This window comes from Canis lupus, chromosome 25 (assembly GCF_003254725.2).
Source record: "Canis lupus dingo isolate Sandy chromosome 25, ASM325472v2, whole genome shotgun sequence".
Lineage (NCBI taxonomy): Eukaryota > Metazoa > Chordata > Mammalia > Carnivora > Canidae > Canis > Canis lupus.
In genome coordinates, this window is record NC_064267.1 from 44967405 (window position 1) to 45178727 (window position 211323).

The 211323-nt window shown below is 44.6% G+C and overlaps 3 protein-coding genes across 13 annotated transcripts; 2 read left to right on the forward strand and 1 right to left on the reverse strand.

The window, feature by feature from the left end:
- The first annotated feature begins 503 nt into the window (after positions 1–503).
- On the forward strand, positions 504–111078 carry DGKD (diacylglycerol kinase delta). 5 transcript variants are annotated; one of them, XM_025463486.2, is made up of 30 exons: positions 504–688; positions 25773–25883; positions 27571–27651; positions 72987–73091; positions 73338–73470; positions 74711–74817; positions 75210–75335; positions 75446–75548; positions 76172–76334; positions 79144–79252; positions 81976–82115; positions 83316–83400; positions 84558–84652; positions 84758–84857; positions 84934–85207; positions 86458–86607; positions 87401–87529; positions 88761–88857; positions 91245–91355; positions 93617–93713; positions 93916–94023; positions 94996–95109; positions 96129–96263; positions 96588–96739; positions 98398–98509; positions 98595–98687; positions 99844–99963; positions 106385–106502; positions 107700–107830; positions 109100–111078. In XM_025463486.2, the coding sequence occupies exons 1-30, from the start codon at positions 533–535 to the stop codon at positions 109187–109189; spliced, it is 3645 nt and encodes a 1214-aa protein (XP_025319271.1). In that variant the 5' UTR covers positions 504–532; the 3' UTR covers positions 109190–111078. The 5 variants fall into 5 exon arrangements, with proteins under 5 accessions (XP_025319271.1, XP_035572766.1, XP_025319273.1 ...); XM_025463488.3 differs by lacking the exon at positions 504–688 and adding an exon at positions 1347–1468; XM_035716873.2 differs by lacking the exon at positions 107700–107830.
- Positions 111079–114570: 3492 nt separating this feature from the next.
- USP40 (ubiquitin specific peptidase 40) lies at positions 114571–191880 on the reverse strand. Of its 7 annotated transcripts, XM_025463491.3 has the most exons (33): positions 191750–191880; positions 189787–190004; positions 186785–186852; positions 185519–185632; positions 182905–183069; positions 181176–181322; positions 178813–178956; positions 176263–176391; positions 169610–169708; positions 167472–167579; positions 158391–158691; positions 155360–155441; positions 153746–153917; positions 151340–151424; positions 149891–149961; positions 148824–149143; positions 146274–146397; positions 144788–144845; positions 140061–140114; positions 139068–139156; positions 137778–137864; positions 133769–133805; positions 131687–131751; positions 129811–129885; positions 127210–127336; positions 125875–125969; positions 124534–124652; positions 121526–121591; positions 119525–119735; positions 119295–119390; positions 116195–116274; positions 115259–115366; positions 114571–115048 (listed from the first exon to the last, which is right to left on the reverse strand). In XM_025463491.3, exons 1-33 carry the CDS (start codon positions 191800–191802, stop codon positions 115021–115023), a joined length of 3795 nt encoding a protein of 1264 aa, XP_025319276.1. In that variant the 5' UTR covers positions 191803–191880; the 3' UTR covers positions 114571–115020. The 7 variants fall into 7 exon arrangements, 6 of the variants coding, with proteins under 6 accessions (XP_025319276.1, XP_048957018.1, XP_048957019.1 ...); XM_049101061.1 differs by having other exon boundaries at positions 114571–116274; XM_025463494.3 differs by lacking the exons at positions 114571–115048; positions 115259–115366; positions 116195–116274 and adding an exon at positions 116287–118321.
- A 10473-nt stretch (positions 191881–202353) lies between these two features.
- Positions 202354–209062, forward strand: LOC112670065 (UDP-glucuronosyltransferase 1A8-like). The gene is made up of 2 exons (XM_035719819.2): positions 202354–204173; positions 208943–209062. Exons 1-2 carry the CDS (start codon positions 203199–203201, stop codon positions 208976–208978), a joined length of 1011 nt encoding a protein of 336 aa, XP_035575712.1. The 5' UTR covers positions 202354–203198; the 3' UTR covers positions 208979–209062.
- The last annotated feature ends 2261 nt before the right edge of the window (positions 209063–211323 follow it).

Genomic DNA, 211323 nt, shown 5'->3' on the forward strand with positions numbered 1-211323 from the left:
AGATCACTTAACATTTTTTTTTTAAGATTTTTAATTTATTCATTCATGAGAGACACAGAGAGAGAGTGAGGCAGAGACACAGGCAGAGGGAGAAGCAGGCTCCACGCAGGGAGCCCGACGCGGGACTCGATCCTGGATCTCCAGGATCACGCCCTGGGCTGAAGGCTGCCCCATCACTTAACATTCTTGAACTGGAAGACTAAAAAAAAAAAAAAAAAAAAAAAGTGAACATGGAACAAAAACCACACAAATTGTGTCCTAGACAGAAAATCAAAAAAATAAATAAGAGAAAGAAAAAAGAAAATAAACAGACGCTAAGACCCCCCCCCCTTTCCACCCCCTCCCCGCCTCCCCGCGCTTCCACCCCCGGGGGTGGAGGCGGAGGGGCCCGAGCGCGGCTCCGTCTGCGGCTGCGCGCGCGGCCGGCAGGGGGCGCGGCGCCCCGCCCCGGCCCCGCCCCTCCAGGCCCCGCCCCTCCGGGCCCCGCCCCCGGCCCCGCCCCCGGCCGCTGTGCGCGCGCTGGCCCGGCAGCATGGCGGCGGCGGCGGGCGCCCCTCCGCCGGGTCCGCCGCAGCCTCCTCCGCCGCCGCCGCCCGAGGAGTCGTCCGACAGCGAGCCCGAGGCGGAGCCCGGCTCCCCGCAGAAGCTCATCCGCAAGGTGTCCACGTCGGGCCAGATCCGGCAGAAGGTGAGCCGCGGCGGCGGCCCGGGCGCGCGCCCCTCACGCCGCGGGAGCCCCGTGAGGCCCGCGGCCCGGCCCGAGAGCCGCCCAGGCCCGGCCCAGCCCGGCCCGGGGTCCCGCGGGCGCCGGGGGCCGGGCGGAGCGCGCCCCGCGGGGTAACGGGCCGGCCGCCCCGCCCCGCGCCCCGGGGGAGCGCGCCCTCCCTGCGGGGCGGCGGCCGGGACCCGGGCGGGGGGCGCCGGGGGCGCAGGTGGGCGCCGCGCGGGGCCGGGCGGGCGGGCGGGGCGGGGCGCCGGGCCGGGGGCGCCCGCGGCGGGGGGGGCTGCGCGGCGAGGGCCGGGAGGACGCAGGCCCAGAGGCGCGGGGCGGGCGCTCCGGGAGCAGGGGTGCCGGCTGCGCCCCGCAGACGGACGCCCCCGAGCCCCGGGCTCCGCGCGCCGCCGAGGGCTGGCCGGGTGCTTGCCCGCGGGGTGCTCCGCAGACCCGCCTGCGGTCCCCGGGGACACCCAGCTGGCCCGGGGCGTGGGGGCTCTTCCCGGACTCGCGCGCGTTTCCGTGCCCCGAGAGGCAGGGATGCGCGGTCCCTGGGGAAAGCCGGGAGTCGGGGCGGGGGGGCTTATCCTGGCCGCGCCCCCGCTGGCCACCGAACTCTCGCCGGCCGGAGAACTCCCGACGGCTGAAGATTCGCTGCGAGAAAGACGCATTTCCTTTCTGCGGGAGGAAAGTTGAGCCCTTTGTTTTCCCATGGCGGTTCCCGTTGAAGGCTGCTTATGGTTTTCGCCACAGGTGAGCCGTCTCTGTTAGAACACGGCTGCCCCAGGCAGGTGGCCGCACAGGTGGCTGAGGGCACGCTGGGTCTGGTCTGTGGGCAGCCCCGGCCGCTCCAGCTGGCACAGGCGCTCATCCTGCTGCACTGCGCTTTTCCTCCGGGGCCAGTGAGGTTCCGCTGGTACTTTCACTGTGGGAGCCATTTCTTGCTCTGCCTTCTGTCAGCCTTGGATCCTTGTGCTGGGGCTAATCTTTGGTCTGAACGTGTTACAAACAAGTTTAACTGAGAAGCGTTCCAGTTGTTCAGCAGATAGGTATCGAACGCCTCCTTTGTTCCAGGCATAGCGGTATGGTCATAACTGTAATGGTAGCAGTTCTTCTTTGCTTACCAGGCAGTGTGCCAGGCACTTTTCTTGGGTTAACTGTGCAGCAGTCTACACGGGTTAACTCATTTAGTGCTAGTGAGAACCCATTGAGTCGGCTGTTGTCTATCAGCCCCCATCTACATGGGATTGGAAATCGAGGTAGAGAGGTTAAGTGACTTGCTCAGGGCGTCACAGGTTGTAGAGGTGGATCTGGATCTGAACTGTGGTCAGGATCCCAAGATGGACAGTAGGAGTCTGGATCCTAGTCTGTAGGAGATGGACGCCTGTGCATGGGACAGTAAGACATAGTAAGTCCTGTGGAAGCTCAGGGGGCAGAGAATCCAGCTACCCTGGCAGGCAGGGAGGGGACATCCCCTTTAAAACAAATCTGGAGGGAAAGAGCTTGCCAGGCTAACTGGGGAAGGACGGGCTTTGCACATAGTTGATGCATATCCACACGTATTGTATCGAAAGGTTTAGGCACCCCTGGGAATGGTCAGAAGGTGAGTGGGTCAGGTGGAGAAGAATTAGGAAGAGGCTGGAAAGGTAGATTGGGTTGGATTTTAAAGGGCCAGCTGTGGAGTTGGGTTTTTGGCCTTGGGCGAGAGGGAACCACTGAGGGTTATTCAGAGCATGGGAGTGACCAGTCAAGATGTGCTTTTAGGAAGATCTCCAAGTAGCCCTAAAGGATACTGATAAGAGTTGCTCCCCCCTGTTGTTTGGTCCTGGAGCATGGTATGTGCCCAGTGTGGGGTGGATCATGTGATTTACAAGTGTGATTAAGATTAGATCTCTCGGGATCCCTGGGTGGCTCAGCGGTTTAGCGCCTGCCATTGGCCCAGGGCGTGATTCTGGAGTCCCAGGATCAAATCCCACATCGGGCTCCCTGCATGGAGCCTGCTTCTCCCTCTGCCTAGGTCTCTGCCTCTCCCTCTCTCTCTCTCTCTCTCTCTCTGTCTCTCTCTGTCTCTCATGAATAAATAAATAAATAAAAAAAACCTAAAACAACAACAAAAAAAAGATTAGATCTCTCAGAGATTCCAGTATTTGTCCAGAATTCTGTTCCTTAGGAGGCTTCCCCCACCTCAAAAACAAACAAACAACAACAACAAAAAAAAAAAACAAAGAAAACAATAGCTGCTGTACCTACCAGCTGTTCTGGTTGAGGAGGAGTGATGGGTAGAGTGTTAAAAATACACCCTGAGGACTTGAGTTGCTGAATACAGTCACATCTGCTGTACAGATAGCTTAAGGCTAATTTTTCTTTCGTGTTGTTAGAGATTGTCTGAATGTGGGAAGTGTGAGGTTTTCTGTGTGCAGTAGCTCCCCCCCCCCATTTTTAAAGCATATAAGCCATTCAGAAAATTGCTGTGGTGTATGTGGTGCATAAGAGAAATCTCTGAAATGATAGGAGTATCATTCTGATTCTAAATGGGAAAGCTGAAACCACTTGAAGTATTTAAAACAGAGGGAATTTAATGTAGGGGAGTGGTTGCACAGATGATAAAAGAACTGAGGATGCAAACAGTGGCCAGTGAAGCAACCCTGAGATGAGGCAACAGATAGGAAACCACTGTCACCCCTGAGCTGGAGGACAGGGAGGAGGTGGCGTTTTAGACCCCAGGAGCAGCTTCCACCTGCCAAGAGGCTGAACTGCCTGGGGTTGTCGGTTGTCTGGGGGGCCCTGGTGCCTTTCAGGGGGCACAGCTGCTGCTGGAGTCTTAACCCCATCCCCTTCTTGCTTGGGAAACCCAGCCTGTTAGGGATCAGCCCCTCTGCAATTTGGAATAGAGCAGAAGATCAAGGAATGGAACTGAGGACACGCTGGCCCAGGTACTAGAGGTGTGTGCATGTCAAGTTTTTGAAATACCAGTCCAGTGCGAGGTAAGAGCTGTCTTAATGGAAAAAGGAAGGGAAGTATCTTATGACAGTGCTTCTTAGATTTTATTGTGCAGGCACATACCCTGGGGATCTTGTTTAACAGCAGATTCTGGTTGAGTAGGTCCGGGGTGTAGGTCTGAGAGTCTACATTTTAATCAGCTCTCAGGAGATGCTGCTGTTGGTCCATGGACCAGACTTTGAGAAACAAGTCCTTATGACATATGTGTCGAGAGAAGCTTTCCCAAACTCCAAAGAAATCTGTAGTTTAAGAGGTTCTTTTAAAATTTTCCCCCAAGCCTTTAGCGTTACTGAAAACTTGATGAGTGGAGATTTGAGATGGTCATTTAGAAGTTTAGCATGTCATGCATGTCTGATATTCTCCCAAATTCCAGCTGCCCCTGGGAAGCCCATTACTTCATTTGTATTTCCTAACCATGGCACACAATACTGACTCTATAGGACCTCATAGTTAGTGTGAAAAGGGAAGATAGGCTAATACACTGGTAAATTAATTCACTAGCACATTATAAGGCATTTTAAAATTTGAATAAAGAGCAGTGTGATTCTGTAAAGCATCTCAGTTAAGATAGAGTTTAATCTATTTCAAAGTTTTTAAAAAGCCAACATTTTTGGCTTTGTGCAGAAAAATGTTCATATTCCTGATTTCAAATTTAAACAAAGCATTTTTCTCATTGTGAAATGAAGGCTAGTAGAAATTAGGCAAAATGTTTAAGTTGTAAAATACTGAAAAAATAGCTTTATAAAGATATAATTCACATACCGTACAGTTAACTCCTTTAAAGTATGTAGTTCAGGGATCCCTGGGTGGCGCAGCGGTTTGGCGCCTGCCTTTGGCCCAGGGCGCGATCCTGGAGACCCGGGATCGAATCCCACGTCGGGCTCCCGGTGCATGGAGCCTGCTTCTCCCTCTGCCTGTGTGTCTGCCTCTCTCTCTCTCACTGTGTGCCTATCATGAATAAATAAAAATTAAAAAAAAAAAAAAGGTCTTCCCTTTAAAAAAAAAAAAAAAAAAAAAAAAAAATAAAGTATGTAGTTCAGTGGTTTTTATGTATGCACAGTTGTGCAACCATCACCACAGTCAATTTTAGAATGTTTTCATCACCCCCAAGAGAAACCCCATAACCGTTAGCATCCGTTCCTCATTCCTTCTAACTCTCCCAGCCTCAACAACTGCTGATCTACTTTCTGTCTTGAGGATTTGCCGATTCTGGACATTTCACATACATAGAATCATGCAGTATGTCTGCCTTTTGTGTTTGGCTTCTTTCACTTAGCATTAGCATTCAGAGGTTACCCATGTTGGCACCTGCACATTTGGGTTAATCCCACTTTTTGGCCATTCTGGATGAGGCCGCTGTGAACATTCACGTACCTGTTTCTGTGTGGACATATGTGGTGTGTCATTTCTCATGAGTGTCTGCTTAGCAGTAGGTTTGCTGGGTCACATGGCAACTCTGTGCTTGACCTTTGAGAAACTGCTGGACTGTTTTCCAGAGTGGCTGTACCATTTTACATTTATTTTCTCCAGCACTGTGTGAGGGTTCTAGTTTCTCCATGTTTTCAGTTATTACGTCTTTCAATTATAGCCATCCTAGCAGGTGTGTAGTGGTATGAACGGTTTTTAAAGCTCATGTGCATATTTAAGAGTCTAAACTTTGTTGTTAAACAAATTGATTCACATTCTACTCCCACTTAAGACTTGGTTTCCTGATCTGAAACAGGGAAAATACCAGTTCCTGGGTTGTCAGTAATGACAATAAATGTATTCTTGAGCCTCAATTTCCACATCTGCAAAATAGTATATGTGCTGCTGAAGCGAGCACTACATCTGCAAAATAGGAAGGATAATACTAGTTGTCAGATCCTTAAAATAGAAATGATGTTAAGTCATAGAAGTTAATGGAACAATCTACGTACATTTAGCATAGGGCCTGGCATATTATCAGCCTTTAGTAAATGGTTTCTTTTATGATTACTTCTGTCTTTTTTTTTTTTTTTTTAAGGTTTTATTTATTTATTCCTGAGAGACAGAGAGAGAGGCAGAGACACAGGCAGAGGGAGAAGCAGGCTCCACGCAGGGAGCCTGATGTGGGACTCGATCCCGGGTCCCCAGGATCACATCCTGGGCCGAAGGTGGCGCTAAACCGCTGAACCACCCAGGCTGCCCTACTTCTGTCTTTTTAGTCATTCTCTCTGAACCTCTCCTTCCCTAGCTTGGGCTGGCTGATTCTTCATCTCTAGCAGCCAGAAGAGCAAATAAAAATGAATCTGGCAGATAATTAGCAATGAAAATCTTTTTAAAATGTTAATTTATTGAATATGAGTGGGAATACCATGGACTGGTCATTATTTTTCTTGTTTCACAGATTCATTTTAACTCAGCAAATATTGTTAAGTGTACTAGGCTCTTGGTGTACCTTACTGAACGACAACCATAAACACCCCTGGAGCTAATAGTCTGAAGAGAAGACAGACATTAGTAAGGTGATCACACAGTTAGCGTGGCACTGTGATTGGGGATGAGCGTTAAGCAGGTGACAGCCAGAGTGCTTTGGGAGGATGTAATCAGTGATTTTGACCTGATACTGGGAAGGGGGGGCGGTAGGGGGAGGTGAGTAGGGGAAAGTGACTTCTGCTTCTATTAGTGGTGGGCTGAGTAACTGACCAGCCATTCTGCTAAGCACCGTCGCCTAATAGGAGGCAGTTGATAAGATACTGCAGAATTACAGGGCTAGAAACAGGATGACGAAGGTCTGTGGAAGTGAGCTGGCATCTAGGGCTGACTGCTTTTTACCTTGGAGTCAGTAATAGTTGGAATAGTGTTCCCCTAAAATTCATGTTCACTTGGAACGTGAGTGATAAGATTGTCTTCTTTTATTCATAACGAACTCCTTTTGGCTACATCTGAATTTATGCTAACGGGGTGACTCATGATGGGAGGTGGTTACCAGAAAGACCAAACAAGTGATTAGAAGTGTAAACTTTCAGCATTTACCTCCGACTTCGTAGGAGTGGAGGGGGCTTGGAGATTGAGTTATAAAAACTCTTTTAACAAGGAGATTCAAGGAGTTTCTGGGTTGGCGAACACGTGTGTGTGTGTGTGTGTGTGTGTGTGTGTGTGTGTGTGTGTTGGCATGCCCAGAGAGGGCATGGACATTCTCTGCTCCTTACCACTCCTATACCTTGCCCTGTGCATCTCTCTTCATTTGGTGTCTCTTTCTGGGTGCTAGGAAGGAGGTGGAGCAAGGGAAAGCTCACCACAGTTAGTGGGAATATTATGTCGGCGACACCACATTAGAAGACATTTCGCTAGTGTCTATTAAAGTTAAAGAAATGTATATCCTATGTTTCGGCAGTTCTACTTCTAGGTGTGTGTATCTAATGGCTAAGCTACCGTACTCCAAGAGGCATGTACAAGAGTATTACTAGTGTATTTTTTTAATAGCTCAAAAGTGGAGGGAACCCAAACATTAGTCAGCAGTAGAATGGATAAATAACTTATGGTATGTTCTTTCAAGAGAATATTCTGCATCAGTGAAAACGAACTGCTGCTACCTGCTGATTTAAGGATTAATCACAGCATTGATGTAGTCTGGCCAAAAAAGCCAGACATGAAAGAAAGTTGTGTACAGAATAGATAGGGCACTTAGGTGTTTAGTCTTGCCGGCTTGTGTCTTTAAGCTTGCATGCAAAGAAATGATTATCAGAGATGTCTGGATGATGGAAAAATCTGGGTAGGTTTGGGTGCTCCATGAGAGAGGAAGCTTCCAGAGTGTTCTGTTTCTTGACCTAGATAGTGGGTTCTCAATTTGTGGTAATTATATGCACTTTTGTTCTGTGGGCTTATATTTATGTGTGCTATTTTATAATGAAAAACATTTTTTAAAGGATTAATAAAAGAATGAGGAAGATGTAGTTGGTCAAAGAGGTGTGCAAAGGCTCTGTGGCCAGAGAGGATGCTTGGGAAAGTCAAGGGCCTGAAAGAAAGCTGGTGTGGATAGAGTTGGCAAGACTTAAGGTGTCCTTGACAGGGACATGAGGCTGGGGGGGCTGGGTAGGAGGCTGTGTTAGGGGGCTCTGTAGGAGTGGGGTGCTGTTGCTTTAAGATTTTATTTTATTTTTTTTAGCAATCTCTATATCCAACATGGGTCTTAAACTCACCACCCAGACTAAGAGTCACATGCTCTACCAACTGAGCTAGCCAACTGTCCCTGCTTTTAGGAAGGAGTGAGACATAATCTGATCTATGTTGAAAGGATTTCTCCGGCTCTGTTGTGGCCACCTGAGTGGGTGCAGGTAGCCTAGGCCAGTGTTGGGGTGGTGGTGATAAGAGTTAGTTGGATTTGACATTGTGAGAACTTAATGATGGTTTGTTGTGGGGATTGGGAAGAGGTGGCTTGTGGTTCCCTTGACTGGATACTGGAGCACTTCTCTGGAGTTCTACGTGAGGACCAGCTCTGGGATTTTGCTGCAGTGGTACCCTGGATCCTCATATTCTCAACTATCCCAACTTCACAGAGGAGGGGTACAGACTCAGAGCAGTTAGGTAGCTTGCCAGCATGCCATGAAGCCACCCAAGCTTCATAGATTTCCAGATTGCACCTCTTCCTACTGGATCCTTCCCAGCCCCTTGATGGTCCTGTGGCAACAGTGGGAGTGGTTCCTGGAGCCAGAGAGGGAACAGCAGCACCGTGGGAGAGAGGCCCGCTCTCTCCCATTTAGAGATTGTCTGAATGTGGGAACTCAGCCACTGGCTTTAGGATGTGGGCAGAGCAGGGGACCAGTCAGAGAAGGAAGTGGGTGAAGCTGGGGAGGTGGGGGGAGAGGAGGGGAGGGAGGGAAAGAAAGGGAAGAAGGTAAGTTCCTGATTTCAGCACCTGGAGGCCCACCTGCACTATCATTACTGTTACTTTTATATTTCTTTCTAGACCATTTTTCTGGGTATGTATAACTGAGTTGGAATGAAAGTATATGTAAGTTTTCACTTGAATTTTATGGGCATTGTACCATATATTCTGTGAAGAATATCTTTGCAAGGAAAGCTCTTTTTCAGTGTTTAATTATGAAAAATTTAAAAATAATAGTACAGTGTGTGCTTAATAACTTACTACCAAGAATCAGTAATTGTTTACATATTGCCAAGAATGCCTTATCTATATGTATTGAATATAAATCATCTGATAAACCATTGAAAGTAGTTTGTAGACATCACAACACTTTAACCCTAAATAGCTCAGCATGCACCTCCTAAAAATGACATTTTAAAAATACCATTATTCTATCTAAGCTCCTAAAAATAAGGACTCCTAAAAATAAGGATATTTTCCTGTGTACCATTATTACACCTAAAAGTTTTATTTATTTATTAAATATTTTTATTTATTTGAGAGAGCATGCGAGCACAAGCAAGGTGAGGAGCAGAAGGAGAAGCAGACTCTGGGACTCTGAGATCATGACCTGAGTCAAAGGCGGACACTTAACTGACTGAGCCACCCAGGCGTTCCTACACCTAAAAATTAATTGTAATTTTCTAATATCTAATAAGCACATCATTTTTAAATTCCTCCAGTTGAACCAAAAATGTCTTTTATTAGCCTCCCTCGGGGGACCATATACCAATCAAAATTCATGCATTATATTTTGTTGTACCTTTTCAGGAGTCTCTCAGCTTATACAGCTCCCTATGGGCACCTTCTCCCTCCCCTCCCCACTATGACATTGACTTTTTGAAGAGACAGGGGCAGTGGTCTTGTAAAATCTGTGTCTGGATTTGTCTGATTGTTTCCTTGTGGTTTCTTTGATCCTTTTATGGGCTGTAAACTGGAAACGAGTGGTTTGAAGAGTCAATTACATTCAGGTTGATGTTTTGGGCAGATCTCCTCCATCTGGATGCTCAGTGTCCTTCAGCCTGTTCCCTCTGCTGTGTCATCATTTGTTTTATGCGGAGATGCTAGATCTTTCCATCAGAAATGTACATTTCCCTCTTTGCAGTCAGGAGGTAACCTGTGAGGTGCTTCCTGGGCACTATGCAAATATCCTTCTCTTCAGCGGTTTTCAGCATTCCTTCCTAAGACTTGCCCAAATCAATTAACGAGTTTGCAAAATGGAGATATCCCCCCCCCCCGTCACTCACTTCATCCATGTTTATCTGTTGGTATTCTTCTGTAAATTTTCCCCACTTCCACTGGGGAAGGACTACAATTTATCTTTAAAAAAAAAAAAAAAAAGGGCAGGGTAATTGCTGGATTCTTTCTGTTTAATTACCAATTTTCAAAGTCAAGATTTGGTAGGAAAGTCATCCCCGGCAGAGGCAAATGTTCCCCTTCTTCTCTCCCTTTCTGTCACCAGAGGTTCACTATTTTTATCCAGTGTTTTACAGTCGGTCACAGTCATTCCTTTTGATGCCCACATTGTTCACTTTTTCCCAGGAGAGCCCCTACAAGCTGGCTCTTTGGCCTTGGAGCATTTGCTTGCTGGATCGCCATCTGTTGTTTAACTTTCGGGATGGAACCCCGTGGTGGGGATGTGGGGCACGGTGTCCTGGGGCTGAGGCTGCTGGCCCAGGCCCATGAGCCGTGCTGCCCTCCTCTCCGTGCTGCCTGGGACATGCAGCGCCCAGTGATTTCAGCACATCCACCTGGCAGGTCTTTGCTTTCTTTTTTGGGGGTTGTATCTCTGACTTTTGCATCTCCATTTATTTTGTGTTCCTTTTCTGTGGTTCTTAATATTCGTAGATGTATCTGTCTCTTCACCCCTCTGTACGTGAGCTCTTTCCAGTCTTGTGTTCTCTCCACTATATCCTGTAGCTCTCAGTTTGGTCTTGGTTTTGTCTTGTACACGATCTATGACATTTTCTGCAGTGTACATTTTTCCCTCTAGCCCCTTACATGTGGATTTTAATTCTGCTGGGGCGTGATTGTTTTTGCTTCCTTTTCTAATCATGGCCTGTATCGCAGCTTGTTGTACTTTAATTTCATCCTGTTCTCATTTTGGTGCTCCTTGTCCTTGAAAAAACTTTAATTTTTCAGTAGAGTCAGTGTCTTGTAATCCTACAACAAGAAACACGTATTTGCTAAGATGGTTTTCTGGTTTCTGTAATATATTAATTCAGATTTATGCCTGTGTTTTATGGTGTATCTTTACCCTCCTACCTCTAACTTTCTTGTTTTGATTTATCAGTCCTGGAATGTTTGTTGGTCTGTTGGTTTGAATTGCTGTTCAAACAGGGAGTGTGAGTCCCGCCTGAGATTGGCCCCACATCCAGTGCTGAGCTTGTGCTGCTCTGGGCCGGCTCTTCCCACCACCTCTGAGTAGTCTGAGTAGTGTGGTGCTTTGGGTGCCCTGCCACCTGCTTCTGGCTGGCTTTGCTCTTCTGCATCTGAATGTCACGGTACCTGGGTTGTGGTGGTTTTCCTGAGCCTGGCTCCTCTGGCCCTACGATGGTGAAGTACACCCCAGGATCCAGGTAGAGTGGTGCCTTGTCCATTGTAGCAAAATGGAAGAGGGGCACACTTGTTCTTTTTCTTTATTTACCATTGTAACCATTTTATTTATTTATTTTTAAAAGATTTTATTTATTTATTCATGAGAGACACACAGAGAGAGAGGCAGAGACAGGGGAAGCAGGCTCCATACAAGGAGCCCGATATGGGACTTGATCCCAGGACCCTGGGATCACGCCCTGAACTGAAGACAGATGCTCAACCACTGAACCACCCAGGTGTCCCTTAACCAATTTTATTTTTAAAAATTTTTTACTTATTTTCAAGTAGGTTCCACGCCCAACGTGGGGCTTGAACTCATGATCCTCAGATCAAGTGTCACACATTTTACTGCTGAGCCAGCCAGGTGCCCCCTCATTTTAACTATTTTGTTTTATTTATTTTTTTAAAAAGTATTATTTATTCATGAGAGACACAGAGAGAGGCAGAGACACAGGCAGAGGGAGAAGCAGGCTCCATGCACAGAGCCTGGTGCGAGACTTGATCCCGGGACCTCAGGATCACACCCTGGGCCGAAGGCAGGTGCCAAACCGCTGAGCCACCCAGGGATCCCCATAACCATTTTAAATGTATACAGTTCAGTGCTGTTAGGTACATTACCACGGTGGTGCATCTGTCACCAGTATTTAGTTGCAGAACTTTTTTATCCCCTGCAGAGAAACCTCTTCTCCGTTAAGTAGTCACTCCTTGTTCCCTACCCCCCAAGCCACTCATGTGCTGTCTCTGTGGGTTTGCCTCTTCTGGACATTTCATATCAGTGGAATCACACGGCATGTGGCCTTTTGTGTCTGGCATCTTTCCCTTAGCATCATGTTTTCAGGGTTCATCCATGTTGTGCGTGTGTCAGCACTTTGTTCCTTTTTATGGCTGAATAGTATGCCATTGTATGGATATACCACATTTTGTTTATCCCTTCATCTAATATATATTCAAATTGCTCCTATTATTTGGCTGTTTTGAATAGAGCTGCTGTGAACAAGTTATTATTTGAAAGCCTGTTTCCAATTCTTTTGGGTATTTACCCAAGGAGTGGAATTGTGGGGTAGTTCTGTGTTTACATTATTGAGGACCCTCTAAATTGTTTGTCACAATGGCCATGCACTCTTATATTTCCAACAGCACGACAGCGATGTAGGAGGTTCCAGTTTCAACACACTTGCCAACGTTTGGTTGTTTTTTTCTTTTTTTAATATGTTATGTCCATCCTGGTGGGTGTGAAGCGGTATCTCCTGGTATTGATTTGCATTTCTCTGGTAACTAATAATTTTAAACATTTTTTCCTGTGCTTTTTGGCCACTTGTGTCTCTTTGGAGAAGTGTCTATTTCAATCCTTTACCCATTTTTAAGTTGGGTTATCTTTTTGTTCTTGAGTTGAGGGGTTCTTTATATATCCTGAATACCCTTATCTGGGTATTCTGACCCTTATCAGATCAACAAATTTTCTCCCATTCTGTGGGTTCTCTTTTCACTGTCTTTTTTAAAAAAAAGACTTTATTTATTTTAGGGAGAGAGAATGCATGCCAATGGGGGGAGGGGCAGAAAGAGCAAGAGGGAGAGGGAAAGAATCCCAGGCATACTCTGTATGGAGCCATTGATCTCATGACGCTGAGATCATGACCTGAGCAGAAACCAAGAATAGGACACTTAACTGACTGAGCTCCCCAAGCGCCTCTCTTTTCACTGTCTTGATAGTGTTTTTTGATGCACAAAAGTTTTAAATTTTGACGAAGTCCAGTTTTATCTACGTTTTTCTTACTTATGCTTTTGGTGTCCTATTTGAAAAGCCATTACTGAATCCAAGGTCATGAAGATGTACTTTAATGTTTTCTTCTAGGAGTTTTATGGTTTTAGCTCTTTTTCTGTTAATTTTTGTAGATGGTGTGAGGTAATGGTCCAGTTTTCAGTCTTTTGCATTTGGATGTCCCAGCACTGTTGAAGAAAGCTACCTTTTTTTCCAGTGGGATTCAGCCTCTCAAGCTACATATCCTGTGATACTTAAAATCAGCTATGAGTTTCTCAGAATTGGTTGGTAATCTTGACCATTTTGGAGTGGCCTCAGTGGAGTTCACAGAGGGATTCATAATAGCATCATTCCTGTGGATGGTTGTGAGACAGTTACACATTTGAAGGGTTTGAACAGAAACAATTGTATTTCTGACTTTTATTTTTTTAATTTTTTTTTATTTATGATAGTCACACAGAGAGAGAAAGAGAGAGAGGCAGAGACACAGGCAGAAGGAGAGCAGGCTCCATGCACGGGGAGCCCGACCTGGGACTCGATCCTGGGTCTCCAGGATCACGCCCTGGGCCAAAGGCAGGCGCCAAACTGCTGTGCCACCCAGGGATCCCTGTATTTCTGACTTTCTGTCATCCTAGAACTCTCCTATATTTCAAGTTGGGGGGTGTGGACTTGGTTTACTTCTTTTGATAGTTTGGGAAAATTTGAAATAAATTATTCCTCTTGTACATCTAATCCCACTTGGTGGTCTTTGTATTTGAACTCTTTGATAAAGATGGATTGATACTCAGAAACTGAGCAAAAAGAAAGTCTAAGAAATTGTTCTTTATCTCTTTTCTCTATGTTTTCAGGTACTTTAAGAGGGCAAGTAAAACCCAGTTTTGTAAAACCCAATACTGAGTTAGGAATCTGATTGTCCAAGTGTATTTTTACTGTGTACTAGTCATAATTGTCTAAGCGTATTTTTATATCTAGCCAGTATTGTGCATGAGCTGGATTTTGCTGTTTATAGAAACCCTGTAGCTTCTTCAGTCTCCATCAGCACATATGGGTACAACCATTTGGGGAAATGATTTGATGGCATGTTTGAAAAACAGGAAAGCCCATACTCTTTTTTTTCTTTTTTAAAGATTTATTTATTTATTTATTTATTTATTCCACTCATTCATTCATTCATTCATTCATTCATGAGAGACATGGAGAGAGAGAGGCAGAGACACAGGTAGAGGGAGAAGCAGGCTCCACGCAGGGAGCCTGATGTGGGACTTGATCCTGGCACTCTGGGATCACGCCCTGAGCCAAAGGCAGACACTCAACCGCTGAGCCACCCAGGCATCCCAAAAGTCCATACTCTTGACTCAGTAATTCCACTGGTGGGATCATATGCTGAGGAAATAATCTTAAATATGAAAAAATACAATGACATTATGTTCATTGCAGCATTAAATATAAAAATGCAAACTCTAAGACACTCCAGTGGAACAACTCAGTGGATTAATGACCAGAGCTGACATAGCTCTTTCATGCTGGCATCAGGCACCATGCACGGGTGGTCTTAATTCACTTTCACGAGTGCGCGGATGTTGCCATGAGGTGGCTGAGTGCCCAGGCCACAGAACTGGGAGGTGGCAGAGGGAGTTACTGCTCTCTTGTGCCTGCTGCAGCCATTTCGGTGACTGAGGAAGGCAGTAATGAGGACAGTACTTTTTGATGTTGGGGAAACAGAGAGGCAGTGTGTACAGAATGCCATTCAGCTGTGTGCAAAACACCGCGCATAGGAAGTAAGACGAGGAAAGTTTTCAAACTGATGTCAGGGATTGTGCCCTGATACCAGGGGTGGTACAATTTGGATTATTCTTATTTCTACTTTTATGAAATTTTTTTTTTTGAAGATTTTATTTATTTATTCATGAGAGACACACAGGGAGCGAAAGTGAGAGAAAGGCAGACACAGGCAGAGGGAGAAGCAGGCTCTATGCAGGGACCCTGATGTGGGGACTCAATTCCCAAGTCTCCAGGATCAGGCCCTGGGCTGAAGGTGGCACTCAACTGCTGAGCCACCTGGGCTGCCCTACTTTTCTGAATTTTCTAAAATAAGCATTATTGTATGCTAAAGAAAACAAAAACAAAAGCTTAACATGCTATCCTTCACTTGAGGATTCCTGATATGGATAGTATAGGATGCAGTGCTCTGGTAGTAGAAGATGCAGAAGTCTGCCCTTAGTCTGTTCTCTGGAATGTTCTGAAACAGTTCCAACTGTCAGATCAAAACAGAGGAAGTTTAAGGAGCCAGATATACAAAAGGGCATCACTAGTAAAAACATAGGATTTAAACTTCATAGTATCCTAATAAATGAATACATTATATGCAGTATCTTAGTTATGTTCCCCTTGTTTAAATGTTTAACTCCTGTGTTGAAAATAATGCTAAATTTATCTAAGCAGAGTTCAAGGTCTTGATATAAATAAGATACACTTTTTTTGGAAAGATATATTTTAGCCTGACGCTGAAACTATTGCATACATGAAATGCTGTCAGTTTCTTAGATTTGCTCATAATAATTTCAGTGTCCTTAAGCATTTGAAAAGATGAACCGGAAATAGGCTATAGAGAAACAAAACCCCCAAAACCAGATCTGGTCACAATAAATTTAGAATAGCAGGTTATTAAATAATTTGTATATTACATAACCCCACTTTTCTGTTTTATTTACGCACTGAGAACACACTGGAAGGATGTTATCGCAGGATGTCAGTGGCAGGTGCTAGCAGTGGCTGGACTGAGTGTTCTCAAGTGAAGAAAAAGCACTTCCCGTAAGCACGGCAGCCCAGAGGCTGCTGCTTAATACAGGACTTTATTTCTGCCTTCTGTCTGAAAACGGGCAAGGGGGCAGTAGAACCCAGGGAGGAGGCATTTGAGTACCGGGGGTTATGACACTGCTTTGCAGTGCATGTGAGCTGCTTTCCCTGGGCATTTCCTGCTCTGGGCAGCCCCCCCTGGGGTGGGATTGCCAGGTCAGGAACTGGGGTGTAGGGCAGTAAGCTGCCTTTAGCCACAGTGGTAGCAGCTCTGGGCCTTGCATTGAGGCCTCTGGTGTGTTTCATTCACTTTTGAGTTTCCAGGGCACCCTGCCTGTACCTCTGATGGAAATTTCCAAATGTACACAAAAATAGGCAGAGGAGTTTTCATCAGTCACCCAGTCTAAACAGTCATCAACATTGTGTCTTTCTTGTTTCCTCTATCCCCAGCCCCAAGTCTCACTTTCTTCTTAGTATTCAAAGCGAATTCCTATGATACCTTTTACTTTGTTAAAGTATCCCTCTATCACTGCACAATTTCCTTAAGGGTCAAGGGTCCTGTCTCTTTCATCATCATATTCCCAGCCACACTTGCACTTAAGTGTTCGATAAATATTTGTTGAAACCCAGAGTGCGTTTCACTCTGCAGGTCCGTGGGGAGATGGATCGCGCTCTGTAGGCTCCCAGCAGCCGGGTGAGGCTCTGGTGCCTTGACTGCACCACAGCGTGCATGTACTTGGAAGTCACTCCTGCTGCCCGCTGTTGGGTTCGCCCACGTGGTGGGCAGTGCACATCTGTCCCTGTGTTCACCCCAGAGAAGTGGGGGAGTAGTTTTGACTGTGGCTTTAGTCTCACTTGTAAGAACAAACAAAGAAAACCTATCATCACGCATACTTCATGTTTCCACTTGATGTCGAAATGTGGAAAAAGTTGATGTCAGACTTGGGTTTGAACCCCACGTCTGTCCCTTCTCTGTGGACATAGGTCCTCTCTGGATCTCAGTTTCTTCATAAAGGAAATGGGATAGGAATTCATTACAGTGGTGAAGATTATATGAGATCCTAACACTATCCTTTTCTGCTGCAGAGTGGGCCCTGTGTAAACACGGACTCTTGTCTTCTCCCTGCCTGTGTGTGTGAGGAATGAGAATACGCAGTGTCTCTCTGAGGCGGCTTGTTGTGTAGATGAAGTGGGATCATCTGTGGGAGCCCTTAGCTGGGGGCTGTCCTGTGTGCTGCGCCCGGCTGTGACCTCCCTTCCGTGGGAGTCCTTTTACAGTTTTGTACCTTCCAGGGGGCTGATTTCCTTCCCTGTCTCGTCTGCTGTGTCCCTCCCCCGCCCAGAGGGAACCATTCAGCCATTTTTATTACTTTATTTGGTTAATTCTTCCATTGTTCCTGTTTGAAAATTTAAAAATAATAAATGCACATAGTTGCTTTTGAGTTTTATCTCTGCACACACACACACACACACACACACACACACACACAAATACCCTCTTTACACGAGAGGTAGCATGCTCCATACATGTTCTGCACCTTTTTTTCACTTAATAGAGTCCAGGGATCATTCCATAGCTGTATAAAAATCTTCCTCATTCTTTCACAATCATAAGTAGTCTGTTTTTTTTTTTTTAAACATACCATAGCTTATTCAACTGCTTGCATCATTTTCAGTCTTTTGCTGTAATATTTTGCAGCAGATAGCCTTGTACAGACTTGATTTTATGCTCCTCGCCAGAGTATCTATGGGTGGGCTTCTTGGAGTAGATGTGCAGGGTAAAAGGGTAGATGCATGGGTTTGCTAGGTTTTGGCAGGTCCCCGTCCTCAGGGCTCACCTCATGTCCCATTGTATTAGTGGTGCTGAAAAGTTCCTCAGGGCCTCGACCACAGTGCCTGTTTGTTTTTTTCTGTCAATCTAATGATGATAATATATTTTAGTTTAGTATTTTTTTTTAAATGAGGTAGCTTGAGTGTTTTTAAGGACCATTTTTATTTATTTTTTTTGTGAATGGATTCTTTTATTTTTTGCTCATTTTCCTACCAGATATTAGTTTGTTCTCAAATTTTAGAAGCTCTTACAGATAGGGAGATTAGCCCTTTATGATATTTTGCAGAAAGTTTCCTCAGAATGCGCTGTGCTAGGGTGCTGGGGTGATTGAGATCACTAATACAGCCTCAGCCCTTAGGATCCCTTGATCTGGCCAGGGAGTCAGCCACATGATAGAGGGTCATAGATTTGTAAAGCATTGACAGCTGGCTCTGCCTGGGGAGTTGGAAAGGCTCCTGGAGGTGGTGGCATTTGAGTTGGGTCTCAGGCATAGGAGTTTTCTGTCCATAATAAGATTCCAGGTAGAGGAAAGATCTCTCCAAAAGCAGAGGCTAGAAAGAAGTCAGTGTGTTTGGGTCAGATGGTTCTGGAGCTGAGGTAGTAGACCCTGGAATGCATGTGAGAGGGGCCTGTCCGGGTTGGAAGGAACCCTGAAGGCCACAGTTGGCTTCCTTCCAAGATGCAGGAAAGCAAGGGGATGTTTGTGAGTGGGCCCCAGCACTTTGCTTAGGGCAGGGTGCCTATTCAGCTCCTCAGGGGAACTTTTAAACTCTGTGGCTCCCTGGGCACCTGTTGGGGGGCGGCTGGCAGTTTCAGAACGTGCTAGGTGATGCTCCTGGCAGTGCGAGTTGAGTGCCAGCGGAGTACTGGCTGCAGGTTGGAGGGAGCATAGTGGAGAATAAAGGACCCAGGTTCCCTGACTTCAGTGTGGGGCTCTGGTCAGAAATTCACATTCTCAGGATTAGGGAGTAGTGGATTACTGTTACAAGTGTTCCAGGGGTTCTGGTGGTGGTGGCCTGGGTCACCCTTGGGAGACACTGAGGCGGGAGACAGAATAATTTAAGCCCAAGGTAGGGATCTGAACTAAGCTGATGGCAGAGGGCCTGAAGATGGAGCAGAATCTTGAGTGACTTTAAAGTGAAGTCCACCCTGGTAACGACCGGTTAGGAATGGGGGACTGAAGGTGGAATGTGTGGCGGGAGTTGAAGCCACATGTGTTCTCACACATTAGTAAAGCAACTCCCTTGCTTCCCTGGTCCTGGCAGGACATTCATGTAGGTTTCTGTGACCAAGTCTGAACCATGTGGCTAGGGTTGGGAAAGTGTGATCAGTGTTGTGATGTTGGCTACACGTGGTACAACCAGCCCACTCAGAATTGAGAGTGCCTTAGCAAAGAGGTGGGGGAGTCAGTCGGATCATACATGGTCATAGGAGGGCCCTCAGTTTTAGGGAAAGTGGGTGTGAACTCCAAATGAAGGGCAGGTCAAGGAGCAGCTCTTTTGGGGAATTTGGGCATTACACTTTGGGGACATTTTTTGGCTTTTCTGCTTTGGTCCTGCCTCATATTAGTGGAACAGGAATGGGACATCTCCCTAACAGCAGAACCTCTTGTGACATAGGGGCTTTGGGACATGGCTGCTTTCAGTCTTGCAGGCTAGTGACAAAGGGGAAGTTGGGTTCTCTTGATTGGTAAGAAAAGAATGGCTGTCCTTTATTCGTGAGTTAACATTTTTGGGGGTCTTTAAGGGAAAAAAATTCATGTGGGGCACCTCTGTGTTGGATTGGTGGCACCAGATACAGTATCTGGCTCTTCAGAGTTGAGAGGAATCCTCCAGCATAGCAGTAACCCACGTGTGCCCCTGGTCTCTTGCTCCTGCTGGTTGTTGGTGCTGTGGAGACACTAATGTGTGTGATGTTCGGTTGTGGCCTGAGGTGTGCGGACTTCTCAGATTCTCATAGGATGGGGTAAGACCAGGTGGTGATAGGTAGGGGAGTTGTAGGTAAGCTGCAGGTAGTTCTGAATCAGGATGAATTGGGAGGAATTTGTGGGTGATGTTTTGAACTGATGGAAGAAGCTACCCTCGCTTAATTTATTTAAATCAGTTATCAGTAGATTTTTATGATTCATTTTGCCAACAGATATTTTTGGCCTGCTGTCTAGACCCTAGGTTTGAATTCTGGGTCTTTTTACTAGTTGTGTGGCCTTGAGTGACTTAACTTAATTCTTCGGATCCTCAGTTCCCTAATCTGTAAAATGGGAGTATTACTTCATAACTCCGAAGTTGATGGAAGGTTAAAAGATAAAAATGCCTCATAGGTATCTAGTAGATGTGATGGGTACTCAGTAAGCATTTACAGTAACCTCGGGCAGCCCCGGTGGTGCAGCGGTTTGGCGCCGCCTGCAGCCTGGGGTGTGATCCTGGAGACCCGGGATGGAGTCCTGCATCGGGCTCCCTGCATGGAGCCTGCTTCTCCCTCTGTCTGTGTCTCTGCCTCTCTCTCTCTCTGTGTCTATGAATAAATAAATAAAATCTTTGAAAAAAATACAGTAACCTCTGGGTCTTTGGCTATGTCCTACATGCCTGCCTTCTGTGAGCAAACCATACTGTTTATGGTATTCATGTACTATAAACCGTAGAAGGTTCAAGATAAGAGTGAAGGGGGCCTCATATGTCTTTGTGGTCTTTTATTAGCTGTTTAACCGTGGGCAGGTTTCTCAGTCTCTCAGTGCTGGGTTTTCTTATTTGTCAGTTGGAATATTAGCACGTATTTGTCCTATTAAGGCAAGCAGATGTAAAAATGCTCATGAAAATTTCAAGTTATATGCAAATTTAAGGTCATAAGTTTTACCAGCTTTTTTTTCCTCAGAAACATTTTAATAATTCTTTTGTGCATTAACTTTTATGCTAATATCCCCACGTTTTTGGAACTTGGTGAGTTTGGATGATGTGGACTAACGTAATCAGGCTTATGCAGGTTTTTGTTGAAGGACAGGCAGATCGCTGATGTGAACACTGGGCTAGGTTTTCACTTCTGTCTTCTCCTGTATCTTCCTCCCGCCCCGTTATTTCCTGGCCTGTGTGCAGCCCCTAGCCCTGTCTGCTGGTGTAGGCAGGCTGACCGTCAGGAACACGTGCAAATCCTCACACTTACACACACCAGACACTCCTGGCACCAGCAGAGCTCTGAGATTTTACTTCTATTCCTTTATTGACTAGCTTTGTTTTCCCCTTTCTTTTCACATACTGCATAACACACACATAAATGCCAATGCAACAGAAACGTGCATAATAAACTGCGTGTGTGAATCCAGCAGAGCATCAGGATGTCGCCTCCAGGGAGCCGTCCTGTCCAGCCCACTGCCCTTCAGCATCTCCTAGTCACCATTGGACTTACTCTGGTTCATGCCTTCTTCCAGTTTTCCATTTAGTAGTTTCTATTTCCTGTTACTGTTCTGTAGGCCTTCTTAGAATGCTCTGGATGCTGGCTCTGGCCGTTGGCAGTATTGTGTGTATCATCTCCCAGACTGTGGCTTCCCTTTTCCCTTTCTTTGTAAGGTATCTTTGATCAACAGTTCTCAGTTGGAATATAGTAGGCTTTAGCAGTTTTATAGATTGTGTTTAGTATTTTTTCAATCCTATTTAAGACCCGTGCCCGCCAGTTCCAAGGTTATAAGGCAATTTTCCTATATTGTCTGATGAACCTTTTAAAATTCTGCCTTTTGCATTGCGTCAGTAGCGCACTTGGAGCTGGCTTGTGTCTGTGGTGTGTGAGGTGGGGGGCCTTAAGGGCATCTTTGCCCTCAGATAACCTGTTGTGTTAGGCCCGGCCACTGACTGGTCCCTCCTCGTCCCCAGCTGGAGAAGCTGCTGCTGTCACACGTCATGCTTTCACATCTGCAAGCAGCTATTTCTGGGCTGTACTGAGCCCCAAATGCTGCTTCTTGTCATTTTCTTTAAGGAATGGTCCAGGACAGGTACAGATGCTTTGTTGTAGGATATTCTTTGAAGCGCTGTTGATAGTATTGAGCGAGAAGCATCCCATATGTTCCAGCTGCGCGAGTGAGTTGAGTGACACAGGCACCTCGGTACACGGAAAAACTGTGGCCGACAAAGATATATTCACTAATAGGGAAGGGTGTTGACATGTATCATGACAGAAAAAATAGGAACTTAAAGGATGGTACGTGCACTATGATTCTATGTTTATAGAAAGTTAAGAAACATGCAGGTTAAAAAAACCCACCTCCCATCTTTGCTTCCTTCCATTCCGGTCACATTTGGTGCTCTGTGCTCTGGCTTCACCCTGGCATGTTCTCTTCGGATTCCTCCCAGTTGGCATCATCAGTGTGGCCGCCTGGGTGCTTTCTCCTCACCCCTGGCCTTGTGCCCACTTTCTCCTGTCCTCCTTTGGGTTCCCGCCTCTCTGTACCCGAGCTTGGTGTCCCGGGGTTCCTGGTTCCCTGTGCCTCTCTCCTTCGCTCCTTTTCCATAGAGACCGTACCAAGGTGTCTCCCCTGTTAAACCTCCTCTCACAGCCTGACCTCCTGTCTGCTGCTGTCTCTCTGCTCAGCTCCCCCGGCACCCTTGAGGACCTCACGGGCATGTCCCAAATGAAGCCCCCAGCCTCCCCCGCGAAACCAGAGTCCTCCTCGCCTCCATCTGTGGTGGTGGTCTTCCTGAGCACGCTCATGTCTATGCCCCTCTCTCCCAGAGGCTCAGTGTTCCTGGCCGCCCTCTCACAAGAGTTTCTGAAGTGTTCTTTGTGCCTCCGGGTTTCCCTCTCCCTTTCGTCCAGACTGTGGCCAAAACCATCTTTCCAAAGTGTACATGAGGGCCTGAGACCCATAGGCCTGGCTGTCAATGATCTGGGCGGGTTTGACCAAGGCTCGAGGGGCCTGCTCTTTCCTTTTCCTGCCCACTGGTTTGAAGCCTTTCTCTCCTCCGCCAAAGATTTTATTTTTTCATTTGAGAGAGAGCGAGCGCGCGCACACACAAGCTGGAAGGGCAGGGAGAGAGAATCTTAAGCACATTCTGCGCTGAGCACACAGCCTGTATGCAGGGCTCGATCCCACATCACTGAGATCACGACCGGAGACGAAACCAAGAGTCGGGTACTTGACCGACTGCGTCACCCAGGCGCCCCTCGTTTGAAGCCTTTTTAAGGGCATTTCCAGAGCTACCTTCCTCAGTCCTTTGTTTCTGAGCAGGATGACTTAGAGACTTGAGTTTCCCCCACAACAGGTGCCCAGTCTCGCCCCCGTGGGCCAGGTGCTCTCTGTGCTCACCGTGGGTGGCTGTGGCACCCAGAGCCACGCTTAGGCTCAGGCTGAAGACTGCCTGCTGGTTTTGTCCCTGGAGTCCAGGTTGGGGATTTACTTCCTCTCTGGAGGTGGCCGTGGGGCTCACTTTTGCCGCTCTGATTCTCGGTGCCTGCACGGGTTTCCAGTCTCTTCTTTCTTGTTCCCCATGGTAATGAAGGTGCCCTGGATTGCTTGAAGGACAGAGTGGGTGGGCCCTTTGGTTTGTGCAGAGAACTTGACAAAATGGTTCTAAGAGCCTGGCTGTCCAGCCTGTCCTGATCGAGCTGTGCTTGAGTCTGGGTTTTTGACTTCTGGTTCTCTGCTCCATTGGGCATGAGGAGGAGCCCTGCCAGCTGAGCAGTGTTTCCTGTGGGTGCCATTTACAAGCTGCCAAATGCAAAACACAGCAGATTATTCAGGGGTGTTATTTTCTTGACCACTTTTAGTTCATTGCTTTTGACTGAGTGTTTAAAAATATTCTGCAGCATATCTATAGTATTCTTGAGCAGCGAATCAGGAGAAGAAACGCAGTTTCTGAGAAAGCTTCAAAGAAATGCTGGTCTTTATCTTTCCCCCAGCCTTTTCCGCTGAAACCCACCAGAGTCTTTTTCTGAGTGCTCTTGTTCTATAAATAGAACAGCGGCCCTCCTTGGGTAGCCCAAGATCGCAGCTCTCATCCGCTTTCTGAAAGATTTGTGTGTGTGTGGTGGAGTGGATTATGTCTTAATTTTGCTTTTCTTTTATGTGTGAGATGTGTGGCGGGAGATGCAAGAAAAAATACTCTAGCGTTTATCCTTTAAAGATACTTATTTTAACTTTTCTGGGTCTGGGCTTGTTGGTTTTGTCGTCGTCTTTTTTTGGTTTGTTTTGTTTTTAAATTTGCATTTAGGAAAGAGATGGAAGTGGTGACTTCCCCTGCAGAGGTAAGGAAGACGCGTGGGGGCGAGGAGAGGTGCCTTCATCTGTGAGCAAGTCCTGTGAGGTCAAGGAGGAGGCTGTCCTGGAGCACAGCCCTGGCGCCCGTGGTCCCATCGCTGTGCGCACACGGGCGTGCTCTGGGTCTCTGAGGAGCACGTTGACACAAGTGTCCGTGTGTACTGGGCTCTGAAAAGAATGTTAGGAAGCAGCCTGGTAGTCCTGTATTGGGGATGGTTTCTCCCTGCAGCTGCTGCCATCAGAGGTGGGCCTTGCTCTCACCTTGGATCGGCCCCTGGTTCAGCACGTTCCCGCTCCTCAGAAGAGCCAGCACCTTCGTTTAGTTAACGATGGCAGTTTCAGATTCTGGGACGGGGGTTGGCATGTCTGTTCCGTTGTTCTTTGGGTGACGTTGTATTCTTGTCTCTCCTGCTTGGCACTCTTTAATTACCTGGGAGAGCCGGCGGTGATGTCCTCAGAAGGAAAGGCCAAGGCATGTGCCACAGAATGAGGAGGGAGATCCCTCAGGAGTTTGCCTCTGGGAGTTGGAGCACATTGCTCTCTGCGAGGCCGGCCTGACCTGGCGCCTGGTCACGGGCTGGCACGTGTGGCTCCCCCTGCCCAGGGAGCTCACAGAGAGGATGTCCTGTGGCGGTGATAAGGCGGAAAGCAGCCGTGTGCCTTCCCAGGACCCCTGGGTACTGTGCTGCTCGGGCGGGGCTCCTGGTGCGTGGCCCCGTGTTGGTGGTGCGTACGGGACCGGGGGGGCTTGCTTTGGTGTTCTTCTCGGGGGCAGGGGGGGTTAACAGCATCCCGAGTGCCCTCCCTCTGTTTGGAGTTGGCCGATGGAGGGACCAGACCGCGCTGGTGTTCTGCTCTTGTCTTCTGACGTGTTTAGGTTACATGGGGTGTCTTGGTTTCATATTCTGTTGTGCTGAGTGGCCACAGGTACTCAAGTGCTTGGGATAGATACTTTCTTTAAAAGGTTAAAGTGCAAAGTTATACAGGATTAGGTAATTCATCCAAAACTTGTCTGAGCCAGTATTTGTGTACTTGAGCAGAGTTTTTGTGCATTCTGCTGGATTCCATGGTGAGACTCCATGTAGAACGGCCGTTTCTGTTAGCTGGGGAAAACCAGGTATGCCCATGTGGAGAGCCACGCACGTTGTTTATTCATTTTGCCCGTTAGTGGCTCCCAGTGGTTCAGACCTCTAATGATCAAGTAGTTCTTTGAGCATATAACTTCTAAGTGGCCTCCCTTGTCCTATTAGACCAGCCCCCGGGGACAGCACAAGAGGGGAATCAGCTCCAGAAAAAGCCGTGCCCTATTCTTGGCTTTAATTGAGCCAAGGTAAGTGGCCTGCTGTCCACCTTGTTTCTTAAGGGAACTCCAGTTTCATGGTGGACTGATGAGGTTTACAGGATGAGAGGAGTTTTAGTGACTTTGGTTGTGGCACTTCCCTTGACGGTGTGGGCAGAGGCACATGCCTAGCTTGTGAATTGGGGTGAGGGTTGAGTGGGGCGCAGGCCTTGATCTGTGCTGAACCCCACAGCAACCTACGTCGACAATTTTGGCAACAGGATCCTGAGAAATGGCAGGAGGCCAGAGAACACGGAGACAAGGCCAAGAATAGCTGAAGAATACCAAATGCTGAAGTTGGAGAATGCTCTGGCCCCTTGCTGCTTACTGTGGCCCTGCGAGTTTTCATGTTCCCTCCTGCTGATCCCCTGGGCATGGCCCAGCACACCTTGGGCCCAGGGTACCCTCAGCCCTCAGGCATGCCATCGGCCCTTGGAGAATTATGTAGCCCTCGCAGGCAGTGCGCTCGGCCTGTCCATAGGCCAGGGTCTAGGGAGAATGCGAGAAGTACTTCAGTTAGGTTCCCGGCCCGTTGGTGTGCAGTTCCGCGGGACAGGTTCGAGGGCATCGTGCAGGCGCTTGCTCATGAATCGTTTCTGTGCTTTCAGACTGTCATCAAAGAGGGGATGCTGACCAAACAGAACAATTCATTCCAGCGATCAAAAAGGAGATACTTTAAGCTGCGGGGGCGAACGCTGTACTATGCAAAAACCGCAAAGGTGAGGTGCAGTGGAGACCACCTGAGAACAGACTCAGGAGGAGCTGTGGGGTGAGGGGACGACGGGACAGGTTCTATGCCTAGTCCACATCCTGGGACAGACTTCTACCGCTAGGATCTGTTCTTTCCAGTGGGCTTGCTAATGCTCTGGAGTGTTAGCTTTAATTTGTCTTAGAGCACTTTGGTTTCTCATAAATGTTGACTTCGACTCACTTTCTTTTTCTTTAGTGTCCTATGTCACCAGTGGGAAAGGGGGGAAGTCTCACAGAAATAACCAAATTACGGTTAGAGATCTTTCTCTGGGGTGGGTGGGGGGGTGGGAGAGTGTCGCAGGCTTATAAATCTTATTATGGGCTAAAATAGATTTTTTTTTCTTTAAAAGCACTTTATTGAGTTATAATTGGCAAGCAAAAAGCTATAAATATTTAGTGTGTACAACTTAATGAGTTTGGAGATAAGTAGTACATAGCTGAGAAACTAATCGAAGCTGTTTTTGGAGCTTATTGGGCTTGTTGGTGTGTGAACAGGACTGTGACATTCTGTCTCGAGGCCCCTAGACGAGCTCCTCCTTCCTCTATGCTGGCCTGTGTGTAAGCTTTGCAGCGAGTCACCGGGCAGCTCTAGTGGAAGACAGGGAGCCAGCGAAAGCCACTCAGTTACCGTTGTGTTTAAATGAATGTGGTGTGGTGGCAAAGCTAGCTTTTGGTATTTTGAATACCACTGTTGTCAATACTGATATTTTGGTGTTAAAATGTCAGTGATTCAGATTCCAGATTTTTTTGAGATGTATCCCTAGAGAGTGCATTAAACTTTGAAATTGAACAGAGCGACTTGTTTAGAGAGGGTTCTGACCACATCCCTCATTTAAAAAAAAAAAAAGGCAACAGACTGCTTATAAGTTATTTTAGTTCTGTGTGTGTGTGTGGGGGGGGGGGGCACGGGGTAGGAGGTTCATTACTTAAAAGGCTGAGTCTCTTTTCTAAGTCATTAGTATTTCCTCCAGGGATTCCCAACGGAGTCTTCTTAGAGGGCACAGTAAGGTAAACAGGAGATGCGGACTGTGCCGAGGGGATTTGGGGGAGAGTGGAGAGGAAAATAGGTTGGGAGGAAAGTCCCAGGTGTAATTCCCAGTCCTCCTTCTGGAGCTTGGCTGTCTGTCTCTTCAGGTCTAGATTCCTTCTGCTCTGTTCCCTCTTTTTTTTTTTTTTTTCCCATGGCCAGATCCCTTCTATTTGGGTTGGTCTCTCTTCCTAGGATCATTTATTTTAGCCAGGATCTTTCCCTTTAAGTGTGCTAGCTGGAAGGACAGAAGATCCATAATTTGGAGCCCTGCTCCCTGAGGTGGACTCTGTGTGAGGGCATATTATCACATGTAAAAGTGAAATGCTGATTACAAGAAATAAATACAGAAATCCCAGGGATGTTTTGTTTTGTTGTTCTCCATGAATGCAATCGCTAATGAATGCCTGGCTTAAAAAACACCTGGAGCTCTACCTCTGAGCTCTGTGCTCTTCGTTAGGCGCAGGTGGGGTGGACGCAGTCAGTATTCGTGTAGTTACCAAGTGTTCAAGGTTCAAGGCACTGGGGTGTTTGTGGGCACTTGGTTGGGGTCGAGGGAGAGTGGGGGGCACTGCTCGGCCGGGGTGTCTTGGCCCCACACTGACTACAGCGCCTGTGTTTCTCTCCAGTCGATCATATTTGATGAGGTGGACCTGACAGATGCCAGCGTGGCTGAATCCAGCACCAAGAACGTCAACAACAGTTTCACGGTAAGACTCTGGACCACACCTTGATCCCTCACCACACTTTGCTTTCCTTTTTAATTTGGACAAGTGTGTATGAGCAGTTCAGGCTTCTTATTCTTTTTTTCTGATTGGAATGCTTCCTGGCAAATTTTGAATTTAATGTTGAAAATAATAGAGTGGTTGGAGAAAAAAATGAGAATTTGGCCCATGTAAGCTCAAAAGAACAAGAGTGGGTTCAAGTGAGTTTTTTTTTTTTTCCAAGTGAGTTTTTTGAACATGTTGTTTACATTTCTCTAACAGTTTTGCACAGAGGTTTGTTTTTTATGATTATTATAGAAAATTTGGAAAACACAGGAAAATATGTTGAAGCAACTAAACAACCATAATACAGTGACCTGAAAACATATGCTGTTTATGTTTTGGTGTATTTCTTTTTTTCTTTACTTTTAAACTGTTCCCCTCCCTACCTCCAAATTTACAGAAGTTACATTGTACTCTTTGCAAAAGTTCCCAGTGCCTAAAATCATGCCACCTCACCACTCAGAGGTAGCTAAAGTGCACACTCGAGAGTGTTCATCTTTATTTCTAAATACCTGTGCCTTCCCCCACATACCCCATGACATTATTATGATCCTTTTATTTTATCCTTTTTATTTCCTCTTGACAAATTATGCTGGACATTTTTCCATGTCGATTGATCAAAATGTTCCTCATATGTTTTAATGGCTATATAGATAGCATTTCTGGTATGACTACAATTTTGGTTTCAGGGGCTGACTTTAAAATCTATCTGTATAGAGTATGACTCTAATGGCAGGAATGGAATATTTAAAAGTATGTTTCTCTGTATTATTAAGCTAGATAATCTAGAAGTAAAGTGTGCTCCCTGATTTTTTTTTTTCCCCTCAATTCTTTTATAATGCAACATGGTCAATGGGGATAGCTTTCTTTACATTTAAGTTCTGACATTTTGGGTTAGTGTTAGTTTCAGATACTTTCAGGTTTTGTTTTATCTTATTTATGGGCTGATTAGTGATGTGGCTGATGCAAATGGGATTTTTCTTTCCTCCATTTAAACTTATTTTGTTTTGATAAAACTAACTGCTTTTGGTTTTGGTTTGTGGCATATCGAATTAGTCAGGCTTTCTTGGTGGTCTCTCTTATTTTTTCCTTCATTTTACTTGGAATATTTTTATTTTTACTCTGTTAGTTTTACTGTTTACTTACTGGCTGAGGAGAAACTTCTAAAACTGTAAGTGGATTATTTTGTGATTTGTGGCTTTAGAGTTTTTTTTTTTTAAAGATTTTATTCATTTATTCATGAAAGACACAGAGAGGGAGAGAGGCAGAGACACAGGCAGAGGGAGAAACAGGCTCCATGAAGGGAGCCTGATGCGGGACTTGATCCTGGGACTCCAGGATCTCGCCCTGGGCCAAAGGCAGACACTACACCGCTGAGCCACCCAGGGATTCCATGCTTTTAGAGTTTTTAATAGGAATAGGTATTTTATTGGGGTGTTTTTGAGCTTTAATTTAGTTGATTGCATTGGTTTTACATATTTGTACATTTCCTAATAATAAATTGTTCTTAGTAATGTTAAATTTTGCAACCTAATTTTGGGTTTAGAATGTTCCTATCTAATGTGTATGGATGGATATTTCCTTTGGGGTAGGAGGTAACTTTTGTTGTGTTTTTATCTCAGAGTTAAACTAGCCCCATAAAACTCATTTAGTAATTTTCCATAACCTTATGTGTTCTAGAACACTTTACATGGCTTTAGAACTGATGGTTTCTTGAAAGTATGAGAAAGGGAGGTAAAGCTGTGAAGAGGTTTATTTTTGCTTTCTGATCAGTTGAGCTTATTTACCCTTTTTGTTTGTTTGTTTGTTTTAAAGATCATTTATTTTTTTGAGAGAGAGAGAGAGCATGAGTGGGGCCGGTGCAGAGGGAGAGAGAGGGAGAAACAGACTCCCTGCTGAGTGAATGCCCTGCTTGACCCCAGGACCCTGACTGGGGTCATGACCTGGGCTGAAATCAGCTGCCTAACTGTCTGAGCCACCCAGGCACCCCTGCATTTTGACTTCTTGACTCCATTTTTGTAATTTACCTCCCACTTAACCCCACCTTCAAATTTAGTAGCATATATTATTTGCACTTTTAAACTTCAGTGTCTCTGGTTGTATCATCCTTTTGCATTTCTAATTTTATTTGTTTAGCTTTTGTTTTTCTTGTCTGATTTCTTAAACTCCATCCCTTTTGTTGTTTTTGTAAAGGAACCAGTTCTTGGATTATTGATCAGTTCCATTTTTCTGGTACCTAATTCAATTTCTGCATTTATATTTATTGTCTCTTTTCTGCTTTTCACAACTTTTAAAAATGGACTGATTAGCTTATACTTATTTCCGTTGTGTGTATGTGTGTGTATATAATTACATAGGCAATAAAATTTTCTCTATAATGAAAACATGAGGGACTCTGAATTGAACTCTGAGTTCAATTCTGTTCACATTCCAAAAGTTGTTTTTTGTTCTCCCAGTAGAAAAGTGTTATTTTTTTTTTAAATTTTTAAAATTTATTTATGATAGTCATACACAGAGAGAGAGAGAGAGAGAGAGAGGCAGAGACATAGGCAGAGGGAGAAGCAGGCTCCATGCACCGGGAGCCCGACGCGGGACTCGATCCCGGGTCTCCAGGATCGCGCCTTGGGCCAAAGGCAGGCACCAAACCGCTGCGCCACCCAGGGATCCCCTAGAAAAGTGTTATTAAAGACAAATTACTTTACTGATCATTCAAGTTGTTGAAGAAAATTTTGAAGTATGTAAATAGGAAATTTAGAACCATCCATATTGCTATTACTCAAAGATACCTCATAATATATTTTGGTTGATGTCATCCTACAAATACATTTTATAAAATACAGTTTTTAACCTTCTTTCTTTAGTTAACAATGAGCTTTTCCTCTCATAATATCCTTTAAAATCTTGTTTACTGGGATGCCTGGGTGGCTCAGCGGTTGAGCGTCTGCCTTCGGCTCAGGGAGTGATCCCAGAGTCCTGGGATCCAGTCCCATTTTGGGCTCCTTGCATGGAGCCTGCTTCTCCTGTCAATGCCTCTCTCTCTGCCTCTCTCTGTGTCTCTCATGAATAAGTAAATAAAATATTTTTTTAAAAAAAGATTTATTTATTTATTCATGAGAAATAGGGAGAGAGCACAGCAGAGACATAGGCAGAAGGAGAAGCAGGCTCCATGCAGGGAGCCCGACGCGGGACTCGATCCTGGTACTCCAGGATCATGCCCTGGGCCAAAGGCAGGCAGTCAACCGATGAGGATGAGCCATCCAGTCTTCCCAGTAAATAAAATCTTAAAAAAAAAATCTTGTTGCATTGTACTATAATATACTACTAATGTTGCATTGTATTCTGTCATATAAATGTGTAAGTTTATTTAACCAATCCCTATAGTGAATGTTACATTTTTCCCCATCATAAATAATATTGTAATATATACTTGCACACAGATTCTTTGGTGCATTTCTAATTATTTCTATAAATTCTTAGAAATGGAATTCCATTTGAGGTACAAAGTATAAACTTTTATTTTTATTTATTTATTTATTTTTAAGATTTTTATTCATTTATTCATGAGAGACAGAGAGAGAGAGGCAGAGACATAGGCAGAGGGAGAAGCAGGCTCCATGCAGGGAGCCCGACGTGGGACTCGATCCTGGGTCTCCAGAATCACACCCTGGGCCGAAGGCAGGCGCTAAACTGCTGAGCCCCCCAGGGATCCCCAAAGTATGAACTTTTAAAAGGCTTTTGAAAAATAAATGAGGTACTGAATACATGTTACAACTTATGAGCCTTGAACACATGATGCTGACTGAGAGAAGCCAGACACAAAAGGCCACATATTGTGTGATTCCATTGATATGAAAGCCACAATAGGCAAATCTATCAAGACAGAAAGTGGATGAGTGGCTGGGAGGGGCTGTGGAGGAGAGAGGAATGACTGCCCTGAGGTCCAGGATTTTCTGAGTCGGTGACAAATGTTCTAAAATTAGATACAGGTGATGGTTGCACAACTTTATGATATGCTAAAAACCACTGATTTGTATATTCTAAAAGGGTGAATTGTGGACATTGTATCTCAGTAAAAATGTTGTGGAAGAAATAGGATGGTATTATGGCTTTAGGTACTATGTGACTTAGTATGGAGCTTTGTCAGCCCAATCTGAGAATGAACCCTGATTCATACATTGTCTCTATGAGAAAATGTGTTCAGAGTGCCAAACACTTGACTTCCAGATGTAGAGACTTTTTGTGTTGGAGAGACCTCTGGAACTCCATCTCTGTCAGGTAGTTGTGGATGATTCCCAGCCTTCAGGGCAGAGGCACTGATTCTTTCACATTTATTTTCCATTTCTTTGGTGCTTTAAAAACTGCCTTTTCATCTGAGAATGTGCTGAAAGGACCAGAGAAAGATTAATACTGAGGTTCCGCAGAAACATTCCAAGATAAGGAAGCTCATCCCCTGAGTGATTCTTGATGGCATATGGAATATGGAGATAACTGGGGAGAGCTTGTGGTCCAGTTCCTCCCAGTCATGTTTCTGTAGTCATGTTTCCGTCAGTTCTAGGGCTGCAGGTGATAGAAATATTTTCTTTGCTTAAAATTCACACTTAATGATTGTCCATTTCACTAACCCCTGTGGTATTTACTGTCTGGACCCTGAACTGGTTGTGTACCATACAGTGAACTGCTGGAGTCTCTGTGCGTGTCTCCCTCATGGACTTTGCCAGTGACTGGCACATGTGCTCAAGGAGCAAGTGCAGAATGAACAAATGTATTTGCCCAGAAGCTTCTACATTTCCTGGGACATCTTTGGTTATCCAGCTATTCTGGTAGTAATTTTCCAGTTTCACAATTTCTACTAAAATTGCATGCCTGATACAAACAACCAATCAGCGAAAGCTGCTATTATTGTGAATCAACTAATGGTTGTGGACCTTTCGTAGCTGGAAAAGTAGGAATACATTTATTGCACGGTACAAAAGTCTCCCATTTTTATTCCTCCTCCAAATGGCCAGAGAACTGTACTGTAAAGAGATGGGGACCTGTTGGACAAGAGATTTCAAGGGAGATGGGTGGAGATATTTGGGAGAGGAGAGATTTTTAGACAGGGTGGATGGAAGAGGTGGAGCAAAGGAGACTTATGCTAGAGAGGAGTCTGCTTGTCTTCTCTTCTTTAAGAACAAAGTGAAGCTGGGGTGAAGCTAAAGACAGATTGCCTTTAGAGTCCTCATAGGTGGTGTGGCGGCGGTGGGAGCTTTCAGAAGATGGGTAGGAGAGCTGACAGTGTTCCTGCCTTCTCACCTTTGAGTGGCCACCCCTCACAAGGCCAAAGAACAGAGCGACATGAAGAGAAAAGGGATTTTCCAGCTTTAGATTCCAGCCTCTGTAATAACATGAAATTGTATTTTTTTAAAAACGCTTTTATTTATTCATGCGAGACACCCAGAGAGAGGCAGAGACATAGGCAGAGGGAGAAGCAGGCTCCATGCAGGGAGCCCGACGTGGGACTCCATCCCAGGACCCCAGGAATCACACCCTGAGCTGAAGGCAGTGCCTCAGCCACTGAGCCACCCAGGCGTCCCAAATTGTATGTTTTTGATGATTGAACATGTTAATACTAATCAGTGAAAACTTAACGATTCTGCTATCTCATTGCCCCTTGCCCTTAGAACTTATGTCAACAGGACTTCATGCAAGTTCTTTTGCTCTATCCTTTTACAAACAACATGAGTTAACATTTTAGAATATCTTTGCCACTTGGATAGTTTAAAAATGGTAATTTGTTTTGATTTGTTTCTTTGACTATCAAAGTGAGGTTGAGCATTGACCATTGAATTTCTCACTTTGTGAATTGATTTCTTCATATGCTTTCAGATAGATTGTGGCTTTAGAGCTCAAAATTACCTCACTCTCTTTCTAAATCTGCCTTCATTGGTTGTGATAGTTTTAGTGCTTTATCTTTTTTTTTTTTTAAATATATTTCATACACTAGTAGTGGGGGCTGAGGTTACTGGTAAAAATGCTGTTCATTTTTCCTTTATGCTTCTTTCCATTTTCTAACATGTTTTAAGATTATTTTCAGCTTTATGATCACAAAATTACATATTTGTACTGAAGGTATATTTTTACTACTGTAACTTTCCAAAGGAGTTTGTCAAAGCAGAATTTCTGTTTTACTGGAACTTACATATTTTAAATAAGTTTTTAGATTGAAAAACGATTTACATACCAAAAAATACACAAATATAAGTACAAGCTTGATGTGTAATGACCACTCAGATCGAGTGATAGAACATCTCCAGGTCCAGAAAGTCTCCCCTCATGATCTGTTGCCCTCCTCAACAAATATGTTTTTTTCTAACATATTACTTGTTTTTTCTTTGTCTTTTTATATTTTTTTCACCACTATCCTGACCTTCAACATTATTAGATTATTAGTTTTGACTTTTAGTTATTTGATATAAATGGACCCATAATGTATATTATTTTGTGTCTATTTTTTTTTAAGATTTTATTTATTTATTCATGAGAGACACACATAGAGAGAGAGAGGCAGAGACACAGGCAGAGGGAGAAGCAGGCTCCATGTAAGGAGCTTGACGTGGGACTCGATCCCAGGTCTCCAGGATCATGTCCTGGACTGAAGGCGGCGCTAAACCGCTGAGCCACCGGGGCTGCCCTATTTTGTGTCTATTTGTGATCTGTGCAGTTCCTAATATGGCACTTGGGGGATTTTTCTATTTGTATTGTTATTGATTTCTAGCTTCATTCTACTATGATCAGAAAATAAACGTTTTGATTTTAATTCTTCAGAATTGTTGAGATTTTTTTTTTAAAGATTTTATTTTACTTACTTATGAGAAACACAGAGAGGCAAAGACAGGCAGAGGGAGAAGCAGGCTCCCCACGGGGACCTGACATGGGACTTGATCCCCAGACCATGGATCACGCCCTGAGCTGAAGGCAGATGCTCAACCCCTGAGCCACCTAGGCATCCCTTGTTGAGACTTTTTATGACCCACCAGTTTTCATAAAAGTTCCATGTGCATTTGAACATAACATTGGATTCAGTAGTTCCTGTATGCATTTGATTAGGACAAAGGATTAGTTATTTTTCTCAAATACTTTATAACCTACTGATTTGTTTTTTCTGCTTGTCTTATTAGTTATTGAGTAAGACTTATTAAAATCTCCTACTGTGATTGTGGACTTCCCTGTTTTTTTTTTTTTTGTTGTTGTTTGTTTGTTTTCATTCTGTTAGTTTTGATTTATGTATTTAGAGGGTTATATTTAAGTGCATATAGATTTAAGGTTATTTTATATTCTTACTAGATTGAATCTTTTATGAAATAACTCTCTGTTCTCTTTATATTTTTTTTGCCTTAAAGTTTGAGTTACTATAGCTGCAGTAGCTTTATTTTGGTTGGTAATTGTTTTGTAAGTAATTATATATAATTTTCTTTTGCTTGCAGCCTTTTTGTTTATATTTAAGGTGTATCTTTTATCAGCAGCACATGGTTGTGTGGTTTTTAAGATTGACCATTGTATTATTTAATTTTGAAATGGACCAGTGTTTTTGATGGGATTGGATTATGTTTAATCTATACTTTAGATACTCTTGTACTTGGGTATAAATCTAAAATGTTACTTGTTTTCTCTTTGTCTTTTTATATTTTTTTCACACATTTCTTCCTTTCTTAAATGGATTACTTATTTCAGTTTCCCTTTTCTAGTAGCTTGTTTCATATACATTATTTTAGTGGATATTCTACAGATTATAAAATATATCCTTGATTTATTAAATTGTAATATGGTTAGTACTTTTTTTAGAGCTTCCCTGATAATGCAGGGATCTCAGAGTGTTTGTACTCTCTATACTCTTCATTGCTACTGAAATTATAATTGAAATTACAGTTAATTTGTGGTAGTTAAAAAAACAACAAACCTCTATGCTCTCTTCTTGCCTTTCTGTTTATTGTTTATTTAATCTTAACAAATATTTGAAAACTCATAGGTCATTATTATATAGTCTGTGGTCATTTAGATTTATAATGGTTATTTGCCCTTTCTGTTGCTCTTCATTTCTTTTTGTATTTCTCTCATCCATTTAGGGTAATATTCCTTCTGTCTGGGAAAACTCCCTTCAGTATTTCTTTTGTAGGGGTTCCTATTTTTGCTTGAAAATATTTTATTTCACTTTCTTTTTTTAAAGATTTTTATTTATTTATTCATGAGAGACACACACACATAGAGAGGCAGAGACACAGGCAGAGGGAGAAGCAGGCTCCATGCAGGGAGCCTGATGTGGGACTCGATCCTGGGTCTCCAGGATCACGCCCTGGGCTGAAGGTGGTGCCAAACCGCTGAGCCACTGGGGCTGCCCTATTTCACTTTTTTGAAGGATAGTTTTGCTTGTTCTACAATTCCAGCTTGGCAGGGATTTTCTTCAGCAATCTAAAAATGTTCTTGTAGGGACACCTGGCTGGCTCAGTCAGGGCAGCATGTGACTCTTGATCTTGGGGTTGTAAGTTCAAGCCCCACATTGGATAGAGGGCTTACATTTAAAAAAAAAAGTCATTGTATTTTAGCTTCCATTACTTCTGTTAGAAGTAATATATCAGTCTTACTGTTGCTCTTTGGAGGGTAATATACCTTTCTTCCTATTGTCTACTACTTTTAAGATTTTTGTTATGTTTTATTATGATTTTTCCAGGCATGTTTCTTTGTATTTATCTTTCTTAGCATTCCTAGCACTTCTGAAATCTGTGGATTTACATTCCTTCTCTTGTCAGTTTGGGCAAACGCTTGGTTATTATTTATTAAAGTATTGCTTCTATCCAATTTTTTCCCCTTTATTCTGGGGCTTGTATGTTAGGTCTTTTCACTGTCTTCCATATGTTTCTTATATTCTTTTTTTTTTTTTTAAGATTTTATTTATTCATGAGAGAGAGAGAGAGAGAGGCAGAGACACAGGCAAAGGGAGAAGTGGGAGACGCAGGAGAGGCAGGCTCCATGCATGGAGCCTAATGTAGGATTTGATCCGGGGTCTCCAGGATCACACCCTGGGCCGAAGGCAGCGCCAAACCGCTGAGCTACCAGGCTGCCCTGTTTCTTACATTCTTTAAAAAAATATTTTCTATTCTTTTCACTCTGGATGCTTTATTATCATTATTATCTTCTGATGTTCTTCAGGTTTGTCTGTTATTAAATCTATTGAGTTTTCACTTTCAGTTACTTTATTCTTTCAGCTTGAGAATTTTCATTTGATTTTTTAAAAAAGGTTTCTAGTTACCTGCCAAAGTCCCTATATTAAGCATATTTATTTTAAAGTCTTTGAAAACTCAAATATCTGGTTCTTTTATGGGTCTTTTTCTATTGTCTAGTTTTTCTCTTGGCTTTTGTTCCTTTAGTCTTTTTTCCTGGTATGTCTGTTAATTTTGGTCGACAGGCATTGTTGGAAAAATTGTCAAGATAATTTTATGCTGAGATGATGATGTCTTCTGCTGGCATTTACTTTTGCTTCTGGTAGGTAGGCAGAGTAGCAGCAGATTGTCTTTCTTTTTTATTTTTTATTTTTATTTTTATTTTTTTTAGCAGATTGTCTTAAATCCAGTTTGTGATAGAGCTAATTTGAATATGGGCTTTACTTTTTCCATTGGCTGGTCTCTTTTTATTCTCTCTGCCCCTCCCCCCCTTTTAAAGTCAAGTTAGTTAACATATAGTGTGTCTTTAGGTTCAGGGTAGAGTTTAGTGGATTCATCAGTTGCATATAACACCCAGTGCTTATAACCTCAAGTGCCTTCCAAGCTTCTCCCCTTGCCCCCCCAACCCTTAGTTTGTTTCCTATAGTTAAGAGTCTCTTATGGTTTGCCTCTCCCTCTATTTTTATCTTACTTTATTTTTCCTTCCCTTCCTCTGTTTATCTGTTTTGTTTCTTAAATTCTGCATATGAGTGAAATCATATGGTATTTGTCTTAGTGTAATACACTCTAGTTCCATGCAAGATTTCATTCCTTTTGATTGCTGTCCTGCTTTCATGGCTACTCCTTTAAGACTCTCAGCTGTAAATTGAGGTATTCATTCTCTGTTGGGCTCTGAATTTGTTTTTCCCCACCAGTCCTGTGGTACTGCCAGAGCCTCTCAGCCTCTTCCACTTAATGGATGAATTGGCAATTGTTGCTAGTTTAATTTTTTCTGTATCTTGTCACTCAATGATATCGGACATTAAGATCACTTTTTATAAAATGTGAGAAATGTTAGATACCATTTACCATTTACTTGAAGGATAATCTATTTACTAAAGGGAATAAAGTTTGGTCTATGTCACAATTTATGAAATTTGTTGTTTAGATCTTATGATCCTTTTTTAAATTTACTTAATCTTCCAGAGACTGATGAGGAATTACTGTGTTTCAGGACAATTATATTTGTCATTTTATTCCTATATTTGCAACACTTTTCACCACCATTTTTGAAGCTCTTTTAAACACATAAATGTTAGTATCCTCGTTACGGAGTAATTATTTGTCAACAAGGTTACATCTTTTTTAGCTGAACAGACTTTACCCCTAACTGTACTCTGATACTAATATTGCTATGTTTCCTTGTTCAGAATTTGTTGATAATGCATACTTCTGTCTTCCACCCTCACTTTTATCTTCAGTTTTTTTATAGCTCTTTTAGATTTCATTCTTATAAGCAATATATTGTTAGAAGTTTTTTTAACCTCACCCTGAAACTCTTTGTAACAGTGAACTTGAGACATTTTCTGCTTGTCAGGATTTTTGTACATCGGACTACCGCATTTAGTGGCTGACCATGTTGTGCTTTCTTTCTTTCTTCTTCTTCTTTTTTTTTTTTTTTCCTTGATTTTATTTATTTGTTCATGAGAGATAGAGAGAGAGGCAGAGACACAGGCAGAGGGAGAAGCAGGCTCCATGCAGGGAGCCCGACGTGGGACTCGATCCTGGAACTCCAGGATCACACCCTGGGCCAAAGGCGGCACTAAAACGCTGGGCCACCAGAGCTGCCCTCTTTCATGTTCTTTTTAGTTTGTTTTTATCCTGGCTATTTCTTGTTTGATAGAGTGGTATTTTAAAAATACTTTGTTTAATATGGTCATTTTCTGCTTCAGGGAAAGATTTTCCATATTCTTTTGGGTTTCCAAATGTTTTAGTTAACTTGGATATTCCCCCCTGCCTGAGATATTCATCTTTGAGTTCTGTAATGATTTTAGTTGTCTTCCAGTTCTGTGCTGGCTTCTTCCATGAGCTTCCTGTAGCAACTTGGAACTATAGAGTGTGCCAGGCCCCACAGGGCCATCAGAGTTTAGTGCTTTTACTGATTTATTTCTGAAGTCATTGTTTTCATCATCTTCAGTTTTTGTCCTATTTTAATAAAGATGTGATGAAATTTCATCACCTCCTTTAGTGTCATAATGCAGCAAAAACAAGTTGAAGCAGTGGGGCACAGCACACCTCTGTTCTCATGCTTCCACCCAATCCGTGCCTTACAGTCCCTCCTTTAAGTCCATTCAGTTTTATTTGTTCCAGTGCTGTAGTGTATGCTGCATGAGAGCAAGGGTTTTTGTTTGTTCTGTTCACTGCTTTACCCAAGAGCACAGAGCATTTGTTGAGAAGTGACTTGATTGCCGCTAATTCCAGGATGACTTGGGTCCTGTTCCCCTCACTGATCTCACTCAGTAGAGTGCTTCCAGTGGGCTGCAATCTGGGGAGCCATGCAGGTCCTCCCTCATGCAGTGTGCAGCCCCTTGGGTGCAGTGGGGCTGGGCATTCCCAGAAACAGCAGGCCAGGGAGGAACTGGCTCAGGGCTGCAGTGGGAGGCAGGTGTCAGGGATGAGAGGCTTGGAGGCCTGAGGCCGAGAGGGAACCGTGGCCAACAAGTGTGAGTGTCCGAGGGTAGGAGTGGTTTCTGCCCAGTGGGGCAGAGTGTGTGAGGGTGGTGACATGGGCAGAGGTCAGAGGTAAAATGCTTTTCAGGCTGTGCGGAGTTTGAACTTTTTTTGCCATTGGGTACTGGGAAGCCATTAAGATTTTGAAAGCTGGGCAGCCCCAGTGGTGCAGTGGTTTGGCGCCGCCTGCAGCCAGGGGTGTGATCCTGGAGACCCGGGATCCAGTCCCATGTCGGGCTCCCTGCGTGGAGCCTGCTTCTCCCTCTGCCTGTCTCTCTCTCTCCTTCTCTCTCTGTGTGTCTCTATGAATAAAATAAATAAAATCTTTAAAAAAAAAAAAGATTTTGAAAGCTGAGAGGTGATAACAGTTTTTGTTACAGATCTGGCTGCTGCCAAAGACTAGATCTTCCAGGAGGAGGTGGCCAGAATGGATGTGAGGAGGTCAGGCGGGTGGGGTGGCCTTTGCTGTGATCTGGTGGGAGGTATGGAGCCACAGTGGAGAGAAAGGGCTAAATGGGGAGCAGAGCTGCAGGCGCTTTGGTTAAACACTCACTGCTCTTTACCAGTGCCATCCCTTGTTTTACATGACTTGGGAATTCAGTAGGGTGGTAAGCAAAAATGGGGTTTTGAGCAGTCGGTAATCACTGCTTCCCAGAAAGCCGCTCTGCACAAGGCCCCACAGTCACCTCACATGTGCAGGGCCAAACTCAAGTGGCTCTGGACACCCTCCCCTTACCAGGGCACATTACTGGCCCCTCCAGTTCTAGAAATTTCACCTGAGAGATTGACTTCATGGTTGCTAATGTCAGAGGCACTGTCCCTTTTGAGGGAAGCAGAATCAGCTGAATTGAATTTAGTGAAAATTTTCTAAAATATGTAGGACAAAGGGACTCATGGCAGGTGGACACAGGTGCTACTGCTGGATAGCGGGAAGCAGGACGAGGGCCACCTGCAGGCAGGGTGTGGGGTGAGTACTGGCCCGGGGCCTCGGATGGCAAAGAGCCCGGAGCATGGGGGATTGCGAGGCATTTGTGCCTATGTTGCCTGGGAGAGGACGGTGCCTCTCTGGAAGTTTCACTGCCTGGAGCCCTTCACCCCTGTCAGGGACGTCACCTCCTATCACAGTGTCCTGTGCTCATGGCCCTCGGGCTTTTGCCTGAGCCCTTTTCCTCCAACTCCTCGGGTTGTGCTGGCGCTGGGTGGTACCTTGGCCCTGGGAGCAGCAGCTGGCTCTGATTTTGTCGAGGCACACATCCAGTTCCCCGGGCAGGTGGGTGGGTGCTCACAACACCCTCCCTCACTGGGGCTCTGGGTCTCCCCTGAGCACCCGGAGGGCAGGGATTAGGGCAGTTCTCAGCAGGGATCCAGAAAGCCCATACTGTGGGGGAACAGGAGCCCGAGGGAAGGATCGTGCTTTATGAGTTACGCTGCTTGTGTGTTAGGGACTCATGCTGTAACATTTTCAGTTACTTTTTTACTTCATTTATGGGGAAAATTTAGTGGTATTTCCATGTTTTAGTTTTCCCAGAGGAAGCAAGGGACTATGTCTTTGAATAGCCAGGATTTATGTTTCCTCAAGTGTTAGGGCCTAGACTAGGACTAGGTTATATTCCTTTCTTTATTGTTGACCGTACCCGCCATGGGTCCTTGTTCTGTGCCAGGGCTCCGGGACAAGGACTGGGAGGCCTGGCCACAAATCCCAGTTTGGCTTCTCACTAGCTGAGTGGCCCTGATCAAGTCACTAAACCACTCAGAGCCTTAGTTTCCTCATCTGAGAAGTGGGGAATAGTAACATTACCTACTGTTGGGTTGCTGTGAGGATTAAATGAGTTAATACAATGTAGGCATGATGTAAGTGTTTGCTGCTATTAATAGTATGGTTGTAGGCACTCAGTGCCTATCTATTCAATGGGTGAATTGAAAATGAAACAAATTAATTTATGATGTCATTTGATACTTAATTAGACATTTCTCTTTTAGTTTGGCTTACCTTTTTTTTTTTTTTTTTTTTTAAGATTTTATTTATTTATCCATGAGGGACACACAGAGAGAGGCAGAGACACAGGCAGAGACAGAAGCAGGCTCTATGCAGGGAGCCCGATGTGGGACTTGATCCTGGAACTCTGGGATTACACCTTGAGCTGAAGGCAGATGCTCAACTGCTGAGCCACCCTTGCTTACTTACTTTCTTAAGTGAAATGTTTCATACCTTCTGTGTTTGCTGAATAGTAACTTCTAATTAAAGTTACTGTGGATTATTCTAGACTTTATTGGACCTAAAGCAGTCTGATGTTTTACCCTTATCCCTGGGGTCCTGGCAGCAACTGCTTTTGAGCTGGACCTTGAAGAGGAAAGACAAGTTTGACTGGAATATACCTGAAATATAAAACCATTAAAAAAGAGTCACATTCTGCCCATTTCTAAATGTGGTATAAATCACTGAGTGCCACCTCTGTTCTTAGCTCTTACGGTCCAGGGGACCTGGCGCTCCCCAGCTGTCCCAGCCTCTTGCCTCACCACAGACCTGCTCCTGCCAACCTGTTCTTTGTAGGGACCAAATGCCCAGTGTCCAGGTCACCCTGGTCTTGGTGGGGCGCCTCAGTCTGAAGGCCGTCTCCCCAAGCTCGCTCTGTAGCCCCTGTCCGTTCCTCAGGTAGGGTGAGAACTCTCTCTTCTATAGGGTCTTTCTGTGGTCAGAGGGAACACGCTGACATCTCCTTCAGGGTGGTGGCTCCCAAACTTGGCTGTGCCTGAGGACACTTTGGGGGAAACAAAAAAAAGTTTCTGGCACCATCCCCTGAGATTCTGATTTGAAAATTGGGTGAGGTTTTAGAGCTTTCCCTGATTTTGAGGTGCAGCCTCATTTGGGACCCACACTTGTGATGCCAGATGAGCACAGGCTCCTTGGTAATCTGCACTCTTGGTTACACCTTCTTGGGTCTTGACTTGAGGCCAGGGGTTCTCTTTGAGGCTTGCTGTCCTCAGTGCAGGATACACACCTGGCTGTGCCAGCGACCGTGAGCCAGGAAGTAGGTTTCATTGCTCCTTTCTGTTCAGAGAGGATATTTTTGAAGTCCTACAGAACAAACATTCGTCATTGTAGACAATTCTGTGGGCCAGGCCCCTTCCTCTTGCCCTTACCCTCATACAAATGCTCTGAGTGCTGGGCCGAGGAGCTTCCCAGAAGCTGTGTCTCTGGATTCGGGTGAGCAGCTTTGGGTTGGGCTGGCTTCTTTCTGTTTGTGTGTGTGTCCATGTGTAAGTGTGTCCGGGTGTGTGTGTCATCCCTGTGGTGTGTGTGTGTGTTTCCAGCAAGTTTGACAGTTTGAAAACTTCTTGTTTACCTCTGAGGAATACAGGAATAATTTGGCAACAGCACCGTCTTACCTGGGCAGTCTGATTTCTGAAATCAAATAGAAACCAGTTGGAAAAGATGCATGTTTTGGAAAGACTCATTTTTCCTTCTTTCAACCACTCAGTGTGGTGGCACAGTCTCCACTGGGTGCCTGAGGGCAGACGGAGGTGGACAACCATGCTGCCTGCATTCAGGGACTTCTCAGAGCCTGTTAGACATGAGAAGAAGAGAATATAGTGCCGGGTGACAAGTATTGCAGAGGAGGGTGCAGAACACAGTGCGTGCTTGGGGACAGAAGCATCTGTGTGTGCCTGGGGTCTGGACGTGGCCACGGAGAAGGGGCGTGTGCATGGGCTCTGGAGTGGGGTCCAGGAGGGTCCCAGGATTGGAACCGTGTGCAGGGCAGCTTATCCATTTATTTTGTAGAGTGTGTACATGGTAATAATGATTTTGGAGGAGATTTCAGGTCGGGGCGGAAAGGTCACAGCAGCTCAGCAGCTGCTTTCTTTGGGTCCCCTTCAATCACATGTCAGAGGCGTATGTTACATTTCACACATTTTTCACACATCAATATGTGTGTAATTTTATATTTTCATTGTAAACACTTGCACAGCATGAGTCTCTAACTGATCACCTTTATCGGTGGGATATTTTGTAGATGTCGCATAGTTGATCACTTAATCTGTATTTCCTCACTCATATACGTGTTTAGGGGGCTGCTTCTGCGGAATGCCATATTGAAGTCTCACACAACTGTCCCAAAGTAGGATGTGGCACCTCTGCTTAGTTGTGTGTCCATACCATGTAGCTTACTGGGGTAGGGATTGATGTAGTTGGCTTTTTCCTCGTAGCATCATCCTAATGATTGCCCTAAAGTGATTGTGTCAGAATAGCCATCCCATACAAAACAAGGAGTGATTTGTTGTGACTGTATTTATAACTTCCTTTTCCCCAAAGAATACTGTTGAAGTATTTAATGGTATCCAGAGGTTTTACGAGGTCTATTATAAAGGTGGCTTTGTTAGCTGTCATGACTCTCTTTTTTCATCTGTGAAATAGGTCACTGGGTTGGCAGAAAAGTGCCCCCTGAAGGTTTCCTGGTTTTTACCTGCACCACGACTCGTCAGTGAGGGTAGAAGTTCAACTTGCCACACTTAGCAGTTATTCCGAGGTACAGGAGTTTCAGAGGATTTCAGATGAGGTCCAGAGAGTGTAGAAAGATAGCATCTGGAGCTGAAGAGTAGATACCGGGGGATCCCTGGGTGGCGCAGCGGTTTGGCGCCTGCCTTTGGCCCAGGGCGCGATCCTGGAGACCCGGGATCGAATCCCACGTCGGGCTCTCGGTGCATGGAGCCTGCTTCTCCCTCTGCCTATGTCTCTGCCTCTCTCTCTCTCTGTGACTATCATAAATAAATAAAAATGTTAAAAAAAAAATGAAGAGTAGATATCGGGAGAGTTACTTTCCTTAGAGCTAGCGGCCAAAACTACTAAAAACAGGAGAAAAACTTTGGTTTTCCTTAACCTTTTACTTTTCCTGTTTTTAGTAATTATTGCCCAATAACGCTAAATAAAAAGGAAGCTATGTAATGGATTTAAGTAATATTTTTAGTTGTTTTAAATCTCCTCTGTCATTCACGCTTGTTGAATGAATGAACTCCTTAGTGGAACTGCATAGGGTGGAGCCCTGGACCTGTCTTTCTCAGCTGTTTCCAGCAGACGTCAGCCTGTGGGGTGGTCAGTGCTGCTCCTTTGGTGAGGAACCATGACCTTTATCCAGATTTCAACATCAGTTTTCCTTCTCAGCTTGTTTGGAACTCAGATATTTCCTGGGCAAAACCCCTGTGCCGGTCACTTTGGCTTAGAGAAAGGAAAAGCTATATATATAATTGGCAGATTTCCTTCATGGAAACTCTTCCCAGTTTCTGTGACTGCAGGCCTGGAGCTGGGGTGGGGAAAGTTGTCCTCATGGGCAGAGGGTGTCCCATGAGTCCTCTGAAGCTAGAAGACCTGCCAGACGGGAAGCCCTACATATTTAGGATAGCAGCTCCTGCTGCCTGGGCTCACTGCCATGAGCAAGCCCACCGTGGTTCCTGTTGAAACGCAGGGCTCCAGGAGAACTGACCTCACGTCCTGGCTGTGCCAGCTGTCAGCTGGGGATCTCCACATCTTAACACCTGTGGCTTCATCCTCCCATTGGCAGAATAGGGGCACCACTACCTCACTCACGGTGGTGTGGGCAAGCGCTCAGCACATAGTAGGTGCTTAGTTGATTAAAGGCTATGATCGTTAAAACACCCTTTGGACAGGGCAAGCAGGACTAGGTGAGCAGCTGCAGGAGGAAGTGAATCCAGTGAATTCTCTGCTTCATAATCCACTCTGTGTTCTCAGTTTCAAGAAGTAGGAAGAAGCAGGCGTTGAGCCAAATTGGTAGTGTGTGTTTGCTAAGTGTGGGGTTTTGCTGAAGGCTTCACCTGCCTCTGGGTCCTGAGAGCCAGGTACTCCACACGAGGGCTTAGGATTCCTTAGGATTCTGTTCTTTCAGTTGTTCCAAGCAGGCGGAGGGAGGAGGCACTGTCTTCTGGCAGCCTTCTGGTGAGTGCTGGGGCCAGTGGTGGGTGTCTGTTACGTGTATTTAGGATTCAGGGTGGGGAAGGACTCTCGCTTGTCTGGGCTGTGCGTGTTATCGAGTAGAGGTTGCTTGTGAAATCTAAGCCGTTTTTACAGTACGTGTGTGTGAAATGTTAATACTTCTAATTGTTTTTATTTACAAATGATAGAAGAAACAAAAACCAAAATGGACAGTTTAAAGACTATAGTATAACATTTATTTATTTATTTATTTATTTATTTATTTATTTATTTATTTATTTATTTATGATAGTCACAGAGAGAGAGAGAGAGAGAGAGAGAGGCAAAGACACAGGCAGAGGGAGAAGCAGGCTCCATGCACCGGGAGCCCGACGTGGGATTTGATCCCTGGTCTCGAGGATCACGCCCTGGGCCAAAGGCAGGCGCTAAACTGCTGCGCCACCCAGGGATCCCTTAACTTTTATAAAGTAAAGAGTTCTTTGGGAAAAGAAACAGTGGAGAAGGTATGTGGATATTATTGAGTTTTTTCTTAGGGTGTCTAGGAAATTAACTTTAGTCCTCCTTTACCCAGTGTTCTTTGGTCATTGTGCCAGGGATATGATAGAGCCAAGTCCTGTCTTGTTTCTTTCCTTGAAAGTTAGGAAAATGATAATCATTCTTTAGGAGATCATGTTTAAAAAACCCCGCTTTCCTGTCCCGGAATTACTTAGTATTTCAGAGTAGGTAGAGGAGTGAGTAGGAGCTTTTTATTTCCTTGAAACAACTTGTTATCAAATTAAGATAATTCGCTGTTCTGTGGCAGGGAGGTTGCTGTTTATTGACTCAATAATCTCTCCCCTTCCACAGCTGAAGCACCTGCTTTGAAATGTAAACTCAGAAATGAAACATGTGATTCCGGCCCCTCCCCCCCTTTAAGTCAGGAGGAGGACGTTAGGAGCTACTGTACCAGTTCTGTACAGGATGTTTAACTAAACCTCCAGACCTCAGCCTGGTGTTGAGGTGCTCACGTAAGGCTCACATAAGTCTCCTGCACAGCACCGGCCTCCGTGCCTGCTGGCTTTTTTTTTTTTCCTTCTTAAAGTAGGCCCTGTGGCCCAAGTGGGGTTGGAACTGACGACTCAGATCTAGTCTCAGGCTGCACTGACTGAGCCCGCTGGGCGCCCCCTGCTGGACCTTCATTGGAAAAGCTGGTCCGGTTCAGGGGCCCTGTTCCTCACTGCTGCCTCATGTTTGCTGGCTGCAAAAGTCCAAAGATGGTGGGTCAGAGTAATTGCACATTTGGAGAATAGTGAGCAGTGGGGTTGGTCCCCACCCCGTCCTTGGTGGGGCCAGAGGGATGCTGACCTTGATGCAGGAGCCTTTGCATCTGTCCTGGCCCGGACACGGAGGACCAGGACCGCTTCCATGACTGGGAGGCAGGGGCCCAGGCCACGCTGGCCCTCCAGCACTGCCCGCTCCAGATGGCTGTCTTCTGAGGAATGAACATTTCGGTTTGCTTTATGCAGCAAATATCGAATCGCACCAAGGGATAGGTTGGGGATTGGTTGTTTCCAAAGCTGTGAGTGCTGCTTTGTACGGGGCACTGCCAGTTCACACACCCTGTCGTACAGGAGATAATACCGTTAATCATTTTTAGCACCCACTTGACTTGCAGAAATTTCCTGGCTGTGGATGATAAAACTATATGGTCATACCAGCCATTCAGAGAAAGGTTCACCCTGTCCTTTAGAGCATATTCCAGTGCACTGAGATAGGTTGATGTTATTTTTATAACTCATTTGAGGTAGAATTGCTGTACAATGAACCGCACTGTTTAATAAAGTGTACAGCTTGTTGAGTTGTCACTCCCTCACCCCCGCTCCTGCTGAAACTGTCACCAGACAGGGTGACAAACATTTCCATCCCCTGAAAGTTTCCTCGTGAGCCGTCCTTTCTCTGCACCCTCCCTGTCTTTAAGATTATTTTGCTTTCTTTTCTTAGAATTCTGTATAAATTGAATAATTCATTGTAAATTGAATAATAATTCAATATAAATTGAAAGTGTATCCCCCTTATTATGGCATCTTTGGCTCAATATAATGATTTTGAAACTTTCCCTTTTTGGGAATATTGACAGTTTATTCTTTTTTTTTTTTTTTTCAGTTTATTCTTTTACCCCAATTTGCTGATCCATTTACCTGTTGTTGTTCATTTGAGCCATTTCCAGTTTTGAGTTATTACAAATAAAGCTACCATGAACATTTTTTTTTAAGATTTTATTTATTCGTGAGAGACACAGAGGTGGGGGGGAGGCAGAGACACAGGCAGAGGGCGAAGCAGGCCCCATGCAGGGAGCCTGACGTGGGACTTGATCCTGGGTCTCCAGGATCACACCCTGGGCTGAAGGCGGCGCTAAACCGCTGAGCCACTGGGGCTGCCCTACCATGAACATTTGTATACAAGTCTTTGTGTGGACATATGTTTTTGTTTCCCTTGGTAAATACCTAGTAGAATTGCTGGGTCATACACTAGGTGTATGTTTAACTTTTTTTTTTTTTTAAGATTTTATTTATTTATTCATGGGAGACACACAGAGAGAGGCAGAGACACAGGCAGAGGGAGAAGCAGGCCCTATGCCCGGAGCCTGACGTGGGACTCGATCCCGGGACTGCAGGATCATGCCCTGGGCTGAAGGCAGGAGCTCAACCACTGAGCCACCCAGGGATTTCCCCCATGCTTAACTTTTTAAGAAACTGCTCAACTCTTTTCCAAGGTGCTTGGGATTTTACGTGGCCACCTGCAGTGCAGGGAGGTCCAGTTGTTCGGCAGCCACCAGCACATGGTGTTGTCAGTCTTTTATTTTATGTTTCCTGATAGATGCGTAGTGGTATCTTATTGTGTCTTAATTTCCATTTTCCTGATGACAAATAATGTCAGCATCTTTTCATGTGCCTGTTGGCCGTTTGTCTGTCTTTGTGAAGTGTGTAGTAGAATCATTTGTCTATTTTTGTGTTGAATCGGTTGTCTTGTTAGTGAGTTGTAAGAGTTCTTTGTATATTTTGGATATAAATCTTTGTGTGACATGTGTTATGAATGTTTTTTCCAATCTGTGGCTTGCCTTTTTTGTGTGGACATCTTTAGAAGGACAATGTCATTCTTTTTGGTGAAATTGAATTCATCAGTTTTTTTTCTTTATGGTTCATGCTGCGTGTTTTTCAATCCAAGAAACCTTTTTCTGCCTCCATATCACAAAGGTTTTTTTCTAGAAGTTAGGATTGTGACTAGTGTAGTTAATTTTGTGCATAATGTGAGGTAGGAGTTGATGCTCATTTTTTCCTTATGGATGCTCAGTTTTTTCAGTAGCATTGTTGAAGAGATGTTTCTTTTCTCATTGAATCACCTTGACATCTTTGCTGTAAATCAATTGACCATATGTTTGTGAATCTCTTTTCCAGACTTCCTGTCCTGTTCCATTGATCTATATGTCTAACCTTACCCAAATACCACAATTTCTTGATTGTTATAACTTTGCAGTAGGTGTTGAAATCAGACAGGGCAAGTCCTGTAACTTTTGTTCTTAAAATTGCTTTGGTTCTTTCTAAGTCCTTTCCATTTTCGTGTAAATTTTAAAAATAGTCCATTTCTACAAAATAAGCTTGCTAGAATTTTTTTTTTTCTTAAGATTTTATTTTTAAGTAATCTCTATACCTAGCGTGGGGCTTGAACTCACAACCCTGAGATCAGGGTGCTTCAGCCTGCTGGACTCTTGATTGAAATTGCATCAAATCTAGGAGATCCCTGGGTGGCTCAGTGGTTTAGTGCCTGCCTTTGGCCCAGGGCGCAATCCTGGAGTCCCGGGATCGAGTTCCACATCGGGCTCCTGGCACGGAGCCTATTTCTCCCTCCTCCTGTGTCTCTGCCTCTCTCTCTCTCTCTCTCTCTCTCTCTCTCTATCATAAATAAATAAATAAATCTTAAAAAAAAGAAATTGCATCAAATCTATATCAATTTGGGGAGAATCGGTATCTTAATGACATTGAATTTTCTCATGAACATATTTATATATTTAGGTATTCCCATGAACTCCGTATTTATTTAGGTCTTTAATTTCTCTTGGCACAGTTTTGTGTTTTTTCAGGGTAGATATTTTTAATGTCTTTTGTTAGATTCATTCCTATGTAGTGTATTTTTTTTGTTCCTATTAAATGAAATTTAAAAATATGTTTCATAGTTTATTGCAGATATATAAGAATATAATGGATTTTGTGACCTTGGAAAACAACTTATTAATTCTAGTAGTTGGTTTGTAGATTCTTCAGAAATATCTATATCAATAGTTGTATCATCTACAAATAGGGACCACTGTATTTCTGTATTTCTATCTTGCCCAGATGCCTTGTATTTTTTTTTTTTCTTGCCTTGTTGAAAAAGTTAGGACTGCTGGTATAATGTTGAATACAAGTAGTGTATGCAGGAGTATTTTCATTTCTTCTAATCTTACTAGGAAACAATTCAGCTTTTTATTATTGGGTATGATGTTAGCTGTAGGCTTTTTGTAGGTGCCCTTTTTCAGTTTGAGGATTTTCTTATTTGCTGAGAATGTTCATTGTGAATGAGTGTTGAATGCTATCAGATGTTTTTCTGCTTCTACTGAAGTGATCATATGTTTGCTTTCCCCTTAATTTTCTTTTTTTAAAAAATATTTAATTTATTTATTTATGAGAGACACACAGAGAGAGGCAGAGACACAGGCAGAGGGAGAAGCAGGCTCCACGCAGGGAGCCCGACATGGGACTCGATCCCGGGTCCCCAGGATCAGGCCCCGGGCTGAAGGCAGCACTAAACCGCTGAGCCACCAGGGCTGCCCTCCCCTTAATTTTCTTAAAAGGGCAAATGAAATTGATTTTTGAATGGTAAACCAACCTTGTATTCCTGAGACAAACCTTGAATCCTCATGATGTATTATCCTTTTTATTTATTGTTAAATTCAACTTGCTCTTATTTTGTTAGTGATTTTTGCATCTATATCCATGAATAATATTGGTTTGTAATTTTCTCTTTTACCTTTGTCAGGTTTTGATACTTAGGTTAAGCTGGCTTTATAAAACATATAAACTAGCATCATAACAGAAGGGGGGGATATCATTGTTACCCCCTCTGTTTTTTTGATAAAGTTTATTATTTCTTTCTTAAATTCTTGCTAGAATTTCCCAGTAACACTTGGTGTGGAGTTTTCTTTTGGGGAAGGTTTTTGGTAGTATCTTTTGACATTTTTTATCACAGATTAAATTTTTTTTTTTCTAAATAAGCTTCGCACCCAGCTTAAAACCCAGTGCGGGGCTTGAATTCACAACCCTGAGATCAAGATCTGAGCTGGAAAAAAAAAAAAAAAAAAAAGATCTGAGCTGAGATCAAGAGTTGGATGCCCAACTGAGGCACTCCCATAAGTTAAAGTTTTTAATGTATATAATTCTGTTTCTTGTGTCAGCAGTAACATTATATGCACCCTTTCTTTCCCCCCTCTAATTTGTTTGTTGGAGGGAGAGGTGTAAACTTTAAGAGAAAAGGGATGTCCTGGGGCTTATTGACTCACTCTCTATTCCAGCGCCCCAGAGCCATGCCTGGCACAAAGTAGGCATTCTATAAATATCTGTTGGGTTAGCTGGTTTGTTGTTGCTGTATTTCTGTCACTTGGCATCCCTGGGACGCTTTCCTGTCTTTTCCATCCGCGTGGGACTGTGTCAGAGCTGTGCCATGACAAAGGGAGATGGGTCCTGAGTCAGGCCAGCTGGCCTCAGCCAACCCACATGCCATGCTGTCTCATGGTGGCTTTTCAAATACCCAGTGATGCCTCCACAGCCCTGGTAGACAGACCCTCTGAATCAGGACTTGCCAAGGAGAAAAATATATTTTCAACCTTTTTCTGTTTCGGTTTTTTAAAATGTTAAATCTTGTGGTCGGACTTCTTTTCAGTTTTGAAATATACTTGAAATACCAGAGGAATACAGGAAGCATGGTCAGAGGAGAGGGATAAATTGTTTAAAGTTAGGAAGAGGGGGTTATACATGGGGCAAGATTATCCCTAACGGCAATTGACGTTGTGTGTGATTTACCTGCCTTACTGGGAATGTGGTCTGAGATGTCCTTTTCCTGGATTACTTATACATGACTGCTGCGGACCAAGTGCATTAGTCACTTGGAGAGTTAGAAAGGACAGTGTGATTTGGACCGGGCATCTCTGAGAGAATATGACTCTGTTCAGGTCCCTGGCATCTAGAGGGGTTTAGTGCCCCCTCCCACCTTTGTGTCTCAGAGGCTGGTTCTTTGTACCTTCAACAGCTGCAGAGATTAGGCATGGGAGCTGACACTCAGCAGCTCCCCTAGACCATGTGGGTCAGCTACTCCATCCTTCCAGGAGGGAGCTCCACAGGTCACATCATGCTCTGGATGTGACCATTGGCCAACTGTCTTGTGGCCCCCACTCTGCCTCCTACAAGCAGTGTGGCCCTGAGGAGTCATCTGTGCTCTCTGGGTATTTGTTTCCTAAGCGTGTGAAACAGGGTTGGGACACGTGGTCATCCAGTCATGGGCGTGCGCGTGAGTCTGTGACTTCAGCTTCCGGCTGAACCTCAGCAGGGCCACATGAAGAGCAAGGGCTCCCATCCAGCATCTTTGTCTCCTTCTTCTCCAGTTTTGCATCATGACCAGCAGATTTGAAACCTTCATTTTGTGGTGTTGGTGACACGTCTGAAGCTGTTTTCCTCAGAGTTCATCCTGGAGAAGAGGAGATGGCTGCCCCTTGCATCTTGTGTGTGGATTGCCCGGGAGGGGAGGGACGTGAGGGACAGGGTAAGGGGTGGCTAGGATCCACACCTCCGATTCTGCTCCTGCTGGCCTTGTGCTTTGCCGATTTGAGCACGTCCTCACACAGGTTGCCACGCGGCCTCAGCATGGGTCTCTTCCCAGACAGCGAGGTTCCCGGACTGAATCACAGGAAAGTGGGGGAACATGGGACTCCTCACTGTGTAGGGTAAACCACCTGGAAATGTTCTCCGTGAGGTGGGGATAGGGTGCATCAGGGGAGTTAAGCTCAAGGATACATCACTGTGTTCCACAGTCAGAAGGGTTTTCAGCCTAAATTGCTCAGTGAGTGACCTTCATGTAGATGGGATGTGTTCAGTTCTGTATTTATTGAGCATGTACTACCTGCCAGGTACTCAGGGGTTCCTCAGGGAGCAGGATGGAGACTCCTCCTTTGTGGATCCAGAGGCAGAGAGAAGGGACAAGGTGGAAATTCCATCTTTTTTTTTTTTTTTTTTGCAACAAATTGCATTTAACCCCTCCACACCAAATTCTTTTTATGCTCCTCCTGAGACACATGTGAGCAATTTATATATCTGAGGTTAGCAGCAGACTTCTATAGCAGACCAGATATTATAGGCTTTGTGAGCTATAGGGTCTCTGGCCATATGTAGCAGTCGGAGACAATATGTAAATAAACAGGAATGACTGTGTTCCTGTAAAACTTTCTTTAAAAAGAACAGGTGGTGCGCTGTAGTTTGCCTGGCCCTGACTTGTGTCCTCAGATTTGATTTTCAGTGTTATTATTTCAGCCTTACTGTGACTCTGTTAAATTAGGCTCCCTTGGTGTTGCTGTCCATTTGAGTTGAGAATTTTCAGTTTTACTTAACGAGAAATCATGTTATTAACCTGGAGGAGAAAGGAGATTCCATTTCTGTGCCTTGGTCTGTGATGATGAGGGTGGTGTCTCAGGTTAGGTTTGGGGGTATTGAAGAGGAAGCACAGCTAGCAGTGGTTTAAATACGGTAGAGGTTTGTTTCTCTCCCTAGAAAAGACCAGGGGCCAGCAGTCTGGGGCCAGTGTGGAGCCCGATAGTCGCCAGAGACCCAACTTCCACTCTGAGGGTCCTTTTGTGTGGCTAGATGCCTGCTGCAGGAGCTGCAGAAGGGGCTTGGGCCAGGACTGGGGCGGCCCCCACCTTTTCATCTCTTCAAAGAGCTTTCCTGGGAGCTCCCCCAGTGCTGTTCCTGTAGGGAAGGTGGGAAATGTGCTGGTAGCCAGGCTGAGCGGGAGGCTACTAGGAACAGCAGGGCCATTCTGGAATGTAGAAGGGCACGAAGCTAATTGCGTAGGCAGTTGATAGTTTTTTTGTCCCAGATAATGAGTTTGTTGGTAAAAAAAAAAAAAAGAAAAGAAAAAGGCATAGATGTATTTTAAACACGTTTTACTTTAGAAAGTGTGGAAAATATGGGATCCCTGGGTGGCTCAATGGTTTGGTGCCTGCCTTTGGCCCAGGGCGTGGTCATGGGATCCCGGGATGAGGTCCCACGTTGGGCTCCCTGCATGGAGCCTGCTTCTCCCTCTCCCTGTGTCTCTGCCTCTCCCTCTGTGTTTCTCATGAATAAATAAATAAAACTAAGAAATACATTATATTATGGGGCACCTGAGTGACTCAGCCAGTTAAGCATCTGGCTGATTGATTTTTTTGGTAAAGATTTTATTTATTCATGAGAGACAGAGAGAGGCAGAGACACAGGCAGAGGGAGAAGCAGGCTCCATGCAGGGAGCCTGATGTAGGACTCAATCCCGGGTCTCCAGGATCACGCCCTGGGTTGAAGGTGGCGCTAAACCGCTGAGCCACCTGGGCTGCCCAGCATCTGACCCTTGATCTCAGCTCAGGTCATAATCTCAGGGTTGTGAGTTCAAACCCTCCGCCGGGCTCCACATTGGACGTGAAGCCTACGTTAAAAAAAAAAAAAAGGGAAATCAAAACAATGCATTATATTATGAACATCTGTGTCCATGAATACATGCTCACATTGCACTTGTGAAACTTCGCTGTATGGTATTCCACTGTGTGGTCACAGCATAAGTTTTTGGAGATTTAGGATATTCATAGTGCTTCGTTGTTGGAGGCATGGTAGGGTGGTTTGTTTGTGTTTTGCCTTCTGTATATCAGCTTCTTGCTTCCTGCTTGCTGTGGGGGGGGAGGGGATGTGTGGGGTACCCGCGGGGGGGCTGTCTGCCTCCAGCACCCTACTTAGGGCCACCTGTAGTCTCTAAAGTTTTCCACACATAAGCACGACATTTCAAAGCTTAATAAAGAGCTGTAGAAATACTATATTGATCAATAACCCCAACATATTTTTGTTGCATTTCAGTTTTAGGTATAATCTTTCCTTTTTGCTTCATCTTGCTTTTTCTTCTTTTAAAAAAATCTGTTCTCTGATGGATTAAAAGCAATTTTGGCCTCTGGCCCAGTTGGCTTTGCTCCTACCCGAGTGTCCTGTGTTCCTGGGGACTGGTGTCCTCAGGAGGGTTGAAAGCTTGAGTGTGGCGGAGGGTGCTTATACTGTGTGCTGTGGGCCCCTGGGCAGGTGTAAGAATTGTGGTGATGGGGATCCCCTTCTGCCCTCAGAGCTGCCCTGAGACTAGACATGAGCAGAGCTTTAGAGAACAAGTACTCTGCTAGCAGTTCATACCTAGGCTCCTTTGGAGGTCGGGCCCCATGCTGTTGGGTACCTGGGGCGTCTGAACCTGCATTCTGGGGCTGCTTTCGCCCAGGGACCTCCTGGTGCTTGTTTGCATGGTGCTATTTTTGTGTTTGGTATGGCGCTCCTTGAGGAAGTCTGTTGTCTACGCACATCCCAGCTGTTTTGAATAGTCTGGGTCTCAGGGGGCTTCAAGGTAGGGATTTGTGTATGGCGAATCCAGCATTTTGGGCAGCATTGGAACAGCAGGATGTGAGTAACAGGAAGTGACAGAAATTACCAAATGCGCCAGATACTTATTCTTGGCCACCTTTCCGAGTCCCTCGGGCTGAGGAACTATAATTAGCACAGTATTTCCAGGTTCCCATTCCTGCCCGGACGCTGTCCCTTTGCTCCTCCTTTGGTCAGTGGCTGAACTTCGAGGCTCTGATTTGTTATTCCAGCGTCTCTGGTCTCCTTCAGTGAGCCACGGGGTCTTGTACGTCGATTTTAAAATTCAGTTTTTGTTTTTGCTGGGCCACTTCCGTATTGACCCATTTGAGCAGTTGGGAAATGTTCTGCAAGCGGGGAGAGCGGCAGGTAAGAGCTACAGGTATTGGCAGTAAAACTGTGTGAAGCTGTATGGGAAAGCAGTGGAAATGTAAGGATTTAAAATGAAATGAGTGGAAGGAATTGAAGATGACTGTAAGCATCTCCAGAGGGTTGATTTTTGTCTTGTATTTCTTAGAGGTGGAAGGCTGGGATTTCTTTTTTTTAAAGATTTTATTTATTCATGAGAGGCAGAGACACAGGTAGAAAGAGAAGCAGGCTCCATGCAGGGAGCCCAATGTGGAACTTGATCCCGGGACTCTAGGATGACGCCCTGAGCTGAAGGGAGACTCTCAACTGCTGAGCCACTCAGGCGTCCCAACAGGCTGGGATTTTTAAAGCCACAGACTTGGTGTTGTGACTTCACCCACATGCTAGAAACATCTTTGGTTCCCACCTGGTCAAACAGAAAGCCTGCGGGTCAGCTAAACTTCTCTGTGATGAATTTTCATTGTCTGAACTTTGTCACAGGAGAAGTTTCAGCCCACCATCCCCAAGACAAGGCACTGTGGAGCCTGGAAATAGTCTCACTCCTTATTTGAAGTGTCGTAGACAAGTGATTTTTTTCCCCCAGTGGTGTTGGATAGTACTTCAGGCAGCTGCTGACCAGATGCCCACATGGGCTGCTCGGTGTCCCCTGCTCCCCGCTGTCCGCTGTGACTGTGCCAGCTCGCTGTAAGAGCAGTTGGGGAGCCAACCCTTGGCTCTCATGTCCTGCATCGCCTTGTGTGCTCTGATCTGTGCTGTCCTGTGGACCAGCCAGCACCGTCCTGCCGCCAGCAGCAATAATGGCCTTCCTTGTGCACCTTCAGAATGACCCCGAGGGACAGGCGCTGGTACCTGTTTTGGAGATTAAGAAGCTGAGGCCTAGAGACAAGTCATTTGCACCAGTGACTCTCTCTCTCTGTCGTAACTGCTGTGCTGTCTCTGCCATGCCCTTTACCCTCACTGAGGCTTAGGGAGCTGGCTTGCTCTTGAGCAGTGGGACGTGTATCTCTGCCTGCTTTGATAATCCTCAGAAAGGAAGTTTCTATGGTTTGATATTAGCTTCCGGCGGCTGCCACCCTAATGTTCACGGAAAGGGGTGTGTTGGAAAGGTTTCTTTGTTGATCTCTAGTAGCTTCCCTTTGAGCAGTCCGGCCAGTACCTTGCCCTTCCTCCCTTCAGAAGCCATCAGCCTTATTTTCACACACTCAGCCAGTTCTTTAGCAGGAGCCTACTACAGGATGAGAAATTGGAGAGGCCAATTAGGAATAACGTGTGACTGCCTTGAAATGCCCAGTAGCCTGTGGAGGCGGCTGGGCGTGCAGCAGCCACAAGAGCCCCTGGAGGAGGGCATTCTGTGGCTGAGTGAACGCATGCGTGAACACCACACCACGTTCAGGCTCCCTGGCGGTCCCCCCATTTGACCAGCAGAATCCATCTGCAGACATGGTTTCGGGCTGACCCACTCCCTTCTCTAAGGCTAGACTATAAACTATAAGTACTGTAAACTGTACCTACTGTGTATTTTCATCTGTATACATACAGTAAACTATTAACTATAAATATAGGACATACTGTGTGTGTCTCAAGCTCTGACTTGGGTATGTTAGCATATTTTTGTGCCAAAATGTTTAACATTTAAAAAATTATTAAATATTTCAGGCATTCAAAAAGTAACACAATGGACAACTATGAATCCTTCTCAGCCTGAGAACGAAACAGTGTGGATGTACTTGAAGTCATTTATATTCTGGATCCTACCTACCCCTCTTGCCCTCTCCCCAGAGTCATCCCAGTTCTGAGTTTGTTATTTATCATTTGTGTGTGTGTGTGTGTGTGTGTGTGTGTGTGTGCATGCGCGCACACACTTTAATCCTTTCTCTTCTCCCATATGTAGGTATAAGTAGCATATAGTATTTGGCCAGGTTTCAGTTGTAAGTAAATGGTGTCATACTATCAGCTCCCACAACTTGCTCTTTTCACCCAGGGTTGTGTTTTCAAGGTCGATCTGTGTGGATACGTCTGCCTTCAGTTAAATGATTCAAGGTTTAACATGACGGATTCCGGATTCCTGGAATTAAATCAGGGTTTCTGGGAAGTGGGGCATGAACCTCAGAACTTTTTTTTTTTTTTTAAATTTTTATTTATGTATTTATTAGAGACACCCAGAGAGAGGCAGAGACACAGGTAGAGGGAGAAGCTGGCTTCCTGGAGGAAGCCTGATGCGGGATTTGATCCCAGGACCCAGAGATCACGACCTGAGCTGAAGACAGATGTTCAACCACTGAGCCACCCAGGCATCCCACGGGCCTGAGAACTTTTTACAAATACCGCCCTTGTCAAAGGATCATAGTGCTTAGTTGTTAGTTGGTGGCTTACATAGTGGTCCAGTGTCCAGAGTGTCCCACTCTTGGCTTGGATTTCCCAGCTTTGGCCATTATAAACAGCATTACCATTCTTAGACTCGCCTTCCTGGGCACAGGGGCATGAGTTTCTCTGGAATGTGTTTCTAAGGGTAGAATTGTCAGGTATGAACATCTTCAGCGTGATGAAATATTGTTCATTGCTCTCTAAAACTGCAAGGCCTGGTCACAGCCTTCTTCATCTCAGAATGGCAGCTCCATCTCCAGCTGTTCAAGGGGGTAGTTGTTGGCTCCTCTTTGTTCCATACCCCATCAGGTCTGTCCAGAAACCCTGTTACCTTCAGGACACCTGAGGGCACGGCCGCTCCCCTTCCCTTCTCTCTCAATAGGATTGCTGAGCACCCTCCCCAAAGGGTCCTGACTTCTGCCCTGCCCCTTATGTTCTGTTTTTAGTAAAGCAACCAGAATGTTGCTTTTTAAACTTAAGTCAAATGTTGGCCTTCTGCTCAAAAAGTGCCACAGTGCTTGGTGTAAAGGCCTTAGAAGTGCCTGTGTGATGCTCTGCGTCCTGTTCATCCCCAGCTCCTCTCCCCTGGTTCACTTGGCTCTTGCCACTAGCTGTGGTCCTCCTGCTTCAGGCTGTGGCCCATTCCTTGTCCTTCCAGTCTTTTCCAGTGAGACCTCTGTTGACCCTGACCTTTCTCTGATCTCTCTTTTTTCCATAGACTTGTCACCAGTCACTCCATACTATGGAATTGTCACCATACTCTCCATACTATGTAGTTTACTTTATGGTAGTATTTAGTATTTATTTCCTGTCTATGTTTGAATGAAAGCTCCATGGGAGCAGGGGTCTTGTCTGTTTGTTCAAGTGAAAGCTGCTTGAATTTATTTCTGAGAAGAAAGGAAGAATTTGGAGCCCAAACATGAGGATTGAGTGTGGGAGAGGTGGTGAAGCTGGCCTGTGGGGGAAGTGTTGGCAGAAGGACATGTCTAAATGTGGGAGCAGGAACCCTAAGAGGCCTGCCTGGTTGGCAGTGGGATCTGTGGGTCTGGAGCTGGGGGGCAGCTTGTCATACATGTGTTTTGGGTCACTCCTGAGTGCACCTGCAGTAGAGGTGGGGCTGCTGGGCTTGGCCCATCCAGGAAGTGCAGTGCCGTGTGAGGGCAGGACCTGTGGTTCTGACATCCTCCCTTCTAGGCTGACACGAGACACAGCTTCATTGACTTTTGAAGCACTGTTGTGTGTAGAAATGAGTCCTGCCATTTCCGGTGCACTCTCTTGTGCAGCCTCAAGGACCAAGCCACATGTCACAGCTGGATAACAGAGCTCTGTGACCCTCACGTGTTCTTACTTGGACTCAGCATATGCAGAGGACTAGATTTGGATTTCTTAGAGAATGTGCACCAAAGGTGTGTCCCCATATTTCCTTGGCGGGTCCGACATTTCATGAGTTTGCACTACCTACAAATGACTTTAACAAGATAAGATTACATTTCTAATTTGTGCCAAGGGAGACCATAGATGCCCTTGTCCTTAAGAAATACAGCATTGTTCTGGAGTTACTCCCTATTTTCCCAATTTAAACATATTAGATATTAGAAAGTTGATTTCGGTTACTTATTTTTATTTATTTATTTTTAAAAGATTTATTTATTCATGAGAGAGAGAGAGAGAGAGAGGCAGAGAGAGGCAGAGACACAGGCAGAGGGAGAAGCAGGCTCCATGCCAGGAGCCCGACCCAGGACTCGATCCCCGGACTCCAGGATCACGCTCTGGGTCAAAGGCAAGCGCTAAACCGCTGAGCCACCCAGGGATCCCCGGTTACTTATTTTTAATTAAGCCTTTGAGATCATTTGTAGATTGACATGGAATTGAAATAATACAAAGATCCTTTGTGTTCTCTCTCTAGTCTCCCTCAGTGGTAATGCCTTGGGAAACTGTAGTACAACATCACAACCAGGATGTTGACAATGATACAGTCAAGCACCAGAATGTTTCCATCTCTACCAGGATCTCTGGGTTGCCTTTGAAAGTGGTTGAAAGACACCCACTCCCTTTAACCTCTGCCACTACCAATCTGTTCTTCATTTCTGTAATTTTGTCATCTCAAGAATGCTGCAAAAATGGGAACATATAGTATGTACCCTTTGGGGATGGGCTTTTTTCACTTAGCATAGCTCCCTGGAGCTCCACCCGGGTTGTTGTCCTATGATAGTTGTTGCTTTTTATTACTGAGTAGTATTCCATGGAATGGGTGTGCCACAGTGTGTTTAATCATTTACCACTCAAGGACACCTGGCTCGTTTCCAGTTTTTGGTGATTGCAGATAAAGCTGCTATGAACATTCATGGGCAGGTTTTTGTGTGAACACAAGTCTTCATTTCTTTGGGATAAATTCCCAGGAATAGAATTGCTGGGTCACGTGGTAACTGCATGTTTGGTTCTTTAAGAAATTGCCAAACTGTTTGGCTGAGTGGCTGTGTGATTTTACTTGCTCACCAACAATATGAGCTAGTTTCTCCACATCCTCTCCAGCATTTGGTGTTGTTACTGTTTCTTATTTAGCCATTTAGCAGGTGTATAGTAATAGTGCATTGTGATTTTAATCAGCATTTCCTTACTGGCTAATGGGGTGGAATACTTGTTGTTATGCTTATTTGCCTCCGTTCATCCCCTGACACCATCAGGGTGTGGCCTGCAGGGATGGATGTTTCTACTTAGCCTTCTTGGGGTGCTGGAGCACCTCGTTTCTGCCTGGTGCTGTTGGGGGTGAGGGCCACTGTGTTTTCTGTGGTGTTTGGTTGGAGTAGAGTGGTTATTGGCAACACTACTATTGATTTCTGTCTTGTTAGGCTGTTCCTTTCTTGGTCCCATGGCTAGAGAGCAGGCTTTTTAACTCTTTCTGGCTGCTGGCTTCCTCAGCTCCGCTCTTGCATGCATGAGGCCAACAGAGATCCAGGGAGCTCTGCTGCAAGTCCATCTGAGGCCCCGAGGGCCCCTAGTCTGTTGGGGCCTTCCTCTCTCCACCTTTCACAGTCTTCTCACATTTAAAAAATGTCTCACATCCAGGGTTTTAGTTGCACTTAACCAGAAGAATAGGAAAAAGTACCTCTCAGCTTCTTCCTGGAAGCAGAAGTCTGCTTGTTACTTGTATCTATTTTCTGGACCTGCAGATCTGAGGAGTGTGAGTGGCCCTCAGTCCCGTCCCGGCTGCATGTCTGTCCCCGCTGCTCATCGTGGCTTTGGGCCCATCTCAGGCCCAGAGCCTCATGTTTATTGCTGTTCAGCTTGTTTGGTTTGGCCTGTGGTTCCAGCATGACAATTTGCGGGATCTTGATCTTTTTGTCATTTAAGGTCACATTTACGAAGGAGAGGCACATCCAGATAAATCTGTGATTAGAAATTGCTGGACAGGATGTGGCTAGTGAGTCAGGGACTGCCCTCGTCATCCTCCTCCAGACCTCCTTTCTTTCTGTTCTCATTGAACACTCCTGGGGAACCTGGTCAGAGTGGGCGGGGCAGTGGGCAGATGACTCAGTGAGATGTCCCTGTCGTCCTTGCCCCGATGCTCCAGCCCAGTGCCCCTGCCAAAAAGGAAATGCTCCGTGCCAGACACTGCGAGTCTGAGAGTGCAGGAGGACTCTTGGCGAGTGCTGGTTCCTCCCCTACCTCAGGCCCTCCGTGCCTGGACGTATTCCTGGTGCGGTCTTGCCGGGAATCCAGGTGGGATGCCGCTCTTGGGGAGAGGTCAGGAGCCAGCCTGCCTGGTGTTCTGGCCCCTGCTTCCTCAGCCCAGGGATGTAGGGCCTCAGTTTCCTCTCCCAACATCTACTTTATTAGGTTGTGGAGAAGATGTAGTGTGCAGATATCCGTAAACACGCAGCAGATTTCCCGAGACTACTCCGTGCCTGACTGTGGTGCTGCCACTGTCGTCTGACACTCTGTTTCTGTCCCTGTCATAGGAGCTAGTGTGTGTGAGCTTCAAGTGCATGTTCTTTATTTAAACACCACTTCTGCAGGTCTCTGGCCTGGCGCCCTGTTCCCCTTGGTCTCCCAGAGATCATTGCCTGTACTTTAATAACCTCCTTGGCTAATTCTTCCCAGGACACTGGACGATATTTGTCTGGCTGGGGTGTCTTAGACTTGTTTGGAGGAGCTGGGTGTTCCCTCATACCTCCTGTAAGATCATTTGTATGAAAGGATGGAAGCAAAAGTTCTCATTTCAAATAAAACTTCTAAAGCTCTTTTTTGGAGCCTTTAGCATATATTATAAACTTAAGGTTTTATTTTGTTTTATTTTTCATCATGATAAGTGTACTCTTTAATCCCCATCACCTCTTTCTGTCTTTCCCCCACCCACCTCCCCTCTGATTCTCTATAGAGCCTGTTTCTTAGTTTGCCTCTCTCTCTTTTTCCTTTGTTCATGTTTTCTTAAATTCCACATGAGTGAAATCATAATGGTATGTGTCTTTCTCTGATTTATTTCGCTTAGCATTATACTCTAGCTCCATCCGTGTTGTTGCAAATGGCAAGATTTCATTCTTTTCTATGGCTGAGTAATACTCTATAATATATGTATTTTTACACACACACTACATCTTCTTTATTCATTCATCTATCAGTGGACATGGGCTGCTTCTATAGTTTGGCTGTTGTAAATAATACTGCAGTAAACATAGGGGTGCATGGATCCCTCTGAATGAATATTTTTGTATTCTTTGGGTAAATTCCTAGTAGTGTGATTACTGGATCTTGGGGTAGTTCTGTTTTTAATTTTTTGAGGAACCTCCATATTGTTTTCCACAGTGGCTGCACCAGCTTGCATTCCCACCAACAGTGCAGGAAGGGTTCCCCTTTCTCCTCATCCTTGCCAACACCTGTTGTTTCTTATGTTGTTGATTTTAGCTCTTCTGACAGGTGTGAGGTGATACCTCACTGTAGTTTTAACATGTATTTCCCTGATGATGAGTGATGTCAAGCATCTTTTCGTGTGTCTGTTAGCCATCTGTAGGTCTTCAATGGAAAAATGTCTATTCTTCTGCCCATTTTAAAATTGGATTATTTGGAGTTTTTTTTTTTTTTTTTATAAATTGTATCAGTTCCTTGTATATTTTGGATACTAACCCTTATCAAATATGTCATTTGCAAATATCTTCTCCTATTCAGTAGGCTGCCCTTTAGTTTTGTTGATTGTTTCCTTTACTGTGCAGGAGCTTTTTATTTTGATGTCTTCATAGTTTATTTTTGCTTTTATTTCCCTTGCCTCAGGACACAAATCTCGAAAAATGTTGCCACAGCCAAAGTCAAGGGAAATTACTACCTGTGCTCTCTTCAAAGATTTTTATGGTTTCAGATCTTACATTTAGATATAATTCATTTTGATTTTATTTTTGTATATGGTGAAAAGAAGTGGTCCAGTTTCATTCTTTTGCATGTAGCTGGCCAGTTTTCCCAGTATCATTTGTTGAAGAGACTGTCTTTTTCCCATTGCATATTGCCTCCTTTGTTGAAGACTAATTGACTATATAATTGTGGGTTTATTTCTGTGTTTTCTATTTTGTTTTATTGATCTTTGTGTCTGTTTTAGGCTAGTACATACTGTTTTGATCACTATGGCTTTGTAGTATAAATTGAAGTCTGGAGTTGTGATACCTCCAGTTTTGTTTCTAAAGATTGCTTTGGCTATTTGAGGTATTTTGTGGTTCCATACAAATTTTAGCATTGGTTTATACTAGTCCTATTAAAAATGCCATTGGGATTTTGATGGGGATTGCATTCAATCTGTAGATTGCTTTGGGTAGTATAGACATTTTAGCAATATTTGTTCTTCCAACGTGAGAGCATGCAGTGTCTTTCCATTTCTTTGCATTGTCTTAAATTTCTTTCATTACTGTTTTATAGATTTCAGAGTACAGCTCTTTCACCTCTATGGTTAAGCTTATTCCCAGATATTTTATTGTTTTTGATGTAATTGTAAATGGGACTTTTTTTTTTAAGATTTTATTTATTTATTCATGGGAAACAGAGAGAGAGAGGCAGAGACACAGGCAGAGGAAGAAGCAGGCTCCCTGTAAAGAGCCCGATGCAGGACTTGATCCCGAAACTCCAGGATCACGCCCTGATCCAAAGGCAGTCGCTCAACTGCTGAGCCACCCAGGTGTCCCTGGGACTGTTTTCTTAATTTCACTTTCTGCTGCTTCATTCTTAGTGTATAGGAATGCAACAGTTTTCTGTACATTGATTTTGTATTCTTAGACTTTATTGAATTCATTTATCAGTTGTAGTTTTTTGGTGGAGCTTTTAGGGTTTTCTATATATAGTATCATGTCATCTGCAAATACCGAGAGCTTTACTTTTTCTTTGCCAATTTGGATGCCTTTTATTTCTTTATGTTGTCTGATTGCTGTGGCTAGGACTTCCAATATTATGTTGAATAAAAATCTTAAGGGTAGACATCCTTGTCGTCTTCCTGACCCCAGGTGGAAAGCTCTTGAGTGTTTTTGAGGGTAGGATGATGTTGGCTGTGAGTTTTTCATATATGGACTTTATTATGTTGAGATATGTTGAGTAGGTCCCTCAAGACCTACTTTGCAGAGGGTTTTTATCATGAGTGGATGTTGTGCTTTGTCAAATGCTTTTTCTGCATTTTTCTGTCGAATTGATCATATGGTTTTTATCCTCTTATTGATGTGACATACCACATTGATTGTTTTGCAAATATTTAATTACCCTTGCATCCTGGGAATAAATCCCACTTGATTGTTTTATTTTTTTAAACATACTTTCAGATTAGGTTTGCTAGTATTTTGTTGAGGATTTTTGCATCTTTATTCATGAGAGAGATTGGACTGTAGTTCTCTTTTTTTGTGTTTTTATCTGGTTTTGGTTATCAGGGTTGATACTGGCCTCATAGAATAAATTTGGAAGCTTCCCTTCCTCTTCTATTTTTTGTAATAGTTTGAGAAGAATAGGTATTAATTCTTCTTTAAATGTTTAGTAGAATTTGCCTGTGAAGCCTTCTGGTCCTGGGCTTTTGTGTTTTTGGGAGTTTTTTGATTACTGATTCAATTTCATTGCTGGTAACTGGTCTGTTCAAGTTTTCTTTTCTTCCTGCTTTAGTTTTAGTAGTTATGTTTCTAGGAATTTATGCTTTTCTTCTAAGTTGTCCAAATTTGTTGGCATATAGGTTTTCATAATATTCTGTTATAATTGTTTGTATTTCTGTGGTGTTGGCTGTTATTTCTCCTCTTTCATTAGTGATTTTGTTTGAGGCTTCTCTTTGCCCCCTGTCTTGATAAATCTGGCGAGAGGTTTATCAATTTTGCTGATCTTTTCAAAGAATCATCTCCTGGTTTCATTGATCTGTTTTTTTTTTGTTTGTTTGTTTGTTTATCATTTATTTCTGCTCCAATCTTTATGATTTCCTTCCTTTTGCAGGGTTTGGGTTCTGATTGTTCTTTTTCTGTCTCCTTTAGGTGTGAGGTTGGGTTGTTTATTTGAGATTTTTCTTGTTTTTTGAGATAGGCTTGTATTGCTATAGACTGCCCTCTTAGAACCCACTTTTGCTGTCTCCCAAAGATTTTGGACTATTGTGTTTTCATTTTCATTTGTTTCCGTGTAATTTTTGACTTCTTGGTTGACCCATTCATTGTTGAGTAGCATGTTGTTTAACCTCCATGTATTTATGGTCTTGCCAAATTTCCACACTGGACCCAATGGATTTAATAGACATATTTATAACCTTCCATCCTAAAAGAGCAGAATACACATTTTTTCAAGTGCACATGGGACATTGTCCAGAATAGATGAGATACTAGGCAAAACAAAACAAATCTCAACAAATGCAAAAAAAATTGAAGTCATTCTGTGCATCTCTTCTGACCACAGTGCTGTGAAACTAGAGATGAGTCACGAGGCTTTGTTTGTTTTAATAATAATAATAATTATTATTATTTCTAAAGTTTTATCTGTTTGTTTGTTTATTTATTTATTTATTTATTTATTTATTTATTTATGATAGACGCACACAGAGAGAGAGAAAGGCAGAGACACAGGAGGAGGGAGAAGCAGGCTCCATGCAGGGAGCCCGATGTGGGACTCGATCCCGGGACTCCAGGATCGTACCCTGGGCCAAAGGCAGGCGCTAAACCGCTAAGCCACCCAGGTATCCCCTAATAATTATATTTTTAAATAAGAATTCCTGCCTGTACATGGTACAGAAATTGAAAGGAAAAAAGGTTTATGCAGGAAATTTCCAGGTTCTCAGAGGTTCCCTTATTAGAGGCCACTAGTCTTTTTTCCTTTTGTACCCACATTGTTACTTGAGCACTTGTTCCCTGAAAGTGCGTTAAGAAGTAGCTTCAATCTCTTCAATGACTGTGTAGTACTCCTTTGTGTGAATGCACCACAATTTATGGAGCTAGTCTCTGTCAGGCTTACCTCGATCAGTATTTGAATTATTTACACTCTTACTGTCCTTTTTCTTTTTTTTTTCTTACTGTCCTTATAATGAATGCTGCCCTGAATAACCCTGTATATACTGTGAATGGCAGTTCTCATGAAGATATATTTGTTGGTTAAATTTATAGAAGCACTATTGCTAAGACAAAAGATGTATATTTTAAAGTTTGCTAGATTGGGGCGCCTGGGTGGCTCAGTTGGCTAAACATCAGACTGTTTCGGCTCAGGTCAGGCTCTCATGGGTCAGGAGAATAGAGCCCAGTGTCAAGCTCTGCACTCAGCTGGGAGTCTGCTTGAAGATTCTCTCCCTCTGCCCCCTGCCTCCCACTCATGCTTACTCATGTGTTCCTTTTCTCTCAAATAAATAGATAAATCTTAAAAAAAAAAAATTGCTAGATTTCACCAATGTTCCCCATAGGAGCTGTACTAATTTATACTGTAACATATGGGAGTTGATGGCATAGTATCAAACTTTTGATCTCTATGAATACAGTAGGTTAAGTATTTCTCGTAATTTTAATTTGCATTTATCTAACGAGTAAGACTAAACATTTTCCCGTGTTGGATCCATCTATCTTCCTTCCTTCCTTCCTTCCTTCCTTCCTTCCTTCCTTCCTTCCTTCCTTCCTTCCTTCCTATTTATTTATTTATTTATTTATTTATTTATTTATTTATTTGAGAGAGAGCATGTGTATGGGCCGGGGCAGAGTGATGGGGAGAGGGACAAGCAGATTCAGTGCTGAGTGTGGAGCCAGTGGCAAGGCTCGATCTCATGACCCTAAGATCATGACCTGAGCCAAAATCAAGAGTTGGATCCTTAACCAGCTGAGCCAGTCGGATGCCTTTGGATCCATTTCTAACACTATTTTAGTATAGCTCTGTCAGTCTCTCATGTTCATTCACACAGTTCCATCTTCTTTTGCCTATTTCTTGTACATTTGGGTTTCTAGCCAGACTTTGTTCAAGAGTCTGGGCAGCTATGCCATTTTTCTTTTGACTCAGTTATGTGGTTGGTTTTATTCCAAGTTCTGTATCCTTTTTACTCAAATATAGCATATATACGGAAAAGTACACTTACTACAAGTGCACAGCTTAATAGATGTTCCAGATTAAGGAATAGAACATCAATAGGCTCTAGTAGCTCTCCTGTGGACCCTTGTTCCCCAAGAACAACTACAAGACAACTACAGGAAGCAGCTAGCTTCCAGCACCATCAATTAACTTTGCTTGGTTTATCTTAACTTTATATATGCCAATAAAATTATATGAACAATAAATGTTCTTTTGTGTCTGGCTTCTTTATTTCAGTATTGTAAAATACATTGTTATTAGCAATAGATGGTTTGTTCTCATTGTTCTGTGGTTTTCCACTATACTGATATGTTACAGTGTATGTATCCACTCTACCAATGCTGATTGTTTGGGTTGTATTCACTGTATGCCTATTAACAGTAGTGATGCCATAAATATTTGTCTGTGTCTTGATGGGAAGTGTTTGGGTGGAATTGCTGAGGTATAGGGTATACATGAGTCCAACTTTACTGTTTTCCAAAGTAGTTGCACCAAATTATCTTCCTACCAGCACTGTATGGGTATTCTAGTCAATCATCCTCACCGATACTTGGTATTGGCCATCCTTTTCAGTTCAGCCACCATGAAAGCTACTCCATGCTGGGATTTTCTATTAATTAATTAATTAATAATTAATTAATTAATTAAAGATTTTATTTATTTATTCATGAGAGACACAGAGATAGAGGTGGAGACACAGGCAGAGGGAGAAGCAGGCTCCCTGCGGGGAGCCCGACGCAGGACTCGACAGGCAGACGCTTAACCGCTGAGCCACCCAGGCAGGGATCCCCATGCTGGGATTTTAATGCCACTTGCCAGATCACTAACAAGATTGGGTCCATTTTCATATGCCTTATTGGTCGTTTGTGTAATAGGTATTTGAGTCTTTTGTCCATTTTTTGATTAGTTGGTCTATTTTCTTACTGATTGTTTTTTATTTTTTAATTAGTTTTTAAAAAAGATTTTAGTTATTAGAGAACATGGGGGTAGTGGCAGGAGAAAGAGAGAGAGAGAGAGAGAGAGAGAGAGAGAGAGAGAGAAAGCAAGCAGATCTCAAGCGAACTCCATGCTGAGCCGGGAGCCTGATGCAAGGCCTGATCCCATGACCCTGAAGATCATGACCTGAGCCAAAACCAAGCACCCCTTGGTAACTTACTGAGCCACCCAGGTACCCCTTTTCTTGGTGGTTTTTAAGCTCTCTTACCCTCAGGAGAATTTCAGTAAGTGTCTGAAGATTCACCTCTGTTTATTGCTTTCGTGGCCTGCCTCTGCAGACTAGGAGAGAACTGCTTCTGCCATGTTCTCTGTGATACCCTTTATCTTTTAGTCTCTCTTGTCCTGCCGGCTCCAAGGTCTGTAGTGTGCTCTCACTTTCCAGTTAGTGGGTTTTTGTGTCGTGGTCTGTCATCTTGCTCTGTAGTATTAGTCTCCCTTGGTACCAAGTCTGCTTATTCCAGTCATGGATCCCGGCCCACTGAATCTCTGTGATGTCACTGATTCATGTATGACCTTACTTGGTAAGGTCATACCAATGGTAATGGTAATGCATTTACATGAATGGTAAATGCATTTCGTTGATGTAGTTATGTGAGTCATTTCTTTGCTTGAAAAATACAGAGCATTTTGGTCTCTAAAGTCTTTCCGGTGTAAAGGCTGGATTTTGGGAACAGTTTCACCTTTTTTGCATCATTCCTTGGTGTCTAAGAGTTATGGTCTTGGCTGCAGTCCAGAGGGACAGTTTTATTATTTCTAGGAATATCTCTTCCTGCGCCTTCTTCCTGTCCTGGTGAGCTGCATGAGCAGCCAAGAGCGGTCTCATCCAGTACCTGCTTCTGTCCTGGGGCCTGTCCTGCCCACTCTGTCTCCAAAATCAAGGAATTGAATAATAAGAAGCCTTATCCAAGACTGCTCTTTTATTAGCACCCACTCGTTTTCCTTTTCTTCTGAGGAGGCCCCTTTGTCCTCACGTCTCTCATCCGTCTCTCATTGGCTCCAGGCTGGTGTTAAGGAAACAAAGAAGCCTTTGTTGGGGTGTGAGGTACTGCTGGTTGGTGTTTGGAAGCTTCCTCAGGGCCAGAGGCTATTGAGGACCTTGCCGGGGAAACCAGGGTGAAGAGGAGTCTTTCAAGGAGTTGGGAGTCATGACCAGTCTTGTGGACTGCTAAGAAATATGGATTCTGTCTCAAAGATGACAGAACATGGTGGGAGTCCTCTGTGGGAGTCTTCTGTGACAATTCTCATGATCTGGGACATGGACTGTTGGTACTAGGATAGTCTGGAGGGGTGGGGAGGTGTCACATGGCCCTATCAAAGAGATAATGCCCTAAGATCAGGCTAGAGACTGAAGTAGCGCAGAGAGTCGGGGTGGCTGCTGTGTGTGAGAGCGTGCTTCCGTGCTAGTGTGACGCTGGGATGTGGCATCGATGTTACAGCCTCAGCCTTCAGAGGGGCATGTGGAGGCACAGGGAGGGGATGTAGCTGCTCCCAGTTACACAGCCCGTCAGGGCTTCAGACCTGGAGGAGTATCCTAGAAGCCACGTGTCTGGCTGTGCAAGTCCTGTGCACACTGGTCCCTTTCAGTCTCCTGACAACTCAGGTAGTGAACTCCTGTCATCCTCGATTTCCAGAATGGAAACACGGACAGTCTGCCCACGTATCCTGGCCACTCGGTGGTGGGGTAGGGTTCAGCTCTGAGTCTGTCTGAGGCTTCTTCAAACCTGCTACACAAGTAAGAATTTTTTTAAAACGACTTAAATCAGGTTTTTGGACATTTATCTGTCCATGTTTCCTCCCTGTAAACAATCACACAGATTGAGGAAGTGAGGTCATCTATCATTTGTTTCATATTAGCTCCCTTTAAACACAACAGTTTTGTGTATAACTTGCCGCCCTGTGGTGCCCAGTACTCACGAAGCTATTCCATGAAACCCCTCTCTTTTGGCATGTAGAAGATGATGGGCCCAAAGATCCATCTTCTCGGACAACATAGCTGAGTTCTGGAATAACGTGGGCACTTCATCTTGTAACGGTTGTCACAGGAGCAGCAGAAACAAGACCTAAAATAGAATGGACATAAAAAATGTCATTGTTCTCTTCTGTTAACTATCATATTGCATAACTCTTAACTCGGAACCCTGAGTTCTTGAACTGTATTTATTACACTGATAAAAATTTGAATTTTAAAATTTTTATTTAATATTAAAACTCACCCCAGGATGAATAATAAAGAAATGTTTGCTGATATTTTATAGACAGTTGCTGATGAAAATTTCTTAAAGCACAGACCCCAGGCCATTGGCAGTGGCCAGCTCTCCCATGGGCTTCCCTGACTGTACAAAGCACTCACCAGCCCCATTCACGTGCCCACTTTGTTTTCAGGGCCTTGTCAGTGTCTGAAATTGTTTTCTTGTTTTTCTGTCTCTCCCCACTGTAAGTTGTATGTGAGTAGGAACCTTGCCTGTCATAGTCTTGGAATCTCAGGTCTAGAGCAGACACTCAGCATGTGCTTGCTGGGCAGATGCTGGGATATGGGCTATTCTTGGTACTCTCCATGTATAAAGGAGAGTGGCTGCCCCCTGTACCCCCACCCTCAGGAGGGCACCGAGCTTCTCCCATCCTCTGTCATCTGTCCTCCAGCCTCCTCCCGCTCCCCTCCCTCCCCAATCTGGCCCCTATGTGTGGTTATCCTGGTGACATGAAAAAATGAACTATGCATTTGTGACCCAGTTCTAATTATCCCCTTCTGTGATTAAGCTTTATAGGTGGTCATAGAAATCACTAGAGATAGTTTATAAAACACCATTTCTAATATTTCTGAACCAGAAACATGATCATCTAATAATTTAAACTGGGTGTTGCTAATTTTAAATTAAAGCTATAAGATGGGCAGAAATCCAAAAGTTAAGTAACATGTTTTATAGGTGAATCCTTGGGAAGCAGGTATTTTCCTGACACTGCTGGTTGCAATGCACAAGCCCTGGGGAGGGAGTTTGGCAGCAAAATGACAGGAGCTTACTCTTTGTCAGGGTGGTTCTGCTTCTAGGAACTTCTCCCCCAGATACACTGGGAAGCATATGAGGTCAGTGAAAAGGCTGCTCATTGCGGCACTGTTGGAGATAGAAAAGGATGTTCAACAACGTAAATTTCTATTAATAGGGACCTGGTTGAATAGATTTTGGTGTTTCTGTCCAGGGAGCTCTGTTGCAGCTATAAGAAAGAGCAAGGAAATGCTCCGTGTTGCTAAGGAGAGGTACGCAGAATAGGGAATTAAATGAGAAAGCAAACGTGGAGATACATATGTGTGATATACTACTGTTTTAAAAAGGGAGAATAGGAATATATATGTATGTGTTTGTGTCTTTTAAAAACCATACTCTTATTTTTTTTTCTTCTTCTTCTTCTTTTTTTTTTTTTTTAAAGCTGCCTATGGGGAAAGGAGGGAAGCTGGGTAGAGGGGACATGAATAAAAGCTGGACTTCTGACTGTACCTATTTTGTAGATTTGATTCTGGAACCATGTAGATATTTTACATCATTATAAAACAAAAGTACATAAAATATTAGGACTTTTGCAATTTTGGTAAATAATGTCAAATTTTTCACTAAAAAGTTTATACCCTACCTAGCTCTTGTCAGCACTGGAGGAGGACTCTTTTTTCCCATACTTCTGCCAACACTGGATTACCATCTTTCAAAACTTTGCCAGTCTGATGGGTGGAAAATAGTTGGCTGTTTTCATTTGTGTTTCCTGATGACTAGAGCAGTTAACTATCTTTTTGTTTATTAGCCCTTCTGTATTTCTTCTCTGAAATGCAAGTTCATAGCCTTTTTTTTTGTAAGGAAGATTTTTTTCTATTGATTTGTAAAAACTAGTTATATGTAGTAGATACAATTTTCATTTGTTGATTATTACCAGGTTCCTGACCTCATTTCCAGTTAAGTTGTTCAGGCCCTTGAGTGTAGTAGCTGGTGGTTTTTCTCTTGTCCCACGGTATGAGATTTTTGTACAAGGACATTATGTATGATACATTTGAAATGCTAACATTATATTTAGAGTAACTTGGACCACCTTTCCCTAAACTGTTCACGTGCTGGACCTCAATTCGTGAACTCGTTGGAGTGTGATAGCAACTGTGTTTTCTTTCCTTTTTAAAATTTTCCTATGGCTCATTACCATGTCTAAGTGGTAGGTGGTTGGTGAATGTCCACTATGTTGATTTTTGGTGAATGTATAAACTAAATTCCTTTTTTTTTTTTTTTTTGTTTTTGTTTTTGGTTTGAGACTTTTCTTGGTTTTTAATGACCATGATGAGCATTTTAATATCCTGTTCATTTGAGATTCTGAATGAATCAGTCTCTTTTCATTAAAAAAATAGATACAGTGAAAGTAGATTTTGAAAAAGTTTTTATAGTTGTTAGCATTTGTTTTTTGTTCGTTGCTTTATTGCTTGTGTTTCTTGTTTCTTTGTAGGTCATCACTCCATGTAGGAAACTCATCTTGTGTGCTGATAACAGGAAAGAAATGGAAGAATGGATTGCAGCGCTGAAGACCGTCCAGAACAGGGAGCACTTTGAGGTCCGGAAAGAGGAATGTCTGTTCTTGTAGAAACTCTGCTGTCGATTATCAATCATATTTGGACTGAGCAGCTTGGCACTCACTTTCTCAGGATGTTCTTTATAAAATTAAGGCTCGTTGCTCGTCCTTTTGGCTGACCCTTCCTCCTCTCCTCTCCTGGATATTTTTTGAATCTTGTTCAAGTTACCACATTCAGGGATGTCAAAGGGACACCTTATCTTTGCCATCTTTCTTTTGTTCTTCCAGCCTACTCAGTACAGCATGGACCATTTCTCAGGGATGCACAATTGGTACGCCTGTTCCCATGCAAGGCCGACCTATTGCAACGTGTGCCGAGAGGCTCTGTCCGGGGTCACATCACACGGACTGTCCTGTGAAGGTACGAATGGCGTGTTACTCTGCTGGGAAACATGGCTTGAGGTTTCACTTGACAAAGCTTTAGAAACCCTTGAATGGTCACCACAAATCAGTCAGTATAAAGAATTTCTGGGACTCTGTGCTTGTTTATTTTACCTACCAGGGAGTCTGGTAAATTATTATTTTGTACAGTAACGGAACAACGTAAAAAAAGGAAGTGGCAATAGGGAGACACAGAGAGGAAATGTGAAGAACATAGGGAAAGCGGTTAAAAATCTGTCAGTCCGGGTAGTTACACCCTCCTGGGTAAATTGGGCTGTGAATAAACAGATTAAACATGACCTCCCAGATCTGGAGAGTGGGTTACAGTGGTTGCTCAAGAACAGAGGGCGGGAGCAAAGGCGGACAAGCTGTGAACCCCGGGCTAGTGCCTGGTTTTGTATAGCCTGTGAGATTAAGAATGGTTTGTACATTTTAAATGGTGTGGGGCACCCGGGAGGCTCAGTTGGTTAAGCATCCTTCTCTTGATTTCAGCTCAGGTCATGATTTCAGGGTCAGGAGATCGAGCCCCACGTTGTGCTTGGCGCTCAGCGCAAGTCTGCTTAATAACCTCTCCCTCCTGCTCAGTTGCTGCCACCCCTCCCAGCCTAGCCCCGCTTTTGCACTCTCTCTCTCCCTCTTTCTTGAATAAAAAAAGAAAATCTTTTTCTTGAGAGAGTGACAGTGTAAGCAGGGGGAGGGTGAGACAGAGAGAGAGGGAGAAGCAGACACCCTCACTGAGCAGGGAGCCCGACTCCCTGAGATCATGACCTGAGCTGAAATCAAGAGTTGGATGCTTAACCAACTAAGCTACCCAGGCGCCCCTAAATAAATAAAGTCTTAAAAAAAAGTGGTGGAGAAAAAAAGAAGACAACAACTTTGTGATATAGAAACCTTGTGGTCTTTAAATTTTGGTGACCGTACATGTAGCATGGTCCATGGTGGCACTCATGCCTCTGGGCAGGGCTGAGGAATTGGGTCAGGGCCTGTGTATGGCCCGTGAAGCTGACTCCTGCTATCCCGCATGTTGGTCTCACTGTGATCAGACAGCGTGTTCCCTAGCTATGTAGTTGACAACATGGGGAGTGCTCCATGTTCCTTCCCAGCTGTCCTAGAAGAGCAGGACAGGTCATGCTGGACCGCTCCTCAAGCATGGGGAGCATTGTCCTGAACGAGGCTTGAAAAGGTCGAGGCTTGACAGTCTCTTGTCTGTCCTCTCACAGTGTGCAAATTTAAGGCACACAAACGGTGTGCTGTGCGTGCCACCAACAACTGCAAGTGGACCACCCTGGCCTCCATCGGGAAGGACATCATTGAGGACGAGGACGGGGTATGCACTGGGGGAGCCTGCCCGCCATCCTGCCTAGACACTCTTCACTTCATGCTCCCACTGGGGCAAGAGGCCCCCTGCCTCTGTTGACCTGCACATGCTTCTCTGGCTCTAGGCTTTTGTTTGCCTTGCTCCCACTGTGTGTTTGGAGCTCTGTGTTGGCCGCTGCACCTCAGCCTGGCCAGCCCCCGTGGGTCGTGCTGTGCCACCTGGGCAGAAGGAGTGGGGTGCCAGGCAGTGCACCGCAGACCCTGCCCCTCCTCTCCCCCCCACTTGTACTGAGGAGAAAGTCTAGGTTGAGTTCATTCCAGGGCATTTTTGCGTGAGGGCTTCTTCACCTGTGTGGGGGGCTCTGGGGATGTCCCTAGTGCACAGGCTTCTATGGTTTGCAGATTGCCATGCCTCACCAATGGCTGGAGGGAAACCTGCCTGTGAGTGCCAAGTGCACAGTGTGCGACAAGACATGTGGCAGCGTGCTGCGTCTGCAGGACTGGCGCTGCCTCTGGTGCAAGGCCATGGTGAGTGGGTGCAGCCCCCAGTACATTCTCAGCCCCCCTCAAAGCGCCCACTCCCACAGTGCCAGGGAGACTTCCAGGGGATGCCAGTGACCCCTTGTGATATATTCCAGGTGCACACGTCCTGTAAGGAGTCCTTACAGACCAAGTGCCCACTGGGCCTGTGCAAGGTGTCTGTCATCCCACCCACCGCACTCAACAGCATCGATTCTGACGGTGGGTGCCTCACGCTGTCCTGGATCACCCATTTCCTCAGCCTCCCTTCTCCGGGCATCCTCCCCTCCCCCATGCCAGAGGGGGTTACCCTGGTGATTTGAGGATGTGGTTGGGGAGAGGAGACAGCCCAGGGGTGCTAAGTGGAGTCCTGTGGCCATTGGGCACACTTGGACGGGAGCTGGTGCTCTCATGCTCCATCTGCTGGCTTTCATCTGGCAGCAGATGTGGAGCAGCATGCTTACCTGAACCTGCTCACCTGTCCAGATGGTAGACGACAGTGTGTGTTAACAGGCGTCGGTAGGAGGTGGGAAACTGGGGCACGGATCTCAGAAGGTAGCTCCTCCAGATTGAGAGTAGAAGGGAAGGACAGCAGCGAGGCGCATGGTCTTGCTGAAATCGAGTCACTTAAACACAAGGTCCAACTGGATGGGACTCCCGTTCTTCTCCGTGGGGAAGGGTGATGCAGAAGACTGTTTATCGAGATCTTGTTGGTGACTGGGTGTGTGCATGGAAGTTACAGGTCTCTTGCAGGGGTCAGCTGCTTTTTCTATGGTTGAGCCCCGCAATGGGCTCTTGGGGTAGCTTCCTCATTGTCCCCTCTCCCTTTCCACCCTCATGTCCAGGCTTCTGGAAGGCCACGTGCCCTCCATCCTGCACAAGCCCATTGCTGGTCTTTGTCAATTCCAAAAGTGGGGACAACCAGGGTGTGAAGTTCCTCAGAAGATTCAAACAGCTGCTGAACCCTGCCCAAGTCTTTGACCTCATGAACGGAGGACCACACCTCGGGTAGGAAGCCAGCAAAATAGATCTTTCTTGGAACTTTAAAGCTGTCTGAAGATAATGCATGCTCATGAACAAAAAGATTCAGAGATACAGAAACATCTAAATAGGGGGTAGAAAGTCTTTGTTGAACCATCCCCTCCCCAGATCCCATTAGCGAAGGCACCCACCCTTAACAGCAGAATAGAGTCGCCTGTCTTTCTGGCTTTTGAATGTGGATTTCACTTGTGCAGACACGTTTAAATCAGGTCACCTACTGGGACCTCCTGTCGTGCCTTCTGCTTTGCGCCTGTGTCAGCACAGACATGTTTTTATGTCCGTGATTACAGATCAGCCTCTTTTTCAATGGTGCGTGGTACTAAGGGGGCCGCAAGGGCAAGTCTTCATTTTGGGAGGGCACTAGAGGTCTCTTACCTCACAGGTACGCTGCGAGCACTCTGTACTTGCAGGTACGGTGACACATGCAGATATGTGAAGCCCAGTGTGTGTGGGGCAGGGTAATTTGGACATCTGATGGGTGTTCTTTCTACTTTTGTACATTGTGTCATTTGTGGAGAACATTTGCTGCTGTAAATTGTGTCATTTGAAGGAACTCTTAGCTTCCTTGCTTGGCAGCACCAATTCAACGTAGGAGCTCTGAGGTAGGAGCCTTGCTTGGAAGGGAGATTGTCCAGGATGGTTGTTGTGGAAGGTGCTTGCAGACAGTGTTCTCTGGGGTGTATTTGCCTCCGAGGCTCCCAGGAGTGTGTTGTTTTGGAGGAGGGTGTTGCTGGAACAGGAGCCTGGGTACCCCGCAGAGGAGAGGAACGTGCCCAATGGTGCCTGGGGTCGTCTATCTGGCATGTCGCTTTTCCCCACTGGCATAAGGCGCTGTTGGAAAACAGTCACGGGCTGGGGCTGGCCTGGTCCTCAGAGGTTGCGTTCATTGTGTTTCTTCGGAGACACCAATGAAGTGGTGGTCTGTGCCCAGGAGCATATTTGCTGTTGGCTTGATAGGTAGTTATTAAAAAAAAAAGAAAAAAGAAAAAAGGGACCACTGGCAGGGTCATCACAGGCCCTTGTATCCCACACAGGTCTGGGCTGTTTCCCCGTAGGGCACCAGGGTCGTCAGGTGGGTGCCGTGGGATGGGTGGGACCGGCTGGCCACACTACATGACCCGGGAGCAGCCGAGTGCCCATCTGGGCGAGCACACAGACCCCCACCGGCCAGAGGAGTTAGCAGCAGGGGACGGGCTGGTTTTGGAAGCCCCCATGGAAGGGCCGTGGAGTTGGTTGAGGAAGTTCCTGTTTCTGGGCAGCAGCCTTGCCCTCCTGCAGTTCACCACAGAACTTGGAGATACTGCTTCATTTTCCCGATTCCCAGCCTGGATGTGTCACGTCTTCTCCAGAGAAGGGAGGCCTGAGGGAGACCAGTGTTCCCAGCGGAGCACACGTGGCCATTTCTCTAGCACCTGAAGGTCAGGTACCACCTTGCTGCTTCAGGACCTCTGCCCTGCTGATAGCCCGAGTTTCAAGCTGTGTCACTCATCCCTGTTTGTTTTCTGCGGACTTCCTCTGGTCGGGACTCTGTGCCAGATGCAAGCCCAGGTAGCTTGGGGTCCTTGTGTTCAGATTGTGCAGCACACGAATGGATAGAGGTCGCAAGGCAGAGTGATCTGTCACATGGACGGGGCATGTACAGGTTCTTGAGGAACCCAGGGAAAGGAGCATACAGATTAAACTGGGGAGACTCTCAGTCTCTCTGCTGAGCTAGCATTTGAGAACAGTTAGTGTTTTAATGGCAGAGAGATGGGTAGCAGCCTCCTAGGCAGAGGATGCTCTCTGCAGAGAGGCGAGGACACAGTGGGGTGGCTGGGGGAGGGGGGGCGTGGAGCTGGGGCAGCCGGCAGGCAGCTCCTGGCTGAGAGGTTTGAACCTTTCCTGGAGACAGGTGGCAACTTCTCAAGCTGGACACTCAGGGTGCCTGGTTGGCTCAGTCAGTTAAGCATCCAACTCTTGATCTCAGCTAAGGTCTTGATTTCAGGGTTGTGAGTTCAAGTCCTGTGTTGGGCTCCGCACTAGTTATGAAGTACTTAAAAACGTAATAAAGCTAGACACTCGAAACTTTTGGGAAGGTTGTGCTGGTGGCACTAATTGGAGTCCCGGAGGAGACATGAGGCCCTTGTAGGGATTAGGAGAGAAGCTGTGGTGGTCTGTACTCCAAGGGGACGATGAAGTCTGGCTCTGTAACTGGGTTCATAGTGCTGCAGTTCTCCAAGGAAGGAAGCTTAGAATGAGGAGGTGCCCATGAGACATGGAGGGACACGTTCTGGTAGATGGGTGCAAGTGTTGTCCTTCAGGAAGGCCTGGGGGCCTCATGCAGGGTCATTGGGATCCGTGTGGTCCCTGAAGCCAAAATGTGGATAAGGCCTCTCAGGAGGGTGAGTGAGGGATGAGCAGAACGCTGTAAGGTGTTCTGAAGGGACATTTCATGTAGCAAGGTGATCAAGAGGATCACAGGAGGGAGAGGTAATGGAGATAAGATTTGAGGGGACCGGGATGGCTCCCACACCTGGGAAGGAGGGGCGCAGGGAGACTCCTACAGCCTAGGGCTCCTGAGCTATGGGAGTGAGGGCCAGTGGGCACAGAGGTGTGGGTGGGCAGCCCTGCAGGCTGGGCCTGAGCACACCTGGGCTCTGCTCCCAGAAGCGTATTCACAGCAGGGGCACAGTTCAGTCTCGAGGAGTGCTGATGGACTTTTTGGCCCAGGACTCACTGGCCATCATTTGGCCTTTAGAATGGACCTCATTTCTCTGACATTTTCATTTCTCTGCAGCTTACGCTTATTCCAGAAGTTTGATACATTCCGGATTCTGGTTTGTGGTGGGGATGGCAGTGTTGGCTGGGTCCTCTCTGAAATCGACAGCCTCAATCTTCACAAACAGGTACGTGGACGTGGAGGGGCCCGGGCAGGGGAGCTCGATGCTGTGGTACCGTGATCTCCCTGTCCTCTCAACTGGGTGCGGCTCAACTCTCCGAGGGAAGAGCAGGTGTCACAGGGCCCAGGAGCTGTGATGTAGGAATGAGAACTTCAGCTAGAAGTGAAGGGAGCTATGAAAGAACCTTCCACTCCTTGGAGGTCCCAGGCCAGGAACAAGTTGGGTGGGGCTGCCATCCCACGGTGCCCCCCCAGCTTTTATTGGGTAGTGCTAGGCCCTGCTGCCGGTGCCTCCTGCTTGGTGGTGGTGGTGGTGGTGGTGGTGGTGGTGGGGCGGCAGACGTAGACTTGAAAGTCAAGTCACAGGGTTCATTGGACTTCGTGTCTCTCTCTCTCTCTTAAATTTTCCTGATTGGAAAACAAAAAAGTGTTCATTGATTTCCCACTGTGCTCCATCGTCATTCCTCACCCTCCAGTGCTAACCACTGCCGTAACTATTTTTCAGACCTCCGGTCAAGATATATATATGTATAAGACATGATGCAGTTTTAATTTACACAGACCCACATTCCCCAGGCTGTCCAGTTACTGTGTTTTGCCTTGTGATCCTCGCCAGTAAACGGAGAGCTCTGTGCTGGTTTTCTGCCGGGCGGAGCCGTGCAGCACAGGTTGGCTCACCTCCCTGCCCTGGGGGGTTGTGCCCGTGTGCCTTCCTGAGGCTGCAGAGACACCCTTCCCCTTCACTGTCTCTTGCTCATCATCTTTCTTTTGCCCAACTAGGTAGAGAACAGTATGTTTGATTCTTATTTAATACTGATCAAGTCAAATATTTCCGTTAACTATGAATTTTTAGGTGAATCAGGTGTCCATGTTTTTGGCCTAGTTTTCTATTAGAATATTTACCTTTTTAAGACATACTAAGGATCATTGTTACATTAGGGATATTATTATATATTAGGACCAACTCCTGTCGGTCGTATTTTTCTAGGTTTGTCATTTGCTTTCAACACATTTGCCAGATCTTTGACCTGACTTTGAGCATGTTTTTCAGAGACTTAGCCTTCTCTCCCGGCTGCTAGCGTGGGTGGTCTTGGTAGGTGGGGGACTTGTCTGTTTAGCCCTGGACTCTGTGATGATGCTGAGAGGCGCCTGTCTGAACCGGGTCTGAACTGGCCTGTGCCCGCCAACTGCTCAGCGCAGGCGCACACTGCCCCCTAGTGGTGGAGGTGGGCCAGGACACTTGCGCCCTCATTTAAGTCTGTGGACTTCCAGGATTATTTACAAGTTCACCATCACTAATCAGGCAGGCAGGGAGGCCAGTCGTTTGTTTTCATCCATTCAGCTCAGTCCAGCGAGCATTCATCTCCTTTGGCTTCTCCGTCACACTTGGTCCTGATCACTCCCCTGCTTGCCCGGCTTCCCTGAGACCCCACCTTCACCCTCTCTCTGTGTTTTTCTTCTTCCTGGCTGCCCCAGGTCTGTCTACGTGCCCATAGTGCCTCAAGCCTGGCATTTTTGGCCCTGAGCCCCCCACTCAGCCCCACCACCCTGTGTTTTTTTTCCACGGAGCCTGAAAATATCATCTACCAGACATCATTCTGGATCCTTCCCTCGCCCTCCCTCATTTCCAGTTAGCTGCCACCCCAGAGTGTCTGGGCCACGTCCTGTGTGCTGCTGAGTATACCTCAGCTGCCCTGGGGACTCTGTCCAGGCTGCTCACTGGGGCTGTTCCCCATGGGCAGTTTTGCTCACTCACCCACTCTGCTGAGTGTTCTCTGGTGGCTCGTTGACTTTAGGATAAAGTCCAGACTTAAACTTAGTTTATCAGAGTCCCCTGTGTGGCTCCTCCTTTGTCTCTGCTTCTCAGACTTCCTGTCTCCTGACTTGGCACGTGGGTCACCTCTCCATCTGGAACACTGTTGTGCTTTTAGTGCTCTCTCTGCCCCTTTTCTTAAGGCTCCAACACCGGGTCCTCTCCGACTGGTGTGCTGGGTTTCCTTGTCCTCATCCTTGGGCTGGCGGGGCTTTCTGGCTGAGTTGCTGGCCCCGGGAGGGTGGTTGGGGTGGGTGGTCCCAGGCCGTGCTGTGCTTGGGGAGGACTGGTAGCGCTTCCACACGCTGCATGGCAGCGCTGGAGGCTGAGTTCTTCGGCATCCAGCATCGGGGAGCTTCCTGAGCCCGAACTGGCCTGATGAGAGTTCCAGGTGGAGGCCGGGCCTGAGCAGCACACACCGTGGCTCTGGGGAGGGTCAGGTGGAAGGCTATAGGCCAAGCACTGGGGCATGCTCAGGTTAGGTGCATGTCCTGGCTCCTGTTTCTGGTGGACTTAGAAGCCAGGAATGAAATGACACTAGTGATGTTTTTGAAAGATGATCTTGGCATTAGTGAATAAGGTGTAGTGGATGGAGAGGTCGTGGGGACTCAGAGAGGTGGGGCTTCCTAGATACTCACAGGAAGGGGCAGGATTGTGGCCATAGCAGTGAAAATGGGAAGGGAGGAGATTTTGGAAATCTACATCAGGGTGGTCCTAGAGGATTAAGTGTCAAGACGAGAAACAGGCATAGTTCTGGAATCTTCTCTTGGATTAAAAGACCCTCCGTCTGTGTGGTGGGCTTTGCCTAGACTCTGAGAGCCACCCTGTCTTAGCGGAGACCTCTTGCTGAACTTGGCTATTGTCACAGTTAACAGGGAGGGTGTTTAATGTCATGTCTTCCCTCTGTGTCCTGCCAGTGCCAGCTGGGAGTGCTGCCCCTCGGCACAGGAAACGACCTGGCTCGCGTGTTAGGCTGGGGCTCAGCCTGTGACGATGACACCCAGCTCCCGCAGATCTTAGAAAAGCTGGAACGAGCCAGCACCAAGATGCTGGACCGGTGAGTGGAGGGCATTCTCGCACCACACAGGGCAGGGCACCTCGACCAGGTGTTCTCCGCCTGGGCTCCCAGGACGACAGAAGTCCTGTGCAGCTGTTTGTAGAGATTGGACCTGACTGAGAATTATTGAATCATTGTGTCATATGCCTGAAACTAATATAACACTGGACATTAATTATGCTTCAATAAGAAACACAGAAAAAAAAAAAAAAGAAACACAGGACAGTCAGACGCATCTGAGATGTAAATCCCTGCCCTGTCACTGAGAGTTGCATGAACTTGAGCACTTTCCTCAGTCTCACTGAGTCTTAGATTCCTCGTCAGGAAGGGAAAAATAATCCCAGCTACCTTGTGGGGGTGTTGAGGGATGAGAGTTTAATTCATTTGGTCAATTCAACTAGTGTTTGTTGAAAAAAATATTGGACCTGAGCACGGTCAGGTTTTGATATTTGATATTTTTTGATAGTTTCTAACTTTTCATCAGATTCTGCAGAAGTTTAAAATAAACAGAACGGGTGAGCAACCTGCCCTTGAGTGGTTCAAGTGTGGCGGCGAGGCCTTGGGTGAGGGGTGCCCCTGGCGGACCCCCGCCAGCAGAGTCATCCTTGTCATAAGGCTGAGCGGTCCCATTTCCCCATACTCTGTTCCCAGGAGAAGCTAAGTTCTGGGTAATTGTTCTGTATAGGTTTAAAAATACTTTGGCATCCTTTTTGAGTGAACTACTTTTAGTTCTGAGCTAGATGTAGGGAATCCCACTAACCACATGCCTGTGGGAAATTGGTCTCACTGACAAGTGCTTCATGGTCTTGGGTAGGATCCTGCAGTGGTGATTGGCAGTGTGATTTTGGGTGCACTCTGGCTGTCCCTGCCGCGTCTTCTCCCTTTAAGGGAGGTGTCCGTGCCTGTCTTTGGTGCCTGTGAAATGCTCCTTTCTGGGGGAGCTGGCTGCTGGCTGGGGGGTGTTGGCACTCTGTAGAAGGGGAACCCATCGCTCACAGAAGCCAGGTGTTCATTCATGGGATCCCTTTTACCCTCCCTCAGGGGCCTGCAGGGCCTTGTTGGTTGTGACGTTTGTTCTCAGCTCAGTGAGGAGCCAAGTTATGGGACGCAGAGTGGAGATAAAGGGCTTACGTATGAAGTCAGACTGTAAGATTGCCCAGGGCTGGGCCGACTTGCTGAGGGCTGCCTTTATGTGTGCAGGTGGAGCGTCATGGCTTACGAGACCAAACTCCCGCGGCAGGCCTCCTCTTCCACGGGCACCGAAGACTTCAGTGAGGGCTCTGAGGTATCTGCTGTTGCCCGCACCTAGCATTGTTCACGCCACCTCCCCAGCCCTTCGCTGATGAGCCGCTCCTTAAACGTCCTGCCTGAGGTTGGGCCCGCAGAGGTGCAGGCTCAGCCCAGGGTCACGTGGGAGCTGAGTGAATTCCAACTATCTCGTGGGCCTTGGGGTCCTCTGGGGGCTTCCCGGGGTGACCCCAGGACTTGGAGTCCCTTGTGACGATGGTCTCCTACGACTTCCTGTTTTTGCACTGTGCACTCCCAAGGTCTGCCCCTACTGCTGTTGTTCCCAGTGGCCTCCAGGCTCCCTCTCTCGTCCCACTCCTCTAGAATCCCTCCATCCTGCCACCCTTGTGCTTAGCCTGTGCTGGTCGAGTGTCCAATGTTTGGTTCTTCTCATTTTACAATTGCTTTTGTGACTTGTTGGTCCCCCAGGGCCTAGGCCTAGGTTTGGCTCTGCTCATGCAGTGCCCGGCACGTAGCTGTGCTCATGCCCACTGGTGACCTGGCTGCTGGCTGAGCGGAGAGAGGGCTCTGCTACGGGCTGTCTCCCTGTCAGGAGGGTCAGGACAATGGGCTAGGGTGGCGGTCAGCAAACGATGACCCCCAGCTCCAGTCTGCCTGGGCCTTGACCTGGCCTATGAGCAAACAAAGGTTTGCATGTTTTGAGAGAGAAAGAACACAGAGTGCAAAGCCTAAGATCTTTACTGGCTGGGTGGCGGGCCCTGGAGCCTGTGTTGGCCACACAGTAATCCCATTTCAGCAGGTGGAGGTGAGTGGGGAGGGGCTCGTTTACGCCGGGAGCCGAGGGGCCAGGGCCCTGTCTCAACCAGGAAGAAAAATAGGTCCGCTGTGACTGGAAGCTCAGTGAAGTAGCCCTGCCTGTCGACCTTGCTGCCAGAAGGTGCCAGGACTAGAGACTGCACTTCCTGGCACATGCAGGGGCGGGCCGTGAGACTGAAGTAGCGCCATATCGACACGGTCTTTTTTGTTAAGACCTGTCTGTTCACAGCTTGGTGAAGCATTTGAAACCTTTCAGCCAGCACTGGCGGATCTCAGGTTGGCGCGTGAAGTGAGCTGAGGCCCCGGCTGGCTGGGGAAGTGGGTGAGGAGCTCTCTGGGACCTTTCAGTCACCCCACCCTGTCTCGTGATAACTGTAGGTGCAACAAATTCTCTTCTATGAAGACTCAGTCGCAGCCCATCTTTCCAAAATCCTGACCTCCGACCAGCACTCGGTGGTGATCTCGTCGGCCAAGTGAGTGCCCGGTGGCTTTGGAGGAGCCAGGGGTCAACCTCGCAGGGTGCCTGGGTCCCAGGCAGAACTTTCTCTGGAAGTGTCTTTCCGTGTTTCCTCCCACAGAGTGCTCTGCGAGACTGTGAAGGACTTCGTGGCTCGGGTGGGGAAAGCCTACGAGAAGACCACCGAGAGCTCGGAGGAGTCAGAGGTCATGGCCAAGAAGGTCCGTGCCTGGGCTCCTGGGCGGGAGGGTGTCGGACGGAGAAGCACTCCACCCCATTCCCTTCGTTTTCCACCAGTGCTCTGTCCTGAAAGAGAAGCTGGACTCTCTCCTCAAGACCCTGGACGATGAGTCCCAGGCCTCGTCCTCCCTGCCCACCCCTCCGCCCACCATCGCCGAGGAGGCGGAAGATGGAGACGGGGCGGGCAGCGGCTGCGGCTCCACAGGGGAGCGCTCCGTGGGGTCGGCGTGCCCCACCCGGCCGCAGATATTTCGTCCCCGGGAACAGCTCATGCTCAGAGCCAACAGCCTGAAGAAAGCCATCCGTCAGATCATAGAACACACAGAAAAAGGTAACGGGTCTCTTAACGATCAAGTAGCTTTCTTCAGCAAGCACTGGGCACTCTGTTTTCCCCCCAGACGTGGTGGCAGACAAACAGGAATCCACCTCTGGGGCCACAGCCAGACACCCCAAGGCACATCCGCCCTCCTCACCACACTTGTGTCTGATGGAAGGATTAGAGGGAGCAGAAAGCGGAGGGCAGGGCAGGGTGGGACCCCAGCTGGGTGTGAACCGGTCCTTGCTTGGGGGGACCACTCCCTGCAAGGGGCCTGACCTGTCTAGCTGCCAGGCCTCGGGTGCAGCTTGGCAGAAACAGATGCTAGCGGTGGGTGTGCAGGGACCTTGCCGAGGGGACAGGGGCTGCACGGGGGCTGGGGGTGTTCTGAAGAGAACCTCACTCTGGAGGTGGAACTAGGAGCTCTGAGGACACCCTGAGAGGAGGACCCTATGAGAGGTGGGCCTGGCTGGGGGTGGTGGGTGAGGCCATCAGCTGTGGGATGGAAAGAGAGGCTGGCACGGGGCACTGCTGTGTGTTGAAGGGTGGGAGGCTGGGCGGGAGGTGGTTAGAGCAGTGGGGGGCCTTGCTGCGGTGTGGAGGGTGTTCCGGGCCTGGGGGCCAGGTTGCCAACTCTCCATGATGAGCCTGCAGGCAGAGGGTGGGTGGACTGTGTAGGATTAAAGACTCACTGGCTGGTAGCTTCCTTTTTGTAGACTTGATTTCTAAGCTTTGAAGGGAATGCTGCAAATGCAGTGTGACCTGTGAACTTCAGGCATCCAGCCTCCCTCGGGCTGTATTGTCCTCCATCTGTGTGCTCTCACGACTCTCAGAAACCATTTCATCCCACTCCCACTCACCCCAAACCCTTCCCAGCAGACCCGCCTCCTCGTCCATCAGTGAGAATCAGGGGTTGTGATCCCCGCTGGTGTGTGTGCGCCAGGCCTGCTTCTGGCTGATGGTCAGGTGGAGGCCCCATGTGCCTTTAGTCCACTCCCCTTCTCCACGTCTTCCAGCCGCTTGGCTCTCCTCCTTCTCCCCAGCCCATCCACGCAGATGCCCGGAGCCCGACATTCTTGGACGGCTCAGAGGACAGTGGGGACGGGCTGGCCACTTTGGGCTGTGAGCCCTCAGCTGAGAGGATGTCTAAACAGAGTTCACGGAGATGGGGAGAGGAGCCTATGTTGGGCAGGCGCTCTGGGCCACGTGCCATCCATGTACTTCACCACCATGCACTCAACTGCAGTCGTTCTTTCCTTGCACAGCTGTTGACGAACAGAACGCCCAGACCCAAGAACAGGAGGGCTTCACCTTAGGTCTCTCTGAGTCAGAGGAGAAAAAAGACCTGAAGTCGGATGACAGAGTGTGTCCCACTGAGAGCTGTGGGGTTGCCAAGGGCAGGAGCCTCCGCAAAGGTACCAGCCAGTCCTGATGACCCCATCACAGTGCTCAGGCCTCTGGGGTTTGCCATAGTCAGAAAGCTGGCCCTAGGAAGGTTTAGGTTCCCTTCTCATAGTTGCTTTGACTTCTTAGTATAAAAAGTCACGAATGCATGGCCTGTTTCCGTGCACCACCTCCCTTGTCTGGGAAAGTCCCTGCAGGACCCCATAGGAAAGAGTGTGCTTTCCCCAGAACCTGCCGATGCACGCCAGGCGCAGCAGGGCTCAGGCATTCCTGTGCAGGTGGTTGCAGGCCAGGCTACCTGGCATTTTGGCTATGGTACCACCTAGCCCTACGGGCTGTCCGCTGGAGCTCCTTATCCCTTTGGAACAGCTCCCAGCCCAGGCTGTTGCTGTGGAGAGGCACCACCTTCCGACTGACTGTGTAGCCCCCTCCTTGTAGCCTGTGCAACCCGCTGGGAGGTGTCTGCCTGAGTGTTTACTCCATGATCATTACTGTTCTGAGCTCCACTCTGCCCTCCACGGGCGCCCACAGCCCCCACTGTGACTGGGAGTCAGCCCCACCCCCCTGTCCCAGCCTCCAGAGGGTGTCCAGACCCACTTGCCTCTCCGGCCCCTTCCCAGGTCACCTCCTCTCTCCTGGACTCTTGATTTGTCTCGTACCCTCTGCTGGGGCCTGACCAGGGCTGGTGACCATTCCCTACTCCCCTCAGCCCTTAGCAGCAGTTGTTTCTCTAATGACCTTTCCCAGTGCTTCAGGAATGTTCTATTTTGGATGGTTTTACGGGTTTCTGTTCTGTTTTTGTAGTGTCCAAATCCCCATGTGAGAAGCTGATAAGCAAAGGAAGTCTGTCACTGGGCAGTTCTGCCTCTCTTCCTTCCCAGTCAGGAAACCGGGATGGCCTGCCAGCCCTGAACACCAAGATCCTGTTCTCCAGTGAGTGTCCCCACAGGTTGGCCGTGTGTGTCTGTGGGCCAGTGCAGGTGGGGTGCTACCCTGCCAGCTAGTGAGGTCAGGGGCCTCCTGCTTTGCCTGGCACGGAGTCTGTGGGAATGAATGAGACCCAGTTCCTGTCCTTTAAGAGTTTATATTTAGGTCTGTGGGAAACAGAGACTAGGTTTCAAAGTGATATTATGGCATGAAAAGTGCTTTTATTTATTGTAAGGGGCAGCCAGCCCCCAGATTGCTGCCAGAGGCCCCAGAAAGGCATCATTGAGGAGGCGATAGTTGAGCTGGGTCCTGAAGGATGAATAGGAGTCATCCTGAGTGAGGAGGGAGGGGTGGGCAGGTTGTGGTGGGGAGCCAGCTGAGTCATCCTGTCATTTCTAGCATGATTGTAGGAGGGCACAAATGGCCACGGAGTTGGGCCAGTCCACCTTCCTATGTTTGCTTTCATTTTGCCCAGGTAGGGGTGGAGGTAACCGTCCCTCCAGAGGGCAGTAACAGTTCTCTGTGTCTGCAGAAGGAAGGGTTAGCACTGGGACTGAGATGGCCAGTAGGAGCCCCTTAAGCAGCTTCAGGTGACTTCCTGAGTCCTCCTGGGCCTGGCAGAGTGCACGTCACACCATCGGCTCCCATAAGTGATTGGGCAACTTCTAGGTGAATCTCAGCTGAATAGAAAGTTCCAGAAGCCCTTGGGCAATGAGGCCAATGAGCTGTATTTGTTTAATCAGAGACACATGTCCCTGAATGGGTGGACTGGCGGGGCTCCAGTTCTGCCCTGGTGCTCAGGACTTGACATTTTCAAATTATAATGCAGATTCCTTGAGGGTTCTGGTCACTTGGGCTGTTCCCTATTTACGTCTCCTGAACTTAGCCTCTCAAAGCCGTGCGGCTGAATGCTAAGATGACTTGTACTAAGGGATCGTTAAGTGGAGCTTCTTACCTGTGATGGAACTGACTTTGTAAGCCGTTCTTTGACACGTCTTCTAGGTGTTGGTCTCTGCCACCCAGTGTGTGTGTTTTTGCTCCATGAATATGGATTTATGGTGGTAATCTTTGGCCTGAAACACTTAATTGTCAACATTTGGATCTGTTTCTACATTATTGAGAGATGTTTAATTACAGTAACATGTCAAAGAGTACGTGTCCCTCAGCCTAGAAGACGTGAGCGTCTCCTAATCCAGTGAATCCTGACCTGCAGTCTGTCCCTGTTCCCTCCCTCCAGATGTTCGGGCTGGGATGTCTGGTTCCTTGCCTGGAGGTTCTGTCATCAGTCGCTTACTAATTAACGCGGATCCCTTTAACTCTGAACCGGAAAACCTGTGAGTATGGGGGTAAAGCAGGTGCGGGTGCACGGGTTGCTAAAGAATGTTGGAGCCCAGAAAGCCGGTTTGGAATTGGCCAGAGGAGTTCATGTACCGTTGACGAGGAGGTCCTCCTCCAGCTTTGTTAGCTGAGAAGGAAAACCTAGAAACTGTGGTGCCTCAGCTAAGCGTCTGGCTGGAAAGTTCTGTGATGGGAGTAGCCTGTCCTGGCTCATCCCAGCTCCCCATCTTGTGTCAGTGGCTCCCGAACATCCTTCAACATCTGAGGTTTTCGGAGGGTTCAGAAGCTCCCGCCTTGTTCTTTGTCACTCTCCAGGACCCTGGCTGGCCCTGCGTTGGTGCCTCGTCCTGACACCCTTCTTCCCATGCTCTACCCTTTTGGCCCTGCAGGGGCCTAGGCTCTGGGGCCAAATCTAGGAGATACTTGGGTTTGGGATCGCAGGGAAGAAGGCTCCCAGGCTGCTCTGTGGGCCATTGCCATGTCCTCTGCCCTGTTTCTCAGGCACCGAGGCCTCTGTCAGTGGAGTTTATTCAGGCCATGGTGGAAACAGATGGTATTTTGAAAACCTGGTCTTCTAGGGTTTCCCTTCTGCTGGCTGGTAGCAAGGTCTGGGCAGTGTGGCTGGTGGCAGTTGGTTGAATGTGTGCCATGTGTGTCTGGCGTGGTGGAGGGTGACAGAAATGTGCAGCTTTGTGCAGACTCTGGGGGTTCTGGAGAGCAGAGCCAGAAGTGTGCAGAGTGGCCTCGGTTCAGACATCTGCTGCCAGATGCTAGCCTGCATAGACACGTCAGCGTCCTTGTCCCGGACCTGACACTGCTGTCTGCCTGCCTTTCACCCGCTGCCCTGGCCCTTCTGGGGCTTGGGTCCTGACCCTCCTGACACTGTTTTCCTCAGTAGGGGCTGCAGCCTTCCATGAGCAGCACTCAATAGGGCCTCCTGAGCTAGATACTTCTTTTGTTCCCTTCACCTAAGACCAGTGAGGTCCCACACCTGGCAGCGGAGGCATCGTCTTTTCCTCTTGTCCACATGGGGTGAGACTCATCTGGGGAGACAAGCTGCTGTCCTCTGTCCATGCAGGGTGGCGCGCCAGGGCCATGGCCAGGGGGGCCCCAGACTCATGGTCATGCTGCCGGGACCTCCGGGGCCTGGCCGCCTCCCACTTCCCAGGTCCCTGTGCCCAGTCTCTCCATTCTCCTTCCCTTGTCCCCAAGCTGTTTTTCTGGATCAGATCCTTCACTTTTCCCAGGACCTATAAATACTGGTCAGCATGTGGTCTTCTGCTCAGAAAACAGTTTTGACTTGAGCTTTGCTCTCACTAAGCTTTTAGGCACTTGGATTAGATATGTCATAAAAACATGTCCGTGTGGTGATTGCTTCTCAAATCAGGCTTCAAACGCCTGTTAACCTAAATGTGGCAGAGTTCTGACCCACACAGTACTCTCTGTGCAGTTTGTGTGGGAGCCGCCACCAGGAATGCCAGGCATGTCCCCTCCTTGCTGCTTTCTCCAGGCAGAGGGTCAGGGACTCCTTTACACCAGCTGCCCTGGAGGGAGAGGAGGGTCTACAGAGCCCTAGTGTGACCCCTGCAGCCACGATGATTGCGGAGGGGAGGGGATGGGCTGAGAAGCTGGAGTAAAATGAGTCTCATCAATGGTGGACACGGGGAAGGCAGGGGCTGGGATGGACGTTTTCACATTTGGAGATGACTTTGATCAGGTCTGGGGGTGTTTGAGGCACGTTCTGAGACCCATGGTTGAAGGTGTGTGAGTATATGTGCCATAGATATTGTCAGGTTTCATGTTGCCTGAGAGCGTGGTGGGGAGTGTGAGACGGTGCAGCCGCTCTGGGAAAGTCTGGTGGTACCTCAAAACCCAGTGTCCATGAGGCCCAGCATGATCTGGGGCCACGCCCAGGAGGAGGGAAACCGTGTTCACTCCGGCATGTGTACTGGTGCTCACACATCTACAGCGGAGTGCCGTGGAGCCATTAGGAGGGATGAGGTCCTGAGCCCGACGAGCCCCAAAAACATGATGCTCACACTCTGGATTCCATTTGTATGAAACTTGAGAATAGGCACAGCATAGAGACAGCAGATTCGTGGTTGCCAGAGTTGAGGGTTTAGGGACTGATGGCTAAGGGCTTGCTTTTGGGGTGATGAGATGTCTTAAAATGGATAGTAGCGACGGTTACGTGACCAAGTATGTTAAAGATCACCAAGTCCTACATTTTAAATGGTTATGTCGGGTGGGATGAGTTCTGTGTCAATAAAGATGCTCCCGAAGAACAAGCCATGAGTTTTGCCCTCAGTGAGAGATGCTTGGAGGTTGAGAGGCTGCTAAATGAGCCAGGATTGTTCTCACTGGACTGACTCCCCCTTTGCAGAGAGTATTACACAGAGAAGTGCGTCATGAACAATTATTTTGGCATTGGCCTGGATGCGAAGATCTCCCTGGACTTCAACAACAAGCGTGATGAGCACCCAGAGAAGTGCAGGTAGGTGGTGGCCTGTGTGCACACCTGCCCTTTGCACCCTCCTCGCTTCTTCTTCCGGGAAGCGAGGACTTCGGGAGTCAGCAAGGTAAAGGGCACACAGTGCTAAGGCAGAAGGCATATGTAAAGCCCAAATGTCTTGTTGTCGGAAGGAAGGTGCTTTTACAAGATGTGGCTGGGAGCAAGTTGGAGTCTAAGAGGGCAGCCTGGAGGAGGGTTCCATCTCTCAAATTCCACATGAGAAAATGAGTGACTGTGGTCAGTTGGAAGGGCCTCGTCCGAGTCTCTGGAGAGTCAACAGTCCGTGGTGATGCTGTGAAGGGCCCAGCGACGTACAGTGTGCTAAGAAGTTACTGTGCCAGACTTGAGAGGCCCTGGCAACGTTGGTGGCGGGTCTGTATGTTCCTCACCACCAGGCAGCCCTGGGCGGCCTGGTTGGCTCCCCACAAATCCCAGGAGAAGGCGCCCTCCACAGAAAGCCACATGAGAGGCCCGAGGGGTGTCCCTGGAGACGTTCAGTTTCTTCCTCTAAATTACATCTGCTCGCCCCTCCCGGCCTAGGGAGGGGATGGAGAAGAATGGGCAGGTTTCCTCCTGGGTTGAAGTGGAGATTCTGTCTCCGTGGAAATATGAGAAGTGAAGCAGGAGTTAGCATCTCCCTCCTCACCCCTCCTGGAGGAGGAGACTATTCAGCTTTGACATTCTAGAACTAGTGAGGGAGAAGCTGGCGTGAGTGTGGACAGAGACAGCCATTGACGTAGGAGTTGAGGGGCCCCTTGCTGGAGAGCCTGCAGACTCGCTCGCTGTTCCATCTGGTCTGTGTGCCCCTGCTTGCTTGGTGCCATTATCACCTGGAGGGGTGACTGGGGGAGCTGGGTGGGAGAGGGTCACACACCTGAGGAGCTGCTCTGGTGATCACCCACGTTCTGTGTGGTTGGAAATTTCTGGGAAAACAAAATCAAGTATAAGAATTCAAGAAACTTTGAGCTCTGGGGCTCTTGAGTGGAGGAAGGGGCCTCAGAGGCCCCCCAGGGACATCTCTGTTATATAGCACGTGGTGGTGAGTCCAAATCATTTAAGAATAACTGAAAAAGTAATTAAAATGTATACAATTTAACAGTAAAATAGGTGAGGAGGACAATAGACAATACATTCTTAGAGCTGTGGGACCCTGATAGGACACTCCCTGGGTTTGTATTAAGGGCTTTGAAAAGGTCTAAGAGGAATTCCAATTCTATGAGTCTATCCTTTTTTTTTTTTTTTTTAAATATTTTATTTATTTATTCATGAGAGAGAGAGAGAGGGAGGCAGAGACACAGGCTCCCTGCAGGGAGTCTGATGCAGGACTCTGTCCCAAGACCCTGGGATCACGCCCTGAACCAGAGGCGGATGCTCAACTGCTGAGCCACCCAGGCGCCCCACCTATGAGTCTTTCCTAAAGAAGTAACTGGAAATGTTTGAGAAGAGGTGTTGTGCAAAGGGACCAGTGCCATGTAATACACAGAGCCCAGGAGTGGGAACTGGCTGGGTCCAGTCAGAGGGGTGAGGCTGAGCAGCGATGGTGGGGAGGTACCCCGCTGGGGTCAGCCCCACCTCGGGGCACAGGCTGCAGGGCCAAGTGCACAGAGTCAGGCAGGAGACTGGAGACGGCTGTTGTACCCATAAGTCAAATACCTAGAAAAAGTTGAGGGAATACAGCGAAGTTTTTTATTGCCAGTCGTACAGATGTGGGGATTATGAGGATTATTCATTCCTTTGTGCTTTTCTGCACTTATCAATTTCTGTGATAAGCATAATTTTACAGCTGGAAAAAACATCTGTTTATTTTTTGTTTTTTTAATTTATTCATGAGAGACACAAAGAGAGAGAGAGGTAGAGACGTAGGTAGAGGGAGAAGCAGGCTCCATGCAAGGAGCCAGATGCAGGACTTGTTCCCCGGTTTCCAGGATCAGGCCCTGGGCCGAAGGCGGCACTAAACCGCTGAGCCACCCGAGCTGCTCATCATCAGTTTTTTTTGTGAGGTTCTGTAATGTCTGGAAATTACTTTCTGGGGAGTGTTATTTTTTAGCAGAATTTTCCATCAGCAGATGTATTTCTTTCTGCATAGCTCACAGACACGTCACGAGGGAAGTCTTGGTGCTGGGAGTGCTTGTTGCATCTGACCGGTGTGTGATCAGATGCCTTCCTGAAGTTCTCAGCAGCGACTGTAGTTCTCTGTAGAAACAGAGCTGAGATGCTATGTGTTCTTTGCTTTCCGCCCACAGGAGTCGGACCAAGAACATGATGTGGTACGGAGTTCTCGGGACCAAAGAGTTGCTACACAGAACCTACAAGAACCTGGAGCAGAAGGTCCTGTTGGAAGTGAGTGGGGGGGGGTCTCCTGTGACTGCGGCAGGCAGGGGCCCGTCTGCCCTCCTGTTAGCCCTTCTCCTGGCCGGGTGGAGACTCCCTCAGTCTGGGCCAGGAGTGGGCAGGAGGCAGGATTTCTAGTGAAGAAGGACCAGGTCCATCCTGTGCATCTCTCTCTCTCCCTTTTTCTTTTTCCGGGATTTCCACTGCTCAGTGTGATGGTCGACCCATCCCACTCCCCAGTCTCCAGGGAATTGCCGTCCTCAACATTCCCAGCTATGCTGGAGGGACCAACTTCTGGGGGGGCACCAAGGAAGATGACGTACGTACTGGGGTCCTGGGTGGCATGGGCCCAAGCTGGGTGTGGGTATCCACCACTTCAGGCCCCGGTGGAGCATTCTAGCTCTTAGGGCTCTGCTGGTGGTGCAGAGGTGTGGACAGAACTCCTTCCTTGTGCTGGCAGTCGGGGGTACAGTGGAGAACAGGACAGATAGGGTCCCCTGCTCACGAGAAGAGAAGCTGAGTAGGACAGATGTGGTCAGGGGTATAGATGTAGAAGCCAGGCCCGACTCCAATGTGGGGCAGTCTGGGAAGGCCTCTCGGGGAGACATCTACACAGACCTGAAGGGAGACTTCGGGTTGGCAGGTCAGGTGAGGGGAGGGTGCAGGTTGGAGAGGCTGCTCCAGGGAATTGCTGGAACAGCGTATGAGAAGGCTTAGTGGTGAGACAGGATGTGGTGTGGAGAAAGTTCTCTTGCACGGTGCGCAGTGGGTGGGATGCAGACAAGTTAGAGCCCATGTGCAGTTGTGTAATCTGGGGAAGAAGTTTGGAGTTTCTGCTAAGAACTGTGGGAGGCATTGATTGCCTTTAACCAGGGGTGTGGCTTCCTTCATACATAATAGCCAACAAAAATAGTTCACATGAACTACACCCTTGAGAGGCTCTGGGAGCCGTTCAAAGCACCAGGCCCACATTACCCCAGTCCTCATAAGAGCGTACCAGTGTTCTTCCACAGGTGGGGGGACCGAGGACAAGAGAAATTAAGTGACTTGCTTGGGGTCACACTACTAGTCCAGCTCAGAGATTTGATTCCTGGCAGCTGGTGTTAGGGCCTCTCCTAGAAAACCCCTCAGTAGCACATCCACCCCACAGCTGCTTCTCAGCTAGGATACACCACCCCCTGGCAGTGCCCCTGTCTCTCTCTAAGCAGAGTAGCAGCCCAGAAAGTGAGCACAGAGGGGTGTGCAGGGAAGTTCGGGAGCAGAGGTCAGCTCTTAACACTGGTCCTTGCAGACTTTTGCAGCTCCGTCGTTTGATGATAAGATCCTGGAGGTGGTTGCTGTGTTTGGCAGTATGCAGATGGCCGTCTCTCGTGTCATTAAGCTGCAGCATCACCGAATCGCCCAGGTACTGGCCGTGGTCCTGCAGGTGGGAGGACCCTGGGAGGCAGTCTGGCTCATACATGTTTGGAGAGGCAGGGCCTGGCCCAGAACCAGTGTCCATCAGTGCATTCCTGCTACACAGAGCCCAAGAGAATGGGCGATCTTCTAGGAGCGCCCTCGGGCCTCCCTGCCTCCGGGCCCAGAGCCCTTCCTCACCCATTGTATTTGACAGTTAACAGTCTTTCACAATTGGGGCCAACGTGAATCCTGTCTGAGCTCCCTGCTCTGGTTTTCTTTGTGGGTGCCACCTGTCCCCTGCCCCCTCTTGTCGAGGTGGGATGAGATGAGACAGGCCCTATTGAACTCGGCCCGTGGCAACAGCTTCAGCAGCAGCAGCCTGAGTTTGAGAATGGAGGCCAAGCAGTGAGCCATGGAGAAAGTGTAGTCTTACCTGGCTGCTCTCCAGCCCCGCTGGAGAGGGGAGGCAGGAAGGGGATCCCCTAGTACTTATTATTTCTGGTGACAGCTTGGGGAGGGCAGTGTTCTTATGCATAAGGAGCAGGGAGGCTGATAACCTAGCCCACTGGGACCCCAGGCAAACGCTTCCCAGTCCTTCTGGCCTCGGTCTGCACCCATATAGGGTGGGGTGTTTGAATTTTATGACTTTAGCTCTCAAGCAGGATTTTTTTGTTGAAAAGAGAAACAGTGCATCGTTAACAGGGTTTACCCTGTTCTGGGAGGTGTTTGCATGTGTGCAGGGCCCTGTGCTTGTATCTGACCCCTGAGGTCTCCTCGCCGTGGTCACAGATGCAGTGCTGGGTTTGGGGATGGCAGGGGTGGAACACCCTTGGTTTTCATAAGCTGGGCCCAGACAGGGATGCCTTGATTGCGGTGGTGGTTGGTGGCAGGCGTGGTGTCACCCCATACGTCAGCTGCTGTGTGCAGGGGCGTGTAGGACAGGAAGGCCCCTACGGTGCTGAGATGCAGCCTCTAGGCTCCTTGGTTCTGCGCGGTGTACAGCTAACGGCTGTGATGTTTGCTCAGTGTCGCACGGTGAAGATTTCCATCCTGGGGGATGAGGGCGTACCTGTGCAGGTGGACGGAGAAGCCTGGATCCAGCCTCCAGGATACATTCGGATCATCCACAAGAACCGGGCGCAGACACTCACCAGAGATAGGGTAAGTGAGAAAGGCTGCCTGTGGGGCCCCGGAGAGAGCAGACCAGTCCCAGGGCTTGGCTGCGGGCACGCCTGTGTGCCTCCTCGAAGAAGGCCTGGAGTTTCTAGTGTTTTATTCTAGGAACTGACTTTTGTTAGACACAGAGATTAAGTGAACAGGGGTGTAATTTCCAGGACCCTTCCCCTCCTCAGCGTGAAACAATTCTGGCTCTCCCTTTCTGGCTGTTGTTCAGCTAGTGTCGCAGCAGTGTTTGCTGTTGGACATGTGCTTGCCCCTCTCGAGAGAGAGCGGTGCACGGTGTGATAGTGCGGTCCTGTGCCCTAGGCATTTGAGAACACCCTGAAGTCCTGGGAAGACAAGCAGAAGTGCGAGCTTCCTCGCCCCCCATCTTTCTCTTTGCACCCGGAGATCCTGTCTGAGGAAGAGGCCACCCAGATGGACCAGTTCGGGCAGGCGGCGGGAGCCCTCATCCACAGGTGGGCCCTCGCCCTCCCTGTCCCGTTGGCCTCCTCCCTGCTGGAGCTCCTGGGCCCCTGATGGCCTCCGGGCTCTGTGCTCGCCGCAGGGGGCAGGCGTGGCGTTCCTCTTCCCCCGTCTTATGTGCCAGTCTGCCTCCATCCCAGGGCCCCCAGCTGGGGTTTCTGCTGGCCCTTACCTGTGGTTCATTTCCACAAATTGGCTTTCGGAGATTGCTCGGATGGAAGCTTAAAATCCACAGGTGTTTCCAGAGCCAGCCCACAGATTTAAAAACCTATCCTGGATTCCACAGACTAGTCCACCTACTGCCTCTTATACTTTATCCCAGAGAGCAGGTTTGTTACTAAAAAACAAATCTTACAGTTATTAAAAGAAAACAAAACAATTGAGACCCAAAGGCATTTCCTTCTCTTACTCTGCCTTTGAGAAGTGGCTCCTGGGGAAGACCTTCCAGGACGGTGGTCCTGCTCTGCAACTGTCCCTTCTACCTGCCCCAGGTGCTGGCTGCCGTCGTGCCTCACTCCGGAGGGGTCATTCAGACTGGTGACCTTTGTCCTCTCAGTTGCCAGATCCCCTGACCCTCTTCAGCTGCTGACTGGTTCTGGTTTTCAACCGTATTTCCTCTCCCCAGTCACCCCCTGAGGCTGCACGCTGGCTTGGTGCTCCTGGACTTTGCCTCTGTGCTGCTGTGTGGCTTCCTCCTCCTCTGCCCCCGCCAGAAGCACCGCAGCCCTGTAGGTTCTGGGCTGTGTGTGCCCTTCCTGGGCAGCTCTCCTCCTGCCCTTTCCCCAGGCCTCAGACCCTCGGTCTGTGGGTGGGGAGCTCTCCCAGGATTCTCGTGGGCACTTCTGGTTCCATGGATCCTTCGGGGTCCACTCCCCCGAGAGCATGTCCTGTGCTGTGTCCTCTGTCTCAAGTGGCCGGCACCATTTCTGCCACCGCCCGCCCCCACGGCCAAATTCGTATCCCGGCTGGATGACTTCACTGCTTAACGTTTTTTCTCAGTTCCTTGCTGTATAAAAGGCTTTGAGCTTCCTTCTGTCTTCGTTCTCGTCCCCTCAAAGTCTCTGGTGGCCCCACAGAGCGGGGCTTGCCATCTATTGTCTTATTTAAAACCCAGCTTCTGGTTTTCCCCAGGGAAGGACAAGTGGTCCCCATGCAGCTTCCCTGACCTGTGTGCTCCTTCTGTCCCTGGTGGTCTTGCTGTTTCTGACCCCGTCACCGCCCTATATTCATGTGGGTCCCTTGGGCAAGGGGCTACTGCCTGGGGCCGTGTCCTGGCGTCTGGGCCTTTTGATCCAGGGTCGTCCCCATTGAGAAGCGTCCTGTCATCCTCATTTATAGAGTGAGGAGGCAAAGTCTCCTTTCAGGACTGATCAGCTGTCTCCACACAGCAGGCCTGCAAACCATCTACCTGTTAGCTTGCTGTTGTACAGGGCCCGAGTCTTACTTTGGGCATGTTTCTCCTTGGTCAAGTTGCTGGAAAAACTTGGATTTTGATGTCACATCTCCTGGTTAAGACCTGGTCTGTTTGCCATTGGCTAAGCTGTGTCTGCATTGGCCCTCTGGGCTGACCCTGGGCCTGTGTTCAAGCAAGGTGACCTTATAGACTGCCCCTTCACCTGGTCTGATGAGTGCTGTGTTTCTTTCCTTTTAGTATCCGAGAGATAGCTCAGTCCCATCAAGACATGGAGCAGGAACTTGCCCACGCCGTCAATGCCAGCTCCAAGTCCATGGACCGGGTGTACGGCAAGCCCAGAACTACAGAGGTGCCTGTGCTTTTTGGGTCTTACTCCTTTGGAGTCCTGTAGCCCTTAGGCCTTCTTACATGGGTGTCATTCTGGTTCCTCTCAGGGGCTGAACTGTAGCTTTGTCCTGGAAATGGTGAATAACATCAAAGCTCTGCGCAGTGAGACGGAACTGCTGCTGGCTGGGAAGATGGCCCTGGTAAGCCACCAGAAGCCACGAGAGGCTGGCTTCTCGTGCGCATGCAGTGACCATTGTTGTACAGAGGGCAGCACACTTTAGAATTCCAGACTCCGTGCTGGAAGGGGCCTTGGAGGTCATCTGATCTGGCCATATGATTGGCTCTCAAACCCTCTGGCCACATCTCAAGCACGTCATCTCAGGCTTGTTAGACTCCTAACAAGAGGACAGAACCTTTGTTGCCGCACACAGGATTCTGCTTTAGAAGTCTGCAGGCATGGAGCTATCAGCCTGTGACCAGGCAGGTGGGCCTTGCGCTCAGACACACAGTGTGTCATCCTTTCTCACTCAGGCCTGCAAACCTGGCTGAGGAGTCAGCCCTCGGCAAGCATGCAGGTGGGGTTTCACCAAATTGTTGAAGCTAGAATAGGGAAAACTCAAGGGATGGCCTGGCCAACCTTATTATTTTAAAAAATGACATGGAAATAAAGGAGATGGAATGACTTGAAGATCACACTTCTGGAGAACCACTCCAAAAGGTTTCCGTGTCCTCTGTTCTTCATTTCAAAATAGTCTGCTCTTCTGAATGTGACAGCTGCCCCTTTGCCACCTCATAGCATTTCCTGCGCTCTGGTGCAGGTGGACTGGTCCTGTCTCTCTCTGATGTAGAGGTCCCCGGTTAAAATGAAATAGGTGTGATGTCAGTTCTGCTAATTCAGTTTTTAGACAAGCTTGGTTTATTCCATTATTTATGAAAGGAGAGTTTTAATTGCCTCACCTGATCCTGCTCAGAAGGGGAGGTTCTGACTTTGGCTCCTTATCCAGTGCTGTATGACATAGTTTCCTTAGGAATTTTTTTTCCAAGATTTTATTTATTTATGAGAGATACAGAGAAAGAGGCAGAGACATAGGCAGAGGGAGAAGCAGGTTCCCTGCAGGGAGCTTGATGTGGGACTCGATCTTGGGACCCTGAGATCACAACTGGAGCCAAAGGCAGACACTCAGCCACTGAGGCACCCAGGCATCCCATCCTTAGGAATTTTTTTATAAGAACTCTCTGAAAAACAGATCGCTTCCCCTGGAACAGATTGCGTGCCTGTGTGGGGGCTTTGCTGTGTCCCTAACTCCTCACTGCTAATAACCAGCTGTGTGTCTCTTTCCTTCCTGCCTGGAGCAGCAGTTGGATCCTCCTCAGAAAGAACGACTTGGGGCTGCTCTCACAGAGATGGACCAGCAGCTCAGGAAGCTGGCGGACACCCCCTGGTTGTGCCAGCCCATGGAGCCTGGTGATGAAGAGGTATGTGGGTCCCAGGGCTTCAGCTTGGGCATCCCTGCATGTAGTGCCTCTTCCTTCAGTACTGTAATCACTGTGATCTGTGTGGCTTTGAGGTTAAGGTGGCATCTCATTTTGCAGCCCCTGTGGTGGCTTCTTCAAGACTTCTCTGTTAAAATGCCTCAGGGGTATGGAAAAAGACTGGCAGGTAGGAAGGAGTTGGGACTTAGTATCGAGCACAGTCCTTGATGACTAGGGCCCTTGTTGCCTTCAGAAACAGATGGGCGGGGCTGGCTAGGAAGTTGATGGAAGGCTGAGCCTAGCCACACTTTTGTCCCTGGTGTCAAGACACATTGGTTGGATAAATGGCAGCTTCTTTGTTGTTGACAGGGACAGAGCTGGTATATTCCACTCATTCACAATTTTCTTTTGCACGTATTAGAGTCTTCAGCTTGCCATACTCCCTCTAGCAGGGACAGATAGGATGCTGGGCATATTGCACTCTGGTATTGTTGCTTCCTGCAGCAGGTGAAGAACCCAGGAGAGATGCCTGTTTAGATGGTCAGTTTTGTGGGCAGCGTCTTGATAAAGGTGAACTATAGATTGTTTTTTTTCTCAGGGATAGAACAGAAGTGGGTCAGGAGAAAAGTTCATCTAGGTTAGGGTACTGCAGTCTTGCAAGAGAAAGAGCTGTTAGACATGACACATCTGGCACTCCTACTGCCAGTTTTGTTTGTTAGAAGCTGTGGCAGCAGTAAGGTAAGGGAACAGAGGAAGGCTACAGCAGTCTATCCCACTCTTCTCTGAGTATGCAGGCATTGGTTGACAAATGCAAACCCTGCATGGAAAACTGACTCCAAGGCCTTCCAGTGAAACAACAAAACTCAGCAGCTTAAGTATGAGGACATTTTGGTTAAAAAGGCCTGGCCAAGCTCATCAAAATTAGTTTGTTAACTATAAAGTTTTCATTTGAAAGAGAATTACTAAAATAATTACTAAAATAATAATAATAATAATAATAATAATAATAATAATAATAACTAAAATAATAATATACTTTTATACTAAAAGTATAAAATACTTAATAGATGTAACAGTAACATAGCTCTTTATTTCCAGATTAAGTTATCAAAGCTTGTGAAATAGTGAGGTGGGGAGGCTGGGAAGAAGATATGGACAGAGGAATGAAGGCATATTAAGGTGGAAAATTTTATTTATTTTTATTTTTATTTTTAAAGATTTTATTTATTTATTCATGAGAGACAAAGAGAGAGGGAGGCAGATATACAGGCGGAGGGAGAAGCAGGTTCCATGCAGGGAGCCCGGTGTGGGACTCGATCTCGGAACTCCAGGGTCATGCCCTGGGCCAAAGGCAGATGCTCAACCGCTGAGCCACCCAGGCGTCCCAAAGGTGGAAACTTTTAAAAAAGGTTCTTGACTTTGATGCTTAGGGAAATGCAGAGTTAATAATATCTTTAAAAACTTAAAAAAAAATCTTAAGGCTGGTTTCTAATAGAATTGAAAATATTTATGTTCTCCAAATCAGTTTTTCCACAGCAAAAAATAAAAAGACTCTTAACTACAGAGAACTGGAGGGGAGATTGGGGGGATGAGCTAAATGAGTAATGACTCTTAAGGAGGGCACTAGTTGTGATGAGTACTGGGTATTCTATGTAAGTGATGAATCACTAAATTCTACTTCTGAAAACAATATTACACGACGTGTTAACTAACTAGAATTTAAATAAAAACAAAAAAAGAAGGACTTAAAAGATGTAACTAACAGCATACAAGTAAAATGAATAGAAAATGATATAGCTTCCCCTCTTAAAAGCAAATTATTATGGTTGGTATATTGTTAGATTTCCTTTTTAACACAATCACAAGAATCCAGTTTTCTCTCCCTATTCCTAGTTAAAACTTTGACAAAGATTAAAACAATTTTAAGAAAATACATAAATGTTAAAGTAAATATTAACATAAAAATAGAAATTCAGTAAATGATAAGATCATTTTATGTTGGTAAAATATAATAATTCTATGATCATAAAATTTATTTTTGTCCTCTTGGTCTATCTGTTAACTGTTGAACTCTCTGACCATGAATGTAGATATCTCAGTATATCTTTGTGGTTTTGTATTTGCTTTCTGTGTTTCAAGGTTATGTTACTGGCTGCATGTAGGTTTTAATCATTACGTAAAGACCCTTAGTAATTCTTTTTAAGTTTCTTGTTTGGTATTTTCATTTCCATACTTTTTCTTTCTAGCTTCATGTGGAGTGTCTTACAAATAGTATATTGTCAAATTGAGTTTTTATCCAGTCTGTGGAAAACTGGAGAGTTCAGTCTATATTCGTTATGATTACTGACCTATTTATCTGTATATTTTGCCATATTTTGTATTTAGTATTTATTTCACTTTTTTTTTGTTTTAGTTTCTCCTTTTTGATTTGTTAAGTCTCTCTTTCCTCCCACACACAACTCTCCTTGTCCCTTCTAGTAGTTTGGAAATACATACTATCTGTCTATTCATTTAGTGACCACTCCCCAAGTTTTAATTTTAACTTAGATAAAAATCCTTAAAGCAAAAATTTCTTGAAATGAGAGAAAGTGATAGAAACCATCACTGTCAGTCCATGAGTAATGAAGTAAACTGTATCATGGTATACAGACAAAAGAAAATTGAAAAATTATGTGTGTGTGTATATATATATATATATATATATATGCATATGTGTATATGTATATCATGTCTCTCTAGAGATAATTTTATTCTCTGTAAAGAGGGAATATATATATTTTTTCCTGTTGCCCACAGGACATTTTCAAAATTGGATCATATTCTAGATAAGTGCTACTGATGGGAAAACTCTTTGTTATAGAAATTGAGAGGAAGAGTTTAGAAACTTTTAAGCAACTTACAGAAAAATATTATTTCTCCTGAAAATAATAAAAAATTGAGGCTTATATTTTATACGTCCCATTTTGGTTTCTTTCTTTCTTTCTTTTTTTTTTTTTTTTTTTTTAGTGATTTATTTTACTGTATTTCGTTAAAGTATCAGTCCACTACGGAGGAATTGTTACAGTTGGTTCCCTTCCAGGGGTGGTTTGAGCAGTGCAGTGCTGGGCCACAGGAAACCTCAGATACCAACTCAGAATAGACGTTGTACCAGCTGTCAGCTGTGGGCGCTGTGCTCCCGTGCGCTCCCCGTGGTGGGTAGCTTCCTTCTGCATGCAGGTTCCCTCTGAGGATGGGCGGAGGGCTAGGGTTTTCCTCAGTTCATGACCAGTGTAGCAGCTGCTGCACGGGGAGACTTGCAGGCAGGTGCCTGGTTGCAGGGTGACCAGACCACTTGGTTTGTTTGGGACTTTTCAGGTCTTAGTACTAAAAGCTCCTGTTTCAGGGATTGTGGCTCCAAAACTTTAAGCCAAAAAATATATTTTTTTTTTCAAAAAATATTTTCAAACAAATATCACCAAATGTATGGCCACTGCAAAGACAAATCAGCACAAGTGCCCCCTGGGTATCTGACTTAAGGAATCCTTCAAGCCATGTTTATAGTGGCCCTGGTTTCTAGGGCTCCTAGCTGTGGGCTGGTGAGACAGTGCAGGATAACAGGTGGTGTCAGTGGCAGGTTAGTTGCAAAACCAGAAACCCTCTGGAGCCAGAGAGGGTAGAGCCAGCAGGGACTGGGCTAGTGTTTTTGTAGGTGTTCATCCCAGAGAACCTAAGGCCAGAAACTGCACCCAGGCATCCCAGGAGTGAAAGGAAAAGCACACTTGCTCCTGGGACCTTCTGGGCTCCCCAGGGCTCCTGACTTCTCCACCCTTTCTGTTGGCTGCCTCACAGCTCAGCGCTCCCAGCCTCTGGGACTCCGGCTCAGTCTCGCCCACACAGGGGGAGAGATGGAGGTGACGTAGAGTGGGCAAAGCGAAGCGTGAAGGGGATGGTGCCACATTTCTACTAGAATAAACATAGGACAGTTATTTATTTGAAAGTAAAAAAAGAGCTGACAAATCTGCGAGTTAGTTCTTAGCAAGTACAGCTGACTCTTGAACAATACAGTTTGAACTCTGTGAGTCCATTTATATGCAGGTTTCTTTCCATTAAATATGGTCCAGTACTGTAAATGTATTTTTTTCATAGGATTTTCTTAACAGTTTATTTTCTGTAGCTTTTTTTTTTTCCCGTAAGAATACAGTATGTGATACACATATCAAATATGCAGTGACTGTTTATGTTATCAGTAAGGCTCTTTGGGGAGTCAGAAGTTACACATGGATTTTCAACTTCATGGCATCCCTGACTTCTATGTTGTTCAGAAGTTAACTGTAAAGTACAAGAAATTAAATCACTCTGTGGCATATAATCAAGGAGATTGGACAACATGAAGTGGTAAGGGTCAGGTAACAATAGATAAGAGAATAAATCAATTATACTATTTTCAAAGAAATGCTAATTTAAAAATCTTGCTGAAACTGATGAATTTTCAGAAAAAAATTTATACAGAGTGAAGTCTGAAGATGTTGAAGGAAGAATAGCCACAGGACAACTTGAAAAGATAAAAAATGTCAAGGGATATGTTATTTCCATATATGAGAAATAGCATCAAAGCTAGGAAAAGATGGACATTATCTCAGTTCCTGTTTTAAGTCATGATAAGAAACTCATGGAATTTACCATATCTGTTGTTTTTGAGTGTACAGTTCAAGTAGTGTTGAGCGTATTCACATGTCATGAAGCAAATCGTCAGAACTTTGAAAGTTTTTTTTTAACTAGCACATCTGATCTCAAAATTGCATATTATCAGTAGATCCATAAAAACAGTTTCTTTAAATCAATTAAAAGTAGTTCTTTATAAGAGACTTCCAGCTGGAAAGTGCAGAGGGATGGAAAGGCCATTTTGTGCCCTGCGTTCCCCCCCCCCCCCCCCCCCGTGAGCGCTGTACTTCCGGAGGGTTGTAGGTGGGTGGTGGAAGAAGTCACTGACCCCAGGAAGTGGACGGCAGGCCTCACCGATCAAGAGGCAGTCGCAAGCCTGTGGTGCTGCCGGTGACCTCGTCATGTCTGAAGGTGTGAGTCTGGATCCAGTGAGCAGCTCCACGCTGGCCCCGTGTCTGTGTGGGTCTGAGTCAGAACGTGAACCGTCTTACTGGATAATAGACAGCTGGTTTTCCTGAATGTCCCTTGTGGCCCTTGTGAGGGTCCTGATCCAAACATACCAGCTGTGAGGATAAGCCTTTGAACGGCCAGGGAGATTTAGCATTCTTAGATGTAGATGACTTGTGACAGTGTGAGGATGGTGCTGTGGTTAGGTGCTTTAAGAGAGTGCTCCTGTTTTAGGGTTGCATACTGAAGTATTTGGGACGGGGAGTAGTTTGATGTCTGAAATTTGCTTAATTTAAAAGGTGGGGAGATGGAGTAAGATCACATGTTGATAATCAGCCTCATTCTGCTGGTCATCCCATTTTATGAACGGATGAAAATACATTAAAAGTTAGAAATAAATGTAATCCTCATATGCATTTAATAAAAGAAACTGTAAAGTCAGGCATAGGATGCTGTTGGGCCATGCAGGAGGGCAGCTGTGGGTCACTGCGGGTCACTGGGCGCCCCTCCTGCGGGAGCACTGAGGAGTGAGGCAGGCGCCTGCTAGTGTCCGCACGGAAGAGCCCGTCACCTGGGAGCCAGTGGTCTGTCTGCGTGCGGCAGCTGTTAGAATTGATGGTTGGTAATTTTGCAAAGTATAAGAAATTTGTGAAGGTAAGTTCCCGGAGTACGGCAGCCATCGGTTAGAAATCCTATTGTGAGAGGTCTCTCACCTGAAGCCTGAGACGCCTCTGATGGGAAACCCGCAAGGGGGCCTGTCGGGCACAGGGAGGGTTGGAGGCATGACACACGTTCCCGAGCGTGAGGACACGTACTCTTCCCCCACTTGAGATTTGGTGCGATTCTAATGAAAATCCCTGTGGCATTTTTTTTAGTGGGACCACATGTCCCTTTCAGGTCTGAAAGTGTCATAAAGCTGTCGAGTCTGTGTGGGTCAGTGTGGGGACGTCGTAGACTGGGCCTGGGCAGAGTCCTGGCCCTCAGGGGCAAGACGAGACGGGCAGTCCTGGGAAGTACGGAAGTTATGCTTGTTTGTGAATACAGGGGGAGTACGTGTGCACACGTGTATTGTGCGGGACTGTGACCCACTGGACGACCTTGGTAGAATGCACTGGTATTTATGGAGCTTTCTAATCACATGAGAAACAGGGTCTAAAATGAAGGAAATGGGATGTGAAATTAGACACTGAGTGATCACTGTGAAACCACCTGTGAAAGGTGTTACAGAACCCCAGGGGGTGCCAGACTGAGTAAGCAGGGACCCCAGCCCGCCCCCCACCCCCAGCCATCCCACCCAGCTTCTTCTGGCCTGACGCTGTCTCTGCTTTCCCCACAGAATGTGATGCTGGAGCTTTCAAAACGCAGCCGCAGTGGCAAGTTCCGCCTGGTGACCAAGTTTAAGAAAGAGAAAAACAGCAAGAACAGAGAAGCTCGCAGCAGCCTGGGAGCCCCGGGTACCTGCCCTCCCGCTGTCCTTCTGGCTGCCCGCGCCGCCCGAGGGGGCCCCGTGGTCTCTGCTTTCTCCCGTGGTCCCCGACCACCAGCCCTGTCGCGGCCTGTGCCGCGGTGTCTTTGTGGCTGCCGAACTGCTCCTTGGCTTCCTGCCCCTCGTTGTCGCTCCCACCCCGGGGCCCTCCCTGTGCCGCCTCCGGGGACTGACCCCACACTGCCTGCCTGCCCTGGATGGGGGGTGCGAGGTGGGAGGGGGACAGCAGAGGTGACAGGACACTCAGAGACGCGGAGCTCACACTCGAGTCTTGTGCAGGCCCCCCTGGGCCTGCCTTTTGGGAGGGGCTGCTGGTCCCCAGCCGCTGGCTCCTGCACCCAGGCCCCGTGCTGGTGCCCAGGCCACCAGCGCCTGTGGGCCAGGACCTGGATAGAAAATGGCACTCGACATTTTTGGGGGGAGTCTGTAAATCGGGGCTTAAAATCTCTGTCCAGAGGGCCGGTTCTGAGCATGGCTGTCTCCAGTGCGCTCAGGTGCCGGGCAGCCCCGGGTTTGGATTTGGGGGTAGTGGTCGCTCCGTTAGAGTTTTCTTCTTCGCATGTTTGTCCAGCAGTTGGGTTTCTTTTAATGACGGTGGCTCTGACTCCATGAAATCTCTGCCTGTTTCCCTTCCTGCCGTGGACCAGAAGCAAAGCGAAGCCTCTAGAGAGGACGGCAGGCTGGCTTCAGGCTGGCTTCAGCGGCACAGTCACATGGGTGTTTGCCCAGTCCCTCCAGGGACGCTGAGGGCCGTCCTGGCAGGAACAGACCGCAGCCCCTGCTGTAGCTCACGCCCCTTGGGAGCCGGAGGCTCTCCTGCTGCTTTCTGGGTGGCTTGGGCGGTGCCTGTGGCTGGGCGGCCGTGTGGCTGCGGGGGGCCTGTGTGGGGTCCCTACTGGCGGGCATGTGGGGAGCTGGGCATCCCAGGAGCCAGATGCTGAGCTGTCTCGGGTGCTGGCTGCTGGGCTGTCTCGGGTGCTAGCTGTTGGGGGCATGTGGGTGCTGGCTGCTGGGGTGTCTGGGGTACCTGCTGCTGGGGCATCTGGGTGCTGGCTGCTGGGATGTCTTAGGACGTTGCTGCTGGGGTGTCTCAGGCGCCAGCTGCCACCTGCCTCGCGCTGGGCTCTGGGCACTCACTGCATTCGTGCTTTTCCGTCTCTGACAGTTCACCTCTGGGGGACAGAGGAGGTTGCTGCCTGGCTGGAGCACCTCAGTCTCTGTGAGTATAAGGACATCTTCACGCGGCACGACATCCGGGGCTCCGAGCTCCTGCACCTGGAGCGGAGGGACCTCAAGGTACTTCCATAGCGTCTCCTGGGAACCCGCCCTGGGCTTCCCTGCACTCCCTCTGTCCCTTCCCTCTGACCTGGCCATGGCCCAGCATCAGGGCTCTCCTCATGCTTCTCTCTCGTGCACGGGTTGGGGCGATGCACGGCGGTGGCCAAGAGGCCGCCCCTGCCCCCCGGCAGTGATGTCTCCATCCCCCACAGCCAGACAAAGCCAAAGTGGGCATCAGGGGGGTGGCCTTGCTTTTCTTAACCTGATCGGACAGGTGAAATATTTTAACATTAAAGATCCTACTGAAGGGGGCGCCTGGCTGGCTCAGGGTAGAACATGCAACTCTGTGTCTCAGGGTTGTGGGTTCAAGCCCCACATTGGGGGTGGAGCCCACTTAAAAGAAAAAACAACCCTGTTGGGGGATGCAGCTCTGCTAGTCAGTCAGCCCAAGAGCTCGGTGCGGTGGCGGCCCCAGCACCCGGGTCCCAGTCCCTTTGGAGCTGCCATCCAGGCGCCCCCCGGAGATGCTACGGGTCCGGCCCAGACCCCTGCGAGGAAGCGGGTCAGACGAGCTGTTTGGTTTCCCAGTGCACACCAAGGTCACGCTTACGTTATGCTGCAGCTGTTGGGTGTGCGGCAGCATTCTGTCTCAAACCGTGCCTCCCTAATGAAGAAACGCTTCATGGCTATAAACTGCCAGCCGTCAGGAGCGTCAGTGAGCTCTGAACACTGGTCACGGGACCATAACAGGTCTAGTAGCAAAAATGTCTGAAACACCATGAGAATTACCGACCGGTGGTACAGAGGCTTGAACTAATGCTGCTGGGAAGCTGGCACCGATAGACCTGCTGTCGAGGCTGCCGGCAGCCCGGAGCGTGGGGGGCGCGCAGGGAGGTGCGTGCAGCGCGTGCGTGAGGCGGGGGCGCCCGCAGCAGGGCTGGAGGCGGGTCCACCAGGCGGGCTGCTCGGACCGGCCTGACCCCGGAGCTCAGCGCGGTGTCCTGAGGGCTGAGGGGCCCCCGGGGACGTCCTGGCCAGCAGCCTGCTCGAGTCACTGCATCCACCTGCCGCCGGGCCTGTGGGCCGTGTCTGTCCTGCACGACGGCGGGGACTTGGTGACTCACGGGGAGGTGTAGGGTGTCTGCGCCACTGTTCATGCGTGTGCCGTCTCCATCTGGTGTCACCGTCTTCATCTCTTCCCCCTCCCTTGTGTTCAGAACGCCGGGTAGAAGGCCCGCGGGGGCCCGGCCTGCTTCCCGGTGTCAGGACGCTGTCCTCTCGTTGCAGGACCTCGGCGTGACCAAGGTGGGCCACATGAAGAGGATCCTGTGTGGCATCAAGGAGCTGAGCCGGAGCACTCCTGCCACCGAGGCCTAGCCCTGGCCCTGTCGGCCTGCGTCCTCCGCGCCCCCCGCAACTGAGGCCGGGGGGATGCTGCCCCGGCGCAGCGCCTGCCCCTTCTCATGGTGCTACTCCCTCTGCTCCAGACAGGAAGCCTCACAGATGCCCGTTCTGTGACCGCTCCGGGGTCTCGAACACACCAACATAGCTACCTTTGAAACAGCACCTTGTCCAGCCCGGCGTCATGTGGGGCAACTACCACCACCTCCGCTCTTGCTGACCTGCGCCGCAGGCCAGGCCTGACCTCCTGGGCGCCGCGCGCTTGTCCTGGGGGTTCCCTGCGAGCCTGGTCACCCTATACCATGTGGCATCTCCCAGGCGTGCAGATGCTGGCCCCGCTGGCAGGCAGCCTCCTGCACTGGAAAGTTCTGTGCCGCTGGCCTGGATCTTTGCAGCAGCCCCGTGAGGCCACCCACTGCTGCACCCCATTGACTGCTGAGTCTTTCACAGAGATCCTGCCCGTCCTGGCTTGAGAGCGGCAGGGGTGTGCTGCTGCCCCCCGCCCCCAATGTTCACCGGCGCCGTGAGGGGCCCGACTCGCCCTCCTGACGCCAGGTGCATGGGTGGCTGTGACCTTGGGCCGACAGATGCCCTCCCCGTTTGCCTTTGGTCCCTGGTCCCAGTTGGCACCCTCTGTGGAGCTGCTGGCCCGGGGACCTGCCGCGTCGGCCCCAGAGCTGCCAGGCCTCCTGCCTGTGCAGGCAGAAGACGCGTGTGCGTGAGCCGCGGCTGGAGGGCGCGCTTCCTGGGCGCTGGGGAGCCCAAGCTGGGCCCGCGCCGCGTCCCCACGCTCTCTGACCCTGTGGGTGGTCGGCTCTCTGTCTCGAGCTACGCTCGCCCTCGTCCACAGCCCTCTGGGGTCCCGGGTGGGGAAACGGCGTGTGTCTGCAGTGTACCACCCCCTACCCGGTAGCTCGTGCCCCCCCCCGCGACCGTGTGGGGGTGCTGGGCCGAGGGCACCGTCAGTCACCACTGCAGCCTCCACCTGCCACTCGCTCTGCAGGCCCCTGTGCCTCCCCCCTTCCTGGTGTGCACGGTGGGCCCACCCGTGAGCCCAGCCAGGCCCCAGCCTCCGGTTTGGGGTGCTCCTGTCCCAGGGTGGAGTGGCGGCACTGGGTTTGGGGCGAAGTGACCCGTGCCCCACAGGGTGTGCAGCTGCGCCATCCGAGGTAGGCTGGGGGGCTGCGCATGGCCTCCCCCCGCCCCCCCCGAGTTGGGTGCCAGCAGTCAGCCGTTTGGGACGTGGAAGGCGGAGGGGTCGTCTGGCCACCAGAAGTCACTGGCTTTTGAGGTAGAACAGGCTGACGAAGGAGGCTGGGGACCCGAGCCCGTGGTATTGGAACCGCGTCTGCGTGGTCACGTCTGTGGGGTCCCGGGTCCTCGGGACAAGCGCAGTGGCGGCGAGGGGGCGGCGGCTGGTGCTGGAGCCGCGGGGCCACCCCTCAGGAAAGCTGAGGGTTGGGACAAGCATGGTGTTTAAAATTAGTATGTTGTCAGTGATTAAAACAACACTGTTTACGTAAAAACCCATTCTAGTAAGTTAGAGGTGAGTGGCGTAACTGTGGTGTCGCATGAAAGTGCATCGGTGTGGGGCTGGCGCTGCAGCTGCCGCGGGCCGCTGCCCTGCCTGCCCCGACTCCTCCCGCGGGGACCCCGGCCTCGGTGCAGGGGGGCGGGAGGGCCCTAGGGAGTCTCGGAGAAAAGGTTTTGTGCCCTCGGGTGGGGCTGACCCCTCATATTTATGATCTTAATTTATACAGTGCCCGCCGTGGAAGCAAACGCCTCCTGTATTGCCGTGTACATACCCGACCTGGGGCTGTAAATAGGTGGTTCTGTGTATAAATAAAATCTTCATTGTCACATTCCTTGTCGTCGTCCTTCGTGCTTTCGTGTAAAAGCTGCCCAGATCTTTCCAAACGGGATTTAGGATTATGGTTTTCAGCCACTCTAAAAGTAGGGTGAATTGGCTGGAGGGCAGACGGAAAGCCACTGTCCTTGTGGGCGCAGGTTTACGGTCTGTTGAATTAAAGACTCAGCAAGGAGGTCGGGCCGCCTGGGGGGCGGGGGGGGGGGCAGGGGTCAGACTCCACCGCACGCAGCCTGCACCGCCTGCTGAGGGAGGGGCGGGGGCAGGGCCTCTCATCCTCCCACATCTGCCCCGTGACGCTGTAGGCCAGGAGCGCTCCGAGCTCCAGGTCCCTCTGTCATCTCCCCGTTGTCCGGGGGGAGGGCCGGGGGCCAGAGTGCTGCGTGGGCCTTGCACGTGTTGGGTGCCCCTGCAGCTCTCCGTCCCGCCCTCCTCGTTCACCCCCAGTCCTGTGGTGTGCTCCCCCCTGCCCCCCGGGGGGCTTACCCAGGATCACGCCTCATGGTACAAGGTGGCGGCCACCACTCCCATCACACCCACGTTTCACCCAAGCCCAGGCCAGGGTAAGGTGTGTGAGCACGTGGTGGTTCTTCTGTGTTTCTTTCTAAAATAAAAGGAATCTTTTCAGGAGCCCTGGGTGCCGCTGACCTCCCCCGTCACGTCTCATTGTCCAGAACTGCGTGACAAGCCCACGACTGTACCAGGCAGTGACAGGAGCGGGCCGTGCAGGACTCTGATGCTCACACACTCGCAGCATGCCCTGCCCGGCGGTGTGAGCGCCGTCGTCGCTCCCAACAGCCCTGTGTCCCACAGACGAGGAACAGGCGGAACAGGCTGAGAGGTTCCCGGCTTGTCGCACGGCACACAGCATGGGGCAAAGGTGGGACCAGACCTGTCCCGTGTCCCGGGCCTGCCACCAAGCTCCGCCCACACGACAGGTGAGAGAATCGGGCCTGGACTAACACGCGGGCATCATGGCCCCGAAGCCCAGCGCCCGGGGCTTGCTGGGGGCGCCCGTAGGCCAGAGCGCTGGGTGCGGGGAGGACTGAGGTTTTTTTCCCAAAGATCATCTCTAGGCTGCCGGGGCTTTTTAAGAGCGTGTGTGTGTTGGGGGGGGGGGGCAAGGGAGAGTGAGGGAGCCTCAGGTCCCACGCCCAGCGCGGCCCCATCTCACGACCCCGAGACCGTGACTGGAGCTGAACTCAGGAGCCAGACGCAGAACCAACAGAGTGGCCCAGGCCCTTGGGCGGGCAGGACTTTTTAACTTGTACCGATCCCGTGTTTAAAAATCTTAGAATTTCATTCATCGTGGATTTTTCTGCATTAATTTTCATTTCTAAAAAAAGCTATCATTCAAAACTGATCTGTCTTGATGGCTGAGGTTTTGGGGCACCTTCCAGTTTTGTGCCCACGGCCTCCGCTTACCCGAGGCCCGGCCCTCCGCTGCACGGTCTGCTTTGGAACGTTAGAGGCTCAGACTCTTCGGCGTTTGTGGAGGCCACCGCCTGAGGCCTGTGAACATGAGGCTTCTGTCTCCTGCTCCCTTGTAGATCCCCACATCACGTGGGCAAGGCAGCGTGCCCAAGCGAGTCCCCTGCAAATGTGACCACATCCTCCAGTGGCCTCTGCGGTCAACCTTAGGGATGCCACCAGCTTTTGGACAAAGGAACATAAGCATTAACTGAGATTTTCAGAAAGTTTCCTTTAAAACATGGGGCTACCTTTCTTTTTCCTCCTGCTGCTAGCGAGGAGGGTGGACGTGATGGGTGGCGCTCCAGGAGCCAGCCTGGGCCATGGGGTGGCGGGGAGAATGCAGGCACGTAGTTAGGGTGGCAGAGACAGAAGCCCACTCCTTGGCATCTCTGTGGTCTCCACGAATTTTCCTGACACCTCCCCGCCTCCTCCCACCACACTTCTTTTATGAGTGAGAACTACATGTCTTGTCTCTGAGTTGACCCTAATCCCCGTAGCAGACCTTCCAGAAAAATTTGTATTTGGGAAGGCAAGAGCTAAAGCAAATAGAGACGCGAGTTCTATGTATTACACAGGTGTGAGGCTGAAGAAAGAGGCCAGGACCCCCAGGGGAGGGGAGGGGTGAGCCGGCACAAAGAACACTTCAGGGCAGAAGAGCAGTGCACCTGTGGGGCAGGTGTTGGTGCCGGAGGCCTCTGGGAAGCCGTGGTCCGAGAGCTCCACGGTGGGCCTGGACGGAGGAGCTGCTCACCCAGCGGGCGGGGGGTGCTGTGACCTGCCAGCCCAGCCCGTGCACGATGGCTCTGATGATGTCTTTTTTTTTTTTTTTTTTAAGATTTTATTTATTCATGAGAAACACAGGGAGAGAGAGTGAGAGAGAGAGACAGAGACACAGGCAGAGGGAGAAGCAGGCTCCATGCAGGGAGCCCGACCCGGGACTGGATCCCGGGTCTCCAGGATCACGCCCTGGGCTGAAGGCTGCGCTAAACCGCTGGGCCACTGGGGCTGCCTTGACGACGTCTGTCTTTCAGGCACTGGCCGCTGAGCTGGGAGGCCCTCTTGGCGCTGGACCCCGTACTTCAGAGCCCCCTCTGTGGGGCAGAGGTGCTGGGGTGTTGGGGCGATGCGCTGGAGCTCTCCTGGGCCACAGTCGCGGTACCCTCCCCCCTGGGGTGCGTGGAGCCCCCTGAGGGCCTGGCTTCGGTCATCTGGCTGCCGTGCTCTGCAGCCCGCAACACGGCGGCCGTGGTGAGTGGCTGCGCTCATGGGGTAAGTGGGGGCGGGGGGGCAGAGGGAGATGGGGCGACCGCGGGGAGTGGGTGCTGTCGGGGTGCAGGGGGGGGCAGAGGGAGATGGGGCGACCGCGGAGTGGGTGCTGTCGGGGTGCGGGGGGGGCAGAGGGAGATGGGGCGACCGCGGGGAGTGGGTGCTGTCGGGGTGCAGGAGGGGGCAGAGGGAGATGGGGCGACCGCGGGGAGTGGGTGCTGTCGGGGTGCGGGGGGGCAGAGGGAGATGGGGCAACCGCGGGGAGTGGGTGCTGTCGGGGTGCAGGGGGGGGCAGAGGGAGATGGGGCGACCGCGGGGAGTGGGTGCGGGGGGGGCAGAGGGAGATGGGGCGACCGCGGGGAGCCAGAGCCCTCCGTCCCCTTCGGAGCCCTTTGCCCGAGGCGGGGCTCGAACCCCCCAGCAAACGCGCGGTGCCTGCTGCTGACCCAAGCTGCGTGGGGACGAAGCGCCGCTGCGGGCGGGGTGGAGGTGGGGGGCTGCCGGCCTTGCCGGATCCCTCGGGGCTGCCCCGTGACTCTGGATCATCAGGAAATTCTCGTGCACGGCCCCCCCCCCCCGAAAAATATCCCAGGGGAAGCCGTTTGCTGTAATGCAACCGCCACGTCTTTCCCTGGAGGAAAAGAAAGCCCGACCACTTACAGTTCCTTCCAGAACAATCCATACCCCCCCACCCCCCCGTCTATGTAAGCTCCGTGTGACGTGTGAGGCAGCCCCCGGACCACCCGGACAGTGATTTCTCAATATAAACGTTTATTGAGCAGGAGAAGCGCGCTTGAGCGCAGGGGAGCGCGGGGCCCGCAGGCTCGGGGAGCCCCCCCCCCCCAGGCGGGTCTCTTCCCGCGGAGCCCGCGCACAGGGACGTGGAGCCCGCGCACAGGGACGTCGAGGGGCCCCGCGAGGCCTCCGTTTTCTCCAAAGCAAAGCTCCCGGGGTCGTCAGGGTAGCGTCTCCGGCCCTCGGGGCGCAGGGGTGACCGAGGGCCTCCGCCGCAGGAAGGGGGCGGCCTCCAGCTCGCCCCGGGGGCTCCGAGGTCCGGCGGCGACCCCCGCGCCCGCCCCCGCCCGCGGCCGCCCAGCTTCCTGCCCCGCAGCCCCATCTGCGGCAAGAGGGCGAGCGCCTGCCGGCCCCGGGAATCCTGCTTCGGACCCGGACCCGGACCCGGACCCGGACCCTGTGGGGCTCAGGCGGGAGCGTCCGCTTCGTGCTTCCTGCAGGACAGACCTGCGGTGAGGCCCTCGACGTCCCTCCGGGCGGGGGCGGGGGCTCCGAGCTTGGCCCCTGCTCCTGCTCCTGCCCCCGCCCCCGCCCCTGCGCCGTCCCCAGCGCCTGCCGCCGCCACAGCACGACCCCGACCCGCGGCGTCCAGGGCGCGGGGCAGGAGGCGCGGCCCTGCTGGGTCCCGCGGGCGCAGGCGCTACCTGAAGCTCCGCACATGGATGGAAAGAGAAGCTTCTGGTGCGCGGGGCCGGCCGGGCGTCGTGGCCCCGCAGCCGAGGTCGCGGCTGCGCTCACGAAGGGCGTCCTGGCTGCGGGAGACACGGGGGCTGTCACGGCCGAGCCGGCAGGCCCCGGGCACTGCGTGGCCTCGGCACACGGGTTCCCAGACTGCGGAGTCGGAGGACGTGTTTACACCCCCAGCCCGGCGGCCCAGGTCCACGCGGCAGGCCGGCCCCGGGGACCCTCCAACCTGCTGGGTGGCAGCGCCTCCCCGCAGGGTAAGGTTCTGAGAGCGCGTGCGGGGGGGGGGGGGGGGAGGCGCCCTGGTATTTGATCTCACGACCCCGAGCTCATGACCTGAGCGGAAACCACGGGTCGGCGTTTATCCGGCTGCGGGGGCCCCTGGGACCTCCGTGTCCGGCGCCGAGTCGCCGCTGCTGTGCGCGGGTGACGGACACGACCGCCCCGGCCCGCTCGTCCTCGTGCGGCTCCCCGTGGCCCCCCGGGAGGGGCCGCGCCGGCAGGTGCATCGGGGAGCACCCCCGCCCCCCTCAGCCGGGAGCGGAGGACTAAGATGGGGGGCAGGTAAGGAGGATGGAGGCACCCCGTGGGGCCTGCAGGGGGATGCGGGTACAGGGGGAGAGCCGGGTCCTAGCACGTGGAGGTGGAATGTTCCAGTAGATCGCGGTAGGGGCAGGAGGCCCGCGGCCAGGGGAGAGGAGGGAGGAGGGGAAGGTGGGGGGCCCTGCGGAGCCCGCCGCGTGCTCATCGTGCTCACCTGTTGGGGTGACCGAGGCCCCAGAGAAGACCCAGCGAGGGGCGGAGGGGGCAGGGAGGCGGCCCCGGGGCAGGCCCTGGCCCCGGAGCCCCGGTAGGGGGCCCAGCGCGGCTTGCGGGGAGCCCCGGCCGCACCGTACCTGCTCGGCCGCCTCGGCGTCCCTCTCCCCAGGTCGTCCGCGTCGGTACTGAAGTCCCCGTCGTCCTCCAGCAGGACATTCTGCGTTTCAAGAGAGCGACCAGGGGGTTCGCCTCCGCTGAAGAGGCTCGAGCCAAACTGAGGGGAGCCTGGCCCGGGTGCCCCGCGGAGCTGACCCTGCCCCCGGGAGCGCAGCCGCTGTCCGAGCCCGTCGCCGCGTCCACCCGCCGCCTCCTCGGCTGCCCGCGAGCCCGGGGACGCCGTGCGCCTGGTCCCTTAGCTCCCTGGCTTCCCCGGATGCTGTGGGCGCAGCTCTGCCCCGACGGTCCCCGGGGTCGCAGCGGGTCATTCACCCGCACCTGGCCGCCCCGGGCTGCCTCGGTGAGCGCCCCCGGCTCCTCACCACGCCAGGCATGGGGAGAGGTAGCCAGCGCCCCGCCAGCGCCCTTCAGGACCACAGTGGTCAGCGAGGAGCCGCAGGAGGGTTCTGCTGTCTATACACGTTGCTCTTGGGGGAGAAAACTAACAAACGTGCGGATCTCTACTCCAGCAAGTGGAGGACACGTGGGATTCCAGCGAGCTGTGCGTGATGGGCTTTTTAAAAAACTGTCAAACGCTACAAAGAGGAAATACAGGGGTAACGGGGCGACAGCCACGTCCTCAGGGCTGCCGGCGAGTGGCTGGGGGCCCAGGTGCCCCAGTGACGTGACCGGCTCATCCCAAGACGGCACCTGCTCCTACCCTTGTCCTGGGAAAACCAGAGCTCGATGCACGCGTGGACGGGGCTGGTGGAGAAGAAAAGTGCTCAGCGCGAGCCAGCGGTTAACCGTCGTAAGCTCTGCCCATATTTAGATCATTTTTCAAGGAAAACACAGATTCAGTCGCTGGCTCTCAGCCCACTGGAGACAATGTCCCCGGACATTGTTCCCACTTTCCCTCTGACTGGACGGCTCCCCAGGTGTGTGACCGACTGATCCACAGCATTTTACGGGCTTCACATTCCCGGTGATGACCACTGTGACCAATTTCCACATTGACCCACGGAGCTCCGGTGTATTCACTGCTGTGTTCTACGCCACCATATCCACACTTTTTTTTCATCTGTCCTCTTCCTGAGGGTCACTGTCCTTTCCAGTTTACGCTGTTACAACCAGTCCTTCAGCGAACATTCTGCACACCCCCTCACGTGAACGCACGAGCTGTGCCAGGGGCTGTCCAGGAGCAAAGTCGCAAGCACTGCTGCGCACAAGCGCCATCACCGTCACCACATGGTGTCCAGGGCCGCGGGGTGGGGGGTTGGCAGCACCAGCCCCTGCTTCTCGGCTCCCCACTTTTCTCCTGAGAACTGAGGGGGTATTCGTCTCGGCCCGCCTCCCATCAGGGTGTCCTCCTGGCATTGATGTAAGGACCACACCTACACCCGGTGACCATCTTTGTGAGTTTGTGGCTTGTCTTTACACTTGGTATCCTTTGTTCGGACGAACCAATGCGGTCACATTTGCCATCCTTTTATGGTCTGTGCTTTTTGTTTAAGAAGGACCTCTGAAATCTAAAGGTTGGAAATGACTGCCTTTCACCTTTAAGTTTTCAGATTGATGTACACGGTGTGGGCAGACTGGATGCAGACTTCCTGGGGCCTGAAGTGCACATAAACTTGGAAACTAATTTCTCCTACACGAATAACCAGTTTCCCCAGCACCATTTACTGAATAATCAATTTTTAATGTCGCCTCAAGTACCCGTCAAGTTTCCTGGCGTGACGTCCATCCGCCCCCCCGAAGCTACTCTGCTGACACAGCTGCCCGGTCGCTCTTGGCACCAGGCCAGGGAGCGCCCATCATGGTGTTTAAAAATCTCCCTGCCCGTTGCTTCTCCATGTGAATTTATATGTTTGTTTCCTGGTCTATCGTGTGAGGCTTCCTTCCAAGAACACGACGTTGCTCTGTATCTAACCGAAGCTTTAATACCACTCAGTATTTTGGGAATATTCTCTGGAAAGGTCTTGTAAATCTCTTTGCTGGATGTATTCCTAGGTATCTTGTAGTTTTATTCTGATCCTGTAACCTTTGAACTCTCTTACCAGATCTGATGGTACCTGTATAGTCTCTTGAATCTTCTTTTAGGTGAACTGCATATGAAGAATGGTTTTGTGCTTTCATTTTAGAAGGTCCTTTATTTCTCTCTCAACTTTGGGGAGGAGGAGGCTCATACCACCCTGGTTAGCACAATGCTGAGTGGAAGTGGTGGTTAAGGGAATGCTTATTCCTTGATGTGAAAATATTGATTAGCAATTTAATCCTTATTTTGATATCCACAAATAAATTCTTAAATCAAGGATTAAAGTTATTCTTAAAAATATCACTTTGTGATAAAGTAAATTTGTCTAGGGCAGGTGAGGATACCTCTGTCATTTACTGATACCAGATTATTCTTTTTTTTTTAAGATTATTATTTATTCATGAGAGAGAGAGGGAGAAGGCTCCATGCAGGGAGCCCGACATGGGACTTGATCCTGAGACTCCAGGATCACACCCTGGGCCAAAGGCAAACGCTAAACTGCTGAGCCACCCGGGCTGCCCGACACCAGATTATTCAACAGGTGCAGAAACAGTGGGAATTTAATAGGACATTGCTCACAGGGACTAGGAATGGAAGGAAACATCTCCCCCTGACACAGGAACCTATTCCAAACCTGCAGCAATGCACTTAATGATAAAACTTCAGAAGCATTTTCACACAAATCCAACCCAGGATTAAGGTTTTGATACTAAGGTTCTTCTGGCCTCATGATATAAGTGGTCTGGCCTTCCCTATTTTCCAATGTATGTAAGAGAGGATCATCATAGGATTATCAGAGCCTTGAAGATCTGATACAACTTCTCTATAAAAATCACTGCTCCTGGGATGCCTGGGTGGCTCAGGGTGTGATCCCAGGGTCCCAGGATCCCAGGATCTGCTCCCACATCAGGCTCCCCGCAGGGAGCCCACTTTTCCCTGTGTCTCTGCCTCTGTCTCTTATAAATAAATAAAATCTTACAAAAAAAAAAATCACTGATCCTGGTGTTTTACTAAAGTGGTAAATTTGCTGATAAATAACTTACCTTAATACCAATAGTGTCTCCATCTTTCAAGTAATAAGGCGCCCCCTGCAAATTATCTTGCTTTTTCTTCTTTTTCCTCTTGGTAAATTGCTGGTTCTATAGAAAAATCAAGCATCCTGAATACAGAAAACTCAAATTCTTACTAAGTTCCCTATCTGTGAAAAACAGCAGTTAACCTATTCACTACACCAGGAAGGCCCAGTCTCTCTGAGAAAGCCCTGGAACTTTACCCAGCTAGATATCGGAAGCCACTCAAACTTTTCGGGGAAGTACTTGGCAATTTCAATTTTCTCCATGGGAAGAGAGCAGAAGTGGGCAACTCGTTGTCTCAGGGAGCCAGCAGTCCAGCCTCGGGCGGTGTCCCACACCAAGTCCACGCACGGTGCGTACGCCCTCTCGCCCGGGAGGCGCATCCGTGTCCTCAGTACCACGTCCTGAGGGCTGCACCGGAAACAAATAAGAAGAATGAGAAGTTCGCAGGAACCATGGCGAAGTGTGATGGGCAAGGCTTCCTCTCCTCTCTTCTGGTTTTTAGGAGGACAGATTTATCCCCAAACCCTCTAGTCCTCTTCTCTACTTTGGTTTTCTCCCATCCTGGACCCCAGCGGTGTCTTCCGGGGACGGTGTGACAAGGGCTGCAGCTGCGCCCCGGGAGGGGCTGATTTCAGAACCAGAGGTTGGCAGGAAAAGCTCCGCTACAGGCACGTGAAGTCACAGTGGGGCAGCCAGAGAAGCAGGGGCTGAGCGCTGGGAGGGGGCGGGGGAGAAAGTCAGATGTGGAGCCCGCCGGAAGGTGGGGGGAGGGAAACCGTGTCTAGGCCGGTGAGGCCCTGTGACCGCACCAGCTGGATTTTGGTTGTATGGGAGCTTTTACCAAAAAGAAAGGTGACGCTATGGGAGCAAAGGACCTGGAGGTGCAGGGAGAGGGCAGGCCCGATTGGAAAGGAGATGGAACCTCTTGGCAGGCGTGGATGCCAAGGAGTGACAGGGCTCCCTGAGGAGAGGGGGAGCCCTGGAGGCTGGTCAGGGACGCAACCGCTGGGACAGGCCACCTGGTGCCCAGCACGGTTTTCACATGGACGCCACTCACAACAAATGTGCCAAGGGCCCGTGTCGGTATTTAAGAAAGAGCTCTCACAAATCAGACTTCTCCTAAGACCCCGTTGCTAAAACCCGCCCAATATATGAATGAATTCACACACCCAGAAAAGGCAAAAGGCTTGTAAATGATAAGACTTTGGGGGGGAAAAATGACTTTGAGAAAAATGCCCAATCTTACTAGCAATCAAAGCACTGAAGCAAATGAGACAAGATAACCATTTCTCCGCGATCAATTTAGCAAACGTTTAAACAATGAAAATATTCAATGTTGGTTTGAGGGTGAAGTAATACTCATCACCACTGCTTGTGGGACCATAAACTGGCATAACTTACCTGGAAAGGAATTTAACTGCTGTAAGATGTTTAAAACGTTCATACCATTTGACCCAGAAATCCCCCTCCGGGACACCACGCTTGGTATTACGGTTTGCAGTAAGAATGCACTTTTATAAAAGCAGTGGGGTTGCATGAAGGGTAGACACAGCTGAGGGGGAGCTCCCGTTACTACGCAGCAGGATGGCAGCAGGAATGGTATTCTCATCGGGCAGACGATCACCAACCCTATTGCTGGTGATACTCACAGGAGGTCTTAGAAAAGATTTTCTTATAATGAAAAAAGAACCAGGAAGTTTTGATTACAGACCCCTGTGGGGTGTTTCTTTAGTCACTAATGAATTATTAGGATACAGGCACTGTTCTAGGTACTGGGGACAGAGCAGTGACCAAAGTACTTGTTCTCCCAAAACTTACACCTGTTGTAGGAGACAAGTAACACACAATTCAGTATCTACTACGTCAGGTGGGGTGAGGATGAAAAAGTAGGCTAAGGGGACAGTGACAGGTGCTGTGCAAGTCAGTCTGACAACTGACAGGGCTGGGAATGAGCATCCTGCTTACACTTTGAGATCATTAGGGATTCAATATGCATCTGTGACTCACTGTTTTCATGGCAAAATGAGTTCCAAGTTCCAGACACTAGGCATGCAAACACACCTGTAGGACACAATCTGGTTTAAGTTGCCATGCTACTCAAGCAGTGGGGAAAAACCCTTTACTACTGATCCCACCGTTAGGTTTTTCAGGAAACTAGCCACCATGAAGAGACACGTACATGGGACAGGATGACTTACCCCAAGTTTTCTTCTTCCTGAAGGGGCTCTAAGCAGATCTCAGTTTTCCGTCCCAGTTTGTAGTCTCTGATAAAAGAAACAAAATAACACCGAGTGATATATTTTTTAATTTTTTAAGATTTTTTTACAAGGCCAGTATCACCCCAATACTAAAACCAGACGAGGATACTACAGAAGTTCAGACCAACATCCTTGCTGAACAGAGGCAAAGATGCAAAATATGTACATTAAAAGAATCTTACACCATCAAGTAGGATCTATTCCAGGGATGCGAGGCTGGACCAATACTTGCAAATCAGTCAATGTGATACACTAACAAAGTGAAGGATAAAAAAATCAAATCATCTCAGTAGATGAAGGAAAAATGACAAAATTCTACATCCTTTCATGATAACTCTGCTCAACAAAGTGGGTTGATAAGAAACCTAACTCAACCCAGTAAAGGCCACACATGAGTAGCTGGCAGCTCATGTCCCCCACCATCAGGGAGAAAAGGATGCCCACTCTCACTCTTACTCCGTGTGGTACTGGAAGCCCTACCCAGAGCGATCAGACAAGGAAAAGAAAATAAGAGGCATCAAATCAGAAAGGAGGTAAAACTGCCTCTCCCTATGGGTGACGTGCCATTATATGTAGAAAACCCTAAACACCAAATAACTGTGAGAATAAATAAATTCGGTGAAGTTGCAGGATACGAAATCAAGATACAAAAATCGCTTGATGTTTTTATAAACTAACAGTGAGCTATCAGTAAGACAAATCAAGAAAACTCCATCTTGACAAGTCTGACAAGACCATCAAAAAGGGTAAAATACGCAGAAATAAACTTAACCCAGGAGGTGAAGATCTGTAAGACATTGTAAGACACTGTAAGACATTGATGAAAGAAACTGAAGACACGAAGAAGTGACAGATATTCCATGTTCACGAACTGGAAGAATGCTGTCAGAATGTCTATGTTACCCACAGTGAGCTACGGATTCTGTGTAATCTCTATCAAAACTTCAACATTTTTCATTTAAATACAAAACCAATCCTAAAATTTGTATGGAACCACAAAAGCTCCCAAAGAGCCACAGCAACCTTGAGAAAGTAGAACAAACTTGGAGGCATCCCCCTTCTTGATTTCAGACTATAGTATTCAAAACAGTATGGCAGGGACACCCGGGTGGCTCAGCGGTTGAGCGTCTGCCTTCGGCTCTGGGGTCCCAGGATTGAGTCCCCCATTAGGATCCCTGAGGGGAGCCTGCTTCTCCCTCTGCCTGTATCTCTGCCTCTCTCTGTGTCTCTCATGAATAAATAATTTAAATCTTAAAAACAAAAACTATGGTATTGGCATAAAAACCGACACAAAGATCAATGGACCTCAGAAATAAACCCAAGGGATTTATAATGAAGGAGCACACAAGGGAAAAGGACAGTCTTTTCCATAGATGGTGCTGGAAAACTGGTCAGCCATGTGCAACAGAATGAAGCTGGACAGCTACCTTCTACCGTACCCCAAAATCAACTCAAACAGATTAAAAGCCTTGACCATAAGGCCCCAAGCTACAAAACTCCTAGAGAACACAGGAGGTAATAAGCTCCCTGACACTGTCCTTGGCAATGACTTTTTTTGGATTTGATACCAAAGGGAAAGACAAAAAAAGCAAAAATAAGTGAGACTATATCATATTAAAAAGATCTTGTATAGCAAAGGAAACCATTAATGAAATGAAAAATGCAATGAAAAAATGACCTATGAAATGGGTGAATAAATCTGCAAATCATGAATGTGATAGAGGATTAATAAAGAACCCATCTAGCTCAAGAGCAAAAAAAACCCAAACAGTCCAATCAAGAAATGGGCAGAGGAACTGACATTTTTCCAAAGATCTACAGATGGTCACCAGGTACCTGAGAAGGTGCTGACCATTACTCATCATCAAGAAAGTGCAAACCACACCCGCAGTAAGATATCTTGTTCCACATGTCAGAATGGCTAGCATCAAAAAGACGCAATCAGTGCTGGCGGGGACGTGGAGGAAAGGGGAACCCTTGTGCACTGCTGGTGGAAATGTAAATTGGTGAAGCCAATTTTTTGGAAGTTCCTCAAAAAATTAAAAATAGAACTAACCATATGATCTAGCATTTCTGGGTCTGTATCCGAAGGAAATGAAAACAGAACCTCAAGAGACATCTGCACTCCCATGTTCACAGCAGCCAAGGCACGGCAACAAGCCAGGTGCCTGTGGATGGATGGATGGACCTCAGGGAGGCGTCCCCATATGTATGCAACGGGGTATCATTCAGCCATGAGAAAGGAGGACATCCTGTCACTTGTGACAACGTGGATGACCATGAGGGTGTGATGCTAACAGTGAAATGTGACAGTGAAGGACCAATCCTGTGAGGTAGCACTACCATGGAATCTAAAATATCCAGACTCACAGAAAGAGAGAGTACAATCGTGGCTCCTGGGGGCTGCGAGGTGGAGGGAAAGAGGAGCTGCTGGTCAGAGGCCAAACTTCCAGTTATAAGGTAAGTCTGGCGCCTCTGAAGTCCAGCACAGTGCGTACAGTTAACAATACCGTATCACAGATTTGAAAGTTGCTAAGAGGCTAGATCTTCAATGTTCTTACCACGAAAAAGAAACAGTGATGATGTGATGCGCTGCGGGTGTTGGTGCTGGCCAGTGCCAAGGTGGCAATCATTTCAGACTTACGGAGGGCTGTATGTCAATTAGATCTTAGTAAAGCTTGAAGAAAAGCTCAAAATTCTGTTCATGGTGTCTGAAGCGTAGTAAAAACACGTGGAGCTGCCTTTATGCTGAATACAGACAAAGTCCCAGAGTTTCTGACTGGAAGTGCCACCCAGCTGACAACATGCTGTCTGACCTGCCCCGGCCCTCACGGCCCAGCGGTGGTGGTGGTGGTGGTGGTGGTGGTGGTGGTGGTGGTGGAGGAGGAGGAGGATGAGAGGGAAGACGGCAGAGGAGAGGAAGACCAGGCTCCCGACGAGGGACCCACCTGAGCTGCTGGCGGTTGATTCGTAAAAGCCTGCCCAGGCGCTTCCTCTCCACGGTCCAGGCTCTGAGGAAGGCTGGGGACGGGATGACAAACCCCGAGGAGGAGAACAAGGTCATGGCCTAGAAAAGAAATAGTTCTCCAATGGTTTGAACAAGTACTGCTAGCGGACACCCTGCTGTAGGAAGTCAGTGGGCCTACACAGTGACACCTGAGGGAAGAGCACGTCGAGGAGGGCGAGCCCGGGGCATCTCCCCAGTGACGTCAGTCCAGTCACTTCTGTCTTCCTCTCTAGGGAAGCCAGCTTGAGGGATAAGTGAATCTGCTGATGAGCCAAAGCTCCTTTTAAATTATGTTTCAGAAAGTGAAACTCAGAAGTTAATTTCTGTGAGTATAATTCGCAAGAGCACTCATGAAAGCCAGGGGTTCACCTTCCGCTTTCTTGAGGGCTAATTCTTCAAAGTTTGCTCTGTCAGTGAAAGAGCTTTATTTGAAATGTTCCAGAATCTGTGGATGCAAATGCTAGGCCTAACCTTCTGTACTAATTCTGCAGGGCAGATACCTATTTATAGATTTGGGTTGTAATATGAAAAATGAACACTAGCTGTTTTAGATATGAAAACAGCAATTTTGTATTTGTCAATCCAATCCAAGAAAAAAAAGTCTCTCGTTTTCATGGCAGTAAGACCATTTGCTGCCTTTTTTTTTTTCCAAACGCTGAGTGCACACAGGAAAATCCAGTATGGATGGCTGGTACTTCTGTTGTGCGTCCCGAAGTTTTTCCTTTAAGAGGACGAAGGGATGCCCGGCAACAGTGAAGATGCCTAAGCGTTTCGTGTTCTCCTCAACCCAGCCTTTCCATCTGGACCCAACACTCGCTTTATGAATGTTAATAGGTAAGAAAAGGATACGGTATCTAGTTACACATCCCACCTCGGAGCACCCTGACAACATTTAACACATGGATCACAATGGGACAAAAACGATGTAAATAAAGGGGTAGAGTGAATGCTTGACAGATGTTTCAATAAATCATGTTTCCCTAAGAAATCAAAATGAACATAAGCTGCAAGTCACTGAGGATCAATTCAAATGAAAGCACACAGCATGCCCGTCAGAGTGGGGACACATGAAAGCCACAGGGCAAGTGGCAGAAACAAACACCAGCGCCGTCGGAGCCGGACGGGGGGGTGCCTGGTGGGTACTTACCACTGAACATGGCATATAACACATGCCATATCAGAACAGACTGTAAGTGAGGGAAAAGGAAATAGAAGAAGGTATTAATATCTCACTGGAAGAAGCCAGGCCACCACTACCATGCGCCACACGAAGAAGTCTGACCTGGGACTTCAGCTCTGCCACGGTGGCCTCTTCTGAGATCTCCAGGTCCCCCAAGTAGCGGAGGGACACCTCCCCGTGCAGGTCACCAGGAGCGCCTACACGAACAGAGCCAGATGTCAGGAAGGAACTTTCTATCTCCTTTGTATTTCTGAAATACATACCGGGTCATAAATTTTAGAGCTCCATTCGAGAAACTGGGGGCATGAGTTCCTCGAATTGGGTCCCTCGTGACCTCAGAGGGGAGGAAGCCATGCCTGGCACGTCAGCAGGCAGGCAGCACGCCATGGGCACGATGCACTGGTTTCTCACTGCAGTGGGTTCGAGGAATTGCACACTTGTGCTCTCCGCCCAGAATACTCTTCACATTTTCTCCTTCCCCAGAGAGGACTATGCTGGTAGGACTCTCCTGGCTCTTTATTTTACCCTCTTGTTTCTTTCTCTCCTAACACTTATCCCAACATGTTAGTCTTTTAGCTGTTTTCCTGTGTAGGTGTGCACCTACAGTTTTCCTAATCTGTCTCCCCCAAAACAGTATTCTTTTCCAGAGAGGGCAGCCCATCTATCTTGTTTCTCTCCCAGTGCCTGGGACAGTGGCTGCCACACAGTAAATGGCCAGCAGATGGTTAGTGCCTAAAAAGTGAAAACAAAATGTTCTCTTACCTAAAAGCTAGATATAGCTGAATAGTTAGTTAAGTAAAACATAATAAATGGGAAAAATATACGAAGAGTTCTATTTAGTTACAAAGTAAATTACTTTGTGTTTTTTTACAATGAAGTGAAAATCTACTTTTTACAAATGGTAATTCAGACTCACTGCTAGACTTCTTGCTCATCCTGAGGTGTATGTGTGTGGATCTGAATGTGGAGAAGGAACCGAGAGTCAAACAGTAGGTCTGTATGCTGTGTATCTCCTCAGAAGTCAGAGACGAGGTGAAGCATCCCACAGGCTGCAGCCCCTGGGGTCGTGGTGGTGGAGAGAGGGGGGCACACAGTGTGGACTGCAGCCCGCCTCTCGGGCCTGCCTCAGTGGAGCCCCTGCGACGCACGGAGGGCTCGGTCTCCGAGTCCACCATGGGAAGTGGGGCACGCCGCACGGGGATCTTGCAAGATGATATGTAAAAACTCTAATATGTTGTGTAATATTAAAGACAGAGACAGCCCTCAACAGAGCTTACAGAGCCCTGGATGAAAATAGGGGCTGCTCTTATGGAATGAACAGGTTTTGATTTTCAACCTTACGTTTCAGATACGTGCTTCATTTGCCTCTCAGAGCAAAGGCGGTCATTCTACTCCCCTTATGACATGGTGGCTGCTACAATTCTGTTCTGTCCTCACCTTGGGTGGCAGCAGCTCTCCAGACCCCACCTGGAGAAGGGGCACCGTTCCTCTGGTCCTGATGATTCTTCCAGTGACCCGGGGAACCCCCAGGCTGGTACCACCAGAGGGGCACCTTCAGGAAACCCTGAAGAAGAGAGCACTTCTAACCACTGTGAGGTACACGGAGTAAGTGAATTTCTACTTCCACACGGAGAAATAGCTTCGTTACAACAAATGTTCCTGAAGTTATTTTTCTTTTTAGACTTATTAACTGCCATACACTATAGCTACTTATTTATTTTTTTAAAGATTTTATTTATTTATTCATGAGACACAGGGAGAGGCAGAGACACAGGCAGAGGGAGAAGCAGGCTCCCTGCAGGGAGCCCGATGCAGGACTCGATCCCGGGACTCCAAGATCATAACCTGAACTGGAGGCAGATGTTTCACTGACTGAGCCACCCGGCGCCCCTATTTATTGTTTTTACAACCAAAAGTTTAAGGTTATAAAAGTTAGCCTTTGGGATTGACTAGGACTCCGTGTTCTTTGCTTAGAACGAGCTTAGTCAATATACTTGCTTGTAGTATCTTATGACAATCAATGAAAAATATAAACAAAATATCAAAACATATTTTCAGGCCTGGTAAGGGCACCTCTAGCACAACGCGCCAGTGAGAAGCGGTTTTCACTCATTAAAATTCCTAACAGAACTTTATAAAGAAGAAGCCATTGCTCTAAGTTGGATTCCTTTTTTTTTTTTTTTTTTTTTTTTTTTTTTTTTTTGTTTTTTTTTAAGTTGGATTCCTATATACAAACTACATGAAATAAACCTGACCAACTAGCCCCCCTACACACACAGCCACAGATGCACACGGTTTATGGTAGCCAAGACCATGAACCAACCTCAAGGCCCCTCTTTAGAAGACAGGTTATATTATGTAGGTCACAACTTCTGACAAAGTGATTTCAGTTCTAGGATATATACGTGCAAAATGGCACACATGTATTTTTTGCAGTATTATTTGTATCAACAAAAGGCTGGAAACCATCTAAATCCTTGAGGAGACTAGTTGGATAAATCACGGTACCTCCACACAATGGAATACTCAATAACCATCAAATAGAATCAAAGAGCTATATGTGTTCTAACATAATATACATATGGGAATAAAATATTAATGAAAAAAGTGAGAATAGGATGTCTAGCATCTGATCTTCTCTGTATAGAAAAAATGTGTATATGTACAACCCTGTATACACGTGCATTAAAAAAGTACATACTTGTGGAAGGGTATAGTGGAAAGTGGCTGCTTATAGTGGGAGGACACTGAGTGGCCGGAGGGCAGGAGGGATACTTACTTTTCCTGACCCAGCTTTTTATACACTTAAAATTTTGTATTATAAATATTACCAATTAAAAAGTTAACTTTAAAGATCATGGAATAAAATACAATTCTATGAAGTGATATAAAAGAATAAGGCCTGTGTGTGCAGATATGAGATCAAGATATATTAAGTGAATAAAAATAAACAGCCAACAAGTATAAAAGAACATATGGACTACGATGCCCTTTAGGTAAACTTTCAAAGGGACATGCACACATTTACATTCTGCACTAACATCCTGTACAAACAGGACTAATTGTTTTCTTGGGAGGATATACAAGGGAAAGTTAATTGTGACTCTTTGGAGAGAAAAAAATGGGAAAAACTTTTTTCATTTTATAGCCTGCCATGTCTTTTGAGTTTCCAAATCATAACCAATGGTTAATCTAAGTGCTGGAATCTGGGGTCATTTTTTAAATTTTCATCTTTACATTTGTCCACATTGAAAAAAACCTAATACATACATAATGGTCTTAAGAAGTGGTAGCCCACAGAGTTTATTTAAGAGCAGTAAAGCGAGTGCTCTCATAGGCAGCTGATAGGGCTATTGGTCTGGTGCAGCTTCCTGGGAAAACAACGTGGCAATACAGAGTCAGCATCTAGTCTTTGAAACGGTCATACCTTCTGACCTATTAATTTTGACTACGGAAGTCTTGAGGAGTATTTAAGTATTTAAGTATCATGTATAAGAACAAAAAATTTGGGATCCCTGGGTGGCGCAGCAGTTTAGCGCCTGCCTTTGGCCCAGGGCGCGATCCTGGAGACCCGGGATCGAATCCCATATCGGGCTCCTGGTGCATGGAGCCTGCTTTTCCCTCTGCCTATGTCTCCACCTCTCTCTCTCTCTCTCTCTGTGTGACTATCATAAATAAATAAAAATTAAAAAAAAAAAAGTTTTAAAGAACAAAAAATTTAAATTTCAAACTGGGAGTATGTGAATTAAACTGTGGTAAGTCGCACACTGGATACGATGATTGGTTTTGGATTCTGCAAATCAGGTTAAAAAATGAAATAAGAAAAGTAGGAAACAATATGGTGCACACAACTGATTTTATCAGAAGGAAATCTATAAAGACCTAAAAGACGGCAGCTGTCGGATTAGACCACTTACCCAGGTCCTGGCACCCTCTTCACGCCTGGTTGTACTTCCCCACAATGACAATATATCATCTTTGTCATCAGAAAACAATAACTGTTATTTACAGAAACTCAATTCAGAAGCAAAATCTTACCGGAGGAGGAAGTTTTCCTTCAATTAAAAGTAAAGTATCTCCAGAACATATCATAAGTTCTCTCAGGGTTGCATCCTGGGGAAACAGAAATTCCTTTATAACTTCTGACAGGAACAAACAGACCCTGGACCTTTTCTTTAAATCTTATACCTCTATTTCCTTTCGAGAAAGAAAGAAACAAACAATAAAGCAGGTCTCGGGGAGACAGGAAGTAAACTAAGACTATAAAATACTGGTATCTCATTCTGGTTGGAATTACAGGGTATGAACTGGGAGTATCATAAAGGCTCAGGGGAGAGGGAGACGGATGGGCTGAGAAACGCAGGACTGAGCCTCAGAGGATGAAATGTCGGATTTGGAAAGCCAGAGGCAACAGGGAAGGAGTTCTCACGAAAAGCAGGGTTAAGGTCAAATCCGGAATAAGGGGAAGGAGACGAGACAGACTAGAGTGCCAGTCAGACGGGGGTCACAGATGGGAAGGCTGTGAACGAGAAATAAAGGAATTTTTAGCTCCTTTGAACAAAAGCCACTCAATTTTTCTGAGAAGAGGTTTTTGAAGACCAGTCTGGCTGCTCCACGCACCGTATACTGAAGTGGGGGGCACCTGACTTGGGGAGGCCAGTTGGTTTAATTTAGGAAAGAGGCCAAAAAGAGAAAAGACGAGAGCAAACACGCAGGCCGCCGGTGAGCAGGGGAAGCAGCACTGCGAGCTGCAAACACCAGGCCGGGAAACAGAGAGTATCTGCAAAGAGGGTAGGAAGTCCTGAGGGTAGTAAGTGTGCTTTGAGGTGAATTGTCTGATACTGATTCAGGAATTAATGGAGAAGACACGGAAACCGTATGACTAGACTCTACGCTCTCTGACCTCCAAACCGTATGTCCTGCGGGTTGTCTGTGGTTTACTTCCTACCCGGGCAGTCAGAGTCCTGGCCGAGACTCAGGCCGCCTCTCCGCGCCGACTCTCTCAGCCCCATACAGCAGAACATTCCGGGCGAAGGCCCCAGGCCACCCGCCCAGACCAGCTTTCGGCTGAGGTTCAATGCCACGGGCTACTACTGGCTGGCAGACGTAGAAAGGTTGAGGGAAGCCTTCTCACTGGGCTTCCTCTTGGGACTTCTAAGGCCATGGGTGTGGACCGGCAGGTCTGACGCTATCTGGATCAATAAGATGCTTAACCAGATTCCGACTGTCCTGGGGTAAAATGGCTCCTAAGGCAACCCGAAGAGTTTCATTGGATCTAAGATGCAGTTTCAATCAGAGCCTACGTGATGGGCTGGGAAGATGAACTCTGCCATCATTAACTCACAGAGAAATGGAGATTAAAATATTGGTTTCAAAATTCAGAGTATATTTCCACATTCTTTCCCTGGTCCAAAGGTCTTTTGTTCTCTGAGGTTCTCTGCCTCCTCGTGAGGAACTATTTCTGGGGACATTTCTAGGGACATAGTTTAAGTCAAGAAGACTTTTTTTTTTTTTTCAAAGACTTTATTTATTCATGAGAGACACAGAGAGAGAGGCAGAGACACAGGCAGAGGGAGAAGCAGGCTCCATACAGGGAGCCCGATGTGGGACTCGATCCCGGGATCACACCCTGGGCTGAAGGCAGATGCTCAACCGCTGAGCCACCCAGAAGCCCCATAAGTCAAGAAGACTTAACACAGATGTTAGAAACGTTCCCACCAGGCAGAGACTTTCCCTCTGACTTTATCAAAGACCTACAGTAAGGAAGTGGAAGTAGACCATGCACAGATTTTTGTATCCTAAAAAACATTAAAGTTTTCTCTAGAATTTATTCACAAGTGGGGTGGGTATCCCATATGAAACACAAAATAAACACAATCATTTCTAAGAACAGAATGTATAAAAGTAATCTTACCTCTTCACATAAAGGCTCTCCAGCTTCATAACACCAATCCATTTTTCGTAAATGCCACCTGTCTCCTATGAAGGAATTAAAATCAGGATGAAAAAAAATTAACAATGTATTAAAGAGTTGGTCAGTAATGACCCTTTTGGATGAACAAATATCAAATGGGATTTGATCAAATAACTTTTAACTAATTTTTAAAGTAAATTCACTCTTCCAAGCATGAAAAAAAATGAAATGGTTCCTCCAATGTGGTTAATTTCCCCTCTAGTCCACCAAGATCTGCACACCTGCAAACAAATAACACTTGCTACTATTACACAATATTTATGTTTTACCTTTATTATTTACATGTGCACACACATCCCACAGGAGTACAGATATTTGTACACATAGGTATAAAACCCCTTCTAAAATCATTATGAGGGCAGCCCAGGTGGCTCAGCACTTTAGCATTTGCCTTCCGCCCAGGGCATGATCTTGGAGTCCCAGGACCTGCGTGGAGCCTGCTTCTCCCTCTGCCTGTGTCTCTGCCTCTCTCTCTCTCTGTCTCTCACGAATAAATAAAATCTTTAAAAAAAATAAAATCATCATGAAGTTGTTTTATCTCATGGTCTTAGTTGAAAGTATACGCTAATACCTCTTAGCAACTGATAATATGCACAACTAAACTGTTCCTATCCAATTATCAGTTAATCTAACAAAAAACAGTGTTTTTGAAATAGCATTTTAATGAATTTGGTATAAATGAACATTTATGAATGTTAAATAGTCTTTGATTAGATTTCTCTCAATTTGCTTGCTTTACTGATGAAATGGGAAGTTTTTTGAAGAGAGGGAAGCTGAACAGAGTGAAAGTTGGGAATTCTGGTTATTAAAAAAAGTAAAAAAAAAAAAAAGCAATGTCTTATAAAACAGCCACCCCACCCACAAAGAGAAGCTACAGCCGAAGGAGTAAACACAGTTCTAATACTGAACCTGCACAGGCCACAGGTTTTGAGCCTTTAGAATACTGTTCTTTGTAGACTCTCTCTTGCCATTAGTTCTAGTTTTAAGTACATTAAGAACTGTATTATAATTAACTTAATCTAAGAGTGTGTTCTTAAAAGATTATTTATTTATTTATTTATTTATTTGAGAGAGGGAGAGAAAGAGAGAGAGAGAACGAAAATCGGGGGGGAGGGGCAGAGGGAGAAGCAGACTCTCCGCTGAGCAGGAGGCCTGACTTGGCACTCGATCCCAGGACCCTGAGATCATGACCTGAGCCCAGGGCAGACGCTTAATTGACTGAGCCAAACATGCGCCCCTCTAAGCGTATTAAAAAAAAACAAAAACACAAAACCACCAAACCCAACCAATAAGTTAGATGTGAACACCATTCCTTCGAAGCACAGCGTGGAAGGAAAAAGGTGGGTTCTGAAACGAGAGACTTAGCTACTTGCTGTAGGACTCTGGGTAAACCCGTAACCATCCTCAGCCTGTCTTCATCATCCATGAGATGGGGATGGGTGCTGACCCCTGCACAGGAGGCCTGTCAGCTCCTAGAAAAGCCCTGCCTGCCAGGCCTCTAACCTCCCTTCTGGCTAATGGAGCCACAGGTTCCACCTCAGCGAAGTCTGAGGACAGCCAATGCCTCTAATGAGAGCAACGTGACACCCCTGGGGGCCCACTCACCTGATTCCACCCGGGGAGCTACTTCTAAGATAACTTGGATTTTTTTCTGGTCGTATTAATTCCCTAATGTACACCACAAAAATACTGGCACAAAACACAAAGCGCTGAAATTCTCAATGAGGTTTAAAAGAAAAAAATCCACAAAGGGCCTGCGTAGTTTGGGAGGCCATATGTCCTAGCACTGCCCTTTCTGTGCCTGTGCTGGACTCTGTCTAGGTTCTCTGTACTCACAGCAGCTAACCCATAACTAGCTGTTAGCTGGTAAAGGAACCAAGAGAATTCCCTATGTACGTGCAGAAGTGAGAGGTGTAACTGACAGACCTGGAGGAAAAAACATTTGAAGAGCTTTCCTTAGGCTTACAGATGCTTTATTGTAAGGTCAGAGGTAAGATTGCATCGTCATGGTCTGTAACTTACCCGGTAGGCCAGACTTCCCCAGCATGAGCTGTAAACACTGTTCAGAAAAAGAAAGAAAAGAAAGACAAGAAAGACAAGAAAGAAAAGAAAGAAAGACCACGTTCGTTAGTTCATTAGTTCTCTGCTTCTGAGTCACAGTATTGGGACAGACGCCCCTTTTGGACTCTGGACCTATTTGTCTTATTATGTTTAATAATTCCTGAAGCGATAAAAATGGACCCAATTAAGATGATTTAAAGAAGCTCTGCCTCCCAAGAGGTCAGTGGGGCCAACCCAGGAGGGGGAAAAAAGTTTCTGGTCTAAGTCTGAGACTTAGACTTGGCTCATCCACTTCCAAGTCTGCAGCATGACTTTCTGCTTGTCAGGGCCAACAGTGTGGTTCTGACTGGATAGGACTGATTAGGCTGATTTCAGAGATACACATTACACTCTGAATCCTATAAAAGGGATTAGCCTATATGTAGCAGCCAAGAGATACAACTGGTCATGTATAAACACCCGAGGAAAGATCTGTGCAGACAGCAACTCCATGGCACAGTGCAACAAGTGAGACACGATTAACAGAAACTTAAATAACAATAATAAAAATCAGAAACTCCCAACTTCCTGAGGGGAAAAACCTATTCTTTTGCCTACCTATAAATCTATGGCAAAAGAGTAAATAAAACTTGAATTACTACACTAGCCCAGAAGGAAACAAGAGTAGGGAAGAGCACTACTGTACCGCTTGGAAGAAGAAAAAGAACAAAGGATCAGAATATCCATTAGCAGGGGAGCTTAACTATGAACAGTCTTAAAACAATTAAAGGATAATAGATTATATACTAATCTTAAAGGACCTTTCAAATATTTGGGGTGAAACAAAGTTCTAGTATAATACATGCAGTGTGATCCCATACGAATGAGGCAAGCTCCTCATTTGTACCCACAGACACATCCCCTTCATGAAAGGTCTGGAAGGACACACACTCACAGGTGCGATCAGGTCACGCCACCCCAATCTGGCTGAGGGACTAGGGTAGGCTGGTGACCAAGGAGGATTTTTAGCTACATCCCTTCCCTGGAGTTTAAAAAATAAGTCCATAGTTACTTGCATGATTAAAAATAAAAAAAGACTTTAAAATATACCTAAAGATCCTTTAGGAAAGGATGGCAATGAGTACAAAATATTAAAACACAGGGAAAGGGAGAAAGGCTGCAACCATAGACAACTTCTATGATTTAAGAAAAACGAACAGTTGGGCATTCACCTCAGCTGTGTTCTAGGGAGGAAGTGCATGGAGCCACGGGGGCCCAGCGGAGTGAGCACTCGGACTCGGGGCCTCTGGCTGGGGCTCAGAGAGAGACGGTGAAGCAGGGCAGGGCTGTGAGAGCAGGGAAAGGACCACTCGACGTCTCTGTAAGAATAGACCCTGGGAAATGCCAGGCTGGAAAGAAAAAGATCAGTTGGGAAGCTGCTGGAATAATCCAGATGAGAGGTGACCAGGGTGAAGCAGCAGCGAGAATGAGCTGTGGGCAGATCCTACATGGACCTTGATGGTAGAACCAAAAGGATTTTCTGAAAACCTGATGTGAGACACAGAAAAGAATCAAGGATGACCCTAAGGTGTCCTGGTCCGAGCAAGCAGGAACACAGCGCTTCCATGACGGACTGACGAAGAGGGAAATGAGAGGTGCGTGTGAGGGAGGACGAGGCGGGGGCAATCAGACAACCAGGTGGCAGCTGGACACGCAAGCACAGAAGGCCGGGGCGAGGTCCCATCTAAGAAGGGAGCCCTGGGGTGCTCACAGGGAGAGAGGAGAGCACAGAGCAAACTGCGGAGGGCCGGGCCTGTGAGGGAAGAGGACACTGGGAAGAGCCGTGGTCTTCCTGAGGCGAGTGACCAAAGCATTTGAAGGCACAGAGAGGCATCGATTGCGTCGGACGCCACAGAGGGTGGGAAGAGGACGACCGGGAACCGCTCACCAGACACAGCAACGTGGAGCAGAGCGAGTCTGCCTGCTGTGGGTTTGAGAGAGAAGCAGACGGCAGCCAGACATGCCGCTCCTCTGCTAAGTTCTGCGTCCTCCTTTCTTTGAAATTGAAGAGCACCAGAAAGCTCAAAGCCAAGTGAAAAGCTAGGAAAATATTTACATCAGGTAACAGAAAGTTAAAAAAAAATTAAAATAAAAAAAATCATTTAAAAAATGTTTTGTCATGGCCAGTTTCGGACCATGCAGAGGGTGGTACACGTGAACCGTCCGGTACCATGACCCGATCGATCTCAGTGACTGCTGTGACCCATCCTGCCCGTCAGCACTCCCACCGACCTCCCGTCTCGCCTCCCAGGGTCTTTGATGCAAGAGTGTCAGCTAACATGTTACTTATTAATATTTAGTATTCATTTCAAAAAGATAAAAATTCTTTTAAAAAACATAAGCTTAAAACAATTACGACATCTGAAAAACTTAAGAACTCCTTAATAACAAATACCCAGTTGGTATCCACATTCACTTTTTTTTTTTTTTAAGTAATCTTTATGCCCAAACGTAGGGGCTTGAACTCACAACCCTGAGATCAAGAGTTGCAAGCTCCACCCACTGAGCCAGCTGGGCGCCCCCACATTCCCTTAGTTTTCTTACACTGTTACTAAAGTTTTCCTGGTTTGTGTCAAGAGCCAGATAACGTACACATGCTGTACCTGCTCCTCCTAAGTCCCTTCTGCGTAGATGGTGGTCCCCTGCTGCGGTAACGCATCCCGCTCTCCTGTACTTCTCAGAGAGTACAGATCTAGAAGCTCAGGTCCACTTCCGGGTTTGTTTGTTTTATGGCCAAGAAAAGCAGGGGTATCATTTTGAACTTCTATAATGTCTCAGTGTTACTCTTCTTGGGTTGTTCGTGGTCTTTCAGGATAATTGTTTAGACCCATTAATTCATTAGGAGTGAAAAACTGTGATAATCTAAAATTCTTTCTTCATGTTATTAGCTGAGATATGTCTATAAAAAAACCCCTCATTATCTATTTGTTTACCCTGTGGTATACTTTCCAAAAGAAAAGCACGATAAATGATTGACCCTTCTCCTCATGAAGTTTCCCTAGTATCCACTCTGCATTAACAAGGAAGATGTCTTTTTAGGATCACTTACGAACTCATGGATTTTAAGTATGCATACTTACTAGTCAGTCTTACTACTCTTCCTACAAAGGTTCAAATTATCTCATCTGTGACCAGCAGGAGCCTCTTAAGTTGGCTCCTGAGTTTCTCTGCAGATCTCAGATCTCTGCTGGCTTTACTGCTTCTGTCAGGACAAGATGCTCCAGGCTCACCTGACATGTTCCTGACCTGGATACGGAACCAGCCGCTACTCCAAGAAGCCCTGATTCCTTCTAATAGGAAATGGTATTTAGCAACCACAATCTGGGTGCTGGGGTGCTCACTCCTACCGGGTTGGTCACTATGTTCAGGGGACATAGCTAGAAAAAAATTTTTTAAAAACAAACACCAAGTTCATTCTGCCTCTTCTGATTCAAATTCAGGAGTACAGGCTCTACTCAACTACACCCATGTTATGTGTCTCTCTTGAAGTCCTAGTTCTCAGTGACCCTAACTGTAACATAATTGTTACCCCCCCCCACACACACTCATGCCCATGTGTGTGATTATGTATGTATACAAACTAAAAACACCAGTAGGAGATATGCTGGAATGTTAATAACAATGGGATAAAGGATAATGAGGGGTTTAAATTTTGTCTTAATCCATTTTTACATAGCCCAAATTCCTATAATAAACAAGTATTACTGATAATCAGAAAAGAAAAAGACAATAATCTCATTTTAAAAATTTGGGTTGGTTCACCAATTTTCAAGTTTCCCAAACTACTCTTTTAGTGAATGTACAGAATTCTTTAAAGTATATTATGTGAACACTAGCTTTAAGACTCAAAATCTGAACATGGGTTACCATGGTTCCCCATACCAAATGCCCACAGACCTCTCCCCACACCAGAAAAAGTAAAATTACTTACATCTCTCACAGACATCGTTTCTTCTACTATGATCTCCATCTCTGTACCGGGCTGAACATCACTCCCCACAGTGAAAAACAGGAACAGCTAAACAGATAAATGAATGCAATTTAATCTACATTTTAAAATTTTACAAATGTATTACTTGCTTCCAAAAAAGAAAAGCCAGTGGTCCATGAAATTTTAATAAAAATCTCGTATTATATAAAAACAAGGACGCTGGGTAATTTACTGTTGCAATTCGAGCAATAATCTCAACTACCCAGAAGTGTAAGATGCTTCATGCCAGTGTTTTTATTCCCACAGGTGTGACGTCATTGTTTTTCTCTCACAGATATTATTTATTCCACTATGATCTTCATTTCTTTCTTGGTCATTCCTCAAAGCAATGTGCTACACGCTGTAATCATAAATTGGGTTTTTTTCCTCTGTGTCACTTGGTTGTGATCTTATTTTCTGTACAGGGAATCTGATCACCTGTCAGTTCAGCTCCTTACAGCCTTCCTTTTCCTTTCTAACTCAATCTCACCTGTCGCATTTTCCTCCTACCACTCTGTCATGCACTCCTATGTTTTCAAGTTCAGGGGAAGAACAAATTAAAGAGGAGGTATTTTGGAAACGAATGAAGTGGATCCAGGAACCACAGGGACCCTGCCAGTAGTCCAGCTTCCTGTGATACAAAGTTTTACCAATAAGGACATGGTGACTTTTGGACTGTAATGAAAGTTTATTAAATAGGTAGGGTTCCTGGCAGAGGTCGATCTCATACTTCAGATAGAATATGAGTACTGATTAAAAACAAAGCTGCTATGAGATGATTATATTACCGCAGAGAGTGATTCAGTCCAAAATCAATACGCTCTATTTCATTAAACCTAAGAGATCACTGGTTGTTCCTCATCACTTTCTGTGCTATAAGAAAGAAAAACAGTGCCAGCTGCAATCACAGATGCCACAGTTTGTAAGGTGGATCCTAACCTCATAGATGGCAAAATGTGGAGAAAAGGGTGCTTTTTAGAATTTATAAACATGGTGGTTCAAACAGGTGGCCACTCAACTTTATAGGTCCCCCTTAGCCACAAAATTTTCACAAAAAACCTTATGAATATCCTCTGACATTAATATTTTTTATTTAAACACAAAGAACCAGATGGGTCTTTGTATGCCTAACATGAAATTTATTGTTTAAGAGAGAGAAAAACTTCTAAGAAAAATGATTATTGGTGCAGTAGTTAAGAACCTCTAATTCTGGGGAGGTTGATTTTGTTCCAGCAGGTGACCCTATATTACCTGGGAGGAAGTTGGTGCTTTCCCAGGACATAGCCCCAGTGAACTCCCCATCTTCAGTTCTGCTTCCTTCAAGGTGTAACTGTCTGGCACTACAAAGAACATGGGATAAAAAGATGAATGTTATTAATTCCTACCTCCCTGGGCAAAATGATATATTGGAATCCGCCTTTCTTTGAAAATCAAGAATATCAAGAAAGAAAAAAATATGAGGTGTATTCCATGCAAAAAGATGACCTATATTACAGTTATGTTTAATTTTCAATTTCTACACTCTAAAATATATTCTTAGCTGTACAACAATGCTAAGAAATAAGAGGCAGCTACAAATGTTCTGGATTCATACTTAGTAAAAATTACAGAGCCGCTGTTTACACAGATCAAAAGCTAGATATTCCGAACTGATTTATGAATGATGGACGAGCCTCTTCCACATTCAAAGCTGCTGTGATGACCATTAGTTAATGAAGTCTAATGACAGGATGTGTTACAAAGGTGAGAACAAAGACTGTCCCACAACTGTTATCGCAATAACATGAGCAATACAAACAATGAATCTAAAAAGATACTACTCGATCAAAAACAATTGCTAGGGCAGGCCAGGTGGCTCAGCTGTTTAGTACCGCCTTCAGCTCAGGGTGTGATCCTGGAGACCCGGGATCGAGTCCCACATTGGGTTCCCTGTGTGGAGCCTGCTTCTCCCTCTCTCTCTCTCTCTCTCTCTCTCTCCGTCTCTCATGAATAATAAATAAAAATTTTTTAAAAATTGCCAAAAATGAGGATCAGCTCATCAGAAAGACCAGTGCTTTCCTTCAGAAAACAGAAGTATTTGAATTTCTGGTAATACATGAAGACAGCACTGTGACAATAAAATTAGTTTGCAAAAGGTAATTTGAGTATATTAGGTACTGAAGCCATCATTTAAAGCAAAAGCGTTAATAAGAAAGACAGATGGCGTGAGTGTGTCAGTTTTTGAAAGCTACTGTGAAGATTTACCTGGACAAAGCAGCTTCCCATTTCTATCAATAGGCCTCAAACAGCTGTTCTCAGCTACGAAGAAAAAGAAGCTGGTTAGTGCACCAAAAAAACTAAAGAGAGATGCTCTCCCGTGTTATTTAGCAGAAAGCTACAATGAGCTACAAAACAAAAAATCCCCATCAATAAAACAAAAACAAAAACAAAAAAAACCCCAAGTACAGGCAGCCCTCAGTTGTCAGAGGAGCGCGGGGCCGCGTGAGGCCCTGCCACACCCACACCACCGAGGCGGGCTTAGTCACCGTGAGGACACCACAGCATCTCAACACCTCTCAACACTGTTGTTCAAACATTTAAATCTCTGTCGGTTATACAGGTAGAGTGAAATTCACAAAAAAGTAAAATCAATATTTACACTGTAATTTAGAACACAAGGAACACTGAATTTTTTTTTTTGGTAAAAATCAAGATTAGGTTACAAGAGCTCGCTTCTTGTTGGAGAGCTTGCAATATGGAATGAGCATCTTTCCTATCCCTGAGCAAACCATCACTAAGTTGGATCTGCTTCCAAAATTTCCTATTTTGTGCTTCTAAGCTCACAAAGGACCTCCAGGAGCTCCTTTAACATGAGGGTTTTTGCAGCATCACCTCCTCTGGGATATCATCATTCTTTTTGTCGCAACCACTTTCCTCATGTTCACTAAATGTTCCCTGGCTGCATATCTAGTCTTTCAAGTGACAGCAGTGTCAACATTCCCATGATGAGCTGTTTCTTCTATCCCTCCATGTGCTTTCTCTGCTGCACCTTCATCTTTGTGAAACCATTTGATGAACCTGAACCATTATTGCAAAAGGTCACGTGGGCTTACCATGGGAGTAAGGGGACGACAGACAGAAATGGTTACAACACTTTAGGGTGAGGTAATCTGCACTCACCCTGATGCACATCTGCTATCTGTAAGTAGTGATTTGTGGAACGAGGAGCTAGTAGCACAGTTTGTATTTTATGCAACTGCTCAGTTCACATCCTGTATAGAGGACATTGGAACCACGTTGGTGGGTGGCCGGTGTCATGTAACTGAAATTTCGTGCAGACTGCCTATATGTAAAATATGTTAGGTGATTTTTATGCTTATTAAATGGATTGGGGCCCATGGGCCCCATTTTTGCAGATACGAAGATTCCTGCTTTGTAGGAAGGAGCATGCCAGGTTTTGAGTCAAAATGGAATCCTTACAAAGGCAGGAATGAGTGAGGGTTTGGGCGAGGGGTGAAGCCTTCTAGGAGGACAAGAATGGCATGGCCCTTCTGGGTCTGCACTCTATCAGACCACAGCAAATCTCTGAGATTCTGGAGTTCTACATGTTACACTGCAGTCCTGTGAAGCTAGCAAACCATTCCAATACACATATCTTGACCACTGAAACAGTTTATGAAGAGTTCTTCAATTAAAAAAAAAAAAGGCATTTTAAATAACGCCTCCTTAAAGTATCCTTTCAGTTCACAAACTGTGTATCTTCTATGTGCCAGGCGCTGCACTAGAAGCGGACAGCACAGCAGTAAGCAGAACAGCCACGGACTCTGCCCTGAAACAGCCTTGTTTGATGGAGGAAGTGTTTCTTCCCCACATGAAGCATGGGGAGTTAGGTGCGAGCACGATGAAGGAAAAGTACAGGTTTCTGGGAGAATAAAACAGATGTGAGCTGAGATTGAGTGCTTAGGGATGATGGCAAGTAACATTTTAGCTCAGGCAACTGAGTGACTGAAGTTAGCAGAGAGGAGGGAAGGGGACAGAGTTTAGGGAGATGACTGCCCTGAGAAGTTGGGCATGGAGGGGTGTGGCGGGAGAGCTGGTGCACTAGAACCTCTGAAAGCCAGTGTGGGAAGCGTGTTGTGAATAAGCAGGAGAGGGGACCACAAGGAGGTGGCGAGGCTGTGGTCAGATGAGGCCAGACCTTGAAGGCTGGGGTGAGGAAGGAGCCAGCGTGCGAGGACACTGATCTGATTCGCATCCATTTAAGATGGAAGAAGACCACTTGCCTTAAGAATGGTTTGGAGGATGGCAAGAGTGAAAGGGAGGCTGTTTCACAGGAAGATGATGAACTGTTCATTCTGATAATCTATACGCTTTCAATCAATTTGAGGTGTAAGTTACAATAAAACACATCCTGCTTAAGTATATGGAGTCTGATCTAAACACTGAGCAAAAGCCGCCAAACCGAGATAGGATTCGCATCACCCCCAAAAACTCCTTCATGCCACTCTGGTCAACCTCCCCCCAATCCAATTTTCTGCCCCTGTAACTAAAGCATAGGTTTTCTGTTTTGAAAATCTCATGCCAGTGGAGTCATAAGAGTATGTACTCGTTTGTGTCCAGCTTCTTCTGCTTTGCACACACTTGAGAGTCATCTGGGTTTTGCAAGTGGTGGAAGTTCGCAGCTTGTGTTGATGAACAGCATCCTGTTGTAAGGATACAACACAGTCTGTTCACCCATTTGTGGACTCATGGACTTTTGGATTGTATCCACTTTTTCATTATGAACATTTACATACAGTATTTGTAAGAATATAGTTTAATTTTTCTTGGGTAAGCACCTCGGATTGCTAAGTGAATGTTTAAATTCATAAGAAATAAGCTAACCCTTTACCAAAGTGACTACCATTTTGCACTCCTACTACCAACATGTGGAACTGCTCCACATCTTCACTAACACTGGTTTCGCTGGTCCTTCAATTTTAACCATTCCACTGTATCATCATGGATTCAGTTTGATAGTTAATGACACTAAAAGCATCTTTCCCTGAACTTGTTGGTCTTCCGTAGGTAAATGCTGAAGGTAGGTGTTTTTTGTAGTGTCCTCCCCATAGGCCCAGACAGCTTGCTGACCCCTGCTTTACATCAGCTCCTGTCCCAGGACCTAGCGTCTTGACGCCTACAACTTTAGAGTAAGTCTTGAAATCAGGTAGTGTAACTCTTCCAACTTTGTTCCCTCTCCCCTCAGGGATACTGTAGGTTCTTTGCATTTCCATGTAGAGTGAATCACCTCATCAATTTCTCTCTTTCACACAGACACACGCACACACAGTGCCAGGATTCTGAGTGAGGATGATGCACTGAGTTACAAATTGATTTTGGGGGGAATCCACTCTTTACCAATGTCATGTTTTCCAATCCAAGAACATGGTGCATTATTCCCCTTATTTACATGTTCTCGGGAAGCCCCGGTGGCCCAGAGGTTTACCGCCGCCTTCAGCCCAGGGTGTGATCTTGGAGACCAGGGATCGAGTCCCACGTCAGGCTCCCTGCATGGAGCCTGCTTCTCCCTCTGCCTGTGTCTCTGCCTCTCTCTCTCTGTCTGTCATGAAAAAATAAATAAATAAAATCTTAAAAAAAAATTCATACATGTTCTCTGTCTTTTCACAGGGATATTTTTTGTTGTCAGTGCATAAATCTTGCACATACTTCATTAAATTTATCCCCAAGTATTTCATATCTTATGCTATTATAAATGTTCTAATTTCATTTCCCATTTTTTTTGTTGTTGTTAGTAAACATACAATGGATTTTTGTGTATTGATTTTGACTTATTAAACTCACTAGTTCTGGTAGCTTTTTAATAGAATCCTTTAGATATATAGACAGTAGGCACATCAACAGTGCTCACTACCACTGCATTTGAAAGCCAATCAAACACACAATGATAGTCACTCATACCCACTAGCTTGGCTATAGTCAAGAAGATAGATACAAATACTGGCAGTGGAGAAAGCACACTGCTCGCACACTGCCAGTGGGGACGTAAATGATTCAGCCAAACCACTTTGGAAAGTAGAACGGCAGTTTCTTATAAAGTTAAATGCAAACCTGCCATATAAGCCAGCAATTACCATCCTGCATAACTATCTGAGAGAACTGAAAACATGTCCACCCACAGACTAACATGCAAATGTGTATAGCAGCGTTATTCATAAAATCCCCAAAGCAGAAACAATCCAAATGTCTATCAAGTGGTGGGGAAATAAAATGTGATTCATCCATACAATGGAATACTAGTCAGCAATAAAAAGGAACACATTCCTGACACACCCTAAATCATGGATGAACCTCAAAAAGAGTATGTTAAGTGAAAGAAGTTAGATGCAAGGGAGTATATACTATAAGGTTCCATTTACTTAAAATGTCCAGAAAAGTCAGTCTAGAGACAGAGAAAGTAGATGAGTGGCTGGTGGGGCTGGGAATGCAACAGGGGCACGAGGAATCTTTTTGGAGCAACGGAATATTCTAAAACTGGACTGTGTGGATGGAGAGTGGGTAAATTATATCTCAATAGAGCTGTTAAAGAAAACCTAGTGCTGAGTGAAAAGTGAGTTTCAGAACGTTATACTCAGTATGACAGATTTAAATGTGAAAATACAATAGAGACATACACCTATATATGGAAGCATAAGGTGAACGGAACAATATGAACACATACAGTAGATACACACCCAAATCAGATCTACTGGTTGCATCTGGGGAGGGAGACTAGGTCTGAGGAGGAGAATGTAGAGAAATTTAACTTCATTCGCAATGCTTCAAACAACAATAAAAACATGATAAAATGTTAACATTTGTCCATTTTGGGTGGCAGAGTGCATGAATTTTCCCGAATATTTTTTGTACTCCCATATATATTTTTTTTAACCAAAAATCAAAACGCAACTGAATTAAACCAAAAAAAAAAAATGAGAGCAAACATAAATGATTACCTAGTTCCTTCATTAATTTTAATTCCTTTATGGCTTTAATTCGAATATCAAACACCACCTAAAACAGAGAAATAAATTTGTGACTCTGTGTGTGAGAACAATGGGAGAGGAGGGCACGAGGGTCATCAGTGGGCGCATCCACAGCTCAGCTGACTTACCAATTACTGGACAGAGTTTCTGCCTACTTGAAAAAAATATTTTTTTTCCACCTCTGACATTCATTTTCTACCTTCTACTCAGTTAACAACAAAAACTGGGATCTTAATAGCTAAGGCTTTACCAAACTGATGGTAACTAGAACAGAAAGACACAAAGCTGAAGAAACAGTTCTAGCTACAGAGGCAAAAAGCTGAAAACCCACACTAACATTTCTAATGAGAGCAAACAAGAGAAGATGCAGTTAATCCTATTTCTTTATGTTAAGAATGATGAATTTAGGGCCAATGAGGATTTAAAAAAATACAAAAATGTACAACACTAATCCAAGGGCACTATTTAAAATTTTTGTTTAAATCACTTTGTAGACTGTTTTCTTTCTTTTTAGTTTAGACTGCCTCTAGGCTGTAAAACTGTGGAAATTTGGGGGTAAAGGTAATGTCAGCGACCACAGACTGGACCCTCCCAGCAGTGTCCTACACAGGACTGAAGTAACCAGGACTTCACCAGAGCCTCCCACTTAGGGTCAGGGTGGCAAGTCGCCTGAGCTCCAGAGCACTGGCTTAATAGTGTGCCCTCTATTGTACAAACAAATACTCATGCACCTTAGGAGATTATAATATTGATAGAAAACATTTTAACAGGTTTCTTTTGATGTTATAGAAAAAAAAAAAACCTTAATGAATTGAGACTACATAAATATGAAAAGATGTTTCCCAGAATGATGTTTAAGGAGACCAGGGTCATAGTCTTCAAGTGGAGAACTGAAGGACTCCCTTTAAGAGCAGCTGGCTTTATATAGAACACAGAGTACCATGTAGAGCAATTTAAGATAAGCTTAAAAACAAAACAAAACAAAACAAAAAAAACACCACACAAAAACAAAACATATATGCCTGGTTTAAAAAAATAGAGAAAATATTGTGGGGAAAATAGTATTTTATATTTATCAAAGCTAGCGGATCCCATTAACTAATTCAATAGGCAAACCCTACATTCTAATTGTAGGCTTTGGGTAGAAAAAAGGCATATATTTTCTTAAAATACACTGAGGGCTAATCCAGGTAAACAAGCAGTAATCAAATGTTAACAATAAAATGATTCCCTCCCCCATAAAGTAAGCTCTACACCCCATGTGGGGCTTGAACTCATGACCTTGAGATCACGTGCTCTATGGACTGAGCCAGTCCAGGCGACCCAAGAAGTGGATTTTTAAGATCTAGAAGCCCACTGAGACAAGCGTTCTGGAAGATTTCAGGAACTGCTTTCTAAATTAAACTCTGGTAAACTGGAAAACTGTCCACCACACTTAAAACTATGATCTACTCACTGTGTTCACAGTTGCTGATATTTTAACTTGCTTCTCTTCGGATCCTAATTCGCATAAGTTTTGAACTTGGAGCCAGTTGACCTCATTCATACCAGTGAACCATTTCCCTTGTTTGAGCAACAGACTGTAGGAATAAAAACATTTTAAAAACATGTCTTTACACAGTGCTTCTATGGATTTTCAGAAGGGATCAGAAAATTAATACTTTTCCTTAGGTACCACTTCCAAAATCCTGTATGTGTCCTTTGATGTGACTAATGAAAGGTGACCAAGGTCTCCTGAGTTGGTTTTAAGAAAGCTATCTTTTTAGGGCAGTGTTAGGCCGTTGTGCATGGAGTCTATATTTAGGACTCCAAGTATTCTTTGACTTATACAAATAATTTGTTGTCACTTTTTTTGTTTTGTTTTTTGTGTTGCCACACTTTTCAAAGAGAAGTGTTGTATTGGACTTTCGCCTGCACACTGGAATTACTGGGTGAGCTTTTAGAGTATTGATGCCAGAAGTCCAACCATAGGATTTAAATTCAGTTTAATAACAGGACAGCCATACACAGTTGTGTAGACAGACACTGCTTAAAAGTGCCACATATAAGGGGTATCATTTCCATCAAACGTGTATTTTTATTACAGTGTTATTTTACGACAGCAGATGGCCTAAGAGAACAGGTAGGGTGTCTTGTTCTAACAAAATTTTCCTACACATAGTAGGAAAGGATCTTGAAGAAGGAGAGACTTCCTAATTCACACAGAGGCCCTGCAAGGGGGGGCAGAAGTCCTCTTGGGCCTGTGTCTCAGAGCCCCAAACACAATTCTACTCTTTATTTCAGCTCTTCCACCCTGGGAGTACCCCTTAAGTTAGCAATCCTAAACATAGCAAAATTTTAAGCACAAAGATGTTCCCTGAAGACTATCCTGAAATGGTGAACGACTGGATGAGGACAGTGATGACACCACTACCTTTTACCACGTTCAGACATGCTATAAGCACTGAACTCCTGAACCCTACGGTTCTAGGAAGCTGCTGCTAATTTTTATCCTCATTTTGCTGAAGAAACTGAGTGGAGGATGATGAGGTGACCTGCACACAGTCACTATGTCAGGAAGTGATAAAGCTGTAAACAAGCCTAGGGGGCCGGGTCGGGTCCTCGTCCTCACCCCTGCACAGACTGCCTAGCCCGGGAACACAGTTTAGGTAAACTACAGCAACAGAGATTGTGACAGAGCCACACCACGAGGTTTATGAAGTGTCTACCACGGGGGTGTGGTGGGGAGCAGGATATAACTGTCCATGAAATAATCATTATTTTTTTTTTTTTTTAAATAATCATTATTAAATTGAAAAAGGAAAAAAACCTTCAAAACAAAAAGCCCATTATTTGAGCTCAGGGCAACAGGAAAGCTAACAGTGACTGCCACTGCCCAGGTATGACAGGGACACTGTTTTGGGCCTCCTGTCTTCACTTCTGTATTTCCCAAGTCCTAATACGTGTTATACTACTTTGTTTTTATATTTAAGTTTTGACAGGGAGGAGCAGAGGCAGAGGGAGAGAATCTTAAGTAGGCTACACAGCGAGCGTGGAGCCCGATATGGAGCTCAGTCCCGCAACCCCGAGATCACAACCTGAGCTGGAAGAGTTGGATGCTCAACTGACTGAGCCACCCAGGCGCCTCACGTGTATTACTTTTTATAAAGGGACATATAATAAACTTTTAAATTAAACAAAGTGCAGAAATAAGTGCCTGGAAAACACTTGTCCTGAAGAGCAACAGTGATAAATACCAAATAAAGACTGTTTCAAGTGCTCTGCCTCCGTGTCACAGCCCCTATGAGTGATAACGTGGAGACTCTGTAACCTAAGTATATTCACAGCACCGATCAAGCAGGGAACGGGTCTGTGGCTTGCAACCTCAAGCCCTCAATATATGGAAACCGAGGGGTTACAGGGTAGGAGAGACTGAGGACAGAATGTATCATAACAGACGCGGATGACCAAACGCAGATGGGCAGCACTTCTGAGCTTCCAGTGGGACTCGCGGGAACCAAGAGAATGATTCCCTACGTAACTGCCCTATGTGGGCAGCTAGGAGGGTCGCAAGAGTCCGGAAAAGGATTACAGTGAAAACCTGAATTCCCTTTTGGGAGTCTTATGACAAAACATATATTTAGCTACATCCTAATCTCCTCCTCCTGAAAAGATTCAGGAACTTTCTTTGTGAGAATGTACCTACAGTTTTGTACTGAGTGCTAATCAGAATTCATCTGACAGGATTCTGCTTTATAAACAACTAATCTAGACTGTAACTCATCTATCCTTATATTATTTAGTTACCACATTTACCAATAAACAAAAAATTTTAAAAAATCACGTTATAATATCACCTTCCTCCAAGCTGCCAAACCCTGTATACGATATACAGGATACAAAGTTTGGGAACAAAAAAAAATACTGAACTCCTATCATTATTAAAATAAAACTTTAGAGTTCTAAGGGACAGAACTATCATTAAAGTAACTTAAACTAGGAATTCTCTTATGTTTCAGCAGGGTACCTGTTATCATCACTGGAATCCTGCACGAGAACCGAGCTCCGGTCTCTGAGGCCCTGCTGTCTGAACGTCTTCTTCAGGTCCTCCTTGGGAATGGCAACCCAGTTCTCTTCCCCGGCAGGGTCAGTGGTGTTGATGAAGAGGACACCCACGGGGACCGCCAGAGCTGTGAGCACAGCGCCCACTTCCGCATTGGACGGAAAGACATGTGGTGACTCTACCAACTGCTGACACTTTTCCCCCTCGCTGCTTGTTGCTAGATGAAGAACATTTAAGAGCAGAGGTTCACAGTCACTACCAGTTGGAATCTGGATGCCACCAACCTATGATAATAGTAAGACAACCATTAGTATAGTTTCTTTTTTTTTTTTTTTTATTAGTATAGTTTCTATTTGGCAAAATCAAGTCAACATATTCACGTAGGAGATTACTCTTACAGAATTCTTATTTCTTTTCTTTTCAAGCGAAATAAAGTTTTCACGAATGTCTTGTATGCATCAAAACTTGAGATTTTTTCCTTTGAAACCTTATTTTATCCATCTTTTATTTTCTAGGAGAGCAATGTGGAGTGGAGACAGATATGTACAAGTCCTGGCAGGGCGGAGAGAGGAAGGAAAGGAAGAAAGAAAAAAAGCCTTGGAAATATCTGAGACAGACCAAGGACAGACCACAGAGTGGGTGAGATGCTCCTTGCCTTACTTGGAGAACCCTGTATCTGCTCCTATAGGTCACACCCCTGACTTAGGGCAGCCACCTGCCCCCTTCTGAACTCCCTCAGGGAGCATGTGCAGAACTCTACCTGCAGCACCTGTGTTAGTATGATTACTTACACCTGGACCACCTGAAGGGCAGACTGCATGTTCCTTCGTATGGAGCCTCTGGCCCGGCCAATGCACTTGATAAACATCTCCTTTGCATACGACTAACACTGATTGTACTTAAAATTTGTCAAATGTTTCAGATGTTTTTTAGCATCTAGTTGCCTTCCCATATGCTGAATTAAGTTTTCTTACAATGACACTTAAAAAAATTCAAAAACCATCGTGAATATTTCTTTAATCCGTTCTTACCTCCACCCCATTCCACACAAAGAGGTCTTCACCGTCTGCAATCTCCAGTTCACACAGCGTCAGGTCATCTCCTAGAAGATGAGGCCATCAGTGAGACCAGGTGTCATGGTCACCAAAAACAACTGAACTAAAGACAGAGCCAAGACACTTAAATATTTGTTTGAAAAAGCATTTTCATCAAGGAAAATTAAGAAAAAGGCAAAGAAAAAGGCGTAATTATATTTATTATGTTGGTATTAAGATTATTTTTATCTTTATTGTTCTCATCACACTCTTTAGGTTTTTTTCCTTTTCCACCTTATGTAAGCATCTCCCCATGCTGTTACATAAGCTCCACGAGCATGAGAGCAGGGGAGGCACTGACTGTCCTGGACACTGCAGGCAGGAGCCAGGCTCAGGCAGCACGTGGCCCCAGACCCAGCACGAATGAGCTGTCTGTCCTGTGTACTTCATCGCCAAGCTTCAGTTTTCTTGTTTAGGAAATCAGGTAAAAGAATTTTGTGAAGAAAAAAAAAAAAAAAAAGAATTTTGTGAAGATCAAATGAGATAATTATATAAAACTTATCTCTGTACTTGGTGCAGTGAAGTGCAAAATAAATGTTATGGGAGCTGCTACTATTATTATTGTTTTACTGTTATTCACGGGTAGTAAATACTTTTAAGCTCTCCAAGTACTTTCATTTTGCTACAAAACCTGAAGCTGAGAGTTGGGTTAAACAAACAAACAAACAAATAAAATTCCACAGGCTTTTATTATTATTATTTTTAAAGATTTTATTTATTTATTCATGAGAGACACAGAGAAAGAGAGAAAGAGAGAGAGAAAGAGAGAGGCAGAGAGACAGGCAGAGAGACAGGCAGAGGGAGAAGCAGGCTCCACACAGGGAGCCCGATGTGGGACTCAATCCCGGGACTCCAGGATCACACCCTGGGCCAAAGGCAGGTGCTAAACTGCTGTGCCACACAGGGATCCTCACTTTTATTATTTTCACAAAAGATTTATTTACTTGAGAGAGAGAGAGAAAGTGTGAGCAGGAGGGCAGGGGAGAGGGAGAGAGAGAGTGAGAGAGAGAGAGAGTCTTAAGCAGATTCCTCCCTGAGCTCAAAGCCTGACATGGGGCTTGATTTCACAATCCTGAGATTATGACCTGAGCTGAAACTAAGAGTAGGATGCTTAATGGACTGTGCCACTCAAGCACCCCTACAGCCTTTAAAAAAATTGTTTTCATGGAGAGGTAGCCTTAATTTCAAAAAATATAAAATATTTGTTAGCAAAGTCTACATATTACAGAAATCAGATAAATTGTTTGAAAATAGACCATGTGATGACAGTCTAGTTAAAAAGGTAGTCGTTAGGGGAAAAGACTGGCTAAGAGCAGAAAATCACTGATGAGCCCCATAAAATATAAATATAGGAAATGAGTTGCAGTGTTTTAATATTTATCTTACCATCAAGCATCTGGTAAACGTGAAGTCCTGCTGGTACAAGTTTTGCCACACTAAGAACCATATCTCCTTCCCAAAATTCTAACAGCTACAGATTATTAATGGAAGAAAAGAGAACAATTAGAAGTAACATGAATGTCACATTTCCAGGTGAAAGAACAACACTGTACTATTTTCCATATGTTTAGATGATACAGGGAGCTGGCAAATGAGTACGCCCATCCCACCCAACACCAAACTGTGGCAAGAAGACTTCACTTGTTGCTAAATTAGCCAAATCCTAAAATGGTTAATGTCATCCGTTAGTGACTGGAGAATGCTGGCATACACAACAAACATGATGACCACCAGAACAATTGTACTTAATTTATGGAAAGACCACACTTTTATTGGAAGGTGAACTGATCCATGTGGCAGCCCAGAAATCTTTGTCCAAAAGAGCAAAAATTATTTGTTTAATTAGCACTGTTCATGGAAAAGCAGCATTGACTCTAGCACACATCAAAATTCTCATGAACTTGAAAGGAATGTTTCATGCCATGAATTCAAAAAGTGGCATTACCAGTTTGTATGTGACCACGGATTTGTTTTTTAAATTTCTAGATCCAAGACTCTGGGGACTGGTTATCACACCAGAATAACACCCCCCATAAAGTCAGTCCTATTACACCTCTCTCCATAACAGCACAAGATAGTTCTTTAATAAGAAATTTCTTATTTATAAGTGGTTTGTTAGCAACACCAATCTTATAGCCTCCCACTAGCGGCTCACTTCTAAGATAATAGAGATATGCACTTCAAACCCCAGAAAGCAGACTGCAGCAAATCTAAAACTTACAAAGATGAATGGGTCTCTTCCATTTGAAAGGTTCTCTAGACAGGGTCAGTTCCCCAAGACCACCTATCCCAACACTGCGGGACCTGCTCAGTAATGAACTTTAAAAGTGCAAAAATTCAGAAACATTAGGAAATTTTAGAAATCCTGATACTAATATAAACACTGAAATATTCAAGTCAAAAAGGAAACTGGCTTGGCTTTTCTTTGTACAAGAGAAAAATAAAGCTATTAATTTTGGGGCTTGATATGAATTTTCCAGAAAATTATTTCTGAAAAAAACAAAAGCTTATATTTTCTAAGATTTATTTATTTGAGAGAGAGAGAGATAGAGAAAAAGAGAGAAAGAGTATGAGCGAGCATGAGCAAGCATGCATGCACTAGGGGTACGTGCAAAGGGAGAAAGAGAATCTCAACCAGACTCCCCGTTGAGCTTGGAGTCTGACTCAGGGCTTGATCTCACGATCCTGGGATCATGACCTGAGCTGAAATCAAGAGTTGGATGCTTAACTGAGCCACCCAGGGCTCCAAAGCCTGCATCTTCTATTTTTCCTTTTCCTTGAAGAGGAAGAAGTAGTGACAGGTGAAGAAGTGTGATCAAAAGGAAGGAAAGAGTAAGACAGGGCTGAGGCCTAGTCCTACCACAACCAGAAGTCTGACTGCGGGTAAGCCACTAGATCTCTCTACATCACAAGTTTTTCACCTTTAAAATTAGCTTGCCTTTAGGTTGCCCTGAGATTAAAGAACCAAAGGACAAAATTTATATGAAGGCACTAGAAGTAAAAGAACAGTACCATTGCTGCCATTAAAACACACTCGGATCAATTACTCTGAGGCAAGGATTTATAATAATGCTTGTTTTTGCTGCACAACAGAAAGTATTTTCCTTCCCTGAAATATCTATTTCATGAAATATAACATGCTATTTTATATATTTCATGAAATATAACATGCTATTCTATACTTAGGAAAGGGAGAAATATTAGTTGCTTTTGTTCATTTAGCTCTTGGATTTAGGCAACATGCTTATCTTCTTTTTTAATAAATGATTTTATTTGCGAGTGAGCACCCGTGTACACACGCAGTACACACGTGTACACACCCGTGTACACGCGCTGAGCAGGGAGCCTGACTGGGGCTCGATCCCAGGACCCTGAGATCATGACCTGAGCCAAAGGCAGACGTTTACTGAGCCGCCTAGGTGCCACAGCAACATGCTTATCTTTATCTTTTTACTCCTTTCAAAAAATAATTTTCTTTTATTCTTTATTCTCCAAAAAAGAGACAGTCTTATACTCTTTTTATACTCTCCAAAATAAGATATGCCAGGCTTGATTCTCCCCTGAAAGCCTGCTGGCAGGACAGTGTGGGTCTCACCTGTGCAGAAAAGCCTCTCTAAAAGATGTGTAAGTAAGAAGAGAACATCTGGGTCAACTCTTAGGACGAGAGGCAGATGCAGGATTTTAAGTGCTTTGAAAATAAATAGTTGTATCCTAAATAGGATTTCTGAAAGGGAGACTCCAGCTTGAGATGGACCTTAACGTCTAAATTAAGAGGAAGCAAGGCTAAATTACCTGAAATATTGATTGTCGAAGATCTCCTAAAGTTTTTCTTTTATCAAAGGTTAAATCCCATGTGCTTTCTGCTTGAGAGACGACTGGGTGCAGAGCCCCATTGAGGAAATGATAATGAGGGCCCAGGTGGAGATGCAAGTCAAAATTATTGTCTATAGAATCACATTCTGCCCTTTAAAGAGTCATAAAAAAATATGTAAATGCTATGCTTTTATAACAGTTTCATCCCAAACCAAAAATACTTGATTTACAATATAAATAAGTTCTCTATCCTACCTAAGTAACTACATTATTATTAATGTCCTTCTCTTCCATGCTCCAAAATTTACTCATTTTAGTTTTTCAATGAACAGCAAAATCTCAGCTCTGCCAGCACAAATTCCAAGGAAAACGAATTTTAATCCACACCGTGCAGGGCTACTCTGATTAATCTTACAACCTTGAGATTACAGTTACAAATAAGGGGGAACCTCTTCCCGTAATTGTGTTAACTGCCAGATTTACAAACTTCTTTTTCATCCTCACTTCTACTAGACCCCATGGACACTCTGTAAATATTTAAAGTGAATCTCGTGGTCCTCCAGTCAACTCTATGAGGTGGAACATCCTCAGCAGTGGCCACTGCGGGCAGTCCGGCCCGTGGAGGGCTGGACGACGGCCCTGCCCCTGCCCCGATACTCCAGACCCAATTCTGTTAATGCGATCGAAGACAGTACTAGCTTTTCTGATGGCCACATAAAAAAGTTTACTGTTGGCTGGCAAAACCCCCTCAGCGGCTGCTGCTGTCATCGTGAACACCCACTGCTGGTCTGCACCCACTCAGGCAGGTTATTTTTCCTGTTTAAGATATTTTACCCTAGTTCTTCTATTTCTAGTGTCCTGATTTCCTTTCTTGGCTTGCCATTCAGTGTACCTGTTCTTTCTTCCCCCACTTTGAAGCCAATGATACAAATGTTGAACACATCCTGGCTACATAATCAATCAGCCATGGTGGTCCACAAGGAGGCCACGAGAACATCCACTACCCTAACCCAGTGTCCCACCGACCCTGTCAGAGAGCAAATAAAGATACAGTTCTTCAGGGTCCACGGTGAGACCTCAAAGGAGTACGTGAGATCATCGAGTTCTCACAAACTATGCCTGTAATTACCTGAGAGAGGTTTCTGCTGGGACTGGCAGTAAGGCCGGGAATTTGCAGAACCCTTTCCTTCCTTCCTTATACGTACCTCGAGCCTTCAGTCACTGCGTTCTGGTTCTACACAACTACCTAACTACTAAGGGGTGACTTTCATGCAGGCTCTCCCTGCACCTAGGGAATCACCTGACGGGCCAGGACGCAATTCACTTAACGCTCTACATGTTCACCGATTTCGAGAGGCTTTGTAGGCTTCATCTCTACTTAGCAATGGCCAAGTGTGTGACACTGTTTCATTCACTCTCACAGGTTTCAAAGTAAGATACTCTCCCTACAAAAATTCAGCAGCTACACAGACACTGGCATTGATTAATTGGCTTTTTTCCTTTTTAATTTTCCTGACTGAATACTTAAGACCTAAATGAGATCCTCGTTCTCCGGAAAAAAACATTCCAACTCTAGAAGTAAGTTAAAATTACCTTTTTGTTTGCAGTTCAATGTTGGCTGCGTCCATTTCATTCAGCAAATGACACGGAACCCCGTATCTTGGATTAGCTCGAGCTGTGAACAAAACATTTCATTAAGTTGGGCTGACTAAATGGAATCTGGCTGCTGGGAATCTGGCAAGGACGCGCTGGGAGCTAGGAAGCCTTTACTATCTGTGTATGCTAACTTCCTGTAGCATCTCAATTTTCCCATTTGAAAAATGAGAACATTAGAACAAATGAAAGATAAACAGTTCTTTATGCCAAGCTAGAAGGATTCCATCTCTTTAATTTTCTTTAAATATACTTTTTAAAAAGAACACCCACTATTTTCTTCCTGGTAACAAATACAGTAATTGCCACTATAAAAATTCTGGAAATTATTTTTACAATATAGAAGATATTTTTATAGCTATTATCTGTAATCCCATTCCCAAGCTCAAATCTGTTATATGTACTTCTGGTCTTTCCTCTATACCTACACAATGTGTATATGCACATGTACCCACACACATGCACATGCATGCACACACACACACACACACACGTGCACAGTTATTTAAAGCAACTGGGATTCTATTTAATAAATCCATAACATGATTTTCATTTCATATTTGTGAAAGTTTTAAATGATTGCATAGTAGCCCATTCTATAAACAGCGTAATTAATCTAACCAATCTGTATCTGTTAGGTATAGGTGATTTCTAGTCATTATAAAATAATGAGAATAACAAACATCTTTGAACATGAATATTTATACACAGCTCTGATTATTTCAAAACAAATTTGTAAAAGTAGAATTACTGGTTCAGGGTTTTTAAATACATATAATCAAACTGGTTATAAGATTTCATTTACCTACCAACTGTAGAGGAGGTGCCAACTGTTGAGAGCAAGATTAACAGAAACGTTTAACTTGGTAGGAAAAAAGTGGCATCTCATTGCTGTTTCAATTCCTATTTTTTTTATTATGAATTAGGTTGAATTTTTTGTTTTTATAATTTTTTTTTTTTTTTTTTTTTTTTTTGAGACAAGAGCATGAGCGGGGCAACTGGCAGAGGAAGAAGGACAAGCAGACTCCCCCACTGACAGTAGGGAGCCTCACACAGGGCTCAATTCCAAGACCCCTGGGATTATGACTTGAGTTGAAGGAAGATACTTTACTGACTGAGCCACACAGGTGCGCTTGATTTTTTTTTTCCAGTTTGTTGGTTGTTCCTATTTCTTCTTTTGTACATTGCCTATTTATGTTCTTTTCCCAGTTTTCTACTAAGAACAATGGAATATATGTAAAAGCACGCTATAGATGGGAAATAAATTTGTCATCTACTTTGCTGTTTCCCATTAGACTTGTCATTTGCTTTTTATATTAAGGTTTATAACATTTTTCCTTAATTCTTCTTTCTTTGCATTTAAGCTTAAAGAAGTCTCCTCTACTTTAGTATCAGAAAATATATTTTATACATTTTAAGGTTCTCTTTTAACATAAATATTAAAGAAACTAGAATTTCATTTAAGCGATGATTATAGTCACTTGGGTTACACTGCTAATTCAAGTGATTGGCAGCTAACCAACTTCCCAGCTCTATTTGAATAAGTCACTCTCCTCCCATTTATCTGAAAAGTCACCTTACAGTGGATTAAAATCTTAAAAATACTTGGACAGATTTCTGGGCTGGCTCTCCTCCAGTGACCTGTCCACCTCTCCGCATAAACACTGCACTGTCTGAACTGCTGGAATTCTACAAATAGGTATTTAATGATGGAGTGAATCCTGTTCGGTGAGTCTTTCTCTACTTTTCATTAATGTTTACCTCTCTAGATGAATTTTAGAATCATTTTGCCAAGTTCCATCTCTTTATCTGCCGACTTTTATTCAGTCCTAAACTAAGCAGAAAACTATCATTCAGTACATAGTCAAGTCATACACATACTAAAATCCCAATTCAGACAAAAAGGCAAGACTCCATCTGAACATATTCTTTTTTTGTTGATATATATTTCTATAACTGTGAATTTTGCTTCAGAATATTAGTATGACTATAGGTTTCTTCCCCCTCAGAAAAATAAAGCCTAGAATTCCTGGTTAAACCAAGTAATTATGTAACTGTCTTAAAACCAGAAAGTTAATTTCCTTTGACTCACATGCAAATTAGTAACTGCTTTCTTCTTATGGTTTTATTTTTTTTAAAGATTTTATTTATTTATGAGAGACAGAGAGGGAGAGGCAGAGACACAGGCAGAGGGAGAAGCAGGCTCCCTATGGGGAGCCTGATGAAGGACTCAATCCCAGGATCCCAGGATCATGACTTGAGCCCAAGGCAGATGCTTAGTAACTGAGCCACCCAGGTATTCCTCTTCTTATCCTTTATAAAAATGATTACTATTCTCATTCCCTAAGAACAGCACCCTGTTTATAACTACAGATATGTCTCCGAGGATTTTTTTATTTGAGTGGACTTTGGGGAGTGACCAAAGTCTTACATACTGATTCATGTTAGTGGTTTCATTAAAAAATTAATCATTGTGAGTCTCAGTGTTTAGTATAAGCCATCTTAGAAGATTTAACAAAGAAGATATTTCAATTGCTCATAAAATACACTAATTATCTTGAGGGAAAGGAAAAAGGAGGGCAATAAAAGAAAACATACAAAAACAAGACCAAGGGACACTTACAATTCAAAGGCAACAAGTACATGCCCAAATGGTAGAGCCAAGTCAAGCACAGGGCAATTGTATGCAAGTTGGTCCACACAACAAGAAACCATTATGCAATCCAAGAAAAACCAATTTTGAAACACCAACCATGGATGGCCTCGTATCATCAGAGAGGGAAAAAATAAATATATAATTATAAAACAACAGGTTGTTGGATTTCTTTTGGCATAATGTATTTCTTACTGTTAGCCTGAAAATACTTAAAAATGTTCCAAGAGTAAACTTTCTTTTAAAAGGGTAAAAATTCAAATAGCATTCAATATTTATTTTTTAACATCATGTATAGGCACATTTCTCTTTCCATACCTTCAGGGGGTCTCTGCAACTGAGATTTCCGATAAAACAACATGTAGGCACTTTCTTTTCCCTGAAACTGCCGTTCAATATCCTTTTCCTTGATTGGTTGGACTTTGGAATCATTTATATCAAACCAGTGGGGACAGGAGGTTCCATCATTTAGTCCTGGGGATTCTGAAGTTAGTGTCTTGAAAATGTGTTGATCACTCCTTGGGAAATGAGACTCAGCCTGGAGAGAACCGTTCTTTAATAGACTAACTGTACTTTCATCTGGACTGAGTAGAAATATCTGGGAATGAAGCTGTAAGAACTATACAGAAACAAAGAACAAATACGAGGTTAATAACTTTTTTTTAATTGGACACAATAAAAAAACTACATCTTCCTCTCTGTGACTAGATATTTGTACTTTACCTTTATTTTTGGCCTAGCAAGCTAAGAGGGGAAAGAAATCCATTTGAGTCATGAGAAAACATTTAATGAAAGTCAGATCAAGGGAGAAAGCTGCCATGCCACAGTCTAAAGAATATTTTCATTATACTCTACTAACACCATTTTTAAAAAGTAGTTTACTAAAACAGATTAGAACAAACACTTCCAAGATGTTTAAGCAACCTACACATACAGAGCACAAAACAAAAGCAGTCACAGAGTGAAGTACTACATAAGAGAATTTTAAAACTAGTGACTCAGACAAACTCTGTTGGAATAAAGTAATAATTATAAGCCTCCAATGTCATGTAACATTAACTAAACCGTAGGTTGTCTGTCCAGGAAGCTGGCAGGTTAGCTCAAGAAATCAAAGCACAGAAAGCTAATGTCTTAATCCCAAAAATGATTTCTTAAGTTCTAGCTGAAGGATTGGGAAGAAAAAAGCATTCTTCCTCACTGCCTACCCTCCCTTTCCATCCCTATGTTCCTCTCACTCTCTGATTGCTAAGTGGCCCTGCAACAACTTTTCTCTCAGCACAAACTTAGTTTATTTGGAAAATCACTTGGGAGGCATATGCAACATCTGCTTAGCCCATCAATCAATATGGAAAGGTGACTTTCTTATTTTTCACTTGGAAAGTACCAACTCTCTAATCAAAGTTATTATTTTATCACCTATACCTGTATCAGGAAACAGGTATATGCCTCAAAGACAATACTGTGTGTAAAAGGTGGTAAAACAGTTTCATAGCTAATTTGTTTAGGTACAAATAATGATTTGAAAACTTTAATGAACTCTCTACTAGCCCTTTTTTCTGTTGTTTGAGAAATGAGTATTAATTTTCAGTCTCAAAATTTACCATAGCCTGGTCCCGTAATGGCAGAGAACTTTTATTGTACTAACTTTTCTAATAAAAAATGACAAACTCTGGACAAAATAATGAAAACAAATGTTTGGAGAATAACCAAAAACAGGCATAAGGCAGAGGGGATATAATCCTTCAAGAGGGAAGTAAACTAGGTGAGTTTTACATTAAACCACTGCTTCCCAGTTTATAGTGGTGCATGGTTGAAGAGTTTTCAAGCAAAGGGCAGCAGTCTTTTTTAAAAATTTTTTTAAAATATTTTATTTATTTATTTGAGAGAAAGCCCCAGGACCCCGAGATCGTGACCTGAGCTGAAGGTAGATGCTTAACTGAACCACCCAGGCGCCCCAAAGGGCAGTAGTCTTACTGAGCTGAGGAAACAATTTGAAAATTCCAGCGAGACTAGAAATTGAAAGAGTCACATTAAGGAATCCTGAATCTATACCAAATCACCCTCAAATCCTTGGCTAACTCCTGATGGGTACATGGACAGCCTGAAACCCAAGAAACTCCAGGGAAAGCAACAGCTGGTAGATTCATGATTTGATCAGAGATTTCTGGGTAGAAAGAACTTGGAATTGAAGTCCTGACAAGACAGAGGCATAGATAAACATTTCAGGCTTTCTACTGAAATCCTAGAAGGGCCATCACTGGCAAGTTTATAAAGGGCCAGACAGTAACTATTATAGGCTTTGTGAGTTTAAGAGGCAAACTTGAGGATATTATGTAGGTGCCTATATAACTTTTAAAAAGATAACCATTTAAAAATGTAAAGACAGTTCTTAGAGCTCAGGGCTGTCAAAAACAAAAACAAAAACAAAAACAAAAACAAAACAAAACAAAACCAAACCGGCAGCAGGCCATATTCTGCCCACAGGCCACCATTTGCTACTACAACAGACCCACTCTACAAAGCCCAAAATGAAGCTTCCGTGGGATCAAGGAGATTCAACATCCTGTTAGAGCATAATGCAAAACTCCTTAAAGAACAATGATATAATCCACAATGTCTGGTAGGCAATATAAAATTAAATGACACACAAACAGGTCAATGTGATTTATAATCAAAAAAGGATATAGTCAATTCGTAAAGGAAATAAAAGTTAATAAGAGACCCAGAAATAATCTAAATGATAGTGAACAGCTATTAAAAATATTTAATTAAAAATATTTAATTTATATAACTTAATAAAGCCAATTAATCTTCAAAAATTAATTTACAGGAAAGGTTCATGAACACAGTGGGTTCACACAGGAAATTTCAGCAGAGAAATGGATACTCTCAATTAGAGCTAAATGCAAATTCTATAGCCGAAAACTACAGCATCTAAACAAGAAGTTATAGCAGGACTTAATGGAAGATTGGCTATATCCAAAGAAAGAACCAATGAACTTGAAGATAAAGAAAGTAAAATAAAAAAATTAAAAAATAAAAAAAAAAATTAAAAAAAAGAATGTAAACTATCCAAGTTGAAGGAGAGGGAAAAATCAGAAAACGAAACAAAACAAAACAAAACAAAAAACCCAGTTACTTATAATCTGTGAGGAAATCCTGAATGGTCTAATTTATATGTAACTGTAGTCCTAGAAAGAGAAGAAAGAGAAAATGGGACAAACTGAAAATATGATAGTCAAAACTGAAGAGAGACTTCAAGCTATAAATATATAAAACTTAGCAAATACAAAGCAAATAAAAACATACAGAGACATATTATTGTAAAAGTGTTAAAAAACAAAGAAAAAGAAAAAATCTTAAAAGCAGGCAGAGAAAAAGACACATTATGTTCAAGTGAAACTACACTTCTGAGCCAAAATAATGTAAGCCAAAACATAATGGAAGGACACACCTTTAAGGTGCTGAAAGGAAAACAATAAAAACTTTTATTTATTTATTTTAAAGATTTTTAAATTTATTTATTCATGAGAAAGAGGCAGAGACACAGGCAGAGGGAGAAGCATGTTCCATGCAGGGAGCCCGACGTAGGACTCGATCGAGGATCCCGGGATCATGACCTGAGCCAAAGGCAGACACTCAACCGCTGAGCCACCCAGGCGTACCCAAAATAAAGATCTCAATCAAACTAGCAAGAGCTGAGAATATTTTCACCAAGACTCTAAGATGGTCATTCTGTAAAGACTTGAAGCTCTGTTAGGCTGCAGGGAAATGCAACTAGATGCACCGGTGAATGTGTGAGAAGCAGCAATGAATACCAGAATATATAAATAGAAAACATTATTTTTTCATTAATTTCTTTAAAAGTTGCTTAAGTGTTTAAAGTAAAAAAAAATAATAAAAATAACAGAGTGGAATTTACATGTAATGGTACAATATAAGGCAACAGCAGATAGGATGAGAGTAGGAAAATGTAGTTCTACCACTGTGAGCATCTTACACTATTCAGAAAGTGGTATACTATTATTTGTAGGTGGTAAGATTGATTTATGTACAGTATAACTTCTGGAATAAAAATATTAAAGAAATATAGCAATATATTAGCCAACAGAGGAGATTAAGATGAAAGACTAAAAATCACTTGGTTAGTCAAAACGGCAAGGAAGAATGAAGGAGCAAAAAACAGGTGGCAAATAAAAAATAAATACCTCAATAGTAAATTCAAAATCAACCATATTAATTACTGCATTAAAACCAAATGGAGGGAATCTCTGGGTGGCTCAGCAGTTAAGCGCCTGCCTTTGGCCCAGGGTGTGATCCTGGAGACCCGGGATCAAGTCCCACGTCGGGCTCCCTGCACGGAGCCTGCTTTTCCCTCTGCCTGTGTCTGTCTGTCTGTGTCTCTCTCTCTGTGTCTCTCATGAATAAATAAATAAAATCTTAAAACAAAAAAACAAAACAAAAAAAAAAACAAATGGACTGGGACACCTGGGTGGCTCAGAGGTTGAGAGCCTGCCTTCAGCCCAGAGCGTGATCCTGGAGTCCTGGGATTGAGTCCCACATCGGGCTCCCTGCATGGAGCCTGCTTCTCCCTCTGCCTGTGTCTCTGCCTCTTTCTCTCTCGGTCTCTCATTAATAAATAAAATCTTAAAAAAAAAAAAGTGGGCTACACATCTTAACCTAAAGAAACTATCAAACTATTATCTCACAGAAAACAGATGAACAGTAGAAAAGAATCAACAAATACAAAGCTGCTTTTTTGAAGAGTTTAATAGATGTGATAAACCTCTAGCAAGACTGATGAAAAAGAAAGCTAAAACACATAAATGATCAATATCAAAAATGAAAGAAGGAACATAACATCTGTTCCTATGGACTTTATAATGGTAATATGGTGATATTTCAAACAACTTTATGCTAACAAATTTTACTTTATTTTTTTTTTTTGAGATTTTATTCATTTATTCAGAGACAGAGAGAGAGAAAGAGAGGAGAGGCAGAGACACAGGCATAGGGAGAAGCAGGCTCCACCCAACGTGGGACTCGATCCTGGGTCTCCAGGATCAGGCCCTGGGCTGAAGGCGGCACTAAACCACTGAGCCACCGGGGATGCCCCAAATTTTACTTTAAATAAAAGAACAATTTACTTAAAAATCACAATTTTCTAAAATAATTAAGAACCAACTCTATACTGTTTGCAAGAGACACAATTGTATACAAAAGCTTGCAGGGTTACATTAATAGCAGACAAGGTAAATTTTTAAGGCAAAGAATACTAGCAGAGATAAAGGAGGGCACTGTATGTCAGGAGGCCATAAAAATAAAAAATGTGTTGTATGCATCTAATAATATAACTTCTAATAATATAACTTTTTTGCACATGAAGCAAAATTGTCCAAAGTAAAGGGAGGGACAAATCCACAATTATAGTTGGAGATTTAAACCACTCTCCTAGTAATTGATAAAGCCAAAAAAAAAAAAGGAAAAATTAGTAAGTACAGAGAAGAAATACAAACACCATTAACCAACTGGACATAGTTGACATTTACAAAGCAATATACCCAACAACTGCAGAAAATAAGTTTTCCAGTGAATACACAATACACAGCCACACAGACCATATTCTGAAGTGTGAAACAAGTCTCAATAAATTCAAAAGAACTAAAATCACAGACAGTATGTTCTCAGAGTACAATGAAATTAACTAGAGATCGACTTACAGACATAAGAAAAAAGAAATCCTAAAATATTTGGAAATTAAGCAACACAATTCCAAAAAAAAATCAAAGGAAATTACAAAATATTTTGAGTGGAATGATAATGAAAACATGCCAAATTGGGCTGCAGCTAAGTTAGTACTTAGAAGGAAATTTATAGCTTTAAAAGCTCATATTAAAAAGGTTCAAGGGCAGCCCAGGTGGCTCAGCGTGATCCTGGAGACCCTGGATCGAGTCCCACGTCAGGCTCTCTGTATGATGCCTGCTTCTCCCTCTGCCTGTGTCTCTGCCTCTCTCTGTCTCTATGAATAAATAAATAAGATCTTTAAAAAACAAATAAATAAAAATAAAAATAAAAATGTTCAAGGGCAGCCCAGGTGGCTCAGCGGTTTGGCGCCACCTTCAGCCCAGCGTGTGATCCTGGAGACTTGGGATTGAGTCCCACATCAGGCTCCCCGCACGGGGCTTGCTTCTCCCTCTGTGTCTCTGTCTCTCTCTGTGTCTCTCATGAATAAATAAGTAAAATCTTAAAAAAAAAAAAAAAAAGTTCAAAAACAATTGAAACATCAACTCAGGAAGCTAGAAAAAAGTTGATCAAATTAAATCCCTGAAAGAAAAAGGAAGGAAATAATTAAAAACAAGAGCAAAAATCAATGAGATAGAAAATAGGGATCCCTGGGTGGTTCAGCGGTTTGGCGCCTGCCTTTGGCCCAGGGTGCGATCCTGGAGACCCGGGATCGAATCCCACGTCGGGCTCCCGGGGTGCATGGAGCCTGCTTCTCCCTGTGTCTTTGCCTCTCTCTCTCTCTCTCTCTCTCTCTGTGTGTGTGACTATCATAAATAAAAAATTTTTCAAAAAATTAAAAAAAAATAGATGAGCAATACAGAAAACCAACAGAGGCAAAAGTTTGTTTTTTAAAAGCTTAATAAAGTTGATAAATACCAAGAAAAAGACTGATGAAAAAAAAGTGAGAAAATACGAATTACTAAGAATGAAACAGGAAATAACTTCAGGTACTATAGACACCAGAGAATATGGAGTATTGTGAATAACTTTATGCCAATAAATTTGACATCACAGAGAAAATAACAAATTCCTTAAAAAAACCCCACAATTTTCCAAAATAACCCAAGAAGAGAAAATCTAAATAATACTACAATCAAATAAATTTAAACTATAATTAAAAAACCTTACTCCAAAAAAATTTCAGGTCTCAATAGAACAGAAAGCCCAGAAATAAACCCACAATTACACGATCAACTAATCTTTGACAAAGGAGGCAAGAATATGCAATGGGACAAAGAGGGTCTTTTCAATAAATTGTACTGAGAAAACTTGATGGCTCAACTAATCTTTGACAAAGGAGGCAAGAACATGCAATGGGATAAAGAGGGTCTTTTCAATAAATGGTACTGAGAAAACTGGACAGCTACATGAAAAGGAGGTAAACTGGGCCACTTTCTTACACCATACCACAAAAATAAATTCAAAATGGATTAAAGACCTAAATGTGAGACCTGAAATCTTAAAAACCCTAGAAGAGAGACCACAGGCAGAAATTTCTCTGACACTAGTTGTAGCAACATCCTTCTAGATATGTCTCCTGAGGGAAGGGAACCTAAAAATAAAAAACTTCTGGCCAGTGAAGGAAATAACAAAACTAAAAGACAACCTACTGAATGGGAGAAGATATTTGCAAATGATATACCCAATAAAAGGTTAGTATCCAAAATATATAAAGAACTCTACAATGCAACACTAAAATAAAATAATCCAATTATAAAATGGACAGAAAACATGAACAGACATTTTCCCCCAAAAAGACACTCAGATGGCCAAGAGATTCATGAAAAGATGCTCAACATCACTCAGCACCAGGGAAATGCAAATCAAAACCTCAAAAAATATCACCTCACATCTGTCAGAATGGCTAAAATAAAAAGATAAGAAACAAGTGTTGGCAAAGATATGGAGAAAAAGGAAACCTCGTACTGTTGGTGCAGTTCAGCCACTGTGGAAAACAGTACGGAGGGTCCTCAAAAAGTTAAAAATAGAACTACCCTATGATCCAGTAATCACACTACCGAATTTACCCAAAGAATACAAAAACACTAATTTGAAGGGATACATGCAACCCTGTGTTTATTGCAGCATTATTTATAACAGTCCAACCATGGAAGCAGCCCAAGTGTCCCTCGATAGATGAATAGATAAAGAAGATATGGTATTTATATATAATGGATATTACTCAGCCATAAAACAAAACAAAACAAAACAAAACAAAACAAAAATGATCTCTTGCCATTTGCAACAACATGGATGGAGATGGAGTGTATTATGCTAGAATAAGCCAGTCAGAGAAACACAAATACCATGTGATTTCACTCATATGTGGAATTTAAAAAAGAAACAAATGAACAAAGGGGGGAAAAAAGAGACAGACCAAGTAACATACTCGTAACAAGAGAGAACAAACTGATGGTTACCAGGGGGGCGGTGGGTGGGAGATTGAGAAGGTAGGTGAAGGGGATTAAGAAGACACTTAGCACTGAGTAATATACAGAACTGCTGAGTCTCTACATTTTACAACTGAAACTAATATAACCCTGCATGTTAACTACACTGGAATTAAAAATAAAAAAATTTTCAAGTCTCAACAGCTTCACCAAACATTTAAGAAAAGAAAATCTTAAATTCTTCCCAAGGATATAAAAAAAGGGAGTGTTTCCCAACTTCTCCTATGAGTCCTATATAACCCTGATGCTAAAATCTGACAACCACAAAAAAGAGCCAGACTAATACCTCTCAAAAATGTAGAAACAAAAATTCTAAATATGAGTCAAATGAATATAGCAATACATAAAATTTCTTGACCAAGTGGAGTTTGTCTCAGAAGTCTAAGATTTGCTCAAGATTGAAAAGGTCGATGGAATTCACTGCGTTAACATAATAAAAGGTATACAATAAAAACCAGTCAGCATTTGATAAAACCCAACCTCTACTCAAGATAACTAGCCATCAACTATGAATAAAAGCTAACTCCTTCAAACTTATAATAAAAGGCATATATATATATTTTAAAAACCTGCATAGCTAATATCACATTTAAGAGTACAATATAGAGAGAGTGACCCAATCACTTTAAATGAAACCTTAAAACCTATGGTCTCAGAATCATTAAGCCAAACATTCATTTCTGAAGTGTGGTCTAATTAAAAGATGCACTTAAACACTTAATGAAGTGTGTGAGCTCTTTGCTCCTCTAAGAAATAGCTCCAAAATATTTACTAAGTGTTACTGTGTTTTTCAGTCAAGTTATTCACTTGTGTTCAGTTTTTGCATCTAATTTCACAGCCTCCGAAACACCAAGTTTAACAGGATTATGTGTAAAAGAAAGACCATGGGAAAATTGTGGGAACACCCTAAGGCATTTCTGTAAGTAAAATGATGAGCTTTAGAGTATGAACATCTTGACATTTTTTGCTTTATATTACAAGTCTTTCTCCTTTTCCGGCTTACTTCTTGATTCTACGATAAGTTATTTAATAACACTTAATAAGTAACTTAACTTTAACCATTAAATAAAAATACTGATTTTATTTTCACCTTAATTTTCATTGCAAAGGGATCACATAATAAAATTTCCTGGACAGGAGCTCCCATACAGATGTCATGCATTACCTTTCTCAGTGGTCCATACTGTTTTCTGTACTTCTTGTTCCAAGACATTCCTATCTTTTTCAAGAGTTTCTGGCCCAACTGATCAACAGGAATTAGATTACTCTCCTCCTTGTGGAAAAAAAAAAAAAAAAAAAAACCAGTCATTTAAGAAAATGAGAGGAGATGAAACCATAACATTTATGAGTTCAAGGGACCAACAGAATTATATCTAATTAAATGTGCCTAAGACAGCATACATGTAAGTGGATCAACCATAATTGTTTCAAGATAAATTTCAAAAAAGTAGATTAAGGGGAGCAGGGGTGGCTCAGTGGGTTGAGCATCTGCCTTCAGCACAGGTCATGATCCTAGGGTCCTGGGATCGAGCCCCACATCGGGCTCCCTGCTCAGGGGGAGTCTGCTTCTCCCTCTCCTGCCTGCCGCCCCCACTGCTTGTGTTCTCCCCTCCCCTCTCTTTCCCTGTGTTAAGTAAATAAATAAATAAATATAAAATCTTAAAAAAAAAAAAAAAGGTAGATTTAAACTTGAATTGTGCTTTCCTGTACCAAAGTTAAAACATTTATTTATTTTTAATGATTTATTTATTTTAGAGAGTGCAGGCATGAACAGGAGGGGCAGAGGGAAAAGGAGAGAAAGAATCTCAAGCAGACTCCCACTGAGTGCGCCTAAGGCAGGGCTTGATCTCATGACCTGAGCCAAAATCAAAAGTTGGACATTCAACTACTGAGCCACTTAAGCGCCTCAAGTTTAAACATTTAAAGAGCAATAACCCAAAGAGTATTCTGAGGTTTGGTAAATTCCTGATATTTTGTGGGATTTTTACAAGAAACATTTAAGTGCAAAAAAAGAATTATCAAGATCTCTTCTGAATGATTCTAAATGTAAACAAGTTCTAAAAGGGAGTAAGTTTCTGTTTTGGGCTGAAATGTGTCTGTCCCCCTCTCCCCAAATTTATGTGTTGACTCTTTGACCCTCAAGGTTTCAACTATGACTCTATTTGGATTGGGCCTTTAAAGAATTGATTACATTAAAAATGAGGTCATCAGGGTGGGTCCCAGTCCATTTTGACTGGTGTCCTTATACGGAGTAGAAATATAGACACACAGATGCAAGGGATGCAGATGCACAGAGGAAAGGCCACATGAGCACAAAGCGAGAAGGTAGCCATCTGCCAGCCCAGGAGAGGCCTCAGGAGAGAACAAACCTGCTGGCACCTTCATTTTTCGACTTCCAGCCTCCATAACTATGAGAAAATAAATTTCTGTGGCTTAAGCCCCCCAGTCTTTGGTCCTTAGTGACAACAGCCCCAGCACACAGATACAGTGGCCACAGACCAGTCTAGGTTCGTCGGATAGAGTTAAGAAAAATTCTTTGTAAGAATGGATAAACAGGGATCCCTGGGTGGCGCAGGGGTTTAGCGCCTGCCTTTGGCCCAGGGCGCGATCCTGGAGACCGGGGATCAAATCCCACGTTGGGCTCCTGGTGCATGGAGCCTGCTTCTCCCTCTGCCTATGTCTCTGCCTCTCTCTCTCTCTGTGACTATCATAAATAAATAAAAATTAAAAAAAAAAAAGAATGGATAAACACATGAAAGGAGACCTACCACCTTTACAACACAGCACTAAGCAAACATTGAAAGTCATACACTTGAGGCATTATCAGTACATGAATATAAGGAATGAAAAAGGGGGCATAACTTCAGGAACAGCAGACAGTAGAAGGAAAACATGGGGAAATAGCAAATGCCAAAACAATACGTATGGTAAATCCCAATTCTATTTAAAAGGATAGTAATACCAAAACCCCATATCTCAATCCCAATATATGCACATAAACAAAAGACAGAATGCAAAGACTATATATACATCAAAGTGTTAACAGTGACTGGGTACTTGGTTTACTAATATTTTTATTCTTTTATACTTTTTATATATTTCCTAATTTTTTCTCAAAATTTCCTACTACAAATATGAATTTTTTTATAACCAGAAGGTCTCCAATAAACAAAATGTAAAAACAGGCACAGAAAATGTCCCAAAGAAAAAAAGACTATATATAGTCCCAGTTCTATCAATGAACTTTCACACTTTACATGCATGTCTGAACCAAACATACATAAATATAAACTCTTTCTTTACCTGTAGTAAGATTGCTTTTAGAATTATCAAGGGATCATCATCAATCTCTTCTTCATTCTGGAGATCTTTTAAATTCATACCTGGTTTGCTTTTTTCCTCCTAGAAAGGAAAACAATAAAAGGTTTTTATCATTAACTCCTTAAAAGGTAATTAATAAAATAGAAAAAAATAAAATAAAATAAAATAAAATAGAAATGTTTGTGCCATGGAAGTTTCAAGATGGAGAAATGATGAAAACACTGTAATAAGTTATGTATACTTTGGAGTCCAGCAGACCAGGTTTGAATTCCAGCTCTGCGACTAATCCTGGACAAAATATTTAACTTCTTTGGCATTATCTGTGAATGGGACTGTAAGATAAACTTCCAGGGCAACACACATACAGTAGGTCCTGACAGGTTGCTGGTAAGTGTTACTTCCGCTGCACCCTACGAATTCTGACATGTTATATGTCCCTGGCAGGTGCAGCTTAGTGCTCGATTCTATTTCCTATCATCCAACTCTGCACCCTACTGTATGAAGTTACTCGGGAACATGTCAAAATAAGGTATTTTTATTGATTTTTTTTTTTTTACATCTCATCTTGCAAAAGTATTTTAATTTGGCTTACAGCCATAAATACAATAGACCTAATAACACAAGACAAAAATAAAAAGAAATAGCAAAAGAAAATGGTAGACTAAATACAACCATTCTACTGAACAATTACCAAAAATGCTGGGTAAAGTAAACACAACAAAACAAAAAGGCATCTTTTTAAAATACACATTGAATTAGCAAGAGAATATCAGGGAAATCCTCAGAGAACAAGGGAAATGGGAATTCAGGGAGGAAATCCAGAGTTAAGGCCACCAGCTATGACAGCTGACACTGAAACCTGCTGACAGTTTCCACTTTGATGCTCATATAGGATGAGTTTTGGGAGACAAAAACCCAAGTACATCCCAAAGTATAGAGTTAAATGATTGGTTTTCCAAACAACCAGTTCTCCAGTCCTCTGACCCATATGGGGGGCACAATTTGGTTCAGTTCTGATACTAACTTCACACAGTCCTGCAAAACTGATCCCATTTCAGACAATAGCCACAAATGGGGTCCCAGGCCATCTGTACTTCTGCCTGGGTGATTACAAATTTTATGGTTCCTACAACCTCTATTTCAGGTTTGGTAATTTCCCGTAATGCTTAGAGAACCCAGAAACTTATATACATGTCTATAGTTTAGCACAAAGGATATAAATGAATAGCCAGATGAAGATGTACATAGGCTGAGGTCAAGAAAGGCCCCAAGAGGAGCCTCTGTCCCTGTGGAGCCAGGGTGACCACCATTCCTGCATGTGGATGTGTTTGCCAGCCCAGAAGCTCCCTTAATCTCGTTTCAGAGTTTTAATCAAAGTTTCAACATGCAGGCATGACTGATTAACTAAATTCGATCATCAGCCCCTCTTCCTTCCTCAGGTCAGGAGCTGTGGCTAACATCACCAACCCTCTGTACATGGTTGTTTCTTTTGGTGACCAGCCCTCATTCTGAAGATATCTAGGTCACCATCAAGTCATCCATTAGCATGAATTCAATATGCTTGAAAGGGATTCATTATGAACAACAAAAGACATGCTTATCACTTATGAAACCTCAAGGACCTCTATTCCAGGAACTTGGGACAAAGACCAAGTATATACTTTTTTTTTTTAAGATGTATTTATTTTAGAGAGAGAGAGAGTGGGGTCAGGAGTGGCAGAGGGAGAGGGGGAGAGAATCTCAAGCAGACTCCCTGCTGAGAGTGGAGGCCGATGACTGGCTCACTCTTATGACTCATGACATCATGGCTTGACCTGAAATAATGAGTTGGACACTTAACTGACTGAGCCATCCAGGTGCCAAGTATATACTTTTTAATTATACCACAAAAATAGACTTCAGCAGACAGCTAGAAGGAATGAGCTATACTATCTGTATAAACTCGACATAGAAAAAAATCTATGCCACAATAAAGAACAATGAGGAACTGGCTTGCTTTGACCTTGATACTAGATGAAGGTAGAAAAACATCTCTTGGGGCAGCCCACGTGGTTCAGTGGTTTAGCACCGCCTTCAGCCCAGGGCATGATCCTGGAGTCCCGGGATCAAGTCCCACATGGGGCTTCCTGCATGGAGCCTGCTTCTCCCTCTGCCTGTGTCTCTGCCTCTCTCTCTCTTTCTCTCTGTGCCTCTCATGAATAAATAATTGAAATTAAAAAAAAACAACAACCAAAAAACCCAAAAAAACCCATCTCTAATAATTTGTACTCACAAGTAGGTTCTCATGTGCCCATGTGTGTTTGTGGTCCAAATTCATACTAGATGCATGGCTCTAAAACCACTAAGTCCTAAGATCTGATTTTCAAGTTAAGGGTCTGAAGTGACTCCAGGCATGTGGTAGAGACAAACACTTGCCTTTCTTGGAGGAAGGCACTTTCAACTCAACCCCCAAATTACTTTAGTAAATCATGTTCTTAAAAAACCAACCAACCGGGGTGCTTGGGTGGCTCAGTTGGTTAAGCATCTGCCTTCGGCTTAGGTCTCAAACCCAGGATCTTGGAATAGAGCCCCACATTGGACTCCTTGCTCAGCAGGGTGACTGCTTCCCCCTCTCCTTCTGCCTGCAACTCCCCTTGCTTGTGCCGTCAAATAAATAAAGTCTTTTTCTTAAAAAAGACTTTATTTATTCATGAGAGACACACAGAGAGAGGCAGAGACATAGGCAGAGAGAGAAGCAGGCTTCTTGTGCGGAGCCCGATGCGGAACTTGATCCCAGGACCCCAAGATCATGACCTGAGCCAAAGGCAGATGCTCAACCACTGAGCTACCCAGGTGCCCCTAAACAGAATCTTAAAAAACAAAAACCAACCAACCAAGGCTATAGTCTAAAATAACAAAATCACAAGGAAATAAAATCAACAGATATCCAAATAAGACCTACAAAGTCTTCAGATACTATGATTATAAGATTAATAAAATAGCATGTTTAATATGTTTAAAGACATGACTAAGGAATAAGAGATTTAAAAATGGTGCAAGCGCAGAGGCATGCCAGTACTGCCCCTTATCTGACAGGCTGGTACAGATGACAAATAGCCTAGACCCAGTCCTCCTCCACTCTGCCAGTGCCCAACCTTGGCCTTATTGGGAGAGTAGGAACTAGTTCCGGGCTGCCTATTGTGAGTTGCTGTGGAGCCTTCTCTCACCCACTTCTTCAAATGTGCAAGATAATGTTCAAAGTGATACCAACCATCAATGAAGTAAAAAGGCTCTCAGGAAGCAGAAAGCAAAGATCAGTCTCCTTTTCACAGCCAGATCTAGAGTCACATTTTGAATAGTTAAAGGCCTCCATACTAGAAGAAAGGCATCTTCTTCTAGACAAAGAGAGACTGAAATGTTGCCTTTATTATTATTAAGTAAACTCTACCCTTAACATGGGGCTCAAACTTATGACCCTGAGATCAAGAGATGCATGTTCTACCAACTAAGCCAGCCAGGTGCCCTGAAACGCTGCCTTTAAACCAGGGAAAATGATACCTGATTGGTCACGAAAATTGTTTCTTTGCAGATGGTTTCTACTAAAGAACTTCATGAATGCAGGGAACAGCTCCTTGAAAGGGAAGAAGAAATTGCCAAACTATAAGCAGAAAGAACACTATCTGGCTATGCTTAGAATATTTGGAATCCCAGGTCTCTAGACACAAGAAATCTCTCAGGATAATGGTAATAAAAAGACAAGCAGGGTCCAGCAGGTATGCATACTAAAGTTGAAATCCGTAAAGCACTACTCATTATTTGAACACCATAGAACTCTGGATGAAAAAGTAGTGATTGTGGAAGAAGGAAAAAAAATGTAACAAACAGAAAAAAAATGTAACAAACAGGATGCTTCATAGAAGGCATGAAGGCAAAATATTAAAATATACTAAACACCAATGGAAAGCTATCCTTTGATCATTATTTAAGCCCTGAGGACGACCTTGCTGATATAACAGAGCTTCGAGAGCAGAGCAGTGTGGAGAGTAAAACCAATGAAAGAGTGCCTGTCTGCCCTCCTGAGTCACACACCAGAACCAAAAGAGCCTGATGATGCCAGAAAAGAGTGAATCGATTCTGAGGAAATGGACACGAAAGGGCAAAGACGTCCAAAGAAACACCAGCCAGAATAAAGACATAGAAGGGAGGATCATCGCTTGAGACACACGACCTCACTGCTGTATAAGGCTTCCTCTGTGCATGATCTCAATGATAACCTGGAAAATGAAACTGCAAATAACTATTTTATGCATCAAAGACTGACGATAAATCTAACTATAAAAGTGCTGGAAATCGTACAGTGGCTGAACAAAAGCAGCAAGTGCTTAGGAGAGCAGAGGCATACTCCTCGAGCTGGAAGCAAACCAGGGCAGAAAGTGGGAGCACTTTCCCAGACTAAAGAGACAGGGCAACATTGGGAAGAAAGGTTACACAGATGAAGGCACACCTGGAAAAAAGAAGCCAGGACTATAGTGGGCCAGGCAAAGAAAAGGAATGGGCCACATGATAAATATTTATTAGACCTGTTCACAAGCTTATATCAGAATCTAAAAAAAGCCTTCAACATCATCTTATAGAGAGAATGAAATTAAAGTAATATAATTGGTGGGCAGGAGGGGCGAGGAGGCTGCTCTAGAGAACCTGAGCTCTCTACTACAGGATCCTGGCAACTAAGCAAGCAGCGAAAAAAGGCAGCACGATAGGAATCAGCTCCAATTAGGCACAGAAACCCTGCGGGCAGATCTTCCCTTTATCTGACTGAGAATGTGTCCCACAAACTACTGTCTTGGCAAACGTGGCACAAGCATCTGAAAGTGTTGCTTGTATGGCATTCTCAGCTGAACGAAATGGAAGGTAAAGGGCTGGAAAGAGTGAAACAAGTCTTTCTCCAAAGATGTCTGCAACATAAGAGGGTTTAGGAAGATGGCTGGTTGATAAAAATCAATAATAGTAGTTACTAATGGTAACTACATTTCATAGACTAGCCACAAATAGTCCAAAAAATACAAAGTTCAGACACAGCCCCACAGAACATCTCCCTAGTCAACATCTCCCTGATAAATATCAAACCAAGTCTGACTTTGTGCTCGCCTCGGCAGCACATATACAAACCAAGTCTGACTTCTTTATTATCCAAATGCTTTTTAATATCAAAGTACAATGGATGGAGCATCAGAAATGCAGACAGATGTTCTGAAAAGCAGATGATGCCAACAAAGAGAAAGTGCATCTGGAACACTGCTGGCACCAAGAGAGGCTGTATTACTACATGTGGTGCAACAATTCATTAACAATACCAACTGTCTGACAATCAGGAAGATGTTGTAAATTCTACATCCTACCACAATGGTTTGAACATACATTTCACTGGGACATTTCACTGGGTTTTAGTTACATGTTAGAAAACTGACTGAGAGTTCGGATTTGTTGAGTGACACACTTTGATTCTTCCCATTGCAAATAATTGGAACTAGACTTCCAGGTAGCACTCTCCCTCAGAACATCTGCAAATTCTTAAGAAAAATATCAAAATTTTTTTATAGTAAGCTCTAAAATATGAAAAGATATGTCTGGCTTATATATGCAGGTTCAAAACTCTCCTACTTCTGAGAATGGGTGTTGCATGTGTGTGACAAGCTAATTCTAGAAATGTTCACAGAAGAATAAAAGGCCAAGATTCCTGAAGAATAACACCATATAGGGAGACTTGCTCTACCAGGTATCATGACTTATTATGATGCTTCAAGAGATTAACAATGTGGTATTGGCCTAGGAATAGAAAAAAGAGTCATACATAAACAATTGATAGAACTGGCACTGTGGATTGGTGGGGAAAGAAAGAACTATTCAATAAATGGTAATGGGCAACCGAGTTAAAAAAAAATTACACACCATTCATAGGAAACCATTCCAGAAAGACTGAGAAGTTTTAATGTAAAAGGCAAAACTATAAAACTTTTAGAAGACCATATAGGAGGAAAATTGTTACCATCTTTGGCTGGTGCCATGAAAGACAAAGAGAGGCTGAGGAACAGTTACTAATTACAGGAGCCCTAAGAGAGATGCTAACTCAATATAATGCAGGGCCCTGCACTTGACACTAGAGAGGGGAAGAAAATGCTGTAAAGGATCTGGATGTAAATGCTGTAAGGGATCTGGATGAGTCAACAGTTAGAATCTGAAGATAAACTCTCTATTAGAGTGTAATATCATTTCAATGTTAAAGTTTCTGATTTTGATCTATGCTTATGGAAGGGAACACCCTTGCTCTCAGGAGATAAACACTGAAGGATTTAGAAGGAAAGGAGCCTGGTGTCTTCAGCTTGCCTTAAGATGGCTCAGCACTCATTAGATAATGTGAACTGTGTGTATCTGTTTGCACAAATTGTTAACAACTGATGGACACAGGTGAAGAGTATATATAGGTGTTTCTACTATGCTGGTTGTTTTAAATATGAAACTATTCAGAAATAATCTAAAACTTCTAGCTGTATTTACTTTCTATGCCTATGAAGATTTTCTAGGGTAACTATCTATAATAAATGACAAAAGATAATCCTCACCAAAATAGTAAGACTAGAACTAATCCCTTTGCTTACTTGAAATTGCCAGTTTCCCAGATGATCGACATCTTTAATATACACGTGGTAATGTCCTCCGTAGCAGCCACCTTTGTGTATTATGACTGAGAAGAGCTCATATACATACTCCAAGTCATCCGTGTCACTCTATGAGAAAAAAAGAGCATAAACGGTGATGGTTTAAGTAAAATGGGAAGATACATTACCAGAAAGAAAGAATTTCACTCTTAAAATAAGAGACTTATTATTATTTAAGGATAAATTAATATAAATTTGAACAATTGGCTTTAAATTTAAAAATTTTTAATTCTTAGACTGAAAACAATCATTCATCTAACACTTATCACACAACAACTAAGCAAATTCTGCCTCTTAACCATGAAAACACAGAAAATATTATTTTTATGTTCTTTGCCTAAGATCACATGCACCAAGATGCTATTACAACATGCTCCCCTATGTGTCTGTGATAGTTTTAGCAAGAGAACACTATTTTTGTGTCATATCTACTATGCTGCTTTAGAAATGTGTTCTGTAGCTGTGGAATTGGTCCTGTATCCCAACTAGATGGTCATGCACCTCCAAGTCAGAGCCATACCTATGATCATCCTCTGCACCACAGGAAACTAAGCAATTACCAATATTAGCTGTTTGTTCAGAGGCAGTTTAGTAGGAGGAAAAGGTTCTTTCTTCTATGATCCATCTTTTTTATAAATAATGTGCTCTATAATTATGACTGACCTGATCAGTGAACACTTACACTGACATTAAAAAAAAAAAATCTAAAAAAAAAAAAAAAAATCTACTTTAGGTTAAAAGATCCTTTGCATGTGAATATGTTACTTGAAGGGGTGCCAGTTATCTGAGAAACTTATTTGTTTGAAACATTATAAAGCAAACAGTAATTTTTTTCAATGTCTGGTTCAGGCAAAAGATGAGAGATATAAACGATGTAAAGTGACAATTTTTTTCATTGATACAGAAATCAAAATGTAAAATTATGGTCAATTTCTTAACTAGTACTCAATGTTTTACCTATTTCAATTTTGTAATCTCCAAGTTTGTTAAAATAATGTGACAAACTGTTTTAAAAGGGCTAAATTTTTTCTATATGAGATGATGCATGTTAACTAACTATAGTGTGGTCATTTTGTAATACATGTAAGTCAAACCATCATCCCGTCTACCTTAAATGTACTCAGTGATGTCTGTCAATTATTTCATAATAAAATTGGAAAATTATAAAAGAATTAATTCAATTATCCTGAAAAATTATTATTATTATTACTTTTAAGTAGGCTTCATGCCCAGCATGGAGCCCAACATGGGGCTTAAACTCATGACCCTGAGATTAAGGCCTGAGCTGAGATCAAGAGTCAGATGTTTAACCAACCGAGCCACCCAGGCGCCCCCCAAAACTGTTTAATTCAGGCAGTAAAAGTAGGTGAGGCAAGTATATTAACTTGCTCTGGAAAAACTGTTCATTCTGTATATGCCAATAAAACTCCAAAAAGCTCAGATATCAGGCTTGAAGAAGAGGAAGGCCCATCCATTTAAGAATAAAGGAAATATAACTTTTATACACAGAAACTCAATAGCTAGTTAATAAATGTTCCTTCTGGTCTTGATAAACATATAAATAATGATTTATAATAAATACAACAGTTTCATGGCTCTGATCTTGGCATTTATTGCAATTATATAGAAAATACTTTATTTTTCTTAAGGTTTTTTTTTTTTTTTTTTTTAAAGATTTTATTTATTTATTAGCGACAGAGAGAGAGAGGGGTAGAGACACACAGGCAGAGAGAGAAGCAGGCTCCATGCAGGGAGCCCGACATGGGTCTCGATCTTGGGTCTCCAGGATCACACCCTGGGCTGCAGGTGGCGCCAAACCGCTGTGCCACCGGGGCTGCCCTAGAAAATACTTTAAAATGGCATTTTAAATATTTTAAAATCGTACGTTGATTGTATCATTGTTTTCAAAACTTTCCTGTGATTCAAGGATTATAAATTCTAGTGAAATTCCAATTATCTATTCACTTTCTAGATGTGTAATTCATTATTGCATCTCATGTAAACTAAATCCAAATAGCAAAGTACTTAATTAATGGTAATTTCTCCTTAATGTAGGGTTATTTCTTATTTTGTTCTTAATTTTTCCTTTAAGATTTTTTTCAAGGAGAGTTTAATAAAAAGAACTGAAAAAAATTCATACTTTGGAAATTCAAAAGGACTGTAATAAACCAGTAGTTCTCAGCCGGCACTGATTTTTACCCATATCCTCCCCCAGGAGACATGGACATTTGGCACAGTCTGGATATTTTTGTCACTACTGAGGGTGGTGTGGCAGGGTTGCTACTGTCATTCAGTGGGCAGAGGCCAGGAATGTAGCTTAAAATCCTACAATGTATGGAATACAGCACCCACAGCAAAGAATTACCCAACTCAAAATATTAACAGTGCCAGGTGGAAATATTCTGCAATAAGCCAACCAGAAACCAGGTCAATTAAATATTCAATCTTGAGAGGAGAAAAGAAAGAATTTCACAATAAAATTGTTCAAACCTGTTCACAGAAAGGCTTGAAATTGATCCGGAGAGGGAATGTGTAACAGCTAGTTTCCTTGTATCGTTCACGCTTCACAAAATCGAAATTAAATCTTAATAATGAAACAGTAAGAAAGGGAGGCAGCTTACGTAATTTGGCCGACTGTTGAAAGAAAAAATTTTAAAGTTTTTTTTAAAAGCAGAGTTAGAGAAAAGAATACATAATGTTTCTTAAGATATGAAAAAGCAACCTGTGATGCAGTTTTAAGAGAAATGTGTCCTTCAATCATATAAATTCATCTCCTTGGACTGAAGTCAGCTCTTAATATGAATTCATCTATTTCATGGGACTAAGGGTGATACTGCTCATTTATGTTAACAACTAAAAACGTACAACCCAAATTTATGTTTGTAGTGTTGATACCCTAAAATCAAAGGTGTCCGATGAGCATGTGTCACTGGTGCTCGCTCTGCTAACACAGCTCCTTCCCTGTGAGTTCTGGCCTTTCACCTACCTCCATGGTGCCTCCACTTTGCCCAGCATGCCCTTTATTCACAAAGAACTGCAGCTCTTCACCTGGGACCTATGGACCGGTTTCAGCGGATCTGAACCTTTGATATTATATGGTCTGCACAAATGTGTTTTTGTGGGGAGAAGATCCACAGCTTTCATTCGACTTTCAAAGGGCTCTCACCCCCCAAACGTTAAGATCCATTGATTGGGGTTTTACAATGACTGTCCTTAAAAGCAAGTAAAAGTTATTTTTTATTTCCTTCCTTTAAAACAAAACACTAAATTAAGCTGCTTTTTATTTAAAAGTCATCAGCTTTCCCCAACTTCCTAGCACTAATGGTATGCTGGGTAGGGGGTGGCCAAAAAAATCCTTTCCATCTGTAAAGTCGTCCTTAATTATATTATCTTTACATATATATATCTAATGTTCCTAAAAATGTATTTAAAATGATTCCACAAATTGGGGGTTAAAAAAAGTTAAGTGAAAAAACAGCTATTATAACATGGCAGATTTTCCAACAAGTTAAAAAAAAATACATCTAAAAATTCTGAGTATCTCATCTATACTATGGCTGAGAAAAGACTGCTCAGAATAAGAAAATCTATGTTAATTTAGGTAGCACAACCACATGGAAATTTAGAGTGCAATTTTAAAAGTACTGAGATGAAAAAATTTCCACTGAAAAAGAATTAAATTAAACCAAAACATAAAAAGTACATGCAAGAACTGCTTTTGTTGAGCTAAAGGTTGTTTTACCAATGTGCAAATTAAGTTCAATAAAACTAAGAACACGTTTAAGTATCCTTCCAAGAATTTTCATCTGCTGAGTTTTAGATTTGTTAGATCATAATTGTAACACCAAAGGTGAAATACAAAATAAATAAGCAAAAAATAAACTTCTTTATTTGTGTGTCACAAATAGGCAAAGGCTGAATGGAAATACATATTAAACAATGTAAAATTCACCCTGTGGTTTCAAATCCTATTGGGAAAGCTACCGGCATGGAGGAATTTTTTTTTAGTTTTTTTTTTTTTTTTTTTTTAAACATTCTCACAACCTCCAGGATCTAAATCAATATTGTGTGTTATCTGAATCAGTCCTCATTTTGTTTGACGCAAAATTCAGTAAGTGTCAGCTCTAGGAATGGTGCTCTCTGCCATGCAGGTCAGTGCAAAAACTCATCTTATGTGATAGCTCTATATGCCAGTGCCCAGTAACCACTGACTAGAAAGCCCATCACATCATCTGGCAGCAGTGAAATAGTAAGGCTTGTCCTCCTTTCATCCTTATAGTAAGAAACCCAGAGGTACCCTGTCTAGCCCTTTAACTGGCAAGATGAGCATTTCCCACTAGGGGAAGGGATTGGGGCATATTAGATTTGCAAGTCAGGGAGGGTGTATCTATCAATATTGTAAAATAATCTCATGTGCAGAAAATGAAGCCCTTTTTTTGCAGTAGTAAGCAAAAAAAGGAAAGCTCAACGAGTTTCTTGGGAGAAATAAAAACATATCACCTTATTCCTAATGGTACTTTGCCAAAAGCAAGGATACAGGGAGTTTATTTTAAAAAGGTATATTTAAGAAACACTGAGGTACAAATAAATTTTTCCTGGAGAAAAAAAAGTTGAGAGAATTATTAGATTGAAAGCTTAAAAGAATTCTTGATAGTACAAAATTAAAATACAGATATGTAGAATGTAAATGTCTTTTCTTAGTCTAAAGTCTAAATGTCTAAATCCTTAGTTGCAATTAAGAGCTTCATGTGTATCTTCCAGACTTTTTCATACAAGCTGACTTCACGTGACAACACTTCATGCTACCAAGGACTGTGTGCGCCCCCTGAAAGGCAGCAGGTATCTATCCTTACCTTTGCAGCTTTAACCAGCTTGTCACAAGTCCCACAGTGGTATAAGTTGTCACAGTCAAAAACTTCCTCTTCTACATACATGTTCCAGAGGGCATCTTCCAAACTTGACACATTTTTGACTGCTACGGTTAGATCTAGGAAGTCTTCCTAAAATACACATGAATATAATATTGGAAAAGCAATCTCACAGCAGTTCACAAACATATCACCAACTCCTACATATATTGGGAATAACGGATAACTTTTCCGTAAAACACTGTATGTTTAAAGATAAAGATACTGCGAAATTCATCACACAAAATTACCTTAAATCTAATTACAATTTGGCTTAAAATAGGTCAGGAACTAGTTCCTAAGTTCCTGTAGCTATAATAAAAGCTATTTTAGTGGGAAATAAAACAAACCACTGGGCACACATCTGACCCAAGTGTGCAGTGCCTATTAGTTGTCTCTAGACTAGAGCAGCATGGGCAGGGCGGATTAATGTAAACCCCGCTTCCTCCTCTTCTGCTAGCGCTGGTTTAAGATATACCAAGGAAGTTCTAAGAAAAAAATTATTCTGAGCCAGGATAAAAAGGTATTTTTATGAAAATTAAGAGGAGAGTATTTTGTAAACAGGAGTCTAGCGACACTACTATAACTACATTTGAATTACAACTTACTTATAGTAATACACACTTAAAATCTGACAAGCTTAAATCATTCACAGTTTTATGTGTGTGCTTAGCGTTCCTCTAAGGAGTTATTACAGGGACTGTAAAATAATAAAACTCTATCTAGTTCATGGTGGAAATCTAAAGTAATACAAGCAACACTTATATGTAATGTATAATATGTATGTATGAAAAATTAATGTTGAAAATATGTGTCTTCATATATATGATTTCTTGAAATTTCTTTGTGAATTATTATAGTTAAGTCAATCATGTGGTAACCCAAAAACACACATCTTAATATTTCCAAACTAGGCTGACCAAACCTTCTAGTAGAACAGGCAAAAAGGACCAAAAAGGACCAGGAAGCATTTTTTATCCCCAACTCTTTCATAGAAAATAGAAAAAGTATACATACTCAAAAAAGCAATTAATGCAAAATTTAGAAAATGGCATATAGGTTTTTACTCATACAGTCAAACACAGCAATTTTCTCTAACTCTTGCCATAACAAACAGAGATTTTTATTGAGGGACAACTGTTCAGTGATGCAAACAGGCGCTGTACAAGATTTATAGAGCAAGCAGAGATTATTTTATGTCATGAGCAAATTTCCAATATCTAATTTCCGATGAGATTAAATGGACAACATAAACTCATACGTACAGATAAACTTTCTGAGGGACGTTAATTAATGAAACCCAATATTTAATTATAGACATTTATCAATGTAAACATCCCTTAGTATTCTCTATTACTTCCTTAATTAACTTTTGTTATAATACCCCACCAACTATAATCTTGGCTTTTCTCATGTGGGCATAGATCTCTACTTATAAACGTGCCCCAAATATATTTTCTAATATCAGAGTACTTTGCTTCTTTCAGTTTATATGAAGAAAGCTGGACTGTAAGTTGAGGATTGAGGTGTAATTACAGTAAAAGAAAAAAACGTAAAAAGGTTATTTCTAGTAACAAACACTTCACTCCTTATGTGGTTTTACAGATCAAAGGTTTAAGTACGTGTGTTACAACTTACAATAAAACTTATTACTACAACACGCTTGCATATTCACCTGCTTTTCACTGACATTCTTACACTCTTTACAAACAACCTGGTTAACAACGGTTCCATGATACAGACGATTGATGAGGTCATGGCCGGAGGTCCCGACTAAAGAGGTTTCCAAAGCACTAAAGAGAATTCGATTCAGTTCCTGCACATCATGTTGCCTCATTTCCTATAAAACAGGTAACTTTTAAATGTAATTTGGTGCTTCAGATTTTTAAAAACAGATTTTTAAAGTGGTATTAGTTAAAAAAAAAAACAAAAAAACAAAACAACACAAGACTTATCTAGAAATCCAAAGGTCAAGCTTCAATCAAATAATAAGGATGACTAAGCTACATGAACTGAGACCATGTTAAGAGATCACTGCTACTCTGATTTTCACTCCAAAATGAAAATACGAATAGGTGGCATTCAGGGTGTACATATAACTGAACTCGCTTGAAAACAGGAAAGTGCTTTTATGCGTGTGGGACACCACGCACGTGGCCATGCCACAGGGGACGGGGGAAACACAACGGTCAAAGAGTAGTCTCTAAGAGCTGGCAGCGTAGGTGAAGTCTCACATCAGGGGATCTGAATGAGCAGCATTTGAGAAGAACCAGAATTTTGCTCGCACATAAAGACCCACTAACAGAAAGCTGAGAAAAATTCTGATGGCACCTGCTTCACTCCATCATGAGTCACACAACTATGTGTGAAGAAGAGACTGATCGCCTTCAGAACGACAGATAAATGGGAACTGGGGGAGGCCACCAACACTCAGAAGCAGAGCTGAGTTAGGGGAGCAGTGGGAGGGAGGGGGGAACCAGGAGACGAGGTCATGGGAACCGGTGGGAGCTGCTGCTTTGAGTGGGGCATGAGTGCTCCTGAGAGCCCATGGTGAGCAGAGAGGTGTCTCTAGGAACCTGGAATGTGGAGGTAATGAGCAACTTTGACAGGAAAGGTAGAAAGGAGGTAGAGTAGCAATGAAAGGTGAAGTATAGACCACAAGGGAGGACAATTTTAATGAAAACTTTCACAGAAAAAAAAGCTGATGAAGTGGATGACATCCGGAGCAAAAGTGGGCCTCGGGATCTTGTTTGTTAACATACAAGCCACTGGAAGATGTGAATTTCTCCAGTATAACTGGCTCTGGAGGGAACTTGTGCAAGTTTTCAAGCTGTTTCTGAACAATTCTAAGTTTGGAAAAGGTGCTTCTGAGTCCCTCTCTACCAGTCCTAGCAGGTTTCTGGAGGGATTTTATTTAGGAATTAATAAATAAGTAAGGTTTTCACTGCTCTAAGAGTACGAAATGAGTGACTCAAAGGAAGCTCAGGATCAAAAAGGCAAATCCTTCTGCTGATGACAAGATTAAAAAAAACAATGTGGCCATCACTCCAGTAAGATACTACTTGACAATAAAATGGAGTCTGACATATACTATATAAGGGGCTTGAATTGTGAAAACAGGATTTCAAGTGAAAGAAGTCAGTTTCAAAAGATCTCATATCCCATGATTCCATTTCTGCAAAATGTCCAGAACAGGCAAATCCGTCAAGGTAGAAAGGGGGTGAGTGGTTGCCAGAGTCTGGGGGTCAGTGACTACCAAGAGTATGGGGCTTCTTTCGAGGGGTGTGTGAAATGTTCTAAAATCGATTTCTGTGGTGGTTGTAACAACTCTGTGAATACACCAAACTGCTGACTTGTACCTTGAAGGGTGAATCTTCTTGTATGTGAATCGTATCTCAACAGAGTGGCCATTTTTAACACTTTCTTGTTTTAAAGGGAAGAATTAACCCTTAGCACCTCCACACCAGAAACTTAACTGTGTGATACCCCATTTTCTTCAAAGCCCACAGCATCATCTGATTTAGGAGTCTTCCCTGCAGGGAGACCGGAGTGTAAACTTTATTTTTGAAGGCAATATAACATTTATTCTTGCCATTGCCTCTTTAATATCTGTGATAGTCTCCCACACCTCTCTTTTGCAAGAACACATCGGTTCCATGAAAAAAATCGCAGCCTATCAGTATTGACAAGCACCTTTACTCACTGCTGACATGTTCAGTGTTTGCATAGAGTGAAGCACCCTTTAGAAACATCCAATGGAAAATGAGAGAGCATCCATACACAGGAGGATACAGGAACAAAGTGAAGAGAGTCCAGAGAGGAGCAGGACAGGGAAAATGAAAAGACCTGCCAAGAACGTTTGCACCTTTCGCTTGAAGCAAGTGTTCCAGTGAGGATACCCAGACTCAAACACAAAAGCACGTCATAAAGGCAGACAGAATTATTGCCGGTCAGCTTTTTGAGCTGATTAGCAGTTTGTTATATACATGCCAGTTTCTCTGTAGCAGATGTTGTATCCCAACTAGGCTTTATCAAGGGTTGAAGCTGTAAAAGCCAGCTCTTGTTACTTCTCCCTGCACCCACAACCCTCTCTCCCATGCCAAATCATACCCGTCCATAAAATCCTGCACAGAGCAAGTTCTGGCTTGTAGTTACTTAACATGGGAAGTAACTATTCAACTACTTCTTGAGATCCTAAGACAAAAATTAGAGGTTAGATAATGTTATTAAGCCAGCGTTTACTCTCTGTTGCTGAGAACTTTGCTCCTTGGAGAAGCCGACCTTCATACCTCATTGCTGGTCCACCCGAAGCTGTCTGTGAGGTCGGCTGTGGATGCTGCATCCTGGTCTAAGAGCAGAAGTTGGGCAAACAACCGTTGTAACTGTAAAGGTATGATCCGAACCTGAACGAAAGGTAAATGCATTTCTAAATGAAATGTTGGTGTTGCCTGGGATGTTTCAAAAGAACTGCAAAAGAGTTTTCTCTTCTCTTCTAGTTCATTCAGTTCAATCAGGAAACGGTTTGTAACTATTACACAGGGTGAAGTAAGACTCACTTTTCTTTTAAAAATTCTAATTCAATCTAAAAAAGTTTTAGTGATCTGGATTTTTCTGCCTTGACACAGTACAGATCAATATGAGCACCCACATAGGCCCTAAGAGACTCCATGATCCGTTACCGCCAGTCATTTCAGTCTCTCCTAGTTCACTTCTCCTCTGAAACTTCTCAGAGACACACCCCCGTGAGGAATCTCCTGGTCATGACTTCTACTCACTGTGGAGTCTGGATACCTCACAGGGGAACGGGGCTGGCTGCACCTGCCTCACCATCTTCCTGCCTTACTTGGTGTGGGGAGGGGGAGGGTTAGGGCAGGCAGAGAAGATGCTCAGAGCCTGGTGGGCAGACTGGACTTTTGTAGCTAAAGTGAGAATAAGACTTTAGATACTTTTACGGCAATTTGACGTTGCCACCACATTTTTTATCGTATCTTGCAGAGTATGATCTGCAAGAGACTGGGAACAAAAGGAAATACTCAAAAACTGGCTCTTTGCAACACAGGTGGTTTGAGAAGAGCTGGGCCGGACTACAGAAGACTTCTATTAAGAAGTGCAGATTTTAGCCTGAAAGCAATAAACTTAACGGTATTCAAAGCCAGGAAGAACAAGATTAGAGATGTTCTTAAAATACGATTTGCTCACTCAGCTTATTTCCAGAATACCAAAATGAAAGAACACCCGTCTCTACTTTCTGTTGTTACAAATACGTGCATGAAGATTTTCTGGTAGGCTAGTGTTGGGTCAGCTGCAAATATCTTCTTGACCAACCTAGGTCCATAAAGCAGTAGCAGCACTATATTTGAAGTAATTCTTTTTGGAAGGAAGATTCTATTCTAGTCGGTATACAGGCCATGTGACTTTTTTAAAATAAAGATTAATATTCGGTAATTGATAAAATTATGAATTTCTATGATTAAGGAACTTAATTCCTTCCTTAAAAAAAAACACATTTCTTCAATACCCCCCCAAAAAGACCTTGTGAATCGTAGATTTAATACCTTTGCATCAGGTTTATCCTTATCCTCAAATGAACCAAGCTCTTCTGGGCCAAGGGAAAATAAAGCTTCTAAACAAAACATAGAATCAGAGATATAAATGACGTTATTTCATTTTTAAAAACTGTTCTAGAAAGCCAAAGCCTCCAGTAAATAAAATCTGTTAAATATTCAGAAGTATGATTGTGGCAGTAAACAGTTACTCTACACATTTTACTTCCTGATAACATTACTTTTAACCACTGAGTCCATAACGTAGCACGCTAAGTTTTCAGCAAAGATCTATAAAAGGAAAACTATGCTTATAAAAATAAAAACATCAGAAATCTTTGATGGCTTCCCATTGTCTAAGGCAGTGGGTCCCAAAAGCCACATGAGGAAATACACAATATATAACAGTATCACATGTGTTCATTTATAAGCCACATGTGAGGTTTCCAACCCTCCTTTCAAGAGAAAAGGTCATCTTTAACCTGAGCCCACACCCTTCCTTTTTTTGGTAAAAGAATTTCTGTGTTAAGGTAATAACAGATGGTAGTGACCTTACCTGGAAAAATAAGTTGGTAACCCAGGGCCAGTCTCCACAATTGTTTTATACTTCCAAATCTGGGCATGCTGCCCACTGGTACATATGTGAATCTTTTTTTTTTTTTTTAAGATTTTATTTATTTATTCATGAGAGAGACACAGAGAGAGAGAGAGGCAGAGACACAGGCAGAGGGAGAAGCAGGCTCCACGCAGAGAGCCTGATGTGGGACTCGATCCTGGGTCTCCAGGATCATGCCCTGGGCTGCAGGCGGTGCTAAACCGCTGCGCCACTGGGGCTGCCCGACATATGTGAATCTTATGGGAAGTTTGTACTCAAACTAGATGGGAACTCCTACTAGGAAACTTTGACCTACTCCAGGGAGAGAAGGGATGGGATAGGTACTGTCTCCCTCTGAAAACCACTGCTACCCTGATGATTACTGCTGTAAATGTTATATTCCTCCTAGAGCTCCTGGCAGGAACCGGGAAGAAATGAGCTACAAACATAAAGGTTAAAGCATAAAACCATACAAGGACTTTTATAATCATTTCCCACTACTCTTACCCATCCTGAACCAGTACAGTGGAACCCAATCCAGCCCTACCGACTCAAGATACCTTCCAAAAAAGTTTCAGAATTCTTCCCACCAGTATCCGCTAATTTTTACCCTTTCTAAATTATATCTCCACTTTAGTAAGCATCAGGATTCATGTGTAGCCTCACATGGAATGCATAGGCCACACTAAGATACAAGCCCATATGTCTGGCCAACGATCTCCTTTGCTGAGAGTAAGATGGCCTGGGCTCTTGCTCAGTGACCTCTCTACTCAGCCCTATCCTCGCTCAGTGGCCCTCTCTGTGACCTGAACTGCTTGTCCACCAAACACCTTTCTCAGTCTCTCTTTACTCTTTTTAAAAATTTTATTTACTTATTTGACAGAGAGACAAAAAGCAGGAGAGAGAGCACAAGTAGACAAACCGGCAGGAAGAGGGAGAGGGAGAAGCAGGCTTCCCACGGAGCAGAGAGCCCGACTTGGGGCTTAATGCCAGGACATGGGGATCATGACCTGAGCTGAAAGGCAGATGCTTAACCGACTGAGCCACCCAGGTACCCCTCTCAGTCTCTTTTTAAGGCTACTTTTCTACTATATGAAAACTTGGACAACTTTTACACTCCCTAGGAATCTTTTGAAATTTATGTTGAAAATTTCTAATGGTGGAATAACTGAGTATTTTTACAGAGAGGATGAGGTCCTAGACCAATAGCACCATTATGAAATCCCACATGCGTTTAATCCATTAGATTGGCCCTGGGAAGGGGACAATGGGAAGGGGACAAAATTTAGTAAATATTTACTAAATCTCTGGAGAAGTCTTTCTAAGCTTAGAAGCAACAGAAAATGTCAGAAAATTTGCTGAATTTGGTAGTGATGGGAAGAGGGATGAGATACTGGATGCAGGATGAGCCAGATTGTCTGTCCTTAGTATATGGAGACGCTGTGGAGAGCTGAGCCAGTCATGCAGCTTAGTGGCTGAAGGCCCCAATCAGGGCCCTATGCAGATAATGTTCACAGTGAAATCAAGGGCTCACGGAGACTAAGATCCTTGTGGAGGAAGCTAGTTTGCAGAGATAGGCATGAGACAAACATATAGAGAAAAAAAGGGGCAAGAAATCAAGGGTCCCATGAGGTCAGGCTGGCTTCCTATAGGTGATTTCAAGGAGATTCCCCTATATTCTTACAGTAAATCCCTCTTTCAATTGAGCTAATATGAGTGTGTTTCTGTTCCTTATGCACGGTCCCTCGTCTAACATCTTGGTCTCTGGAATTTCAAGATTTTAGAAAGGTAATATGAAGAAGGGGTCATATAGGTTAACATTACATCCTAGCAGAGACTGGGAAAAACAGTATCCATTAATCAAAGAGTTAATATTCCTATTATAAACATATAAATATCCACCTAAGTGAGATAAACAACCTCACATCAGGTCAGGTTCCAACACCAAACAAGTTCAGATCAGGATGTTGCAATGTCCTGGATTTCAGAATTGCTGATCAATGATTGTGGACTGTATAAATGACACCCCATCCCCACTCCAAAAGGCGGGATAGAATTCTTTTGGGTAACTCTGGCTGGAGCGTTTACTACTTTAGAGAAATTTTAAAACTCAGAAATACAAATAGCATAACGATAACGAAGGCAGGCAAAACTCTTTATGCTGTATGTGAAATTATAGGCATTAGAAATCCATTGCCTTATTTGTTACTACAAATTACTGTGATTGCACAGAATATATTTAAGGTAATGTAAGCTTCACATTCCCTTACAGAGAGAATTACCAATTTATTTCTTACGTTAGCAACAATGAACACATACCGTGGGACACACCTTTAACATAATTTATAACTTTGCATAATTGATTACATGGAGAGAGAAGGGTACATATTACTAATCAAAAGCATGTAACACAGCATACCTCTGAATTCAGGTGTGAAATGAAGAGTCTGAAGAAGGGAATTAAGGTAACAGGTTCCACCCTGATTCCTAATTCCGCTTAAATTGGTGAATTCTCTAGGAGCCGGTGGCTCCAACCCTTTGGTCTTTAATTTCTTCTCCCTTCCATACTGATAATCTGACACAGTGGAATAATCTTCTTCAAACAGATCCCCAAACATTGTGAAACTAAGCAGTGCCCTTAAAAAAAAATAGGGCATGTTATTTAAATGCTTAAAAAAAAATTTTTTTTATTGGAGTTCAATTTGCCAACATTTAGCATAACACCCAATGCTCATCCCATCAAGTGCCCCCTCAGTCCCCGTCACCCAGTCACTCCAACCCCCCGCCCACCTCCCCTTCCATCACCCCTTGTTCGTTTCCCAGAGTTAGGTCTCTCTCATGTTCTGTCTCCCTTTCTGATATTTTCACTCATTTTCTCTCCTTTCCCTTTATTCCCTTTCACTATTTTTTTTTTTTTTAGATTTTTATTTATTTATTCATGAGAGACACACAGAGAGGCAAAGGCAGAGGCAGAGGGAGAGGCAGGCTCCATGCAGGGAGGCCGACGTGGGACTCGATCCCAGGTCTCCAGGATCACGCCCTGGGTTGAAGGCAGCACTAAACCACTGAGCCACCCAGCCTGCCCCCCTTTCATTATTTTTATATTCCCCAAATGAGACCATATAACATTTATCCTTCTCTGACTGACTTATCTCACTCAGCATAATACCCTCCAGTTCCACCCACGTCGAAGCAAATGGTGGGTATTTGTCGTTTCTAATGGCTGAGTCACATTCCACTGTGTACATAGACCACATCTTTATCCACTCATCCTACAAACATTCCACACATCTCCCGATATTATATTTGGGAGCATCCATCAGAAAGTTCATCAGGTCTGGGCTTTGGAGACCGCAAGACCTCGATTTTTCTCATCTGTGCTCCACACTCCCTGCGTGACCTCAGGCAAGTCACTTAAACCTTTGTTCTTATAGGTCAAATGGGTTTAAATGACCTACCATGCAGGGTCATTTAAACCCAACAAGAGACTTTTATTTATTTATTTTTTTTAAGAAAGGCACTTGGTGCACAGGGTTTGGCTCACAATAATAATAATAATAATAATAATAATAATAAACAGCTGCTTTTACCAAAAAAAAAAAAAATCCTATTGATATATATCCCTGGTGAAAAAAAAAGAAAGAAAGAAAACCCCTCTTTACACCTCCTGTCCTGTCCCGCCGGGGTGGCAAAGCCAAACCCTAGACTCTTGAGGGTTGTTGACAAGGGCTTGGGGACCATCAATCAGATCCTGAAATCTCAGCTTCTCACTTCTTGCACCAGATTATGGCACTCAAAGGGATGAAATGGAACAAACTCCTCTTTACAGCAGCTGAGTACTGCATCCCGAAGCTGGAGAGCCCCAAGGAGAGGTTCCCGGGGTGGGGGTGGGGGTGGGGTGGGGTGGGGGATGCCGATACAACCCAGGAGCCTCAAGGGCCTCCGCCTGGCCTGGGGTGACGCCTGGGGTGATGCCAACGGCGGCCGCTCACGCCCCCTCCCGTGAGCAGGAGGGCCCCTGGGAGACGGCAAATGCAAAGCGCCCAGCACAGGTCCTAAGGGACAGGAAGCCCTGAAATGCAATATATTCCTTTGCAACCCGTTCCTCGGGAGGCACAAAAAATGGAAGTTGGTTGGAAGTCCGGCCTCGAGTTCGTGGTCTGGATTGCGGTTCCCCCCGTCCCAGGCCCTCCAGCCCCGCAGCCCCGCAGGCCGCCACGGGGCCCAGGGGCGCGAGGAGGCGCAGGGTCCGCGGGCCGGGGACAGCTGACCCGACCCCCCGAGGCAGCCCCTCGCCCCGCCGTCCTCAGGCGTGCCGCCCACCGCGCCCCCGCGCCTCCCGCGGCCCCACCCCGAGAGCCCCACTGCCGAGCCCCACTTACTGCCTCCAGCCCAGCCCCACGAGCCGGCCCAACCCCACGTTCGAAACAAACATACGCGCCCCAACTGGGCGCAGCCATGCTGGCGGGGGCCATTTATGGAAGGCGCGCACTACGTTTCCCAGGATGCCCGGCGGGAGCGCCGGCCCGCCGCGCGAGGCCTTGTGGGCAATGTAGTTCTTTCGCCCGCAGAGTTCGGGAGTCCAGGGATGGGAGGGCTCGGTGCGGGTGCCCTCGGACAGCCCGCGACGCACGCATTCATTTTTATTTTATTATTTTATTTATTTTATTTTATTTTATTTTATTTTATTTTATTTTATTTTATTTTATTATTTTATTTTATTTATTTATATATTTTTTATTTTATTATTTTATTTTTATTTAATTTATTTATTTTATTTTATATTTTATTTTTATTTTTATTTTATTTTATTATTTTATTTTAGATTTATTTTATTTTAATTAATTAATTAATTTATTTATTTATTCATGATAGACACAGAGAAAGAGAGAAAGAGGCAGACGCAGGCAAAGGGAGAAGCAGGCTCCATGCAGGGAGCCCGACGCGGGACTCGATCCCACGACTCCAGGATCACACCCTGGGCGGAAGGCAGCGCTAAACCGGGCTGCCCACATTTTAGAGTTTATATCCACTACTGTTCGCCCTCCAAAACTGTCTCTTGGCACGTTAACCTAAACATTGGAAACTGTAGGGCTTCAAGTTTGCCACGCTCTTCCAAAGACATTTTCCAAATGTGTCACCAGTGAAACGTGTTCCAGGTGCCCCTAAACCTGTGCAACATCCTCAGTGTTTCTTTTGTCTGCAGCAGCTCCGAGAAGCCTACACAGGAGTCCATAAAAACCTCACGTTTTCCTCTCGCCCCACCTCAACACCTTTAGTGAACTATTTCACGGGCTTCTCCTTAGGTTCTACTCTGGCATCTCCCCTGTTCCAGTCCAGTCTCCATCCAGGAATGAAGGAGCAAAACAGGGAGAACGCATCGTTTTTATTTCAGCGAAAGGTTGGAGGGATTGAGAACAGCTGTGGTCATAGATGCGGTGGCAAGGCAGGTGAATCCTCAGGGATTTGTACTTAGACCATTGATTTTAGGGAGATTCTCATGGCTGCACTGTTAAGGAAGTGTTGGTAGGGAAAGTGCTGGGGACAGGACCAGCTAGGAGGCTCCTGGTCGAGGACAGGAAGCCACTGTGGGGTGGCTGCTCCCACTAATCACCAGTCATCCCTCGGGTACTTTGGCAGCCTCCTCTTTATGACTCTGCCCCACAGCTCCTTGGCATTCTATCCTACCCTTTGCTTCTCCGTTGCCTGCTGTGCTTCATACCTCTCTTCCTAAAAGTAGATCTTCCTCAACCTTCCATTCCCTGACCAAGAATGAATGTGAGAAGGTTAGCTCCAGGAAGACACAGGCTCTCTGTTCTACAGAGCTGTATCCCAGCCTCCTCAACGCTTCCTGGCTCATTACAGGCTTGCATTGATTGATTGATTGATTGATTCGACAGAGAGAGAATGCACAAGCAAGGGGAGGGGCAGAGGAAGAGGGAGAAGCAGGCTCTTCACTAAGCAGGGAGTCCAATACAGGACTTGATTCCAGGACCCTGGGATCATGACCTGAGCCCAAGACCAACGCTTAACTGACTGAGCCACCCAGGTGCCCCTCTTTATAGGTTTTTAATAAATATTTGTTGGGTGAATGGCCTGTTAACATCACCATCCTTCTCCTCATCCAGCATCAAAGTCTTGCAGCTATACTTGAAATTTAATCTTTTGTGCATGAAGTCAACCATTTGTGACTCAAAGTGTGGCCTGGACACTGCTTCTTTCATTTCTCTCTCTGCCCATCAGTCCCTTACCGAGCCTCAGCTACATTAGGACGACAGCCTTCTCAGTGGAATCCCATTTATTTGTCCCACTCTATACTACATCACTATGAGATCCATCCTGAGATCACGTTTTCTACCCAGAAACTTCAGTGTTACCCCAGTGTCTACTGTAGAAACTCCTCATTTTGATGTTCTTAGTCCACTGTGGTCCCAACACTCTTCATGCTGTATTTCTCAACACTTCTCTGTTTTCTAGTTAACGTGTTTCCAAGTGTGCCATCTGCCTTCCTGCTTCTGTGACCTGATTCACATTGTCCTCTCTGTGAGGGATGTTTGTCTTCCCAGACCCTTCCTTCCTTGCCTTCAGTGAAAGCCTGTCTCCAATTCTAACTCATCCATAAAAGTTTTCCAGATCTCTAAACAAGATCTGACCTTTTCTTTCATTAAGACTTCAGGATTACATGTAACTCTCTTGTAACCCATAAATCTGGCAAAATCACATCTGATCATTGTGTCAGTATCTCCAAGTCAGGGATGGTTGTACCTTATCTGTCCTGTTGCCCCTATGGCAGTTAACATTAAAAATATTAGTTGCATTATCATTAATAATACTGATATATGGTTTGGTAGTTTATGGTGAAGTTTCAGAATTTTTAAGGGATTTATTTTTTTATTTATGACAGAGACAGCACATGTGAGTGCATGTGAATGGGAGGCGGGGCAAAGGGAGAGGGAGAGAATTCTCAAGCAGACTCCATACCAAAGTGGAGGCCTGATGCTGGGCTTGATCCCAGGACACTGGGATCATGACCTGAGCTGAAATCAATAGTTGGATGCTTCACTGACTGAGCTACCCAGGCACTCCTTTATGGTGAAATTTTAAATCCTTTATTTGCTCCCCAGAAAATTTGAGTTGAACCTATAAAAGTATTGACCAGACTCTGGGCTCATGAAGGTTTCACCCAGTATTTCAACTAAGTGAGGTGCTGTGCAAGAAAGGTTAATGATACTTTTATTTATTTATTTTTAAAGATTTTATTTATTTGACAGAGAGAGAGAGAGCACAACTGGGGGCAGGGAGAGAGAAGCAGACTGTTTGCTGAGCAGGGAGCCCCATGTGGGGCTAAATCCCAAGACCCTGGGATCATGACCTGAGCGGAAGGCAGATGTTTAACCAACTGAACCACCCAGGTGCCCAATGATGCTTTTAAAAAGTTGTGAGCATTTATACTGCAGATAGTTTCTATGCATTATCTCATTTAATTCTCATAACGATGCCCCATGGTGGGAACTGATATCATTCCCATTCTATAGGGGAGGAGACTGATGTCCTGGGAGATGCACAATTCCTACAAAGTTACACAGTAAATCTCTAACTAAGATTTGAGTCCTGGTGATCTGGCTCTAGGGTTTGCACTCTTAACCACTGGTTCTACACTGCCTCTTTAAAGCCAGTCACCTGCTTGCTGGTTTGTCATCCTCTCTACTTCCTTCCCTTCGTTCCTTCTGCAAATACTAATGAGCCCTTGCCCTGTGTCTAGCACTGGTGATATTACAAAGAGTGAGACAGATATTGTGGCAGCACAGTTACCAGCCTGTCCAATATGTTTCTCTTCTTCTTCCATACCAACAGACCCCCAATGTTATAGGGGGCATGATCTCCCTTTCTGAGTCATCATGGGACACACTTCCAGCCAATGAGTAATAATGATAGATAGCTCTTACACAGCACCAATAGCACACATGGCAGTAAGTGTGTTTATGTCTGGGTAACCTCAAAGACAAAAACTGTCAGTTATTTTACCAGCAAAAATGGGTTTATTTGGAAATAGCAGAAAATTATATTCTATTCCAGACATGGAAGCTATGGCAAAACCATAGGCAAGTAGAGAACAAAAGAGGGGAACGGTGCTTTCATAGAGGGAAGGGGGGAGTTGGAAGGGGCTGTTATAAACAAGAAGTCCACGAGAATAAACTGGAGTTTCCAAGTACAGTGACTTTTCATTGGCTGAGTTATGGCAGCCTCTCATTGGCTGCACTGTTGCTGGGCAAGGAAATAATCTTCTTCTTCCTACTGGAGTGGTAATGCATAGGCTTCTTTCTGCTTGAAATGCAAGGTACTGTCTCTTCCTGTTGGGGTCTGCGATTGATGATTTGGGGTGAGCAGGAGAGCTCCCCCTTCTGGTCAACAGTCTCTAATTAATTAATTTGAGAGAGGGCATGAGCAGGAGGTGTAGAGGGAGAGGAAGAGAGACTCCAAAGCAGACTCCATGCTCAGCATGGAGATCATGACGTGAGCAAAAACCAAGAGTCAGATGGTTAACTGACTCTACTCCACCCAGGTGCCTCAACTGACTCCACTTTAAATAAGATTTTCTTTATTCTGTTTTACAATGAATTTATTTAATTGTCTACCATAATCCTGTGAGGTGTTATAACAGCAGAAGCCATTGGGTGGGGCCTCCAGGAAAATTTTTTGAAAAGAGACTATAATTGTTTTGCCCTTGTCCCTTCTTCTCTTCTGCTAGAGATGTGGATGTGATGGTTGAGGCTCTGGCAGCCATTAAGAGAATGAGGATGCAGATGACTGTATAAAGACAGAAGGAACTTAGATTGATGATGACATTATAACTGATGTCCTATCAGTCCTTGAGTTTTTATCTCTTGATTTCTTTTCTCCAAGAGCAAAAGTATGGTGGTGGTGTCATTTAAGTTACTGTGTGGTGGTGTCTCTGGTGTTCAAAGCTGAATATAATTCCTGACTGGGACACAAGAAGTACCCTTTAGGAGGGCAAAGTGGGTAGAGAAGAGAGAGATAAAAAGTAAAAATATGATGTATCATCAGAGTGATAGTCTTTCCTTGCATGTGGAATTTGTATATAAGTTAAGCAGCACAAATCCAGTGATGCAGAAAGTGTTAGTTCCCCCAGAGAAGTGGATGATGTTGACTAACCTATCACTTCACAGTAATGGGGAGGAACGCATCAGGCAATACTCACCAGGATCTAACTTTCTCCTGATTGAAATTCAGGGCCAAATGTCCTTCCATGGATGAGCAGATAAACAAAATGTAGTATATGCATGTAAAGAAATAGTATTCACCTTTTAAAATGCTGATACATACTACCAAAGGGACACAAAAGGACAAATACTGTATGATCTACTTATTATAAGCTACCTAGATTAGACACACTGAGAAAATTAGAAAATAGAACATGGTTTCCAGGAACCAGGAGGAAGGGAGGATAGAGAGTTAATGGGTTGCACAGTGTGAATGTACTTAATGTCACTGGATTGAACACCTCAAAACAGTTAAAATGTTAAATCTTATGTAATGTACACTTTAACACGCTAAATTAAAATTTTTAAAAAATCAAATATAATGTATTTTGTGCAACCATAATCATTATCCATCTCTAGAACTCTTCATCTTGCAAAACAAACTCTATACCCGTTAAATAATAATTTACCGTAACCCCCAAACTCCAACCCCTGACAATCACCATTCTACTTTTTGAAAAATCACCCCTTTACTCCAACACTCAAGCTTACCATAACCATCATTTTTGTTACTATGAGGTCTTAAAAAAATAAAGATCTTCCTCAATTTACAATAGAGTTATGTCCTGATAAATATTATAAGTCAAAAATGCATTTAAGGGACACCTGGGTGGCTAAGTGGTTGAGCATCTATGCCTTTGGTTCAGGGCGTAATCCTGGCATCTCGGAATTGAGTCCCATATTGGGCATATTGGGCTCCCTGCAGGGATCCTGCTTCTCCCTCTGCCTGTGTCTCTGCCTCTCTCTCTCTCTCTCTGTCTGTCTCTCATGAATAAATAAATAAAATCTTTAAAAAAAAATCCCGCAAAAATGCATTTAGTACACCTAACCTACTGAACACCGTAGGTTAGCCTAGACCACGTTAAATGTGCTCAGAATACTTCCATTAGCTTCCAGTTTGGTAAAATCATCTGACACAAGGCATATCTTATAATTAAGTGTTGGATATCTCATGTAATTTTTTTTTAATCATCTCTCTTTTTTATCTCATGTAATTTATTGGACACTGTACTGAAAGTGAAAAACGGAGTGGTTATATGGCTGCAGATTGGTTGTCAGTGTATCGGCTGTTTATCCTTGTGTTCATATGGCTGGCTGGGAGCTGTGACTCACTGACACTATCCAGCATTAGGAGAAAGAAATATTATACTACATATTGCTAGCCTGAGAAAGACCCAAATTCAAAACTGAAAGTAAGATTTTTATTGAAGGCATATCATTTTCACACCATCATAAAGTCAAAAAATCAAAAGTTGAACTGTCATTAAGTCAAGGACCCTCTGCATATATATTCCATATATCAATTAGATCAGGTGATATTTGTTTTTCTGTATCTGGCTTATTTCATTTAGCACACTGTCCTTCAGGTCCATCCATGTTGCAAATAGCAGGATCTCCTTTCTTAGACTGAATAATATTCCATTCTATATGCATACACACACATATATGTACACAGAGACAGAGACACAGACACACATGTATATCTGTGTCTATATCTATAGCCACATCTTCTTTACTTATTCATCCATCAGTGGGCATTTAGGTTGTTTTCATATCTTGGCTACCGTGAATAGTGCTACAATGAACATGGGAATGAAGACACATTGTCAAGATCCTGGTTTCATTTCCTTAAGTATATACCCAGAAGTGGGATTGCTGGCATATGGTACTTCTATTTTTAATTTTCTGAGGAACTTCTATACTGTGTTCTTTAACGGCTATAACAATTTATATTTGCACCAACAATGTACAAATATACATTCACTTTTCCTACATCCTCTCCAATACTTGTTATATTTTGACTTTGTTATAATACATCCTAAGAGGTTGTGAGATCGAGCCTTGCATTAGGCTCCACACTGGTCAGGCAGTCTGCTTGAGATTCTTTCCCCTTCTCTTCTGCCCCTCTCTCCTGTTCTCTCTCTCTCAAATAAGTAAATAAATAAATCTTTTTTAAAAAGTGTCAGAGACAAATGAGAATGGAAACACAATCTGCCTAAACGTACGGGATGTAACAAAGGCTGTCCTGAGAGGGAAGTTCATAGCAATACACACCTACATTAAGAAAAAAGAAAGATCTTAAATAAGGAGTTTAACTTATGCGTCAAGCAACTAGAAAAAGAACAGACTGAGCCCAGAATGAGCAGAGGGAAGGAAATAACAAAGATCAGGCCAGAAATAGGGGGAAAAGAGACTAAAGAGGCAACTGAAAAGATCACTGAACCTAGACTTGTTGTTGTTTTTAGATAACAAAATTGACCAATTTTCAGCTGAACTAAGGAAAAAAAGCAGAGAAGTCTCACGTGAACAAGATAAGAAATGAAAGTGGAGGTATTACAATGGATGTCACAGAAATATGAAGGACCAGAAGAGACTACTATGAACAGTTACCTTATTGCTTAATTGATTGATTGATTTTAAACAAAGAAAGAGAGCATGAGCAGGAGGAAGAGCAGAGGAAGAGGGAGTGGGAAGGGGAAAGAATCTCAAGCAGACTCCTTGCGGAGTATGGAGCCTGACTTGGGGTTCGATCATAGGACCCCGAGATCATGACCTGAGCTGAAACCAAAAGTCAGGTGCTTGACTGACTGAGCCACCCAGGTGCCCTGGATTCTCCTTTTTTATATTTTTTATTTTTTAAAAAAGATTTTATTTGACAGAGAAAGAGAGAAAGCATAAACAGGGGGAGCAGCAGAGGGAGGAGGAGAAGCAGTTATAATGTCTCCTCTAGATGGTGACAATTTCTCAGACTTCCCTGTTTTGATGACCTTGACAGTTCTGAGAAGTATTGGTCAGGTATTTTGTAGAATGCCCCTCAATTTCAGTTTGTCCGATTTTTTTAAAAAATCATGAGACCAGATTTGTAGATATTTTTGAGAAGAATACCACAAAGCTGATGTCTTTTCTTACTTTCTTGCCTATGGATATTGGATTGTTGGAAAGGCTATGTTTTCTCTACTGAATGGCCTTTGCATCTCTGTAAAGGGTTAGTTGTTCATATATCTACAGACTTCTTTCTGGACTTTCTAATCTGTTTCGATGATCTGTTTATGAAACACCTGATTACTCTAGCTTTACAAGAAGTCTTAAAATGAGGAAGTGTTAGCCCTCTGTCTCAGTCAGTTCAGCTGCTATGACACAATACTATGGTCAACTTCTAGAGTTTGGAATTCCAAGATCAGGTTACTACCATGGCTGGGTTCTGGTGAGAGCCCTTTTCTGGGTTGCAGTACTGATGACTTCTTGTATCCTCACACGGCAGAGAGGAGAGAGAAAACAAGGTCTCTGTTGGCCCATAAAAGCACTGATTCCATTCATGGGGGCCCCACTACCTCATCTAAATCCTAATTATCGGCCCAAACAATTTCAACCTATTTTCAAACTTTAAATGGGTAAGAAGCCCGGCTTGCTGGCATGGAGGGCAAGTGCCTAATGGGCCACTTTTGGTAAGCAGAACTGGTGCTGTGGGATAAACTGAACACTGGTTTAGGCGCCTAATGCCAATGCTCATCAGATCCCAGAAAAGGTCTTGGTTGATATAGACAGCAGGATGGTGGAAATTTTTTTTTTCTTATTTTTTATTTTTATTTATTTTTTAAAAAGATTTTATTTATTCATGAGAGAAAGAGAGAGAGAGAGAGAGAGAGAGACAGAGCCACAGGCAGAGGGAGAAGCAGGCTCCATGCAGGGACCCTGACATGGGACTCGATCCCAGGTCTCCAGGATCAGGCCCTGGACTGAAGGCGGCACTAAACTGCTGAGCCACCCGGGCTGCCCTGTTTTTGTTTTTTGTTTTTTGTTTTTTTTTTAATTAAAAAAAATTCTAATTACCTCCCAAAACCCCACTGCCTTATACCATCACATTAGGGTCGAGTTTCAACATATGAATGTTAGGGAGATATATGTATGCAGTCCATGCCATCTCCAATTTTTTAAAGTTAATTTGGCTATTTTAGATCTTTTATATTTCCATATAAATTTTTGAATCATTTTGCCAATGTCTGCAAAAGAAAGCCTACTTGGATTTTGATTGAGATTGTATAGAATTTTTATTTATAGAATTTATTTATAGATCAATTTGGGAGAGAATTGACATCTTAACAACTCTGGGTCTTCCAATTCATGAACATGGTTTATCCTTTCATTTATTTAGATTTTCTTTAATTTTCTCATTAATGTTTTAGTTTTTGGGATACAGTGTTTCACATCTTTTGTCAGAGTTATCTCATAAGTATTTCATATTTTTGATGCTATTCAAATGGCATTTTAAAATTCCAATTTCAAATTGTTCCTTGCTACTGTATAGAAATACAAACAATTTTTTAAATAATTATTTATTTATTTGAGAGAGAGAGAGAGTACAAGCAAGTGAGAGGAATGGCAGAGGGAGAGAAAATCCTGAAGCCGACTCCCTGATGAGTGCAGGCCCCCCTCCCCCGCATTGAGGGGCTCTAGTCCAAAGACAGTGAGATCATGACTTGAGCTGAAATCAAGAGCAGCCAGCTCCTGCTTAATCAAATGAGCCACCCAGGCACTCCCAAATAAATTGATTTTTGAGTATGATCTTATATCCTGCAACTATGCTAAATTTACTTATTTGTTCTAGGATATTTTGTAGATTCCACTGGAATTTCTACAGAGATGATCATGTTGTTTGTGAATAAGGCAGTTAGAGTTTTCTTTCCAATCTGAATGCCTTCTATTTTTCCAGACTGACTGCACTGGACAGAATCTCCAAAACAATATGAATAGAAGTGACAAGACAGTCATCCTTGACTTATATCTGATTAGGAGTAAAGCATTCAGTCATTCATCATTAAATATGATGTTAGCTGTGGGTTTTTCATAGATACTCCTTATTAGGTCGTGAATATTCCCTTCTTATCCTAGCTTTCTGACAATTTTTATCAGGAATAGATGTTGGATTTTGTGAAATACTTTTTCTGTGCCTATGGAGATGATTATATGATTGTACTTTTCCAGTTTATTTATATGATGAATTACCTTGATTGATTTTCTAACCTTAAAACATCCTTATATTTGTGGGACAAGTCCGATTATCTTTTTGTTTATTATTATTATATATCTTTTATATTTTTACATACATTTACATTATTAACTTTGATGTACTAAAATTTGGTATAGAATTTTTGCATAATATTTATGGGTGGTATTGGTCTATAAAGTTTTCTTTCTTATGATGTCTAGTTTTGACATGTGGCAATGCTGGTCTCATAGACAAATTCTGTGGACTTACAGAAAGATTAGGAAGTTCCCTATCCCTCTGTTCTCTAGAATATATTATTTCCTCATTTCAGGATATATTCTGGAGTAATATTTGGTTTTATTTCTTCCTCAATGTTTGGTAGTTTGTATCAGTGAAGCCATCTGGGCTTGAAGTTTTATTTATGGGAAAGTGAATTCAAACTTAATTCCATTTAAAACATAGAAGTTATTTTTACTCAACTTATGTATTATTTCTCTGTTAAACTCTAGTAGTTTGTATCTTTGGAGGAATTTGTCCATTTAATCTAAATTGTAGAATATATTGGCATAAATTTGTTCTTGATATTCTTATTATCCTTTTAATATCTGGGGAATCTGTAGTGATGCCACCTTTCTTATTCCTGATACTGGTAATTTTTTCTCTCTCTTTTTTTCTGATCAGTTTGGCTAGAGCTTCATCAGGTTAATTCATCTTCTCAAAGAACCAGCTTTTGGGTTCATTGATTTTCTCTATTGTTCTAATTTCTAATTTATTGATATCAACTCTGAAGTAAGCCTCCTGGGAAGGTAGATCATCTGACACAATTTTTATTTTTCAGACGTTCACCTGAAAGTCTTTCAGTAACCAAGGTAAATGAAGACTAAGCAAATGTTTAGTAATAGTTCGGGCATCTCAGAAGGAGCCATGTTGGTTCTAAAAAAGATTATGCCCCCAGGTTAGCTCTAGAATCCCTCAGTAAATGTTTCTCAGGGTCTTACCTGACATACACCACCTAAGTCACCCATAAAGATGTCTAGAAAACTCACATAGTACAATTCAGTCCAAGGCAACAAAGGGTCCTTGTGGGCTTTCTCTGTGTCAGGCATTGCATGGATCCTGTGGGAAGAGGGTGCAAATATGAAGAAGATATATCCCTTGGCCTCAACAAATGCTAGGTAAAGGGTGGGAAGCAGATACAAAGATTCCTGAAGGTGGGTACGAGGCTGACTGGGGTAAGCCCACAGCAGAGAGGTCTAGACAGAGGAATGCAGAAGCCCAGAGGAAAGAGAAAGGATACCTAGGAATAAATTGCAAAAATATCACTTTTATTGATGATTACTTTCCTTTTTATTACTCTGAGTACTCAAAAACATTGCTTACCAATTCCGCTTCCAAATGAACATCGCGTGCCACACAGCATATGATCTTTGTCCAAGGCAAAGGTCAAATGGTATTGCTATCTGGAAAATGTATAAGCACGTGTGTCAGCAAATGCTACCCATTCATTATCTTTCTTAGGAGGGCATCACTGGCAATAGGTGTAGTTTTTTTTTTTTTTCATGAATGTGTAAATACACGCCCTCTGCTGGGGCGGGCTTTGTGCCTGTACTTCTTCCACGGACTGACTCTATTACACCAGCTCAGAACCCAAGCAGCTGGATTGCCCTGGACTGCAGGTTTCCAATGGCTGCCACAATTTTGACCGGCTTTCCTCTGTTGTGTGTGTGTCTCCTGCTGACATCTGGCTTTGCTGAGGCAGGCAAGCTGCTGGTAGTACCCATGGATGGGAGCCACTGGTTTACCATGCGTTTGGTTGTGGAGCAACTCATCCAAAGAGGGCATGAGTTGGTTTTAATCATACCAGAGGTGAGTTGGCAACTGGGAAAATCCTCCAATTTTACGGTGAAGACTTATTCCACAACTTACAATCTGGAGGAGTTGAATCAGAAGTTCAAGACTTTCTCCGATTCTCAGTGGAATATTCGTCAACAAAGTATACTTTCTATGGTCTTAAATTCATCCAGTGACTTTTTTGAACACCTTTTTTTACATTGTAAGAATTTGTTTAGTGATCCAAAATTAGTAGAATACATAAAGGAGAGTTCTTTTGATGCAGTGTTTCTGGATCCTTTTGATGTGTGTGGCTTAATTGTAGCCAAGTATTTTTCACTTCCATCTGTGGTCTTCACCAGGGGATTATTTTGCCATTTTCTTGAAGAAAGCACACAGTGCCCCAGTCCTCCTTCTTATGTTCCTAGAATTTTTTTAGGGTTTCCAGATGCCATGAGTTTCAGAGAGAGAGTGAGGAATCACATCTCCCACTTGGAGGAACATTTATTTTGCCACTATTTTTTAAAAACTGCTTTGGAAGTTGCATCTGAGATTCTCCAAACAGCTGTCACACCATATGATCTCTACAGCCATACGTCAATTTGGTTGTTAAGAACTGACTTTGTTTTTGACTATCCCAAACCTGTGATGCCCAACATGGTCTTCATTGGAGGCATCAACTGCCAGGAGGGAAAGCCATTGCCAAAGGTAAGTTACCTCCTCTTTTGTGAAGTAAGAATAATCTGTCTTTGGACATTAAAAAAAAAAAGACTCCTTATTGAACTGTCATTTGTCATTTACAATCATCACATTTGGAAATCTTTTTCTAATTAAATGAATTATTTTTTGCCAATTAATTGCATCATGTGTCAACAAATCTTATAAAGCTGTGCTCTTTGATATGCACATGTATACAATTGTATAATTGTACATAATTTCCAGCCTGCATTTTGTAGTACTATCCTTGTGAAACTACCAAAGAACACAGTAAGAAATGAAATTTCCCTCTTTGTTAATCTAATGCCATCCTTTATAGGAAAATGCCCTTAGAAGTTTAGTATGGTACTTGTCCCATTTTTCTGAAATTATTTTATATATAAGCATATATCTAATGCAAAGTCTCATGCCTGTTTATTAAAATAAAATCTAATAACGGATTGGACCTATTGTTCTTTATCTTGGGTTTTCCACTTACTAAAATATTACGAACATCTTTAAAGTCAATCCATACAAATTTGTCGCATTCCTTTTATTGAAGATTTTATTTATTTATTTATTTATTTATTTATTTATTTATTTATTTATTCATTCATTCATTCATTAGAGAGAGAGAGAGAGAGAAAGAGAGTGCAAGCACAAGCAGGGGGACAGCAGAGGGAGAGTGAGAAGCAGACTCTTCACTCAGCAGGGAGCTCAATGCAGGGCTAGATCCCAGGACCCTGGGATCATGACCTGAGCCCAAGACAGACACTTAACTGACTGAGACATCCAGGCGACCCTTTCGCATTCTTTCTAATAGCGCATAAATTCTTTACTTTGGATGCACCACAATTCACTCAATCAAGCCATACTGATATTGAAGCTTTTTCCCCACTGTGTCCTTTATGAGCAAGACTGCACTAAACATTCTTAAATAATTTGTTTGCATGCTCACATTTCCACATTCTTGCTCTCCTCTCTGTAGGCTGAATGTCCTTAGGAGTAGGGGTTGCTGGGCCAAATGGTACACGCATATTACCTTTTAATTAATTCGACAAATTGCTTTCAAAAGATTGAACAATCTGACACTTTGGTCAACAATAAATGAGAGCTCTAGTTTTTCCATACCCTCTCCAGCTTCAGATGGTGTCAGATTTTTAAAATTCTTTTGGCAGAAAGAATTCTATATAGCTGCTTCAATTTTCAAAGATTGTCCACTTAATTTCAACTTTTGGGAATTATGTATTCACATCCTTAATTGTTTTTCCAGGGCCATTTGTCTTTTTTACAGCTGATGATTTTAAGTCTCTTGAGTAGTAGGACTATTAATATTACACTCTTTATGAAGTGTCAATATTTTCTCATTGGCTCTTCATCTTTTGTCATATATGGTTTTCATTTTTGGTTAGTCAAACTTGTTAACGTTTTTCCTGGTGGTTTCTGGGTTTCAACTTGTTTAGGTCTTTCCAAGCCAGAAATATACAGATATTTTTTCTATGCTATTTCTTAGTATTTTTAATTCCTCCATTGTTAAGAGTTATACTTTTTACGGTGAAGAATTTACATGGTGTAATGATCTAACTTTGTTACTTTTCTAAATGGTTAGTCATTGTCCCAATATCATGTAATAAAAATATCCATTCTTTATGTGTGGAATTGAAATGTGTCTTTATTGTATTTTAAATTTCATATATGCTTGCACGTACTTTGAACTCTCAGTTTTGTTCCATCAATTTATTTATTTACTCATGTGCCAGTATCATATTTTGATTGTAGTAGCTTTAGTGCAAGTTTTAATATGTAGTAAGGTAAGCGTCATACTCACTATTTTTCTAAGTTTTCTTGGTGACTTTTGTAATTTACCCTCCTTCACAAAATTGAAAAATGTTTTGTCTATTTCCAAAAGTAAAAATAAAATATTAGGGTTCTGTTTATATGACATAAAATACTTTTATTAATTTGAGAAAGATTGGCATTTTATTGCTTTGAAGTTTTCCCATTTAGGGTGTAATATTTCTCTTTCTTTATTCAAATCTTACTTTATGTCCTTTGATTAACATTTGCATTTTGCTTCATATATCTTTCACTTTTCTTATTAAAATTTATTCCTACGCATATCATTACTTTTGAAACTATTGTGAACAGAGTATTTTTCATTGGTAATCTGAAGTGATTTTTAGTAATTAATATATACCTGTGGTTTTTGCACATTTATCTTCTATTTGGCCATATTCCAAATTTCTCTTATTAATTTGTAAGACTCTTTGATATAGAATATCATCTGCCAGTAGTAATGCTTCCCTGAATCCATGCTTCTTATTTTGAGTTATTGGAGCATGTACCTTCAAAGCATTGTTGAACAATTAGTTCAGAACAATTATTCAATAGTTCTGCATAATGTTAAATAGTTGGTCTGGCCCATTTGATTTGAGGTTCAGTCACTGCAATTGATGAGGTCTTAAAAAATTCAAGAGTAAATTTCTGGTGAATACCTTGCAACTAAATCTGGATGAAGCATCTGGTGGCATGTTTCAGTTATAAATAATAATAATATTTTATTAGGGACAAATGATACATTTTATCTACTGATCTGGCTGCTTACAAGGCTCAGTACATTTTGTAAAGTCTTATCTTGTCATATAGTGGGACTCTCGATTTTCCCCTTTGAACTAAGGAGTGGCTAGGAATGGATCACGCTCTCGGGAAGTCTGTGTTGTGGACATGCTGCTTATATAACTCAAGGCTACTCACAGCCTGAACCATGTGTAGCGAGGACAGCATTTTGTAAGGGGTCTCTGCTGACCTTGTCTCACCTACTACAGGCACCAGGATCTTCACATAGCTGAGGAAATTGTGCTCAGGTTAAGTACATACACACACCTAAATATAAAATTTAAGATGATAATGATGGGTTTATTTAGCATGACTGCAAGCAAATGAGAACCATGAATCTGTTGGCCTGTAGGATGTACAGACTTATATATATATATACGTATATACAGCGTAGAAGTGAAGCGCAAGCCTTTAGCGTTTTCCTACATGCAGATGCTCGGAACAAATGCTGTAGTGGCTCTCACAGCTTACCACCTATCTGCGGGCTCACTTCATTTGCTGAAGGAACATCTGGACCTTCAACTGCTCTGCCCTTCCCTGGCTCCTCCTTTTGCTTTTTCCACACCTGCGACAGGTGTGTTTAGCTCTGAGAGGAAGAGCACCAGCTTCTCCTACAGGACACTCACATCATCAAGGTTGGAGGCACTGAGCACACTGCAGGGTTCTAGTCCCTTCTCATGGGTTTTAGCTCATCCTTGTGGGTCCCAGTTTGTCCTTGCTCTCCCCCACTTCACACCCACCCATGCTTTCTGAAGACACACCTTGCTGTCCTTAAGCTCCAGCATCAGAGTGATACAGAAATCCTGCAATTGGTTCCCACATAGTATTGGATCAAATCCCTGTAACAATTCCTTGACTGTATGAACCTTTGGTGGCTTCACGTCTCTGATTGAACCCTGAATGGTGAGTGGTGGGGCTGTGGGAGAGTGATGCCTTGTACACTCCTTGATTTGAAATGCTAGGTGGATGGAAATATCATTACTGAGATGGAGAGCCTGGAAGAGAAAGAAGAACCCTGGAGGCAAATCAAGAGTTGCGTTTCAGATATACTAAATTTCAGTTCACTGTGCTCTGTGTGTACATACATATGCAAGCATTGAAAAAATAAATATATGTTAATGCATTTTAAAAATGCATTATCAAAAATTTTGATATATAATTATTAAACATTTTTATTGCGACTGCAACTTTTAATGAGTAAGGTGAATAGTGGGTACCTTGACTCAGATTGTGACTCGTTGAAAGGGTTTTATGTTTCGATACATGCCCTAGAATAAAAAGGAGAGAGAGATGCTTGTCTTTGGTAAAGTGGGAGGAAGGGCAATTGGATTGGGCAAGGGGACACTTCCCCTCAAATGCTTTCTCAGGCCGATGGGTTCTAGAAGAGAGCAAACGGGAGATTGGGAAATGAAAATCCATCCACTTAGGACTGATGCTCCCCAAGGCTCAGTCTGGGGGAGAGGGGCACAGACCTCTCACACATCAATGCATCACCTAGGGAGCTTATTCTCATGCAGACTCTGAATCAGGGGGTTTGGTCTGGGACTCTACATTCTGCATTCCTGACAAAACCTCAGGTTATGCCTACACTGCTAGTCTCAGGAGCCCTCTGAGTTGCCATGGGCCAGGCCTGTGCTTTCTCCAGGGCAGCAGCCACTGGGTAGGTACTTGTGGTTATGGGCACTTGAAATGTGGCTCGTCCTGAGATGCACTGTAGTGTAAAATTCAGACCGCGTTTGGAAGACTTAGTATGAAAAAAGGAACGTGAAACATCTCATTTCTATTTGATCTCATGTTGAAATGATCACGTATTGCATAGATTGGGTTAAATAAAATATACTATTAAGTTAATTATACCTGTTTCTTTTGTTTTTTACATGTGGCTAGTAAAAAACTTTAAACTATTTATGTAACTCCTGTTGTATATCTAGAGGACAATGCTGGATAGATGGTCGTACCCAGGGCTTTTGCATAGAACCTACTTATATGGTGATAGTTCTGACCCTTAACTGGTGTTGTTAGGGAAGGGACAGGCAGGGGCCCATGTCTGATTTTTATTTCACAGATCAGGGGAACACCAGATTGATTGATTTACTGTCCAACCCCAAGATTCCTGATTCTGTGTTTGGGTGGATGTTTCTCTTCCTTTTGGGTGCTGCCCACAGGGAGTCTTCAGGAGGGCCTCCTGTCATGCAGAATGACACCTGTTGATGACCCCACACCCAGGGGCCGACATGAGCCAGAGACCTCACAGATGCAGTAATAGAGGTAAGCAGTAAAAACCTCACCAGAAAATAAAAACTATAAGCCATTCAGGAAGTACAGTTTCTTTTCTCCTGGGTGAATACCTAGGAATGGGAAGCCTTGGGCTGTGTGGCAGGTGTAGGTTTATGTTTGTAAGGAACTGCCAAACCACGGTAGGGTCTCACCAGCAGCAAATGAGTGCCCAGTCCTTCCAGAGAGTCACCCACGATGGGTGTGGTCTGTCTTTCACAATCAGCCATTCTAAGATGTGTGCTAATTAAATTGTAATTTTAACTTGACGTCTCTATGGAGCAATGATGTGGAGCACCTTGCACCTTTCCATGTGCCTGTTTCCCATCTCTGTTATCTTGAGGTGAAATGTCTGTTCAAGTCTTTAGTACTTAAGAAGTTTTTTCCCTTATTATTGAGATTCAAGAGTTCTTTAAATATTCTGTGCATGAGTTCTTTATCAGGTATATGCTGTAGAAATATTTCCTCACAGTCTGTAGATTCTTCTTTCTTTCTTTTTTTCTTTTCTTTCTTTTCTTTTCTTTTTTCTTTCTTTCTTTTCTTTCTTTCTTTTCTTTCTTTCTCTTTCATTGGGGTTTCTACAGAGATGATCACGTTATCTATGAATAAGGCAGTTAGAGTTTTCTTTCCAAACTGGATGCCTTTTATTTTTTCTGACTGACTGCATTGGTTAGAATTTCCAGAACTTCTATGAATAGGAGTGGTAGGATGGTCATCCTTGACTTGTATGTGATTAGGAGGAAGGCATTCAGTCATTCCTCATTAAGTATGTTGTTAGTTACGGGTTTTCATAGATACTTTTATTAGGTAGAGAGTGTTCCCTTCTTACCTTGTTTTCTGACAATTTTGATCAGGAATGGATGTTGGATTTTGTGAAATACTTTTTCTGTGCCTATGGAGATGATTATAGGGTTGTACTTTTTCAGTTTATTTTTATGGTGAATGCTCTTGATTGATTTTCTAATGTTAAATCATCCTTGTATTTGTGGGATAAGTTCCACTATCTTTTTGTTTATTATTATTATTATTATTATTATTATATACCTTTTATATTTTTACATACATTTATATTACTGAATTTGATTTGCTAAAATTCGATATAGAATTTTTGCATTATATTTATGGGGGGTATTGGTCTATAAATTTTTCTTTCTCTCTTATGATGTCTTTATCTAGTTTTGGTATGTGGCAATGCTGGTCTCATAGACAAATTCGGTTGTCTCATTGGAAGATTAGGAATTTCTCTGTTATTCTGTTCTCTGGAAATGACATTTCCTCGTTTTAGGATATATACTGGAATAATAATTGGTTTTATTTCCTCCAATGTTTGGTAGCTTGTATCAGTGACATCATCTGGGTTTAAAGTTTTGTTTGTGAGAAAGCTGAATTCAAACTTCAACTTAAAACATACAAGGTATTTTTATTCAATGTATATTTCTTTACTGTTAAACTCTAGTAGTCTGCATCTTTTGAGGAATTTGTCCATTTCATCTAAGTCGTAGAATATATTGGCATACATTCGTTCTTGATATTCTTTATTATCCCTTTATCATCTGTGGGGTCTGTAGTGATGCCACCTTTCTTATTCCTGACATTGGTATTTTTTTCTTCTCTCTCTCTCTTTTTAAAAAATATTTTATTTATTTATTCATAATAGACCCAGAGAAAGAGGCTGAGACGTAGGCATAGGGAGAAGCCAGCTTCCCACAGGGAGCCTGATGTGGCACTCGATCCCAGGACCCTGGGATTATGACCTGAGCCAAAGGCAGATGCTCAACCATTGAGCCACCCAGGTCCCGTCTTCTCTATCTCTCTTTTTTTTTTTCTGATCAGATTGGTTAGAGTTTATATGGTTAATTAATCTTTTCAAGAAACCAGCTTTTGGGTTCATTGATTTTCTCTATTGTTCTTCTACTTTCTATTTTATTGATATCTATTCTGAAGGATCCTCCTGGAAAGGTAGATCATTTGCCACCATTTTATTTTTTACACATTCATCTGAATGTCTCTCAGTCACTGAGGTAAATGATGATGACGCAAATGTCTAGTAATAGTTCAGATATCTCAGAAGGAGCCATGTAGGTTCCTAACAAATATTATGCCCCAAGGTGGCTATAGAATCCCTCACTAAATGATTCTTAGGTGTTATCTGACTGCACAACTGAGCTCACCCATAAAGGTGTCAATAAAACTTCTGTACTGCAATTCAGTCCAATGCATCAAAGGGTCCTTGTGTGCTTTCTCTGTGTGAGGCATAGCATGGATCCTGTAG

Excerpts from the sequence above, each read along its gene's own strand:
- DGKD (XM_025463486.2), top strand. The coding sequence starts at position 533 with ATGGCGGCGGCGGCGGGCGCCCCTCCGCCGGGTCCGCCGCAGCCTCCT. Across the intron at positions 73,471-74,710 it reads ACACGGACTGTCCTGTGAAG|TGTGCAAATTTAAGGCACAC; the intron begins GTACGAATGGCG and ends GTCCTCTCACAG. Across the intron at positions 85,208-86,457 it reads CATAGAACACACAGAAAAAG|CTGTTGACGAACAGAACGCC; the intron begins GTAACGGGTCTC and ends TTCCTTGCACAG.
- USP40 (XM_049101061.1), bottom strand. The coding sequence starts at position 191,802 with ATGTTTGTTTCGAACGTGGGGTTGGGCCGGCTCGTGGGGCTGGGCTGG. Across the intron at positions 190,005-191,749 it reads GTGGGGCTGGGCTGGAGGCA|GGCACTGCTTAGTTTCACAA; the intron begins GTAAGTGGGGCT and ends TTTTTTTTTAAG. Across the intron at positions 146,398-148,823 it reads GATTCCAGTGATGATAACAG|TCTGTTGCTCAAACAAGGGA; the intron begins GTACCCTGCTGA and ends TTATTCCTACAG.
- LOC112670065 (XM_035719819.2), top strand. The coding sequence starts at position 203,199 with ATGTGTAAATACACGCCCTCTGCTGGGGCGGGCTTTGTGCCTGTACTT. Across the intron at positions 204,174-208,942 it reads AGGGAAAGCCATTGCCAAAG|GGAGTCTTCAGGAGGGCCTC; the intron begins GTAAGTTACCTC and ends TGCTGCCCACAG.